Below are 258,300 nucleotides of genomic sequence, written 5' to 3' on the forward strand. Positions count from 1 at the left end.
ACACCGGTCCTCCCAACACTGGAAAGGTTGAAGCAGTAGGATCAGGAATTGGACTATATGAAATTTGTCTCAAAATATATAAAATATCAACAAAACTCACAATAAGCCAGATCAGAACTCTAAGGGTATAACAGGCACACACATGGCATGTATACATACATACATGCAGGCAAAAAACTAATACATGTAAAATCTAAAAATTAAAATTGCAGACATTGGGGAAGAATAACAAGTGAGAATAAAGGATAATGGCACGTGCATGAAAATGTCATGCATGAAACCCGTTATTACCATGCTAACCTAAAGTTAATTACAAATATGGAAGCCTAGTGGTGGTGGTGGTGCACATCCTTGATCCCAGCACTCAGGAGGCAGAGGCAGGGGAGTCTGAGTTCGAGAGCAGCCTGGCCTACAGAATAAGTTCCAAGACAGTCAGGGCTACACAGAGAAACCCTGTCTCAAAAGAATGGCTACACCCATATGTAGCAACATCCTCTTGCCAGGTTGAATTAAAACACTTCTTCTGTATGTGATAGCGAGCCCACGCCACCATGTGAGTGTGGAAGTCAGAGGACGTCTCGGTGAAGTCGGTTCTCCCCTCCCACCACGTGGGGCCTGCAGAACACTCTGGTCAGGTTCATCAGCAAGCCTGTGCGGCATCTCGCTGGCCAAACACCAACGCTTTGGAAGATGCATTCTGAGAGCCAGAGTTTTGGTTTTATCTACTTCCCAGTGTGTAGTCAGATTTCCGTTGTTGTGAAAATGGCATTTTTACAAGTGGTTTCTTCAAATCGGGATCCAAGCGTGGCCCTCGTAAAGATATGCGGGGTGGGGGATGAGGGAGGTCTCTTTTAAAGGCAAACATGGGATCGTGATGCTCGCGCAGTTTGCCTCTGTTATCCTTTAGCATTGGGCCAGCAGGGAAGGAAGCTGGCCATCAGTCAGTCACTCCTACAGCCAGGACTCCTCTGCTCCTGGATGCACGGGGCATCTTAAGTTGCTTCTAAACCTGCAGACATTTCAGGCTGTTTCCAGTTGTGGGTCTTCCTAATGAGTCTGTGGTCATTTGTCCTTATGAACTATTAAAGAGAAAAACCACCGACTGTAAACAATTTTCAGCCAGAGGACTCTCAGCTCAGGGTCAGACCAGTCCTTCTGGCTCTTGGAAATGGGACCTAACATCTGAGTGTCGGCAGGGGGGCCCTGAGGCCCCCTCCCTTCTCACATCCTTCCTAAAGCTGTCGGGGGCTGACCGGAAGGCCTGACTTTGAGGATTGGAAGAAAAACACTGGGGAGTACAAGGCCGGAGGGAGATTGGGGGTCAACAGGAGACCGGGCGTGTTTACCAAGAGGGAAACGGACCTTTCAGGCTCAAAGGGGTCCTTGGGGACCTGCCGCTTCCAGCTTCCATTTCCTCCTGCAAACAGGATGTGAAACTTTATTGTCCTTTCTGGGCTCTGGCATCTGCTTCTTTGCTGTGGGCTTTGTGGCGTGGCCTTTAGTGTTCTAGCCTTTCAGGGCAAGTTGGTGTTTTGTTTTCTTTTTTTTAAGTCTCACTAGGTCTGGTGCAAGAAGTCGGACATATTTAGTGTTCTCACACTTGCCTTTGCTCCCCGCCATCAGAGCTGTGTGGCTGCCACACTGGTGGACAGCTCTGCCTTGAGGGTACTAACTGATGTCAGACGTGGGCACCTGAACCACGGCTCTGCTTGGGTGTGGGGAATAAAGCTGAAGAGAAACACGGCTTTTGGCTGGAGGTTCCTCTCTGGGGAGACTGAATTTTGAGTATAGACCATAGTCTTGCCTCTTTTTCTGCCTTAGAACATTCCAAAAAGATCTTTAAATTGCATTTTAGAGTGTGCATGCGTGTGCTTGCGTGTGCGTGTGTGCGTGTGTGTGCGTGTGTGTGTGTGTGTGTGTGTGTGTGTGTGTGTGTGTGTGTGTACCACAATGCCCATGTAGAGGTCAAAGGACAACCTTCCTTCGTCTGTTCTCTCATTCCACCATGTGGGCTCCAGGGGTAGAATTTAGGTCTCACTCAGGTTTGGTAACGAAGGCCTTCACCCACTAGGCTGTCTCACCAGCCGTAAATTTCTTTCATTACATTTTTTTTCTTTAGCTTTGAAACACTTATTTTTAAATTATGTATATGTTGGGGAGGTGGTATGTGCAGGCGAATGTCAGTGCACGTGAATGTCGGTGCACATGAGTGCAGGAAGGAGAGGGCACCTCAGATCTCCCCTGGAGCTGAGTTAAAGCTGGGTGGTTGTGAGTTCTGTGCTGGGAACTGAACTCCAGTCCTGTGAAGGGCAGCATGCGTTCTTAACTGCTGAGCCAGTTTCAGCCCCATAAAATTTCTTTTAACTAGATGAAATAAATTTTACATTCATTCTGTAGACAGTCTTTTGGAATGTTCAGTAGACCCATAAGAATATGGAACATTTAGGAAGCTCTGACCTCATTCTTGGTGGCCCAGCATGACCTCAGAGATTTGTTTAGAATGTATCTGGATGTTCCTGGTCTTCTCCTTGTAAACCTTCCCTCAAGGACATTGCTTTGGCTGAGGGAGATCGTCCTGAAAGCTTGTTGGAGAATTTTGGTCCCAAGAATGCAGAACATCCATTGGACCACATGGTTATTGGCAGCTACCAGACACCACACTGCTTCTTCTGCCAGAAATGCCAAACAGAGCTCATGTCTAAAGGAATATGATATGTGTCTGTGGCAAGGAGGTCATGTGGTAGAGTCCTGTCATGAATCTCTCAGACACAGGGCCTGGGATTTCACACCCCAGGCTCTTGGCTGAGTCAATAATCTAATGTTGACTTATTGAAGTTGGCCAAGATAAAAATGCAAGAGTATGAAATGAACAGGAGGAAAGCTAGTACTTTCTTGGAAATTACTTCTGGATCCTCCCCCACACACACACACCCCTGCTACAAAAAAAATGTAAGAGGAAGTTCAAGATTTGGATTTCCTGGCCAAAAACCCCATGGCTGGGTACCTCACAGGCTCCAGGGAATAACCTGCTACTATCAATTTTGCTAGAGGGACATCGTATCAAACTGCCTTCTGAATAAATGTCCATCTCTAAACCCATCTCGGTCCTCATCAGACCAGTTTCTTCATGTGGTGGTTAGTGAAGACACACTAGGCAAGTGCAAGAGAATGTGTGTGTTCTTCATGTGGTGGTTAGTGAAGACACACTAGGCAAGTGCAAGAGAATGTGTGTGTCTTTGGAGTACTTGGCCGTAAATGTGATGTGTCACACACCCCTCCACCCAAAGCGCGTAGAACCTCACGGCAGAGGGGTGAAAAGATTGTAAAAGCGAGAGGTTGATCAAGCTGATCTGCAGCCCTGCGTGGGGATCCTGTGGCGGGACACACACACACACACACACACACACACACACACGCCCCCACTTAGCAGAGAGGAGAACTATTGACAGCTGATGGCTCCCAGGGGAGGGAAGGTCACCTGTCGTTGGGGCGTGACCCTTGGTCGGTTGACCATGCTCCAGTGGCTAACGTCACCCAAGTCCCAACTTGATGCCCTCTGATTTTCATTCTTTTATAACCCACGGAATCTGATCAGCGCTTCCCATAAGCACATGGAGGAGGAGTTGAGTGTGTGTGAATATAATCAAAACTCACTGTACGCCTGTACGAAACTCAAAGGAAAAAAATTTAAAAAACGATTTTGGTTCCTTGAGGCTGGAGAGATGGCTCTGAGATTAGGAGTCGTGGCTGCTCTTTCAGAGACTCTAAGCTCCATTCCTGGCTCCCACATGACAGCTCACAGTTCTGAGGGATCTGACGCCCTCTTCTGGCCTCCATGGGTACCAGCCATGCATGGGGCGCACATACATTGACACAGGCAGAGCACCTGTATGCGTAAAAGTATTTGTTTTAAAAAGACTTTGTTTCCTCTTGTAAGTTGTATTTGTTTACATTGCCTTTACCTATGATTTTCTTGCCCCGAATGCCCCCTGCTTCCTACATGTAGGCATGCATCAAATCATCACAAAAAGCAGAGGCTGTCTAGAAAGGCAAAGGAGAAACAGGAAGAAATTGTCGCGGGAGTTGGAGAGATAGCTCAGCAGTTAAGAGCACATATTGCTCTTGCAGAGGACCCAGGTTCAGTTCCTAGTACTCACTCAAAGTGGCTCACAACTGCCTGTAACTCCAGCCCCCGATACCCCTGGCCTCCTCAGGAAACTGCACTCACATGTACAGATGTGTACACACACATATACACACAACAATTGGAAATAATATTTATTTTTATTTTATATTTATGCGTGTCTTGCCTGCATGCCTGGTGCCCATGGAGGCCAGAAGAGGACATTGGATCCCCTGGAACTGAGGTTACAGACAGTTATTAGCTGCCATGTAGCTTCTGGGGTTCAAACCTGGGTCCTCAGGAAGAGCAACCTGTGCTCTTGATCCTAGCAATCTCTCCAAAATAATCTTTAAAGAAAAACACAGAGCAACAGTTTAGCCAGTGTCTGCCCATGCCTCCAGCTAATACTGAACCTTATTAACACTAACATCTTCAAATCACAATTATTGGATAACTGCATATTGACAAGGGGCTTCTTGTTTGTCCTGCTTGGGCTACAGAGTGAGTTCAAGGCCAGCCTGAGCAACTTAATAAACCATGTTCCAAAATACATATATATGATAAAGGGGAAAAGAGACAGGTATAAGAAAAGAGAAGGGAGTAGAAAGAAGGAAAAGGAGGAGGAAAGAGGAAGGAAGGCAGAAAGGAGAGGGCCGAGAGTACAGTTCAGTGGTAGGGTGCTTGCCTAGCATGCTTAAGGTCCTGGTTCAAGACCCAGTACTGCCGTAAAAGAAATAGTCTAGAGCAGTGGTTCTCAACCCTCCTAATGCTGTGACCCTTTAGTATAGTTCCTCATGTTGTGGTGACCCCAACCAAAAAATTTCATTGCTGCTTTGTAAGTAATTTTGCTACTATTATGATATACAGGATAACCTCCCCCCCCCCCAAAGTGGGGTTCTCACAGTATTTATGTGAAGCCACAAGAGTCTGTTAAAGGATCTCAAGAATTTGGCTCAGCAATTAAGAGCACTGGCTGCTCTTCCAGAGGGCCCTGGGTTCAATTCCCAGCACCCACATGGCAGCTCACAACTGTCTGTAACTCCAGTTTCAGGGAATCTGGCACCTTCACACCAATGCACATAAATTTAAACAGATTATTTTTAAAAAAGACTTTATTAAGATATAAAATGGGAACAATGCACTCACTGATACAGAACGAAGAAGACGCAGCAGCTGATCCTGCTGGTCCTTCTCCCCCGGGGGTGGGGACCAACTGCAAGCTGCTCCTGACCCTTGACCCAGTCCTGGCCACCCAAGAGAGCAAATGACTCCTCTCCCTCAGCTCTTAAGGGGTCACGTACACAGTCAAAAACCACGTCCCAGGGCTCCTACCCCCACCCCAAACCATTGGCTGAACAGAACAAATTCCCACAACACCACAGGTTGAGAACCACTCTGATCTAGAGCCACACAAGGTGGTACACGCCTATAATCCCAGCACTGAGAAGCATCTTGGCTAGCCTGGGCTATATCACGAGACTGACTCTAGATAAACAAACAAATAAATAAAAGCAGGCATAATAGCTCTTGCCTGTAATTCCGGCACTCAAGAGGCTGATGCAGGAAGTTTGCCCCAGGTGTTTGGGGGGTCTTTCTAGGTTATATAATGAGTTCTAGGCTAAGCTGGGCTACAAAGGGTGACCCTATAAAGAACAAGAAAAACAACAACAGCAACAAAAAAACAAACAGCAAAAATCACACATGATTCCACTTTGTTCCTCTTTGAATGGCGTTTGGAGGGTGGGCATGGTGGTATCTCACCGTGGTAGACCTTGGTAGCTGCCCCTTTCTAGTGGTTTGACTTAGTAAGCTCCTCCACTCGGCCTCCACGCCTATTCTCACACCTTGTAAAGTGCTCTGAAGCGGCTGTGAGCAAGACAGAACTCGCCAAAGGCCTTCTGGTGCTTGACCTGATAGTAAGTGCTGGAGATACGAAGTTGAGCATGGGACAGTCCCCTCCCTCATTAGCCCGGGGAGGAAAGAGGCCGAGCCAGCTGCAGCAGTGAGGTGAGCCTCTGTGAGCAAAGACTCCCAGCTGGTCAGCCTGTGCAGGGAAGAGAGCTGGGAGGCAGAAAAGCCTGAACGCAGGTGATGAGGAACCCAAAACTCCAATAAGGCCTCTTCCAGGTGACTCCACACTGGATTTAGGGGAAGGCCTTGAAAGCCTTACAATATACAGGCTAAGGAACTTCATCGTTGTCCAGCATGGGGATTTTTTTTTTTTTCATTAGGAAGCTGATTCTTCCTGTTACATAGGCAAGGGGTGGAAATCTGAAGTTGGGAAAACAATTAATAATGTGACTTACTGTAGAGCGGGGTTTTGCATAAAGGAACTGATTTTTAGCAGCAGTGAGAACAGGATGAGAGAGCTGGGAGAAGTATTTAGGAGGATGTTCATGAGCATATAATGAGAATATAATGAGTAGCCTGGGACAGCTGAGACAGCGCATGCTTCTGATCCCAGCATCCAGGAGGCTGGGGCAGAGTTTCTTTGAGTTGGAGAACAGCCTGGCTACATAGTTCCAGGCTAGGCTGTAATGTGATATCTCAAAAGAGAGCGAAGAATCACGAAAAGCAAAGACTGGTCCCAAGTAATGTGAGTAAGCAACCCCAGGGAAGGTGAGATTTAGGGTTGACAATCTGGGGCTGGAGATGCGGGAACAACAGTAACTAGCGAGTATTGGCACGATGCTAAGTTTCTAGACCTCAGTTTACTTGGCCTACATATCTGGTCATTCGAACACCCTGACTGAAAAGCCCGCCTCTGATGTCAGTGTCCTCTCTGTCCCGTGACCTATCCCACAGATCAACACCCTTGACATAAATTCCAGTCTCTTCTCTTTTATAGGCCACCCACCCTCATTCTGACTTGCATCATGATTTACCTCTCAGGCTTTATCTTGGCCCAGATCTCTCCTAAGAATGAGAGAGGTGAAATCTGGGCAGCCTCGGGCTAGGGATCTACCTCAGTCGTAGGACACCTGCCTAGCCTGTGAACATCCTTTGAGTAGATCCCCAGTGGCTCATATAAAAACCATAGACTTCCGAAATCAGAGATGTGGTCCACATAGTTCCTCAGTAGTCATCCCAAGACTCCTATTTTGGTGTTGATGGATCCTCGCCCCCAAGCCAGGTGGCCCACAAAGCTGGGGTGATGTTCCTAAGAACTTGTTCACCTCCCTTTGCTCAGTGGGTCTCCTCCAGACCACCTGGGGGGGGGCAGTGCTCCAGAGCTCCAAAACAGCTGCAGGACCAAATGCTGTGTGCTGGCCTGGGAAGGCCTTCTCCTGCCTGCCTGGTACCTCCTCTCAGCTAGCTCTTACCGTCCTTCTAAAAGCCACAACAGGGTGTGAGCCAGGCTTCTCCCATTGCTCTGCATTTTAATTGTCTGTTTGCTCTCTGGACAGAATTAGGCGTGCTTAACTGGCATTAACACACACAGCCAACCATCTTCTGAAAGGCCTCACGCAGATGCTATTAGGATCCCCATTTTACAGACGAGGAAACTGAGACACAAAGAACTTGCCTCCAAGGGCACAGACTCAGCAACTAGATCGGGTCCAGTGAGTTTTCAGGTCTATGTCAGGAACCACGGGTTGGACTGTTTCTTGCCTGGCTAATGTTAAATAATTCCTGTCAGTCTCCTTGAGGTCGTCCAGGTCACTCACTCACTCAATAAACACGAGATTCCTAGGGCTGCTATAGGAAAGAGCAAAAGCAAATATCCTTTACACACCCATTAGTCGATAGATAGCTCCTGAACACCTGCTGTATGTCTAGCTCTGGGCTTAGTGCTAGATACAGTGAAGACAGCATCTTTGCCCTACAGGAGTTCAGAATAGGTGAGGTTCAAGGGCTCATGGAGAAAAAAAAAAAAAAACCCTACAGTCCTCGATTTTCTCTTCACTGTTCCTAAAGTCCTCGTGGATGATTTATCTCATCCTAAAAATAATTCTATGCAGGCTGCTCCAGAATTGGTCGATGTTTCCTGTGGGTGGTACTGAGGTTGTAGGTCTGAGACAAGGGCTTGGAGTGCTGCCGGAAAAAGTTCCTAAGGCTACAGCAAAATCCAGTGCTGCCATCTGCTGGCCATGGAGAAGATGCACCCACACCCATGGTTTGTGAGGCAGTCAAGACCAGAAACCAAGTTCAGCATCCCTGTAAAACCAGATAGAAGATGTACATGGGCTCAGATGTGTAGACATATTCAATCTGGGCACAGACATGTAGAATATACACTCCCAAAATTTCAACCTGGTCTTTTCTACTTCTGTCTGTCCCTCTTTTCTTTCCTATGTGGGGTGCTGGAGTTTTTTGTTTTTTAAATTCAGCTACTTTGGTGAAAATGTTAATCAGTTGTAGTTCTCTGGTGGAATCTTTAAGGTCACTTATGTATACTACCATATCACCTAAAAGACTTTGACTTCCTTTCCAGTGTGCATCCGCTTGATCTCCTTCAGTTGTCTACTGCTCTAGCTAAGACTTCACGTCCTATATTGAATATGTCTTGAGAGTCCTATATTGAATAGGAGAGAGTAGACAATTTTGTCTTGTTACTGATCTTAGTGGAATTGCTTTGAGTTTCTCTTCTTTTAAGTTGTTGTTGGCTATGGGCTTGTGTGAGCTACCCTCATCATCTTGAGGTATGAACCTGTATCTCTACTCTCCAGGACTTCGATCAGGAAGGGGTGTTGGACTTTGTCAAAAGACTTTCCTGCATCTAATGAGGTGATTATACAGTTTTTGTCTTTCAGGTTGTTTATATGGTGGGTTACATTTATCAATTTACATATGTTGAACCATCCCTGCATCTCTCTGGGATAAAGCCTACTTGATCATGGTGGATGATCTTTTTGATGTATTCTTAGATTCAGTTTGTAAGTATTTTATTAAGAATTTTTGCGTCTATGTTCATAAGGGAAATTGCAGAATTTTCCTTTTTGGTTGGGTCTTTGTTGTTCAGGTATTAGGATGACTGTGGCCTCAAAAAATTGGGCAATGTTTCTTCTGTTTCTATTTTGTAGAACAATTTGAGGAATATTGGCATTAACTTTTCAAGTCTGGTAGAATTCTACACTAAAGTCATCTGGCCCTGGGTAATTTCTGGGGGGGGGTAGTAGACTTTTGATTACTGATTCTATTTCTCTAAGAGTTATTATTACTATTATTACTGTATATACAGTGTTCTGCCTGCATGTATGCCTGCAGGTCAGAAGGGTGCACCATATCTCATTGTAGATGGTTATGAACCACCATGTAGTTGCTGGGATTTGAACTCAGGATCTTTGGAAGAGTAGCCAGTGTTTTTAACCTCTGAGCCATCTTTCCAGCTCCCTTTACTAGGAGTTATAGATCTGTTTAAATTGGTTATCTGACCTTCAGTTAACTTTGGTAGTATATGTCAGAAAAATATCCATTTATTTTAGATTTTCAAAATTGGTGAAGTACAGGTTTGTAAAATAAGTCCTTGTGACTCTCTGGATTTCCTTAGTGTCTGTTATGTCCCCCTTTTCATCTCTAATTTTGTTAATTTGGGTATACTCTCTGCCTCTCATTTAATTTGGCTAAGGTGTTGTCGATCTCACTGATGATTTTCTCAAAGAACCAACTCTGTTTCATTGTCTCATTATTTCTATTTTATTGACTTGGACTCTGAGTTTGACTATTTCTTGCTATCTATTCCTTTTGGGTGTGATTTCTTCTTCCGTTCTAGAGCTTTCAAGTGTGCTGTTGAGTTGCTACTATGGCATCTCCCCAGAGTTTCATGTAGGCACTTAGTGCTACTCTTGGAACTGCTTTCACTGTGTCCCATAAGTCTGACAGTGTATGTATGTATTTTCATTCAATTCTAGAAGTCTTTGATTTCTTTGTCTTGACTCATTTTCATTCAGTAGTGAGTTGTTTAGTTTCCATATTTTGTGAGCTTTCTGTTCTCTCTCTTGTTGATATCCAGCTTAAATCTGTGGTGGTCAGATAGTGTTATTTCAATTTTCTTTGATTGGTTGATGCTTGCTTTGTATCCCAGTATGTGATCAGTTTGGAGAAAGTTCCATGAGGTGCTGAGAAGGTGGTATATTCTTTTGTGTTTGGGTGGTATACTCTGTATATCTGTTAGGTCCCTTTGGTTTATGATGTCACTTAGCTCCAGCATTTCTCTGCTTAGTTTTTGTCTGGGTGACCTGTGTGTTTTTGAGAGTAGGGTACTGAATCACCCACTATCGGTGTTTGAGGGTCAATGTGTGATCTAGGCTGTAGTAGTGTTTCTTTTGTGAACTTGGGTGCCCTTGTGTTTGGTGCATAGATGTTAAGAATTGCAATGTCCTCTTGGTGGACTTTTCCTTTGAAGAGTGTGTAGTGTCCTTCCCTATTCCTTCTGATTAGTTTTGGTTTGAAGCCGTTTTGTCATATACTAGAATGGCTATGCCAGCTTGCTTCTTAAGTCCATTCGCTTTAAATATCTCTTTCTATCCTTTTACCCTGAGGTGATGTCTATCCTCCTTACTGGAGTGTGTTGTATTTTTGGATGTAGCAGAAATATGGACCCTCTTTTCACATCCATTCTGCTAGTATGTGTCTTTTTATTGAGAAATAAATATCAATGAGCAGTGATTGATAATTCCTGTTTTGTTATTGGTGTGTGTGTGTGTGTGTGTGTGTGTGTGTGCGTGTGTGTGTGCGCGCTGCTTGCTTGCTTGCTTATGCTTCCCTTCTTTTGATTTTGCTGGTCTAGGATTATTTATTCTGTATTCTTGGATGTATTTAACCTCTTTAGGTTGGTGTTTTCTTTCTGGCACTTCTGTAGGGTTGGATTTGTAGGTAGGTAGTTTTGCTGGGTATAGCAGTCTGGCTGGCATCTGGGATCCTTTAGAGTGTGCAGCATATGCATCGAGGCCCTTCTGGCTTTTAGAGTATCCATTGAGGAGTCCGTGTTTTCTAATGGCCACTTTTATGCTACTTTGTCCTTTCCCCTTGCAGCTTTTAATATTTTTGTTCTGTTCATGTAGTATTTTGACAATTATGTGACAAGTGGAATTTCTTTTCTGATCCAGTCTATTTGGTGTTCTGTGTGCTTCTTGTACCTTGATAGGCACCTCCTCCTTTAGGTTAGGGAAACTTTGCCGGGCCGTGGTGGTGCACGCCTTTAATCCCAGCACTTGGAGGCAGAGGCAGGCGATCTTTGTAAGTTCGAGCCAGTCCTGGTCTCCAAAGCGAGTTCCAGAAAGGCGCAAAGCTACACAGAGAAACCCTGTCTCGAAAAACCAAAAAAAAAAAATAAAAAAAAATAAATAAAAAATAGGTTAGGGAAACTTTCTTTTATGGTTTTGTTCAAAATGTCTTCTGTGCCTTTGACCTGGGTTTCTTCTCCTTCCTCTATTCCAGTTATTCAAAGATTTGGTCTTTTCATGGTGTCCCAGATTTCCTAGATGTTTTGCCCCAGAATTTTTTTTTTTTTTTTAGATTTAACATTTTTACTTCTTATACAGTGTCTTCCATGCCTGAGTGTCTTTTCTCTCTTGTATTCTTTGTTGGTGAAGCTTGCCTCTGTGGTTCCTTTTTGAGTTCCTAAATTTTTCATTTCCAGATTTCTCTGTGTTTTCATAGATTTAAGAGATTCATTTCCACTTTGAGGCTGCATTTCCTCTATCATATTCATAAAGGATGTCTTAGGGCCTTTTTCTTGCACACTTAGAAAGTGTGTCATTATCTTCCAGTCGATGGATAGGGCTATAGTGACTCCACATGCAGCTGTGCCCTAAGTAAAGTTACCTAAGCACCTCCAACAGACTGTTCTAGAACAAGAGAGGCAGCAGTCCACTTCTATTCCATGCTGGCCATTCTGGTAATGTACATGTAAGAGATATAGAGATGAATTTCAGAATGTTCAGATCAGTGCTGCCAGGGTGCGGAGGGATCAAAACCAGGTATTGGTAGAAGGGCCTGGACGGCATGTACCTTGGGGGAGAGAAGGCTCAAAAGAACCAGAAAGGAGAATTCAAGGGTATAAAGGGAGCAGGACCAAGAAGCTTGGGGGCTCTGTGGCTACAAGCACGGACTGCTCTTTCGGAGCATCTGCATTTGACTCGTGGCTCACACGCGGTGGCTCACAACCATCTCTAACTCCATTTCCACGGGGAGCTGGTGCCCTCTTCTGGCTGCTAGGCACCAGGCATGCACGCAGTGCATTTACATGCGTGCCTGCAAAACATGTTTGTTTTTTAAAGCTTAAGTATATTCTAAGTTCAAGTTAAAAAGAACTTGACTCTTTGGGTGATCGAACTACTTAAAGACAAAAAAGGCTGGTTTCCTGGTGGATGAGCAGGGGAAGAGAGGACAGTTCTGTACTGACTGTCCAGATGACCTCAATGAAGAATGGGCTGCAAGCTCTTTGAATCTGTGTAAAATCACAAGTATATAAATATGACAGAGGCGGGTAAACAGTCTACAGGACAGAGGAGATTAATGGGAGCAGGAAGGAATGGAAAGGGGAAAGGGAGGGTTAAAGGGGGATATGTTCAACACTCAGTACACAGTTATACAAAGGGTTTAAAACCCCGAATCTACGTGGAGTTGAAGACAGAAGGAACTGTTGTGATGGACGCGTTTGCTTTTTGTGACATCGTCAAAATGGCTTGGTTTCAAAGGTGTTCAGCTGTGTCGTATCTGGAACCCTACCTAATCTGAACCTAGTTTTCATGTTTAAAAAAAGATTCATGTTTTCACTGTCTTTACAAAAGAATTTATTTTCTCATTTTTTGGTATAATACAGATTTAAAAAATATATATATAGCTTTTATGTTGACAAAAGCGTAATCTCTCAAAATAAAGTGCATTGAGAGTACCTATATTTTCTTTTCTTTTTTCTTTTTTTTCCAAGACAGGATTTCTCTGTGTAGCTTAGGTGCTCACTCTGTAGACCAGGCTGGCCTCGAACTCACAGAGATCTGCCTACCTCTGCCTCCTGAGTGCTGGGATTAAAGGTGTGCGCCACCACCACCCAGCAAGTACCTATATTTTCAAACCAAATTCTTATAACCCAAACAAAAAACTTTTTCCTAAGGAAAGAAAATTAACTGGGTCAGGCATAGTTACTGTTTCTGTTGATAACAAAAAGGTTAAAGTGCAGTAAATTAAACATTTTAAAAGGCTGGGAAGACGGCTCAGCTGTTAAGAGAGTGGATTCAGCTCCCCGCAATCACTCCGGGTGGCTCACACCTCTCTATAACTCCAGTTCCAGGGGTTCCAAAGCCCTCATGGGCACCTGCACGCATATGCAGCTCCCACCACATAATTAAAAGTAATAAATATTTAAAATATTCAACAGTTTTGTATTTTTTGCTATTGAAAGGGAAATGGACAACATTACAGTAACTCCTACTTGAGTACCATTTCCATTTCTAATCCTTAAAATAAAAAGAAAGCCTCATAGTGGCGCACGCCTTTAATCCTAGCACTCAAAAGGCAGAAGCCCATGGATCTCTGGGAGTTCGAGGCCAGCCTGGTCTACAGAGTGAGTTCCAGGACAGCCAGAACGGCACACTAAGACCCTGTCTTGAAAAAACAAGCCAACAACAACAAAAAGAAATAAGACCTGTTTATGGAGATAAAGCCTATAAAGTCAGAATTTCTAGTAGGTCTGATATTTTGTTCCTATCACTTTTTAATAATTTCTGTCACACTAGAAAATCTTGTTAGAAAATTTAAAGGAACCCCATATTGTTATCTAATTTCTTCTGTAATGTAACTTCCTACTTTTCAAACTAAAATTAAAAGATAATAGATTTGTTAAAGTACTCTAGTTTTAATTAACAATTTTTTTCAAGATGGGGTCTCTTTTCACAGTGCCCTGGCAGCCCTGGAACTCAACTCACTCTGTAGACGAGGCTGGTTTTGAACTCAGAGATCCGCCTGTCTCTGCCTCCTGACTGCTGGGATTAAAGGCGTGCGCCACCATGCCATGCCTTCTAAACTTTTAATTTTTTAAGGTTTATTATTATGATTTTTTTGATTGTATATGTTTTGCTTTACATATTTTTTATTACTGCATGCTGTGACCTTGAGCGAAGGACATCAGATCCTGTAACTGGAGTTTCCTGCCCTGCCACAGTCAGGACAAACTCTGCACTAGTCCACAGCGCTAGACCAACAATAAACACAGACACTTATATTGCTTTCAAATTGTATGCGTGCAGGCTTTTGCTAACTGTTTTTATTTAATTAATCATTTCTACAATTATATGAGTGTGTGCTTATCGCGTTCACAGCTGCTGTCATGGCGGCTGCTGTGTCTCTGTATTACGGCGCTGCAGCATCTCTGGTCATTGCGCGCTGCAGCATCTCTCTCTCAGCTTTTTTATTTCTTCTCTGCTGTGTATTTTCTGTAGCAGGCCGATCAGGTTTTTTATTACCATCAGAACACTTGACATACAGACCATCCCCAGCACAGCAAAGTGCAACCATCTCACATGCATCAGGCATGGCTAATCATCCTATAGGACTGTGTAACCACAAGAAAAGAAGGCTACAGGACATACAGAAATCCACAGATCCTTTGGAAGTAGAGTCACAGACAATTGTGAACTGTCATATGGGTTCTGGGAACCAAACTGGGAACCTCTGGAAGAGCAGCCAGTGCTCTTAATTAACCACTGAACCATCTCTTCAGCTCCCAATAATCCAATTTTAAATAAAATAGCTCATAGAATACACATACCTGTAAAAGCAGGGTAAAACATGGCTGATCTGGTTTCTTTTACTTACTTATTTTGGTTTTTTGAGACAGGATTTCTCTGTGTAGTCTTGGCTGTCCAGGAATTCACTCTGTAGACCAGGCCTGCCTCTGCCTCCCAAGCGCTGGGACTAAAGGTGTGCACCACCACTGCTAGGCTAGTTTCTTTTTAAATATGTAAATTTTGGTGGTTTAACATGCCTGCTTCCTCTTCTTCTGCCTTAACTTGGTTAAGCCAGACAGTGTTCTTGGCTATTTTAATTTTTGGTGTATTACTCTTGTTATACCTCCCAATGTCAAGTACAGAGGATAAAAAGCACTGGATCATAATGGCTAGTAGACTCCAATGATACGATCCGGGAGTTTCTTCCTTAACGGCTTTACCAGCTGTTCCTCTCTCCTGAAAAGAGCTGTCCTGTTGGCTACTCAGCCTTTTCTATATCAGATCCTGGGAACAAGCCTTGCTATTGACACTGGAAAGTTAGCATTTAGTTCCTGTATGCATGAAGTGTGATGCTTGGTCAACGTGTGTGTGTGTGTGTGTGTGTGTGTGTGTGTGTGTGTGTGTCTTCCTAGAAAAAAACCACACATCTGGGCGTCTTCTGGAGAGCTTATGGGCAGATTAGAAATTCAGTGATTGTAGGGAGAGGTTGGAATGTTGTGGGTCCATTGCCTAAATACAGTTTATCTTCAGCTCTTTAGCTCCTCCCTGAAGACCTGTTCCTTTTCCCTGCTTCGTGTCTGACCTAACATCCTTGTGACTAACAGGTAAAAACCTTTAGTGCATTCACATTGACAGGCCGCTAACTTCCACCAACAAAAAAGGTTAAGAATACTGTGTAGCCTTGCCCTTATATCTGGGAAATAAAGATGAATACTATTGTGAGTTAAATGTTTTTAACATGCTTACAAACTTGGAGCACATAAAGTATACCCACATCAAAATTACTGTTTCTACTTAAAGCATTTATTTCTGCAGACGTGAGGTGCCAGTGGGCATCCCCACGGCTCTGGAAGATGCACTCGGCCTCTGCAAACTGTATTCTTTCTAATTTGGCTGGTTCCGGAGGTAACAGGGATTTGGCGCTACTTCCAAGACACTGGGCAAACTGAGGCTGATCTCTGGAACCACATACAGGTGAGGGTCAGAACCAACTCCACATTTCTTCTGACCCCTGGCATGGCGTGCCCGAGGTGGCACATAACACAAGACCTCCCTTTACCTTGATACTAGCATTTCTCGTACCGAGGCAGGAGAATGGAACAGACCAAGGGCTGGAAGGCTCCTAGAGCCTTCTGAAGGCTGGAAACACCTCCGAAGTGAGGCCAACGAAAACCAGCTCGCCTGCCGCCACAGCCAAAGCCAGTTTCTGAACATGACAGTACTTATTATTCTACTAAAACAGCCCCCTGGGTAGAGTTAAGATGCTAATGAAAGGTACAACATACGAAGCTGTCTGGAGAACTGCGTATCGGCAAGATATGTGGAAAAGCGCGGACCCTTTGTGCACACCTGCCCTTGGAGCTACCAAACTTTTTCTTGCTCCAGCCCAGTTCCTCCTGCGTGTGGAAGTGCGCTACCCCTTACTGAGCTTTGCTTCTCTTGGGACTGCAAGTCTCTGCCAACCCTTCCTTCAGGGACACCAAAACCCTCCGGCCCCTGATACTGATCGATATGATTGGATTTTGCATGGACTGAGCACCACAGATTAAGCAAACAGCCTGAGAAAAGATACACAGCCTTGCCTTTATATCCGGCAGCTGTGCGAAGTTAAATAAAGCAAGGCAGGTGCTGACCGATGCTAACCGACTAGGAAGGTTCCAGATCTGAACCTGGAGGGGCTGGCTATGGAGGAAGGACAATAATGGATCATGGCAAAAAAAGAAAAAAAGAAAAAAAATGGTTCTTACTGCAATCTTATTCTTGTTCATGAAATATTAGAAAGGATTGTCCAGGATATTAACTCTCATCAGGAATTTGTTCCTTTGAACATCCTGAAGGGCTATATTGCCTGATGCGATTTGATCCCATGTTGGAAGACTCAAGACGGTCTGAAGCCAGTGATCTCCCATGAACTCCGAGGCTGAGTACCACCATTCCTGAGAGGAAGGAAAGAGAACACAGGCCTAGTCAGTACTCCTGGCATGTGGAAGACCGACCAGATTCCAAAAATGTGTCCCTGAGCGTGTTTTGTTTTGAGATAGGGTCTCACTGTGCAGCCTTGGCTGGGCTAACCTTGAACTTGGGCTGGTTCTCCTGCCTGTGTCTGGAGACCTAGAATTATAGGCTTGTACTGCCACACATGGCTCTGGCTCCTTTGAGCTTTTAAAAACAGGGGAATTCACAGACAAAGGGGATCTTTTTTTCTTTCTTTCTTTTTCGGTTTTTCAAGATAGCCCTAGCTGTCCTGGAACTCACTCTGTAGCCCAGGCTGGCTTCAAACTCAGAGATCTGCCTTCCTCTGCCTCCTGAGTGCTGAGATTAAAGGTGTGCACCACCAGCTGGCTTCTTTTTTCATTTTCTTTGTTTTTCTTATCTCTCTCTTTCTTTCTTGTTTTGGTTTTTGAGAGGGTTCCTACAACCAAAGCTGGCCTTGAATTCTCCACGTAGCTGAGGATGACCTTGAACTCCTGATCCTCCTGGCTCTACCTCTCCAGCATTGGGATTGAAGGCTTGCATTAACATGCACACCTGATAAAAATGATTTTTGTTGTCCAAACCAGTAGAACTTGGGCGCATCTTCAGATAAGCACACATAATCGCACATGTAGTTGCTTATTTCACAATACCGTGCTAGGTGCAGAGCCCGAGTTTTACCTTTGAGGTGTTCCCACGTGGACAACAAAAGGAATGTGAAGAAGCCACAGAGATGGGGAGAGACTGAGTACTAAGGGGGTTTGCATGTGGGAATTCTCTGAAGTGTAACAAGAAATGCAAAGCTCTGAGCTGCGCGAATATAGGCCCTCTGTTGGTAAGGTCTATGATTACTGTGCTTGGAATGTGTGTCTATTCCCCCACAATCCACATGCTGGAGGCCAACCCCTAAGGTGATAGTACTGAATGTCAGGGATTTGGGTGATTGGGTTCTGAGGGCTTTGGGGTTTATATCCTTACAAAAGAACGACGAGAGAACAACTTCCCCCCTTCCATTCTTTGGACAGGCAAAAAGTAGGGAGAATAGAAAGACCGGGAAAATTAAGAGAACACCAGAAAGGAAGGTGTGGTGATATATGGTTTGCAATCTAAGAAAAAAAAAAACTTGCCTGAAGATCAGAGGACAGAGCCAGCCACAGAGTTAGCCACAGAGGTCAGGCAGTGGTGGCACACACCTTTAATTCTAGCACTCAGGAGGCAGAGGCAGAGATCATCTCAATTTCTGTGAGTTCAAGGCCACACTGAGCTACATGAGATGAATCCAGTCTAAAAGAGAAACAGAGCCAGGCAGTGGTGGCACACACCTTTAATTCCAGCACTTGGGATCACACACCTTTAATCCCAGCACTAGGAAGGTTGAAACAGGAAGTGATATGGCTGGGCAGAGAAAGGAATATACTTTGCGGGAGGAGACAGGAGTTTGGCCCTGCTCTTCCCTCCTCTTTCAGGCTGAGGAGTTGGTGAGGAAAGAGGTGGTGGTGGCTGTGACTTGCTCTGTTTCTCTGATCTTTCAGCTTTTGCTCTGATATCTGGCTCCAGGTTTTTATTACAAGACCAACTGGGATTCGTGCTACAGGGAGGGCTGCTTACTCTGGAGCAGTGGTTCACAACCTGTGGGTCGCAACTGCGTTGGGAATCCATGACCCTTTCACAGGAGTTGCCTAAGACCACCAGATATTTACATTATCATTCATGACAGTAACAAAAAGACAGTTAGGAAGTGGCCATGAAAATAACTGTCTGGTTGGGGGTCAGCACACCATGAGGAACTGTGTTAAAGGGTCGCAGCGTCAGGAAGGTGAGAACCGCTGTTCTAGAATCTGGCTGAAGTGAAGAATGCCCATTCAGTCAACAAAATGAGCTGTGAAGGTTCCAACATAGAGATAAGGTTCCTCTCCCATACAAGTATCTTAAATAGGAATACTAAAATCCTAACAATCCGTGCGGAAGCCCCACAGGTAACTTTGAAGATAGCTTTCTTCCCTCCCTAGCTGTGGAGCTGCAGTTTTCTAGAAACCTCAGAAAAAGACCATAAGCGTCATTTGCAGTTATGTGTGTGTGTGTGTGTGTGTGTGTGTGTGTGTGTGTATAAATAAAAAGTCTTAGCTTCTTTGTGGCAGATGGTGTCATTGTTAGTATTCTGACCCGCCCCTTGGAAACCCGCCCCTTGGGGCCACCCTGTGTCCTGACATAAAAGTCTCATTTTAAGGCAAAACCCCTGCCCTTCCTGTCTCTCTTCCTCTTCCTCTCTTCCTCTTTCTCTCTCTCTCTTCCTCTCTCCACACACCTCTGCTTTCCCTCCCTTCTCTCTTTCTGTCTCTCTCTTTTCTATCTTTCTCTTCATCTCTCTATTATAACAAACACTTTCCACATGGATGCAGTACCTGGGAGTCAGTGACCGTTCGATGCGCCACCGTCTGCTGCTGTTTCTGACCACCGGACTCCCCTGCACATGTGAGATACCCTGGCCCGGCCAGCTGGGGTCCCCCACGTGATATATCATAACAGTCATGCAATCCAACACATCTCCAGGAACCACCTTTGGACAAGGCGATTTCAGAGGCCCCCAGAATCATACAATATATGATTCTCTCTTGAAAAGCTCACCCAGAGTTGTGTGTGTGCTATCATTTTTCTAAGCACTATTAGTGCCCATGCTTAAACCTATGTTTAAGCCTCTTCTTAATACACCCCAGCTCTACTTCTATTTAAGGAGCTAGCCTCAAATTATTTTCAGCATCAATGTCAAGAATCCTAGCTTCACTTGAGTGGAGGTCTCTGTAGAGAATTCAGGTGACAGGTGGCAGAGTAGGCCCATGTCTCTGGTTCCTGCTCCTTCTGCCACTGATGCAGGCATAGCCAGAGGCACATTCAATGAGGGCATCATCCGCATCAGATACTGAATTCTACGCCACAGTCTTAGACTTGCCAGCTTGCAAAACTATGGGCAGTAAACGTCTCGTAAGCCCAAGTGAACTAAGACAAGGACTTACCATGCCTCCTAAAACCCAACTGAGAAGTAGATTCTGAGGTTTCCTCAGAAGGGTGAACGTCCCCACATATGTAAACCCACCACACACACACACACACACACACACACACATGCACGGGCGCGCACACACACATACACACCCACACCCACACCCACACACTGTGGCATGGTGGCTGATGGTACATACCTTGCTCATGCTTAGCCAACATTTCTCCAGCAAATTCCCTTGTGTCTCAGAAAGCTCCAAAGCTGTGTTCAGGAAGAAGTCACAACTGTGCCCATCTCCCATCAGTATGTAGACATAAGCCATCAGATGGTAGAGCCTTGGGTAGAAGACAGGGCCAATGGTGTCTTCAGCCACAAGGCTCTCTAAGGCCTAGAGAAGACAAACAAGCAGTATAACCAGAGGCTGGGGACATAGATGACTCAAATGGTGTAGTGCCTGTCAACAGGAGTTCAATCCCTAGAACCCACATTTCAAAAGCATGGCAAGAGCTGGGCATGGTGACATAAACCTTTCCCCAGCACTTGGAAACAGAATTTGAGGTCAGCCTGGTCTATATAGCAAGTTCCAGGATGGCCAGGGCTACATAGAGAGACCCTGTATCAAATAAGTAAATGAATAGATTAGATAGATAGATAGATAGATAGATAGATAGATAGATAGATAGACAGGCAGACATATTGATAGATAGATTGACTGATAGATATGACATGTGACATGTGTCACATCTGTGACCTGGAATGGTGTCACAAGCTTAAAATCGCAGCCTATTATTGAGGCTATCCCCATAGCTTTCCTAGTAACCACACATCCCCCAAAACACCTCACTGTACCTGTGGTTTTACTTGACTCATGGGAATGAGTCAGTGTTTCCTAGGTATGTGGGAAGGAACTTCATAAAATATTGAAGACCCACTTAATCTGACTTTTGACCTTAGACATTTGGCATATCCTGCAGACAGATCTGTGGTATCCCTGGGTGTGATAGTTTAGGAGTCAATGTGATCTGAATTCTGTCACATGAAGAGATGTGAGGTATGAGCAATTGAGAAGATTGTCTGTCCTAAAATGGATCCCAAAGTAAATCGTTTCAGGCAATTGGAAACCAAAGATCTCAGATGGAGAACTTGGTTGTGAATATGTCCTTAACTCGAGCTCAGATAACAGAACTTGGAGAGGACCTGTGAGGTGGCCCAGAGGGTAAAAGGCACTCATCACCATGGAACCCGAGTCCCATGCCTGGGGAGCCACACGGGCAGCAAAGAACTGGCTTCTGAAAGTGTCCTCTGGGGTCCACAGACACGCTGTCGTATGAAAAGCATGAGCACACACACACACACACACACACACACACACACACACACACACACATCAAGTGTAAAAGAAGCTTAAATAAAAGAATTATAGGCTGAGAGCATGACTGGACTAAGCATCAGTTCCCACAAAAAGACACAAAGGGCTGTCTTGAAATCTTGAACATGGAGACCTCTATGGACAGTGAAGGAATCACATGTAAAATCCCTTAAAACAAACAACAAACAAACAAACAAAACCCCCAATAACAGGCAAAACAATACAGTCATTGATAGTCTATTTGACAGCAAATTTCAACAAATGGAAATATATGTATATCCACATGCAGGAAAAACTTGAGTAGTGGTATCATACAGTGTATAAAAAGTACAATCTCTAAATAGAGCAGTTACAATTTGTGGTTTTATTTAAAATTTGATTACATTTATTGCGTGGAATGTGTGGTGTGTGTGTGTGTGTGTGTGTGTGTGTGTTGCTCACATGTGCTACATTACAACTTATGTGTGAAGGTCAAAGAATTACTTTCAGGACTTTCAGGTTCTCTACTTCCACCATGGGTCAAATTCCGGCCATCAGCCTTGGCAGCAAGTATCTTTACCTGCTGAGCCATCCCTCTGGTCCTTTTTTCTAACTTTTTAGGAGGATTGTCTTGAAAAAACTTTTTACATAAATATGTACAACTTCTGTCATGAGAAGACAGAGAGTCAAGAAGTGGATGGGAGTTCACTAGAGGAGGGGGTCTGCCTGCGCTGGAAAGCAGGGAGCAGGCCTCACCTTGAGGAGCTTAACCCCACTGTTCTGTGCCTTCCTTTCTTCTATTTGCTTCTGGAGGTGGAGAACTTGCCCTTCCATGTACCTCGAGATCCCTTCATAGTAAAGAAATGTTGGGGTTCTTCGCGCCACGAAAGTTTTAGCTTTATTGGAAAATCTGTCGAAGTCGTGCCATTGCTGAAGTCTGGCATACCTGCACAACCAGAGAAGAAATGAAAATCGGCCCTGCTCTCTGGATGGACCTGTTTCCTGAGAGATCTCTCTGAATGTCAACTTTCAATACCTTGGCCCTCTGCCTGCCTCGGGTCTGACACAGCAGAATGGCAGATGAGTGTGGATCCAGTGTTGGATTCACCAAGGTTGGTTTTAAATAAGCAGGGTAGCCGGGCAATGTTATTCATTAAGCGGCGCTGTTACCGTGTGAGAAAAGCCAGGAGGCACGACAAAACCCAGTATCAGAGTTTTGTTGGGGTGGGGTGGGGGAGAGGAAGAGAGCATGGCCAAGTCTACTGGAAAGACACGTGAGGAGAAGGGAGAGAGGGGGCAGGAGGAGAGAGCAAAAGAGAGAGGGGAGGAGTCTCTGACCAGCTTTTTAAGGATCCCCCTGCACATGCGCATGTGGGCTTACCGAGCTATGCCACGCATGCGCAGATTGCGTGACCACGCAGCACGGGTTAGGGTTACGGTTTACGTAGGACCTAAGAGCCTGGCTACTGAACTGCGCTCGTGGGGTCATATAGCTGGAGGAGTGGCCGGAAAGGGTGGGATCATATGATTCCGGAGGAACAGAGCCCCCAGGGGCACCCATGGGGCACTGGCCGCCATCTGTTATGCTCCTTGGACTCGAGGAAGTGAGACAGATCACACACTTCAGACTTGAAGAAGCTGCCCCGTTGCAAGGAGAGGTGGGCCAGCAGTACTGAGCGGCCCGCAGATGGGCCAGCGTCAGCCGTGGATTTCCAGGTCTAACCCAGATCTACTTAGTCAGGCTCTGGGAGTGAGGGCCAGGAATTTGTGCAAACAAGCCCTCTAGGTGATTCTTCTGGCCACTAACTGTGAGAAGTATGGGCTGGGGACACAACTGTTCCAACAACATCCCCACTAGGATGGAGAGCGAGGAGGGATAAGCACAACTGTTAGACGTCAGAGCCTTTGAAAATCAATGTGCATTGGGATACCAGTTTGATATTGAGCCTTCTCCGACAAAAGTAATTTTCTGGATGTTAAGTTTTCCCATGTAATTTAATTTTGTGTTTAAAGCAGGGTCTCATGTAGCCTGGGCCAGCCTTGAACTCCCCACCCTCCTGCCTCTGCCTCCCAAGCACTGGGAACACAGGTGTGAACCACTATGCCCAGTTTCAAATCGTTTATTCCCTTTTAATCAGAAGTCATTTCACTTCAGTTTGGAGTTGCTCTCATTTCATTACAAAGCTTTTGAGGAGTCACACTAGGCAACCTTGTAACGATTATGTTCTTAATTACGTCACCAGCCTGCGTCCCAGCCTAAAAAGCGGGCCTGCCCTCTCTTTCCGCACCCTCTGCTTCCATATTCTCTCCCCTCTGCATTCTCTCTCTCTCTCTCTCTCTCTCTCTCTCTCTCTCTCTCTCTCTCTCTCTCTCTCTCTCTCCCCCCCAATAAAGCTCTAGAAAGGTAACCATGGCTCCTGACTCTCCTCTGTTGGCATGGCCGCCGCCAGGCGCTGCGGCTTAACCAACAAACCTGGCTGTGTATAATGTGAGACGGGAAACAGAACGGGGGTCTCAGTCTAGGAGATAACACAGAATTTGGTTGTTTTCTGATTTACCTTGAAGCCGTACGTACTGTTCGTCCCATTCTTGAAGGCATGGCCCTAGCTACAGGCTTATTAGGCTGGAAACAGTACTTCCTCCTCTCTCCTGAGTGTCGTATGGGCAAAGAGGCAGGGTATTTCCCCTCTGCTCTCACTTCTCCAATCAAGGAGTGACTTGGTTGGCTGCTGATTTGGGAGACACTGAGATAAGCATATCTCAGCACCTGTGTGGTCTCTGACACAAGAACCAGTGAGGCCGACAGGGAACATGGCATTGAGTTTCTTGGCCATGGGACAGAAAGAGCCTGCCTTGATTGGGAACCCTGTGGTTTATAGTTCCACCGCCGAGTAATTAGGTCTAATGCTGAAGCTTCGGGGTTATTCTCTGCAGACGTTATATTAGCCCATATCCTCCAACATCACTACCTCAAAATAACATTTTCCCATCTGTTTAGATCTGGGCAGGTGTATGTGGGCAAGTGGTGCTATTTTTTCTTCCTGAACCATAGCACGTCTTAGAAATTGGTACAGTTATCCTTCAATAGCTCCTCAGTGCCGGGATGCCCCTAGCCCATAGATGCTCAAATTCACAGATGCTCAAAACTCTTCCACAAAATGGTGCAGCATTCACCAACCCCATGCACATCTTCCTGCCTCATCACTGGGTTACTGATAATATCAACTGCGATGTAACACTATGTAAACAGTTGTTACATTTATTGTTTAAGGAGTAATGACTAGGAAGCAGTCTCCACATGTTCAGGACACTTGAAACTTTCCTCCATGCCTCATAGCTTCTCTCTTAGGCGCACAGAATCCACAGACACAAAACTGGCCGCCCAAGCTGTCTATGCTGGGGGCTTTGTATTCCTGTGCCATTGAGACAGCTGAGACAAAATTACTTTTCTGTCCTCGGCTGAAGGTTTCTAGAGGATGGATCTGGATCCCTCGGGTGGCTTTCTCTATAAATATTCCCTGGCACCTTTAAGCTGTTTCAGATGTAAACTATGAATGTTTTCTTTCTTTTAAAGAACTTCATTGAACTCTTCTTTGGGATTTAACTTTTTCACTTGAGAAAGGAAATGGCATGCAACACATTGTTACCAGACAGCGATGCAGGAGTAAAGTCCCAGGAGCAGTCCACTCTGGAACTTGAGGATTCTGTTGTCTTCATTGTTGTGTACGAATTCCAAACATTCTTCAAATGTTCTATAAATGAAGCCTAGAAAGGAGAGAAACAGAGTGATCTTGTGGTAGCATGGCGTGGGGATGGGGGAGGCAGAGTCTTGCCGGCCTTTGGTTTGCAATAGAATTTCCCACTGCAGAGGACTTGCCCACTTCTGTGTTGGACCCAACAATATGTGACTGACATAAAAAAAATCTTTTAGAATGTTTTTGACTTAGCAGATCGCAAGCTTCTACCATCTCAAGCTTAAAGCTAAGAGTGTCGCCAGACAACCTCTGAGGCCTATAGCAGAGGTCTGTCCACTTTCCTGTAATGGATCTCTCTGACGTTCCTACTTATATACTTGAAAAGCACCTTGATTTATGACTTTCCTTGTAATATTATTATAAAAGAGTTCAAGGAACTGGTTCCATGTTGGAGCATAGAATTGTGTTCCTGGGCCATCGTCTTTCATGTTTGGCTCCAGAATAAAGTCTTTCTTATCCTCTGAGTTAAGAGCTGTTTTTGTGTGGACATTAGCAGCAGCTACTAATGCCTGTGAGGGCAATTCTCAACAGGCTAACCATTGTAGGCTTGTAAAAGCCTAAACCTAGCAATACATTGTCACTGAACCATGTTCCCGCTCAAGAATCATGCAACCAAGTTACAAAAGATCTCATAAAGTTTTAAGTAAATTTACAATTTTGTTGGGCCAAGTGCTGGGTAGTTTTGTTTGTTTGTTTTGTTTTGTTGTTGTCAATTTAACATAAGCTAGAGTCATCTAGGAAGAGGGAACCTCAATTAAGAATATGCCTCTATCAGTCCTGTAGGTCCTGATGTGGGAAGGTCCAGCCCATGGTGGTAGGTGGTTCTGGGTTGTGTTAAAAAATAGTCTAAGCAAGTCAGAAGAACAAGCCAGTGAGCAGCATTCTTTCATGACTTCCGCTTCTGTTCCTGCCTCCAGGTTCCTACCTTGAGTTCCTGCCCTGACTTCCTTAATAATGAATTGTAACCACGAAGGTGAAATGCATCCCCCCCCCGTTGCTATTGGTCATGGTGTTTTATCACAGCAACAAAAACCAAACAACGGCAGGCCACACTCATGGCTATGTTGCCTGCAGGCCATGTGTTGGGCATGCTTTTCCACATGAAGTCATCACTAAATCCTGCAAAAATTAAATACTCCCGGTAAAAGGCACATTGTAAAACGATGCCAGTGACTACACTCATTCAGAAATTGATTCAGGGGTTGGAGATTTAGCTCAGTGGTAGAGTACTTGCCTAGCAAGCGCGAGGCCCTGGGTTCGATCCTCAGCTCAAAAAAAGAAAAAAAAAAAAGAAGTTGATCCAACAGCTCGGACCTACAAGCTTCTGTTGAGCTGAAACCTCTAGCTCCCGCCTGCTTGATCCGGAAAGCCCCATTCCTGTCTCTCCTTGCTCTCTCCAAACCCCACCCTCTAAGAGAATTTTCCAACAAAGAAAAGGCACCAAAAAGCCCAATTCTGTCTTTTAGCAGCTGTGGCAGTTCCTCCTCTGAAGATGCTGGTAGCTGAGACCCTGCCTAAAGAGGTCAGCTTTTGACCATCCTTGGGCACAACCCCAGCTTGTGGAGAACACATTGTCACCCCTCACTTCCGGGGTGTATTAGTTCCCTGCTTTGGTTAGGGCACGTGACTTCTCCTCCCGATCTCTGGGGCTGGAGGGCTCACCCGGGAGTTGCTTTGCTCAAATAAACCTGTCCTTTGGCTTTTCCACCTTGGTTTGCTCTAGATTACTGTGTAGGTGGACAGACCTATTATCTTGTTACAGAAAACCCATTCTCTTCCTCTAGATTTTTACTATCCTTTGTCACTGATCTCCCCAGCCCCACCTCAGCCCCAAGCACAACTTTTTCCCCTACTTCAAGACAGAGTCTCACTATGCAGTTCTGGCTGTCCTGGAACTCACTGTATAGATCAGGCTGGCCTTGAACTCCCAGACATCTGCCTGCCCCTACCATCCCACTGCTGTGATTAAAGATGTGCACTACTACCCCTGGCATTCAATGTTCCCTTACGATTTTGCTAAATAATTGTTGCTAAATAGCTCCTTGAATCATATCACTAGGCTCTCTCCATCCCTGAACACTAAGTCGGTGGCCCCAAAGCCCTGAGAGTTGCCTCATCACTCCAGCATGGGGATTCACTCCCATTTCCTTTTTTTTTTTTTGGACAGGGTTTCTCTGTGTAGCTTTGCACCTTTCCTGGATCTCACTCTGTAGACCAGGCTGGCCTTGAACTCACAGAGATCCGCCTGCCTCTGCCTCCCGAGTGCTGGGATTAAAGGCATGTGCCACCACCGCCCCACTCCCATTTCTTTTAGTTCCTGAAGCCAGAATAAATTGCATGCTTACCAGAATAAAGCATGATGTCCAAACAGACAAAATAGAAAAATGCCTTGCTGAAAATGTGCTCTTCTGTTACAGAAAAGTCCCACAACAATTCTAGAACCTGGATCAATTGCTTGTATCTGTGGAAGAGAATGAGAAAGCAGTGAGAGGAAAGGATGGAGTTCAGTCCTGGTCTAGGTTAGTCATGAGCAGTAATTCAGAAACAAATACAACTCTTAGACTTCAGCTGAGGGGTGTGGTGGTGCACACTTTTAATCCTAGCACTCAGGAGGCAGAGGCAGGAGGATCTTTGAGTTTAAGGTCAGCCTGCTCTACAGAGTGAGTTCCAGGACTGCCAGGGCTGTTACACAGAGAAACCCTGTCTTGAAAAAACAAAACAAAACAAAACAAAAACAAAAACAACAAAAACAAAAAACAGACTTGAAACCTTCCCTTGCTCAGAACTAGAACCTTAGTCTCCAGCTGGATCCCCCCAACAGTTCTTTTAGGGATCCTCCAGACCAGGGAGATTAGAGTCAGGCCAAATAGGCCAGGATCTTTGAATCTTTGTTGCTGTTCTTCAGGCATGCACAGTGCTTTCTTTAACTTCCCTGTACCTGGCAGTGATAGAGGCCTAGTTCCCACAATAGGTGTGACTGATTGGCCTTCTGTCCCTGGCGAGAGTAACCAGATCAGAGATAATGAACACAAAAGAACTCCATTAAAAGAATTAATGGGGAGGGGGAGTAATATTGATAGATAAAAGATGACGGTTATCAGTTACATTATCTTGCCATGAACTGCACTTCCTTTCCTATGCTATGGTCAGGGTGAAACAAGTCAGAACCCCCAAACAGCTTTCTGTTCTAGTGAGCTTTGCCACCTGGATAGCCTAGCGTCATCTGAGAGAAGAGCTTCCTGACTGAGGAATTGCCTAGATCAGATTGATGTGTGGGCATGCCTGTGGAGGATTGTCTTGATTATTAATTGATCATAGAGGGCTACTGGGGGAGTCACCATCTCTAGTTCTAGAAGCTAGCTAACCCTGGACTGGAGAGAGAAAAAGAGAGCAAGACTGCTGTGGAATAATCCTTTTATACACTGAAGATTTGTCATTGTGATGGGTTTAATAAAGAAGCTGACTGGCCAATACCTGAACAGGGTAAAGTTAGGCAAGAAAGTCAAACTGAGAATGATGGGAAGAAGGGCTGAGTCAGAAGGGTCACTAGCAGATGCAGAGAGAAGCAAGATGGAGATGCAATACTGAGAAAAGGTACCAAGCCATGAGGCAAAGCATAGATAAGAAATATAGGTTAACATAAATGTAAGAGTTTAGTAACAAGCCTGAGTTATTAGCCAATCATTTACAATTAATATTTCTATTGGTCAAGCACTTAAATTAATATTCTGTTTCTGAGTAATTATTTGAGAGTGGCCATGGCACAGGAAAACTCTGCCTACACAAGCCAGCAAGAAGCCATGGTTTCTGTTCAGGTTCCTGCTTGAGTTTCTGCCCCAAATTTCCTCAAGGGTGGACTGTGACCCAGAAGTGTAGGCTGAAGTAAACACTACCACTACCACCACCACCCCTGCTTTTGGGCAGAGTGTTCTATCACAGCAACAGGAAGGAAAGTAGAGTCCTAACTTTGGAAAATGCTTTAGGACAAATACCTGCTTTTCAAGAAGAGAGATTTACTCAGTCTGCAGAGAACCATATGGTATTTGTTGGGATTCTGGAGAAGAGACCACATCTTATAGGCTCGGAAACCTGGGAAGAAAGCAAATGGGTGGTGTGTCTGGAGTTATCACATGTAACTTTATGCCCTTTCTTGCCTAGCTAGCGTTTACCTAACTCAATGGCCAAGTCCAGATGACCCATTAATAACTTGATATGGCCCAGTGTATCAGCCGCATAAGCCATGATTTTGATGGCCTCGCCTTTCACGGGGAGGTTCAAGAGCTGCTCCATGACCAGGGTTTCATATTTGAACCACACACCCTGGTATCCAGTCAAATGGTGGTACAGTGAATAGTCCAGAAAAGCCTTGATGATCTACAAGGGCACAACAGAGAGAGAAGGAGAAAAACTGAGGAAGAATCCAAAGGTGAGAGACTCAGTGCCTACCAGGAAACTCTGCTTATTAAATTTGGACTGTAGCTAGTCATTGGGCCAATGCCATGGACTTAGGTGCAGAAGCCAACTAGGTGTCTGCCACCTGCTTACTGTCTTCCAGGATAAGCTGCATGGTCTTGTTTGTATACAGTCTTTAAAAAAATACAAACATTTTAATTCGTATGAAAAATAAAAACAATAAGTTATACACATGGATAAATGGCTGCACAGCACAAGACTGAGCAGATGCAATCAGGTCTACACAGTAGGTAGTTAGGTTAAGGTAGAGGGAGCATTTGAGAGAGAAGAATTGGCCTTTCTTATGCATTGCTTTTGTGATGCATAAGAAATGTAATGGTTTGCTTAGTCTGTCTGATAAAGGACTAATTTAAAACATAATTGGAGATTTGAGAAGTTGCTTACTCTTTAATCAAATCTTTAAAATGAGAAAGTTGCCTCAGAATATAAATGCTTAGAGAAATGCAAAGACAAAAGAATTCCTTTTGAAGAATCAGTTTACACACACACACACACACACACACACACACACACACACACGCACGCACGCACATGCACGCGCGCGCGCGCACACACACACATACATACATACATACATACATACATAATACATCTATAAACTGCTCTGAAAAATAAAGACAGGAGAATAGACTAATAATGGATTCTCTAATAGTCCAAGTATTTATTATGTTGGGGTGATTGTACAGGGGAGGCTTTATAAGACTTTTTTTTTTTAAAGATTTGTTTATTTATTATGCATACAGTGCTCTGCCTGCATGTACCCCTGCAGGCCAGAAGAGGGCACCAGATCTCATTACAGATGGTTGTGAGCCACCATGTGGTTGCTGGGAATTGAACTCAGGACCTTTGGAAGAGCAGCCAGTGCCTTTAACGATCTCTCCAGCCCCCCTTTTAAGGCTTTTTCCAGGAGGACCTTTCTTCCTGGAATTCCTCACAATCTGTCACAGGCAAGTCTCTAGGTACTTGTTAAATCACAAAGTTCTTTTTTGCAAATTCCAAATTCCTGGTGTGAACATGCACAATGCAGTAGCAAAGGAAGCTTGGCCATACATGGCGGGGGTGGGGGTGGGGCAAATGACAAGTCAACAGCAGCAATAGTCTCTAGTCTCTGGACTTCCTGTATGTGGACCAAGAGAACAGAGTCGGACTGCTTCATCTCGTGGGGCCAATAGAAAGCTCAGGGCTTGCCTGGGTGGCTTGCCTGGGTGGCTTGCTGGTGGTCACACTGAGGATGGGTCTGGAAGCCACTCTCTGGGTTCTCATCTAGTCCTTCTGTTATCTTAAACTGTCCATGGCTGGATTCCATCTTTTGAAAGAGAACTATCTTTTTCCATTTAGCTTCTTGGATGCTCATTCTCTGAATATACTACTGAGTTTACCAGAGGCATCATATGTGACACTACATCTCGGTGAAGATGAGCTGAACATCTAATTATCAAAGCAGGCCTAGTGGCACATACCTGTAATCCCAGTACTCAAGATACTGCAAGGTGGGGGCCAGCCTAGGCTATAGAGTGAGGCCTGTCTCAAATGTCTCAAACAAACAAACAAACATGAATCTTCCTCAAACAAAATAAGAAACACAAGCACATGCCTTTGATCCCAACACTTAGGAGGGAGAGGTAGGTGAGTTTGAGGCCAGCCTGGTCTACAGAGCTCTAGTTCCAGGACAGCCAGGGCTACACAGAGAAACTCTGTCTCAAAACAAACAAACAAACAAACAAAAAAAACCAACAACAACAAAACAAAATAAGACACACAATCACAGTGAATCTATAAAGCACACACACAAAAAGATATTTACAAAAACTTAATACAATGCCACACTTCTCACTGTATTTTCCTGCTGTTGTTTGGAGAACTGTATTGAATAATGCTAATTATGTTGATATACACTTTTTATTGTTGTTTTTAAGAATTTTAGCTGGGCGCTGGTGGCACACGCCTTTAATCCCAGTACTTGGCAGGCAGAGGCAGGTGGAACTCTGCAAGTTCAAGGCCAGCCTGGTATACAAAGTGAGACCCTGTCAAGTTTTTCTCACTTGGTGTCCTATAATATCAATTCCAACCCACAAAAGCAAAAGCAGTTTGATTCTAACAGTGGAGTCATCTGGGGGCCAAAACATTTGTTAGCTGCTGGCAAAACCACCCAGCCAGAGAGGTTTCCATTACAACCATGTGATTTTCAGGTCCCGTCGGCTTTGGAGGTTTGTTGCTGCTGCTTTTCTAAATGCGATGCAGCAGTTTCAAGGACAGCTACAAACATACCTGGAAATTATTTTGAGTTTCCAGCGAGGCGTTCATTTGCATCATGGCTGCCAGCTGGCCGTAATACTTGTAATGGAAAAAGAGGTTCAAGCTGTAGATCTTCCACAGCAAGGAGAAGCAGGAAGCTTGCAGGTGGAGTTGTGCCAGTTTCTTCCTGTCATCAGAACGGCAGATGGACAGAGGGAAGGGTTCCTGACCACTGGGCTCACATGCTCAGGCTCCCTGTGCCCTCCTGCTGTTCTCCCAGAGTCCTAACCTGAACTGGAGGCCTGACTCATGACTGATGATCACATGCATTTTTATGAAGCACTCAAGTATGTTACATTGAATTAACTAGGTGAGCCTGTCTAAACTTCACCTTCTGTGTGAAATGGGGTCAAATCATCCCCTTTTTCCCTATAGACTCAAATGTGGAGAATGACACCCATGTGCCTGTAACCAGCTTCACTTTTTACCTAAACTATGTTATGGGGAGGGAAAGATGGCTCAGTGGTTAAGAGTACTTGTCATAGAGGACCCAGGTTCAATTTCTAGTACCCCCATGATGGCTCAAAATCAACCTAAATACAGTTACAGGGGATCTGACACCCTAGTCTGACCCTAGTGGGCACTAGACATGCACACGGTACACAGACATACATCTAAGAAAAATATTCATACAGATGAAAGTAAATTAAAAAACAGAAAGCTCCATGTCATCACAAAATAGATATCATGGTCTCCATTTTATAAGGAAGAAAATGTACTTCATACAAATGAAACGGGTTAGTTCCAAATACTCACGTGCTATCCTGCCTCTGTCTCCCAAGTACCAAGATTAGAGACATGTGCTACCAGCTCCATTATTTTCTTTCTAAATATTCATTTTATTTACTTATTTTGTATGTTTTATAGGCGCATGTAATGCCCACACCTATGCATAAGAGTATATCAGATCCCTTGGAGTTACAAGTATTTGGGGGATGCATGGTATAGTAGTTTAAATGAGAATGTCCATCACAGGCTCTGGCATTAGAATACTTGATTCCCAGTTAGTTGGGGAGGCTGAGAAGATGTGGCCTTCCTGGAGGAAGGCTGTTGCTGGGGGCCGGTTTGGGTACCATATAGAGTTCACTCTGTTTCCTGCTTATGGTTCAAAATGTAAGCTCTTAGTTGTTTCTCCCACCATGCCTCATCTTGCCTCCATGCTTCCCAATACATGGCTTATCATATGTATGCTGGGATCCAAACTCTAGTTTTATGATTGTTCAGTAAGCATCCTTAACTGCTGAGACATCTTTCAGCCCTTCGATCATTATTTTTTTTATAGTTCACTTATAGACCAAATCTTAGCTACATTTTAAATTAATGAACACCCATCCCTAATGTAACCCTTATCAAATTCATAGAAAAATAGGGAAATTTGTCCTTTGGCAGATATCCTCAAGGCCTGCTAATTTTCTTTGAGGTAAAAATAATATTTAGGGGCAGGAGAGATGGCTTAGAGGTTAAGAGCACTGACTGCTCTTCCAGAGGTACTGAGTTCAATTCCCAGCAACCACACAGTGGCTCACAACCATCTGTAATGAGATCTGGCGCCCTCTTCTGGCCTGCAGGCAGAACACTGTATATAGAGTAAATAAATCTAAAATAATAATAATAATAATAATAATAATAATAATATTTAGTATCTCTGTAAAGCATGGAGCTTACAGTTGAGGTTCTATAGAACATGGCCCTGGTTCTGATAGCTGATTCCAGATCCACGGGAGAGTCACTGTATGAGTAATAATGAGAATTGGTACACACTTTGTGTGGTAGTTTGAATGTAATTGGCCCCCATATGCGCATAGGAAATGGCACTATTAGGAGGAGTGGTTTTGTGGAGTAGGTATGGCCTTTTTGGAGGAAGTGTGTCACTGTGGAGGCGGGCTTTGAGGTTTCATATATGCTCAAGCCACACTCAATGTCTCAGCTCACTTCCTGTTGCCTGTGGGTCAAGATGTAGGACTCTTAGCTCCAGCACCACATCTGACTGCACACCACCATCTCACGCCATGATGATAATGGACTAAACCTCTGAACTGTAAGCCACCCCAATTAAATGTTTTTCCTTTATAAGAGTTGCCATGGCCAGGCGGTGGTGGCGCACGCCTTTAATCCCAGCACTCGGGAGGCAGAGGCAGGCAGATCTCTGTGAGTTCAAGGCCAGCCTGGTCTACTGAGCAAGATCCAGGAAAGGTGCAAAGCTACACAGAGAAACCCTGTCTCGGAAAAACCAAAAAAAAAAAAAAAAAAAAAAAAAAAAAAAAAAAAAAAAACCAAAAAACAAAAAAAACAAAACTAAAAAACCAAACCAAAAACAAAAACAAAACAAAAAACAAACAAACAAACAAAAAAAAAAACGAGTTGCCATGGTCATGGTGTCTCTTCACAGCAATAGAAACCCTAACTAAGATACTTTGTGGTGGAATTCTTTGACAAAAGCTACTTGTGAAGTGCTCGGGGCATCCTGGCCCTGGCCATCTCATCCTATGAGTGAGGGTTTGAGCTCCTGGAGCACCAGGCTGTGAGGACAGACTTGTGCTGTATGGCAGCCGTCCTTACCTGGGGAGTGGAAGTGAGACCCTCAGTTGTTCCCAGCTCCGTCCCTTACCCTGGTAGCGAGCCCTCCTGGGGATGCAGGGCCATCAAGTGGGAGAGTCTGTTCTTTTCAACATGCATTTGGAAAATCAGGGTGATTACATTGGAGGGAAACATTCGGTTGAGAAACTTGAGCGCCTTTTTTAGCATTTTCTTGGCGAGTACCATCTGCCCCATATTAAAACAGACCTAAGGAAGAAGGAAAGGGGCAGAGGAACCAACAGTAAATTTGGAGGAATACTTATCTCAAAAAGTTGAACTGTGGCCCAGGAACAAAGTCTTTATGCGCTCTAACATAATATTAAAAATATTTAATGTTAAAATTAAAGTAATATGAAAATGTTTATTGGATGCGTGCACAAGGAAGACTGAAGAGTAGGGTTTGGCGTTGAGTTGTGTATCATATAAGGGAATGTTTACCCATGCATATGCACTGTTACAAAGACATTTCATAAACATGTCAACCTACTTGGTAGGGAAGATATCAAGTTATAGCGAGGAAGTATTGAGTCAAGCTTGGAGTTCTAGACTCTGTGAGAAGAGGCTATAGAATATGTACAGATGACTTTTACTCCTGTGGACTGCCTTAGGACTCCAATGTAACGGTTCCTTACCTGACCTTTGAGACTATAAAATGTAGCATGTTCAAAGGTCTGACTCCAAGAGTGTTCATTCGTCAGGGTCTTCAGCAGCCTTTCTCCCTCGTCCAAATACATGTATGCCTGCAACCAGCAAAGAAAATGGAGAAGCGGTGAGTTCTAATAGAGGGTCTCTTGTCCCAGATTCTGCCAAAGCAAGGGAGGCAGGAGCCACTTCAGGGCCCAGGTCATCCCTAGGCCTGCTCTCATTGGTTATTTTGGACCTCTACATTAGACAGAAGCTGGGTGGGTATCTTCATGTCTACCTCTGTCTGCTAGATTTAACGATCACTTCTTTCTGTTTCATTATAGGCATGTAGTTACCTCAGTTCAAGGGGCATGTTGCCATGGGAACAGTTTTCCTGGGGAAGTGTTAACTAGTGCTCTGGTGGCCTCAAGTTTGTCTGTATGATGGTTTAGCCAAACTGTACAGAGACAGAAGTGGGGAAGCCTCTGAGGGCGACAGGACTGAAATAAATTCCTATCAGTCAGGAAACCTATCGCTCGTCTGTGCTCTGTGGTACTGTTGGACAGCAAGGTGTAAACCACTGGGGTATTACTAACGAGGACTGTGATGCAAATGAAACGTTTATACTAAGAGTGAACCCAAATCATTTGCATGTAAGTCCAGTTTCCTCTCTCCCAGGTAGACAATTTCAAGAGTGGCAATATTTCATTAATTAAGGAAAGATTTGGTTGGTAGCCTAGGCTGGTCTTGAACTTGCTATGTAGCTTAGACTGACCTCAAGCTTGTGATTCTTCTGCCTCAGCTTCCAAAGTATACCACCACGCCTGGCTTGGTTGTAGTACTTTAATTAATCAGTTATTAATTACTTTTTTCAAGACAGGGTCTTGAGTATCCTAGGTGGGTGGCCATGAACTTGCCATATGGCTGAATCTGGCCTTGACTAGATCCTGATCTTCTTGCCTCTACCTCCCAAGTGCTGGTACCACGGGTGCATGCCACCATGCCAGGCATGATGTATGATGATTGTGGTGGTTTGAACAGGAATGGTTCCCATAGGCTCAGAGATTTAATACTTGGGCATTAGGGAGTGGCACTATTAGGAGGTGTGGCCTTGTTGGAATAAGTGTGGCCTCATTGGAGGAAGTGCGTCACTGGAAGAGGGCTTTGGAGTTTCAGAAACTCAAGCCAGGCCCAGTAGCTCTTTTTTCCTGCTATCTGTGCATCTGGATGTAGAACTCTCATATCCTTCTCCAGCACCATGTCTGCCTGCATGCCACCATACTTCCATGATGACAATAGACTAAACCTCTGAACCTGTAAGCAAGCCCCCAGTTAAATGCTTTCCTTTATAAGAGTTGCTGGGGCCATGGTGTCTCTTCACAGCCATAGCACATTGGCTAAGACAATGATGGTGGAGAACAGCAGCTTACCTTATAGTTGTCTCCCAGGATGAGATAAGCAGATGCAACTTCTAGGAAGTAGTATAGGGCTTTGTTGTTTTCTTCCAAGGCTACCAAATGCTGGGCCAGTGGCAAGATGACAATCTGGAGCAGCTCCTCACACTGGCATGACTCCAGAGGGATGATGTCATCCTGAGATGACTCCATCTTTGCAATGACATTGTCAAAGAAATGCAATATTATATTCCTTGTTTCTGCATCACTGTTTAAATACAAGAATAAGCAGATCATCCATAAATTACAGGCACAGCACAGATTTTGATGTGAAATTATCTTTGAAGACTAATAAAGTCCAGGGTTGTTCTCACCGACTGGTGAGATGCACCATGCAGCCCTGTCATTCCCCCTGGGTACCTAAGAGGCCTAAAGGTTAGCCCAGAAGTGACCCCAATGTCATGACAGTTGCTTCTTTTCTATCTTCTAAAAACTACGTATGTGCATACCTGCGATTCTCGGGGAATTTGTATTTCTTAGGGAGCTCTGATTTAGAAAAGCTGACTTCCTCTTCAGCTAGAAAATAATTGAGCAAGTGAGATGTTTGCTATCCACCAAAGGCTCTTATTCCCTTTACCCACCAAGGAACCACATTTCCTAGTCCATCTGTGTCCCGTCCACCACCACCACCACCACCACCACCACCACCACCACCACCACCCACCCACCCACCACCCACCCCCTAGACACCTCAGCTTAGAAAAAGCCATGTGGTTCTCTTCTTAGGTAGAATCATATCAGAAGTGATGGATGTCACTTCTGAAGTAGATGGGTTTCTATCCTGGTCTTTCCTTAGATAGGAAAGCAGCTAGATCTGAACAGCCAAAGGAAAGCAAAACACTGACCAGGAGGAGCCTGAGTCTATAGGTGTCTCTGCCAGGCCACTTGTCAAATTTTCAGGGGATTATTACAAAGGCAGGTAAATAAATTCCCATCCCACTGTGCTGACCCACTGAAATGCCAGTTTGTTATAGCTGATAACATTATTCTGACCCACTTAACATGCTACAATTAAAACTAGTTTAACAATCATAAAATAACATTAATGTGTAGTGAAGAAAGAAATTTAAATACACACACACACACACACACACACACACACACACACACACGCACATACTTATGTAGGTTATTCTGTTTTGTTTGAGATGGGCTCTCATGTACCCTGACTGGCCTTGAACTCAACTTGTGACCAGGGATAACCTTCAACTTCTTGTCTGTCTGCTTTTGCCTCCCAAGAATGAGAACTTCGGGGAGTGCAGTGCTAAGAGTCAAACTCAGGGCTCTACATATGCCAGGCAAGCGAGCACTCTGCTGACTCTACCTACCTGCTCCAGGAAACCCAAACGGAGTGCTCCAGAGGCTAACTTAAGGAGATAAGGTCTTGAATTAGACATCTTCCATCTAATGAGACTTCAATCGGTTAGAAAGTCCTACCTCAGAATCGTTGCCAGTGGCAGAGGTAGCACCACAGCCTAGCTCCTGGGCTCCAAGGTTTAACAGCTAATGAATGTAACTCCATAGATCTGTCTTGTTTTGTTTGAGAGAGAGTTTTACTATATAACCTAGGCTGTCTGCAGCCCAAGCTAGCTCCCTGTTCTCCCTCCTCTTGCCTTGGCCTCCACACACCTGAAGAGATCTTTTAGTTCATAGGAATGCAATTTGAATATTCTGGGCTCATCCTTATCAAGTCCCCGACTTGTGTGACCATCACTCTGCATGCAGAGCTTTGCCATGGTTCTTAGCACACTGCATAAGAATCCTACCACTTGATCTCTAATTAATCCTTTGTGATTCACGCAGCTCCATCTAGAACCTCACTTTAGACAGCGGCATTCACTGTGTCTTGGTTTCTTGGTACAGGTTTTAATGTCAGTAGCATTCTATGCATATATTATATTACCTTTGTTTTCTCTGAGACAGGTCTCTTGGGGCCCAGGCTGGCTTTACACTTGCCATCTAACCAATGATGACCTCAACTCCTAATCTTCCTGCCTCCATCTTCCAAGTGTTGGAATTACAGGTATGTACAACACTCAGTTTAATTTTCTAATAGTAATAAATATATTTTCAATTTTGAAAAATAATGTAATGCTGAGGATGATGATAGTAGTCAGCACTCAGTGACAGTTATGTACATTTCTCTGACACCTTACTGGCCCTAGTGGCATGAGACCTAACCACTGATGTTCCATCTTCTGTGTGCTTACGCCCTTGGAAGACTTGACTGTAAGATTCTAAACTTAAAGATGGACCCTTTTATTTACTTATGTGAGTGGACGTATGTGCCACAGTGTGCATGAAGAAGTCAGAGGACAACATGTGGGAAGTAGTTTCTTTTTCTGTCATGTGGGTCCGAAGGGATCAAATCTCAGTTGTCAGGTTGACAGCAATCACCTCTCCCCTCTGAGCCATCTCAAAGTCCCTGATATCTCCTCTCCTCTCCTCTCCTCTCCTCTCCCTCTCCCTCTCCTCTCCTATTTCTCTCTCCCTCTCTCCTCCCCTCCCCTCATGGCCAGGGCTGGGTATGATGTGCTCACCACTCAAAAGAACCACCTCTTCAGGCCAGTCTTCAATATGATTCTGCGCTATGATGAGCTCTGTTCAATGGAAAGATCACAGAGACAGAATGAGATGGAGGTACTGACACTGATACCCCTAGGTACTATTGAGCTTACAATTGCCAGCTTCTTCCCTGCCCCAGTGGAAACCTAGCACGTAGCTTGCGTCGCCCAAACCCACACAGGTATTTGATAGCTTAATAAGGTCCTTGACCCAAATACACATAAGATTTCTAATGTCTCCAAGAGCTTCTCACCGGCAATGAGTATGGGATTGGTGAGAAGTGAAGTAATGTTTACACTGTTTTGATATCCTTGAGACTTGGCCATGTTCTTGACAGTTCTTATATCCAAGAGCTGTTGAGTACAGTGAGATGATCCACTAGTAAATATGGTGCGTAAGGGATTGAAGTCGACCACGATTCCCAGCCCGCAGAGTGGTTGCAAGACGGTGGGCAGCTTATTCCTCGCAATAAAAAGGGAGGCGCAGTGGGCACATTTCAAATGCAGGACTTTCTTCTGGTCCTTGAGCCACAGTTCGTAGGCTGTTTTCTGCATTATAGGTCTGCAGAACCGCAGCATGTGGCACTCAATCACCTCCCCTTCCATTTCACGGAGCTCCTCTTCACTAAGAGCTAGAAGGAGAAGGAAGGACTCTTTAGCCAGGCAGCAGGCCACATTCCAGCTGCTCCTTCCTCACACACATCAGTTCTTTATGGTTTTTTGGTAGGTTCTTTTTGTTTTGAATTGTGTGGTATTGGGGATTGAACCCAGGGCAATGTGCATGCTAGGCCAGTGCTCTATCTCTCCACTACATCTCCAGTCCTCTTAGCCCTTTCATCTAGATATGCCTCTAACCAAGGGGCATACAGATGTTTTCCAGATACTACTCACCTAACCCCTCGTTGGACTTGAGGGACATAGAGCGATAATGCACCTCAAACGTGGTCACATTCTGTTTCAGGGCTAGTTGAAGATCTTTGCTGCTCCGGAAGCAATCAAAAACATTGGACTTCACTAGAGTGGCCAGGGCCTTGATCATGGTTTTCATGTTCCAGCAGGGGAGAATCTCAAACAACAGCTCCGTGGTGAAGGTTAGGCCAATGATGGCGGCACATCGTACCAGCATCTGATGGGAAAGGCTCATGCTGTCCAGCTGGACCAGAGAGATTTCTGTGGGTGGAAAAGCCACACAATGGGATGCAGGTTATCCACCGTCATCAGATGCATGCTTGAGGCAGATGACTGTCCAGAGCTACAATTCTTGTTTGTAGAAACCTAGCTAAGCCAAGTCAAAAGAAGTAATTTCTTAGTACCCAATTTATAGATACCCCTCATGCTGGGAACATACAAGATGCAGTTTCTATGGTCTGTCTATATGACATGAATAAGACGGATTTTAGGGTATTCTAGTTTAGTGTTGAAGGGCAACAAAGGTATGTGAGAAGTCACAGGAGGCCATTTTAGTCAGGTTTCCCATTCTTGTCCATTGAAGACTTCCCTGGCTGTCCCAGCTGTCTTCACTGGCTCTCCTTTCCCTGGACCCACTCAGCAGTAAGTACAAGGCTCTCCCTATCTGACCAAGGGATTCATTTATGCTCAGGATACACATAATCATCTCCATTGTATGAGCAAGGCTCAAAGAGCCCAGAGCACCAGTCCCAACTCTTCATCTAAGCATGAACATAGTTCATGTGTTCCTGGTCTTTTGGTTTTGGGGGTGTATGTGGTGTGTGTGTGTGTGTGTGTGTGTGTGTGTGTGTGTGTGTGTGTGTGTGTGTGTGTGTTTTCTGGGGCCTAAACTCAGGGCCCCCAAGCATGCTCAACAATTTGCTCTACCACTGAGCTACATCCCTAGCTCCTTTTAGACACTTTTTAAAATAAGATTTATTTATTATGTACACAGTGCTCTGTCTGCATGTATGTCTGCAGACCAGAAGAGTGTGCCAGATCTTATTTTAGATGGTTGTGAGCCACCATGTGGTTGCTGGGAATTGAACTCAGAACCTCTGGAAGAAAAGCCAGTGCTCTTAACCGCTGAGCCATCTATCTCTCTAGCCCCTAGACACTTAAATTTTTTTTTCACTTATATGTGTGAATCTGTGTCAGGACATGTTCACTGAGTGCATTGGAGACCAGAAGACAGTCTCAGATCCCCCAGAACTGGAACTACTGGGGCTGTAAGTCACCCTGTGGGTGCTGGAAACAGAACCCAGCTCCGTTGCAAGAACAGTATGGAATCATCTTTCCAGCCCACTTCTTAGACATTTTATATCCATTATACACAAAATTTGAATTTCTCAACATGTTCACAGAACACAGGTAGGTGGAAGCTGAAAGTAAGTTAGGATACCTTCATACTTCAGGAGACTCAGTGAATGAAACATAAATACTTGTTGCAGACAAGGACTCCAAATGACCCTAGGCCATCCTTCCAAACATTTAAAGTTACTTCTGGATGGCATAGATTGGAGCTGCATACAGGCTACAAAATGAATTCAAATTCATTGTCCTTGAGTGAAACAATACATCTTAAATACAAGCTCTTTGTCATTTCTTTCTCATATTGTCTATGTTAGAAAATGTCTCAGTGTTAGATTTTTCTTTCTTATGATTGGTTTCAGCTTAATTAACAATGCATTACACTCCATTATTTGTATAAGTATATATGTGTGAATAGATGTTTGTATTTGCACATGTACTTACGCGTGCTTGTTTGTGTGTGTGCATTAGAAGCCAGAAGTCCACATTGAGAGCTGTCTTCAATCACACTTCACCTTATTTACTTACTTTCTTGTTTGTTTTTTGAAACAGGGTTTCTCTGTGTAACCGTAGCTGTCCTGGAACTCACTCTGTAGACCAGGCTGACCTAGAACTCGGAGATGCACCTGCCTCTGCCTCCTGAGTGCTGGGATTAAAGGTGTGCACCACTACTCCCAGCCATCTTTTTTTTGAGATGGGGTCTGTAGTAGTTTGAATGAGAATGTCCCTCATAGGCTCATATGTTGGTCTCCTGTTGGTGGAACTGCTTAGGAAGGATTAGGAGGTGTGGTCTTGTTGGAGGAAGTGTGTCACTGGGGGTTGGCTTTGAGGTTTCAAAAGCCCACACCATTCCCAATTAGCTCTGTCTCCTACTTACAGATAAGGATGTGAGCTCTCAGCTACCATTCCAGCACCATGCCTGCCTGCTTGTTGCCATGCTCCCCACCGTGATGGTCATGGGCTCTAACCCTCTACAAAAATATGAGCTCAGGATTAAATATTTTCTTTTATCAATTGCCTTGGCCATGGTATTTGGTCATGGCAATAGAAAAGTAAATTAGTTTTGTTTTGCTTTTTTTCCCACACAACCTGATACTCGCCAATTCAGCTAATCTGGTAGACCCTAAGTCTCAGTGAACCTCCCATCTTTACCCCCTCAGGACTGGGACTAAAAACATGTGCCACCATGCCTGATGAGTTCTAGAGATTGAACTCAGGTCCTTCCTGTTGCCTGCACAGCAAGCACCTTACCCAGGGAGCTGCCTCCCCAGCTCTTTACATGTCACCCTTTTGTGCATTTGAATAAGCATTTGCTCAATCCAGAGTATGTACAGAGGGGAGGAGGCTCCTAACCAGAGGGAGAAAAAGCAGACCCGCTGTACAGCCTGCCTACCACCCGGGGCAACACAAAATGCGCGCCCAAAGAACTTGGTTCTCATCTCTTCTTTAGACGGTCATCCTAAAAGAGGCCAAAGTAAAACCAACTGAGAACTTGAATGTGAGTTCAACTTTCTGTACCTTTTAGTGATGCTGGAGGTGACAGATTCTTCAGTCTGACACCACTTACAAGGTAACAGACTTCCTTACGCCCCTCAGAGATGTTAGTATAAGGCTCCATGTCTTCTGTTGGCCTAACGGAATTCTCTATGGGGTGACAAGAGGGCGGGGAAGTTGAGAATCATTATCCTGTTTTCAGAAGGCCTGGGTTTCCCAGAACACTTTGAGAAGAAACTCAGGTGAGAAAGAGTAAACAGAGACATGTCCGTTCACCAAATGTTCCAGAACATCTTGTTTTTAAATAAAACTGATACATGACAATCTAAATTAACTCAAATTATTTTGTTTCCCACCCTCCAGAACAAGAATTGGTACTATTAGTAGCTCCATAATACATTTAACATTACAAAAATGGGGTTCACAGCCAAGCTAGACTGCATCCTATCACACACAGCAGTATAGAGCTATATGCTCATTCATACTCCCGTGGGGCTTATAAGGACATGGCTGTAGCCAGAGGGAGGGTTGACATGGTCAGGCTTGAGCACAGACATGCCTGCTAAGTTGGTCTACCCATCCTCCAAAACCTTTATCCCTTAAGTCATTCATCTAACACTTGGGGGGTGAGGTAGAAACATAAAGGTGAATAAAGTCAAGTTCCTCGTGATTGAAGAGATAAATCATGTATCCAAAGACTGCCAGGCAGTAAGTGGCTCACCGGTGTAGCTAGAGTTTTCCTGCCTTGCCCACAGTCAGGACAAATCTTTGTCACCCGCCAGTCCCACAGCTGCTCAGACCCAACCAAGTAAACACAGAGACTTATATTGCTTACAAACTGTATGGCCGTGGCAGGCTTCTTGCTAACTGTTCTTATAGCTTAAATTAATCCATTTCTATAAATCTATACCTTGCCATGTGGCTCGTGGCTTACTGGTACTTTGCATCCTCCTTGTCCTGGCGGCAGCTGCAGGCAGTGACTCCTTCTGCCTTCCTGTTCTTTTATTTCTCCTCTCTTTTTAGTCCCTATACTTTGTGCCTAGCCACGGCCAATCAGGTTTTATTTATTGACCAATCAGAGCAACTTGACATACAGACCATCCCACAGCACAGCCAAGTACAGACTATCTCAGACACCTGCACTCATATCCGTGGTCCTAATCATCCTCTCTGCGGACCTGCTCGGTAAAGTCAGAAGGAACCTGAGAACGGGCTCCCGCAGGACATACAGAACATCTCACAGCACACTGGTGAGCTCAAACTGTAAGTAATAGACAGTTCATATGGATATATTTATTAAAAACTTTCAATGCAACATAATGTGTGAGGGTGACCAGCAAGAACAATGCATGCTTCCAGGCCTCTCAGGGGCATAAAACTATAAGGATAGATATCCAAGTAATTAACCAAAACACTAGGAAGAGTGAGCAAGAGCTAACAAGCAAGAGTAACATGTTGTTGGAATAAAATCAAATGAAGGGTTCAAAAAGGTCCTGATCAAGGCCCTTACATTTCCCCATGTCCTTTGCTGTCTATCAGAGGTGTACATTTTTTTGTTTGTTCCTTTGTTTTTTCAAGACAGGGTTCTCTGTGTAGTCCTGGCTGTCCTAGAACTCACTCTGTAGACCAGGCTGGCCTCAAACTCACAGAGATCTACCTGCCTCTGCCTCCCGAATGCTGGGATTAAAGGCATGCGCCACCACTACTACCCAACCGAGTGTCCTTTCTTTAGCCCAGCCCTGGAAGTCTAGGTTAGCTGTGTTCCCTTAGTACTTAGGACTCTAGATCTAGTGCTTCTTCACTCTCTTGGAAGCCATCTTCCACAGGAAGCAGCCCGGGGGCTAGCCCCAATCCTTGCCAACTTCTCTGCAAAAAGACTCAGTGACAGAGCAATAGTGAGGAAGAGCTACTTACTGAACAGGTTACTCCAGGTCACGTTTGTCTTTTCCTCGGTCTCTGCTTGTTGAAAAAGGAGGACTTTGTGGTGGTCGAGGTTTTTCAGCAGTTCCTCACAGTAAAATGGAATCCCACAGCTCCCCTCCACCAGGTACCTGTAGGGGAAACAAGTATTTCCGTGAAGAACCCCTGGTCGGGAAAGAACAGACTCTTCTCGGCCATCTGAGGACGGTCTCCTCTCCTCCTCCATGTGCTTCACCTTGTTTAAGTTTGGGGACTGAGTTTTCTTCTTTTTTGTTGTCAGGGCTAGGGGCTGTGCATGCGAGGCATGGGCTGGGCAGCTGACCTACGGTCTCCGCGTTTAGTTCACAGTTAAGGTTATCTAACAAATGTGTGTGTTTCCCAGACTGAAACTACATCCTCTGGTCTCGCTTCTCCTTCCTCACGCTGTAGGTAATGATTCTGATTAGCTTTGGCTAATTCCGTCAATATTTCTTTAAAAAATATAAACAGGTTCTAGCAACATGGTTCGATGGTTAAAGACACTTCCTGGGCAGGTCTGACAACCGGAATTTGATTCCCAGAACCCATGTAGAAGGAGAGAGCCAACTCTCGAGGGGTGTCCTCTTGCCAACACACACACACACACACACACACACACACACACACACACACACACACACACATTTTATTTGTTACTTTCTCTCTCTCTCTCTCTCTCTCTCTCTCTCTCTCTCTCTCTCTCTGTGTGTGTGTGTGTGTATGTGTAAACAGGAGCCTGTTCACACCATGTAATGGAAGGGAGAGGGGCCCACCTTTCCCTGAGATTTTTATATGTTGTTAATGGGGAAGGGAAAGGCATTTTCTTCACTGGTCACTATAAGAGACATTTTCTCCATGTACTCATGGTAAAGTGTCCATTCTCCTGTAAACAACCCTTCACCCATGCTACTATAAGCAGCCTTAATCTCTCTCTCTCTCTCACACACACACACACACACACACACACACACACACACAGAGAGAGTCAGGAATGTAGAAAGCAAGTTGTCTGGTGAAGAGAAAATTGAATAACAGGAATAGGAGTTGGACAAGAGAAGCTAACAGGTGTGGGGAGAACTTAATGTACATAATATACACACATGAAAATGTCATAATGAAGCTCATGTGTAATTAATAGGTGATAATAAAGTAAACATACATATATTCCACCACACACACCTCTATCTTACTTTTAAAGCAATAATTTAAGTTTTATATGTATGGGTGTTTTGCCCACATGTATGTCCATGCACCACATGCATGCCTGATGCTCTCAGTGGCGATCAGATCCCCTGGAACTGGGGGTGCAAATGGTTGTGGACTCACCATATGGATGCGAGGAATCAAACCCTGCCATCTGGAAGAGCAGCTCACACTCCTAACTGCTGAGCTCTCTCTCCAGTCAGCTCTTGTCTGACTTTTCTGTTAGTAACCAGGCATACTAACAGAAACCAAGCATACTAGGTTATACCTCACTTTTCTCCAGCCCACAGTGGGTCCTAGTCAGTCCTCCACGCCAGCAGGTGTCTCTCACTCTTTCTTGTTATTCCCACCATCCACTGCATGGGTTCACCATACTTTATTGAACTTCACCATTAAGGGATGAATATTTGAGTTGCTCCTAGTGGGTTTTTTTTTATTAACATAAGTAAAAGCCTCAAGGAAAAGTTTGTACATCATTTTTAAAGTTTTTGTCACACATTTACAATAGATCTCTATAAAATTTAGGATTGGTAGATCGGATGATATTTGACTAGGGACTTAGATCAGTAGCCTCAGTGCTTGCCTTGTATGTGTAAGGGCCTTGGTTCTATGAGAGAGAGAGAGAGAGAGAGAGAGAGAGAGAGAGAGAGAGAGAGAGAGAGAGAGAGAGAGAGAAACGACTGTATACACTTGTAATCCCAGAAGGAGAGAGAGAAAACACACTTGTAATTCCAGCACTTGGGAGGATAGGAAGGTGGATCCCAAGTTTAAAGTCAGGTTGGACTACTGCTGCGGGCCGCAGGAATATCGTAAGAACTCAGCTGGTTATGGCAAAGTCACTACCTGGAGGAATCAGGGAATTCCTCCAGAGGAAGCCAAATCCCAAGGAGTTTTTGGTGTTACTTGGCTTGTTATATATCAGCTGTATTCTGTTATGAAAATCATGTGTGCCTTCATAGTTTTCCCAATTGGCTTTTCCCTAAGAAGGGCTAACAATGTGGACTGATCACTCTCTGGACGTACACATTCCAGGTATTTGGAGAACAGCCTCAGGAAAGGCTTTCTCTGGAATCATATCTCCCTTAGCCACTTTCAAGGACTAAAGGAGACACCACCCAGATGGTCACCTAATTTTCGAGGACTAACAGTGATAACAGCCCAAATACAAGCTCCTGACTTAAGGTAAATTCCACAAGGGGACACCGCCTAGGTCAGGTGGACATTAAGTAATAGCTTTATACAATTTAGCTCGGACCCTCCCTTTATATACCGGGATTTCCAGGGCACAAAAGGGAGAGAAGAGAAAAGAGAATGGAAGAACTAGACGGGTAAGAACTTGCAAGGAACAAACTGAGATGGGGAAGAACTAGATTGAGGGGCTAGAAGAGAGGACAAGAGAAACGAGATGGAAGATGAGGAAGAGCCAGATGGGGAAGCACTAGCGGGTAAGAACAAGCTGAAAAGGACCTAGATGAGGCAGAGTTAAGACAAGAGAATTAAGATAGAACTTAGAGGGAGCAGTAGATAAATATAGAGAGAAATCAGGCAAGAAAGGAGCTAGACATGAGAACAGAACTGAAGCTGTGTATAAAGGATGTTATGCCAGAGGAATTAAAGCAGGTGGACTATAGAGCTCAGTGTGCTGAGATTCTATTTCCTGAAAATAGTCCTCACCGTTAGTAGTTCTCTCTCCTGAGCCCCTGGGATGTATAATATTGAGGCTGGTTTCTCTAATATTATACAAGAGACTACATAATAAGATCTTGTCTCAAAAAAAAAAATCCCTAAACATGGGCTAAAGAGATAACTCACCAGGTAGGAATTATGCTGCATGAGAACCTGGGTTCAAATTCCTGAACCCATGTAAAGAGCTTGGAGTGGGCACACATGTAGACAGGAGGACTGCTATTAGTTTTTAGCCTAGCTCTAGGTTCTGTCAGAGACCCTGTCCCAAGGTAGTAGGTGGAGAATGACAGAACAGGACACCTGATATCCTCCTCTGGCCTACACACACACACACACACACACACACACACACACACACACACACAGATTTATATACCTGCATATACATGTGCATATTTACCACACACATTCACACATAAACATACTTACACACACATGCATGTGCACGTGCATACATACACACACAGCAAATGACAAAAACTAAATAAAAACACAGAAAGTAGGCTTATATTTATTTATAGTTACATACACATACATCCATCATACGTCCATGAGAATCACAAACACCTCCCCATGTGTGCATGAGAAATACATTCCTTGAGTTGTACTAAGCAAGCCCTTGTCCCATGCATCTCTTGATGCATGCATCTCTTGATACCTTGAGTAAGGTAACCTAAGTCAGTTTTCAACCTCTGTCTCCGACTGGGAACCCTACCACCAGCCCCCTATCACCAGCCAGATAAGACCTTGCCAAGCTGCAGGTATGGTTTGCACAGCTTACCCACCCTCCCTTTCCTGTCCATCCCCAAACACACGTGATCATGCTCTTGGTTACTGCTTGTCAATGGAGGCAGGTCCATACCCAGCATGATGAAAGGGGAGCAGATCGACTAGGCAGCGCTTGAGGAGAGGTAACAGGGATCCACATCAAGGTGGTGATCCACACACATCTTACTAAGCATCATGTATGGTGCCTTCAAAGGGTGGGACAGCCCAAGCACTGAAGTCATCATTTCAAAAAACAGCCCAACCCAGGGAGGGGAGATGACTCGGTTGGAAAAGCGTTTGCCACATAAGCCCGAGGACCTGAGTTCAGATCCCCAACACCCACGTGAAAGCAGGGTTGTTGTGGTGTGCATCTGTAATTCCAGCTCTGGAGAGGCAGAGTCAGAGATCCCAGAGGCTCACTGGACAAGTTGACTGAATCAACGGGCTGCAGGTTTGGGGAGACAACATGGCTCAAAAATCAGGTGGAGAACAATTCAGGGAGATACCCGGCATTGACCTCTGGCCTCCACATGTATCCACATGAACGTATTTATAAAACACACACACACACACACACACACACACACACACACACACACACACACACACACACACCACAGCCCAAGGGATCCATCTGATAAAGTTCAGACCTGGGCGATCAGTACAAGGGTCAAGAGCTTAGGATAGGAGGAGGTTACTTACAAGTCCAGCTCTCGGGGTATGCTGCTTACACTAAGGTCGACACAGACCTTGTCACGTATTTCCTGAGGCTGCATGGTACCAAGTGTGATATAGGTGGTGTTCCGGTTCTTCATGATGGCACTGGCAGCCGCACAGGGAATGTCTGGGAAGGGAGACAGGGACATGATGATGAAGATGGGTACAGATCGGATGAGCTTTTCTATGAAGGCCCAGGAGGTTCCATCCACAAACTGGGCCTCATCAATGATGAAAATAATCCTTTCTTCTCTCACTGTCTGGAAAAGGGAGAGAAACAGAAACATGCTAGAACACTCTGGAATCTTGTGCATGGGTATGTGGGGAATGAGTATTTACTGAGTTTTATGGCTTGCACTTAGTAGACCAGGCTAGCCTCCAAATCACAGAGATAGAGCCACGGTACCATGTCTCCAGAGTGCTAGGATTAAAAGTGTGTGTCACCCCAAACACCAGCTAGTGGTAACTTTATAAAGAGGGAAGCCAAGGAGAGGAGGGAGGGGCAGGGGAGGAAGGAAGGACGCATGAAACACTAAAGCCAGGTGTGACACACACCTGTGATTCCAGCACTTGGGAGATGGAGAGAGGAGGATCAGGAGTTCAAGGCTACCCTTCACTATATCGTGAGTTCAGAGTCAGCCTGAGCCACAAGAGACCCATTTTCAAAACAAACAAAACCCCAGGATATAGTTGAGTGATAAAGTGCATTTTTAGTATGCCAAAATCAAAGGAAAAGGAAAAGGAAAAAATAAAGATAATGTAAATTTGTAGGATAAGCAGGGCTATGGTGTACCTGCCAAGTCAAAGGGAAAAAAGAAAAACAAAATGGCAAACAATGTTCATTACATAAAAATAATTACCATGACAGCTAAAAGTCATTTTAATCTACTGACAAATGATAAATGGTCCTGGGAATATACCCCCCTTTTTTTTTTCCGGCAACATATACATAAACGCCATGGATTCTGCCCCCGATACTGCTGGTGACTTACACTATTTTGGTTTAAACTCTGGTATAGGTTACACTTTAAATAGATTGCGTATCCTTTTTCTAATACAGGCTACAACTAGTCTGAAATATTCATGTGCTCATTAAGCATTTAGTGTATATCTATTAGGGTTGTGTACAGTTCCAGGTGTTGGAGACATGCAATAGACCGTAAATGCACAATCTTCCTGCCTCAGCCTCTCAAGTCCTGGGATCATGTGTGTGCCACTGTGCTGGATATATGTGTGCATGAATTATTTCATTTTCTTAAGATTTATTGAGAGAGAGAGAGAGAGAGAGAGAGAGAGAGAGAGAGAGAGAGAAAGAATATGAGTGCAGGTGTCCACGGAGGCCAGAAAGAGTTACCACTCTTTCTTGTGCAGATCTTGTGGAGCTGGAGCGCACATGGGTGCTGGGAACTGAACTCAGGTCCTCCTAAGTCCTGAATCATCTCTCCAGCTCCTCTATATCTGAATTCTGATCAGACCCAGCTCAGGTTTGGAAGGATGGGGAGAAGGAAGCACTGGAGGATATGACTTTCACATGCTTCCAAAGCTCTTTGCCAGTAGAGGCTGAGTTGCTTGGGGCAGCTGGCTTTGTGATCATTTGCCTAGTTTCCTCCCCCAGGGGCTTGTGACCCACAGGTGCTCTTACTTTCTCCAGGATCTTCATAAACAGTGCTTCCAGTTGCTTTTGTTTTCTTAATGGGCTCATCTTGGACATCTCCCGGGAAACGGGGAACTGTACAGAGAGTGAGACTGTTGAGCAGAGGGAAACAGCAACGGGAACAACTAGCCACGTGACTCCGAGCATCACTTCAACTGTTCTGCAGCTTAAGATGCTCAAATGTCACATCCCACAGTGCCCTCCCTGGCTTGAATCCTCTCTGTCACTCAATAGAATAGTTTTAGGGAAAAAAAGGACACACTCTTGTCTTTATAGTTGATGTCACCTTTGACAACAGGGTGACTTTGAGCCCTGGATCAAACAGGACAGCAGAGTTACGAGGGAACATGACAAACACTGAATAAGTGGCCATTTGGACTTCCCCGAGTATGGCGTTTTTTAGATATCTCCATCGCCTTACAAGAAGATGCTACAAGGGGGTGTGGGTGTGGCTCAGTGGCAGGACAAGAGCTTAGCATGTATGGGCCCTAAGCCCACCCTTAACTCCTATAATGAACTAAATAAATGGAAATTTTAAAAATGTGTGTTGTTTAAAGTGGGTTAATTAGCTAGACTTCAAAAACCTTAAGGGACTTGCATTATCATTTTGGCTTACCTGAACGTCTTTAGGACTTGAAATAAATATTAACTAAGTGATTAAAAACATTTTTTTAGATTTATGTGCTTGAGTGTTTTGTCTTCATGTATGTATATGCACCAAGTGCATGCCTGCTGCCCACAGAGGTCAGAGGAAGGTATCGGATCTCCTGGAGTGGGAGTTGTGAATGGTCATGAGCCACCACGTGGGTGCTAGGAACTGAACCCGGGTCTTCTGCAAAACAGCAAATGCTCTTAGCCATTTCTCTAGTCCCTTGATTAAGCGTTTTAAAGATTTTTTTTGTTGTTGTTTTGTTTTTCGAAGTGTTTTTTGTGTTTTGCGCTTTCTGGAGCTCACTGTAGCCAGGCTGGCTCGAACTCAAGCGATCGCTGTCTGCTGAGTGCTGGATTAAGCGTGTGCACACGGGGCGTTTTAAAGATTTTTGACTATGTGTATTTGTATGTGTTTATGTATGAGTCTGTGCATGTGAGTACAAGTACCCACAGAGGGCAGAAGAGGGCATCGGATCCCCCTAGAGCTGGAGTTACAGGCAGTGGTTGGTTGGTTGTTAGCTGCCCAGTGTGGATGCTGGGAAGCTAATTCAGGTCCTCTGCATCAGCAATACATGCTTTTTAACAGATGAGCTCTCTCTCTGGCCCCAGATGACTAAGTTGTTTTAAAAAATGAATAGAAATGCACTTCAAGGAGAATGGAGAGACATTTTTTACTCTTGAACACTGCAGAAACAACTAGAAAAGGATAGGAAAGGTGTGCTGGCTAGTTTTATGTCAACTTGACACAATCTAGAGTCATCTGAGAGGCGGGACCCTCAATTGAGAAAATGCCTCCTTAAGATCTGGCTGCAATCAACCTATAGGGCATTTTCTTAATTAGTGGTTAATGAGAGAAGGCTACTCCTGGGCCAGTGGTCCTGTGTTCGGTAAGAAAGCTGACAGGTGTGGTGGCACTCTGGAGGCAGAGGTAGGCAGAGCTCTGTGAGTTCGAGGCCAGCCTGGTTCTACAAGAGTTCCACAGAGAAACCTTGTCTCAGAAAAACAAAACAAAAAACAAAACAAAAGCAGACTGAGCAAGCCATGGGGAACGGAAAACAAGCCAGTAAGCAGCACCCCTGCATGGCCTCTGCATCAGCTCCTGCCTCCAGGTTCCTGTCCTTCCTTTGATGATGGACTATGATCTGGAAGTGTAAGCCAAATAAACCCTTTCTTCCTGCTTTGCTTTTGGTCATGGTGTTCCATCACAGTAATGTTAATCTAAGACAAAGGTTAAAGGCACATAAAGTCACATAGCACCAGACAGGCAGGAGCCGCTATGCTTGGCCCATAGGTTTTTTTTTTTTTTTTTTTTTTGTGCTGGACTCTAATGCAAGCTAGTTACCTGGACATGGAAGATGTCATTAAGAAGACAGTGGAATTTGTCATCCAACAGCATCTTGACTTTATTTTGAAGACTGGTCTGTCGTTCTTTGTAATGTTTACAAGTATCTAGACCTAGTACATTAGCCATGAATATCTGGATGGTATAAAAATTTTGATGGAAGCTGATCTTAGTCAGTGCAATAGCAATAGCCCTGTTCATAAGACAATCGAGAATCAGGAGAACATTTTAAATACAGTCCCTGGAAAAAGCAAAGGCTGAGGGAAGTTCTGATTTCTCATACTCAGCTGCAAGGACGGAGATTTATTGAGCCACTGGGAAGCTGTTCTTTATTTCTGCTTCCGGTTTCCCAACCCCTCCATCATTCCACTATGTTAACCTAGCTAACTATGTTCACCTAGTTATCTTCTTCCTAGTTCTGCTGTCACTGCCCAGCACCTGGCTCCCTTAGACTTGTGCCCATCCTGCTACAACAGCATGCTACTTCCGGTGCCTGCTGTCATTCAGCCCTCTGAAGGCAACTCCTTCAGGAACCTCAGTGATAGGGTGAGGTTCAGATTTGGCGGGGGAGGGCTGGGGATATAGTTCAGCGGTACATTGGCCTGGCATGTGTGAAGCCTGGAGTCTGCTCCCTAGTACTACCCCGAGCAACCCAAAACCTGAACAAAATGAACAGAACGAGGCAGATCTTGCAGCATTGTCCTATTTAATGCTCTCCGGGGTTCCCCTGGCCTATTTTGTGTGATGGTCAGACTCACCGAGTCTCAATCTGTCCTAACTCACTCCTGCCTAGACGTCTACCCTCTACCACCACCAAGTATGAGAGTTCCCTATAAAGCCAGGCTGGGTCTCATCTCTAGGACTTTGCTTCCTGCCTATCCAGGGATTAGTTAGCACTGATCACAGCCCCTCTTTTGCAATGGCCTCTTGGAAGACTTTCCTGGTGGCCTGAATTTAGGCTGCCTACCTCGTCTTTGTGTGTCTGCAATATTCTACTGCATGCCTCTGCCACCGCCCTCCCCACAGAATCTCTTCCTTGTCATCTCCTCTTCTAAGCTCCTTGAGAGGAGGGATCATAGGGCACTCATACTCGGAGCACTGACACACTGGGAGCTGACTGGTGGTCTCCAAAATTCATGTGTTCCAACTACCACAGAATGCGGCCTTGTGTGGGAACAGTGTGATTGCAGAGAGTCAATTAAGATGAGACTGTAATTTGAGCTGGGTGTGGTGGTGCATGCCTGGAATCTCAGCATTCAGGAGGTGGAGCTAAGAGGATCAGGAGTTCAAGGCCGGCCTGGGCTACATGAACCCCTGCCTATAAGTAATACATACGTATAATAAGTAGCTATGTATACAAAGAAAACACACAGGGAAATGCTGTGTGAAGGCAGAAATTTAGGTGGTGTGTCTCTTCAAGCTGATGTGCCAAACACTTACACCAGAAGCTAGAAAAGAACAGGAGGGAGTTTTCTTAGTCCTGTGAGGGTGCTGACCCCCGACGACGCCTGGATTGGGCTCTTAGCCTTTCTGCTTTGTGTGCGTGGTTCCAGTAGCCTGCTAACCAATACAGCACCTGGCAGTTCTTGAAGCATAGTGGGCATTTAGTAAGCAGTGTAATGACTCAGTGTTTCTTGCTGTAATTAACCCCTTTTGAAACCGGCTCTTCTTAGGCCTGACATTATAGAGAGATAGAAGTTGGATAAAAATAAGAGTAGCAAGCGCTTCCCCTTATATCCCCTTTAGGTTATGAGGGGAAGACACGAGACACTGTTGTCACGATCTTGGCCCTCATGACTGTGCAATCTAGTCCCCCAGAGTGGCAGACAGCTCATCCCAGAGAGGGTCCTTCCGGCACTTCTTGGTTGAAAACACAGTATGGAGAAAGTACTCACACAAGCTCTGCCCTCCACATCGAAAGTCTAGGGGCCCAGCATTCTTTAGCCCCATTCTCAAAACTAAAGGGCTTAAAGCAGCAGCCCCCTACCGGGTTCCCCAGACAGACGCCAAATGTGGTTGCCACATCTCTGCTAGATGTCACAATCTACCTAGACACTGGGGTTAAGCAGGACGTTTCCAAGTCCCCAAACTTGCCCTAATATTAACTTGAGATTTTTTTCAGAAATCAGCCTCTTCTCTCTTCCTATTGGTTTGAAACTTTTCTCACTAATCACCCTATTCAGCTACCAGGGTCATGATTCCCCAACAACTGTAGTTATCGAGTTCACCGAAGGCAAGTTATAGACAGGAGAAGACACCAAAATAAAGGGAAATTCTTTTAAGGATGCCAATATTTCCGAGGTCACAAGAAACACAATTTTAAGACACACTTACCTGTGGTTCTCAGGCTCGGAGGCCAGGCACTTGATTTTCATAAGTATCTGGCTTTTTCCATACCCTGGTAATCCTTCAAACATGAGAACTCGGCTGCAGCTCCTTATCAGAAAGTCCTCCATAGCGGACGTGAAGTAGTCGATCTCCCTAACACGTCCTGGTGTTTAGTTTTTTAAAGGAGCAAACCCATCAACAGAAAATAGTTTAGAAATGAACTTTAAAAGGCACACAGTGATACCCCTTCTAAGAATGAATGTCTTTGGAATGCCCACGCCATCGCACATGGGACTTCTTTGTGGCTTTGTTTTTTCTCTCATTTTTCCTCTCAAGGCTGGCTGGTGTCAACGTTGCTACGTGACTGAGATGAACTTGAAGCCCTGCACCTCCTGCTTCCGCCTCCCAAGGGCTGGGATTACAGGCCTGGGCCATTATACCCGACCTGACTTGTTCGTGGAATTTCTTAAAGCTCTATGGATTCTTAACATTTTTAAAAATCTCTTTCTAAAGCTTTAGTTAGCAAGGTGGTTTTGAAAGTTTATTTGGTTACTACAAGCTGTGAAGAAAAGCTCTTTTGTCGTCCCCCCCCCCACTCCCCACCCCCAGGCCAGGGATGGAACCCAGAACCTCAGAATGCCAGGTAAATGCTTTTCCACTGTAACATATCTCTTTTTTATCAAGAGACAGTATTCATAAACTCACTGCAATTCCATTTAATTATACTGTATAAAAATCGAGTTTTGAATAGATTATACAACTAGAAATTGAACCAAGGCTCTCTAACCCTAAAAATAGATATTTTTCTGTTTTCTTTAACAGACTGATTATACAACTAACACATGCTCCCTGTAGAAAATATGGAAAATGTAGGAGGAAAAAGACCAATATAAAAACTGTCCTGGGTGTCAACCCTATCACTTTTTTTTTTTCTTGGATGCCTTAAAATGTATGCAGTAGGAGGCCCAGGCTGAAACCTGATTCTCAGCCCACGGTCTCCGAACCCTAAGTGAACACGAAGGAGCTGCAAGAATTGGGCTTTCATAGCAACGAGCAATTTCTGTACAAAGAATTGGGGCTCATATTGGGTCATTTCTAGTTTCTTTGCTGGACAGATGATTAAGGGGGCCCCAGTTTTGTTAGCTGTGGGTAGATCACCCACATGTTCAGGTGTTATCTAATGTCTCTGCTGAAACAGGCTCATAAATTCAGGGAGAAGCATTCTAGAAAAGGAAGGTATGTATTTCGCCTGGCAATGTAAGGTTCTGGGTGTTGTTTAGCAGAAACCACTCTACAGATTCTATTGCCTCTCCAGGGAAACATACCCTATGTGAAAATGCATCTGAACTTCAGGGATGTGAGCTGTGAGCGGTCTTGTGAGACTTGGGGCTCACTTGGAAGATTGGTGTCAAAGGTTCATGTAGTAAAATCCTCTGGCTTTCTTGGTTCTGGTTATATGGAACACTGTCTTTCATTGGATGCTAAAATGACAGTTTTTGGAGTTTTTGTTTTGTTTTGTTTTCCTTTTTCTCTGTATAACAGCCCTGACCATCCTGGAACTTGCCCTGTAGACCAGGCTGGCCTCAAACTCAGAGATTCACCTGCCGCTTCCTCCCCAATACTGGGATTTAAAGGTGTGCGCCACCACTGCCTGGCTTCTAAAATGAATTTTAAGTCAACTTATTTTTAAATATATGCATCATGTTTCTAAACAAATCTCTGGCGGGACTTCCTCATGCCTACTTGTAATTCCAGCACTTGGGAGGTGAGGCAGGAGAATTAGGAGCTCAAGAGTAGCCTTGGCCACATAGCAAGTTCAAGGCCAGCTTGGGCAACATGAGACCCTGTCTCCAAAAAACCAAAAACAGTAAACAAAATCCTGCTACAACAATTGTCGTATACATTTTTTACCCTAATATTTATTGTTTTTATGGGTAATTTTATTGCCTTCTGTCACAATATTTTTGGGGGACAAGAATGCTTATCAAAGAACATTTCTAATACTGTTGCCCTCCTACAATTTGTCTTTGGATGTAGCTTGAAGGGAATGTGTGTGAACCTGATTTTTACCCATTCCTGTGGAATATGGCCTAAAGAGACTGGCCCATCAGCTGGAGCAGACTGAGGAATGTGCAGATCATCCCGTGTGCTATAAGATTACTGTCCATCTAGGGGAAAGGGCTAATCATTGCTACAATCACTTCTTGGAATGGAAAACAGGGTTTTATGGGAGGGTGAGCGTGAGCACTCTCCCTCCTCTGGGGCTTTGAGTGCGGAGAGTCTGGGTCTACCAGGCATAACTGCTTCAAGCTCGAGAGTGGGGGATTTCTGTTGGGCCAACTGCTGCTGTACAGCTCAGAAATATTGACTTCCTTCAGGCTTTGCAGACACTAAGATTCCAGCCTAACATTCCTCCAAAGAACGGTCAGTCTCCTCTTAATGGTCCTGACACAGTTGTGACTAGGATTTAACTTTAGATATGTCTTGCAGGGATGTTAAATCTAACAGAAGGGATCAGCAATGGCTGCTCCAAATAACTGTCTTCTGAATCTGTATTCAGGCTACACCAAGTCTCCTCTTTCCCAAGTACATTACTGCCTCATTTAGATCTACTTCCCTCTCCAACTTGAGTTAGCTTTGACAGGGTCCTTGTCACCAAGAATCCTGACTGCATCACTTCTGCCTAGACTGTAGATGAAATGTATTTGTGGGTGGCAGGGGACTGAACTGTGTGCATGTGAGGCACACACCTCCTACCACGCTAGATCTCTAAGCCTTACACTTAAATATAAATGGTAAAACAATTTCTGGAAGAAAAGCTAAGAAATACTTTCAAAACATATGAGGAAAGATTTCTTAAATAGCACAGAGAAACACAGGCGTAAAACAAAAGACTGATAAATTGAATTCCATTACAGTTAAGAATTCTGCTCATTAAATATTAGGGCAGTGCTTGCTTTGGCAAAGCATACAACTGATAATGGAATAATATAGAGATAAACAGATACCATACAAATCTGTGAGGGGTTCCATATTTAAAGAGAAAGAGAAACCTAGTGTGGTGGCACAGGCTTGGAATACCATTACTCTGGAGGTGGAGACCAGAGGGTCAGAGGTTCAAGGTTGTCCTCGGGCATATAGCTAATCTAGAGTCATCTGGGTTGTGAGGACTCTGTCTTGATAACTGTCAACAAGAAAAATACACCAATAGACCCTGTCTCAAAAAAAAAAAGAAAAAAAAAACCAGGCCCAAGTGAACAACAGAGAGATTTGTATAATCGTTTTATGAAAAGATGGAAAAAAGACAAAAAGGAGCTCACCACATCAGAGCAATAATGAGTGGAAACTACAGCAAGGGACCACTTATACCCCACAGAATTTCCAAGTCGCAAAGATGAAGGACAATAGTATCGTCTATTAAAATGACACTCTTTGTTCTGACAAGATCACTCATATATATACATATATGCACATGTATACGTTTACATACATACTAAACAAGCATTCATATTTATGCTTATTTATCATGTTGTTGTTTGGTTGTGTTGGTGCTTTGAGATGGTGTCCTGTACTCTGGCAATGTTCTTGCCTCAGCCTCCTGAGAGCTGGGATTACAGGAATCGTCTTCTATTATAAAATGTGTATAAAAAAGACTTACATAAGAGTACTTATGGCAATATTGTCTGTAAGAACATGGAAATAACCCAAATCCTATATACCAGGAAAAATGAATGATGCATTTTATAGAATGGCATGAAATATAATAACCAAAAATTATTTCTAGAAACAGCCAACAACATGTATACATGTCATAACACACTGTTGAGTAGAAGACTGCCAGAGTATAGGACCATCTCAAACGACCACCAAACACAAAGAAAAACAAGCATGCATATGCATTGTCTAATATGTGTGAATGTATACATATGTGTGCATACATGTAGACATATGAGTGATATTGTCAGAACAAAGAGTATACTGGGAAAAGTCAAAGGTACACATAGGTATTTTCATGTGTGTTCACGTTGTGTTTTTGTGCCCACATGCCAGGCAAGAACTAGGTATAGGGATGCAGAATTCAACTTCTCACTATTTCGCCCACGCCCCTCATTGCCCTACCAGCTGACCCTACAAGTATGAGCTCCTCAGTAGTGCCGAAGTCCCTGACCAGTTGACCGGGGTGTCAGGAGATGCTGTCCTCAACCTTTAACCCAGGCTTTCTTCCCAGGGTCTTGTGAACCTTTTCCCTGACCGTCCTGTGCTCTTCTCCTGCGGGCCCTTCCTGAGGAGTTGGTGCTTTATTTTTCTGTTGTTTTTTTCAAAGGGGGAGGGAGGAGAATCAGATTCCGTCCCAGTGGAGGGAAAGGTGCTGTCCAAGGAGGGGAGAAACAGGGAAGGCGGAGGGGTATCCTCAGTAAGGCAGGGTGTTAGACCATAAGCATGCCAGGCGGGAAGTCAAGATTAAAAAAAAGAAAAAAAAATGAAGCAGAAGGCCAGAGGCTGAATAAGACTTAGTGGGTCACCGTAAAGGTGGAGAGCAGCCACAGAGGTGTTTCCTGGGGGTGGAAAGTGCAGACACAGTGCCTCCCCATTTCCCTCCTCTACCCCTGCTCCAGCTCTGTTCTTTTCTTCTCCCTCTTTCCCACAACAGAAGCCCTGGCCATGTTGGTGTGTCCCGCATCTCTTGCACGTCCAACCCTCTCCTCCCTCTTTTGCACGGGCACTATTACAATCATTTTTTAAAAGTATGGTTCCATGAGCATAAATTATGGATGTGTAAGAGACGAAGCCTTTGTATTTTGCCCAGGGTGGCCCTAAACTCCTGGGATCAAGAGATTCTCCTACCTCAGCCTCCTGAATAGCGGGGCAGTCATCAGGCTGGATTTAAGCTATTTGTTTTTTTAAGGCAAGGTCTCACTATGCAGCCCTTGCTGACCTGGAGTTCTTACATAAACCAGGCTGACCATAAACTCACAGGGATCTATGTGTCTCTGCCTCTTGAGTACAGGAATTCAAGCTGCATGTCCCCATGCCCAGCTTTATATAAGTTTTTAGATAAGCAAAAATAATCCAGAATGTTAGAAGCTCTGGGACAGGGAGAGGTGGGGAGGGAGGAAGCAGGAAGGCATATGAAAATTCCTAACACATTGCTATTTTCCTTTTTCTTTTGTATGAGTATATATGTGTACACGGCAGTGTGTAGATGTACAGGCCTGGGCTCCTGTGTGCTCACGGACATGGAGGCCAGAGGTTGACAGCAGGCATCTTTTATTATCACTCTCTAACTTTTCTCCAAGACAGAATCTCTTACTGAATCCAGGGCTCACCTACTGGCTAGATTCTCCAGCCAGTGAGTGCCAGGGATCCATTTGTCTCCACCCCATCAGCTCTAGGGTTACAGAAGCAGGCAACCATGCCCAACTTTTTAGGTGGGTTCTGGGGATTTGAACTCAGGTCCTCATGTTTCCATAGCAGATACTTTAACCATTATGCCATGTCCCTGACTTTACTTTTTCTATTTTTTTTTTTTTTTTTTTTTTTTTTTTTTGGTTTTTCGAGACAGGGTTTCTCTGTGTAGCTTTGCGCCTTTCCTGGAGCTCACTCTGTAGACCAGGCTGGCCTCGAACTCACAAAGATCCGCCTGGCTCTGCCTCCCAAGTGCTGGGATTAAAGGCGTGCGCCACCACCGCCCGGCAGTACTTTTTCTATTTCTTGACCTGGGTGATAAGTATATCTTCATTTTGTCATAATTCATCAGGATGCATGCTTCTCATCAGCTCCTTTTCTATATGTCTTGTCAAAGTTCAATAAAGAAGTTCTAAGAATGGAGAGCTTGTGCAGCATACATGAGGCTCTAGATTAGTCTCTAGTTACCCCTCCCCCCCAAAAAAGAAAGTTTCACATCAAGGCTCACTACCTACCTAGCAAAGGGTAACCCTCAGATCTGTTGCAGATGAGACATGCCATACCAAACATACTAAAGAGAAAAAAAAGGAAAAAGAGAGAAAAGAGTTAGATTCAAAACAGAAACACTGAGAACAGAAGTGACTAGTTCTTCAGCCTTTCTGTTGGTCTCCCTGGTTGCAAATACCCAGAGGGGAAAAGAGGAAGTCTATGTGTAACGGGTCCAAACAGCTTTTGTACCAGCTACTACTGCAGGACCGGGTACACTAGTCCGCGCATGACTCTTACACCTGCATGTGAGAGCCCTTGGGTGGGGGATAATGGAGCCCAACAGTCTTGGGTGTGCTGCAGAGTCTCACATCCTGGTGAGATTCTGTGAACTGTTCAGTAACAGCTTGACTTTGCTGAGCACATGCTACGTGTCTAACACAGTTCTAGATACTTTAGGACAGTCTTTTTTTTTTTTTTTTAAACCAGTATCTTTAATTCTGACAAAAACACATTATTAAGAAGGATGTATGACTCCTGTGTTGGGGCTGTAGCCCAGTGGGAGAACATTCGCCCAACACACATGACATTTCAGGTTCAATTTCCAGTACTGCCAGAAATAACCCACAAAAGCGAATTAAACCAAAAGCAGAGGGAAAGTACTGCTCTAATGTCCATTTCACAAACGAGTAAACTGAGGAGCAGAGTTATTTTGTCCAACTTCCCATAGCTAGTGGTGATAGTGTCTGAACACAGGCCAGGGTGCATGTGCATTTTCGAGTGTATTTTACTCTGGATCAGTCCCTTACCTGTTCTGCCTTGTTACTGTGTCATATTCTCTGGTGGTACCTATCAGACTCTCCCATGCAATATACAGCTAACTTATACAGTAAAAATTTCAGGTCAGGAACCCCACCCTATTCACAGCTATATCTACATCTCTACACTTTTTTTTTTTTTCCTGAAGAGATAGTACAGAAAAATCATGGAGCGTACAGGCTTTGGCGCTTGTGTGGTAGTTGACTGTATGTAGTGACCTACTTCCATACCCCTACCTGTACCTGCACCCTTTGTGGTCTAGCATGGTACTGACTTCCTGCTCCGGCTTTACCTTGTGAAATCTCTGACCAATCATATGTCAGCAAACATGAGCACGAGAAGGAGGCTCGTGCATGAGCCAAGTGCCTCTTGTTCTCCACCTATGACTGCGACAACATGCCTGGTGGAGGATGAGGCCCACAGAACCAAATTGCTCTAGTTCTATAAGCCCAGCTGCCCTCACTGTCTCTGCTGATGCCACCTTGGATCAACTAAAACACCTGCTCAACCCCAGGCATGTGAATAAGCAGTGAGATCAGCCCAATTGAGACAGTCTCAATAGCGTTCCATATTTTCCTGGGGGAAAAAGACCCAGTCTGTTAATTGCATTGGGGATGTAGGTCAGGCCTAGCATGAACAAGGCCCCAATATTACAAAAAGAAATGCTTGCTGTTCTGTACCACTGAGGTTTATGGTTGCCTGTGAAAGTGGGTTACTGTGGCAGTTTGAAACTTGGCTCCCTGGCTTTACTAGAGAGAGATGACTATTGGTGAGTCATTTAATAGCACTTAAATTTACAAAATGGAGACAACTTTCTATATCATATAGTTAAACATAATAAACAGTGTTTTTGAGACAGAATGCATATTTAATAAGTGCTCACTAAAAATGATCATTATCTGTTCGTTTAGTCAATCAACATCATATGATGACCTGTGTGCGCTAAGCAGGGTGCTGAGCCCCAGAAATACAAAGTGAATAGAAAGAAATTTCTGAATGAGCTGCAGCCTTAGTTGACTGATTAAATTGTAATTTGTTCTTGGAGTAACAGTCTCCATTTTCCATGTTGTTCATTCATGCACCACTTATTTATCATTGTTTAAGGCCTCCTGTGTGTCAAACACTGGGGATGTAAGAGTGACCAAAAGATAATCACTATCCAGCCTCACTGTGCTCACGGTGTGGCGAGTAGAAAGAGTAGCAAGTCAGTAACTGTGACATAGGAACTGGAGATGTAATTTGGAAGTAGGGCAAGTGCTTAGCATGTGTGAGGCCCTGAGGTCCATCTCTAGAACCAATCAGTGAAGAGTCTGTGAGATTGTGTAGACAGTCTAACTAGAAGCTTTAGACAGAGGGGAAAAGGGTCCCTTGTCTAGTTAGGGGATGGAGAATTCCAGAGCCACCCTCACGGAGAGGAAAATTCCTGAGCTATATTTTAGAAATGGCTTGGGCAGAGTGGTGATAACAAGCCATTGGAAACTCCCACTAAGGGTGTGCAGGAAGGGATGAAGCTGAAAAAGCTCCCTTGTATGATACTGCAAGGAATTTGACTGTTAACATGAAGTGATGAGCAGCTACTGGACAATTTTAAGCCCAAAGGGACATCCGCACATCTACGCTGGGCTTTAGGAAAGACCCACAACCAGTATCTTACCCTTTTTAAACCCTCTTGACTCTGGGCACACAGTTAACATAATCAGTGGGTACCGAATGGTGACCAGGTCCATCTGGTACGTACTGAAATCAGAGGACTCTGTTCTGTTTGCACAGCCGCTGAAGAATCGCCCTCAGACTCTCAGGCCTATGTGAAGAACGAGCTCTTCCATCTTGCTATGTTGGTAGGATGGAGAAAGAGGAGGGTAGGCTAGAGTCTGCACCCAGGTCTGGGAAGGTATAGATTTCAGCTTCATGAAATGGTTTCGGAATCTCAAATGGGGGACTAATCCTTTGCTATCAAATCTCCCCTTTCCTAGCAAATGCCCACACTCACACTTTCTCATTAAGGCCCAAACACTGATACACTGGTCCAGCATCTGCAACACCTTTCATGACTTTCTTTGGAAGTTCTTTAAAAAAGTAGGCTGGTAGGTTGCTGCCATCGTAAGTGACAGAGTCGCAGGTCACGATGCCTGGGTAATACATCATCATCCTGGCAGCAATATTGACCTTCTGACCAATGACTATGACAGGAAGGAGCAAGTCAAAGAGGAGAAAAAAAAAACACAAAAGCTGTTAAACTGCACGTGACCCGAGGAGACCCCCCCCCAAAGGCTTTTTCCCTGTTTCTTCTGTCTGTCATGAATGACACATGAGTTTAGCCTTCAGCTGGCCAGTGCCTATTTCAAACAATCTGCAACAGTTAGCTCAGCCAGTTGCAAAGTTTCTGTCTTACCTGCGAGACCAAGAGGATGGTCTGTTTCGGGATAGAAAGGCCTTAAATGTAAAGAGGTGTTTGTAAGGACGGCCACAGGCCTGAGGGCTCTTGGCTAAGATGTAGCTTATCTTCTGTGATGGTCTAGGTCAGTGGTTCTCACCCTTCCTGATGCTGCGACCCTTTAATACAGTTCCTTCTGCTGTGCTGATCCCCAACCATACAATTATTATATTGCTACTTCATAACTGTAATTTTGAAACTGTTATGAATCATAATGTAAATACCTAATATGTGACCCTGGGGGTCGCAATCCACAGGTTGAGAACCACTGATAAGCGGCCTGCTCCTCAAAATAGTGTATGTCTGCTAAAAGAAACATCATTTGGTAATTCTGTGTGTGTGTGTGTGTGTGTGTGTGTGTGTGTGTGTGCATGTGTGTGTTGTTCACTTGTTTTAAACAGAGTCTCTCTGTGTAATCTGGCTCATCTGGAGCTCACTATGTAGCCCAGGTGACCTGGAACTCAGAGATTCACCTGCCTCTGCCCCCTAGCGCTGGGATTAAAGGCGTGCACCACCACATCTAGCCATGATTTTGTTTTGGAGAGGTGGTATCACTCTGTTGCTGGCCTTGAGCCTCTAGTGGCCCATTTCTGCTAGGTAGGCCATAGTCCCAAAGGTTCCACAGCTTTCCAAAACAGCATCACTAGCTGGAGAACAAGCGTTGGAGAACAGAGCCTGCGGGGACATTTCACATCCGAACCACAATGTCTCCCTCAAGCTGTTTTCCAAGGTATTTTGTAATGAGGACAAAACTATTTCTAACACACTGTTCCCTGTAATGGCATAACTTTCTCTGAGTCACTTCCCCTTCTCTATTTATCTCAAATGTCAGGAATGTCAGCCCTGTAGGCAATTGTCTCAGGATAGGGATCTAGTAGTAACCATTTCCAGAGAGACCAACGAACACAACACAGTGTGGCCAGTTCTGGCTTCACGCAGTTCTTGCCTCCTGGGCCTAGTTCCCTCTTCTGTATACTCCTGGATCTATCACCACCTTGAAGACAGGGTCAAATGCCAGCTGCCCTGTTCCTTCTGGTGTGGCCACACCGAATAAAGCCCTGTCTTGCTTTATTGCCCTTCACCTCTTTGATGATGAAATCATTCAGTGAGTAACCAGACCCGGCTATTGGGGCTTCTGGGGCCAGGCCTGCTGGGACTGGAGTTAATAGATGGTTGGGATCCACTAGGTGGGTGCTGGGAAAGGAACCCAGTTCCTCTGGAAAAGCAACAAGTGCTCAAAATGGCTGAGCCAATCCTCTAACCCCTGACTGACTTCAGACTTCTTATGCTCAGCCACCGCACCAGAAACACACACACGCTGCAGACCTGGCATTATCAGTGGGCAAAGCAACACAGCTTTGCTTCGCTTGGAAAGACTAAACACTCTGAGGGCCAAGCCCCTATCTGACTCCCCATCCCCCCCCGCCCCCACTTCTTTTCTAAAGATCTCTCTCACAAAGCCTAATGTCACGGAGGTGTTGAAAGTAGATGAAACTAAGTCGGCTCTACACACCTGTGTACTCATGTCTCACAGTGTGTCCAACAATCCCACAGAAGACGATCCCACTGGCCACGCCGATGGAGACCGTCCTGACGCCGCCGGAAGTTGTAGGAGAGAGCGAACAATGATGAGCATTTACAAAAAAAGATGCTGAGCACAGAAAACATGGTAAGGCTGGGGAAATGGGTTTGGGGGGACTGTGTCTTAATAGCTCTATTTTTTTTTTTTTTATTTTTATTTTTTTTTTTTACGTTCAGTTATACACAGCTGTGAAATGTGAAGGGAAAACGTGTGAGGCGCTGAACCAAGTTATCCATTTTTCCCTTCTCTCCAGCTTCCGGTAACCCCGCCCCCTTCCTGTAAGACCGGATGGGGTCGACACTCACCGGATTTTGTGGACCTGAGAACAGAAGTCAAATATATCCACAGCACTTTCCAAGGCGTGAGTGATTTCATCAGGTACCTTTTCCCCGGGGAAACCGAAGACACAGAGGAAGGAGCACCCCTGGAAGTGAGAGGCAGCAAGCACAGCTTTAGTCTGCCTCAGCTGATGCCATAACCAGGAAGTGTCGCAGCAATCTTCCCTGTCTGAATCGGGTTCATCCTGGTTTCTACCACATCTGTCCTACGCTTGGTAAACCGGGTAACTTCTAGGGTGCCATCTAAGTGTAGCGCCTGCCTTTGTGAAGGACTTGCTTTTGCTCCAGAGATCGTCGTTCCTGCTGAGCTAATTCAGCTAATTCGTGTGCACTCGTGGTTCTCTTTCCTGTGGACCAGGCCTTGGACTTTGAAGCAGGACATTGAGCCCAAGAGGCACAGCAGAGTGGAGGAAAAGGCACCAGCTCGGGGACAGAACCCGTCAAGATGACTTAGGACATGCCCATCTTTAGTCTTAGCACTGGGAGGCAGAGGCAGACAGGTCTCTGTGAGTTCCAGAAAAGCCTGGCCTACACAGTGAGTTCCAGGACAGCCTAGAACACAGTGAGGTTCTGTCTTTTAAAAAGCCCATAGGGTTGTGTGTGTGTGTGTGTGTGTGTGTGTGTGTGTGTGTGTGCGCGCGTGTGCGCGCATGCTTGTCTGGAGAGGTGACTTAGCCCTTACAGAGGACCTGGGTTCAGTTCTCAGCACCCACATAGTAGCTCTTCTTCATCATCTATGACTCCAGTTCCAGTGGCTGTGATGCTCTCTCTTCTAACTTCTCTGGGCACCGTGCGAGCACGTGATGTACAGAGACCCATGCAGGAAAAATACTCATATACATAAAATAAAAATTAACTTTAAAATGTTTTAAAAAGACGGCTCAGCGAGCAAAGGCAGACCAACATGGTAGAAGAAAAGTAACTCCTGGAAATTGTTCTCTGAACTCCACATGCAGACCTTGGCACACATATGCTCATACACACATGCTCATAAAATAAAATATGATTCAATTTTTTTTTAAAGTGTAGCCAGGCATCATGGCATACACTTTTAGTCCTGGAACGCAGGAGGCAGAGGCAGGCAGATCTCTGGGTTCAAGGCCAGTCTGGTCTACATAGTGAGTTCCAGAAGGGTCAGAGTTGCGTGGTGAGACCCAGTCTTAAATAAAGTAATAAAACAGAGTAATCACAGGCTTAAATTAGTTAATGTAGGTAAAATGTTGAGAAGAACGCCTGGCATGCTGGCCATGTACACACTGTTAGGAAGTCTGGCATCCTAGATTAAATGTCCTGCCGTCTGTTCTCTCCACCTGGCCAATGTCCTTGGCCTTACATGCTGACTTCACACTACTGCTAGGTTTCACATTCTGTATGTAGTTCATACTTACCTTATCAAACATGAAGACCTTATTAATCTGGCCTCGGAAGACCTTCAAGACAGAAGTGATATGCACACAGGCAGCTTGGATGGCCGAGCCTATGACTTCTGCTTTGTCTTGCTCTTTAAACATCAAGTTCACAAACACTATTGTCACGGGGCGGAGCTCAGATAAATAGCCCCGAAGCTGCTTGTCGTCAATCTGCAAGGCAGAGGGCAGCTTTCTGCAGTGTGTGTCCTGGCCAGGGGAGCCTTTCAACACCACCCTAGGCCACACCCTAAGTCACTACTGGGAAGGAAGCCTTTTGAGACACTGAGGCAGCTGAAGCCGTCACACTGTGAGGCACAATCCAGAGCCAGCCCATGGGAACCCATTATCCAAATCTCTTCCATTGATCCCCAGTAAACACACATGCACAAACACCACACATCAATGAAGATTTGCACAGTTGCTAATTTGGCCAGCTACTGCTTCAGTACCTAACAATCAAACACCTCATGCCAACATGCGACGTCACAGTAAGAATTATCACCTTTTGCTCTCTTACTTTTCCAGTTAGGCAGAAGAATATTATTCCAGGTCACTTAACCTTGTACTTTCTTATCCTGGTTCCTTCTGGAATGTTTTTAGATTCTACCCCACTATTTTCAGATAAAACTGCAAAACCCAGCATTAGTGTTCCCATTTTACAGACTGGATAGCAGATGCATGGAGAAGTAATCCAATTTTCCCAAGGTTATGTAGATAGAAAGTAGCAAATTAAAACCCAGCTGTGATGCCTGGCGGTGGTACACGCCTTTAATCCCAGCACCTGGGAGGCAGAGGCAGGCGGATCTCTGTGAGTTTGATGCCAGCCTGGGCTACTGAGTGAGTTCCAGGACAGGCACCAAAACTACACAGAGAAACCCTGTCTCGGGGGGAAAAAAAACAGCTCTGGATTCCAACATTTGTTGTAATACATGCCTTTTCGTGGTGGCATATTTTGTTTTATTGTTTTATTTAGGTTCCCTCTTCTCTACACTCCCACCCTGTAAGAGGCACATGGAGAAGAAAGTATTCCCAAAATCATGCCTGCCAGTCATCCACCTTGAATTTTGTTACACGAAGTGCTTTGCAAATCAATGGCGGGGTTGGGGAGAGAGTCATTGTACTTCCTGTCCAAATAACACAAAGGTATCAGGCTCCACTGACGATGTGAAAGGCCATCTCAGAGTGGCAGAAATTGCTACAGGGAATGAAGCTGCCATGTTTTCTAACTGCCTAGGCTAGCCTCAGGACTGGGTTCATTTCATTGTATTCCTTCCATAAAAGACAATGTGACGTCTAACAAACCAGTGTAATGATTTTTTTCAAATACACCGACAAATAATTTTTCGTTTGTAAAAATTGTTTCACATGTTCTTACAGGACTGCAGCATCTCTGAGGAGCTATGTCTTTAAGTGCTAGGATAGGCTTTGGCAGAGTCCTCTAGGATTTGTCTTTCACCTTCTTTCGGCTCCCCATCCCCAGACATACCTCTTTGGCAGTATTCATTATTTCTACCTACAGTTCCTCACAAATTCACAAGTCCATCTTATACTCTCTTCCTGTGGGTGATGACCTCGGCAGGAGCTAATGGGTTCTATCTGTTGAGGCAGCAGAGGTTGTAGGAAGGACTTTCTCTCAGACTATCACAGGCACTGGTAGTCGCCACCAGTGAGGTCCATTTAGGCACAATCCCCTGCGCTTGTAATTGAGAGCAGCTGCTCTTTTAAAGGACTATTAAAAACAGGACCGTAATTCCAGCAACTCAAAAAGATCACAAGTCAATAAAATGCCTTCCTCGACTGAAGACTAAGTTCAAAGCCACTCTGGGCAACTTAGTGATAGCCTGCCTCAAAAATAAGAAGAGTAACTATAGATTCTGTTTGTTAGACTGGGCATTGAAAATAGAGACTTTAGCACACTAAGTAAATGTTCTACCATTCAACATAATTTTTTTTTTTAAAGCGGATCTTATTATATAACCCTGGAATTGGCCGTGTAGACCAGGCATGACAATCCATCTGGAATTGACTGTGTAGACCAGGCATCACAATCCATCTGTCTGTCCCTCCCAAATGCTGGATTAAAGGCATGCACCACCACACCTGACTGAATGTGCATGTGAAGGTACCCTCTCTCACATGCCAGGAGAGGTTGTTAAATTCCCTGGAGCTGGAGTTACAGGAGGTTGTGAGCTGCCTGATGTGGGTGCTGGGAACTGAATTTGGGTTCCTCTGCAAGAGCAGTAAGTACTCTTAACTATTCACCCTTTTCTCCAGACTCTTTTTATTTTGGGGGAAGGATCTCCAAATACTTAGGCTATACCTAAGAATTTGGCTTAGCCTTCTGAGAGGATGGGATGTTGGTGTTTATTGCTAGGCCCAGAATAAATGTTTTTGTTTGATTGGTTGGTTAGTTTGGAGATTTGTAGACCAGGCTGGCCTGAGCTTGATATGTACTCAAAGATGACTTTTGATGCTCCCTGCCTTCACTTGCCAAGTGTGGGATTATAGGTGTGCACCACCATGACCCAAGCTTTTTTTTTTTTTTTTTTTTTTTTTTTAAACATGGTCTCACTCTGAAGCTCAGGCTTGCCTAGAACTCACTGTGATTTTCTTGCCTCAGCCTCCCAATTCCAGGATTACAGGCACAAGCAACTTATGTTTCCAACAGCTCTGGTTTGCTCAGTTTTATATAAGGCAACACAGTCCAAGTAAGGCAGACAAGCATAGGGGATAGCTTATTAACCCAGGACTCCACTTGGTTTGGGCTATACAAACTTCTAATAATGCATTTGGCAGCCAGAGACCCTTACCTACACATACACTCCAAATAATGCACCTAGCAACCAAGACCCCATGTGCATTGAGGTACATGAATACTATAGTGTTTTGAATTAGAATGACTCCTATAGGCTTATATATTTGGATACTTGGTTCCCAGTTGGTGAAACTGTTTGAGAAGGATTAGGAGGTGTGGCCTTGTTGGAGGAGGTGTGCCACTGGGAGTGGGTTTTGAGGATTCAAAAATCCATGCCAATCCCAGTGTGCTTTCTGCCTTCTGCTTGTAATTCGCAAGATGTGAACTCTCAACTACTGCCTCCTACCTTCTCTCTGCCATCATAGATCTAACCCACTGAAACTGTAAACCCAAACTAACTCTTTCTTCTATAAACTGCTTTGGTCACAGTGTTTTATCACAGCAATAGAAAAATCATTGTCTTAGAGTTTCTATTGCTGTGAAGAGACACCATGACCACAGCGACACTTATGAAGGTAAGCATTTAAATGAAGTGGCAGCTTTACCATTTCAGAAGTTTAGTCCATTATCATCATGGCAGGGAGCATGGAGGCTGGGAGCATGGTGGCGTGCTGGCAGACATGGTACTGGAGAAGTAGCTGAGAGTTCTATATCTTGCACAGGCAACAGGAAGTGGTCTATTTCTTTGGGTGTGGCTTGAGCATATATGAGATCTCAAAGCTTCCACAATGACACACTTTTTCCGACAAGACCACACCTACTCCAACAAGGTCACACCTCCTAATAACTCCACATTCTTTGGTGGTCATTTTCTTTCAAACCACCACAGTAATTAAGATACACATCCAACTCTACCCCAAACAATGGAATAAGCTTTTTCTCCCCTTAAAAACTATCAGCTCAGACATATCCTAATCAATTGTACTCCAGTGATGTCAGAGGTCGGGGTAGGGGTGCTGCTCAGCCCAGACTGGATCTGGCCAACACTGGTTTGAAATGCATGCACAATAAGGCAAACTGTGTCCTCTAAGTGAACCTTTAGGGAGAATCCACTATTTACCATCTTATGCCTATGCACAGATGGGCATACATACAATTAAAATCAGAGGCGTTATGAGAAGAGACTTGTGTAGTAACGGTGATATAGCAACCTGTCAATCAAAATAGAAAACTATCCATATTACATCCCTTAGCAATCACACTCCTCCTTTTGGACCCCATTGAAGGAAGCCCCAAGCAATGGCCAGAGCCCTTGAGTACTCTTTTACTTATGTGGCCTGCTGTTCTCATGCAGCATTGTTTTGATCTACACTTTCACTTTATTCTGAAAAAAAAAAAATTCCCTGCTGCATTGCAAATCTGTGTGTGCTTATGTCCACAGTTTGAGAATGATGTCAAGAACCTGGAGACGCATGGCCAGCCCCTGACCACTGGTAACCCAAATTTCTTCTTGCTGCCACAGTGAACTTAGATAATGCCTCCTTTATCTGCGACCCTTCTCATCCTCCATACCTTTCTCTCCTCTTCCCCTTTCTCCTCTCTCTCCTCCCTTCCTTTCCTTTCTCACTCTTTGTGATTTTACAATGTTAGAGATGGACCAGAGCCTTCCACATGCTAGGCAAATGCTCTACCACTGAACCCCCCCCCCCAATTTTTAATAATACCCTGATTTGGATAATACATTTTGAAGTCACCTATACACGAAGAATGTGAAATGAAATTCCCAGAAAAGAAAAGCCAGTTAAAGATTCTGCAAGGGTGATTAACGAGTTGTCTAGAACTTCATGGTTGTAGAGTTGGATTGCTACAGATCCAGATCTTGTGCTGTCTTTAGACCCCTTAATAGCCATCCACTGCCTATCTCTTGAGTCTGGCCTAGCATCTTTTCAATTATCAAGTGAAACCCTTTGGAATGTATTAATTTAACAGATCCTGAACCTCCTAGGCAACTCCAAAACTAAGAACAATATCAGAAAACATGAGACCTATGGCATTTTGCTATCATCCACCTACCTGATATTCCCACCAATAAACTTGAGAAGTTTCCTGATTTATGACTGACTGTCTTGTGTTATGCCCACGAAAGACTTTCTGTGTTGGAACATATTATTTGGGACAACCTGAATCTTGGTAAGTTTTGGATCCCCAGTTATTGGGTATCCTCTGCTGCCGATGTAATAAGCTAATCAAGCTGAATTAATAAATCCAGATTTAATCTGAGCAGAGCAAAGCACCTCCCTGGTGGCTCTTGTGAAGACAGGGGAGAGAGGCCATGGCAGGTATGGCAGCCAGGTCGTAAAGTAGCCTGTAGGCATGGTCTTCAGCAGCCATAGGCAGGGTCTGACTCTTGGCCACCAATCCTAGGGGCGGGGCCTGGGGAGAGAGAGAGGTGGGGCTTCCACCTAATGATCCCAGATTCCTTGGGTGTATGGTGCCAGAAGGGCTTCCACCTAAACAAATCTGTGTCCCAGGGCCATTGTCACTTCTCTTTGAGGTAGGACCTATGTGTTGAGCCCACAAAAATATTTTTTTTATTTAGGAACATTTTTTTTTTTAACCAGATTCTGTGTTTTGTTTACTATTTTGTCTTTCTTGCTGTTGAGATTCCTGACACCTCATTTGAACACACTGAATTATGAAAATACCTGCTTCAAAATGATTTCCATCACATACTTTTGTAGGGACAACTCGAGATCAGGATCAGACTCCAGCATGCAGGCGAGCCTTAGGAAGTCTAAGAGGGTGGAAGGAAAGGGAGGGCTCAGCAGTGCTAGAGATAGGAGTCTTCCTGTTCCCACTCCCTGGGGCAGTGTTGCTTACAGGAGACCCTTGGGCATCAGGAGACCCCGGGACATCGCCGATCAAAAAGGGCCAAGGCAAGCCAGGCAGCGGTGGTGCACACCTTTAATCCCAGCACTAGGGAGGCAGAGGCAGGAGGATCTCTGTGAGTTTGAGGCCAGTCTGGTCTACAGAGTGAGTTCCAGGCCAGGACAGCCAGGTCTACACAGAGAAACCCTGTCTTGAAACATCTCCCCCATTACACACACACACACACACACACACACACACACACACACACACACACACACAAAAGGGGGGGTCAAGGGAAATCCACTCCACAGAAGGGTTCTTATAGATTGTGGACTTCTCTAAATTCAGTGACTCAGTACCAGGATGGAACTAAAATGCTTCCTAACTTGGGATGATTCTTACTTGTGGATTTGACCTTGAATTTTGCACTGCAGGTTTACTAGGTGCCTCATGGTAGTCACATGGAAGCTTGAACACGAATGGTTTGGGAAGAACAGAATAGACAGACTGGACACCAAGGACAGCACTCTGACTTCCTCCACATTTAAGGAAGGGGAGGCAACTGGCAAGAGACGCTGAAGATGGCTGGTTTGCGGGACAGAAGCAAGACTAAAACAGATACTGCAGAGTCCCAGGAAAACAGAGAATGTAACATCCATGGAATGATTAATCCAAGTCAAGTGTGGCACTTTTGCGTCTAGCCCTAGCACAAGAGAAACTGAGGCAGGAAGATCGCTTGGGCCTGAGCCAGAAAGTTCAAGGTCAACCTGGGCCACATAACAAGAACCCATCTGAAAAACAAAGCAAAGCTGAACTAAACAACAGCAACAATAGAAAGCCATACTGGTGTGGCGGCATACCGCTTCCCTTTCTCCAGACCAGCAATCTAAAGATCTAGCCATCTTCCTGCCCTGGCCACTGATTCCCGTTTACCCTTTCCAAACACCAGTAGGACAAAACACAAAGCATTTTTGACTCCTGTTTGTCCTCAAACTTCTTTTAAGTTTCTATATATCCATTTGTGTTATATGTTTATCAGTTCTTGGATTCCTTCACTTATACAGTCACACATAATAAATGTGCCTTGCATATATATGCCTTGGAATATGTGTTGGTAATTGAAGGTGGAGGCAGGAAGATCAGCAGGTCAAGATCATTCTTTGATACATAGAGAGTTTGAGGCCAGACTGGGCTACTCGAGACTGTATCAGAAAACAATAACAAAACCCACGGCATGTAGCTCAGCGCTTGTTCAGCACACACAAAGCCTTAGGCTTGATCCTTTACACAACTGCATGGGGAAATTAATCCAAAGTCAACCACCTAGGCAAGGCTGGGGCTGAGAGCATAGCTCAGGGATAAGGTAGAACACAGGGCCCTGAGTTTCAACCAAAGCACTGTAAAGAAATTAACTAAAACTTCCAAATAACAATATCCAAAGCCTGGCCACCTAGGGCCAACCACCTAGGACGAAGCCTAGGAAAAGATCACCAGACTCTAGTCAATGGTAGAGCTAGCAGATTTGACACATTCTCAGACACCGGGGAGAAGGAAGAAACGGGATGTCGGGGAAATGAGACAAGTTTAGCACAAGAAGTTTAGCACGGGAGGATTAAGAGTTCAAGGTCAGTTTAGGGTACATAATGAGACCCTGCCTCCCCTCAAAATAAATTTAAAAATTAAAAATAAAACAGAAGCCAGAAGAATAGGTAAGCACTCACCCTGAGGCATGTGCAATGCCTATTTATTGATAAATGAAATGAGAGCATGCAAAAACAAATAAGTATATGACATAAATAGAAACTTGGAAGCTGTGTGAGGGTGAATTGGAGTCAAAGATGCTTTGCATTTTATCTTGTTAATGTTTGGAAGAAGATAGATGGCAATCAGTGCCCAGGAGAGGAAGATGACTAGGTGTTCAGAATTGCTGTTCTGGAGAATGGGAAGTCCATCTCATTTGTCAAGGTCAAGGGCCAGAGCTATGTTAAGAGTGCATCTACTTGTCACTGAACCACTGACATTGGCTTAAGTCCCTACTGACCACTACAGAGGCAAAGGGTCTATGCATGGAGGCTACTTACTTTTGTGGTCGCCGGAAGGATAATAATCCATGAAGGCCATACACTTGTTGAAAAACTCGTCAAAGTTAAAAGTTGGGGGTGGTTTTAAGAAGCTAACCTGGATAAAACAACAGTAAAATTCCAGTTATTCTGAAGGCTGTGTGGCCTTGGGAATATCATTCAGCAGAACAGTATGCTTTTGAATGTCTAGGACCCAACACACAGTGACATTTAAGGATGTTCAGTTTTTGTTTTGTTTGAGACAGGGTCTCACCTCTGTGGCTCAGAAGGAATGATGTGCCATAAGCTGGCCCTTGAACTTCTGGTTATTCTTATGTCTTGGTTTCTCAGGTGCTAGAATTACAGGTATGAGCTACAAAGCCCCACTCAGTTATTGTTATCATTATCATTACTACTACTACTACTACTAATAATAATAATAATAATAATAATAGTGGTGGTAGTATTTTTCAGACAGGGGATTGTTTGAGACAGGATCTCACTATGTAGTCCTGGGTGACCTAGAATTCAGTACATAGACCACACTGGCCTGAAACTCACAAAGATCTGCTCATCTCTGCTTGCTGAGTGCTGGGATTAAAGGCAAGTGCCATCTTACCATGCCCAGTAAGGCCACCTCACCAGGCCCAAACAGGGGGTTGAACCCAGGGCCTTGCACTCCACCACTGTGCTACAACCGTGTCCTGTTTACTTGTCTGGTGTTGTTGGAGATAAGGTCTCGCTCACTAGCTCAAGCTAGTCGCAGATTCAAAAGGCTAGGTTCTCCAATGCTAGGGCTATGGGATGTGTCTCAGGTCCCGGCCAGCGGGTGTAAACTGTAATTTGGAAAGGAGGCAGGTTGCAGCTGCCAGTAGTGCAGGCCTGTAACCCCAGTCACTTGGGGAGCTGAGGCAGGAAGATCAAACATCTAAAGGTTTCTGGTGCTAAGAAGGACCTTCAAGGATAACCTGGTCTACTTAGTGAGACTCTGCCTCAAAAAGAAAATACAAAAAAATGCTGGGCCTGTAACTCAGTGAGACAGGGTGCTTGACTGGCATGTGTGTGGTTCTGTCCTTCAGTACTACCCCCCCAAAAAGTTCTGTTGCCATTTTTTTTTTTTTTTTTTTTTTTTTTTTTTTTTTTTTTTTTTTTTTTCGAGACAGGTTTCTCTGCTAGTTTTGCCCTTTCCTGGAGCTCACTTGTAGCCAGGCTGGCCTCGAACTCACAGCGATCCGCCTGGCTCTGCCTCCGAGTGCTGGGATTAAAGGCGTGCGCCACCACCGCCCGGCTTTCTGTTGCCATTTTAAAGGCTTATGGGCATAGCTCACACTGAACATATGCTTAAGCCCCTAAGTCCTAGATTCAATTTTTAGCTCAAAAAGAAGAGAACGGAAGAAAGTTTAATTTTTTTCCAATTACTTTTTTTTTTTAAGACCTTAAGGGTCAGTAAATACACACAAAGGGCTGCTCTTCTATGTTTTCCCACCCCAAGGTCTTTCTTCTTCTCAGTCTCTTTCTGAACATTTTAATTCAACTAAAACCCGAGAAAACCATATGCCTTCTTTCTCCTCCTCTCCTCCCTCTCCTCTCCTTCCTCTACCTCTCCTTTTCTTTCTGCAGTATGATACAGAGTTAGAGATCATTATCCACTGAAGTGTGGGTATTAGGAAAGAGAGGCGCTTAGAGAAAAGACAGTACACACCCAAAACGGAGTGCAGGTTTCCCAGGAGAGATTCTCACCCCATGTTTTTGTTTTTTGTTTTTTTTTCTTATAAGTCTTGAAAACAAAGAGTGTCAACGCTTAAAAAGGTCTCAGGAAAATGGGAACTCTGAGACCGGCATATCCTTGAGTCTCTGGTATTCCTGCCTCCCAAAATGCAGAAATGAAGTCCAAAAGTGTAAAGGCACCAGGCGAAAACAGGTGGGGTTATCTCTGGCAAATGGCTGACAGTCTACCAGGGTTAGGAGGTCATTGGGTAGAGAAAATAAGCACTAGCCTTCCCGGGGTCCACATTGCAATCCCAGCAGCCAGGAGGTAGAGACGGGAGGATCAACCGTTTAAAGGCCACATTTAGCTATGTAATGACTTGGAGGTTAGCCTGGGCTACATGAGACCCTGTCTCAATGAACACAGACAAATGAGGATCAGACCTTACAACTCCCGGCTGCCCCTGGGGCACTCCATGGCTTCATTTACTCTAGAGGTGGGGCCATTTCCTTCTTGAGTTCAGTAGCCTTGGCTCCTCCCACGGGGCATGTCCTTAGGCTCACCCAGACTGGGTGGAGCCAGCCTGCTGGCGCACACAGGCAGCAGCCACACTCTCACCTTAACTGCCCTCTGATCCGGAATCCTCTCAATTTCAATCATGTTCCGGTCACAGAGCTGCCAGCAGTTTGGCGACAGAATGACGTCGTTCATCTGGGCCATGTTCTGCGCAAGGCGCACATCATCTACCGCCTGGCCAGTCACCAGAAAGTAGTTGCGAGTGTCATCCCCAAAGACCAACATGGTGATGTGGCCCGCAGCCAGTCCTGGAGAAGGCAAGCAGTGGGTTTGCACAAGTTCTGGGTTATTTCCCAGAAGCACTGATCTTGGAAAAATCAGAATCTTGCTGTGAACTACACAACCTCTAAGCAAAAATCTCATTTTTTAAAATTTTACATAGAAATCAGAGAATGCCTCTTCCAGGTCCCAATTGTTCCAAATGTCTCTTCTATAAAAGCTAGAAAACATAACAACTAATTTTCACCTTTTGGTGGCACTTTTTTTTTTTTTTTTAAAGCGGGAATTTGGGTTTCGAGACAGGGTTTCTCTGTGTAGCCATGGCTATCCTGGAACTCATTTTGTAGACCAGCTGGCCTTGAACTCAGATTTACCTGCCTCTGCCTCTCAAGTACTGGAATTAAAGGCCTGCACCACCAGGCCCGGCTTGATGACACTCTTCTTAAGGGGTTCTATCACTCCCCAAAGTTATTTAACCTTTTCTTCAGTTTACACTTAAGGCAACAGAAAACGATGTTGATAATTGAGGCCTCAACTGAAAACAAACCCTCGTTCTGTCTCATTTCAGGCCATAACTAAAGGCTGAAGAAAAAGAAATAGGTATTTGAAAGCCAGATGGCCCGCCCCAAAAGTGGCTTCGCTAATTGTTTTCTCTCTTTTTGAGATAGGATCTCACTATGGAGACCAGGTTGTCCTCGAACTCACTGAGATCCATGTGCCTTCTGAGTGCTGGGATTAAAGGCATGCACTCCCGTACCTGGCCTCCTCTAATTGTTTTCAAGTTGAGAAATGAAGGTTTTTGTAACTGAATAGATATAGAATAGAACCTAGATGCTGTAAAGGATGGCATGCATATGAATATATAAAAATATGTATATGTATACACGCACACACATACATATACACTATATATGCCAGAGTGCTCTTAAATTACTGTAATTAATATAATCAAATTTGTTTTCCATCTTTGCTCTTTGTGGTGATTCTGTTTTCGACTGTAGCTTCGGCTGGGCCTCGAACTTCCAGCAATCCTCCAGCCTCACCCTCCCAAGTGCTGAGATTATAGGAGCACACTCCACACCCAGCAGGCTGTGCTGACTTGCTGATGCTGATTCCCCTGGTGCAATCTGTAGGCGTTTTGTTTTTCCATCTGACACACGCTTCTGACTAGCCTGGCTTACTAGAGGAAAAGACGAAAGATGGCAAAGCGTACCTCTCTGGGAGCCCCTCACAACGCGCAAGGGTCTGGGTTGCTATCATTCTTTTTGAGACAGGATTTCATGTAGCCCAGGCTAGCCTCCACTTTAATATGTAGCAGAGACTGACCTGGAACTCCTTATCCTTCTTCTTTTGCCGCCCCCCCCAAGTGCTGGGATGACAGACATGTGCCACCATGCCCCATCTGGGTTGTTTCCATTCTATTATACCACGCTAGTGTATTCTACCACCTTCTAGTATACCACATTAGCCTCTGAGTGAACTTGGAAAAAAATGTCCTGGGGTATTCACTGGAGAAGACTGCTCGGACATGGGTTTAAGTCAGTAGAAAGTTTTATTAGCTGGCCAGCACTGTGTGCTCCAGAGCCCAGTGTAGCCCCGAGCCTTTCTCAGGGTAAGCTTTTAGGCACAAAAACCATGTTCTGGATTGACATACTTCAGTTAATAAGAACAGTTAGCCAGAAGCAGAACTACAGAAGCCAAAAAGCAAGGTTAGTACATTCAGAGACTTTTCCAGAACTCTGTGGATATTGATAGATTAGGCCTTTGCTTTAGTTTTGGCAGGTGGTGCTGTCTGTGTGCTGAGTTTTACAGCCTGCATGGCACTTCCAGCATGGAGTCAGTTGTGCTAAGGTCTCAGGGCTTTCTAAGGTCTGGGACCCTGTTACAAAAAAACACATTCAGTATTGTAATGGCTGAACTTTTAAAGGATATATTTGGGAAATTTTAAAATAAGCATAAAAAGATAAGTCATCTAAGACAACAGCTAATTAAAGAGAAATAATCAATTGGATAACCTGTTATGGTGATGATCCTATTAGTTCTGATATTATTTCTTTTTAAATTTAGTGTGTGTGTGTGTGTGTGTGGAGAGAGGGAGAGAGAGAGATCTTGCCATGTGCAGAGAGGTCAGAGGACAACTTTGCAGAGTTTATTCTCCCCCTTCCATGCACCAGCAAGAGTCCTGCTGCCCACCCAGCCATCTCGCTGGTCCCAACATTCAAGATTTCTAAGACTCTTAAGTTTTCGTTACCAATGGCACCATCCACAGCTCTAGCTGTTACTCATCATCCACACATCTCAGAATCTCAGACCTCATGGATACCATGTTCCCTAAATCCTGGCACCATGATTAAATGAAAATCACATAATGCATGTAAAGTCTTTGTGAAATATGAAACTGCATGTGGTTGTATTAGAAGAATGTCCTCAACAAGCCCAGTATAAACACTGAGCTCTGCTGCAGATGTAACTTGTTAAGCTTTCCTTGTTTAGCATTCCTTTTTTACAAATAGATTATTTTATTCAAGTGTTTTGCCTACATGTGTGTAAGTATACTGTGTGCATACATGGTGCTGGTGGAGGTCAGAAGGGGGAATTAGATTCCCTGGAAATGGAGTTATACATGGCTGTGAGGTGCTATGTGGGTTTGGGAACTGGACCTGGGTCCTCTGCAAGAGTCTCCAATGCCCTTAACCGATGAACCACTTCTCCAGCATTGCTGAATTTATGTAATGACAAACTACTCTAACTTAATGCTGGACAAGCTTGACAAGCAGCAAGATATGACAGTGATATCAGTTCCTTTATTCATGCAAACCTTATGTGGCTCACATTGTCTGTAAACTGTATACACAGCTGAGGACAATCTCCTCACTGATACAAGATCTCATGTAGTCCAGGATGGTCTTGAACTTGTTAAATAGTCAAGGATAACGTTGAACTTCTTGTCCTCCTGCTTCTACCACCCAAATGCTAGGATTAAAGGCATGCACCATCACACTTGGTTTGTGATACACCAAGAACAGAACTCAGGATATTGTACATTGTACTCTTGCAACTGAACTACACCCCTGGTTATCTTACACTTCTCATCCTCCTGCCTCCACTTTCTGAGTGCTAAGAATATAAGCATTGCCAGTATACCTAGTTTATGTGGTTTGTGGACCCAGGGCATCTTGCAGGCTAGGTAAACACTCTACTAATTGAGTTATCTTTCCAAGCCCAAAAGTATTCATGTCTTGAGACAAAGGTTCCCTATATAGCCTAGGGTGGCATCAAACTGACAATCGTTTCCTGTATGTCTTGAGTGGTAAGACTATAGGCGTGTGCCACCACCTCTAGTCTACTTTACTCTTATAAGACCCTACTATATAGATATCATGATCATCTCAAATTCTCTTAAATGGTTAGTGAGTGAGCAAAAATTTGCATTCTGGTCAGCCTGATAACAACTTCAAAGCATGATGGTAGGACCAAGCTAGCATGTTCTAGGAATGAGAAACCAGATTTCAACTGCTGTAGCATCAGGAGCATCTCAGCCTCCTGAGAGTTGGGATTACAAGCATACACCCGTGTGGGAGACCTGCTCCCATGTTTACCCCAGGGTAGTCTTGAGGAGGGAGAAGTGAGAAATATTTAGATAGAAATATAGAGGGGAGAGAGAGCTAGAAACACAGGATAGCTCGTGAGGGCCTGAATCCCTATTCACCGGCCCCTTCTGCCTCTTCTAAAGGGCTATTTATAGGCCTGTCAAGGGGTAGAGCAAAGACTGCCCCCTAGCTCAGCCAGGTGTAGACCCTTCCATCACCTGGTAACCATGCACATGGTCAAGCAATCTTCTAATACAGCCCTGCTGGGTAAAGCAAGCTCAGATCTCACTAGGAAACCTTTGTGGGTCTCCACACACCCGGTTCCAGGTACTTACCTATCTTGACCCGGATATCCAGGCCTTCTTCAACCTCCTTGGCCTCGAACAAGCCATGGATCTCCAGGCTGCACTTTATCACCACTGTGATGATGTTTTTCAGCTGCTTCCGTTCCACTTTCCACAGGGCCAGCAGTGCGTCACCTTGGAGAGAGACACTCTAGGGGCTATAGTCCTACCCTGGAGGTCAGTGCGTTTTGCATGAACATTACACAAGCTTCAAACATTTTTCAACCCATTCCCTGGCCATGGCTCCCTGAGGTACCTTCCTTTTTAACAGGGCAGGCACCTCACTTCTTCCTTCTTACCCTTCCCGTCTCAGTCGGCTCCCATACCTGCAAATTTTAGGATGTCTCCTCCGAAAATCAGCACTTCTAAAAAAGAAAAGACAGAAGGAAACGTCAAACTGATTCTTTAGTATTATTCGTTAGTGAAGTAGAAGTGGTTTTATGAGCATGGTTGCACATGCCTGTCGTCCTAGCACTTGGGAGGCTGAGGCAGAAGGATACGGTGAGTTTGAGCTCAGATGGGGCGACATAGCTAGACCTTAGACCCTGCCTCAGAGGCAGCTAGATAGATAGACCGAAGAGAAGTAGAAACAGGGTAGTGAGAAGCAGTTCAGAGAATACACTTCTGTCAAACACAACGTCTCACGACTTCCATGCAGGCCTGCCTCCTCAGCTGCAGGACAGTGAGCCCCGCAACCAACCTGTGTCTGTGCTCTAGAAAACCAAAACCAGGAACAGGAGGGCAGAGCTTCCCACAAGACCTAAGAATACTTGCCCTCCTCCCAGTGTAGAAGACAACTGCCGGCCAGCCTCTACGGGAGCACACGCTGGTCCTCACGAGAACAGGAGAGTAAGGAATTGACTCTATTGGTTGCCGTTTGTTTTAGCAATTTAGACTATGAATGTAAGTGGAGATTTGTGTTTGCTGGTTTGGTCTTAGTATTGGGGAGGAACACAGGGCATGTAAGGCAAGATAGGCTTTAAAGACCCCCCCCACACACACACTCACACACCTGCCCCTGCACAGATCTTAGTTTGAACAATATCCCACAAAATTCTGAGTGCCTGCTGTGTCAAGTGGGATGCAAAGACAAATTAGATGCCCTTTCTGTGATTTGTTTTCGAATTTTGTTTTCAAAGTTCTTTCGAAATTTGGGGTGTGTGTGTGTGTTGTGTGTGTGTGTGTGTGTGTGTGTGTGTGTGTGTGCATTCATGTGAGTACCTACAGAGGCCTGCAGAAATCACTGGATCCCCTGGAATTGGAGTTATGAGCGGTTGTGAGCTGCCCAATGTGGGTGCTGGGAATTGAATCTTCTATAAGAGCAGCAAGCACTTTTAACAGCTAAGCCCTCCCCAGTCCTTCATTTTATTTGTGATTGGGTCTCACTGTGCAACACAGGCTCTCCTAAACCTTACTTTGTAACCTAGACTGGATTGGTACACATAACCATTCTCCAGACTCGGCCTCCCAAGTGCTAGGATTACAGATGTGAGCCACCACCTGATCTCCTCTCTCTCCTCCCCCACCCCACGTGTGTGTGTGTGTGTGTGTTTTGCTTAACTCAGGGCCTCAAGCATGTGTTCATGCTGGGAAAGCACTCTACCAGTAAGTTTTGGGGTTTTGAGGCAAGTCTCATAACAGACTAGCTGGAAATCACTATTTTCTCAGGTAGCCTCACACTTATGTTCCTTCCACCTCGGTTTCCTAAGTCTTAGAGTTACAGGTTTTGTTTCTACTTTTAGGGAGCATTAGCCTGAGGCTATAGAGATGTCTGTGATTAAGAGCTCTGGCTGCTTTTTCAGAGACCAGGTTTGATTCCCACATGGAAGCTCACAAGCATCTGTAACTCTAGTTCCAGGGAATCTGACACCATCTTTAGGCCTCTGCAGGTACCAGGCATGCATATGGCTCACAGATGCAGACACAGCATCCAAACACAAAATAATAACTTTTAAAAAGAACATTAGCCTAGATATAGTGGCTCATTCCTATAATCTCAGTATTGGGAGGCTGAGGCAAGAGGATTGACTGCCTTGAGTTCAAGGTCTTATCTATACAAAAAGTCCCAGGCCAGCCTTGGCTATAGACTCGGGTCTTTAACATAAAACATACTTTCTCTCATGTAGTCTTATCAGTGAGACTGATTGCATTCATTTAGTTGTATTATAGCATATTAAAGGTACTGATGACTGCCCTGGTTTGTCTCTTCCTGCTGTGATAAACACCCTGACCAAAAGGCCTGCGGGAGGAAAGGGTTTATTTTAGTTTCTACCTTATAGTTCATCACGAAGGAAAGTCAGGGCAAGAGCTCAAGCAGGAACATGGAGGCAGGAATTGAAATGGAGACCTTGGAGGAGGCCTGCTTATTGGCTTGTTCCCATGGCTCACCCAGATTGCCTTTTTTTTTAATGCAACCCAAGACCACCTGCTCAGGGGCAGCAGCACCCACAGTGGGCAGGGAACTCCCACATCGATGATCAATCAAGAAAATGTCCCACAGACTCGTCAACAGACCAATCTGAGGGAGGCATTTTCTCAATCGAAGTTACTTCTCCCCTGTTGTCTCCAGCTTGTATCAAGTTGACAAGACAAGACAAAACACCACTGACCAGGAGGATGGCATATATATTTCCTGGACACAAATATGCAGAACTCTAAGTCACTGTGCTCTACGATTCAAATACCGGCAAAGCAACAATTTGCAATACTCCCCAGCGAAGCCCGCGAGAACACTTACTCTCCACTATTGCACTTATGTAGTAGTTGAGGATCTCCACCAGCTGCTCGGCCCCTCGGTCCATGTACATGGCTGTGCTGAACTTCTCAGTCATTGCAGTAAAACCTGTAAGAAACTGCAGTTGGCTTCCTGGGAGTCAAGCAGAGCCAGCAGAGGGCTCCACTGGCCTGAAAGGGGCCCCACTACAAGTGGGCTGCGCTTCAGATGACCTTTGTGTGTCTGGTCAGGCATTAGCCATGCTGCACTCAATAGGCTTGCGATCAGGAGAAGTCATCTTTTCTTTCTAGGTTCCTATTGTACAAGAGTGATAATGGCATCTTGTTGGAAATACAAGATTTTGTTCCATGGTTTAGACGCCACACATTTTTCAGATTCTGAAGAGCCATGTTTTAGTATGAGGATGTGAAACATAGTAGATCATTTCCTGAATTTGTCAGTTTGTCACGGATGTGTGTGGGACTCGGGGGACACGAGGCTGTGGAGTTGCGGCAGGGACTCTGGAGTCAGAAGTCCCAGATGGGGAACTTGAATGTCTTAAAGACATGCCTGTGACTGAAAGCTGGAGGAAGGGAAGATGAGAGACACCTGGGGTCAGGGGTCATCCTCTTTCCCATAGTGCACAGTGAGACTAGCTGCTGTAACAGCCTAGGGGTTTGAAAATGGTGTCCCCACTGCAATCACAACATGCATGTGACTTCTGATGCGAGCATCCCTTTTGCACTTACCTGAAATATCAACAAACATCAGAACTCCATCAAAACATTTCACTGACGGCCGCTCTGGAGAGAAATCTCCATAGACAATGAGGTCCGGTAGGTGAGCTGCTATTTTGACGATGGCCCGGTCTTGTAACTCTGCCCTTCGAGCATTCATGTTCGGGGATAATGGTCAGGATTTTTCAGCGCCGGGAAGCTGTCCCCAGGTAAGTCTTCTAGAAACAAAAGTTGGAGGAGGAGGAAATCTAATGTGCACTTCGTTCTCTTTCCTATTTCTTCCTCTCCGGTGGCTTTTGTTCCACGCTGTGGATGGTTTCCTTAAATGACTGAGTCACGGCAATGCCAGAGGCGGGGACACTCCCCAAAGGATCACTTCTCTCTCTCTTCCCCACCCTTTTCTTTTTGGGAGACTCACTACATGGACCTCACTGGCCAGCGTCTCACTGTGAAGACCAGGCTGGTCTCGAACTTGTAGAGATCCGCTTGCCTCTGCCTGGAGGATCACTTTTTTATACAGAAGGAAAACCACCACAGACTAGACTTCCAGCCCAACCCTGAACAGCTATTACAAAAACGAGCGCACTCTAGAGGGCAGCAATGAGCCCATCCAGTTCCATGAAGGGGTAAGCTCCACTGGTGTACGTGTACCAGGCTTTTTCTTTCCTTTTTTGGGGGGCGGGCACCAACCAGCTCCCAAATCATGACCCAGAGACTTCTCAGTTTTGAATGCTTGCCTAGCTTAGGCACATTTCTGGCTAGCTCTTTTAACTTAAATTAACCCGTTTGTTTCTCTTTATCTACCCTTTGCCTCGGGGTTTATTACCTCTCATCTGTTTATCTTACTTTCGCTGCTTCTCTATGTCTGTCTGTCTGTCTGGCTGGCTGCCTGGCTTCTTGCCCCGGGCATGTCCCTCGTTCTCTCCTCCTTTTTCTCTTGTTCTTCCTTTTCCAGTCTAGAGCTTCTCCTCCTATTTAATCTCTCTGCCGGCCAGCCCCGCCTATCCTTTCTCCTGCCTAGCTATTGACCGTTCGTCTCTTTGTTAGACCAATCATGTGCCTTAGGCAGACAAGGTGAAACAAATGCAACACATCTTTACATAGTTAAACAGATGCAGCAAACACAAAAGTAACACACATCTTTACACAGTTAAAGGAACATTCTGCAGGATAAACAAATGTAACTCATCTTTGCCCAGTTAAATAATATTTGACAACAGTGTGTGTGTGGGGGGACAGTAGCACTGTTAGTCTAGGCAGACTCCATTTCCCTTTGTCTCCTTATCCTTCACCCTCTTTTGACCTGTTACCTTTTCTCCTCTATAAAAATTCAACACGGGTGTGAGTTTTTGTGGATGCATCCTTACCTGTGGGATTAGGTTATTATCTATAGGCAAGAGGTGAAGTGAATTAAGGTATGGTAAACGGAGAGTGGGAGAACTCAGAAGGGTGGGTGTGGGCACGCAAGTGACAGTTGGAAGACTGAAGGCCTTGAGCCTGTAAATGGGGGGACATGTCGACATTCCCTTTTACTGCTAGTTGGCTCTAAGAAAGTTAGTATTGACTAAGACTTTCCTTTAGGTGTGGACATCAAATGCTCAAACTCAAGTGAGGTTAAGAGAAAAAAATCTCTGGCTGAGTGTGGTGGACTGTGCCTGTCATCCCAGCACTTGGACTAGTAGTGACTGAAGCAGAAGGATCATCATGAGTTTCCCGACAGCCTGGGCTACAGAGTGAGACTCTGTCTCAAAACAAACAAGCAAACACAGTCCCCATCTCCAGCAAGAACCCCTTGGGAACCCATCTGCCACACAGGGCAGGGAAGCAGGTAGGCTAACTTCGAATCTGCACCTCTCGCTCCTCTCCTCCAAATCTAAGACCTCAGTCTCACCCCTGCCCCTCCCCCTGGGCACTAGACCACCTGCTTTGGTCTCCCTTCCCTCTCTGCCCCCATCTCCAGTGGATCACATGGATTTTCTCCTGTAACCTTCCTTCTCCCAACTCATCCCCTACCCCAGGCCCCATCTCCGGCAGGATTGATTCCCTAGGAACTCTCAGGTGAAGCCTGCCAGAGAAGCAGGCAGGTCAATGAAGCAGGTAGGCACGTTTCAGACCTTCACATTCCCCCCTTTTCTCCAAATCCAATTCCCCAGTCTCATCATCAGCTCTTCAACAGACCACCTGCTGTGGCCTCTCCTCACTCTGCCCCCATTCCTAGGTGACTAAGCAGATCCTCCTAGAACACTCTGTTTCCCTCCTTTCTGTGGACTCTCAGCCATTCTAGCCCATCCCCATTCCTAAGTAACGGCTCCCAATACCTAGAAACACAATGTACCAGGGACCCCCAGTGACTACACCTATCAGGACCCCAGAAGACTTTTCTACCAGGCAATACACATCTACCACACTCTCCGAAGAACCAGAGAAGGAAACAGAAACCAAGGGACAAAACACCTACCCAAAAAAGACCAGACCAGATATCAGCACCTAGAATTACAATCTTCCCAGTCTCAGATGCCTAGACACCAGCCCCAAAACACAGTAACAGTTAGGACAATATGTCTCCTCTAGAACTGAGCAGCCCTACCACAGAGGCCTTGAATATTCCAACATAGCAAAAAGCATGAGAAAAAGGCCTTAAAACAGTCTTTATGAATATGATAGAGGTCCTTAAAGAGGAAATAAATAAATCCATGAAATAAGTCTGTGAAAACATAAACAAGCAGTAGAAGGAAATGAATAAAGAGTTCAAGACCTGAAAGTGGAAACAGAATCAATAAAGAAAATCCAAACTGAGAGAAATCTGGGAAAAGAAACTTGAACAGGAAGGCCTCTATAGTAATAATGAGTCCCCCAATATATTGTGCACCCTAATAAACTTATCTGGGGTCAGAAAACAGAACAGCCACTAGATAGACATAGAGGTCAGAAAATGGTGGCACACACACCTTTAATCCTATTACTCGGGAGGCAGAGATCCATCCGGATCTCTGTGAATTCAAGGCCATACTAGAAACAACCAGGTATGATAGCACACATCTTTAATCCCAGGAAGTGATGGTAGGAAGCAGAAAGGTATATAAGGCGTGAGGACTAGGAACTAGAGGCTTTTAAGTTTTTAGGCTTTTTAGCAGCAGTTCAGCTGAGATCCATTCAGATGAGGACTCAGAGGCTTCCAGTTTGAGGAAACAGGATCGGCTGAGAAGTTGTCGAGGTGAGGTTAGCTGTAGCTTGTTCTGCTTCTCTGATCTTTCAGAATTCACCCCAATTGAGCACTGAGTTGGGTTTTCTTAATTATTATTAATAAGACCATTTAAGATTTATGCTACAGGCCTCACTAACTGAATACAATAGATGGAATAGAGAATCTCAGGCACTGAATACAAGATAGAAGGAATGGATACCTCATTCAAAGAAAATGTTAACTCTAACAAACTCTAGGCACAAAATATCCAGGGAATCTGCAGCACTGTGAAAAGGCCAAACCTTTGAATAACTGGAATAGAGGAAGGAGAAGAAACCGAGGTCAAAGGCACAGAAAATATTTTCAACGAAATAATAGAAGAAAAATTCCCTAACCTAAAGAAGGAGGTGCCTATCAAGGTACAAGAAGCATACAGAACACCAAATAGACTGGACCACAAAAGATATTCTACTTGGCACATAATAATCAAAATATTACATGAACAGAACAAAGATATTAAAGGCTTCAAGGAAGAAAGACCAGGTAACATATAAACACATAAAACTTTTAGAATAACACTGGTTGGTCTAATGATTAATCGATGCTCTAAAAGCCAGAAGGGCCTGGACAGATGTGTTGAGACTCTAAGAGATCCAAGATGCCAGCCCAGACTACTCAGCAAAACTTTCAGTCACCATATGTAGCAGGAATCTTAGAAGGTCTTATTAACAGAAACAAACCTGGAGCCAGGTATTGGAGTGAATGCTGGAAGGTCAGAGAAGCAAAACAAGCCACAGCCAACCTCACCTTGCTAGTTTCTCAGCTGATCCTATTTCCTCAGACTGGATACCTCTGAGTCCTCATCCAGAATGGCTCTCAGCTGAACTGTGCTGCTCCAAAGCCTGAAAGCTTAACCAGCCAAATGCTTAACCAGGCCAAATGCTTTTAGTTCCTGATCTTCACGCCTTATATACCTTTCTGTTTTCTGCCTCACTCCCTGGGATTAAAGGTGTGCGTGAGTCACCATGCTTAGCTGTATCCTTAACACATGGATTTCTGCCTCTAGAATGCTAGGATTAAAGGCGTGTGCTACCACTGCCTATCCTTTATGTTTAATAGTGTGGCTGTTCTGTCTCTGACTCCAGGTAAGTTTATTAGGATACACAATATTTTGGGGAACACAAATACCACCACAACCATAGATGGAAAAAGAAACACATTCCACAATAAAACTAAATTTAAGTAGTATCTATCCACAAATTCAGCCTTCAGAAGACACTAGAAGGAAAATTTCAACCTGAAGAAGCTAATCACACCCAAGAAAACACAAGGAATAAAAATTCTGCACCAGCAAACCAAAGGGTGGCCCCCCCATGAGAACAAAATAACAAGAATCAACAAATCAACAAATACTGCTCATTGAGATCCCCAAGCATCAATGATCTTAGTTCCCCAATAAAAAGACATAGACCAACAGAATGGATGTGAAAACAGGATCCATCCTTCTACTGCATTTGAGAAACACACCTTACCAGGCAGTGGTGGTACACCCCTTAAATCCCAGCACCTGGGAAGCAGAGGTAAGCAGATCTCTGTGAGTTCAAGGTCATTCTGGTCTACAGAAAGAGTTCCAGAACACCCAGGACTACACAGAGAGACCCTGTCTTGAACCTCCCCACACTCCTCCCTCCCCCCCCCAAAAAAAGGAAAAAAGAAACACCTTAACATTGGGATAGAAATCACCTCAGGGTAAAAGGATGGAAAAAAAGAATCCAAGTAAACATACCTAAGTAACAAGCTCATGTAGCCATTTCAATATCTGACAAAATAGATTTCAAACCAAAACTAGTCAGAAGAAATAGGAAAGGATACTACATACTCATCAAAGGAAAAATCCACCAATAGAACGTTGCAATTCCTAACATCTATGCACCAAACACAAGGGCACCCAAGTTCACAAAAGAAATACTACTACAGCCTAGATCACATATTGACCCTTAAATACTGATAGTGGGTGACTTCAATACCCTATCTTGCAAATAGACGGATCATCCAGACAAAAACTGAACAGAAATACTGGAGCTAACTGTCATCATAAACCAAATGGCCTAACAGTTATACATCCAAGTTATTATTTTATCCAAACACAAAAGAATATACCTCCTTCTCAGCATCTCATGAAACTTTCTCCAAAATTGACTACATACTCAAACACCAAAAAAGTCTCAATAAATACAAGAAAATTTCAGTAGCCCCCTACATCCTATCTGACTACCACAAATTAAAGCTGGACATCAACAGAAACAACAGAAAGCTTACAAATTCATAGAAACTGAACAGTTCACTACTGAATGAAAAATGGGTCAAGACAGAAATAGAAAACCTTATAAAATTGAATGAAAATGAAAACACAAGGTACCCAAACTTACAGAACACAGTAAGGGTGGTTCTAAGAAGCAAGGTCATAGCACTAAGTGTCTACATAAAGAAACTGAGGCATTCTTGTACTAGTAATTTAGTAGCACACCTGAAAGATCTAGAACAAAAAGGAGTAGACAGCAAGAAACAATCAAACTCAGGGCTTAAGTCAATAAAATAGAAACAAACAAATAATACAAAGAATCAATAAAACAAAGAACAGATTCTTTGAGAAAATCAGTAAGACTGAGAAACCCTTAGCCAAATTAACTAAAAGGTAGAGAAAGAAGATCCACATTAACAAAATTAGAGATGAAAAGGGGAACATAACAACAGACACTGGGGAAATCCAGAGAATCACAAGGACATACTTTAAAAACCTGTACTCCACCAAAATCTTTGAAAACCTGAAAGAAATGAATACATTTCTCAATATATGCCAACTATCAAAATTAAATTAAGGCCAGATAACCAGTTTAAACAGATCTTATAACCCCTAGTGAAATAGAATCAGTAATCAAGTCTACCAACTGAAAAAAGCCCAGGGCTAGATGGTTTTAGCAAAGAAGTCTACCAGACTTCAAGGGAAGAGTTAATACCAATACTCCTCAAATTATTATACAAAATAGAAACAAGGAATATTGCCCAATTTTTTATGAGGCCACACTGATACCTAAACCACATAAAGACCCAACAAAGAAGGAGAATTACAGACCAAATTCCCTTATGAATACAGATGCAAATATTCTCAATAAAATACTTGCAAACTGAATCCAAGAACACATCAAAAAGATCATTCACCATGATGAAGTAGGCTTCATCCCAAAGATGCAGGGATGACTCAATATATATAAATTGATAAATGTAATCCATCATATAAACAACCTGAAAGACAAAAACTGCATAATCAATTCATTAGATGCAGAAAAGGCCTTTGGCAAAATCCAACACCCCTTCATGATCAAGGTCCTAGAGAGATTAGTGATACAAGAGACATACCTCAACATAGTAAAGGCAATTTATAACAAGCCCATAGCCAATATCAACTTAAATGGAGAGACTCAAAGCAATTCTACTAAAATCAGGAACAGGACAAGGTTGTTCACTCTCTCCACAACTATTCAATATAGTACTTGAAGTCTTAGCTAGAGCAATAAAATAAATGAAGGAGATCAAGGGGATACAAATTGGAAAAGAAGAAGTCAAAGTATTGTTATTTGCAAATGACACGAGATTATACAGAAGTGACCTAAAAATTTTACCAGGGGACTCCTACAGCTGATAAACTGTTTCAGCAAAGTACAAAACAGGATATAAAATTAATTTACAAAAATCGGTTAGCCTTCCTATATACAAATGAGAAATGGACTGAGAAAGAAATCAGGGCAACAACACCCTTCACAATAGTCTCAAGAAAAATAAAATATCTTGGGGTAACACTATTCAAGCAAGTGATAGACTTGCATAATAAAAACTTAAAGACACTGAAGAAGATATCAGAGATGAAAAGATCTCTCATGCTCATGAATCAGTAGTAAAATGGCCATTCTCATAAAAACAATCAATAAATTCAATGCCATCAAAATTCCAACACAATTCTTCACAGATCATGAAAGGATAATTTTCAGCTTCATATGGAAACACACATACACACACACACACAAAACTACAACAAAACAATAACAAAAGCAAACAGAATAGCTAAAACAATCCTGAATAATAAAAGAACTGCTAGAGGTCCCCCCATCCCCAAACAATTATACTACAGAGCTATAGTAATAAAAACAGCATGGTACTGGCACAAAAACAGACACCTTGATCAATAGCATCAAACTGAAGACCCAGACAAAAATCCACATACCTGGTGGGCGGTGGTGGAGCACACCTTTAATCCCAGCACTCGGGAGGCAGAGCAGCAGATCTCTGTGAATTTGAGGGCAGCCTGAGCTAAAGAGTGAGTTCCAGGACAGGCACAAAGCTACACAGAGAAACCCTGTTTTGAAAAAAAAACAAACCGCTGGGCGGTGGTGGCGCACGCCTTTAGTCCCAGCACTCGGGAGGCAGAGCCAGGCGGATCTCTGTGAGTTCGAGGCCAGCCTGGGCTACCAAGTGAGTCCCAGGAAAGGCGCAAAGCTGCACAGAGAAACCCTGTCTCAAAAAACCAAAAAAAAAAAAAAAAAAAAAAAAAAAAAAAAAAAACCCACATACCTATAGGCACCTGAGTTTTTTATTAAAAAGCCAGAAATACACACTAGAAAAAAGACAGCATCTTCAACAAATGGAACTGGTCAAACTGGATGTTGACATGTAGAAGAATGTAAACAGATCCATACTTCTCACCATGCACAAAACACAACTCCAGATGTGTCAAAGAATCAACGTAAGACCAGATACACTCAATCTGATAGAAGAGAAACTAGGGAATAGCCTTGAACTCATTGGCACAGGAAAAGACTTTTTAAACAGAACACTGTTAACACAGACACTAAAATCAATAATAAATAGGACCTCATGAAACTGAAAAGGTTCTGCATGTCGAAGGACAGCATTATTTGCACAAAGTAGCAGCCTACAGAATGGGAAAAGATTTTACTGACTACACATTCAATAAAGAGCTAATATCCAAAATATACAATTTTTTTTTAAAAAAAAAATTTGGATATCAAGAAAACAACCCAATTAAAAAAAATGGGCTACAGATCTAAACTAAATTCTCAAAAAAGGAAACTCAAATGGCTGAGAAGCACCTAAAGAAATCCTTAGCCATCAGGGAAATGCAAATCAAAACTACATTGAGATTTCATCTTACACCAGTCAGAAGGGCCAAGATCAATGAAATAAATGACAGCTCATGCTAGTGAGGATATGGAGTAAGGGGAACACTCATCCACTGCTGGTGGCAGTGCACATTTATATATAACCACTATGGAAATAGTAGGTTAGTCCACATGCCCAGCAGTAGATGGGCAACAGAAAATGAAATCAAGAGTATCTTTGGAGGTTCCTTGTCTCATAATGCCATGTCAGGGTTTTTATTTTGTTTTGTTTTAATTTAAATTTCTTATTTTTATTTTTACTCTTATTTTATTCTATTTATTCTTTTATTTGGTTTTCCAAGATAGAATTTCTCTGTGTAGTCTGCCTGTCCTGGAACTTACTCTATAGACCAGGCTGGCCATGTACTCAGAGATCCACCAGCCTCTGCTAGGATCAAAGGTGTATGCCACTACCACCTAGCTATTATATTTTATTATATATTACATTTTATATATAACATGTACTAATATTTATATATGAAATATATACTACAATATACATTTTATTACATATATTATATTTTTTTTCTGTCCTACAGAAATTGCATATATATTATGGCTTCTGGTTTTGTGTTTTTAATGGGATTCCTAAATATGTCTTTTCATCTATATCTATTTCTTGTGCTTTTTCTTGGGCTCTTTTCTGTTTTATTTGTTCCTTCTGTTTGTTTTGTCCTTTTCCAATTCGTTTGTTTTTGTTTTAGATGCCAGTTTCTTTTCTAAGGAGAGACAGAAAGGGGGTGGATCAGGATGGGAGGGGAGGCAGGTATGCCAGGAAGTGGGAGGAGTGGGGGGAGGGGAAACCATAACTAGAATATATTATGTGTGTTTTTTTTTGGGGGGTCTATTTCAATCAAAGAAAAACAAATAACAACAATAAAACCCCAAAACACAAAAACTCACAAACTCAAAGAAAAACAAAACAAAAAGAAGAAAGAAATACAAAAAGGAAAAGGAAATCCCCTCTGCTGGTCTGGGCAGTGCTGGCCTCTCAGAGTCTTCAGAAGAAGCCTCATTCCTGGAATAGGTGGCACAGGACAGACTAGGAAACAGAACTGCTTTTTTTTGGGTTGGTTCCTGGTCAGCAGGAATGAACTGGGTGGTAATTTCAACCAGAAACTGCCCTACCAGAAAAGTAGAGCAATCACATATGTTTCTTAATATTTTTTAAGAAGTGAGAAAACATTATCCTATTTGACAAACAAACTTTAAAATGTATAGAGACTTCTAAAATGAATATTTCCATGACAGATAATAGAGGTGCTTTAAAAATAAAACTCTTTCTCTCTCTCTCTCTCTCTCTCTCTCTCTCTCTCTCTCTCTCTCTCTCTCTCTCTGTATCTCTCTCTCTATATATAATATATATATATATATAATAAAACAAATAGAACAGTGACTTAGGGAAGGTGCTAGAGCTAAGAAGACCTCAAGGTATATAAACTGAGATGTGACTGCTCCATTATTTGATTAAGTGGAAAGTCCTTATTGTAGATATGCAGAGAGAACAGCCAGAGGCATCTGGAAGAGTCCAGAACAGGAAGAGAAAAAAGGTAGATTGAACATGGCCCGCCCGTGTGTGTGTGTGTGTGTGTGTGTGTGTGTGTGTGTGTGTGTGTGAGAGAGAGAGAGAGAGAGAGAGAGAGAGAGAGAGAGAGAGAGAGAGAGAGAGAGAAGCATGGGAGTTCAAAGAGAGGGGGAACCGAGACAGTGGAAGACAAAGAGAGATTATTGAAAATTGCAGGATTATAAAGAAAATGAGTAGCTTCGGAGAGGAAGCCTATGAGCTGGAGAAGTTTAGGGTAGGGGAGGAAGTGAGAAGGGCTAGGATGTTAGCATGGACTTTGAAAAGTGTAACTGGTACTTGAGATACTGAGGGAGTCTGGAGGTCAGTGTTCACGTTGTTATGCTAATAGGCACCACAGACAACCATTTGTCCCTTCTGTCAGTGATAAGGGCAATGACTTCTTTTGGCAGTGGGGAATGGGCTTAACAAGTTCTATCTAACCACTAGAAATCCTCCTATAGTCCAGGGCTGTCTTTTGGAGTTTGGGAAAATGGAGTTTCCTTCGGACCTGAGTCAGGGGACATGAAAATGATTACCTGTGACAGCTGTTGAGTACCGGGATTACTTGGGCTGATCTGATTGGCTAGGCGGGTGTCTCCTCCCTCACTGCCCAGCTCAAGTCCCTTCCAAAGCTCCAGGTTAGGTTGTAAAAGGACCGAGCAGACACCATAACAGGCTGCTCAGTCTTCTCTCAGCGATCAGGCCTCAATTTCACTTTCCTGAGACTGAGCAAGCAGTTTCTGAGAGGGCCATGAACAAAAGACAATTAATCACTGATGCCCCAGCTAGCGGGGACAGGGAGATAGGACACACTGTGGAACCAAAATAAGACCAAAATGCTCTCACCCCAAAACTAAAGGCCTAAGACTGTAAAGGCCTAAGACTGCTCTTTTTAGCTACAGGCCATAAGTTACTGGAACAGGCCAGAAGTTACTGAGACCAGTCAGTTCAGATTCCAGAAACCAGGAAGTGTAGAAGTTCAGAGTCACAAGATAGTCACGAGGTAATGCCTGCCAGACTATGGAATGTCCTCTCCCTGGTTTCCAGGGTAACTGGCCACAGAAATGCCCCCACTTGAGGGCAGCCAATGAGAAATGGTGGCGGGCAACCACTCCCTTAGAAGTAATTTCTAGAAGTCCCTAGAAGCGAGCCAATCAGAGTTGTACCCGTACTAGCACCCCTAAATGATGTAACCTTGTGACTTTTCCCTTTAAAAACTGAGCTTGCAGACAGGTGGGCGCTTCCTCCAGCTTCCACTGCGTTGGATGTATTGGACGAAGTCCCTGCCTAGGCTTGTATTGCTTTTGGATATCCAGAATTAAACCTTGCTTTTGCATTCTGGCATGCTTGTCTTTGGTGGTCTCTCTGGGGGTCGCGATCTGGGCACAACAACACCAAGCCTGGGCCACTGAGCCAGCCCCTACAGTCAGTACATGCTAGGCCAGCCAGCCTCCACAGCAGCTCAAGGACAAAGCCTGGGACTTGTCCAGGCCTGCCCAAAAGTGGAAAACTGTAAGCCCCAATTAACCCTAGCCAATTAAAAGTTACTAACATGATTGCCACTTACACAAATAATCCTGAGTCTGTTTCTATGTAGTCTGTAGACCCCAACCCCCCCCCCCACACACACACTTGCTTTACCCCCTATAAAAATTCTTCCCCATTGCTACTCAGGGTCTCCCCTGCTCTGCTGCTGCATCAGATGGATGGAGAGGCCCGAGTTAACTCACAACAGTAAAAGATTCTTTACTTTTGCATCATATTTGATCTCTTGGTGGTCTTTGGGTGATTCTGGGTACAACAGTTGGTAGAAGAGGACCATCAGTCTTCAGTCAAGGGTATAAGAGTAGCCACACTCCTCTGCCAGAACCTTGAGATAAACTCTCGAGAAGGCCTTCATGTGGTATTTGCCTATCATTCCAGCATTTGGGAGACAGACACAGGAGGATCGGAAGTATCAAGGCAAACTTCAGCTACACTGCAAGTTCAAAGCTAGTCTGAGCTACACGAGACCATGTTTCAAAAACAAGCAAGCAAGAAAGCAAACAAACCCAACTTTAGCAAATATTGCTAAGGAAAAAATAATAAAAAGGAGATCAAGTATCCACTCTTATAAATGCATCAGTTAACTAGTCAGCCCAGACAATGTACATTCACAAATCTAAGAAGTGACAAATAGTATCGGTAATCTCAACTAGCAGAGAATAATAAAGGGGCGGAAAAAACTACAGATGAGCACCTCCTAAATTCCTTTTCTTTCTTTTTTAAAAAAAGACTTTTTATTGAAAGGGATGGTTGTGAATGCCTACATGATCGATTTGGGAAGAACGTGGAGGTCAGAAGACAGTTTTCAGGAGTCAGTTCCCTAGGACTAGCTGTGTTGGCTCCAGGAATGGAACTCATAAGTCTCGCTGATAAGAGCCTTTACCTGCAAAGCTGTCTCACTAGCCTGCTAACTTCCCTTTCCCTTGTTAAGTATTTATTTTATTATATGTTTGAGTATTTTGTCTGCACTTATGTATGTGCCCAACATGCATGCCTGGTGCCCAGGGAGGTCAGAAGAAGGTAGTAGATCCCCTGGTACTGGAGTTACAGATGGTTATGAGTTGTCACGTGGGTACTGAGGATCAAATACCAGTTCTCTAAAAGAGCAGCATAGGCTCTTAACTGCTAAGCCATCTGTCTGGCCCCTTGAGAGCTTTAAAAAAATTATTTTGACAGGGTCTCATGTCCCTTGGGACAGTGGTGAGCCACCATGTGGGTGCTGGGAATCAAACCCAGGACCTCTGTAAGAGTAATAAGTGCTTATAACCTCTAAGCCAACTCTCCCTGTTTTTAAAGTTGATCTAAACAATAAGGTATTTATTAGTGTGTACCTCAACACATATTGAGACAGGTCATTTCTCTTTTGGCTGATGTGGAGTGGGGATGATTGTACTATGGAGTCTTAGAGTTTCTATTGCTGTGAAGAGACACCATGACCATGGCAACTCTTATAAAGGAAACATCTAATTGAGGGGGCTCATAATTTCAGAGCTTTAGTCCATTATCATCATGGTAGGGAGCATGGCAGCATGCAGGCAGACATGGTGCTGGAGTAGTAGCTGAGAGTCCTACATCTTATAGCAACAGGAAGTCGACTGAGACACTGGGCAGTTCCTGAACATGGGAAACCTCAAAGCCTGCCCCCATAGTGACACATTTCCTCCAACAAGGCCATACCCACTCCAACAAAGCCACACCTCCTAAGAGTGCCACTCCCTATGAGCTTATGGGGGACAATTACATTCAAACTACCACATTCCACTCCCTGGCCCCCATAAGCTTATAACAATATCATAAAGCAAAATGCATTTAGATCAGTCTCAAAAGTCCTCATAGTCTTGACAATGTTTTAAAGTCCAAAGTCTCTTCTTACATTCATGCAATCTCTTAACTGTAATCACCTATAAAATTAAAATAAGAAAGCAGATCACATACTTCCAACATATAACGACACAGGATATGCATTACTATTCCAAAACATAGGGAAATGGAGCACAGTGAGGAAATACTGGACCAAAGCAAGACCGAAAACCAGCTGGGCAAACAAAACTCTGCATCTCCAGGTCTGATGTCAAAATGCTCTTCAGGTCTCCAACTCTGTTTAGCTTTGTTGACTACAACACACTTCTTTCTCTTGAGTTGATTCCACTCCCTGTCAGCAGCTCTCCTCAGCAGGTGTCCCATGACTCTGGCATCTCTAACATCTTGGGTTCTCCAAGGCAATCCAGGCTTCACCTTCATAGCTTCATGCAATGGCCTCTCTATTAGGCCTCCATCCAGGGACACTCCTGACACATGCCTGGCCTCAGTGGTTTTCCTTAGGTGTGGAGGAAATTCCATAACCCATTTCTTCTACCCTTAACTCTAAAGCCAGAACCATGTGGCAGAAGCTGCCAAGTTCTGCTGCTTACTGGGGCTGGATCATGGCCCCCTCATTCAATTACATCTTCACCAGCTTTCTGTCCTTCACTGCCTAAGCTTGGCAGTTCTGGAACTTGCTCTATAGACCATGCTGGCCTCAAATTAAAAGGTCTGACAGTCTCTGCCTTCTCAGTGCTGTGATTAATGGTGTGCACTACCACTCCCAGCTCTACGCTTTTCTTTAGTTCCTTTTCACAAGTTGAAAACTTAGCTGGGTGGGATCTTGCTCTGTGGTCACCACTCCCTTTGTTAAATTTCTTTCTTTCTTTTTTTTTTTTTTTCCGAGACAGGGTTTCTCTGTGTAGCTTTGCGCCTTTCCTGGAACTCACTTGGTAGCCCAGGTTGGCCTCGAACTCACAGAGATCGCCTGGCTCTGCCTCCCAAGTGCTGGGATTAAAGGCGTGCACCACCACCGCCCAGCTGTTAAATTTCTTAATCCATTTATTCCCTTGAACACAGAACTTAGCTTCATTCCACTTCCTGATGCTCTTTCTCTCCTCAAAATTTACATTTTGTACTTTATCCTGCTCAGCTTGCTCCTTTTCATTATAAATCTTCATTAGAGTTACCACTAATAACCGCATGACAGATTCTATACTATGCTGTTTTGAGATTTCTTCTGTCAATAGAATTAATCCAAAACTCTTCACGTTAGCCTCAGGCAGACTCTTCGGACAATGGCAAAAAGCAGCCACTTACTTCACCAAAATATCACAAGACCAGTCTCTAGGTCACATTCTAACATCCTTCTCTTCTGAAACCTCTTGATCCCCTCATTTCATCAAATCACAACCAGCACCACTGTCTTCCATGCTCCTACTAATATAGCCCATTAAATAGCACTTAAAGCATTCCACTGCTTTCCTAACCCAAATTCCCAAAGTCCATATTACTGCAAATAAAAACATACCAAACACCATGACCAAAAACAGGTTGGGGAAGAAAGGGTTTATTTGGCTTACACTTCCAGATTCCAGTCCATCATTGGAGGAAGTCAGAACAAGAAGAACTCAAGCAGAACTGGAACCTGGAGGCAGGAACTGATGCAGAGGCCATGGAAGGGAGCTGCCTACTGACTTGCTTCCCATGGATTGCTCAGCCCACCCACTAGCCCAGAGATGGCACCATCCACCATGGGCTGGACCCTCTCCCATTGGTCACTAATTGAGAAAACGCCTTACAGATGGATCTCATGGAGGCATTTCCTCAACTGAGGCTCCTTCCTCTGATGACTCTAGCTTGTGTCAAGTTGGCACACAAAACCAGCCAAGTACACATGGAGAAATGATATCCACAAGGAAAGTCAAGCTAGGCATGGTAACACATATCTATAGTCCCAGGACTTGGGAGGTGAAGGCAGGAGGAGAAAAAGTTCAAGACCTTCCTGGGCTCTACACTGAGACTCATGTATAACAGGAAAGCTGCAATACTGTGTCAGCCTTGATGGTCACCATGTTTGATACTGTGTGAGCGGTGGTTTCAGCAAAAGATGAGCAAAAGGAGTTGAATGGAGGCTGGAGGGGTGACTTAGTTGACTTGAGTGCTTCCTGCTCTTCTGGAGGATCCAAGTTTGTTTGACTATAGATAGCTTCATTGGGTGGTTCATAACTACCTGTAAGTCCAACTCCAAGGGATTCAACACCCTCTTGGCTTCTGAGGGTACCCATGCACATTATATATACTAATACACACACACACACACACACACACACAGACACACAGATACACACACACAAATAAATAAATAAATAAATAAATAAATAAATAAATAAATAAATAAATAAAAAAGTAAACATTTAAAAAATGGGCCATGTGTGGTAGCACATGCCTTTAATCTCAGCACCCAGAAAGAAAGCAAAGAAGCAAGCAGGCCTCTGTGAGTTCTAGGCCAGCCTGATCTAGGCCAGGCAGGGTTACATAATGAGACCCTCCCCAGTGGAGATAGGGGCAGAAAAAGAGGGATTAGGTGAATTCAGAGTTGAGAACAAAAATTTTGTTCTTCCTATTAATAATTTTTTTTTTTACTATATTTTGAGATGTCACTATTTTTGCACAGGTTTCTCTTGAATTCCCCAGCTCAAACCACATTCCTGTCTAAGTTTCCTCAACAGCTAAGATATGGGCACATGGCACTGTGTTTGGCTCATTTCATATCAAAAGAATGCTACAGGTTGTAGCTGAAGTTTTCTCCAGTCCTGCTTGGCCCACAGTCAGGACAAATCTCTCTCACCTGCCAGTCTCGCAGCCGCTCCAACCCAACCGAGTAAACACACAGAGATTTATATTGCTTACAAACTGTATGGCCATGGCAGGCTTCTTGTTATCTAGTTCTTCTATCTTAAATTAACCCATTTCTATTAATCTATACTTTGCCACGTGCCTTGTGGCTTACCAGTGCTTTACATGTTGCTACTCATGGCGGTGGCTAGCAGTGTCTCCCCTGACTCAGCCTTCCTGTTCCCAGAATTCTCTTCTCTGCTTGTCCTGCCTATACTTCCTGCCTGGCTATTGGCCAATCAGCATTTTATTTATACAGAGCGATTTCCACAGCAACAGGTAAAGTACATCTTGACTTTAATAAGGCATATCACTATATGTTTTATATTCTTAAGTGTTAAATACAAAATGACAAAATTATGGAAAAAAAACAATTCTGCAGGTTAACAATTGTAATAATGGCTATTGATTAATGTTGTACTGTCGGTTCAGAGAGATCTCCATGGGTGTCCTGAAGGAGTTTGGCTAAGGATAAAATCAGAAATACAGGCATATAGGGAATACAGTATGGAGCTTCCTCAAAAAGTTGCAAATACAACTGCCATTATTATCTTGCAGTCCCAATCTTGGGATTCTATCTGAAGGGAAATGAAATTACTATGTTAAAGAGATACCTGCATTCCATACTAACACATATTACTGCAGCACCAATCACAGTTGTCAAGATATAAAATCAACCTATGTGCTCATTAACAGATGAATCAAAGAAAGTGTGGCGTGTATATACAATGCAGTACTATTTGGCTTTTAAAAATAAAAAACATATGGTCACTTGAGACCCCATGGATGACTCTGGAGGACATTATACTAAGTGGAATATGCCAGGCACAGAATGATGAACACTACATGATCTCATTCACATGTAGGATCCCCAAATCCCGAACTTGTAGAGGCAGAGAATGTATTTGTCGTTGTCAAGGCTTGGGACATGGTAGAGGAATAAGAGGTTGGTCATGGTATAAAGTTTTAGCTGGACAAGATTGAACAAGCTTTGAAAATCTAATGTACACTGTGGTGACTTGTTGTGGAATACTATTTCAGCTAGGCAAAGATGTGTTACATGTGTTCATGCTGCAGAACATTACTTTAACAATGTGATGGTGTGTTACATTTGTTTATGCTGCATTTGTTAACAATGTAAAGATGTGTTATTTTTGTTTATGCTGCATTTAAAAAATATTTTATTTATTTTTGTTTAATGTGCATTGGTGTTTACCTATATGTATGTCTGTGAGGGCGTGTTGGGTCCCCTGGAGCTGGAGTTTCAGACAGTTGTAAGCTGCCATGTGGGTGCTGGGAATTGAACCTGGGTCTTCTGGAAGAACAATCAGTGCTCTTAACCACTGAGCTATCTCTCCAGCCCCAGCATTTGTTTAATTATGTAAAGATGTGTTGCATTTGTTTCACCTTTCATGTCTAAGGCACCTGATTGGTCTAATAAAGAGCTGAACACCCAATAACTAGGGAGGAGAGGGGTAGGTGGGGCTGGCAGAGAGAATAAGCAGGAAAAGAAATCTAGGCAGGGAGAAGGAGGAGGAGAAGGGGGCAGGGAGAGGAAGAAAGGGACAGGCCTGGGGCCAGAAGCCAGGCAGCTGCCAGCCAGCCATGGAGACAGCAGGAAAGTAAGATATACAGAAGGAAAGGTAAAAAAAGCCCCAAGGCAAAGTGTAAAGAGAAACAGATTAAAATAAGAGCTAAGATAAAGCCAAGCATTCATAACTAATAATAATAAGTCTCCATGTCACAATTTGGGAGCTTGTTAGTGGCCCAAAAGAAAAAGCCTTCTACAGTGACTATAGGCAGTTATGTATGTAGAACTTGTAAAGTGCTAATATTTTTTCTTTTAGAGAGAGAGAGAGAGAGAGAGAGAGAGAGAGAGAGAGAGAGAGAGAGAGAGAGAGAATCTTGCTATGTGAGGTGATAGGGGTGTTTACTGCCTGATTTAATAATCACAATTTATTGTGAAACAATACCTCCAGCCTTAAACTATCTTATCAGGACTGAGAACAAAGCTTAAAGACTTAGCTTTGATTGTGAGAACCACACACAGACTCCCAGAAGCGCTGAAGTATTTACCTTTAAATGGTACTTGACATTTCTCTCTTGCAGGCAATATTTTTCCTTTGTCTTGTTCATTTAACAATTATAGTAAGTCATGGCAACATACTTCTATCGTCATGTGTCTTCGAGTATATGAATGCTTCTTGTACCCGGATGACCATGTCGTTCCCAAGATTTGGAAAGTTTTCTACTGTTATTTTACTGAAGATCATTCTGTGCCTCCAGCTCACAGTTCTCCTCCCTCAGGCGTGCCAATGATCTGAATACTTGGTTTTTTAAGGGTGTCCCACAGCTCTTGCACCTTTTTTTCTTCAGGCTTTCTCTTTTATTCTTTCTGTCTGACACTAAAGAGTTCCAAAGGTCTGTTTCAAGCTCTGTTACTTTTTCTTCTGCTTCATTTAATGTGGTACCGAGGCTGTCAACTAATGTTTCCATGTGACCTTTAGTTTCTCAGTTCCTCCGTGACTTCTGTCTGGTTCTCTTTCAGATTCTGGTTGCCTTCTTTAATTTACTTAAAAACTGTTTCCCATATTTCTATGTTGAGAATTGTTCATTTTGGGGATGGGTATCTTCTATGAGAACATATGATAGCTTGCTCAGTGACTTTCTCTTGATGATGTGTCTTGTGAGGTATCGGTCCTGGATTTGACTCAGCCCAAATTCTCTCCTTTTTGTCATATTCCACCATGTGTTTTCCTCACATGACTTGATGCCACAGAGCTAGAATTAGAAAACAGAGAACTGCCTGCATACCCCCCTTAAAGATGTATTTTTATTTTATGTGTGTGAGTGTTTTGCCTGTGTGTATGTATGAGTATCACGTGCCTGCTGCCTGGTGTCCACAGAGGCCAGAAGCGGGTATCAGATCTCCTGGAACTGTAGCTAATGAGAATTGTGAGTTCTTATGTGGGTGCTGGGGATTGAACTCACCCAGGTTCTCTGTAAGAGCAGCAAGCACAATGCTGGGCAGTGGTGGCGCACGCCTTTAATCCCAGCACTCGGGAGGCAGAGCCAGGCGGATCTCTGTGGGGTTGAGGCCAGCCTGGTCTACAGAGCGAGACAACACAAGCGAGTCTACACAAGCATGACAATCTGAGTTTGATTCTCAGAGTTCACATGGCAGAGAGAGAACTGACTTCCACAAGTTGTCCTCTGCCATCTACAGGTGGAAAGACACACATACATGCATGCTGTCTCTTGCGAGCACACACACACACACAAAATAAACAAATAAATAAGTAAATAAATGCAGAATGAAACACTTTATTGAAAAATAAATGAAAAAATTAAACAGGTTATAAGAGTACAGTTTGTATAACAAGTGAGCAAATCCAGTCAGGTCAAGAAAGGGGGCAGTACCTGAACTCTGCAGGTCTCTCTCATGCCATCTTCTGTTCATTTGTTTATTTTTGAGGAGAGATTTCACTGTATAACACAGGCTGGCCTTGAACTCTTGATCCTCCTGCTGGGTTTCCTGTTGTGTGCCACCACACTGGGCTCCTTCTTACGCTATCTCCGCATTGTGCTCTTCTTTTCCTGATTTGTGATAGCATAAATCACCTTTTCCAGTTTTTGAACTTTATGTACGAGATGTATGTCTCTGGTTTCCCTTCTCATTTGTGGTATTAATCCATCTCACTGAACGTATATCAATGTTTGTATAGTGCTTTAGTGTTCTGCCATCTGATTATACCTCAAAGTATTTACCCATTTTACTACTGACATACAAGTTTTTCAGTTTTAAGCATTATATATAATACTTCTAAGAACATTCTTTTCTTCTGAGAGGATTCACTATGTAGTCCAGGCTGGCCTTGAACTCATAGCCCTCCTCAGCTTCCTAAGTGCTGGGATTAAACGGCTGCACCATTTCACCTGACTTCAAAGAACATTCTTGTACATGTTGTTGGGTGAACAGATGTATGCATTCCTTTCAGCACACACTTATGATTGGAATCCCTGGGATGCACATACATTGGACTTTTTTGGCAACAACTTTTATTTAGTGTTTGTTCATAATCATAAGCTGAACTCTGCAATCTAGATTGCCTTGGAGGAGAATGAAGAACATAGGGAACCCAAAGAAGTACGGTGAGAGCTCAAATCCTGGGGTGCTGGGAGCAGACATGGGGAGCACATGCTCCTGAGCGATGGAAGGCACTGCTAGGAAAGATGCATTACTAGAGGTGTCCATGGTCAACAATGGTGATCTTCCTGTTGATCTTGGATCCAAAGCTCTCCATGGCTCCTGTGATGCTCATTTGCTTCCTAAAGACCACATGCTTGTCCCCTAACTATCCCATCATGGTGGTGAGATGAAAAACTGGGAACTCTGTTTGTTTGGTTCAACATTTGCCATAAACAAGATACCAGGACTCTTTGCTTCAGGATGAAGTTCCTCAAATTTCTCCCCACTTGCTACCAGTGCCATTATGGTGTGTAAGGTAACCACCCTAGCACATGAATTCTGGAATAATTCTATGAAAAGAGGAACTATTACAACCAAATTATTTCTATCTGAAGCCCAGCGCACAAAAGTTTTCTGCTGTCTTTGGATCATTGTCTGCAAATGGCTAGGTGATGTGACCTAAGAGCTTGCCATCATGGTGTTGAAGAACGTAGTGGAGTTGACCATGACTGCCAGCAAGTGGCTGGAGGAGAGAGCATCTGCAAAGCTTGGATTTAAAAAAAAAAAAAAAAAAGATTTTTTTAATTGTGTGTGTGTATATTTTTAATTGTGTGTGTGTATAAAGACCTGTGTGTGTGTATAAAGACCTGAAGTCTCAGATCCTCCCTGAAGCTAGGTACAGGTCATTGTCAGCCACCTGACATTGGTGCTGGGAACCAAACTCAGGTCCTCTATAGGAACAGCGAGAGCTCTTAACCCCTGAGCCATCTCTTTAGCGCCTCTGAATTTTTATCTGGGCATAGATATCCCACTTAATGTATTTGGCCTCAAACTTGATATGTTGCCAGGGCTGGCCTTAAATTTACAAGCCTCCTATCTCAGCTTCCCAGATATTGGGATTTGGCTTGCACTCAACTCTTCTAGATTATTTTCTTTGCTCTCTCTCTCTCTCTCTCTCTCTCTCTCTCCTCTCCTCTTCTCTCTCTCTCTCTCTCTCTCTCTCTCTCTCTCTCTCTCTCTCTCTGTTGTAGGCGTATGTGTGTACAGGTGCATGTGCCTTTGCATACTTGAGAAGCCAGAGGGTAATGTTGGGTGTCCTGACAACTCACCTTACTCCTTCGAGGCAGACTGTCTCACTGAACTTTAGCCTGGCACTCACCAAGCCCCAGTGATTTTTCTGTGTCTCTTTGGTGTGGGATAGAGCATGAATAGCTAAGGCTGGCTATGGTGTGGGTGCTGGAGATTTGAACTCGGGTTCTTATGCTTGTGCAGCAAGTCTTCATGGCTCTGTTATTGTGATCTTTAAATCTTTAAATAGGCTTTCTGTTTCTCTGATGGTACTGATGAGATTGACCACCCTTTCCTGTTTATTGATCATCTAGATGAAGTGTTCAGGTACATACGGGGTACTCAAATCTCACTAGAAGATAGGTTTGTCTGCTTACTCTTTCTGGTTTGTTGACTATTGAATATGATGAAGAATAGCAGAGATTAGAAATATTGTTAGAAGATAACATAAGGGTTAAAAATGATAATTGTTTTTTAATATTTCGACTTACATGTAAAAGTAGCAGAGCAATTAGGAAACATGGGTCTCTAAACAATGTAATGTGTGCTCCTGCAGTCAATGAAAGACCTCCCTGCTTCTTCCTTGATGTCTTGATTAGTTCTGCATAAGCAAGACTGAAGGTTATGGGAGGCATGAGGAGAAAAAGGAATGTTGTCCTTTTTTCTTCTTCAGTGGAAAGATCTGCTTTCTCAAGAACTGTGGTTTTAAACAGGATGGTTGGTCTTGACCTGGATGTTCTGATGGACTCCAGAGATGCAGAGATGAGGGAGAACTGAGATAGGCTGAGCAACACTTAGAATGACCTCATTCTTTCCCCCTCTCTCCTGACCAGCTAACTATTCCAACTTTGTTCTCATTGGCTGCTGCTTGGAAAACTGCTGATTTGGAAAATAAAAATCTAGGAAAGGGATGGAGAGATGGCTCAGTGGTTAAGGGCACTTGCTGAGAAATCATGAAGACCACCGTTCAGATCCCAGCACCCACATAATCCAGGAGTCCAGCACATGCCTGTAACCCCAGCTCTAAGTGGGAGGAGATTGGGGGATTGCTGGGCTTGCTGGCTTCCAATCTAGGTGAGAAAAGATGAACCACAGGTTCAGGGAGAAATCTTGCCTCAAAAGAATAGGCAGAGTGATAGAAGATATGTGATGTTCCCTTCTGGCTTTTGCTCTCACACAGAAAAAAACACAAGCATGTGCACATAGACTCATAAACACATGTACACACACACACACACACAAATAAAAAAAATCTTTAGAAATGTATAGAATGACCTATAAATTAAAATTTTAATTTTATACAAATAAGGAATGATTGTTTAGTTTTAGTATACTTTGAACATTGATATGAACCCTCCAACCTTGCTAATATTATATTCTCATATTCACATTATAGACACTTTTGTGTAAGTTTCAGTACTACATAGGAAGTGCTAGATTTATTTTTGTTTTTCCAGAAGGATCAACTAGGTCCAGTGACTGGCAATTATGGGGAGGCAAAGACAAACAATGTAAAGATGAATATTCCATCTAGGAAGTTTTAGAAGTATTGGATAACTATCTGCCTGTGAGAAGGCACTTAATAGTCTCTCTCTTATTTTTTGAATTTTAAAAAAAGATGTATTTATTTATCATGTACAGTGTTCCGCCTGCATGTTTGCCTCCAGGCCAGAACAGGACACCAGATTTCATTATAGATGGTTGTGAGCCACCGTGTGGTTGCTGGGAATCAAACTCAGGACCTCTGGAAGAGCAGGCAGTGCTCTTAACCTCCGAGCCATCTCTCCAGTCCCTGTTTTTTAAATGTTTGAGACCAGAGTTTATGTAGTTCTGGAACTCACTATGTAGACCAGGCTGCCCTTGAACTCACAGAGTCGCCTGACTCTGTGCTGGCATTAAAGGCTTGTACTACCACTCCTGGCCACTCAATGCTCTCTTAAGAGACGTTATTTTTAAGTCTCAGAGAATTTTATACGGTGTACTTTTAAAGTTTTTTTTATTTAAATTTGTGTGTGTGTGTGTGTGTGTGTGTGTGTGTCTGTTTATATGCCACATGTGTTATGGTTACCATGCAGGCTAGAAGACTGTGTCAGATCTCCTGAAGCTGGAGTTGCAGGCAGCTGGGAACTGGGAACTGAACCTTGGTCATCAAGAAGGGTAGCAAGCATTCTTGTTTTTGTTGTTTTGTTTTTTTTTTGAAGACAGAATTTCTCTGTGTAACAGTCTTAGCTGTCCTGGAACTCAATTTGTAGACCAGGCTGACCTCAAACTCACAGAGATCTGCCTGCCTCTGCCTCCCAAGTGCTGGGAGTAGCAAGCATTCTTAACCACTGAGCCATCTTTCCAGCTTACAAAAAAAAATGTATTTTGACCATATTGAACCAACATTCCAATCGCCTGCACTTAATTTCTTTTTATTTACTAGAAACCTAGACTAAGAGGCTGGGGAGATGGCACAAGCATAGAGACCAGGGTTCAGATCCCCAAAAAAGATAAAAGTGGTGTGAGCATTGGGTATGTGGCACTTCCTCAAGCTCACTGGCCTGCCAGTCTGCCAAATCAATCATCTTCGTGAGTGATCCTGCCCTGACAATAAACACTAAGACTCATCAAGAAAGAATATCTGGCATCAGCCTCTGGTCTCCGCATACATATATCCACACCAAGTACACTACCTTCCCCCACCCCCACTCCCCACCCCCCCATACAAGCATGCTAAGATTCTGTTGTTCTAAATAATGTGATCTGAGGACTTGGCACAGTTTTCTGTTATAATTACTAAGCAAGAAAAGCAGATACATTTTGAGATTAAAAAGAAGAAAGTGAAAGTGAAACCAGATTTATTATTGTGTATATGAGACAGGCAGAAAGGACTCACGTAGCACAGGCCAGCCTCAGACTTCATCTGTAGTTGAGGCTGGCCTTGATCTCCTCCTCCTCCTGCCTCCACTTCCCAAGTGCTAGGGATCACAGGAGGGCACCAACATGCATGGAAGATAATTTGTTCATAAGCTTAAAAGGCAAGGATATCTAAACTAAATAGCTGGGAGTTTTTCTTAGGAATCTTCCTAAGAATAAAATAGAAACTTTCCATTTCAGAAGCATCTTTCTGCTGTAAGTTCTGCAGCATTAGTAAGTGACAGTGGCAGAGATATTCACTTTCCATAGACACACCCACACTGTCATAACAATTTATGAATTTATGAATTTACTGGTTGCCTTGGAACTCACTGTATAGACCAGGCTGGCCTTGAACTCAGAGGTTTACCTGCTTCTTCCTCTCAAGCACTGGGATTTGTGTTGCCAGGCAGTGGTGGTTCCTTTGATCCCAACACTCAGGAGGCAGAGGCAGGTAGATTTCTGAGCTCAAGGCCAGCCTGGTCTGCAGAGCAAGTTCCAGGACGGCCATCATGACACAGAGAAACCCTGTCTCAAAAAACAAAAACAAAAAACCCCAAACAAAGAACCGGACACTTTGGGGATGTCATAACCTACAGAGGAGAGTTGTTTAATCCTATCATTTTGAGTGCTTGTGGACGGTCCTTTGTACACATTGCTTGGCCAATTCTATCGCAGTCAAACAGAGTGTAAGTGTAAGCACTGTGGAAACACAACCAGGAATGAGAACCCCTCCCAAACAAAAGAGCAAGTGAGGATGCAAAGATACCACAAGCATTTTTTGGATAAATCAGAATCTACCTTTCACTGTTTTAGGAAAACATAGCAGTGCCAAGACATGAAGGTTGCAGAGAAATCAGGATTAGTCACACCCATTATTTTCCTAATCATCTCTTGTAGGATTTCCTACTAGTTTTTCAGATTAAGCTCAACTTTTCATCAACAATGTAGCCATCTTTAAACAGAAAACAGAAAGATTGAAAGGAATGGTGTCATAAAAGCTTGCTTGACCACTCTATCTGGAAACACTTCTTCCGAGCTCTTACTGGTTTTAGTGCCTATAAACCAATAGGTCATTATCCTCTTGGCCTGTTCATATTGTCTCCCTCTGAACTGTAAGCTCCCATTTTAGTGATCACAGGAATCAATTAGTCTCTATTGATTCCACAGCATCTTTCCAGCACTTTCACACGGTTGGCACTCACTACTTGACCGATGAAAAAGGAATGGGAAGCAAATAAACAGGGCAAGCTGGAAATACAGAACACGCAAGGCAAACAGAATGGGTCACATTCAAGCCTGCAGACTTTGAACTAAAAGGCTGGAGAAATATTGCCACTGAACTCGAGCACCACTCATTTCTGACATCTATCAGCAAGGATACTGGATGGTTTCCCTCCAGCTCTGCTGTTCCCACATACCTCTGTTCTCCAAGGCTGAGGAAAAGCTTGAGCCTAGATTAGGGACTAGATCTTTCGGGAATGCAGAGAACAGGAAAGGGGTCTGGTGACATTATTTTGAAGACAGCAGAAGTGCCATGTCTGTCCATAGCTGACCCATCAAATGACAGTTTTGTCAAAAAGCCGTTTTCCAGGCCACACCCTCATCGGAAGTGCATTGTTTCACGTGCACTGACTATGCTTCTGATTGGCTGGGGTCACCTCCCCCTCCCCCACCACTATCAGTGGCCTACTGCTCTTCAAAGACTGGCTCAATTTCAGGTTCTTATGTCCGGACATGTGAGGCAGTTGGAGAGACTGAAATAACCCCAGAGTTTACACAACTCTTTCTTTGACCATGTGGAGGGTGACTGAATTTAGGCCATAGTTAATAGGTGACTATCATCAAAAGGAAAATCTATTAAGCAAGCACCCAACTTTAGTCAATACAGTAGTTTCACCATATCCTTTCGTTATGCCAACTTTACCACTGATCAACTTCCTTCTGAAAATGTGAATGGAAAATTACAGAAATACTTACTTTGAAATTATTTTGAAATTACAGTTCTTGGTAGCATAATGAAATCTCACAGTGTCCTGTCTGGGACATGAATCAACCTTCTGTCCAGTATATTCCCTCTGTATGTATGACTGGCATGGCAGATTAGTCAGCATTTGCCACAATTATCAGTAATTTCTTACTGAAAACCTTTGTCATAGATGTATGCCCAGCATCTGGTATTATCTGTGGTTTCAGGACTCCACTGGGGTGGATGGGTCTTAGAATAAACCAAGGAGCACTACTGTAGTGATCACAGTTTGTACCAATGAAGTTACTACTCGTGAGTTTTGACAAATTATACATTCTGTCTGTTTTGAATGGGTAAGTGTGTACTTCTAACTAAATTTACTCCAAGATCACTTAAAATCTACTGAGGCCCTTTGGGATTTAACTTTTCTTAATTTAGCGGGACCCTGGCAAATTATGTTTAAAGATGCTGTCCTGGTGGTTTTATGTCAACCTGACACAAACTAGAGTCATCAAAGACGCCTCAATTGGGAAAATGCCTCATAAGATTGGGCTGTGGGCCATCCTGTAAGGTATTTTCTTAATTAGTGATTGATGTGGGTGGGGCCACCTTTGGACAGGTGGTCCTGAATTTTACAAGAAAGTAGACTGAGCAAGCCATGGGAGTAAAACAGTAAGCAACATCCTCATGGCCTCTGCATCAGCTCCTGCCTCCATGTTCCTGCCCTGTTTGAGTTCCTGTCCTGACTTCCTTCAGTGACTGACAGTGGCGGGGGGTGGGGGAGGTGGGTGACCCAGCCAATCAGAAGCATAGTCAGTGCACGTGAATCAATGCACTATGATGTGGAAGTGTTAAATCAAATATTTTCTTGCCCAACTTTGCTTTTAGTCACGGTGTTTCATCATAGCAATCGAAACTGTAACTAAACCGGGTGGTGGTGGCTCATGCCTTTAATCCCAGCACTTGGGAGGCAGAGGCAAGTGGATCTCTGTGAGTTCGAGGCCAGCATGGTCTATAGAGTGAGTTCCAGGACAGCCAGGACTGTTTTAGAGAGAAACCCTGTCTTGGTTTTTTTTTTTTTGGTTTTTCGAGACAGGGTTTCTCTGTGTAGCTTTGCGCCTTTCCTGGAGCTCACTTGGTAGCCCAGGCTGGCCTCGAACTCACAGAGATCCGCCTGGCTCTGCCTCCCGAGTGCTGGGATTAAAGGCGTGCGCCACCACCACCACCGCCCGGCTTGAGAAACCCTGTCTTAAAAAACAAAAAAGGAAACCACAACTAAGACAAGGGCACATATTTCACATATTTAAAACTTAAAAAATAAACAAAAACTAACAGAAAATATATGTGAATATTCTCAAAGTCCATTCCAATAATTAAATTTGCTGTTTCAAATGTAAAAACACATGTTTTAAGGGGGGTGTTAATTATGTCTATATTATAGAACCCACTCTCAGTGTGAATCCAACAGACCTTTCAGCCGGTGGACATCAGAGCTTGTCTCAGCATTTCCTTGAGATGGATACAAAACCACAGAAAAATTTAAAGGCATATTAAAACATTCTTCAATTAGAAAAGGACTCTTGGATCTATCTCCAATGGAACAGCATTTTCTGAACTTTCTTACATTTATTTGGTATATAGCACCATCCAGATGCTGTGGTAAAATGTTATTTTGTTGTTACTGTTTTCAAAACAGGGTTTCTCTGTGTAACATCTCTGTCTGTCCTAGAACTCATTGTGTGGACCAGACTGGCCTCGAACTCACAGAGAGCCGCCTGCCTCTGCCTTTCAAGTGCTGAGATTAAAGGTGTGTGCCACCACTACCCCACAACTAAAATGTCATTTTAACAAATATTTATAATAACCCCATGAACCAGTGCTATCTATTACTTATCTTCAAACTTTACATCCTGGAGGAAGATATTCACCAGATTTCAGTCAACACAGCAGAGCTGAGTTGAAACTCAAACCCTATCAGAGTTGGTATTGAGAAAACTTACTATGAAGCTGTCAATAAGGACTTGGTAGAAAAACTTGACACAGAACTCAACTACACTGACTTGTGCCATAGTGAAAGTTACTCTTCTGGAGTTCAACATCTACAATGATAGACTTGTAGTAAATAAACTCTTTGAGAGTAGTTGTAAGATGAATCACCAGTGTTGGTTTTTGAGACAGTGTTTCATGTAGCTGAGATGAGCCTTGAACTTCCAGCCTTCCTGAGTTCACCCATCTCCACAAGTTTGAATTACAGGTATGTACTGCCATATCCATTCCTCTTTTTTTTTTTTCCAGGCACAATCTTGCCATATTGTTCATGCTGGTCTAGGATTGAAGAGTCTCCTGCCTCAGCCTCCCTAGTGTTGGGATTACTGGAGTGCACCACCCATTTCTGGCTTCAATAAAATTTGAGATCCAACAGATGCATTGTTTATTCATGTGACTGTAAATAAGGCTTAGGAGACTCTACACAAGAAACACAATTTTTTTCAGGCTGGCTTCAAACTTACAAGGCATTCAAGAAACATCTGCTCCTCCCATCTCTATCACAGACTGAGAGAGGCTAGCTCCCCTGAACTGCTCCAGGGTTAGGAATAGAAGACATCAGAGTAGCTAGGGATTAGGAAAAAATTCCTTTCTATCTAGAGGCTAGACTTTTGCTATCTGGGGGTATTTAGAAATAAGTTTCTATCTATCTGACTGGTAAAATAAGGAAACACACACACACTTTCTGATGGTAACTTTTTCTTTTACTTCATCTTAAAAGTGGTCTCTTCTCTGTTGCCACACAGCTACATATTTTTACATACATACATCTTTTCACATGGCTACACATCTTTTCGCTTCTACATTTCCTTTCTATCCAGCTTCATCTTCCTTGCCTCCACACAGTTACCAATCTCCACACAGCCACAGCTAAACATCTCACTTACACAGCTCTCTCACCATACAGCATTTCACACAGTTCCTAGGCACAGCTCCTCTCCATAGCAGCAGCTCTTTCTCACACTCAGACATACTTCTACATTCTCACATACTCACTCTTTCAGCCACTCACCCTATCACATTTCTCATGCTTCTTCATCTCTCACTCAGCGCGCGCGCACGCACGCGCGCGCGCGCGCACACACACACACACCACTCACATTCTGCAGCAGTTCTCACATAGCTCTCTACATAGTTGTCTCTCTCCACACTGCCGCTGCTCCCTCAGAGCCAAACTCTGGACAATTATAAGTTATATTTTTAGGGCCCTATCCATTCTCAAAACATAAGTCACATAGTTTCTCTTAGACTAGCAATGTCACATTGACATGAATGTAGCTCTAAGTTGGTGAGGGACCCCAGACAGTAAACAATTGGCTGAATCTTGAGCGGTCAGGGTGCATGCAGAAAGAGAATTACTGCAAGAAGCTTATCTCAATGTAAACAGCCTGGCCTTGGTTTAGCAATAAACAACACCTGGGAATTGGTTTTTGCATGTTTTCTGCAGGGGCAGTTAAGTCTGTTTTGAATTTGCTCTGAAGTCCAAAATTCGCTGTCTGTGTAAAAGGCTGTCTTTGTGACTGAGAATTTTATGTCAGTCTAAGTAATGTAAAATATCCTAGTATTATTTCTATACATCAAATTTATACAGCTTAAACAGAAGTCATCTTCCTGAACATCCACAGCTATATGTGTACCCAAAAAGTGTAAAACACACCACCAAAGGGCTGTGGAAAGAACCGCACTGCTCTTATTAGGGAGGCATAGCAGTGGCACTCAAAGTTACGGACAGAAAACAACCATTCATTCAGTCAATAACCCCACGGGCTTTGCCAAGTGGGCCCCCTAACCTGTTAAACACTAGCTGTCACTGCTGTACATTCTCACGGCCCCCCTGCACATCTCTACCTCCCAATGCTGGGATTACGGCTCTGTGGCACCATATCTGACTAACACATTTTACTAATTTTTTCCAGTCTGTGCCATACACTTTGTTTTTCCTAAATGTTTACTCTTGGTAACACATATATACATGTGGCAAATGCGTAAATTTACTATGCCTTATGAGAAGTAGTAATATGATTGCTCAGAAGTTCTTTACTTCAGCCCATATCACATCCTCTAGTTGTCTTCTCAAAGACAGGTTATGATGAAGGAACAAGTGCTTTGCCCCTGTAGCTGTATGTTACTAGGAGTGTGCAGTGTCTGAAGAGGCTGGAAGGCTATGGACGCCCTGGAACTAGAGTTACAGATGGCTGTGAGTGGCAATGTGCACACCGGGAACTGAGCCCAGGTACTCTGCAAGAGCATCAACTGCTCTTACCTGCTGAGCTAGTTCTTTAATCCTGTTACATAATTTTAGAGGGTCTTTGGTTGGGGCATAGCTCAGTTTTAGAGTGTGTGTTTAGCATGCACAAGTCCTGTATTCAACCTACCAAAAAGGTGTCTCACTTTTTCAAATATTGAAATAACTTGCTTTGCTAACTTATCTGACTATAGTGCTAATGAAGACTAGTTTTTCTAATACTTTTAGTTCAGTACTCCAAATTTAAGGCTAAATTAAATTGAATGACCCCCCCACACACAGGGTTTCTCTGAGTAGCTTTGGCACCTTTCCTGGAACTCGCTCTGTAGCCCAGGCTGGCCTTGAACTCACAGAGATCCACCTGCCTCTGCCTCCCGAGTGCTGGGATTGAAGGTGTGCACCACCACCGCCCGGCTGAATTATTATTTTCTAATATGGGGTAATCTATGCCCAGATTCTCCTAGACCCTGGAGACATGTTACAAGCATATATACAGAAAACCTAGTTAGATTGCAAGTACTCTGGGAGGCACTTAATTCACCCAAAGCCACAGCTTATAAATCAAAGAACTAAGGTGTAAGTTCAGGCCAGATGGACTACTCTACAGCCTTTTGTGCTGTATTATTCAGTTACTGAGGTAATTAAAAATGGACTACTCTTTATGAACCAGGCTCTGTGTTAACATTATCTCAATGATAATGAGATAGCACACTTCTGTAATTTCCAGACTTGGAAGACTGAGGCAGGAGAGGAGAGTTTAAAGCTAGCCTGGGCTATATAGCAGTTCCTGCCTTAAAAAACCAAATTGTCTCAACTCATCATTACAGCAATGCTATGTAAAAATCTCTAGCTGTGAAAGATTTTCAGTTAAAAAAATCCAAATACTTTAGGGAGAATGTTTGAAAAGAGTCGAAAGGCGGTTTGCTCGCCCTTCTACTAGCTGCTTCTCACCCCTCGGACATCACTTCCACTTGTGGCCACTCTACTGTCCTTGATTTAACCCTCTGTTTGCTGGAGTGTGTTTGCCTTACACAATTTAGTTAACTAAAAGATGAAGCTGGGCTATGTGTGATCAAGTGGGGTTTATTATGGACAAGTGGTAGAAAACAAGGCTAGTGCTACCCATAGGGAAGTTCCTGGAGTCATATGTAGAGAGACCGTTATTAAAAGTTTGCTTTATTTTTCTGTGGAGTCAAGTGCTAGTTATTAATTACAGTTAGGTTTCTTTTTCAATCTTTTCAGACGTTACCAGAAGATAGTATCACCTTATCAATAATTAAATAAACTAGGTTCCAATGTTTCTGTCCACATCTGGATTGTTCAGGTGATCAGGAACTCTTGATTCCTTTAGCTTTGAGTTCTTCATTATATCTAGAAAGGAAACAGAAAGACAGATCATGACCAATAAAAAGGGAATGGGAAGCACATTCCACTTCTTTCCCATTGTCAAATGGCTACATAACTATAAATGTAATCTTCTAAGGAACTTCAGATAGAAACAGGCAGCAGGAAAAGAGACACCTAAAGAGTTCATTTGCGGCCGGGCGGTGGTGGCGCATGCCTTTAATCCCAGCACTTGGGAGGCAGAGCCAGGCGGATCTCTGTGAGTTCGAGGCCAGCCTGGGCTACCAAGTGAGTTCCAGGAAAAGGCGCAAAGCTACACAGAGAAACCCTGTCTCGAAAAACCAAAAAAAAAAAAAAAAAAAAAGAGTTCATTTGCCTTCACTGTGTTTCAGATCTCAACTGCCGAAGTTCTAACTGCTGATATGACGAAAATTTCCTATATAAAAATGTAATTTTTAATTTTAAAGAAAACACACACACACACACACACACACACACACACACACACACACACACACACACACACGATGGGCCGTGGTGGTATACCCCTTTAATCCCAGTACATGGATCTCTGAGTTTGAAGTCAACATGGTCTACAGAGGGAGTTCTATCTAAGACACCTAGGGCTACATAGAGAAACTCTGTCTTGAAAAACAAAACAATGAAAAAAATCAAAGGAAAAAAATCCAGTGCTGGGGGGGTCCAATCCAGGGGCTTACACATGCTAGGCAATCATTGAACCTCTAAGTCACACCCACTACCTATTTTCATTATTTAAAACAAAAAATTATTTGTGTGTGTATCTGAGTGTGTGATTGTGTGTGTGTGGTGGCTTCTAGAGAGACCAGAAGACCATTCTAGATTTCCTGGGACTTGGAGTTGTAGGCAATTGTAAGCTACCTGAAGTGTGTGCTGGGAATCAAATTTCAGTCTCCAGTAAGAGCAGTTGGCATGCCTAACAGCTGTGCTATCCTCCAGTCCTCTAGGTTCAACCTCGAATGCCCCATGGCTAATGTATTTATATAAAATTGGCAAAATGTGATCAACTACAATGTTTCATTTTATACTCACAAAGCATCTAAACAAAACCAAGTGGGAATGGGTTCTTGATTGATTACTAGAAGTAAAAAAAAAAAAACAACAACTTTCTCCCACTGATAGACTAATAGGTTATAAACACTTAAAGTTTATGTAAACGTAAGTTTCCTCAGTTCTCATTAATCCAGAGAAGACTCAACTATAGAGCTAGTCTTTATTCTATATAATCCTTTAGACTTCATTAACTTTTTATTTTTTTTGTTTATAACAGCAGAAAAATCACATAAGCAATATGAAGCTTATCATACTTCTTAGATTTCTTGAAAAACAGACTTCAAATATTTGATTGTAACACCACTATTTGTCATGACAATATTAACCTTTTTTTGTATATGTGTAGTACATACGTGTGTGCTTGCTTGTGTGTATGAGACAGAGGTCAGTGACAGGTATTGTCCTCAATTGTTTTCCACCTTTTTTTCTTTTTTGGAGACAGTCTCTCACTGAATCTGAAACTCCCTAGTTTGGGAAGACTGACTGTCCAGCAAGCTACAGGGTCCTCTTATCTCTGCCTCCTCAGCACTAGGATTAGAGGTGTGAACCACCAAGCCTGGCTTTCCCCACTTCCTTAAAAAAATGAATACTCTTAACTGCTGATCCATCTTCTCAGCCCAGTGTTAACTACTGAGTAAACAGTTTTTAAAAACTTTCCAGTGTTCATGGAATACCTCACTCCAAATGTTATTCCTAATACTATACCCTATACATTTAAAGCTCACTTATTACACATGGTTGAAAGCAGGTGATAAAAAGCAGATGCTGGAAATTACTTAGTAAATCGTGAGTTTTATATGTTGTGATGGTAGTCTGAATGAGGGCTGGCTTTGAGATTTCATTGGTATGCTCCACTTCCTGTTCTCTCCCTGCTTCCTATATGCGGATGAAAATGTGATCAACCAGCTTCCTGTTCCTGCAGCTATGCTTTCCCTAACTATTGCCACGCCTTTCCTGCCATCATCGACTCTGTTCTTCTGGAACCATAATCCAAATAAACATGCTCTTCTTTACGTTGCTTTTGGTCATGGTATTTTATTACAGCAACAGAAAATTAATTAATGCAGTTGTCATAGAGAGGGAGGGAGGAGGAGGGAGGAGAGAGAGAGGAGAGAGAGAACCATGAAAGATGAGAACCCACTTAGACAATAAAATGTTGAATCTAAAATCTAGATAACATAAGCTCAGCCACTTTTAACTTATTTGTTGTAACTTACCAGACTTTGATAGAAATGATACATTTCTACTTCATACACAATTTTGTCAATATTATATGTGAATTACAAACACACATGTACACAATCACACACACAACACACACACACACACACACACACACACACAGCCATCTAGGTAGCTTCTGAACCAGTTCTACTACACTTTGGTAGTAGGCTTACCTCCAAATACGAAACAGCTGAGAGGCTCCTGCTGACCCCACAAAGAAATTAACAGCAAACAAACTCCAATTTTTTGGTATAATTACAAGTGAGTACCTTGACCAAATAAACCCTGTTGAAACAAAGCATTTTTTAAGGGCACAGACTTTTCTAGAATAATGTATTTTAATATTAATATTAGAGCAAGGTTAACTATGAATAAGGCTATGACAATAATAACACAGGATGAAGGACAAAGAAATGCGGTACTATGAGTCTTAAAAAGTACCTTTAAATTGTATTATATAAAATTATATTTATATAATTATTATATATGTCATAAAAATTCTCATGATATAATTTTTCGGTATTATATAAATTCCCAGTTCTTACATTAAAGGGAGACTTTGCTAGAAACCAATGAACATTAATTAACTATACCATCTTCCCACTTATAAAAGTGTGTTTATGTAAAAACCTGAAAAGCAAAACCTCAAGCAGATACTTATTCCCAATAACCTTTCTGCCTAAGCTATCCATAATGCAGTAATTCCCTAGAGATGGATAAGTAAATATGTATGCAGACATTTGCAGAGTAAAATCATTAAATGAACATAAAACTAAACAGTTTGGTTGTACACCTAGCCTTTAAAGGCTAAGTCATCTCTTCAGCTAGTATGTGGTTATTGTATAGCAATCTCTTTCAGGATAAAAGGGTCTATCTTGGAAGGAAGTTTGTTAAGACTCAGGATGTTCCTTTTGTTATTGTTGTTGGGAGGGGAAACATGGTGGGGGGCTGATTAAAACATATTATATGCATGTATGAAATTCTCAGTATAAACAAATAAAAGACTCAGATTGATCTGAAGAGAAGCTAGTTAAAACTCAAGAAGTAAATTCAAAAGTATCAAGAAGTTCCTAAAACTCACCAGAGGCACCCAGTCCCTCTCTTCAAGTTTATATAAACAGTAAACAAGGCTGAGAGCGCCTCTGTGATAAGCTAAGCTGCCTGGAAGACATTAGACCAACAGAGCTTAGAAGAAACATTGTCTAACCTATCAAGCTGCTTGCAGGTTGTGCAGTGAGCTTGTGTACTTGAGAGGGAGGGAGGAGGAGGGAGGAGAGAGAGAACCATGAAAGATGAGAACCCACTTAGACAATAAAATGTTGAATCTAAAATCTAGATAACATAAGCTGAATCTAAAATCTAGATAACATAAGCTCAGCCACTTTTAACTTATTTGTTGTAACTTACCAGACTTTGATAGAAATGATACATTCTGCTGGGGCAGGTTTTCAGTGAGGCTGCTATCTGAGTAATTTCTGGTCCTCTAAGTAATCTCTGAACCCCTACTTCTGTAAGCAACTCCAAGAAACTCACTGGTTCACCAAGCTGAACTTTGGTGGTATCAGCTCCTTAGCTGTAGCGAGTAGACATTTTCTCATCCCTCCTCAGGAATAGTGTTCTACAACAGTGGAATATGGAAGCTTTTAATTTACCTGTAGCCATCAGTACGGTGGATTGAGCTGTGCTGAGTTTCTCTGCAGGTCTGGCCATGTCAGCTAACCCTGCACACACCAATCCCTGCAAACACACATTTAAGACATGGGGATAGGGCATAAAGGGAGGCATAATGATTTTAAATTTTAAATTAGACATAAAGTATTTGTGAATTTCCACATGAGAGCTATACTCATAATATTGTCCATAACATTAAAAACTTTCAGAGCATAACAAAAAGCTACAACAAATTCTCCTTTTATGTTTTCTATCAATATTCTTTGGTTTTTTTTAAAAGAAGTACCAGGAAAGTTACTGATAATTTTAGCTTGTTAGATGATTTTTCCTTATTTTCAAAGGTGCCTTTACCCACTGAGCTCTTATTGGCCCTAGATGATTTTTCTTTAACATTAAAGCACACATGGCCATATATTCCTTGTTGTGTGTTTTTAAAGATTTATTTTTATTTTCTATGTGTATGAGCATTTTGCCTGCATATATATGTGTACCATCTGTGTGCAGTGTCCACGGAGGCCATACGAGGGCATTGGAACCCTTGCTCCTGGAGTTAAAGTGGGCAGCGAGGCATCATGTAGATGCTGGGAACTGATCTAGGTATCTATAAGAGCAGCAATGCTCTAGAGCACTGAGCATCTCTCCAGCCCATTCCTACTCCTGCTGTGCTTTCAGTGTCTCTTATAGAGTCCCCCACACATACCCTAACGTCAGCATCACTCAGAAAGCGTGGTACTGAGCTGGGACTGGCTCCTATAGCCTTGCAATCCAAGATATTTGGAGGCTAAGGGAAGGAGGATCACAGGTTTAAGGCCATTCTCAACTACAAAGTGATTTCAAAGGTCAGCAGAGGTATCTTAATGAAGTCCTATTCCAAAATAAAAACGAGAGCTGAGGATCAAAAGTTCAAGGCAATCTGGGTAATTTAGTGAGACTATGTCTCAAAACAAAAGGTAAAAAAGAGGGTGAGGATATAACTCCATGATAGAGCTTTTGTGCTATCCATGCAAGAGGCCAGAAACAAAAACAAAACAAAACACAATTTAAAAACCCAAACCAGCTGGGCAGTGGTGGCGCACACCTTTAGGCTCAGCAATTGGGAGGCAGAGGCAGGCGGATCTCTATGAGTTCGAGGCCAGCCTGGGCTACTGAGTGAGTTCCAGGACAGGCACCAAAACTACACAGAGAAACCTTGTCTTGAAAAACCAACCAACCAACCAACCAACCAACCAACCAACCAACCAACCAAATAAACAACCCAAACAACCCAAAAACAACAAACAAACAAAAAACCCAACAACAACAAAAAACAAAATAATAACAATAACAGCAAAAAACCCAAAACAAAGCACCTGGTAACTTTAAGATTACACCCAACTATGTAACTGCTCCTTGTTATTTAGTTTATGCACTGACTAACACAAAGCACATGAACTGCTGAAATTTAACTTGCACAATAGTAGTATGTTAAGCTGGGGATGCACTTCAGTGCAGTACACCACTTGCCTAGCATATGCAGACCCTGAGAGCAATCCATACTGCAAATCAATTAAAAAAAAAAAAAAAGGAACTATGGCTGTTTAAAGATCTTCAGGAGGCTAAGGGTCCATTATGATGTTTGCAGAGGAGAAAGAAGAAAAACGGGAGACAAATGCTATAGATGATAAGGACTCTGTCCAGCATGTATTATTCCTGCAACTGACCCCTGTGCCTTGCTCTAAAAGCCCTTTTTTAAAAAAAAATTATGAATCTCTATGTAGAATGGGCTACCTTCCAACTGACCTGACTCCTCTGAGTGTTGGGATTAAAGGTGTGTGCTACCATAACCATGCTAAAAACCTTTTATGTCTGATTTTCTAACAGTAGCACAAAAGCCTCCCTGTTTTCCAAAGTACCAGTCTTTGAATAAATCTAATTTCCCTTCCACCACGTCTTAGCTCCTACAGTACTGGCTTTCAAGCAGCAAGCAGCCAGACCTGCACCCAGCAACACAATGAGTATTATTCAGCTACAAAACAAAGCAAATTCAAATATGCAGTAAACCGGAGGACTCGTTCAGTGAAATAAACATTGCATGATTCCATGGGACTGGAGAGATGGTTTAACAGTTAAGCGTGCTTGTTTGCTCTTGCAGAGGACCAGAGTTAGGTTCCTAGCACCAATGCTGGGCAGTTCACAGATGTCTCTAACTAACTCCAGCTTCAGGAAATCTGTCACCCCCTTTTGGCCTCCTCAGGTACCAGCAACATGTGCAAATAGTGCACACAGACACAGACATAAATAAATCTTTAAAAAACATTGCATGATTTCACTTCCATGAGGTACCTAGAACAGCCAAATTCATAGAAATTGGCTAACTAACAAGTAGAATGCTATTTTAAGAGAAAGAAGCAGTATGTAGGAGTGTGTAATGGTCCTCAAGTCTCCAAGATATAAAGCAGATTAGCTATATGATAATGCACTGAGCACTACCCAGATGTATATTTAAAATACAAAAGCAAAAATGGTTAAGATGGTAATTTTATATGAATTCTGTCATATTAAAAGAGTTTACAGACCAGCAGTTTTCAACTTAGAGGACACCAGAATCACCTGCAGAGGTTATTAAAACACAGCTTACTGGGCTCTATCCCTGGAGTTTTTCAGATTAAGTAGACCTGTGATGGGGACTGAAGATCTGCATTTGTCAAAGTTCCAAACAGATCCTTTTCAGTGATTTGCCACAAACAGTCACTAGAATGGATATATATTATCCATTCTATATATGTACATATATACATATAAAATATATAAAAGTAATAATCTTGGAGCCAAAAAGCCATAGGCTCTATCATTTACACCAAATGCTTTTATGTAATATATGTATTAGACAGAGTCATTACTTAGGCTGGCCTCAAATTCTATACATGGCCAGTAGAGAGACTTAAACCCCTTGATCTTCCTATCTCTGCCATCAAAGTACTGAATAAGAGGCTGTACCACCATGTGTAGCTCTGTATGTTTTGTTAAAAAATGTGTATCCAGGGGTTGGGGATTTAGCTCAGTGGTAGAGCACTTGCCTAGCAAGTGTAAGGCCCTGGGTTCAGTCATCAGCTCCAAAAAGAAAAAAAAAAAAGAAAAAAGAAATGTGTATCCAGAGGCCCTTTCTGATAAACAGAATTCAGATAAACTAAGGTAGCTAGTATATCCTTCATAAGATTTATCTCAAATTAGTAAATTTCTATTAAGAAATTAATTATTTTAAGTAACTCCTGTTAAAACTTAAGACTTACCCATTTCATTATTGGAGCCCAGAAAAAAACTGTTCTGGGGCCTGAAAAATAAAAGAAAGAAAAATTCAGAAGTAATCAAATATATATGTATTCCTTTATCAGCTAACACCAAATTCTACTCTGCTTTCTATACACTTTATATTAACATTTAGAAAGGTACAAAAACACTGTAACATCAATCTTTCATGTGTCTTTCTGATATTATTGCCCACTACTAGTATTTATCACATTAAAAATAAGCTAAGGTGAGCCAGGTGTTATGGCACAGTCTTTTGTAATCCCAGCACTCAGGAGGCATAGGCAGGCTCATCTCGGAGGAGGAGGCTAGATGAGTCTACAGAGCTAGTTGCAGGATAACCACTCCAGTAGTTAAGAGCACATGCTATTCCCAGAGGACCTAAGTTCAGTTCAGTGGCTCACAACCACCTGCAACTCCTGCTCCAGGGGATCTGATGTCCTCCTGTGACCTCTGCAGGCACTGCACTCTTGTATAAATACTCTATACTGACATACACATATACACATAAATAATAATAAATCTTAAAAGAACAATGGAGATGGTTCTGGAAATCTTTCCCAGTGCTTTGATTTGAACAAGGAACTTAATTTTAGTTTGGTCACAGACAATCTTTAGAGGAAATAGCAAATCATAAAATTTTAGTAACATAAGCTTTAGTAAGGTTCATTCAATTTATTAACAACTGTAGCCATAAATGACAATTCATTGTATGCACCCTATTAAAAGTTCTTGTAAAAATTCTGTATATTCTATTTTATTTAATATATTTCAACATATACATATATTATACATTATTTTACATACACATATACACACCCTTTAACATCTGTTTTTTGAGACAGAATCTCAAAAGTTCCTTAGTAGCAAGGTCCTCATTTTAGTCAGTCTGGTATGTCCCTGCTTTAAAATGTTATTTTTTTGTTTGTTGGTTGGTTGGTTTGTTTGTTTTTCGAGACAGGGTTTCTCTTGTGTAGCTTTGGAGCCTGTCCTGGAACTCACTCTGTAGCCCAGGGTGGCCTTGAACTCACAGAGATCCGCCTGCCTCTGCCTCCCGTGTGGGAGTGCTGGGATTAAGGGCGTGTGCCACCACCACATACCTAAAATGTTAAATAAATATCTGAAATATCTGAAATGAATTTTGATCTGGGTGAGGTGACTCATACCTATAATCTCACCACTTGAGAGGCTGAAGTAGGAGTATTGCTGTGAGTTCATGGCTAGCCTGGGCTACACAGAAAGAGCCTTTCTCAAAAACAAAGAAAGAAAAGAATTGCTTTTCTTAGATAGATAACCTAGAATCTGAGAAGCATGACTTTCAGAGAAGCTGTAAGATGCATTCAAGCTGAGCATCCAGTGAGCCCCATAGACAAACAATTCTTTTTACTTCCAGAGGACACTGTGAGGTGAGAGACAGATTTTGTCAGGGGAATTTAAAATGTAACTAAACCTGCCAAGTTTAGAACATATCAGAATACTCAATATTATATATGTGCTTATATACATGTGATCAACAAAATACATTTCCTTCTTTTTTCTCTTTTTGAGACATGTTCTTGCTAAAGTGTAGCTCAGACTGGCCTGGAACTAATGGTAAGATTGTACAGGCATGTCCCACTATTCCTGGAATCCTTATATCATTATGTAAACATTATGCAATCTAATATAAAAGTGATTTATAAAAGCAAATTCAAGAAGGTTAAAAACTCTGATTATGCCCATGTCCATTACTACTGCCTTAATAGTCTACTTTACTTTGCAACCATAATTCTTTTTTCTTTTCTTTTTTTTTGAGACAGGGTTTCTCTGTGTAGTTTTGGTGCCTGTCCTGGATCTCGCTCTGTAGCCCAGGCTGGCCTTGAACTCAAAAATCTGCCTGCCTCTGCCTCCGAGTGCTGGGATTAAAGGTGTCACAACCATAATTCTTTAAGACAGGGTCTTACTATGTAGAGCTGGTTAGCCTGGAATTTGTTATATTGACCAGGCTATCTTTGAACTCACAGAGATCCATCAGCTCCTTTGAAGCTACAGTTACAGGAAGCTGTAAGCTGTTTGATGTGGGTGCTAAGAACAGATTTCAGGTTCTCCAGAAGAGCAGCAAGTGCTCTTAACTGCTGAACCATCTTTCCAGCACTCAATAATTTTTATTATCAAATATTTTCACAATGTAATCCAAGGATATATGAATTTGGTACTTACATGCTGAGGAATGAAGGTAAAAAAAATATTCAAAATCTCTTTCTGTAATTAAATCATTATATTTCTATAAGAGCTTTGCACTTTGTATGTACAATAAAATGCAATTTATAACATAAAACAGTCTTATATCTGAGTAAGGTTTTTCAAGAAGTGTTTCTGGCATTAGAAACACTTTAGATTAGATTCATTATGGATTTGATTTGATTTATATGAGTGATTTCCTCACATGTATGTCTGTGCACCACTTGTGTGACTGGTGCCCTAGGAGGTCAGAAGAGGGTGTTGGATTCCTGAAACTGGAGTTTCAGACAGTTGTGAGCCACTGTGTGGGTGCTGGGAATTGAAGCTGGTTCCTCTAGAAGAGCAGCCAGTGCTCTTAACAGATTTTTTTCTATTCAATTATAAGCATCAAAACTTAGAACCTTTTGATAGTTTTAATTCTCCCATCAACCATTTTAACACTGTCTACAAATTTGTTCCAAAACTTACAATATACATAGAGTAGGTGAAGGTGTATGGAAAAAAATGTAAAAATAATTTAATATGAGATACCTGAGAAAATGAAGCTTAGCATTATAATTGTACTCACAAAGACCTGATCTCTGCTGCAATCTTCTAGAGTTTGGAGACTTATTCTGAAAATGATATATAAGACTTTGATTGCAGTATAAACTACCACCATATGTGGTGTGAAGTCTTCTGTTTGAGTCTCAGCACTACACAAAAAAAGTTATACTAGACTTACCAATATCTAAATCCCTTTACTTTCATCCCTCAAAATCTTGTTTTAGGCTTCAGGTTATCACGTTAGCCTTCTTTAACATCTCCAGATTAAGCTAAATGCTCCTTTGAACACCCGAAGCAGCTCATATAGTCTATTGTCTTCCACACTGGGCTTAACTACATCCAGTATAGAAGCTTATCAAGATAGTCAAACTTTATGTTTGACCAAGAGTGGCATTGGCATTGCTTTATTCTCAAGGTCAGAATTCGTTGTTTTCTCATCTCCAGGGGCACAGGCTTCCTTCATGATAACTTCACTAGACTTTTACTACCAAAAAGTTACTCAACTCTTAGACTATGATGCCCATCCTAAACTCAGAATACAGAGTCCTGTCATTTCATTTAGAGTGAGCTGGGGAGGAGGTTCCAGTCATCATGCCAAGGTCACTGTCCTTTGTCATACATGGAAGCCCTGGATCATAGGCTGTATCAGTTTCTTAAGTTGGTTTTTGTTACTGCTTGAAACTTGTTTTCCTCACTCAGGGAAGTGTACCTTCTCAGTCTCTGGGTTAAACGGGTGTCCATATTTACTTTGAATACTTTTGGATTCTCCCAGTCTCCACCATCTCAACACTGTTTATTCTGTTGTCATCCTAAATTGTTTTCTAAGAAAGGTCCTTAGATTCTAGCTTCTCTGAAAGTTTAATGGTTAAACATTTGGGTTAATGAACAGTAAAGCTTTCCAGTAGGTTTACCTAGTAACTAATTTACTCAAATGCTCCAAGCTAGATAACAGTTTAAAAATATAACTGTACAAATGCTTACAGAACCAAACAACCAACCAAAAAACAAAACAAAAAAAATCAAAACAACCAACTAACCCTTCATTCCAAAAAAAACCTTCAAATATAAAATTAAGTGGCCAGGATTTTGGCACAAGAAAGGTATTTTAACTAGTGGAAAAAAATTAGATTTATTTAATACTTTAAGTGTTTTGCCTGTATGTATGTATGTATGTGTATCATATTCATACCTAGTGTCCATAGGGGTCAGAAGAGGGTGTCAGATTCCCGAAACTGGAGTTACGTATGGCTATGAGCTACCATCTGGGTATGGGGAACCAAACATAGTTGCTTTGTAAGAGCTGCAAATGCTCTTAACTGCTGAGACATCTCTCCAACAACAATTAGTGATAGCTTTAAATAATGAAAACAAACTTTAAATGTGTTTAATAACTTTAAGTACTAAACAGAAAAGTATCAGTAGCACATATGTTAAGACTTTCTAAATTGCTGGCTTTTTTTTTTTTGAGATGGTGTGGGGTTTGGGGACTGTTTCACTGTGTAGCCCAAAATGACTTGGAAGTCCCTAGGTAGCCCAGGCTGACCCTGAATTCACTGCTTTCTTCTGGCCTTAGTCTCCCAAGGAATAGGATTACAGATATGACCCACCACTCCCAAAACAAGGTGGCTTGCTTTTGTTTTTTTTAACTTTGCTTTTAAATTGTTAAAAAGAAAAGGAGGGCTGGGTGTGATCATACACACCTTTAATCCCAGCGTTCAGAAAGTAGAGATAGGTAGATTTTGTGAACTTGAAGGCCTTTCTGGTCTCTTCTAGACCATCAAGGACTTCATAGTGAGACCCTGTCTCTTGGGGGAGGGGGTGCACCAACCAATATAACCATAAACATTTCAAAGAAAACTTAGTTTGCTCTTTCATTTGATCTCAACTTCAAAGTATATAGCAAATAAATGCAGATATTGTGTGAATTCAGACATAGAAGCTGTCACTTGATCTAAACAAAGTTTTAGTGAGACAAAAAACAGGGTTATGTTATATACAACTATAGTTAGTCTCACAAGAAAACATAAACATAAATGATAATTATCTCTAATGTGATTATAATAACTTAATATCAGGATAATCAGAAGTATAAATAACAGTAGTTATTAATGTTTATTTTTTAATGAAATAACTAAGTGGAAAATGAATTTAAGAAATTTCAATTTAGAGCTCAACAAAAAAGAAAGCCATTATTAAAGAGAAATGTACACTCTTTTTAGACAAGGAATTAACAATTCATCTTTTTTTTCCTTAAGACTACTCTCAAAAGTAGGAAAGGCCTCAATAATTGATAATTTAGAAACACCAGACAGTATTCTATATACATTTAAAATTTTCTGCTTAAAGATAATGGAAATATAGCAAATAGCACAATAGTTTTTTCTTTTCTTTTTTTATATTACTCATCACATTTATTTAATGTGTTTGTGGGAGTGGCGCATGCACTAGACATGCACATAAAGGTCAGAGGACAACCTTTGAGAGCCAGTTTTGTCCTGCTATGTGGGTCCCAGGGGTCAAACTCCGGCTGTTAGGTGCCTTTACCGCAGAGCCATCCTGCCCAGCTCCTGTTTTTTGGTTTTGTTTTCTTGGAGCAGCTCTCATCGTCTAGTTCAAGGGATCTTGGACCAAACTGTTCAGTCCAGGCTGGTCTTGAACCTGAGGTGATCTTCCTGCCTCAGTCTCCATGGGTGGCAGGTTGGCATACCTTCCCCCTGTTCTTTCTTTTTTGGGTTTTCTGGGACAGGACCTCAGCATGTAGCTTTGAACTCCCAGAGCTCCGCCTGCCTCTTCCTTCTGAGGACTGGGCTTACAGGGGTGCACAAGCACCACGGATAGGCTGATGGACTTTTATAAACCAAATTTTATTTCCCGGTTTCTTTGGCTGTGAGGAGTTATCAATGGATAAATCAGTTCTATCCAGAACATAGGCTATATGTATGTATGATTCTTTCTATGGGGCGGGGGGGGTAGGGAGAGAGAGACTTCCTTCTTGGAAAAGCTCATGCACACATAAATTAACAAACACTGAACTGGTATTCACTGTGTCCAAAGTGAAGAATCAACTTTCTTATTGAATGCTGGAAGGTCACAAAGAAGGCCACTACCTCTTCTCATTCCTTTCACACCATTCTCTATCACACCTTCCTTTTCTCTACTTTCTAAACTCTCATCCTCTTTATCTCCTGAGTGCTGGGAGTACAGACATGACTTTCTGGGCTTGTCTGAGATCTGTTCATTCATTCTTTATGTGTAGCTCTCAGTTGGCAGAGGCAGGAGGATCAGTTTAAGGTCAGCTTTGGCTTAGCTACATAGCAAGGCCAAACTGGCCTACATGAGATTCTGCCTCAAAGCCCCCCAAACAAAACAAAAAACAAACAAAAACAAAACAAAACCCAAAAGTGCTCTCTCTGTGTGTGTATGTACATGCATATATACAGTGCAGAACTGTTACCTATGGCTGCCTTAGCATTCAGCAGCATATCAGAACTTCTCTGAGTTTAGTATGCACTGATTAACTGTGCACGTCTTTTACTTTTCAACACCCCTCTTAGTTCCATATACTATGCAAGTCCACCTGCTTGATACCACGTGGCCAACTACCCACACACATCCTTAGGGTGTGGAGGTTAGTATCTGACACCATTACTGATTGACAAAACCATTTTTATCTGTGCTAAAACTGGTTCTGACTTAACACTAAGAACATGATTATTAATACTGGTGTTTCATTTTATGTACCTCTTGGTGCATAAATTTTAAAAAAGTATGCTTTTTAAATTAGTAATGTTTTTGTCCCCAGCTGTATTCATCCATGTTCCATTATTACAATGAAATTCCTAAGGCTAGTACTTGATAATAACTTTCTGGGGTTGGGGAGATGGCTTAGTGGTTAAAGGTACTTGTTGCTTTCAGAGAGGATGGGATTTGGTTCCCAGTCCAGGGAGGCAAATCCAATGACCTCTTCTGACCTACTTGGGCACCAGGCATACACGTGGCACACAGACACACACATAAAAACTGACTAAGTCTTAAAAAAAAAAAGAACTTTCTTTTGGCTCATAAATATAATTATGTCAGGCTAAGGCCTTTTAGTGATGGCCTTTTGTTGACAGAGTCCTGAGGAAGGCAGAGCATTCTACTCAGCAAGAGAGGAAAAGGCTGTGTCAGGTATGTGTATGGTCTCTGTCCCAAAGTTACTAGGACTCAATCATAGGCCTTCACCCTAAGGAATTTATCTCATTCTAATTACTCCCCAAATGTTCTACCTCCAGTAAATTTCCAGTTACTTAATGCCTCACAATGAGGATCAATCTCAATATAGAAGGAGTTGAAGGACATTCAAACCACATCAACAACTAAGCTGTTAAGTAAACATTGTGAAACAGAACTTCAAAGTTATGCTCTGACAAGTGCCTAGAGCACAGTTATACAACTGACTTGTTTGGAGCAGTGTGCTTTATATACAGCTAGCTAGACGGTGGACTAAGTGATGTCCCCCTTATGTGAGTTGAGGAACTTGTCTAGGAATCACATTTAGTCATAGTCTGCTATTTTTCTAGAGACAGATCATTCTGTGTCATAGCACATGATATATATAAGCAGACAGATGACAAAGGCCTCAAAATTCTGGGCCACACAGCATTCTATAATATATATCTATATAAAATATGTTCTTGTTGCCTCTCTAGAAATAGTTGTCAGGGACAAAAATAAATCTAAAAATGTATAACAAGCAATATATATTTTCCAACTGTTAATATTCTAACCTTCCATAACTTTTTATTATTTATTTATTTATTATTTATTTATTTTGGTTTTTCGAGACAGGGTTTCTCTGTGTAGCTTTGCGCCTTTCCTGGAACTCACTCTGTAGACCGGGCTGGCCTCGAACTCACAGAGATCCACCTGGCTCTGCCTCCCGAGTGCTGGGATTAAAGGCGTAGGCCACCACCGCCGCCCGGCATCATAACTTTTTAAAAAGAAAGAATTCTTGTATATGAATGTAGTCTAATGCTTAGAAGGTGATTCAATTACAAATACTAATGTACAGTGGTATTCAAAGGGATTATTTTCATTCTGGGTAATAAGTAGAACAATAATCAGTGTTTTCTTAGATCTTTTTCCCCACCTCTTTGGTTTTTCGAGACAGGAGTTCTCAGTGTAGCTCTGGCTGTCCTGGAACTAACTCTGTTTAACACTAGTGAGCCAACAGTCATATTTTTCATGCTTGTTCATTTCTATATTGCTGTGCTTACAACTTTTCAATCACAAATAAGTTTTTAGTGATAGGCATATTTATGTATTATTTAAAAAATTTAATTGCTAGAGCTGTAGTTGGGTTCCATTCCCAGTACCGCATAAATAAGGAACAATGAACATGTCTGTTAACCTTAGCACTGGGTGTAGAGCTAGATGGTGGAGACAAGCAGATTCCTGGAGCTCATTGACAAGCCATCCTAGGTGAACTGATGAGCTCCAGGTTCAGTGAAAGACTTACACTTTCTGGTAAGGTGTCTGGTCCCAGTGGAACATACCTTAAACCCAGCATTTGGGAAGCAGAGGCAGGAAGAGTTCTGGTGAGTTTTAGAATAGCCAGGAGAAGGTAGTAAGATCTCGTCTTTTTTTTTTTCTTCTTCTTCTTTTTCAAGACCGGGTTTTTTTTTTTTTTTTTTTTTCTGTGTCACAGTCCTGACTGTCCTGGAACTAAAGTCACAGAGATCTGACCGTCTCTGCCTCCTGAGTGCTGAGATTAAAGGAGTGTGCCACCAAACCTGGAGCTCTAGTTTAAAAAAAATAAGACTAGCCGGGCGTGGTTGCGCACGCCTTTAATCCCAGCACTCGGAGCAGAGCAGGCGGATCTCTGTGAGTTCGAGCCAGCCTGGGCTACAAGTGAGCTCCAGGAAAGGTGCAAGCTACACAGAGAAACCTGTCTCGAAAAAACCAAAAAAAAAAAAAAAAAAAAAAAAAAAAAAAAAACAAGACTATGGCTACACAGCAAGTTCAAGGGCAACCTGAACTAGGTGGGACCTTGTCACAAAAACAAACAAACAATGACAACAACTGCCCAAACCCTTTATTTGGAAGAACATTTGTTCTGATTTGAAAAACAAATACTTTGCTACATGTCTTACAGATATTATATCATTTAATTTTCACAAGGATTCTTAATTTTAAGATATCTAAGATTTGGGGATTTCTTTAAGGCCAAGGTCATACAGTCAAGACTCAGCGCACCTCTGACTGTCTTCTAAGTTTGTGTTCCCTGTATTACACTTAAAACAGAAGTAACCCAGACTTCCGGGTGAAATGCACAAAGTACTCTTCATTCTGCAGTTGAAGTATTATAAACAGTAAGTACAGGTGGCTAAAAGCCAGGGTCTTGGAAAAGATCAACAAAGGACTACCTTCCAATTCCTTGTTAGTTTAGGTACTTTAAAACTTCTGCTCATCACTGTTCTCATGCCATGCCCTAAACACGAAGCTGGAGAGGAAGAACTGTCACAGAACTCAGTTTCTTTGTAACACCATGATCGTTACACAAACTATCCAATTCTCATCTCCTGAAAAATCTCTGCCATAAAACATAGCAAAACATAAAAATGTAAAGACTAAAAGGCAACTCCACAAACTTCATCAATAAAGTTCCTTAAAAATAAGCTTTTTTTTTGGTGGGGGGAGGGGGGAGGTCTGGGGGATGTGGGGTCGGGAGGAGGGAAGAGAGGGGGATCTGTGGTTGGTATGAAAAATGAAATAAAAAAACCTTCAAAAAAAAAAAAAAAAAAAAAAAATGAATAAAAAAATTCCTTAATAAAAATAAATAATATTGCAACTCAAAAAACCAGCTTTATAAGGGTTTTTATATTGCAGTAATGCTATTGAGTGTGAAGCTAAAGTCTATGCAGAAGTACACACCATTCTTTTATCAAACTGAACACCAGATTTAGCAACCAGCCCAAACCCCAGAGAGCTGCTTCAGCTCTTGGCAGAACCAAGCCTTTCTAGTACCAACTGCGGAATACGGACTTACCTATGTAAAGGCAAAACCCACCCAAAAATGTTAGTAACTCAATTTTTTCTACTGAGAATCAATTTTCCTGTTCGTAATCTTATGCTTGAAAGACTTCATAATATAATCAAACTTCAGTCTCCAACCAAACAAGTATTATCAATTCCCATTTTGTATTAGAAATAACCTAACTGTAGAATGATAATAAATACCTAGAGGGACAGGGGTCTTCCAGTTTCTTAAAGAATTGTTATTTTCAACTACAAGAATACTTATCCAGCACAAGTGACAGCTAACGTCCCCAAAGAATCAAGCATGTATGTTATTTTTGATTTTCACACTGAATATATTTTACAAGAATTGGGACTAGGACAAAGGTGTGGAATTCTGCCCAAGGTCACACCTTAGTAAGCGGTGGAGCAGAATTCTATACCTATCTGCCCACATAAAAAAGGCTCACATAGAACCTGGTCAGTGATTGCGTAATGACTGGTTTATACTGGATCTCTGGAGCCAGGAGTGACATTGACCGGGAAGGGGAGTGGGGGACAGTCCAATTTTGGGAAAGGCTCCCTCAGCAGGCCTTTGCCAACAGGAGCTGAAGTATGACCTTTACTCCAAACCCTCTGCTGAGATCAGACACCTATTCAGCTTTCTCACGTGCGTTAAAAATCCACGGAGGGAAAAGGGGAGTCGAATGACTGTTACATAGTGGCCCAAGACCCCTTCGTGGCAGAAGTTAAGGTTCAAGTCTAGAGGGCCAGGTCGGGGGTTTGAGCAGCGTTTAAAAGGCCGAAGGCAACCCAAGTCAACAGCGGCACCGGGTGGAGATACTCGGCTTTGGGAAGAGGCGCAAAATGAGATAAAGTGAAGGATTAGGAGAATTGATGGGTTCCCTTCAGGTGACGAGCCTGGGACTCTGAGATTCCTGCAGTAACTAAACTGTCACTGGGCCTCTAATGTCCCACTTTTGGCAGGAGAGGGACGACCTCGGTGCGAGCCGTCCAGGATTCATTACCTGCCGGGTGGTTGTATAGCGGCCTCAATTTCTCTGGCAGCAACATCTCCACTTTATCCATGAATCGGTGGTAGGCGGCCCGCAGGCCTCGGGCGCCGGCAGCTGCCATCTCGGCGGCGTCGGGATCGACAGCAGCTCGGTGGGAGCGCCGCTGCGTCCTCGTTCCTGGCTGACAACGAAGGGCGGCCCCGTCACTTTCTCTCCACCGCGCGAAGGGTCCGCCTCTGCCCTAAGGCGCCCTTCCCCCGGCTCTGCCAGCTCCGGGTGAAGCACCTAGAGGCCTGGTCCGGCGAAGGCTGGAGGGCGGAGCCTCAGCGAAAGCCCGCCCCAGCCCGCCTCCTGCCAGAGGGCGGGGGAGACGGAGGAGGAGTCATGGCAACAGGTGCTAAAGAGGTCGCCGTGCCCCAGCTGCGCGCGCGGGGAGGGCGAGGCGCTTGCGCAAGCGGAGCGGCCCGCTCTAATTGGCCGGCCGCGCAGAGCGGAAGGGGCGGGACCAGACGCCCACTTTCTTCCGGTTCTAGAGGACATATTGGAGAGGGGAAACTGAAGCCGCGAGTCTGTTCCGCCCCTCACTTTCACTATGAAGGCTGTGGTTAAAATAAGCTTTTGGGCTCTCCTCGCCCCAACTAAAGATGACGCCGCATACCTGTCGGGCTTCCTTTTATTTGCTTATTTTTTTTTTTTTGGAGACGGTGTCTCACAGTGTCATCCAGGCTGGCCTGGATCTCGCCATCGTCCAGCCTCAGCCTCCCGAATGCTGGGATGACATGCGTGAGTCATCACGCCCGGCTTCTTCCCTTGAACCACAGAGAGGCGTGAGCGAGACGACCAGCTTCGGCGGCTTCCGTCATTCCGCTTCTATCCATAGACAATTAAGGCGCGGGCTAGAGCGGCCTGAGCCGACTCTCCTAGGGTGAGGGCAAGTGTGACGCACGCCGGCTTCTGTCGCCCGTGGGCGTCATCTCGCGAGAAGGCCTGGGAGGGGGGCGTGGCTCTGGAGGGAGAGGGCGGGGCTCGCGGCCGCCCCCGCCTCCGCCTCCGCCTCCTGCGGGAGGGGGTCGAGGGAGGGGACTGTCGCTGCTGATCTCTAGATGTTCTGGGTAGTCTTGAGGAGAGTAATGAGGCGAGCCGTGGCCCGGGTGCCGCTGGGCTCCGGGGGAGAAGGCGCGGCCGTGGCCGCCGCCATCTAAGTCCGCGGCGCCGCCAGCGAGGCCCGGCGCGCGCATGGTGCTGGTGCCGCTTGGGTGTTGATCGGCCTGTCCCCTCCCTCTTTCTCCCCTCCCCACCCCCCGCGGTGGTCTCCCCTTTCCACCCCAGCCCCCCAGCAGAGCCATGTCTCGGAGTGGCTCCAGCCCGCACCTGTTGTGGGACGTGAGGAAAAGGTCCCTCGGGCTGGAAGACCCGTCCCGGCTGAGGAGCCGCTACCTGGGTGAGCGAGCGGGGGCCCCGGGGCGGCGGCGGCGCTGAGGTCGCCGCCCAGAGGTGGGGGAGGGGGCGCCGCCGGGGCTGTTGGCCGTGGGGACAGTGGCTCGGCCGGCCGGGGCGCCCCGCTGGCTGGGTGTCAGGTGGGACAGGTCGGCGATCCGCTCCAGCACCTCCGACAGCCAGGTCTCCTTTGCAAGCTGCCGGCCGCGCGGCTCCAGCTGGGCTTCCCTCGGGGAGCCGGGCCGTGGGGAGTGGGCACTGGCCTGGGAAGGTGTTGGGGTCGCTTGTGGGCTGGGGACTCCGGAGAAGACTCGGTGAACCTTAGGGAGGTGCCACGTTGAGATCAAAAGTTGGCGCTTTTGCCTTTCTCTGGAGCTGTCCCCGCTCAGCCGAAGAGATCAGGTTGTTCACCTTCTTCGGCTTCCGCAGGGTTTGGATGTCGCCCGAGACGCTGCTGACCACCCTCCGGGACTTCACACCCCTAGCTGCCTCGCTGTAAACTGTGGCGCTGTGTCCAAACCTCACGGAGAGCTCACAGCCCTCCCCACCCCCGCGCTTTCCCAGGTCCAGCCTGCTGTCAGTCCTGTAGACCTCTTTTAGGTGGTGTAGGGTTTCACGTGCCTGTTCCCACCCCTGGAAAACACACTTGGCATTTTCTGTTTCTTAGTTAAGCTTTCTAAAAACAATCTTCAGTACTGAGAGCGCAGTATCCCACTTTTTTCGCTTTGTACCATGAGTTGTGTGAGTGTGCTGGGTCACGCCTGAGTCAACTAAAAGTCCTGTTTCTTCAAAGTGCTCCCTCCCCCAACTCCGTCACTTCTTTGCCAGGTAAAAGGATTTGTTGCTGTCATTCATTTTTCACTACAACAAAAATAGAAGGAAATGAAATCTTATTACAGCCAATAATACTGGTTGTAAATGACTTAAAAGAAGTTAAAGTGTATATTTTTAAGTTTTTTTATGAATATGTTTTCACTGTAAAAATTCAAATACGAAGAAGCAGAAATCCCCGTGATCGCTCCCATTTCAATTTCATACCCTACCCTTAGAAATAATGCTTGCTTGATTATTTTTCTTCATTATTTCCTTCCTAAATACATATATAAATAAAGGTGTCTATATGTGCATACTCTGTGTGTGAGAAAACTGAATGCACTGTGCATTGTTTTTCCCCTTGCTTTTTCTTCACTACATCTTGAGATCCTTTCAGACTTAAGAATCTGTGAAAAACATTACATAGTACTTTTTGAAGGACTTTAATGTTCTAAACTTTTTTTTTTGTCTATTTAAGTTTTTTTTTTTTTTTTTTTGAACTGGGCTCCCTGTGTAGCCCAGGCTAACCTTAACTTTAATCTCAGCCTTCTGATAGCTGGGTTTACAGTGTGTACCTGACCTTGTCCCTTTTTCTTCAACGTGTGTGTTCACTGTCACAACAGTGTGCAAACATCATTTACATATGTTGCAGTAAGTAGTGCTTGTTTTTAATATTTGTAAAATCCTTTAAAAAAATTCTTGACCTAAAAAAGGTGCAAATTTACTTTAAAATTTAATTTGTCTAGAAAGAATGGACTTTTACTTTAATAAAGCAAATGGTTAACAGTTTGTGTGAGTGAATTTATAATTTGGTCTGTTATTTCACTTAGTTGGGCAGTTCTAAGTGTTTAGTTTTGTATTTTTAGTATTTCTGATTGAATTCAGCTGTATATAATAAACTTAATTAAACTGTGGTCAGTAGTGCTTTCAAGATGGCTCAGCAGGGTAAAGGCACCTGCCACCAAGCCTTGAGTTTGATCCCCAGGACCTCACATGTTGCAAAGAGAGAACTGACTCCTGAAAGTTGCCCTTCCCCCACAACAATAAGTAAAATGGAATAAAGTTAAAGAAAAAAGACATATTCTTATTCTCTTCCTACTTAGACTAACGAATGGAAATGGAATTTGTGTTAGGTGCAGCTAAATTGAAGAGTAAGACTCCACTGATCATTAGGAAGCCTGAGTCACAAATTCTCAAATATACCAGTGTACATGGAGGAAGCTTTTTATCTCAAACAATCTATGTGTATAATCGGAAGAGGAGAGATAGACTTTTGAGACAGAGTGTTGCTCTGTAGCCCAGACTGACCTCAAACCTCTTGATCCTCCTCCTATAGTCTCCTAAATTCTGGGATTACTGGTGTGTACCACCATGTTTAGCTTTAAGTAATTTAAATATGATGCATACTTTATATTAGCACTTTGAACAAAATTAGCTGGTTATTTGGAGAACACCTATAATCCCAGCACTTTCAAGGTAAAGCGGGGAGGAGCAGGTGTTCAAAGCCATCACTGAAATAAAAACAACAATCAAAACAAAATTGAGCCAGCAAGATGGCTGGGGGAGTAAAGGCACTTGACATCCTGAGTTAGATTTCAGGAACGGACACAGCAGGAGAGAATTGACTCCCAAAGTTGTCCTCTGACCTTCACACATGGAATGTGACTCATCCCTTACCCTAGATACAATAAGTGTGAGTTTGTTTGTTTGTGTTTTCAAAGATGCTTTTCTAAACTGGTTACCTGTCATCTCAATCTATGGGAGCCAGAGGCATCAGGGGACCTTGTTTAAGGCCAGCTTGAGGTACACAGAGAAAATACACAGAAAGCCAAAACACACAATTTCATCCAAACTTCCTTTTAAAGCACTGGTGAGAGTTTACAAAGACGCTATAAATAGTGAAAATTCACATACGCCTCGGAAAAAACAAGGTGGGTTTTATTGTTAATTAGTATTGGTAGACACAAGTTCTCACTTTTTGGGTAAATAGGTAAGATGGCTAGGTTGTATAATGTGTTCAGCTTTGTTCATTATGATTGCACGGTACCACAGTCCCACTTGGTGTGTGGCCTCCAGCTCCTTTTGGTATCTGCCTTAGTTACTCTTCCTAATTTTAGCCTTAAAAAAAAAAAAAGATTTATTTTATGCCCATGAATTGTGTGTGTGTGTGTGTGTGTGTGTGTGTGTGTGTGTGTGTGTGTGTACAAATTTGTGCCTGGTGCCTGTGGAGGTCAGAAGAGAGTACATAGAACTGGAGTGAAGCGTAGTTGTGAATCACTGTGTAGGTGCTGGGAATGAAATCTAGGTTTTCTGCAAAAGCAACAAATGCTCTTAACTGCTGAACCATCTCTCCAGCTCTAAATTTAGCCATTTTGGAAGAAGGGGTAGAGAAGTATATTGCTTCAGTTTGTATTTCTCTAATGGCTAAGGATATTAAATATTTTGTTTTCCTTTACATCCATGTACATTGGTTAAATGTGAAGATTACCTTTTAAATATTTTATCTATACATTTTTACATATTTGCATGTGTATCTGTCTATTTGGTACAATTCCTTAACCAAATAGATTAAAAAATTTATTGTGTTTTATTTTTTGAGACAGGGTCTTGCTATGTAGCTGTGGCTGGCCTGCAACTTAATATGTGTATCAAACTGGCCTCAGATTCACTGAGTTCCACCTGCCTCTGCCTCCCGAGTACTGCTATTAAAGTCAAATAGGTTTTTTAAATACATATTTTCCCGTTTGTCTTGTGTTTTTTTTTCCCCTGTACTTTTTAATTTTGATTTTGGTGTTTTAAGACAGTGTCCCGCTTATCTAGATCAGGAACTCCCTCCTTCCAAATGCAGAGATTACAGGTGCATTGTCACCATGCCTGGTACTGTCTGCCTAAGTCCTCCCTCCCTCTCCTCCTCTCCTGACCTGTCCCTGCACCCCTCCCTCCTCTCCCTCCTCTCCCTCCTCTCTCTCCTCTCTCCTTCCCTCCGTCCTCTTTCCTACCACCCCTCTCGACCTGCTTCTCCCTACAGTCCTCTTCTCTAGCTGCTCTCTTTTCTCCCTCTTATTTCTCAGGACAGGGTCTCATGTAATCCAAAGGGGCTGTGAACCAGCTTTATATCCAAGGATGGTCTTGAACAATGTTTTCCAGATGTTGTTCTTTTTTTTTTTTGTTTTTTTTTTTTTTTGGTTTTTTCGAGACAGGGTTTCTCTGTGTAGCTTTTCGCCTTTCATGGGACTCACTTGGTAGCCCAGGCTGGCCTCGAACTCACAGAGATCCGCCTGGCTCTGCCTCCCGAGTGCTGGGAATAAAGGTATGCGCCACCACCGCCCGGCCCAGATGTTGTTCTTAACCGTATTTCTAGTTAATACTTTTTGAAACTTTTGTCTTCTGTTTAAGAATCTTTACATAATCCAAGGTCACAAAAATTTTTTGCTGTTTCTTCCCCCTTGGAGCTTTTCTATTTTATCTCTTACATTTAACACTAAGAACAATTTAGAGCTCATTTTTATATGTGCTGTGAGGTGGATCAAGTTTCATTTCTCTGCTTATGAATGTAAAATTGATCTACCACTCTTTTTGAAAAGACTTTCCCCTTTGTTGAAAATCGGTTAACCATATATATTCAAGTCAACTTTTCCACCACATTCATTGATTTAGGTTTCTGTCTCTGTGCCAGTACTTTATTGTGAATGTTTAAATTGGCCTAGTGTGTGATAGGAGATGAAAGGAAGGAAGAATGGAATAAAAGGGCAATTTGCAACCGACTGCTTCCATGGCACCTTTTGGGAAATACTGCATAACTGTCTTAGTTCCTGTTCTATTGCTGTGAAGAGACACCATACCATGTCCAAGGAACCATAATCATCTTGGTTGGAAGCAGACAGGCATGGTTACTGTAGCTGAGAGCTTTGCATCCTGAAACCAGGCTTTTTAAACCTCAAAGTTCACCCATAGTGACACACCTCCTTCACAAGGCCATATCCACTCCAACAAGGCCACACCTTCTAATCCTTCTCAAATACTTCCACTCCTGATGACTAAACATTCAAACATATAAGCCTGTGGAGGCTATTCTCATTCAAACCACCATATAACTATGTCAGGTTTCTCTGGTAAAAGTGGCATGTTCTTTGACCCATAAGATCCTTTCTGGTGCAAAAAGTGGTTCCAAGTTTATAAGCCTCTTTGGTGCATGAATATTAATACAGTGCTATCCTCTGGTACAATAGCCTGGTTGATGATATGTAAATTTACAAATGGCTTGTTTAGAGTTGATGATATTCTGCTGTGTGGATAACAGCTTCTCTTGCTCAAGCAAGGCCAAGACCTCCTTTAATAAGGGGGAAAAAATCCCATTTTGCAATCCGAAGAGGACAACCTGAACCCAGAAGGTGAAAATAACATGATGTACCTAAAGACATAAGATGTGGAGGAATATCTCTCCCCTTAACGAGAATTATACTTATGCCCCAGTAACAACTGTCTGGGGGTGAAGTTGCTTACAGCCCCTTGATGTAAATAAAGCCTTCCTGCTTTCTGAGGTCTGACTTTGGCCTCATTCTCAGACAATCTCCATCTACACACATCCTCCCCCTTCCCCATGTGACTGCTGCAGACTACTGTTGCTGAGCCTGTCTGCTTTCTTGATATCTAATTCAGAAAGTATAATTTCCCTTTTTCTCCTCTTTCATCTCCTGGCAGCTGCTGCAATCTCCAGCTTGCCTGCCCCATTTTTATTTCTCAAACTCCAGTACAATTGTCTTTCATTTTTCTTCTGTCAGTGCAAGACAAAGCTCTAACCCAAAGGGATAAGATATTGTTTATTCTGGGCCAAGTGGCGTGATTATGTCCTGGGAACACAGATTCAACTTGCCCCGAATAACATGTTCCAATGTAGATGCTCCAGTGTAGAAGCGGTTATGTGAACCTGTATAGTCTCCAGATAAAAGGAGTTGGAAATCAGGGCATTTTCCAGATTCATTGGTAGGAACAAAAGATGGGTGGGTTCTATAGCAAAGGAGAAACTCTACTTTAGGTATTGGATGTTATCCGATAACATACTTAGCTTTGGGGTTGCTGGAAACCAGTGGTTTGTTAAGTTTATATATTCCAAAGGTTTTGTCTGATAGCTGCAAGGATATAGGTCAGACATAGAGGTGGGCATGAGTGCCTAATAAGGGGTTAAGACAGGGTAAGATAATGTCTGCAGCATTCCAACTCTCCATAATGAGGACATTTTAATCAATCAGCTTTGTAGAATCTTTTTACATAGGTATGGCCTCCCCCCTACCAGGGGCAGGAGATCTTCATTTAATGCTTATGAATGGTTTAAAATTCTTTATAAGACTGTGAACCTGCTAAAGGGATCCTGTGTCTCCTGGTGACATGTGGTACTTCAAAATTGGTGTTGTCTCTTCAAAATTGTCCAGGTTATTCTGAGCTCTTCCATTTTCATATACAATTTAAAAATGAATTTTAAAATGTCTTGTTTGTCCTGGCTCATGGTGCACATTGATAATCCCAGCCCTTAGGAGGCAGAGACAGGAGGATTGCTGCAAGTTTGAGACCAGCTTGGTCTACATAGTAAATTTTAAGTCATTTGGGGCTACATAGCAAAGCCTTGTCTCAAAAACTGTCATTAACAACAGAATCACAGCTTGTCAGTTTCTCAAAAACAACAAACTTGCTGGGGTTTTTTTTTTTGTTGTTGTTTGTTTTTGTTTTTGGAGACAGGGTGTAGACAAATTTCTAAATGGTCTTATTAAATAAAAACATGGAGCCCGAAATTTGGGTGAAAGCCTTGGAGAGATCAGGGAAACAGGGAAAGCCACCAGCCAACCTCACCAACTCAGCAGCTTCCACAGAGAGCGACTTCCTGTCTACTCAGGCTTAGATGCCTTGCTGTTCTGCCCTCTCATTGACTCTTAGCCCAGCTACCTCCTTCTTCTTCACTCAGTTCTGTCACTGTCTGTCTGTACAGACCTCCAGGTCTCTATGGTTGGTACTGGGATAAGGTGTGTGCCACCACCTTGGCTCTGTTCCCTAGTGTGGCCTTGAACACACAGAGACCCTGCCTGCTAAGAGATTAAGGGCGTATGCTGCCTGACTTCTTTGTTTACTTAAGATGGCTGGCCTTTTCCTCCTGATCTCAGGCAAGCTTTATTTATTAAAGTACAAATAAAATATCACCACATTTCAGCACAAATAAAATATCACCACAACAGGTTTCTCTGTATAGCCCTAGCTGTTCTGGAACTCACTCTGTAGACCAGTCTGGCCTTGAACTCAGAGATCTGTCTATCTCTGCCTCCTGAATGCTGGGATTAAAGGAGTGCACCCCCACTGCCTGCTGTTTCTTAAATGTTTAAAAAATATTTATTCTATGTGTATGAATATTTTGTCTTCATGTGTATGTGTATCATGGCAGGCCTGGTGTCCATGGAGATCTTTTTTGATTGAATGTCCTGATGTTATGAGTGAATGCTAGGAACTAAAACTATATCCTCTGCAAAAGCAAAACATGCTTGTAATCTCTGAATCATCTCTCTAGCTCCCATTCCTGATTTTTAGAAAAGATTGTCAGGAGTTAGATGTATAGATCTGTGGTAGAGCACTTATCTAGCATGTGCAAGGCTCTGGGTCCAAGCCCCATTCCTACAGAAAGAAAAGAGGCTCATGGGGGCCTGTGAAAGCTTGCATAGGATGAAATGAAGCCCTGGGTTGAATGCCCTGCACAACAAAACTACTGAATCCATTTATCCTCTTCTCATACTGTTACAAGCCTTTGATCTGAGTTTAATCCTCAGAACCCACATAAAAGTAGGAAGAGAGAACAACTTCATGAATTGCCATCTAACCTCTGTTTGTCCACCAAGGCACAGACCTGCATAGGCACGGACCTATTCATCAGTCAGTCGTTGATTATGTTTGGGTTTCTGAGTTGGTATGAATCAGTATTCAATTCCTAGGCTTTTATTGTTCTGGTAAATTATTTTTTTTTTTTAGATTGTTAAGTTTCAGTGAGTTTTAGGCTGTTGTTCATAGATGTTAGTTTATAGTTTTTTTTTTTTTTTTTTTTTTGGTTTTTTCGAGACAGGGTTTCTCTGTGTAGCTTTGCGCCTTTTCTGGAGCTCACTTGGTAGCCAGCTGGCCTCGAACTCACAGAGATCCGCCTGGCTCTGCCTTCCGAGTGCTGGGATTAAAGGCGTGCGCCACCACGCCCGGCTCTAGTTTATAGTTTTTTAATGTACTTTGTCTGATACTAGAATGATGTTGACTCCATGAGTGGGATATGTTCTATTTTTCTGAATTTGTATCAGGTTGAAAGTACTCTGTCCTTAAATCGTTGAAGCCATCTGGGTGTGGCATTTTTTTAAGTTAAAAAAACTTTATATTTTAAGAAAATAATTGACTCATATGCAGTTATAATAAATAATAGAACATTTGGGGCTAGAGAGATGGCCCAGTGGTTGAGGGTGCTGGCTGCTCTTTCAGAGGACGCAGGTTTGATTCCCTGTGCCTACATGGTGGCTCAAACCATCTCTAGCAACAGTTTGAAGGGATCTGATGCCCTCTTCTAGCCTCTCCTGGCACCAACACACAAGTGGTGCACAGACGTACATGCAGCCAAAACACTCATTCATATACATAAAAAATTTAAAAGTTAAAAGAAATAACAGAAAGCTGTGTACCATATACTCTTCAACCAGTACCCCAGTGGTAACTTCTTTTGAAATATAATAACCAGGAAACTGACAGAGAATTCATATTCCTTATTCAGATTTTTGTAATGTTAAATGGATTCATTTATATGTGTGCATTTAGTTTCATGCAGTGTAGTCTAATATTTATTTTGATAAATATGAATATTAATGATATTAATATTGATCATTAATAATTATAAATTATCATTAATAATGATCAATGTTAATGTTAATTTTACTTCACTAATGGATTAAGTGTGGTTAAAATATAAAATTTCAACCTAAGTATCTTTTGTGCCTGCTCTTTCTCTATCCTTCCTTCACCACTGTAACCCGACAGCTACAATTTGGTTTTCCACACGTACAGTTTTGTCACTTCCCGGATGTCACATATTGGTTACTGTGGCAAATGGAAGAATAAAGCAGCAGGATCCTTTAAGCTCACACGTTTGAGAGCAACCGAGGCAACTAAGGATACACATCTCAGAGAAAGAAGAATGTTATATAGATATATATGTGTGTCACCTTATAAATGATAACATTTAGCATTTTCAGATAAGCTTTTCACTTGGCATAATTGTCTTGAAATGCATCTAAATTATATATATTAATAATTTATTCCTTTTTATTGTTGAGTTGTGGTCCATAGTATGGATGTTTATCCATTCATCTGTTTTTAGGATCATTTCTTCTTCCTCCTCTTCCTCCTCCTCCTCTTTTTTTTTTTTTTTTTTTTAGTTTGAGACAGGATTTCTCTGTGTAACAGTCCTGGCTGCCTGGAATTTGCTTTGTAGACCAGGCTGGCCTCACAGAATCTGCCTGCCTCTGCCTCCCAAGTGCTGGGATTAAAGGCATGCGCCATCACCTCCCCACTGTTGGGCTAATTTGGGGTTACAAATAAAGCTATTGTTAAGATCTGTGTACAGATTTTTATATGAATATAAATTTACGTTTGGCCTATGTGGTAAGCATGTTGATTAATTTTTTTAAGAAGTTGCCATGTTCCTTTCCAGTGACATTTAACATTCCCATCAGCCACATATTGGTGATGTAGTTTCTTTATATCCTCTACAGTATTTGATGATATTACTGTTTTAACCTTTTTGATAGGTATGTAATGATGTCACTCTTGTTGGTTTTAATTGGTATTTCCCTAGTGGCTCATAAAATTGTATATATTTTCATATACATATTTGCCATCACTATATTTTTTAGTGAAGTGTTTCAGTATATTTCCCTTATTTTCTAGTTGGATTACTATTTTTTTCAAATGTTGAGCTACCTTCCCCCCCCCGAAAAATTTTACAGGTTTATTTATAGTTGTTACAAAGTTGAACTGTTAAAACTTATTCACTGAAATATGCTGATTTCCATTAATGCTTTATATTTCACATTTGTATTAAAAATTCACATACAAAAGAAAATGGAGAAGTTGCTAATAAATGATCTCTCTTCCCCATTTTTTCCACTCACAGTCAAATATCTAGGTATTTTTTACCCTCTGGGGTTCATAGGGTTATGAGCTGATGTTCATACTGATAACAGGAAGAAAAGAAAAAGAAAATTTCAATCTGTAATATTTTCCATCATAGTGGGTTTTTTTCCCCTAAAGAGTATTTTGCCAATATGTATGTATGTGCGTTGTGTGCATGCCTGGTGCCTCTGGAGGCCAGGAAAGGGAGCTGGATCCTCTGAAACTAGAGTTGTAGTTGGTTGTAAGCTACCCTGTAGGTGCTAGGAACCAAACCTGGGCCCTCTGGAAGAACAAGAGATCTTAATGACTGAGCCATCTCTCCAGCCTGAGTGGATTCTGTTTTTAAAATACTTGGCCAGGCATGGTGGCACACACTTTTTTTTAATCTCAGCACTTAGTAGGCAGAGGCAGGAGGATCTCTGTCAGTTTGAGGCCAGCTTGGTACACATAGTCAGAGCTACACAGTGAGACCCTGTGTGTGGTGTGTACATGTGCAATTGCATGTGTACAGAAATCAAAGGACAGTTTTCAGCAGTCAGTTCTTGCCTTTGCCTGTTAGGTTCCAGGATTGAACTCAGGCTTTTAATCTTGACACCTAGTGCCTTTACCAGTAGAGCTGTTTCCCAACCCCCACAGTAGATTCTCAAGAACATTCTCGATATATGCAATGTGCTAGATGAGATCTTTAGTCACATTTGGCTTGACTAGTACGACAAGTTGGTGACTTTAGAAAGGCTAGCCAGATAGGCCTCATTTGTTTCCTGCGAAGCACTAGTGGTGGTGGGCTGGAAGCGCAGTTGTGTTTTGAAGTCATGGGCAGTTAATTACCCCAGAGCTGGAAGTTGAGTGGACTTAGGAACTCCCGATAGCATCCAGTTTCACAGAATGCTGTGTCGGGCCTGAACTGGGGAGGTTTGCTGACTCCGCTGTAGAGAGCAGTTGTTCTCTGGTGCTCGTCTCTGGTGGCTCTGCTTTGTGCAAGCCATGGTACAAACCTTCCTTTCCTGTCTTCTTTTGGAGCAAGAGCCAGGGCTGCCCATAGTGTTAGAAGAGAACAGCAGCGGCAACACTGAGGTTGAGTTTTTAGAATTCCTTGTGTATTTGAGATACTGGGCCTTGGGTACATACAACTTTCTTTTCTTTTCTTTTCTTTTTTTTTTTTTTTTTTTTTTGTTTGTCACATATTTTTTATTGTCGTAGGGGCTTTTGTGGAGCAAAGGTTTTTAACTTTGGGATTTCCAGTTTATCATTGTTTTTCCTTTCATGGATTGTACTTTGGCATTATGTCACAAAGGACTCATCACTATTAGTGATCCTAAAGTTTTGTGGGTTTTTTTTTACTATGAGTTTTCCCTAAAATTTTACAATTTTGTACTTAAGTTTTCATCAAGTTAATTTTTACATGAGGTCTAAAGTTTAGTTCAGAATTAATTTTGTGCTATGGGTATCTACTTACTCAAATAATTGAAAAGGCCGTTTTTCTTCATGGAATGTATCTAATTCTGATGTTTGGGCTTTGTTTGTCCTATCCCTCTGAGAATAGAATACTGTCTTGTTTCTGTAGTTACACAGTGTACTTTACCATCAGGATTTAGTAATTTCTCCTTTCTTCAAAATCATTTGTTAAAGCTTTCTAGGTTTTAGGCCTTTCCATGTGACTTTTAGAATACGCTCATCCATGTGTCAAATGCATTGCTGGAATTTTGACAATTGTTGGACTTCAAGATGAATTTGCAACCGGGTGGTGGTGGCACACGCCTTTAATCCCAGCACTCGGGAGGCAGAGGCAGGCGGATCTCTGTGAGTTCGAGGCCAGCCTGGGCTACCAAGTGAGTCCCAGGAAAGGCACAAAGCTACACAGAGAAACCCTGTCTTGAAAAACCAAAAAAAAAAAAAAAAAAAAAAAAAAAGATGCATTTGCAAAGAACTGATACCTTTATTATCCTGAGTCTTCTACTCCATGAATATGATGTGTTGCTCCATTTATGTAGGACTTTGATATTCTTTATCACCATTTTGTAATTATTAAGTTATAGATCTCGTTATGGGCGTTTCTAAAATGTTATGCATGGAAGTTTAGTTTTTTGTGGTACAGTCGTGAATAGACTCGTGTTTACATTCAGTTTTCACACGCTCACAGTTCCTAAATGAAAGTGTGATTACATAGCAGTGTATAGCGGCTCCGGTGTATATCCTCACACTTGGGAAGCAGACAAGGAGGATCAGAGGTTTAAGGTTATTCTTGGCTATGGAGAGAGTTCAAAGCCAGTCTGGGCTACAGGAAACCCTGCCTCCAACAAGAGTCATCCAGGCAAACAGCATTAGCAAAATAACTGCTTTTGTTGATCTGTACACTGGGACTTTGCTCAACTCACATCTTAGTAGTTCAAGGAATTTTAAAAATATTTCTCAAGATTTTGTTTGCAGATATTATCTTTTTCCTATAGGAAAGTTTTTTCCCTATACAATCTGATTTTTTAATTTTTTTTTTCTTGTGGGTTGGAGAGATGGCTCAGCAGTCAATATCACAGAAGTCGTGGATTCAGTTCCCAGCACATAACCATCTGTAACCCTAGTCCTAGTGGGTCCAACACCATCTTCTGGCTTACTCAAGCACTGTACAGACACACATGTAGGCAGAACACCCATACACATTAAAGAAAAGTCAAAAAATTAGAAGGTTTTTTTCTTACATTGTTGCATAGGCTAGAACTTGTAGTACTGTCTTTAATAGTAGTGCTAAAAGTGAACTTCCTTCTTTCATTTCTGATTTTAGGTAGAAAGCACTAGTGCTTTACTATTAAATATAGTGTAATCTACAGTGTTTTCTTATTGTCTGATTGTTTTCATAGGCATTCTTCATTAGGTTGAAAACTTCTGTCCATGCTAGGCTTACTGAGTGTTTAATGTGGATGGGTTCAATCACAGAAACAGAATCACTGGTGTCCTGGCTTGCTTTTGATGCTGTGATAACACACCAAAACCAGTTTGGAGAGGAAAAGGCTTATTTGGCTTAAGTCACTGCTCTGGAGGAAGTGGGACCTGAGAGAATGAAGTCAATAAATGAGATGGACTAAAGTCTCGTGCAATAGCCAGCTTTATTCAGACCTTCAGACGGTTTATACTCTGAAGGTTAAGAAAGGTCACCTGAGTAAAATTCTCCTGAGTTCAAATTGTATACAATCACAAGGACAAGCCACACATGGCAAAAACATGTATTTCCATAGAGGCATATAAAGGATAGTTTAAATATGTTATTGAATGCCAACAGCAAGCAATAATGATTAATCTGAAGTAAACTCACGCTATCTGCTATACCTGAGGGGGCACAAGAACATATTCCAAGAACAATTCCATGTTTTGAAGAAACTGAAGTCACAAGACTCTTGTCTGTAACACAAAACTTAAAAGGTCTTATTAATGAAAAACCTGGAGCCAGGTATTGGGGTAAATGCTGAAAGATCAGAGAGACAGAACAAGCCACAGCCAACCTCACCTTGCCAACTTCTCAGCTGATCCTTTTTCCTCAGACTGAAAGCTTCTGAGTTCTCACCCCTGAGAGTTTCAGTTGAACTGCTTGAAAGTTTCTAGTTCCTGGTTCTCACACCTTACATACCTTCCTGCTTCCTGCATCACTTCCTGGGATTAAAGGCATGTGTCCTTCCTAAACAAAGACATGAGATCTCAAGTGCTGGGATTAAAGGTGTGTGCCACCAAGCCTAGCTTTGTTCCTCGTGTGGCCTTGAACTCACAGAGATCCAAATGGAACTCTGCCTCCCAAGTGATAGGATTAGGGTGTGTGTGCCACCACTGTCTGTTCTCTATGTCTAATCTAGTGGCTGTTCTGTTCTCTGGTCCCCAGATAAGTTTTATTTGTTAGAACAAAAATAAAATATTACTACACTTGTCTTGTTTTCTTGGAGTGTTCTCACAAGCATTCAGAATTCTCCTCACACAAATCCATTCCTAGACTGTGTTCCCACAGGTTTATAGGTTGTAGTCTGTCATCAAGAGAAGCCAGGAAGGAACTGAAGCAGGCTATGGAGAAATGCCTTCGCTTGCTTCAGGGTGGCTGGCTCAGCTGGCTTTCTTATACAGCCGGAGCCACCTGCCCAGGGTTTCTTCACCTGCAGTGAGTTGGGCTCTCCTACATCAATCATTAGTCAAGGAAATGCTCCGTAGACATGCCCACAGGCCAGTCTGAGTGAAGCAGTTCCTAAATTGAGGTTCCTTTCTAGGTGTCTCTGATTTGTGTGGTGACAAAAACTAGCCAGCACAACCAGTTACACATACACATAAAGATGGTGTGTGTGTGTGTGTGTTGTGTGTGTGTGTGTGTGTGTGTGTGTGTGTGTGTGTGTGTGTGTGTGTATGTATGTATGTGTCATGTGTCACATCTATACTGTTCCTGCAGCCTTGGTCGCCTCCTCAGTTTTCATTTTACACTCATCAGTGGCAGTCACCTCTTTGTCCTTTGCTCTTCCAGACTTGAAACAGTTTTGTGTTTCATCACTCCTTGAAAAGGTTTACCAAATCCTTAGATCTTTAGTTCTTCTGATTATTGAAAAGATGTCATGAAAGTCAAATGGTTATTTTTCAAGGAGATAGAAATTAGTTGGGACAAATGTTGATAAGGAATCATGGAAAATTTGCTGTGAAGAGATGCTAGCTTCACTGATCTGTGATTTCTTTTTTTTTTTAAAGCAGGAATATAAAACTGTTGACTTCTGTTCACCATTATTTGTAATAAAATCAATATAGATGGAATAGCATTCTGATACTATGAGGGTTTTTTTTTTTTTTTTTTTTTTTTTGGCTTTTGTTGAACTAGTTACCCAAATATTGAGAAAATTGAGCCTACTAGTAAGGAATAAGTTGGGATTAAGAAAAAGGGTATGTAGGTCAACACTTTACATTATCTAATTTTGTTCACCCATTTATGACAGCAGCTCCTAAATTGCCAGCATCTCTAAATATATGGATATAAATTCATGAGCCATCTTGGCTGTTTCCTGTTTCATATCCTTTTAGCACACATAGTTCAACTTTCTGTAAAGGAATGGCTTACTAAAGGAACCTTTCTATGTCCATTTAAATCTTGCTTAGCTCAGTGAAAACTGGAATTTGTCTGAGTGAGAAGTTGGGAGTTACAAAATTTAGTCTTTCAGAAATTACTGAATTTATTTAATTGTGTCGCTATGAATTCTGATATGGCTTGCCTTTAAATTACCCAACCTCAATGATTGAATTAACTACAGAGTGAACTGTTTAATTTGAAAGGTAATGGCTTCATGAAAATATTGAACTTTTAACATGAAATTAGTTTTTAGGTCACTCATAATGATGGAATCTCATGAACTTGGGTTAACACCAAAGATTTTTGTTTGGGTGAATATTTTCAAAACACCACTCTATAATCCTAGCACTGGAGAGGCGAGGGCAGGGATATTGAAAGTTCAAGGCCAACCTGGGAAACATAATAAGACCCTGTCTCAAAGGGATGGGGGAGGCACTAGCCCTTAGCTGAATGATTGAGATACGGAAATGGAAAAGATAGAAAAGGATAACCAGTAATAATTCAGCAGACATCAAATGTTGTACAGGATAGGCTCCTTTGTATCGAAAGCCCAAGTCTTTTGTAAGCCCAAGTGAAATAATTAAAAGTTATACAACCATTAAAAATAGGCAATAGGGCTAGAGAGATGGCTCAGAGGTTAAGAGTGTACTGCTCTTGCAGAGGACCCAAGTTCAGATCCCAACCCCGTGCAGGCAGCTTACAACAGCCTGTAACTAAAGCTCCAGGGAGCTCTGACCTCTGTGGGTCCTGTACTCATGTGCACAAATCCACACTCAAACATGCATACACAGAAATTTACAAAAACGTTTAAAAAAAAAAAGCAATGGCTTTATATCCATGGTTCTTCAAAGATACTGTGTTATTCTAACAAGTCTATTATTGAGAGAAAATACAGATGACAGAATAGAATGGATCATCATAAATAAATCACAGTGAATAATAAACCATAACTCACTTTGTGCTATGCACTGTGATAGGACTTTGATAAGTGAGTATTCATCTTAATGGCACTTATGCTCCATTAACATACAGTAGTAGGACATCAAAATAGAATTGTAAGAGGAAGCATGGAGTTCAGACAGGCTTGCATAGGAAGCCTCAGTACCAAGGTCATGGTAACAAGTGTTAATTGTTAGGCGAGGACTCTTCATGCGTTTTCATTTCTCAACACTTTGTGAGTAGAGACACTGAACTACTTTGTTCTGGATGATCTTTTCAGTTATGTAATACAATAAGCACATGTGGGAGATAGCGTAGTTCCTTAGGCTGAGGCCGTTTGGTATTTGTCCAGTGTTAAAAATATAGATCATGTCTCAGTAGTTTTGTACAGGGGCAAACGGTTTTACTTGATTAAAAAGAAATTGAGTACCCTCAGCTCAGTTCTTCAGCTGTGATTTCAACCCATTTATCACATGCACAACATCCACTCAGGCCTCTCTGAGATGGTCGATGGGTCTGGAGCCAAGGAGACCAACATGAACCTACAGCTCGTACTGCTTGCGGTGGTGTGTGTGTTGAGTCCTTTCCCTCTGACTTGGGAAGAGCTGGTAGGACCGGGGATGTGGGTCAGTGGTAGGATGCTTGCTGAGCATGTGCACGCTCGTGCATTTGATCACTGCCTCTTGAGAGGGGCTGGGAGGAGAAGGAGGAGAGATTGGCTCTCTGGTGAGTAGGTGTAATTTTTAATAGTGTCCAAATATGAGTTTATTTGGATTTTATATAATTTGGTTTATTAAACTTAAAGCTTATTTTCTGGTGGGTTTTGGTTTCTAAAAGCACACTTTTGTGGGATATCTAGACAGCAGCAGCAGTTTGTGTCCATAGTCATATATAAAACTATCATTCAGGAGGTATTCGTTTAACAATATCATGCCCAGCTTCCAGCCTTTGGGCACATATTTCCTATGTGAGGGCTCTTGCTGAACAATGCACTTTATTTTCTGTTTTATGACCTACCACCATTTTGTCTAGATAAAAATGGCTAGAGCTAGGCGTTTAAACTCACACTTTAAATTTTTGGAAAAATGGTTTCTAATATTTTAGCATTTAATATTTGTAAATGTTATTACATTATTAATTTGAGCACTTTGTTGCTTTAATTTAATTCAGAAAGACTACCAAACCTACCTTTTTTTCTGTTTCCTACATTTTTATTATTAAAAAACTGAAAATAAGATTCAAAACCTAATTATAGGCTGAGACTATAGCTTGGTGGTAGATAGTTTCTTGCCTAAGCACGCATGAGGCACTAGCTTCACCCTCCAAAGTTACAACAAAAGAACAATGGAGCAGTGTGGTTTACTAAAACACTGAATTTCAGGTAGGATAGTGGTGGTGCACCCCTTTAATCCCAGCATTTGGGAGGCAGAGGCAGGCGGATCTCTCTGAGTTCCAGGACAGCCAGAGCTACACATAGAGAAACCCTGTCTTGAAAAACCACAAACAAAACCCCCAAATTAAACAAACAAAAAAACCAGACCTTGAATTTCTTAGTTTTTTATCTTTAAAATCAATTATAATAGCATGATACAGTTATACTATTTTAGCAAAACGTTTACATTTATGGAGTCACTCACTCAATTTTATAATATATGTGACATAGCAAACAAAAGGAAGAAAACAGAGATGCTTTCCCTACACAACATTTAAAAATATGTCCTTTACTCATGTCATACACCTGTTGCACACTCTTTGGTATTTGTTATACAAAGTTTTAAAAAATGAAAGTCTCATATAGACATAGTTATTTTCCTTTATAGTTGTGGGCTTTGAAATGAAATGCCTGGATATTCTGTTCACCAATGTATAGTGCATTGAAATGGTTACATTAAATACTTTAATATTTAAAAAAAAATTAAGAAACCAGTTTTTTTTTTTTTTTTGTTTTGTTTTGTTTTGTTTGTTTTTTGAGACAGGGTTTCTCTGTGTAGCTTTGCGCTTTTCCTGGAACTCACTTGGTAGTCCAGGCTGGCCTCGAACTCACAGAGATCCACCTGGCTCTGCTTCCCGAGTGCTGGGATTAAAGGCGTGCGCCACCACCGCCCCGCAAGAAATCAGTTTTTAAATGGCTGGATCCCTTAAACTTGCTAACTCAAGATTCATTTATACTTTTAAAATTATACATTCTGTAGGTATAGAAGTTTTTTTTTTTTTAACAAAACTACATTTCAATTTAATTTTTAAAACTTTTTTAAGTTTCTATTTTCAAACACACTCTGTGATTGTTGTAACAGCTGTCCCAATGATATACTTAGTCAAAATAAGTTTGTTTTTTTGTTTTTTTTTTCTCTTTAAGTTGTAACATGCAGCGCCCTGGCAAGATGACTCTTTTTAGAAACAAGGCCAGTTAAGTCAACATTTTAAGAATACCAGTACAAATAGTTACTTAGAGCATCACAGAAAACAAAAATGCATGGGACAGGTGAAGTGTTTCTAAGTCACTAGTACAGAAATTTGGTCACTTATCTCAAGTAGCTGAAGGACTTCAGCTCAAAGCAAGCCTTTTTTTTTTTTTTTTTTTTTTTTTTTTTTAGTTTTTTGAGACAGGGTTTCTCTGTGTAGTTTTGGTGCCTGTCCCAGATCTTGCTCCACAGACCAGGCTGGCCTCGAACTCACAGAGATCTGCTTGGCTCTGCCTACCCTGCCTACCGAGTGCTGAGACTAAAGGCACGTGCCATGCCACCTGGCTCAAGCATGACTTTTTACAGGGATATGCTATCTGTGAAGCAAAAAAGGAAAAGCTGTTGTTTCTACTCAAATACTTCTAGCCTGTTTTTAGTCAAGTGGATTTTATGTAATTAATCCTTTAACTTAAACATTCTTTCCCTGAAAAAGACATTTTTAAGGTAATTTTGGTCCCATGACGTAATTTTTAAAATAGATGGAATTCTATAGTTAACCCCTCCCCCTATTCTAAATCTTATACACACATGCACATACAAATATATAAATATTCTCAGGATCATAAAATATTTAATGTTAATAAGACTAAATAATTACTAAATGTTAATACAAGAATACATTTGTAACAGGTCTTTGTATCTTTAGCTCTCTGATAATGACATGGAAACTTTTTATTAATTAGGAAAGCTTGGCCTTAGCTTAGGCTTGTTCTGAACTAGCTCTTAAAACTAAAAGTAGCCTGTTCATATTAATCTACATTCTGCCACATGGCTTGTTACCTTTCCTCAGTACTGTATTAACTTCCTCCACATCTGGCTGGCGAATTTCCCATGCCTCAGATTCTTTCCCAGAATTTCTATCTCTCTGCGCAAGTCCTGCCTATTTTCTCCTGCCTAGCTATTGGCTGTTCAGCTCTTTATTAAGCCAATCAGAAGGTGCCCTAGGCAGACAAGGAAGCACAAAGAAACATCTTCACACAGTGTAACGAAAAGATTATCCCAACATACATTAATATATATGTATAATTTTATGTTTATAAAAAGTTTTTTATAGCAGCATTTATATCACAAATGAAATGTGACCAAGTGACATTGCACAGGGACTCTGCAGTTCAGCCTAATTATAGTCTGAGAATATAGCTCACTGGTAGAGACTCTTGCCTGCATGCATGGGACCCTGAGGTGCAATCCCTAAGACTGGCAGGGCAGGAAAGGGGTGTTATAAAGAACAATGGAGCGATGTGGTTTATTAAACTACGGAATTTCTGTAATCTTAAATAAATGTAGGACCACAGAACAAATCCCTCCTAGGTAACACCTATAATTAATTTTAAATGCTGTATATTTATCCTATATCTAGCCATCACATAAAAATATGAAGGAACTCAAACAAATTAACTTGAAGATCTTTGAATAGAGAGAAGTGTGACCAGAAGCTTGCCCTTCATGACAGAATGTAGAACTTAGGATCATTGTGATAACTCATCAGCCTGATTATTCAGTTAATTGCAGCTCTTTGTTATACATTCAGCTTCCACTGCAGCTGCTGAGTAAACATGCTTTCTGGTCTATCTTTGGGAAAGTTGATTCATTTCTTGTTTTTTCAGAAAAGGAACTTAACCTATTTTTGCAACATTAAACTATTTTGTTCTTAATGGACATTCACGCTGATTTGCTTACAAGTTTTTCTACTACATATTTGTTTAAAATATTGGGGACTGGAGAGATGGCTTATCAGTTAGAGCACTGGTTCTTGCAAAGGACCTGCCTTTGTACACAGTGTACATACATACTTACAGGTAAAACACGTGTGCACTTCAAATAATACATACATCTTTTTAAAAATTGGCGCATCTTATTATTACTGTTTGCCACCCTGTTTAAAATTGAAAACTGAACCCCCTCCACCAACTCTCTTTCATCCCCTTTGGCCTTCTTTCTTTTCCTGCTTAATTTGTTCATAACTGATATTGTCTCTTATTGAGACCTTTTATTGTCTTTACCCTTGCCCAAGGGAACTCTGTATTCCTAGCTTCTAGAACATTATCTGGGAACAGTGAGTACTGACTATTTGTTAAGTGAACAGATGGAGAAACAAGTATTCACTGTGGTTTAGATACCATGCGGTCTTTTGTAAGTTAGTTATGTTAATGCGGAAATAGACTTTAGAGGGTTAATTTGTCTAGTATTATTCACTTTATAAGCGGTAGAGCTGGAATTACAGGTCGAATCATACTGTGACAGGTCTACACTCTTGATTTCAGTGGCGATTCTATGATTTATTGAATTCTTTCTTTTTAAACAGGAAGAAGAGAATTTATCCAAAGATTAAAACTTGAAGCAACCTTAAATGTGCATGATGGCTGTGTAAGTAATGGTTAATTCTTAACAATAAATGGCTTTAATAATGTGTTTAAATGTCTGATGAAATGTCCTAATCCTCCTAGAGTGGATTCTAACTGACTTTTAAAAATGGGAAAATAGTAGGTGTGGTGGCGCATGCCTTTAATCCCAGCACTCAGGAGGCAGAGGCAGGCAGATCTCTGTGAGTTCGAGGCCAGCCTGGTCTACAGACTAAGTTCCAGGACAGCCAGGGATACACAAAGAAACCCTGTCTTGAAAAATAAGAAAAAAAAAAGAAAAGGGAGGGGGGGGAAATAAACAAGATATGGTGTGACACACAGTTCTAATCCTAGTACCTGGGAAGCCAACACAGGTGAATCTTTTGAGTTCTAGGCCAGCCAGGACTATATAGTGAGACCCAGTCTCGGGAAAAAAAAAAAAAAAGAAAGAAAGTAGAGGATGTGGGGGAGTTGGTGGGAGAGTAGGGAGAGAATAAAGGTTTTGAATTAAAGCATTCAAGTGTGTTGGTGCGTATTTGTAATCCCAGTACATGTGAGAAGAAGGCCCAAGAATCAGGAATTCAAGATCATCCTCAACTACATAGTGTTCAAGGCCACCCCGAGCTACATTGAGACCTTACACACACACACACACACACACACACACACACACACACACACACACACGAAAAAAATCAAAACAAAACACAAGTATATTTGACAAAATATTTTTTGAAAATTTCACACAGTATGTTTTGAACATATTCACGCACGCACGCACGCACGCACGCACGCACGCACGCACGCACGCACGCGTGCACACACTTATGCCCTGAAAGCTTATTTTTGAATTTAGAAAAATGTGTGCAAGGTTTCGTTTTGTTGTGTCTCAAGGCCAGGTGAGTTTTCTCCTTATGAGGCTTCTATTTCACTCACTTTCCTGAGTTGCTTTCATGAGAATTCTTACGACTCTCTTACCTCCAGAGCCTGTGCTTTCGTCTTTAGCTGTCACTAGAATTTCTGCATAGTGTTGAAATGCTTTTCTGCTAATACCATATTCTCTTTGTTTTTCTAACAACCTCATTGACTCACTTCATTGTGTCTTCTTAGCTGACTGGTTTACTCCTTTTTTTTTTTTTTTTTTTTTTAAGTTTTTCGAAACGGTTTCTCTGTGTAGCTTTGACGCCTGTCCTGGAACTCAATCTGTAGCCCAGGCTGGCCTCATGTTGAGGATGTCAGTGGTTATTTGTTATTGCTGAGGGCTCATTATATGGGTGTACTTTAATTCAACTATTCACCTACTGGTGGGCAGTATTTCTAACTAGAGACTATGAAGTTACCATGAAGCATTTGTGTATAGTTTTTGTTTGTTTTTATTATTTTTGATAGATACCTAGGAGTGGAATAAATGAATTGCAAGTATAGGTACATATTTGTTGCTTTTTTATTTATGTATTTATTTATTTTTGGACAAGTTCTTGATAGGTAGACCTGGCTGGCCTAGATCTTGCTATGTGACCTAGAGTGATCTATCGTTCCTTGGAGATCAGAGGCACTGGATCCCCCTAGAGCTGGGTCTTCTGGAAGAGCAGCAAGTGCTCTTAATGCCGGTCCTTCTTTCCAGCCATATTATTTCCTTTTTGAGGTTCCAAATTTTCTGGCCCGTTACTTACCTTTCTCTAAAAAATTTCTTAACGTTTCTTGGAGTTCTCCCAGAAACAAAATATTCTCAATTCTTGTTTATTGGAGACTGTCTTTATTTAGTCTTTAGTTTTGAAAGGGTGATTTTTATGGAGTACAGAATTCTTTGTAAATGTTTTATTTTTCCTCAACACTTTATATCATTCTACATTTCTTATTTATGTTATTTCTGAGAAGTCAGGTGACATTATTATCTTTTCCTCCATGGATAAGGTACCTCTTCTCTTCTAGCTTTTTTTCAGCATTGTTTCTTTATCTTTGATTTTCTTTATCTGGAAGGATACTCAAGTTATTTTTGATGTAAGAAACACAGTTCTCACCTCAAAACCCCAAGAGAGAGTTTATTCTAAAGCCAGATGTGAATGATGGTGGTCGAGGGACAGAGATTTAAGCAGCTCTAAATACCATGTTAAACACAGTAATGGTTTCTAAAAATTTTATAGTAACAGAACAAAGATATTTGTAAGTCAAGACACTTTAAAAAAATATATCAGTGGAAGAATTAGGTAGACAGACTCAGCAAAGTGGGGAAAGCGCTGTCTCAGATGCTGTCTACAGGTTTAGGTGTTATCTGATAATTTGTAGTTTGGGCCTTGGCGGAAGCTAGTGGTCTGCTAAGTGAATACGTTCCAAAAGGGTTCACCTGATAGTCAAGGATGCTAGGTCAGACACAGGTGAGCAAGAAAGGGAGCTGAGGATAGCCCAAGATAAATTGTAATTTATCAGCCTGGAACCTGTAGCATTCCAGCCTCTCCACACCACTTAGTTCTTATTAGTTAATCAGCCTTGTGTGGCCTCTTCCCAGGACTTAATTCACATACTTGAAGTTCTGTAGTTACTTGCTCTCCTCCATTTCCTCTGAGCACCCTGAATCTGTCTGTAGTTTGCGGATATTATTTTGAGGACAGTCTGTCATTACTGTTTCAAGTGTTTCTGCCCTTTCTCACTTTAGTCCTTTGGTATTCCCATAAACATGGATTATTTACTTTTTGTGTTTGTATCACAGTCCTTAGATATTCCGGTGGCTTTCCCCTCCCTCACTCTTGGACTTCGTTCTCTTGTAGGTTTTTTTTTTTTTTTTTTTTTCTTTTTCTTTTCTTTTTTTCTTTTTCTTTTCTTCTTCTTTTCTTTCTTTTTTTTTTTTTTTTTTTTTAGCGAGGGTTTTTTTTTTGTGTAGTTTTTGAGCCTGTCCTGGATCTCGCTGTGTAGCCCAGGCTGGACTCAAATTCACAGAGATCCGCCTGCCTCTGCCTTCCGAGTGCTAGGATTAAAAGCATGCGCCACCACCACCTGGCTTTTCTTTGTAGTTTTTAAGGTTTCTATGTATCAATCATTGAGGGCAGAGAGTTTCCTCAACTATGTCCAGTATGCTAATAAGCCTATCAAAGCCATTCTTCATTTCTATTAAACTGTTATTGACTCTAGCATTACTTTACTGTTCTCTTTTAGAATCCCCTCTCTACTTTAGATCACCCATTCTCTTATGTTGTCTGCTTTATTAATGCCTTTATCATGTTGTAATTCAAATTTTCCTACCTAGCCACGGTTTCCTGCAGAGGTTTCCATTCCTCTGCTCAAGTCAGGACTGCCTGGTGTCTTTGGACATAGTGGTAGTAGTTTATCTGGAGGATCCAAGAACAGTGGTTGACTTCTGCAGTTTCTTGAGCCTTTTAGGTTGTAACAGTGGTTCCCAGGACTCTGGTATGTGAACTTCAAGGACTGAAGTCAGATTTTCAGTCTGTGAAGTTTCCCTCATAGACAGTAGCTTTATTAGAGCTGTAAGTTTTGTAACACAGGTAAGTGAAAGATGGTTCACTCCTTTTTATGTCCAATTTACTTATGTTTCTTTTTTCTTTTCTTTTTAGGTTAATACAATCTGTTGGAATGACACTGGAGAATATATTTTATCTGGCTCTGATGACACCAAACTCGTTATTAGTAATCCGTACAGTAGAAAGGTGAAGTGCTTAAATGTGTATAATTTGATGATCAAAAAGAAGCTAGGAATGAGGAGATTGTAATCACAGGAGAGGCATTTGTACTAGAATATCCTCTTTATTAAAGTTAATTGTGTAATTTAGACATTGTTATATGTTGGTACTGCAGTTTCATTTGGAATATGTAAGATTTTTGCTTGTTTGTTTGTTTTTTTGAGACAGGGTCTTTCTATGTAGCTCTGGCTGGCCTGGAACTCACTATGTAGACCAGGCTGGCCTCAAACTCAGAGATCCTCCTGCCTCTGCCTCCTGAGTGTTGGGATTAAAGGTGTGCGCCACTATGCCCTGTTGGAATATTTAAGTTTTCACTTTATCCAAGTGGTTAATAGACAAATGATATCTCAGTAACATTGTTTGAACAAAAGAGGACATTGTGTTTTTGTCTTTTCACTAACATTAAGGTGTTTGAATGAGTGAATTTGCTTACTGTTGTTATTTATTTGTAGCATATTAGAAATAACTTTTTGAGGCCAGGTACACGCCTTTAATCCCAGCACTCAGGAGGCAGATATAGGAGGATCTCTGTGAGTTTGAGGCCAACCTGGTCTACAGAGCGAGATCCAGGACAGGCACCAAAACTACACAGATAACCCTGTCTCAAAAAACAAAACAAAACAAAAAAGGAATAACCTTTTGATAGCACAAACCTGCAATCCTAGCATCCAAAAGGTAGAGGCAGAAGGATCTAAAATTTATGACTAATCTAGGTTACAGTATCAAGACTGCCTCTAGGGGCTGGAGACATGGCTCAGTGGTTAAGAGCATTGGCAACTCTTCCAAAGGTCCTGATCTGATGCCCTCTTTTCTCATGCAGATAGAGCAGCAATAACTCTGCTCCCCATGGACTCACAGAATAGTTCAGTTTTTACTATTTGTGAAGCAAAGCACTCTCCAAATTCAAAGTTTTTTCATGTTTAAGAGCACTTCAGGCCGGGTGGTGGTGGCACACGCCTTTAATCCCAGCACTTGGGAGGCAGAGGCAGGCGGGTCTCTGTGAGTTCGAGGCCAGCCTGTCTCCAAAGCGAGTTCCAGGAAAGGCACAAAGCTACACAGAGAAACCCTGTCTCGAAAAACCAAAAAAAAAAAAAAAAAGAAAAAAAAAAAAAAAAAAGAGCATTTCAAAGGGCAAATATTCACAACAGAATTAATAGCATTCATTACTTAATTTGGATTACTCCAAAAGAGGCGGTAAAGGTTTGTTCAAACTTGTATATCATAACATTCTATTTCACGATTTAGGAACATCTCAAGTGTTTTAATTTTAAATATTTACAAGAAATATCAGAATTATTAAAGGAATTTTTAATAATTAAAATTTTTGTAGATGATAATGATTGTACACTATTGAGCTTCTCAGCATATTTAATATATTTAGTTATACCATTAATTTTATATTAAGAGATAAAACTTAAATTTTATAGATTATTTTATGTGTGTGAATATTTGGCTTGCATGCATGTTTGTGCTCCTCTTGCATACTTGTTTTCCATGGAGGTCAGAAGGTGTTAGATTCCCTGGAACTGGAGTTAAAGATGGTTGTGAACCACCGAGTGGGTTCTGGGGATTGACCATGGATCAGGAACAGCAGTGATCTTAACTTCTGAGCCATCTCTCTAGCCCCAGGATACAGCTTTTTAAAATAATAGTTTTTTGTTTGTTTGTTTTCTGTTTTTTATTTTATTTTTTTTATTTATTCTCTTTTTGTTTTGTTTTTAGACCAAGTCTCACTGTGTAGCACTGACTGGCCTAGAACTCGCTGTGTAGACCAGGCTGGTTTGGAACTCACAGAGCTTCACCTGCCTCTGCTTCCCCTATGTTGGGATAAAAGGTGTGTTCCACCACTTCCAGCTAAAAGTAAGTTTATCAGACTGGCACGAGGGAGGTAGAGGCAGGTAGATCTCTGAGTCCTAGGCCAACCTGGTCTACAGAGTGAGTTCCAGGACAGCCAGGGCTACACACAGAGAAACCCTGTCTCAAAAAATGAAAAGAAAAAAAAAAAGTAAGTTTATCATGTAGTTTATGAAGTAAATACTACCAGTTTCTATCTTTTGACTCCCAAAATATTGTGAACTTTTAAATTATGTTTTATTTTTCTTCCTTTTTCCATTTTTTTTCTGTGTGGGGTGAGGGGTATTGGTATGCATATTTGTATATGTATATTTTTGTATGTATATGGGTGCATATGTATGTAGGCATACATGCATGTGTGCATGTATACATGTAGAGGCCTGATGTTGGCATTAGGAGTCATCCTCGATCACTCTTAACTTTTTACATTGGGGCAGGATCTCTCAGTCAAGCCATAGCTGAGGTTATGGCTAGCCTGCTTGCGTTGTGGTTCCCTGGCTCTGCCTTCCAAGGCTGAAATTACAGATGGGCTGTTTGCACACTTGACATTCACGTGGTTTCTGGGGAATCCAGGTTCTGATTTTCAAACTTGTGTGGCTTTAACCCTGAGCCATTGCTGTAGCCTTATGTTCTATTTTTTTATCTTTTTTTAAAAATTATTTTATGTGTATAGATATTTTGCACACAAATATATCTTTGTATCACATATGTTCCTGGTGCTTGCAAGGCCAAAAGAGGGCATTGGATCCCTTGGAACTTCAAGTTACAGAGTTATAAGCTGTAGTGTGTGTGCAGGGAATTGAACTCTGATCTCTGGAAGAGCAATAAGTGTTCTTAATCTCTGAGCCATCTCTCCAGCCCTCACTCCTTTTAAAAATATTTATTTTTATTTTATGTGTGTTAGTGGTTTGCCTTCGTGTATGTATGTGTGTTACGTGCATGCTAGGTGTAGGAGGCCAGAAGAGAGCAGCAGATCCTCAGGGAACTGTAGTTCCTGATGGTTGTTAGCTGCCCTCTGGGTGCTGGGAGCCAAACTGGGTCCTCTGCAGAAGTGGCAAGCACCTTCACGCCGGCCTTCGATTTTTTAAGGACCTTGCCCCACCTTTGAAACACTGTGTAACCCAGGCTATCCTCAAACTCACAGTAATCCACCTGCCTCAGTGTACCAGCAGACTGAATTAAAGGTGTGGTCTATTCTACTTGGCTCTAGCCCTAGTTTTCTGCATTTGTCATTACCCAAATGACTCAGATGATTAACTTTAAAAGAAGGGTTTGTTTCGGCCTGTGGCTTTGGAGGTTTCAGCTCATGGTTCATTGGCTCTGTTGCTTTGGGTTTATGATTGGGCAGCATATCACAGCAGGAGTTTGTGATAGTCACACCACTGGCCTCTCTGGCAGGAAGTAAAGAGGAAGAAGATCCACACTAGGATCTTGCAGTGCTTTGTGGGTGTATACTCCCAGTGACCTCCCAGAGTTTCCACTTCCTCCTAAGTATTTCTACCCCTGGGGCCAGTCCTTTAAATAAATGGGCTACCACTCCCCACCCCATCCTCCCACCCCCAGCATCAGCATATTTAAGATCTAGACTATAGTGAATTTTTTCTGCAACTAACTTTAAAGCCTTTAAAGCAGTTTGTGAATTTGCAGTTTTAATTTTTATTCACTATATTATAATCTATCACTGATACTGGGGTTTGTGGTTGTTTTGTGTGTTGAGACAGTGTCTTGCTGTGTAGCACAGGCTGGCCTGGAATTGGCTCTGTAGCTAGCCTGAGTTTGAGCTCCCACTTCTGCTGGTCTGGAATTGGCTCTGTAGCTAACCTGAGTTTGAGCTCCCACTTCTGCCTCTGTTGCCCAGGAGCTGAGATGGAGGGTTTGCATCGATTCTGTGCTGTGGGTGTTATTCTTTGTGGTACTTGTTGAACATTTGCTCATGAGACATAAGCCAACTTCAGCACTGCATTGTCAGTTTCCCTTTTTGTTTTTTAAAGGCACAACAGAAACTTCTGTTCACCATATAGATACATCAGTTCATTAAGCTAGTCTTGTATTTTACTACTGTAAGTAATAAGTTAGTCATCTCACGGATTATTTCTTTTATTGCTAGAGGTATCGCTTTGGGATAAGTTCTTAGAAATAAACTTCCCTGGGCGTGGGGTTGACATGTAAATGGTTTTGTGCGTTTTTGATGAACTCTTGGACTTTGCTCTCATTTAGCTCACTCACAGGCCTGCTTCGAGAGGCTGATGTCATGCTTCTGTGTTGAACAAGAATTGGTTGTCTCAGTACAATTTCAGCTCCTTTATGAATAAAATTGAGCATTTTTTTCGTAATTTTAAGGATTGTCTGTTTATCTTTGGACTGTCTATTCAGGGTTTTTTGTTTTGTTTTTTAGGTCTTGGTTATTTTTCCTCTCAATTTTTAAGTACTAAGGAAAATCAGTTCTAAATCTGCAATGTATATTGCAAATATTAAGTACTGATATTAACCTTTACTTCTGTCACAGTAAGGAATTGGATGTTGGAACTTCTGCTGTATGCTCATTGTACCATTTTATTAATTCAATTTTTAGCCATTTTGATTCTTTGTCTTGAAAGAAAATGAATTAATCACCTAGTACATAATGTTTCAAAAGTCAGTCAAAGTAGTTCTTTCTTAGTTATTAAGAATTTATGACTGAGAGAGATAAATGATTTACATAAGGAGAAGTGTGCTGAAGTTGCTTTTCAGGGAATCACTCCAAGTGGTGATAATTTTGAACAAAAGAAAATTCGTGAGATTCTGATGCTTTTATAATTAGTTTGGAATCAAACACTAACCTTTCGTTGAGGATGTTAATGAGAATTTATTACCAGTTGTGATTATATTAAACATGAAAGTTTCTCACTAGGAAAAGAAATTACTTGCTATGAACTACATTTTTTGTATGTTTTAGGTTTTGACAACGATCCGTTCAGGGCATCGAGCAAATATATTTAGTGCAAAGTTTTTGCCCTGCACAGATGATAAGCAGATTGTGTCTTGCTCTGGAGATGGAGTCATATTCTATACTAATATCGAGCAAGATGCGGAAACCAACAGACAGTGCCAATTTACGTGCCATTATGGAACTACTTATGAGGTACAGTGCTGGGATTGCATGTGTAAATGTGTGCTTCTGTGTACGTGTATAGATGTGTCTGTGCATTTGTTTACACACGCATCTACATTTTTTGGTATAGAAATTATTGGAAGATTGTATTTCACCAAAGCACTTCTGAAAATTTATCATGGTAGATTTTGTGCATAAAGTTATAAAAGTAAGAATCAAGTATTAGTATTGTAAGATGAATTTGCAATTGCTTAAACAACCACGTCTTAAACAGGTACTAGTCCCCCTCTTGTGTATTTATTTCTTTATTTTTAAATTAATTTTAAGTTAGCATACAAAGATAATGTGTTTTATTGTGGCAGACCTTTAAAGATGCTCCTATTGCTTTACTACGTGGTTCTGCAGTAGGTTTTGTCCTCTGAAATGCACTGCCTTACAGAGATTCATTTCTGTCTTCCTCTCTGTGTAAGCTTATTTTGTGTTGCAGTAACACAATAAAATGAAAAAACTTTTTTGGCATAGGATCTCACTATGTAGCTCTTACAGGGATGAAACTCACTTTGTAGACCAGGTTGGCCCTGAACTCACAGAAATCCATCTGCTTCTGTCTCCCAGGTGCTATGATTAAAGGTGTTTAGTTTTTCTGGGGCTGATTTTTGTAAATTTTGTGTTGCTTTTTGTCTTGGTTAGGGTTTCTATTGCTGTGAAGAGACACCATGACCATGGCAACTTTTTATAAAGGAAAACATTAATTGGGATGGGATGGCTTGCTTACAGTTCATAGGTTCTATCCATTATCATCATGGTGGGCAGCATAGCGGCGTGCAGGCAGACATGGTGCTGGAGAAGTAGCTGAGAGCCCTATATTTGCAGGCAACAGCAAGTCAACTGAGACACTGGGCATTATCCCTAGCATAGGAAACTTCAAAGCCCACTGCCACAGTGACACACTTCCTCCAGCAAGGCCATACCCACTCCAACAAGGTCACACCTCCTAATAGCTCTATGAGCTTGTGGGGGACAATTACATTCAAACTACCATGTTTCACTCCCTGGCCCCCATAAGCTTTTTAACAATATTATAATACAAAATGCATTTAGTCCAACTTCAAAAGTCCCCATAGTCTATCACAGTCTCAACAATGTTTAAAAGTCCAGAGTTCAAAGTCTCTTCTGAGATTCATGCAATCTATTAACTATAATCACCTGTAAAATCAAAATCAAAAAGCAGATCACATACTTCCAGCATATAACTGCACAGGATATACATTACCATTCCAAAGCATAGGGAATGGAGCACAGTGAGGAAATACTGGACCAAAGCAAGACCGAAAACCAGCTAGGCAAACTCCAAACTCTGCATCTCCAGGTCTGATGTCGAAACGCTCTTCAGATCTCCACTCCTTTCAGCTTTGTTGACTGCAACATGCTTCTCTCTCTTGGGCTGCCTCCACTCCCTGTTAGCAGCTCTCCTCAGCAGGTGTCCCACGGCTCTAGCATCTCTAACACCTTGGATTCTCCAAGGCAATCCAGGCTTCACTTTCACAGCTTCACTCAATGGCCTCTCTACTAGGCCTTCATTCAGGGACACTCCTGACACAAGCCTGGCCTCAGCAGTTTTTCTTTGGCATGGAGGCAAATTCCAAAACCTATTTCTTCTGTCCTTAACTCTAAAACAAGAACCACATGGCTGAAGCTGCCAAGTTCTGCTGCTTACTGGAGCTGGATCATGGAACATAGCCCTTCCATTCAATTACATCTTCATCAGCTTTCTGTTCTTCACTGCCTAAGCTTGACTGTCCTTGAACTTGCTCTGTAGACCAGGCTGACCTCAAACTCAGAGATCCATCAGCCTCTGCTTGTGGAATGCTGGGATTAAAGGTGTGCATCACCACTCCCAGCTCTAAGCTTTTCTTTAGTTCTTTTTCACAAATTGGAAATTTAGCTGGATGGGATGGTCACCACTCCTTTATTCCATTTCTTAATCCATTTATCTCATTGAGCACAGAATTTAGCTCTATTCTGCTTCCTGGTGCCCCTTTTCTCAATCTGTACATTTTGTATTTTTCCTTGCTCAGCTTGTTCCTTTTCATTATAAATCTTCATTAGAGTTACTACTAATAACCACACGACAGAGTCTGTACTAGGCTGTTTTGAGATTTCTTCTGCCAACAGAAGTAATCAAAAATCTCTCACTTTAGCCTCAGGTGGACTCTTCAGACAAGGGCAAAAAGCAGCCACATTCTTTACCACAATATCACAAGAATGATATCTAGGCCATATATTAATATTATTCTCCTTTGTAACCTCTTGAGCCAGCACCCTGCAGTTCAAATAACTCTTTGCAACTTCGTTTTCCATGTTCCTATTAGTATGGCCCATTAAGCAGTGCTTAAAGCATTCCACACTGCTTTCCTAACCCAAAGAACTAAAGTCCATATTACTTGTCCATAATAAAAACTTTGTCAGGCCTATCACAGCAATAATACCCCACTCCTGGTACTAACTTTTGTCTTAGTTAGGGTTTCTGTCACTGTGAAGAGACACCATGACCATGACAACTCTTATAAAGGAAAACATAATTGGGATGTTTTGCTTACAGTTCAGAGGTTCAGTCCATTATCATCGTGGCAGGGAGCATGTGGTATGCAAGCTGAGTGGAGAAGTAGCTGAGAGTCTTACATCTTCCAGCTAACAGGAAGTCAACTGAGACACTGGGTGGTATCTTCATGTGTCCTCACTAAGTCTCTTACTAGGTCAGTGGCTAGACTGGACATAGGTTTCCTAATTGCTTTGAACTCCTAGTCTAGTCTTTGTCACAGGCATCACTTATAAATGTTTTAATAGTTCATATTGTGATTGCCTGAATGAAACTTGTTTTTCTAAACTAGTGAACCAGTTAGATGAAAGAATTAAATCAGTTGTATAAATAATACTTTAGGAAATATGTGCTCCTAAGAATTTGGTTTATAGACAGTAGTATGCAAAGAGAAAAATGACCCTTTTATTGAATGAAGTCATCAGAGCTGAGTTAGCAACAAGTTGCAATACATTTTACTGATAAAATGACTTTATAAGTAAATAATTCAACACTGCTAACTCATTGAGGTGATATAATAATCACATTTCTCACATATGTGAAATAAGTCAAAAGTCATATCTTCCTTGAAATATGCATTCCACTCATTTGTGTTAAGTGTGCTTTTTATAACTGACTTTCTGTCGTATATAAGTCTTATTATTTTGTGTTGTTTATAAACTTGTTCAATAAAAGCAAAGAAATATCAATACTTGAAGTTTTAGAGAAACAGACAACACAATTTTTTAAATCTGAAAATCAGCTAAAATGAATCTTTCTAGGCTCAAATTCAAGTGTTTATGGGTCTGTGAGCCTTATGGGTTTACCTTTTCCACTTCTATAACCTTTATACATGCTCTGAATGAGGGTTCCTTCCTCTGTCTTTTAAGTCACCAGTCTTCAAAACGTTTTTTTCTGTTTGACTTTTTCCATTATCTTGTGGTCTTTTCTGACAGATACATTTTTGCCTCCCTCTTTGACTCATAATGACTCTTATAGTTATTTTGGCTCCATATGGCAAATTCAGAAAAATCTTCCCACTTCAATGTCTTCAATTTAACCACACTTCTAAAGTTGTTCAAAGTTTATGATTTTGGAAAATCATATATGAAATTATATTAATATAATTTCAAATAATCATTTTACAAGGCTGCTGTATGTCTGTGTATTCTGTGTTTTAAATCATGCTTTGGATAAGTCATAGATAATGACTTACATGGATAGTTTTGTTGCGTTTACCTTCATGGATATATCAAACAGTAGCATTGTATTTCTAAGACCCCTGTTCAGTTCTTCAGTGGTGTTTCTTACACTTTGTCTCATCTTCAGATTATGACTGTCCAAATGACCCTTACACCTTCCTGTCCTGTGGGGAAGATGGAACTGTTCGGTGGTTTGACACACGCATCAAAACTAGCTGCACAAAAGAAGACTGCAAAGATGTAAGAGTCCAAGTTCTCTACCAGTGACTTAGAAAAACCAATTATGACTCAATGAGATACCTTTGGCGATCATTCTATTTTGCTAAAATTTTTAATCACAAAATTCTTTCATTTCCATGTTAATGAGGTTGAGAAACTTCTATTTCAGTTGTCCATTAAGATACACTTTTATGGGGTAGAGAGATGACTCGATCCGTAAAGCACTTGTTATGCAGAGCATAAGGACCCAAGTTTTAAACCCGAGAGCCGTGGCAGTGTGCATCTGTAATCCTACTGTAGGTAGATCACTGGAGCTTATTAGTCAGCCGCCCTAACTGAAGGATGAGTGTCAGGGTTAGTGAGAGAGTGTCTCAAAGAATTAGGTATAGAGAAATTGAGGACGCCCCCTGACATTGACCTCTGGTCTCTGTACCCATACTCACTCATGTGCATGCATGCACCTCCCCCACACCCTCCCCCACAAAATATATGTGACAATTTGTCTAGTTTTATAAAAACCTGGAGAGTTTATCTCATTTAATAAGTAGACAGTTTGGCTTACCAAAACAGCAGTGATTAAAAGTGTGTAAAAATTTAGTATCTTTCCCTCCGTCTTTTAAAATAAGAAATTTTTTGTTTGTTTAAAAAAAATAATCAAATTTAGCTCACATCCCAAAAAGTGTTTACTTATTATTATTTTATGAATTAATAATATTTGAAACATATAAAAGGCCTAACCCAGCTGGTGGTGACCCATGCCTTTAATCCCAGCACTTGGGAGACAGAGACAGACAGATCTCTGTGAGTTAGAGGCCAGCCTGGTCTACAGAGCGAGGTCCAGGACTGCCAGGGACACACAGAGAAACCCTGTCTCAAACAAAAAACAAACAAACAAAAAAGCAAAGAAGAAGCAAACACACCAACAAAAAGGCCTGAAAAAATGTCTTTTGGCCCTAGACAGCTTCTTCCAAGAGTTTTATCTGTTATCAGTTATGAAGAGTACAGTAGATGTTTACTGAATCACTGAAGTAGTTAATGAAATAAGAAATATTATTCACTTTATTTTTACTGAAAAGCAGCAAAAGCAGAACAAAACCTAGAATCATTATTAGTCACGTTGAATACTTAACTAACTAAACCAGTGAACCTACAGTAACCACAAAAAATGATATACATTTGAAACTGATGAAGCAGAAAACAAAAAGTAGAAACAATTTTTTTTGAGTGTTTGTTTTTGTTTTTCAAGACAGGGTTTCTCTGTGTAACCCTGGTTGTCCTGGAATTCACTCTATAGATCAGGCTGGCCTAGAACTCAGAGATCTATCTGCCGCTGTCTCCCAAGTGCTGAGATTAAAGGTGTGTGCCACTGACTGGCATAGAAACAGACATTTTAAACACAAAATTTTAATCTGTTTTATGTTATGTAACACATATAAACACACACACACACATTGAATGGAAAGGTTAAATATGTTTAAAATACTGGGTGTTTAGGGTTCAGAGATGAGGCTCAGTGGTAGCCAGCATGCCAAAGGCCGTGTTTGAACCTCAGTATTGAGGAAAATGTGTATCTATAATATCTTCATATACACATTTTATATACATTTTCCCAAATTAAAAGGCTATATTTAACACTGTGGAGTGTACCCCTTAAGAATAAAAACTACTGGGGAGAGAGAACCCCCTCTCCCTGAAGAGTGGCCTGGAGGGTGGGGATCAGATAGACTACCTGAGATGTTCTGCAGACTCAGGGCAGTAAACACCGTGAGTGCTGGGACCTGTGAGCTCTACTGGAAGAAACAGGACCAGACCAGGCCTGGTTCTAGGCATTCAGGTGAGAAGAGCAGGAGGATTGAACAGTGGGGGCTTCAGGTACACAGGTGAAGGGCAAGAGGGAAGCCACAGAGCTCCTTGCTTCCTCCTCCTTCTCATTTGTCATTTTCTGCTTATGCAGCCTAATCCCTGAGTCGTCCTGCTTGAAGAGGTAGCAGAAAGCCTGTCACCTTGGTACTTGCCCTTACCTTGACATAATTACTCTGCCTTTCCATATGTGGCAAGCAAGCTCATGCTGGTTAGTGTGGGCAAGGGCAATGACCCTGACTTCCTCCATGAAGTCCCCTCACTCTGTCCTAGGTCACAGGCTATATACATACTTATATACATATATCAGGTTCTTTGAGAACATTTGCTATCTCTATTTCTTAGTAAATGGTGGGCACTAAAACTCATTATTCCAAATGCTTTTAAACCATGTATTAGTCCACACTTTAGGAGGGTGCAGGTGTCCTTTTCTAGGTAATGTCCTCATAATAATACAAGGGTTAAGAAGTGGAAGAATTATTTCCTTAGTAAAGCTTATTATGTGTGTAGTTGGAAAGTATAAAGAAAACCCAATGACTACAGAATAATTCCTAACTACCAAGATGTTCAACTTATGGAATTGGTAAATATATGTGATAGGAATAATATTGTAAGGTTTCCTGTTGGCTAAATATGCTAGAAGTGAATTTTCACAGTCTTAAAAAATAAATGACAAGAAAACCATATTGTTGTGCTTTCCCTTTGTGTTTTTGCTCACTGAATTAGAATGTCTGAGGTTATTGTAAGGTTATCATCTTATAGTTAGAGGGAAAATGTTTTACATGTGGAGTATCCACTTCTGTGTCTCTCTGTGTAACTGGTCTCATGCCTGTCTTTGTAGGATATTTTAATCAACTGCCGGCGTGCTGCCACGTCTGTGGCCATTTGTCCCCCAGTACCGTATTACCTCGCTGTGGGTTGTTCTGATAGCTCAGTACGGATTTATGACCGGCGGATGCTGGGCACGAGAGCTACAGGTGAAGAAATATTTGGCAAAATTTGGGGCCAATCAAAGAAATGTTTATGACGTTTTACATTTACATAGTTTTTAATTTTGTTATAAAATATGATTTAAATAGCATAGATTATTCTGAGAGGAAAAGTGTTTACTACTTTTAGATGCTCTGTTGGAAACTAGGCATAGTGTTGCGTGCCTGTAGTCCCAGCACTCGGTAGCTGGAAGCAGGAGGGTCAGAAGTTCAGGGTCATTCCTGTTTGAGGCCAACATGCACTACATGAGACCTTGTCTCAAGCAAAAGAGAACAGACTCTAGTGGAATAATGCTTTCACAGTTTATCCATCTAAAAGAATCATAACAGGAGCTGGGGAGATGTTGCAGTGATTAAGAGCATTTGCTGTTCTTACAGAGGACTTGAGTTTGGTTCCCTGCACCCACGTTAGGCAGCTCACAAGTGCACCGGATGCTTCACAGCTGTCTGTAACTCCCACTGTAGAGAATCTGATGTGTATTCTTCTGACCTCCTTAGGTACCTGCACCCAGGTACACATCCACACCCCCAACGTGCGCGCGCGCACACACACACACACACACACACACACACACACACACTCTCTCTCTCAAGCAAACACTCATACACATAAAACAAATCTGAAAACAATTATAACACACTTGATTTGTTTCTTTCCCAAGGCTGCCATGATAAATTACTCAAAGCGAGTCTCTTGAAATACTAGAAATGTGTTTTCTTATATTTCTAGAATTTAGCTATCTGAAATCAAGATGTCTTAGGGTTATTTCTGCTAGAGACTTTGGGAGCATCTGCTCTGTGCCTCTCTTTTGCCTCATGATAATTGGTGCCAAATTTTGGCAATGTCAGGAGAACACTTTGATTTATAAACCTGTGATTTCTTGAAAGTAATTAGGAGACATATTGATAAAGGAAAATAGATTTACTTATATTTTGGCCAAACTGTGGAGAGAAGGATTCCTACTTTCTCTCTGGCTTTCTGTAGCAGTGTTATAATTTATGAAAGTGAAACAAGAGCAGAATAGGGTGTACAATTTAGACAGATCTATGTCAAATCTCTTCCTGGAAGTCATATTCTTCCTCCAGATGTCACGCTTTAGACTGCTTCAAAATGATAGTCCTGAATTTAATTCTCTGGCTTTAGCCCTTACTGCTTCCAAAATGATAGTCCTTGGGAAATTTTAAATTCTTCTGGGACCCATTGTTTTAACAGCCACGAGAAGGATACAAGTGTCTCTCTTAGACTGTCTCCTTTGCTGCCAATGCATTCTAAAAATCAGACTTCAATTCCAGTAGTCACAGCAGTCCAAGCTAAGTATGAATATATGCTACATATTATTTGATACCCAAGTCCAATTAAAAAGATTGTGCATGTGTACATGTACTATATTACAACATGATCAGTGTTGTCACTTTATGTTATGAGTGATTGGCAGACATGCATAAAACCTAGATGATTATCAATATGCCATAATGTCTATGTCTGATGTGCTGAGGTGTGTGTGGACCCTGGAGTTACAGACAGTTGTGAGCAGGAATGTGGGTGCTGGGAATTGAACCCAGGTCCTTTGGAGGAGCAGTCAGACTCTTAACCACTGAGCCATCTCTCTAGCCCCTCTGGTTTGTTTTTAATGAGTTTTAATTCTTTGACAATTTCACACATTTGTGTACTATGTTTTGATCGCGTTCCTCCTCCATTCTTCTCCCTGCAACCCTTCTATTCCAACACTGGCCTTCCTGCCTTTATGTCACTTGCCCTCAATAGCCTGCTAAGTTTAGTAGAGTTGCTTGCATGTGCATACATGTGGCTTATTTACTGGACAGCTCACCAGTGGCTACGTCTCTGAAGAAAAATTCTCGCTTTCCCTAGCTCCATCAACTCCCAGTCGCTCCTCAGTTGGAGGTGGGGCTCCTGCACCGCATCAGTGTTAGACTGTCAGTGGGCTTATATACGCGGGCAACCACAGCGCCTTGTGAGTTCATGGGAGCAATAGCAGCGTCACCAAAACAGCATTTCACATCACTCCTTCCCATCCTCAGACTTTGACATTCTGACAGCCTTTCTCTTTTGCATTGTGATGAGGAAGGAGTCCTGTCAATTTGAATATGCACATCTTGGGTGAAACTGTATGATAATATGAAATTATAGGCTTAATTATTACTCTCAACAGAGGCAAGAAAATTTACATTTTTAGCAGAATTACACAGCTTTGGGGATCCTTAGAATTTCGTATTCCTGGGCCAATTGAACTCTCTCCTCTTATACTGAATTGAACTGAAGACTACCAGAGTTTTTAAAATTGGGATTATAAACTAGACGTTGTGGTCAATGCCTGTAATCCAGGACTGGGGAGGCAAGAGAGGAGAATCATGAGTTTAAGGCCAGCCTCAACTATGCAGCCAGATCACAAGGTTTCAAAATGCCAAGGACTAGAGATGTAGCTTAGTGGTCGAGTACTGGCCTAGCATGTGCATGTCCCTGGGTTTTGTCCCTCCACCACAAAAAAGTAAATCAATTTTAGAAATAAGGGAGGGGAGTATATAAGATGTAGCCAGAGAGTATAGCAAAGAATACCTCATGGTAAATTAGTTGGAGAAACATAGACAGTAGTCCTAAATGCTAACTAAACAATTTACACACAAAAGTAAAACCATTATGAGACAGAAATGCAAGAGTGGAAGTTGGGTAACAGAAAGTAAGAAAAAGAACACATATGGAATGGGTTGTTGGCACAGTTCCAGAGTTGAAAGGTGGAGGTTTCAGATCCTTCAGGCTCTAGCAGCTCTCTGTGCCCGTGAGGGAGGAGTGAGTGACAGCCTTGGTCTCTGCAGCCTCATTTGGGTTCCTGGAGAGTGAGGTCATAAGTTCTTGGCAGTTGCCTTGGGCTCCAGCACTCCGCTGTGGCCTCGGTCCTGCAGGTTGGAGCAGTACTCCTCTTGTAGTTTCTGCTGCTTTCTCAGTAAATGTGTTTTAGAGGGAGGTGGTGGGGACTCCAGGGAAGCTGCTTCTGTGAGTTATCAGCCATGCTAGGGTGGGCCTTTTCAGAGATATAGTTGTTTTTTAATCTGCAGAATGTTTCTAGCACTAAGTTCATTTGTCAAGTACAGCTATAACATCAAAGTGACTTGGAAGGAAAGAGCAAGTGTGTCCCTTCTGAGAGAGGTCCTTTTTAAAAGTTCCTCTGAGCTACTGTTCTCTCAGGTGACCAAGGCCCTGCTAGCTTTGAGAGAAATGGACTAGGGGGCTACCAAGGCTCCCCAGGGGTGGCAGGAATCCCTGGTATGCCCATATACTCTGGACTTCCTGGTTCTAGTGTCTGGGAGCCAGCCTTCTGCACCCTGCAGACTATTCAGGGAGCATTCAGTAAAGGTCCCAGAGAGTGGTGAAGGCTGTGTTGACTCCTGCATGAACCATATCTGATAGAGGAACCTGGAAGAGAAAGACCATCCAAAGCTACAACAAGAAGAATAGCATATTGCCTTCAACATGACTATAACAGTCAGAGTTAAAACAATTGGGCTTGTTGAGCAGGACCTTTCTCCTTTGTCTTGGAAGACAGAAGAGTCATCAGAAATTTTTTAAAAATTAAGTTCTCTTTAAATACATAATCCTCTTCTTGAGATCTTTTATTGTACTATATATTATGAGCCATTGTGCATTATTTTGTTTACCTTAGTTGCAGTGGTTATTTACATTTTTAATTTAGATATTTTCAGATGATTGATTCAGTTATCTAGAGGATTACTAGACTAGGAAGAAACCTCAGTACATTCAATAGAATAGGTGCTTAAAATCTTCAACAATATGTTCTCTCAACAATGAAAGAGGGATGGAGAAATGGCTAAGCTGTGCAGAGGTTTGGTTCCCAGCACCCACATAGTGGTTAACAGTCATTTGTAATTCCAGTTCTAGGGGATCCAGTGCCCTGTTCCAGCCTCCATGAATAGTGCACACACATGGTTCATAGATACACATGTGGACAAAATACCCATATACATAAAAAAACTCAATATTTTTTTAATGGCAAGAAAAGACTCTGTCGTAGCATGTGGTTTTCTTACATCACATGTATTTCATCCTCAGCCTAACTTCATGTTGAGTCGAATATATTATACCCCAAACCTACTAATATTTTGAGTTCTATGTGAAAGCAAAGAAATGATTTTAATATCCCCACACCTGTAAGTTATATTAATGAGGTTATTTATTTTAAAGGGTTGTTAAAAAACTAGATAATGGTTTCTAAAATATATAAGTGAATAAATAAGCAAGTAGCCAATAAATAATTAGAATTGTATTCAACCTGTTTTGCCAAGTGTCAGTTTTCCTTATTATAGAAATGATCTTAATTTGAATGAAAAGTTTGGAGAAGACTCAGTGCAGAAATCAACTATTAGTAAACATTATTTCAGCAAATCATGTAATCTGGAATTCTGAAGGATGATAAGTTGGTTTTCTTTGTTGTTTTATTTGTGTGTTTAAATATGCTGTGTGTATCAGCTTGACATACCTGGGAAGAGGGAATCTCAAATGAGGAATTGTCTTAGTCAGATACGCGTGTGGGTATCCCTACGTGGTATCCTATTTTCTAAATTGCTAATTGATGTAGGCTCTTTGTGGGCCTGGGCAGTATAAGAAGGGTAGCTGAGCAAGCCAAGGGAAGCAAGCCAGGAAGCAGCTTTCCACCTGTCCTGAGTTCCTGTCCTGACTTCCCTCAATGATGAGCTGTGATTGGGAGTGTAAGCCAAGTTAAACCCTTCCTTTCTCAAGTCCCTTTTGGTGTTTGTCATAGCAACAGAACTGGAACATAGGCTGCCTTTATAGCATTCTTTTTTGTTTTGTTAAAAAGGAAACCTCTTACAGATATAGAAAGTGATAATTTGGGTTTATATTGTTATATCATTTCATGTATCTCATAATTCAGGCTAAGAGTTTCTTAAATGTTTATTATATTTGGAACACTATTAATTTTGAGTAATTATCTGTTATTTAGGGAATTATGCAGGCCGAGGAACTACTGGAATGGTTGCTCGATTTATCCCGTCTCATCTTAGTAATAAATCCTGCAGAGTGACGTCTCTGTGTTATAGTGAAGATGGCCAAGAGATTCTTGTTAGTTACTCTTCAGATTACATCTATCTGTTTGACCCCAAAGACGACACAGCACGAGAACTTAAAACTCCTGCAGAGGAGAGGCGAGAAGAGGTAAGATTACTCAAAACTAGACTCTTTATTCATGGGGAGATGCCTGTAATTCCCAGGAGAAGGCAGGATAGATGATCATCCTTGGCTAAGTAAGTTTGAGGTCAGCCTGGGCTACATATGATGCTGTCTCAAAAAAAAAAAAAAAAAGAAAAGGAAAAGGAAAAGAAATAGAAGAGTTAAGTGTCCAAATAAATAAGTAAATGCATTGATTTTTGAAGGGTTTATGCTTTAGGGAACATACGAAAGAACAGGCTGATAAATAGCTCTGGAAAATGAGCTAATTTTAGGAAATAAGTAATATAAAACCTTTAACCTTGTAGATGCACACCACAGCAAAAAAATCAACAGCTCTAGTACTTGTGGGAGAATCAGTTAAGACAGTGGACAGTGTGATGGTAAACGTCTACAAGATTGTGTTCATGGACCAAGTGCCACTCCTTACCATTCACTGTTTACACGCAGGCAGCAGTTCCATCCTCTCTCAGCTGTACCTTTTTTTTTTTTTCCCAGTTACAGGTTAGTGGCATGTAACAATAGCCCTACGTACAGATTACAAAATTCACTTGAGAAAGTAGGAAAAGTTCAAGAGGGCATTTCTGTCAAAGGTGAATGAATTGAATTACTGTGACCAAAATAGAAAAGTAGGAAGCTAGAAGTGCATTTTGGACAGTATGCAACCATGGGAACATATTTGGTTTAGCTTGTTAGGCTTTTCCTAACATTCATGTCATGTTGATCTTCAAAAATACTCTATTAAAGATTTACTTTTAATGTTTAAAAAGTTTATTATTTTATATGTATGGTAGTTTTGCTTGTATGTATGTCTATGCATCATGTACATGCTTATTGCATGCCAAAGGCCAGAAGAGCATGTCTCATCCCCTAGAATTGGGAGTTACAGAAGACTGAGCTGCCATGTCAGTGTTGGGAACCAAACTTGTGTTCTCTGGAAGAGCAGCAAGTGCTCTTAACCACTGAGCCATCTCTGTATTCCTAACTTTGACCTTTTTATTTTGCTATGATCTACACTTGTTCTATACTTCAGCTTATTAAATGTTTCTTAAATTAATTAATTGTCAATTAATAGTGGTTTGGTATTAACTAAGTATTAATGAGCTTATATTATTTGATTTATGGTAATAGAGATTGAACCCAGGGCCTCACATTATAGGCAAGCACTGAGCTATATTCTCAACATTTTGCACATTTAAAGGAAGACTGTAGCAAATGTGTAATTCCCATGAGATGAAAAACTAAATTCAGTTGTGAATACTGATGACATGATCACTGTAAGGTATGGTTGAAGGGAAGGTTTTCATTGTAGATATGAGGGGAGTACAGCCAGAGGCATCTGGAAGAATCCAGAGCAGAGAGAAAGTAGTGGACTGATCTGGTCTTGAATGGAGAGATGGGGTTAGGAGAATGAGAGGTGAAGACAGAGAGGAAGACAAAAGAGATGGAGCATAGCCAAAATAGCAGGGTTATAAGGAGGATGAGAAGCTGGGCCAGGGATGGAAACCCTGGACTGAAACATTTAGGGGAAGGGATAGGGTGAGAAGAGCCAGGATGCCAGGGTGAACTCTGAAAATGTCTAACAGCTGCTTGTGATAGTGAGGGAGGCTGCAGGCCAGCATGCTAATAGATATCATGGATGGCCATTTGCCCTTTCTGCCAGTGATAAGGAAACGACTCTTTTGGTGGAGGGGAGCAGGCTTCATAAATTGCTGAAGAATGCTGCTTTTAGGTAACCGCCAGAACTTGGGCTTGACAAGTTATTATAAAATTAGAGAAAAAATATTATTTTGTAGATGAATTTTAAGATGTTGAATGTGACAGTATATTTATGTAAAGTAGGAAAATTATAAGTTATTTATGAGTTTATTGGACGGATTGAAGACGAATTCTGCTGTGTCACTTTGTTGCTGCTGGGCAGTTTCCCCTTGAGACATGTGGGTAAGTATAGTTGCAGTCAACCTCTGTGACTGAGAGATAATGAAAAACTGGGAAGTGTACAGACGTTTTGAAAGTGGGCCAGCCAACTTTGTTATCATAGACTCCTTAGCTAAAGATGATTATATCATCAGGACTAATGCTGAATCATTTTGTGGAGATGTTTTTCTTAGTATGCATTGTTGAAGCCACCAAGTTAAAAACAATAATTCTAAAATATGAATTATAAAAATAAACCATACTTATATTTAGCCAAACGAGAGTTTTATATGTGTGTAAAATTAATGAGCTATCTTCTTTTTAATTTCTATAGTTTTTCATTTGATATTTTATGTTAAAACTTAGACAATAATATTTAGATCAGCTATTCTTAACCCAACAATTATTTATTAGGTACCTTTGTACACTTAGTTTTAAACTTCAAAAAATGATTACATGAGCTGGGTGCATGCCTTTAATCTCAGCAATCAGGAGGAAGAGGCAAGTGGATCTCTGAGTTTGGGGCCAGCCTGTTCTGTAGAGCAAGGCTAGCCAGAGCTACACAGAAAACTCTGTCTTGAAAAACCAAGAAAAAAAAAAAGAAGAAGAAAAGAAAATGATTATATAACGACATGGCCCCTTCATTTAAGCCAGCAAAGTACTGAGTGTCTCTGTCTCCCCTCCTCCTAGTGCTGGGGTTAGGAGTATACCTGACCACACTCACTTTTGGCATGGATTCTAATAATTCCAAGGTCCTCATACGCAGCAAATACTCTTACCACTGAGCCATCTGCCTAGTCACAATCAACTTGTGAAAGTATATAATTAATTAAGTATTGTATATTCACAAAGTAATGCAGCTAATATCATTGTTGATACTATATCATATTAATCAACTGAGAGCATGCTAAGTGAAAGAAAATAGATACAAAAAGATACATAATGTATTATTCCACTGATATGCGATACTATTTTTAAAGATTTATTTATTTTATATATATGAGTGCTCTATTGGAATTTTGCCTGAAGAGTGTATCATATTCCACTATAGATGGTTGTAAGCCACTATGTGGTTGCTGGGAATTGAACTCAGGACCTCTAGAAGAGCAGCCAGTGCTCTTAACCACTGAGCCATCTCTCTGGCCCAGAATACATACATCTTTAGAGAGAGAAAGTAAATTATTGGTTTTCTGGACCCTTGAGAAGGGACAGGTGAAGAGTGGCTGCTGATGGGAATGGGATTTCTTTTGGAGATGAATGAAATGTTCTAGAATCAGATAATGATAACAGTTGATACTAATCCCTGAAAGGTGCCCTTTGACTTGGAAGTTAATTATTGAGCTTAATATTGACTCTTTACATCTATCTATCTGTCTGTCTATCTATCTATGTGTCTGTATACATGCCATAGCACACATGTGGAGATCGATACAGCTTTTTTTAAAAGCTTTTTTGTTGTTGGTTTTTTATTTTTGTTTTTTGTTTGTTTATTTGTTTGTTTCAAAACAGAGTTTCTCTGTGTAGCCCTGGCTGTCCTGGAACTTGCTCTGTAGACCAGGCTGGCCTTGAATTCAAAGAGATCAGCCTGCTTCTGTCTTCCAAGTGTAGGAATTAAAAGCATGTGCCACCACAGCCTGCCTGGCGTAGAGGAGAAGTTTTAAAAGTTGATTCTTGGGGTTGGGGATTTAGCTCAGTGGTAGAGTGCTTACCTAGCAAGCGCAAGGCCCTGGGTTTGGTCCTCAGCTCCCCCCACAAAAAGAGTTGATTCTTTCTTTCTGCCATATTGGCTACTAGGATCAAACTCATGCCATTAGATTCGGCAGCAAGAACATTTGTCCACAGCATTGGCTCACTGGCCTCCACTGTTGACATTTTTTTTTTTTTTTTGACCATGATATGTGAATTTGGCAAATGTTTACTCATTGGTGTGCAAGTTAGTTTTTTGTCAACTTGACACAGACCTAGACATGTCTGGGAAAAGAATCGCAATTCATGAATTGCCCCCATTAATTTATCCTGCGGCATGTCTATGGAGGCATTTGCTTGATTAATGATTTATGTGTGAAGGCCCAACTGTGGGTGCTGCCTCTCATGGACAGTTATGTAAGAGAGCAGGCCAAACCATGGAGAGCAAAGCAGAAAGTCGCATTCCTCCATGAGCTCTGCTTCAGTTCTCGCTTTAGTTCCTGTTCTGAGCTCCCTTCATGATGGACCATAAGCTGTAAGGAGGAATCAATGCCTTCCTCTCCAAGTTGTTATCACAGCAATAGAAAGCTAACTAGAATGTTTGGTAATCTTGGTAAGAATGGTATCAGTGGAAAGATTAAAAAAGCAAAACAACCAGCGGCAACAATGGAAACATTGACTGTATTGGACTGAGAGAGGAATGGTGGAGTAAATGTAGCTAGGGAGAAACATATGAGCTCTTAGGAAACTGTGAGTCTCTTCACATCAATAGAAGAACTTTCAGTATGTTAGAGAACCAGGTGAGAAGACATGAGTAAGGAAAAGAAAAGAGTGATGTTGACGCACGGTGCTTAAGGGTTGAAGAAAGGCAATGAAAAGCAATAGGTGAACACTTGGGCTTAAAGAGAATGAATGATACATTCTTTGAGAATGATTAGCAGGTAGGGAGTTTTGAGCAGAAATAAATTTGTAGAATTCTGCTAAGAAAATTGGTATCATTTCTGTTTTTTTTTTTTTTTTTTTTTTTTCGAGACAGGGTTTCTCTGTGTAGCTTTGTGCCTTTCCTGGAACTCACTTGGTAGTCCAGGCTGGCCTCGAACTCACAGAGATCCGCCTGGCTCTGCCTCCCGAGTGCTGGGATTAAAGGCGTGCGCCACCACCGCCCGGCTGGTATCATTTCTGTAGGGCTTTATTTTTAAAATAAATAAAGCCATACTTTGTGTATTATAGAACAAATTTGTGGGAAAATCGCTCTTTCAGGTAGGTCAGTGAGACACATATATTCAGTGGCTAGTCTTGTCTAATTGTGATCCTCCTGCCTCACCTGGGATTGCAGGTGGGCACCACTAAACCCAGCTTACATGTACACAGTCTCAAAGTTGTATTTGTGCTTTTTAGGTTGAGGATAATAAGTACAGACTGTAGCACCAGTGGATATTTATTATCATGAGCTCTGTAAAAGACTGATACACCATATAGCAGTATTTCGTGTATTGATCTAGCATTTCATTTCCATACTTAAAGATAGTAGGGTGTTGGAAATGCTCCATTAAAGTGTGCTGTAAGAATTGTGGACTGGGGATTAATTCAGAGGTATAGTACTTAGCTCATCTGCACAAGGTCCTGGATTCAATCCCCCATCCCCAGAATAGATGTTGGAAGCAAATCTGTTCTTTAGACTTACATAGACTCTACTTATGATTATTACCTTGTAGTTACGACAGCCTCCGGTTAAACGCTTGAGACTTCGTGGTGATTGGTCAGATACTGGTCCCAGAGCAAGGCCAGAGAGTGAACGAGAACGAGATGGTAACTATACTTTAGCCGACTTTTCTGTGACATGTGCTATTTAAAGATGTATTTATCTTGTCTGTGTGAGTGTTTTTCCTCCTTGTCCTGGTGGAAAGCAGAAGAAGGCATCAGATGCCCTGGCGCTGGAATTACAGATGGTTGTGAGCCACCTGGGAACTGAACCTGGGTCCTTTTCAAGAGCAACAAGTACTCTTAACCTCTGAGCCCTCTCTCCAGCCCCTTATTTCCACTGTTTTCTATTGTAAATGATGCTACAATGAAATCTTAGTAAGAATATTTTTGTAGAGGTGTCCAAATACATCACAGGGTATATTCCTAGAAGTGCAATGGCTGAGTCACTGGATAAGTATATTTTACTTGTATATACATATGTGCATACACACATATGATACATACATATATAAATAATTTATATATAAAATATATTTTATTTGATGAATCTATAGCCAAAATCTTACTCTAATTATTATTAAAGCTTTTATACTCAAAACAGTTTCCTAAGTATAGTATCTTTGGCTCTATTTTATAATATTCTTAAATATAAAGTTAAAGTATGTAAAGGGGCTTACATGCCTGTAATTCCAGAATTTGGAAGGCTATGACCAAAGGATTATTATAAATTCAAGCCAGGGCTACATAGTAAATTCCAGACCAGCCTGGACTACAGAGTCAGGAGACCCTATCTTCAAAAAAGCAAACCATATCAAAGACATGATTGGATAATTATTACATTTTTTTTTTTTTTTTTTTTTTTTTTGGTTTTTCAAGACAGGGTTTCTCTGTGTAGCTTTGCGCCTTTCCTGGAACTCACTTGGTAGCCCAGGCTGGCCTCGAACTCACAGAGATCCGCCTGCCTCTGCCTCCCGAGTGCTGGGATTAAAGGCGTGGGCCACCAACGCCCGGCCAATTATTACATTTTTTATCAGACCTCATACTCTGTTTGTTTTGACTTTTGAACCCAGGCCTTACTGTGTAGCCCCACCTGTCTTCATACTCTCTGTGTTCCAGGCTGGTCTCCAGGTCACGACAGTCTTCCTGCTTCGGCCTCCTGAGTGCTAGGTCTTCATACTTCCATTCTAAAGTGCCCTGAATATCCACAGCCCTGTAAGAACGTAAACTGCTCTTACTATTCCCTATGGTGTAACAAAATAAAAGGCCCTTAAAGGAGAAAAGCAAACAGATGTTTATTTGAACAAAGAAAAGGAGTTAAGTTGAAAAAACAAAATACATTCTCTGTCAGCTAGTTGCAAATACCTGGGGCCATATAACCCCAAAAGGACCTGATCTCATTAAATACCTGGAACTTATAGTAACTAGTAAGAATTCTGTTTTAGGGAAATTGAGGTAAAATCCCAAGGTTATTTCATGTCTGTCCTTGATAATAATGTTGTAGTGAGAAAGCAAGCTTTTTCTTCAGTTTATTCCACTTAGAATTCATGGGCCCTCCTATGGGTTACACTTATAACTATTAATAAACAGTGGTGGGACAGCGGGGAGACACAGAGTTCCCTAAGAACAGGCATAAATGAGGATGAGAATACACTATTGGAGAGCCTACTGTACACATACATGGATAGTCATTCATTCAATTATTATAAAATGTGATAAGGACTCTAATAGGTTCTTATGCATTCACATAAGTTACTCAGATGATGTGATGTTTTAATTTCTAGCATTTTAAAGACCTTTAAATCTAGGTTTTTGTATTAAAGATCCTGACTTTTGCCAAACTTACTAATAAAATTTATGTTGTAATAGGAGAGCAAAGTCCCAACGTGTCGCTGATGCAGAGAATGTCTGATATGTTATCAAGGTGGTTTGAAGAAGCAAGTGAAGTTGCCCAAAGCAATAGAGGAAGGGGAAGACCTCGGCCCAGAGGTAATTTGTCTTACTAGTTAAAGTCCCTCTCTTTCTTCCCTTCTTCCCTTCCCTCACCTCCTCCCTCCCTTCTCCTCCCTCTCCTTCCATCCCCTCTCCTTCCCTCCCCTTCCCTTCCATCACTTTGTTTTTGAAACAGGGTTTCTCTCTGTAGCCCTGGCTGTCCTGGAACTCACTCTGCAGACCAGGCCCACTAGAAGATAGTTTTTGTTGCTCTCATCTATCTAAACTGAACTGTGTTTTATAACCAAAGTAGTCATAGGTCTCTTCTGATTCCACTAGCCCTAACTCTTTAACTTATCTCAAAACAAAGAAAACAAAAGTAAGATTTTCAATTTTAAGTCCCTTTCCAATGCACTTTGAAAGTGGACGTCTACAAAAACTCTAAAGATAAGCACGTGCATATAATTTTAAAAATTGATTATTTAAAAAAATTGATATCTAGTTGGGTGGTGGTGGCGAACGCCTTTAATCCCAGCACTCAGGAGGCAGAGCCAGGCAAATCTCTGTGAGTTTGAGGACAGCCTGGTCTACAGAGTGAGATCCAGATCAGGCACCACAACACAGAAAAACCCTGTCTCAACAAAACAAAACAAAACAAAAATTTGATATCTATTTGGTGTGTGTATGTGTGTACATATATGTATGTATGTGCATGTGGAGGTAAGAAAACTTGGGGAAGTCAGTTTTCAAACTTAGTCAGACTGGGCAGCAAGTATCCTTAGCCATCATTCTGGCCCAAGATTGATTATTTTTTTTTTTTTTTTTTGGTTTTTCGAGACAGGGTTTCTCTGTGTAGCTTTGCGCCTTTCCTGGAACTCGCTTTGGAGACCAGGCTGGCCTCGAACTCACAGAGATCCGCCTGGCTCTGCCTCCCGAGTGCTGGGATTAAAGGCGTGCGCCACCACCGCCCGGCAAGATTGATTATTTTAACAAGAATGTGTCATTGATTTTTATTTCTATTGACTAGACTGTTTGATCAAGTGGACCAACCCACCAGTGGCTATTATTGGTACACTGAATGTCTTAGTTGGGGTTTCTATTCTGTGATGAACAAAAAGAAAGTTGAAGAGGAAAGGATTTACTTGTCTTACACTTCCACATCGCTTTCATCATCAAAGGAAGTCAGGACAGGAACCTGGAGGCAGGAGCTGATGCAGAGGCTGTGGAGGGGAGCTGTTTACTGACTTGCTTCCCATGGCTTGCTCAGCCTGCTTTCTTACAGAACCCAGGACCAGGGATGGCACCACCCACCATGGGCTGGGCCTTCCTCCATTAATCAGTAATTAAGAAAATGTCTTAAAGCTGGATCTTTTTTTTCCCCCCCTCAAAACAGGGTTTCTCTGTGTAACTTTGTACCTTTCCTGGAGCTCACTTTGTAGCCCAGGCGGGCCTCGAACTCACAGAGATCTGCCTGCCTCTGCCTCCCAAGTGCTGGGATTAAAGGCATGCGCCACCACTGCACTGCTAAAACTGGGTCTTATGTGGCATTTTCTCATCTGAAGTTCCCTTCTTTCAGATAACTCTAGTTTGTGTCAAGTTGACATAAAACTACCCAGCACATTATAAAACGTACTGTATATTTATTTATTATACACACACATATATTGTGTGTGTGTTTTCAGAACATGTTTCTGTAGGTTTGTTTTTGTGTTTGTTTTGCATTTAAAATTTGAGTTTGAGGCTAGAGAGATGGCTCAAGAGCAACTTAGAGGTGGTTAAGAGCACTTACTGCTTTTGGAGAAGACTTGAGTTCAATTCCCAGAACATAGCTGCTCACAACTGTCAGCAACTCCAGTTCTGGGGATTCAGTATCCTCTTGGCCTCTGCAGGCACATGCATGCATGTGACCAAAACACTCAGACGTGCACAATAAAAATAATTACATCTTTAAAAACTTGAGTTTGCCTTAACATGTGCTTTTTTTTTTTTTTTTTTTTTTTTTTTTTTTTTTTTTTTTTTTAAGGTGGAACAAATCAGTCAGATGTTTCAACTCTTCCTACGGTTCCATCAAATCCTAATTTGGAAGTGGGTGAAACTGCAATGGATGTAGATGCCCCTGCTGAGCAACTTCAACCTTCTACATCCTCTCCAGTGTCAGATCCGGCTCAGGCAGCAGCATCTGCCATAGAAAGCCCTCATTCTGCTTCTCTGCTGCCTTCTCCAGACAGTGAACAGAGGCAGTCTGTTGAGGCGTCTGGACACCATACACATCAGCAGTCTGGTGAGGATGTTATTCTTCAAGTAAGCTGTTGATGTGCTGATCTCTGTTAATGAACACCTTATGGTCTGTTGTGAAAGATTCTAAATCACAGTAACTTCTTGATGGAATAAATGGTCAGAATTATTCGTAGTATGCAAACAGTAACTTAAACACAAACTTCAAGTGTGTCTAATTTGCATGAATTTTTACAAATAATGAATCTTTATTTTGCATAAGATAGTTTTTCTAAGGTAACTAGGCATTATTTTGACATAGTTTAGTAAACTGGAAGATTATTTTATAGACCATTATAGGTGAAAATAATGTTCTAGATTTACTTGGTTCTATGTCTGTATTAAAATGACAGTGAAAATATATCTTCATTATTATTATTATGATTGTTGTATTTATATTTTTAATTTTTTCTCAGATTATGAAATACTTTGAATATGTTCAGAATAGTGAGTCTGCAATGGGCCCTTCTCAACAGCGTAGTGTGCTTTACTAGGAGAATTATTTCACTATTATATATATGAAAAGGAATTCTCTTACCAAATCTTTGTCTTTATTTGATGCTAGTAAAAAAAAAAATCAGTTCCTAAATTCTGTTAGCATATTCTCTCAATACAGTAACGTCTCATGTTTTTTTTTTCTCCCAACTATGGAATATACTACTATCTGCAATAATATCAGTATGTATATATATATATATACTCGAAATTTTTACTATACTTGTAAATATAGTAAAAATAATATATTTGTTTATTATTTTAAGTTATTTTAAGGAAGCAGTTTCTTGACAGACAACAGAAATATTAGCAAGGAAGATAGCTAGGAATACAGCTAGCACCTAAGCTAGGACCTCTGACAGTTTCCTAACAAGCTTCGCCTCCAGGCTGTCCTGGATGCCAGATCCCAGATGATGGATGTTTTAAATTAAGTGCAGTTTTATCACTATATCTCATTTTTGGTAATTAATACTCACTTTCTATGGGAATAGAATGCAGCATCAACTGCATAACTATTAACACTATGTATAGTTTATAAAAATATAAGCTAAAGCTGAGCTAGAAAGTCAACTTTTCTGCATTTTACGTGGCATTTCAGCTTGAGGGAAAATAAAATATTCTGAATTGTTTGAGAAACAGAGTTAGAAGTAGACTAAAACTAGTATAATTAGTGAAGATAAGAAAAATTTTAGAAATACTAATTTTTATTTTATGTGTGTTAATGTTTTGCCTGCGCATAGGCATGTGCATTGCGTTTGTGTCTGAGGAGGCCATCAGAGGGCATCAGCCTCCCTGGAACTGGAGTTAAATCAGTTGTGAGCCACCATGTAGGTGCTGGGAACTGAGTCCAGGTCCTCTGTAAGAGGAATAATGCTCTTTATGGCTGAGCCATCTCTGCAGCCTCAAGATAAGGATTTTTAAAGTAGTAGTGTGGTTGCAAATATTCTGAGAGATTTTAAGCAATCATAAGTTATCAGGAAAACTTAGCAAAAAGACTCTTTAGCCCAGTTTTAAGTCCTACTGAGTCTTAAATAGTCCCAATTATTTCTTAAACACATTTGTGAGTTAAATATTTTGGAGCTTTAAAAAAATGTTTTTCATAGTTATTTTATACATTTTCATACCACAGTTTAAACTGCTGAGCTCCTTTTAGTGTTTAATATACTAAGCAATAACGAATAGTTTTGTGATGACCATATGATCATTATGTGAATACTATTTAGTACCTTTGTCCATAAACATTTCAAAGATAGTAAGGACATGTTTTGAATTAGTAGATTGAGACTTTTGCTTAACTTTTATAAGCTATGATTAGAGTATTTTCCTGTTTTCTAAATTGTACCACTTCTGAGGAAAATGATTTGGTGTGAGATGTAGATTATGCCTATAATTATTTCAATAGTAGCCCTTTTGTTATCTTAGCATCCATCATGTCTACAGCAAGGACCTAATGTTTTGTTTTTGTTTTTTCTGATCCATTTGTGCTTACCAATGCCTGTCCAAATCCAGGTGCCTTAATAGACACTGGGATTGTTCGCTGTGAGAATGTAATAGTGGGAATGTCAGTTTGGAGCCGAGCTTCTGTCGGTGCCTTTGTAGAGCTAGACAAAGTGGAGGTGACTGCTTCTCTACACTCGTCTTGCTGTGGACATCTCTTTATGTAAATGTCTGTGCTTTTCCTTTATATCACATGTCTTTCCTTTGTCATTTTTACTAGTTGACTACAGGGACAGTGAGAAGGAAAACTAGCCCAGTGCTTTGGGGTCCTTCTCATGGTCTACATCTGAATCTCTCAGTGATGATGGTGAAAGTCACACCATAAATGTTAGTGAACACTTGTCAGAGCAGTCTGTCTTTCCAGGCTTTCGCTGTCCAGCTGTTAAGAATGTTTTCTTACCTCTCCCTGGCTTTTAAAATTTTAGTATTCTGGTTTACCTTCTCTACTCCATAAGCTGCGACCTTGTATAACTCCTTCACAGTGAAGAACAAATCACTCATTTTCTTGACCATTTCAGCTTTCTAACGTTGTCTAGAAGAAATGAATCTTCTCCTGTCACATCTGGCTGGAGCAGTTCAACTCATGCCTTCCCAGATTCCTAGGGACTATACTCCTGTTCCCCTGCCTTCCCAGATTCCCAGGGATTACACTCCTGTTCCCCTGCCTTCCCAGATTCCTGAAGGCTTCAACTTTTTTTCCTGCCTCATTATTACTTTTTCTGCTTAATTTTTCCATTTAGCCTCAAACATACTGTTATCTCTTTCCTAAAAACAGAAAGCATCTCTTGATCATCCTACATTTCTGCAAATAAGGCTGCTCTATTGCTCCACTTCTACATTTCTCTGCAACTCCATTTTCACCCCCCATTTATTCATGAACCAACTAAAATTTGCTTTTCAGCCTCCTTTTCCTGTGGAAATTTTTGTCAATGTCACCAGTGAGCTCTTTCTTGCCAATCGTGAGACTATGTCTCTGTTAGTACCTTAGCAGATTTTTTTTGACTAGTTGCATTTAACATAGTCTTTCCCTTTTTGCCTTTCTTGGCATTCATTCCATACTTGCTCACTTGCTCTTATTATCCATCATGGCTAAGTTTCTCATAACCATTGCTAGTTTTTTTTGTTTTGTCTATGTTTGATTGAAGATTGTGGTTGAACCTCTTAGGATGACCCTCCTCTCTTTTCTATGTAAACTGTGCCCATCTGTGATTCACTTCTAATGTATGACTCCCAAAGGTACATTTAAGTCTTGTCTTACAACCCAGGTTTCAGATTCTTTTGCCTATTTATTGTATGGGACTGCTTTTTGGTTGTTTTCAGTGATTTAATTTAATAATATGTCCAAAATACAACTTAATGCAGCCTCCTGTCCTTCCCATCTCTTAATGGTTATACCTTAGTCCTTTTCTTTTAAACATTTCAAAAATTTTAATTACATTTGCGCTGTGCTGTGTGTGTGTGTGTGTGTGTGTGTGTGTGTGTGTGTGCATGTGTGTGTGCATATGTAGGTCAAAGGACAACTTTCATCAGAGATTGTAGACTTGGCAGGACTTACCTCCTGAGCCATCTCACTAGCCTTTACTTTAGTCCTTTTATGCTTTACTTTTATTTGCTTATTTTAATAACCCATGAGTTGTTTTGTATCCTTTGGTTTTCTTTATGTCTCCTATTCAATTCATCAACAGGTCCTATTGCTGCTGTATCTGAATTGTCTTCCACCTCTTTTCATTCACTATCATTCCTTATCTCTTAGTTGATGTCCGTGCATCTGTTCATGTTCTCCTCTGTAAAGTTATTCTCCAGGAAGAGGACACAATAAGCATTTAATCAGTTTGGCTGTGGATAGCACTCTATGAAAGCTTTGTATTTAGAGATAGAGCGGAGAAAGAAAATACTTGAAAGTCTTCCTGTGGACCTCTGAGAACCCTCATGGACTGGCCTTGTACACTCTAGCTTCTTCTCATGCTGTCTTTTTATCCGTAGGTCATCATCAGGTTCTGTCGGTACTGACTTCCTCTCAGTTCCTCTACTGTGCCAAACTCTCTTTTGCCTCCCCCTCCTTTGTCTTTAAGTTCTTATTGTTCTTTTTAGTAGAAAGGTTTTCTTCAGTTTAAATACCTCCCAAGAGAGTGGTCCCATGATTATCTTAGAGTCCCCCCCTTTTTTTCCTACTTGCCCTAAAATATTACATTTTTAATAGAACCTTGTTTATTTTACAAATGTACCTATTATACTTTATGATTTCTTTTCAATTTGATTGATTTGTTTATGACTTTATTAGCCTGGGATCTCACAAAGATTGGGCATTCATTGCCTGACGAGTCTGTAATAAGAATATCTATCTTCCCTCAACAATAGTCTGTTTCTAAATATGCAGTAAGAATATTATAAGACATCCAGTTATATTTTAGTCTTTAGAATTCTAACCCCAGTTCATGAACTGTTTTGTGGGGAAGGAGGCCCTCCTGTCTGAGAATCTGGAGTGCTGAGGTCACATATGTATCCCACTATCCCTGCCCATTAACTTTTTTTTGAGACAGGATTTCTCTGCGTAGTTTTGGAGCCTTTCCTGGAACTCACTTTGTAGCCCAGGCTGGCCTTGAACTCACAGAGATCTGCCTGGCTCTGCCTCCTGAGTGTTGGGATTAAAGGCATGCGCCACCACCGCCTAGCTGGCCATTAACTTTTGATATGTCTGGTAAGCTGTTGTCTTTCTGAGGAGTCTTTTGAGATAGCATCTCATGTCCCAGCTAGCTTTGAACTCTGGATCCTCCTGCCTTTGCTCCCAAGTGCATGAAAGCCATGCACCACTACACCCAACAAGCTCTCCACAGTTAACAGCATGTAGGAGGCATGCAGTGTTTAGATTTCCAGTCTGTCATTTGGGGTCCATGTTTTGCTCTACAGTTATAGGCTAAATAATTTTTTGACTTGTTATAAAAATATTTTAAGTTAGCCTACAGAAATATGTCTCTAAAATCTTGTTGTAAATCTAAGTGAATGAATCAGACAGTTAGAATCCTGGCAGGAGAAGAGTGAAGTGAGGCCCAAGTGAAGCAGGGATACAAAATAGAGGATGAGGACAGGTCTCTCGAGCATACTGAGACGGGCTCTGGGTTTTGGAGCAGAATTAGGAAAATATGGAAGGCTCAAGTAGAGTGTTAAGTCAGTGGTGGACTTTTCCTTATGTTGTTGCTTCTTCATCCTGGTAGTCTTGATTTTTATTTTAATTGCTATGTCAGACTACTTGAAACCATTTCCTGCATTTGTAGCTCAGAGATTGTGGTCCTATGTACATTCTTCCATGGATTATTTACAAGACTTTATAGAAGCAAGTGTGTTTATAAAATTACATTTTTTAAATAAGAAAAATACCACTTTATGCCAAATTAAGTGAAATGCTTATGAGTTTACTCTAAAGTGTTCCAGTGTAAGTACAGAACATTACTGTCTCTGTTGGTGGTGCTCGGATGTCTCCTCTTTACCAAGGTAGTCTTGCTGAAGCTGGCTAGACTTTGATAGTTTTCATTTGCTGCATCATTTGTAAACATTTTCCATGTTAGAAAGCTTAGGGTGAGAGAGTAGTGGTAGTTCATTTTTCTTCCTTTATATTCACTTGGAACCCATTTAAAACCATGACTAGAGACTGTGGCAACTTTGGATTAGATGGTGATTTCAGTGTATACAAAATTCACTTTGGAACAGAGACTCCCTTGTGACTGGAATCACTTCCACAAGCTCTAAGTTTCTAATTAAATAGATCACTCAGACTGCAAGAATTCTATTATTACCAGAAGATAGGTAGATAGGAAGGCCTGTATGAGGATTCTTATTTGCAAATAACTGCTTAAATTCATAATTTTCATACTATATATAACCATTACACTAAAGTTAGCTCTATAGAAACATCACTAGTGACTTAAATACTGAGTATAGTAAAGCGAAATTGTCAAAGCCCAAATAATAGCTAGATGGAAGTTCCTTAAAGTAGGATCATACCAGACCCAAGACGGGAAACAAGTTGTAAGTGGAAGAAAAATTGAGAGCAGACAGATAAGTATCACTGAGTTAGATAGGAATATAATGTATTGTTCAGAAGGCCCTGTATATTGTAAAGATGTGGAGTGATGCTGTAACCAAGTGCCCTTTCTTGACTCAAATGTAGGTGTGGGGTTTTTTTTTGTTTTTGTTTTTGTTTTTGTTTTCTCCTGTCTTAATGAAATTAAGCCTGTTAGGGAGAGTCGCCAGAAAACTGAGAAGAAAGTGAGAATAGGGTTAGTAATTTTGCACAGGAGATTCTCTGTAGTAGTTCTCAGTAGTTTGCTGAGTGTTTAGTTGTAAGGATTTAAACCAAAAGAGTTATTGTATTACCTTTCAATTTGGTTTTATGTTAAGAAAAACTAATCTTCCAGACATTTATATACATTTATAAATCATACATAATTACTTGTTTTTAAAAGGATATAATGTGAGTCTTTATAGCTCAGCTGCTGTAATATTCCAAGCTGGTAAGCAGAGCTGTTTGCTTAATCTGATCGATCTCTTGAGAATTTTTGATTCAGTCTTTACTTAGCGTTAGGATGACATTTTTCCTCTTGTAAATTAACCTAAGGTGGGAATAACAACCTTACTTAAGAGACAGATTCTTTTTTAAATAACTGCACTGAATGAGAGCATATAGGATAACTAAGCCTTGCTGGATTGAGGTTCGAGCATTACCTGTCTGCTATTGTCTTACATAACACCAAATGGCTCCAGATCTCAGTCTCTCTCCCTCCCCTCACCCTCCCTTTTCTCCTTCCCCTTGTTTCTCCCCCTACTTTCTTCAAACATAATTTGACCAATATGTATTCTGATAATGGTAGATTTCTTTTGAGTGTAAAAGACAAACCTTATGATTATATAATTGTATTTCATGATGCTAAAAGCATTAACTATTATACTGACTAAAATATGGGATGCTGAACACTTTAGCAGTATTACTGTTAAATAACTGTATTAACAGGATTTGTCAGTACATAGTGTCCTCCTTGGTACTGGCAGACTTCCCAGGAAGAACTAACAGTAGAAGTCTATTGATGATACTTGAGTTGTTCATTAACTCTTTTTTCTCTTTTATTGCATATGGTTTTTTTTTATATAATATATCCTGATTATGGTTTCCCCTCCTTCTACTCCTCCCAGTCTTCCTCTCTGAATATCCGGATCTACCCCCTTTCTGTTAGAAAACAAACGGACATCTAAGGGGTAATAAAAAAATAAAATATAATAAGATAAAACAAAAACAAGGAAGTTGAATAGTATAAAACAAACAGAAGGAAAAGAGTCCAAGAAAAGGCACAAGAAACAGATATAGACACAAAATCCCTCTTGTTCATACACTCAGGAATCCCATAAAAACACAAAATTTGAAGCCATGTTATTTACGCAGAGGTCCTGTAGGGTTTAAAAAAAAAAAAAAAAAAAAAAGAAAGGAAAAAGTCCTGACACCAGCACTATTAGAGAAAGAAACTCGAAGAAGCCATTGAGTTCCTTTTCTGTTGGCTATCTACTGCTGGGCAAGCAGACTACTCTTAAGTGTAGTTTGTTTCCCTTGGAGGAAACTAACTTCCCTCCCTCCCTCCCTCCCTCCCTCCTTTCTTCCTTCCTTCTCTTAAGTGGTTATCAATTGGAGATAGCTTCTGGGTTAGGGATGGAGCATGTGTTCACTCCTTTCAGCTCTAGAACCCCATCTGGTGCAGACCCATGCAGGCCCTGTGCATGCTGTCTGTCTTACTCTCTGTGAGTTCATATGTGCTTCAGTCCTGTTCTGTTTAGAAGGCTTTGTTTCTTTGGTATTCTCCACCACCACTCGCTCTTACATTCTTTCTGCTTTCTCTTCTACATGATTCCCTGAACCCTGAGCGGAGGGATGATGGAGACATCTCATTAGGGCTGTGTTCTGAGGTCTCTTCTCTCTCTGCATATTGTGTAGCTATGGGTCTCTGTATTGGTTCCCATCTTCTGCAGGAGGAAGCTTCTCTGATGTTGGATGAGCAAGGAACTGATCTGAGTATTTTACATTCCCTTTGTAGAAGAGTAGTATTTGGTTTTCCCGTAGGTCCTTGGGCTATTTGTTCTCAGGTTTTTGGTCAGCCAAGCAGCATCGGGTATGGACTCCATCTCATGGAGTGGGACTTAGGTCAGATCTGATAGTGGTTGGTCACTCCCACAGGCTTTGTGCCACCATTGTACTGGCCTGTTTTGCAGGCGGGACACCATTGTGGACCAGAGAGATTGTAGTTGGGTTGGTGTTTATGTTTCTCCTTTGGTATCATGCAGGGTACTGTCCAGTACCAAGAACACTAGCTAGTGGGGTGAAGGCTCTAAATAGGTGCCAGCTTGACTTCTCCATGTTCAGTGAGTTGTGTAGGTGCTATCTTCAGCAATGAACCCTTGCCATCAGTTTGTGGAGAGCAACCATAGTCTTTGCAGCAGCCTGGGTTGTTTGGCAGATCCCATGGAACCCCTTTGGCCAACAACTCAATTAGATGTAACCCAATCCCAGTACTGGAAACTTCATTTGTTGACAAGAGATGTCCAGTTGGGGCTCTGTCTCCTCTGTTATGTGATAAATTTGTTTAGATTGTCTTCATATATGTATGAAGACAATATATGTGTGTGGATAGATAGATAGATAGATATACATATATAGTATGTATGTATTTTAGGAAGCTTCTACTGTGTTAGGTTTCCATACTACCACTCAAATGGCCCTTAATTTTAGCTGTCTCTCACCATAGTCCCTCCTTTATCCCATCTTCCCTCCCCATGCCCTCTTTATCCATTCCAGTCCCTTTCATCCATAACTATGTATTCTATTTCCCCTTCCTGGGGAGATCTAACCATCTCCTCTAGTCCCTTACTTTATACCTAGCCTCCAGGTTCTGTTGCTTGTAGTTTGCTTATGATTGACTTAACACCTAATATGCATATCTAAAAGAATACATACCTAGTATTTATTTGTCTTTCTGGGTCTGGATTATCTCACTCAAGATGATTTGTTCATTAATTCTTAATTAGCAGGTTGAAGACAATTCTTTATAAACAGAAGCCATGGTAATAAGATATTTATGACTCAAGTTTCCTTGATTCCCCAAACAACAACAAAAATTTGCACGAGAGGCTAGAATGTAATTTGTTGTAAGTATTACTAAGAGGAATTGTATGTGCTTCCATTACTAAAAGCTAATTTTTCTTCATGTCCTTGATCTGTTCAGGGATACCTGTCCTGCACTTGCCTGTGGGAGCCAGCTGGGAGACCGGCTCCCACATTTTACAACAGGGTACTCTTGAGGAGTGAGGGATAAGAGATATTAGATAGAAGGACGGAGGGGAGAGAAACAGATAGAAACACAAGATAGCCTCAGGAGGGCCTGGATCCTTACCTACTGTCCCCTTCTGTCTCTTCTAAAGGGCTGTTTATAGGAATGCCAATGGGTGGAGCAAAAGACCTCCCGCTAGCACAGCCCAGTGCGGACCCTTCCAGTCACCTAGTAACCATGCACATGGTCAAGCAATCTTCTAGTGCAGCCCTCGGGTAAAGCAAGCTCAGATCTCACTAGGAAACCTTTATGGACCTCTGCACTCGCCGACTTCTTTTCATGTATTGTATTTTCCTTCTCAATTTGTATTCTAGCAGCACAAACTTTCTCCCTGGTTAAAACACACAAAGTTCCCTTTTTCTTTTCCTCTTCACCCCATCGAATGTCCCCCTGTACTAACATTCAGTACTTTCAGTACTTCTGCAGCGTGTATGTGCTTTCTGTTTCTCTTTCATTGCCCTCCTCACTTGTTGAACCTGCTACCGTCTCTTCGGCCTCATCTTGGTACACACAACAGTCTCATCAGTGCTGTCGTTGACTTACAGAGTACGAAGGTCTCAGCCAGTGTCCTTTTCAGGACTGTATTAGAAACACGGACACATTGGCCTGCTCCATCCTTTGTAGACACACTTTCATCACTTTACCTACAGTACTTTGGTCCCTCAGTTGTGCCTGCCCTACCCCTGGCTTCTTCTGGTCTTCCTCTTAATATTAAAGTTCCCAGGGCTCAGTTCTTATCTTTTGTCAGGGGCCTTAAAGTTTCACAATCAGTGACATCCAAATTTCTGTTAGGGATTCTTGACTCTTGACATCAATCTCTGATTACCTTCTCTACTTGGATGGCTATTAGTTCTTTTCAGAATGAATTGTTCTTTCTTCACTGTAGCAAATGACAGCTTCTTTTCCCTGTACCTAGGCCCACCCTTTCTCATTCTGTCTAGACATTAGCAAATACGCTGCCTGTGTCCCTCACATCCCCCACATTTCTGCTGAGCATTCCGCTTGCCCTTTCCTCCTGCAGGAACAGCTTCCTCATGATAGCTGTGTAGCTTACTGCAGCACATAGAAGATCTCCTGAGGACTGGTCACAAACTAGCAGTCTCTCCCCTCCATCTGTCTTCCAGGCCTTCTGTACTAGTTTGTCGTAGCAGTTACCCCGGGGGCATACATGCGTACATCTCCGTGTGTGTTGGTGTAGTCACAGATGCCTGTTTTCCCTCAGAATGTAAACTCCGTAGGGGAAGGATTAGCTTGCTCAATGTTTTATTGTCCCTGAAACCTCATATGTAATAGGTATAAAACTGCCTCTGCAGAATTTCATGGAATTTTTCTTTTCACCTGGATCATTTCCTCAGAAAAGATTAATAAAATGTTGTATAAATCTTTTTGAACTAAAATATAAAAGATAAATGACAATTCCAACATAAAAAGGAACATTTTTAAGGATATGACATATAACTTGAATTTTTAAAAGATCTAATGAATTCTAAGAATTGTTTTTAAATACATAACTTTTAACTCCTTTTATTGAATTTTAATTGTTATTTATTTTATTGAAATTAGTAAAGTAACTTAATTTTTTGTTTAGATTATTTAAGTTAATATTTTATAGTTATTTTCTGTACAAAGAAAATGATGAAAAATTGAATGTTTAATTTAGCATTTTACAGGCTAAGTGTATAGTGCAGTGATCAAATATGTGCTTAGGCCCTATATTCAATCCGTAGTATCATAATATGAAGTAAAGTACCATAAAATAAAGTAAAATAGTGTTTTGCTTATGGAGGACTTTATTTTCATTAATTTGGTTACTTGGATATTTGTAGAAATTATGTATCTAATTCATCAAAATTAAAGAGGAACATTTGGTTGTATGTGTATAGTCTTGTCTCATAATTTAATGACTATTTTATCAGTAATGTGTTTGGTATTCCTCTTTGAACTGTCTCATTTAATCTTCCCCTTTTTAAGTGTATAGTCAACTTTGCACTGTTTTTCCTTGTGTTACTCTCTTCTTTCTTTTTCTGTCTGTGTCAGAATTTTTAAGGGGGCCTGAGATAGCTTTGCTCCGTAAGCGCCTGCAGCAACTGAGGCTTAAGAAGGCTGAGCAGCAGAGGCAGCAAGAGTTAGCACAGGCCCAGCATCAGCCTTCCGCTTCCACTTCCGATCAGTCTCCTCCTGAGGGCTCTTCACGGGACCCTCGAGCTTCAGGTTATTGATGTCAAGTGTGCTCCAGCAGCTTCTCCAGTTGCTTTCTAATACCGCTCTGTGGAGTCCAGTGTTCCCTCCCATTCAGATGGGGACCTAATGTGCTTGCGGCTTTTCCTTCCCTTCCTGGCAATATAGTGGTGTTCAGTGTCTGCTACTAGAGGGGCAGGTTGACAGGAGCCTTACCGGAGGCGTGAATATACAACAGTGCGTTATCTTACTGTAAAACTATTTGGAAAGGGGCAACTGTTTATACTTTTAAAGCTGTTGAACTTTTTCTGATAAATCTACTGAATTGCCGGGCGGTGGTGGCGCACGCCTTTAATCCCAGCACTCGGGAGGCAGAGGCAGGCGGATCTCTGTGAGTTCGAGGCCAGCCTGGGCTACCAAGTGAGTTCCAGGAAAGGCGCAAAGCTACACAGAGAAACCCTGTCTCGAAAAACCAAAAAAAAAAAAAAATCTACTGAATTTCATGCCTGCTTTGATATTTTTGTAGAAATTTTCTATTTGCCAAAATGAACCTATGCTTATAGACTCTTGGTTCTTCTTTTTTTAAAGTCTGTAGTTAACCAATATTTTTAAATGGACCTAGTAAGTATTTGGCCACACTAGCATGCTTGCTCCATCATTGCCTTCTGTTATTATTTGATTTTTTCAGCATTTTCTTATCAGTGCTATAATCAACTTCCTTATATAGGGCAGGAAAAGTACTTTATGATTTCAGTTTCCTGTTCTTAAGCTATCAAATTCTGATAATATATCATAATGGTCAGTGCCATTATAATATATTAACACTCCAATTCCTTTAACACTTCTTGAGAATAATAAAAGATACATCATGAATGTTTATCAAGATGAGTAGTAGGTACTATATATCTTACTGTGTAGGTATTATAGTAGGTGTTAAAATGTTCATCAAGGAACAAAAAAAGTGCCTAAATTCTCACACTAATAAATTTATAATACTTTGATATATTTTGCTTTGCCATCCTAAGGAGTAATGAGTTTGGGTGTTAATTACTTTGAAAACTCTGATTTAATTACTTGGAATTAATTTGTACCATTTATGGGTAGAATTAGTCAGCCTCTGCTCTATAAATATCTGTTCTAGCCATGTAACCATAGCACATCTGTTAATAGTGTTGTAAATATAATAAATTTAAGCCTCTATAATATACATGTAGTATTTGGAACAAATTTGGGGGGCTTGATTTGTTATTATTCCATGCTACATTAATAGAAATGCCAAAATGCTCTGATTTTTTTTCCCTGTATGGGAGATCTTTTCTTATACTTAAAAGAAGAAAATCTAACAAGATTACAATAATGGCATACATTAATAAAACAATTTACTATGAATTCATGTTCCATACAGCACTATAGCCCAGAATGTTTTTAAAGCAAAAAGGAGTCATGCAACAAAACCAATAAAAAGGGAAATAAAATGTCTGCATATATATTATGACCTTTTACTTTTATTAATATCACATGTGTGCCTGTGCACACTTACACACATGCAAGCATGCCAGGAGCATACACGTGGAAGACAGATGAAAACTTGTGAGACTCAATTCTCTTTCCACTGTTGATTCTGAGGAGTGAACTCCCATTGTTAGGCTGGAGGCAGTCACTTTGCCAGCTGGGTCATTTCGCCAGCCCCTTCTAGACAGATATTTTTAAGATACTACACTTAGCAGGAACAAATCAAATAGTAAAGTGAATTTTGATAGGAAGCAAACATCTCTGAGGAAGAAAGCACATTGTGAGTGTTAGAAAAGGAAGTTGAGGCTTATTTACCTTTGTGTAAATTTCTAAAAATTTGAAAAATGAAGCAGGTTCTTTGAGTCAAAAATTTGAGAGTGGTGTCAGGTGTGACAGTGCATGTCTTTAGCCCTGCACTCAGGAGGCAGAGGCAGGCAGATATTTCAAGGCCAGCCTGGTCGACATAGGAAGTTCCAGGCAAACCAGGGCTGCACAGTGATACCCTGTCTCAGAAACAAATGTAAAGGGATTATATGGGTTTTCTGAAACAATAGAATGCTGTCCTCTCATCTCTCAGTATCATGCAAATTAACTTGCACCTAAGTTTGGAGGCCGATTGACTACTGGTGGTATTAATTAAGGAGCTTAAGCTTACCAATTGTGAAGTTGAGAAACATTCTCTTTTCTTTTTTATTAAAGATTTTTCTTGGTTCTCTAAGGTCCACAGGATCCAGTATTTGAAGTCCTTATGTCTATCTCAGTGTACAATAATCTCCTCACCTAAAAGTGAGGTATTTTTTGCGTATCTTATTTGTTTATCATAGCGTTCATATACGTAAGGCACCTTGGTCAGTTTTTTTATTTGTTTGTTTGTTTGCTTGTTTTGTTCTTGGGTAATAGTCTTCTGTTGCTCAGGTGGGCCTCAAACTTTCTACGTAGCCGAGGATGAACTTGAGTTTCTAATCCTCCTGTGTCTATCTCTAAGATGGTGGCATTATAAGAGTGTGCCACCATGCCCAGTTTAGATCGTTCTGGAGACTGTACCCAGGGCTTCATGCATATACTCTACCAACTAAGCTACATTCCCAACCCCCTAATAAATTTTAATCTGTAGCATGCCCTGTGTTCATTTGCTAGTGCTACTTTCATCTAACGCTGTCCTAGAAATGTTATTAGTAACTAAAAGCCTTATAAACTGTTAATAAAAGGCAACTGATAAGGTCTGTTTTCTTGGTCAATTAAATAAACTTTGGTTGTGAGAAAAGATGAGTTGTCTTAAGGCAAAATTCTTCATTTCAAAATATATGTTATAAAAATGTAGAAGTGAAATTATGAAATTTAGCAAAAAGATAATTTTTAATTAACTAACAATTATTAAAACCTTATCTTAGGGGCTGGAGAAATGCTCAGTGATTAAAAAACTGGCTTTGCTTGCAGAGGAGCCAGGTTCAATTCCAAGCACCCATATGGTGGCTCACAACTGTTTATAACTCCAGTTCCTGGGGAACTGACACCCTCTTCTTGTTTTCACAGACACCAGGCATGCATGTGGTACACATAAATACATGTAGACAAAACACCACACACATGAAATAAATATAAATAAACATTTTAAAAACCTTTATACTTAACTATTAAATGCATTTTTGTGTGTGTGTGTTAACAGGAATTAATCCTTTTTTCCTCTCAATAGATATCTGTACTATCAGGATAGAAAAGTGCCAAAATTGTGGGGCTGGAGAGATGGCTCAGTTGGTTAAGAGCACTGCCTGTTCTTCCAGAGGTCCTGAGTTCAATTCCCAGCAACCACATGGTGGCTCACAACCATCCATAGTGAGATCTGGTGCCCTCTTCTGGTGCACAGCATACATGCAGGCAGAACACTATATACATAATAAATAAATCTTTTTTTTTAAAAAAAAAGGAAGGTTCCAAAATTAACTTTATTTTTTCTTTTCTGGGGACAGTGCTTAGAAGCACTCTAACGGTCACGCATTTGACATGTGGTCATGGGCTTTGTTGTAGTATGGCCTCTACCAATGCTAGCCAGTCCTGACCCCTGCTGATGGTTGCTTTCCTGTATATTGGGAAGGTCAGGATCCACACATGGTCTGTTCCCAGTGAACCTCCAGGCGTTTGTGCTGTAGCACCTAAAGTCCTTGTGAGGTTGTCTAAAACGAAAGAACCAGCAGTGGTTAGCTGTGCTGACTGTGCCTATGACGTATCAAGTGTGCTCTCCTTATCAGGGAGCAGAAAATGACAAGGAAAATGTTGAAGGCCCAAGGTTAGAGTCAGAAAGTGAAGTAAAGTGGGTTTTTAAAGTCATAAAACCAAGGCTTGTTCCGTTTTGACAAAGGTACCAAAATTAGTATATTTGATTTTAGTTTGTTAGTTTTTTATACATAAAAGATATTTTTTTGTGATATGTTTTGCCTGTCAATAAATTATAAGGGGCCAGCAGATGGCTTAGTGGGTAAAGGAGCTGGCCATGGAAGCCTGGTGACCCGAGTTTAAATCCTAGATCCCACTGTGGAAGGGGAGAGCTGACTCCTGAAAGTTATCCTCTGACCTGCTGTGTGCTGTGGTATGTGTGCCCAAACTTACACGTGTACCATATGTACAGATGTAATAATAATAAAGAACATTTAAAATAAGTTATGATACTGCCAACAAATGGTACTTCCATTATCTTTCTACTTATTTAAATTTCTTAGATATAAGGTGTTCAAAAGATACATGACTTAGAATCAAGAAATTGTAAAAGTAGAAAGTTTCTGAATTATTTCATTGACATATTCTATCTTCTTTTTAAAACATAGGACTCAAGAGAATTCTGAAAGGCTAAGTATAGAATGAACCAACAATATCTAGTTTCTAAATGAAAGTTGAGAACAAGTCACTTTACAGAAATAATAATCTGCAAGTTTAGTGGGATCAGATGGGAAGGAGCCAGATAGTATTCACTGATAATCACAGTGAAATATTATATATTCATATTATATATTAATTGTCAATCTTTCTTTTCTTTTTCTTTCCTTTTCCTTTCTGTCTCTTTTTCTCTCTCCCTCTTTTACTTACTTTCTCTCTCTCTCTCTCTCTCTCTCTCTCTCTCTCTCTCTCTCTCTCTCTCTCCTCTCTCTCTCTCTCTCTCTCTCCTCTCTCCCTCTCTCCTCTCTCTCTCTCCTCCAGGATTTCTCTCTTTAGTCCTGGCTGTCCTGGAACTAACTATCTAGACCAGGGTGGCCTCAAACTCAGAGATGCACCTGCCTCTGCCTCCCAAGTGCAGTGATTAAAGGCATATACTACCACACCTGGCAATATTTCTTGCATTATTCTGAAACACTAATGTCAACCACTTTTAACTTATTGTTTAAAATAAGTCATATAAAAGAGTTAGAGCTTGGGACATAGCTTAGTGGTAGGGCAATTGCTTAGTGTGCCTAAGACCCCGGATTTGGTCCTGCAGTGCCACAAGAAAACAAGGGTTTCTAACAAAGGTTAAACAAGATGTTTGAGTCATGGTTTTCTCTTTTATTGAGGGCAAGATGGCTCAGCTGTAAAGCTTTCATCAGAGTTTTATGTGGAAGTTCTGATTTAAAGTCTGCAAATGGACTGGGTATCTAGCAGTGATTGAATTGTCTAGGGGAAGCTGTTTGATTCTCTGGGTCACAGGAGGGGAAAAAAAGCCAAGCACTCAGATGTAAAAGTAAAACTGCTATGATTTAGCTTGCTCTTCATGCTAACCTGTAGCTCCTCATCTCTGAAATAGAATATGGACCAACCTACTCTAAATGTAGAGTTTTTTCAAGAGTTATTTTTATTATTTTCAATTATGTGTGTGTTTGTGTCTGTGTGTGGGTATGTGTACATGTGTGCAGGTGCTTGTACAGGTGCCAGACGCTCCCCGACCATGGAACTGGAGTTTGAGGTGATTGTAAGACACCCAACCTGGGTGATGGAAACCAAACTTGTGTCTTCTGTAAAAGTGGTATATACTCTTAACTACTGAGCCATCCTTCCAGGCCCTAAAAAAAGTTTTGACAACTACAAATGATAATCCTTCAGAGTTAAATTTAAAAATCCAGTTTTCAATTTTAGAATATATTACTTTAAGATATTTTTGTTGTAGTTTTTAAAAGATGTGTTTATTTTTATGTATATGAGTATTTTGCCTGCATATATGTGCACAATATACTGCAATGCTGTTGGAAGCCAAAAGAGGGCATTAGGACCCCAGGAACTAGCATTGCAGAGGCTTGTGAACCACCATATGGATGCTGAGAACCCAGTTGCAGGCCTCTGCAAGAGCAGCAAGCGCTCTTACCCCTGAGCTCTCTCTCCTGTTTTAGTTTGAAGTACATTTTTGTCCAGAAGTCAGGAAGTATACTGTAGATCATTTAGAGATTATATTATAACTCATTTTCTAAGCTCTTCAGAAATGCAACATAACATACAGTAAGTCCGTGGTGATGATGATGTTGTTGTTGACAGTGTTTTGAGATAGGGTCTCACTGTAGGGTCTCACTGTATCCCCAGGTGTTCTTAATCGTGTTAACTCCTGTCTCTTCTCCTTGACTGTTGGAATTAGAGCCATGAGGTTTGGTTGGTTGGTTTGTTTGTTTGTGATTTTTTTGTTTGAGATAGGCTTTTGCTGCCTAGCTCAGGCTGTTGTAGAATTTGCTGTTCAAGCCTTATCCTTCTGAGTGTTGAGATTACAGGCATTGTGCCACCAATAGCCAGGCCAATTATTTTTTAATTATATTTATCTATCTGGAGGGTGGAGGTGGGCTACAGCATATGTGTGTAGGTCAGAGGATAACTTGCAAGGAATCAGTTCCACTGTGTGGGTCCTGGGAAGAAAACTCAGTCAGGCTTGGAGGCACTTTTGCTTTAACCATAAAAAGAAAGCTTTTTTTTTCTTTATCGCATTATTATCTGGCTCTGAAACTAGTTGAATTCTTGTTCCTTACCTTACAACTAGATGAACCTTGGGCAATTCATTTGGCTATTGTCTGTGAGTTTCCCAGTTATCAGTTTATTTAAGTACTGTAGCCTACGCCACATAACAGATGGCATAGAGATGCGATAGATAATGTGTAGATATAGTTTTTAATACTCATGAGAGAGTACCATCTTATTTATAATAGATATTTAGGTAGTGTCGTCTACCCCAGCTAACAGAGATGCATAGAGACGGATAGATAAATATATAGTTCTTGATACTTGTAAGCGAATACCATCTTAATTATAGTGTGTTTTACTTCTTCAGAATGTCTTCATATCAGGACCATTTAAGGTAGACAGCATTGAGGATTCTGAATGAGCTGCTTGGACAGTTATCAAATGAATGCCCTGAATAACTGCAACAAAGGCATTCAGTATGTAGCTAATTTAAAGCCCAGATCTTTTTTCCATTTCAGGTCCCTGAAGTCATGGGTTGCTGGCTCCTGCTCAGAGTGACAACACCCTGTGGATTCTACTGGTACTGGCCCAACCACCACAGAGCCCCACTGGAGCATGGAGCCAGCCTAGAGAAGGGTCAGGTAGGAACTGTTTTTTCGCTTTATGGCACGGTTTTGCCGATTGGAAAAAAAAAAATTAACTTTTATACCCCAGAAGGGTATAAAACATTGATGATTATTTTTGAAAAAAGGGCTTTTCAAAACTGAGCCATATTGGAAAAAATCAGCATTCAACATGTCCTGTGCAAGCAGGCCCTATTTACCGTCAGCCTCCCTGCAATGCTCACAATGGCAGCCAGTGTGGCACTTCTGAGATGGATGCACTGGTTCATGTTTTGGCCTGTCCTCTGATAAATCAGGCACGATACTGACCTAATTCTGGAAGCCTTTGTTAATTACCGTAAGTGTTAGAGTCCTAAGGAAAACAGTAGTGAATCTTAGGATTTTAAACTATAATTAAATGAATATATATTCCTTAGCTTGAAGATAATTTTATATCATTCTTTTTCAGTCAATAATATAGCTCTGAAAAATAGTTACATGACCTGACTCTTCCCTATATATTATGTAGCTTATAAGGATGAGCTCATTAAAAGAATGCTGCACCCTTTTTATAGAGTTAGAAATGAGACTTAAGACAATTGAAATAACTTGCCCAGGGTTACAGTATGAATGAGTGAAAAGCCATTCAAACCCAGGAAATATGACTGAAGAAGTCTTGTTATATGTTAGATTATAATTTTTTAGTTTTCTACAATTTAAAAAAAATCTGGTGTTAAAGGACTGAAGGATTTGCTCAGTACCAAACTACAAATTTGGAAGAAATACACAGTAAATGACTACTCTATACATTGAGCTTAGTACCGAATGAACTGTTCGTAACATTTATATCTACCTTTAAAATAGTACCTACCGTTTAAAATACTTTAAATGTGTTGACTTACCATATTGCTTTTAGTAGTGGAGCATATATTCTGATTTTTATTTTGTAATGATGCCTTCTGAAATATTTCACACAAATATGGAGTAGAATATACAAACAGTTGCAGCAGTGAGTTTAAGCTTCCTATATTTTTGTTGTTATTTGTTATTCTGTTAGTTATTGTGTTAATATGTAGAAGTATTTCTGTAACTGGAGTTATAGGCATTTATGAACACTTAGTATTACAAAAGCATATATGACATATTTATGTTATAGGAAAATAATAATTCTAAAAGGAGTTGCCTGTTCCCAAGATTGTAAATAAAGTAAATGCAAAATCCAAAGAGTCATAAACATTAGCCTTAAAAGATGTTGGGTAAAGGCCCTAATGCCAAGCTTGACAGCTGGCGTTCAGTCTTCAGGACTCACGTGGTGAAGAGAATTGACTCCCATAAGTTGTCTTTTAACTTCCATATAAGAGCTAGCTGTAAGATGTGCACATCCACACACAATAGACAAGCACACAAAATAATAAAAATGTAACTTGAAAAATTTTAAGGATGTAAGAATAACAAGTAATTCTTAGAAATACACAATTGTTACAGGCTAAAACAGTACAGTGAAAGTGTTTTAGTTGATGAAGGGCTTTATTGTTGATGTAATGGAAGCTTCATTATTTTAAATACTGTAAGACTGAAGCACATTTTGTGGAGGCGATAGCACTGAAGATCTTCACTAGTGTGTTTTTAGTGATACTTTCTAAGTTTTATTGAAAGAACAAGATACATTTTACTTCATGAAGATTTATGCATTCCATAATATAGAAAACCAATATTTATGAAGTGCATGTCTTAGTGGCCTTAGAGATGTCTTGGAGATTTTAATTATTAAAGGAGAACATACGGAAATATGTGATGAATCCAGAGGGATGAACTGTATTTTAAGAAAGACTCTTAAGGAGGGTTTTCCAATGTTTAATTAATTGACTTGTTTTTGTTTTGCTTTGAAAAGTGTAACATTATTTCTAATGACTTAATTGCCTGTTTTTCAAAATAATGCAGGTGGCAATGTTAGAGCTAAAATGAGTCAGTGAGAAATTATTTTAAAGAGAAAAGTATGGTAGATTAAGGAACCAGTAAACACTGCTATTCCCACTTCCCTTTTTGTGTAGTAAAGACCCTTAATCAAATATTATGGTGAAGAGATGATAGGTGAGGATGAATAAAAGCTTCAGACTTTAGAATAATGTCATGGCTTATCAACTTCTCGGAGCAGACTGCCATGATACGTACTAGAAGATGGAAGACTTGAGGTTAATAGACCTCAGACCACAAATTGAAGTAATTAAATGATGTAAATTTAGTATGAAACCAGGATATATTGGGAAATTTCCCTTACCTATTCAGCTCAGGATGATCTTTACTTTAACATCTGTATGGAAGAAATGAAATGTCATTATGAACATAGCTGATGCAATGAGACATGCCTTGCTAACACCATTCACTAAGAACCAGGGCAGCCAGGCAATTCTTTAATCCCAGCACTGGGGAGGCAGAGGCAGGCGGATCTTTGTGGGTTCGAGGCCAGCCTGGTCTACAGAGCGAGATCCAGGAAAGGCACAAAGCTACACAGAGAAACCCTGTCTCAAAAAACCAAAAAAAAAAAAAAAAAAAAAAAAAAAAAAAAGAACCAAGGCAAAGGATCTTAGAAATTAGGAATTATTTTAAAATTATTTTAAAGCCGTGTTTGTTACCCACACTATGCCCTTTTGCTGGAGCTCTCCTGGGGCACTAGGGCTTCTCTGTGTTAGGTATCCTTTGTCCACAAATGCTTGGGATCAGGAGCAGCACGTTTGGGGGAATATTTGCATATACCTAATAAGGTGTCAAGGGGAAGTACTCAGGGCTAAGCAGGAAATTCATCTGTGCTTTCTGTACATTTGATGCGAACATCAGAGATAATTTTATGCAGTACTTTAGGGAATCTATCTATATTCTGACTGCATTTTCTCATAGGTTAGTGGTGAAATCTTCCACTTGTGTTGTGTCAGCAGCACTAAAACATTTTGGATTCTAGCAGTTTCAGTTTTGCTTTTTTATTTGTTTTTTTTTTTTGTAGACAAAGGATGTGTAATTTACATTAACATTTTGTTAAGGTACCATATCCATGGTAAAAACGTTGTGATTATCAGAATTAAGACTTGCTAACACAAGGCAAATACTCTTTCCATTTCAGTCCTTTATTCCAGTGTTTTCTAAAAACTAGAACCCAGTAATGAAATAAATTCTCACATGAAGACTCTGTGTACCCAAAAGATCAAAATAAAGTTGTACTGTTTGAAGCCAAAGTAGAAAGCACAGACCAGTAAGCTTTCTTCTTGCTTTTCTTTCCCAACCAGGTAAAGAAGCCTAAGCTTTCACAGAGTATAGTTTCATTATGCACAATGTACCATAGAGTTTTTAAAGTTACATGTTTCTTTAAAGGTATTTAACTCATTGACTGTTTTCCCTACAAACCACTTTTTGTTGTTAAACATCCTGACTCCTTCAGCTCATGGTACAGCAAACAGCATCTCCCACTGTCCAGTGAGCATCTCATTTCATGCTTTGAAAGCAGACTGAAAGCCATCTTAAGAGCTGGTGAGGGAACTTCAGAAAGGCAGAGTTTCTTCTGTTTAGAGGAAATACCCTGTTTCTAATTATCTATCTGGCACCTTATATCTGTGCTAGATGAATTTGATTAAAGGTATGTGCATGGAAGTAGAGTAATTGTTTTCTCAACTCATTCTCACGATTGCTAAATGCTTGCCTGGAATAACACTTTAAGCACATGGCCCTGCTTACTCACTGCTTGGAAAACACACCACAGTACTTACTTCTCTTCCCCATCCTTATACATTTGTTTCTTAAGCTTAGAGATTATCATGACATTGCTGTGCAGTTTTCTGCTGCTTACTTTTAAGTTGAAATCTCATTTTTGTTTCAGATTCTCCCTCTTCTGTGGTTAACAAACAGCTCGGATCCATGTCACTTGGTGAGCAACAGGGTGGGTGCGTGCGACAGGAGATGCGCTCTGCCCAGTCATCCGTAGTTCTATTGCAATGCAGAGACCAGGTTCTTCCTCACTTTGGTTAGCATATCATTTTGATGACGGTCTGCAGTCAGTCTTTTGTGGACTAAATTGTCTCGGGTGGTACTGTGCACAGAGGGCTCTCGTGGCCTGAACAAATTGTGTTCTGTGTGAGCTCATTTCTGCCTTCAACATTTTACAACAGCTTTGAAGTCTCTCCCTCCAACAGTTTGAAATGAATATAAAGTGTTTATTATAGCTATATATCATAAAATCCTATAGAACTGTGGTTTAAGGTTAGCACATTGCCCAATCATTATTCATTTAGAAGTGATTTGAACATAGTAATAGTCCGTATCACTAGGTTGCTATGGTAACAACACTTGGTTTTGTGTTATACTTAACTGGTGGTGAAACTCAAGATAGGTTGGTTTGTTGTTGTTGTGTTGTTTCGTGTTTTGAGACAAGGTCTTATACGTAGCCCACGTTGGCCTCGAGCCTCCAGTGGTTTTGCTTAGCCTTCCTCCTGAGTTCTAGGATTGCAAGCATGCTGCCACCCCACTCAGCTCCTGTACCTTTAATCTGAAGCATTCATTATGCTTGCACAGAAAGCTGGGCAATCAGCAGGCAGAGCCTCTTACACTTCCACTGGTGCCTTTTTGAAGTAGCAAAGCCTGGAGGAGAGCTAGATGCCATCACAGGTGTATTGGTCAAGCTGTATCACCAGCAGAGCTGATGGAGTGCAGAGAAAATTAGAAAAGGACAACATTCTGACGCAAAAGAGGTCCATGGAAAGAAGAATGTAGAAAGAAGACTAAGAAGCTGTAGGACTTTCTTGAGAATTAAGGCAGAGAACTTACTATATCAACTCAGAATTCTCTAAAGTATTCTAAGCACTTCGTGATATGATAATGTTAGTGGTATTCAGCTGCAAAGAATTAACTATTTATTTATGTATTTATATGTGGTACATGTGTCTGTTGGGGTCCATGCCATGGTACAGTCTTGCACAGTGATCGGAGGATCATTTTCAGGACTCAGTTCTTTCCTTCTACGGCATGGCTTCCAGGGATCGACCTCAGGTCAGGCTTACTGCCGAGCCAGCTCACCAGCTTGACTTCAGTTATCTCAACTGGAAAGGGCTAAGGGGTAGCTGCTAATAGATTTCACAAATTTGTTTTTAAAAATATGAATAAGCATGAAAAATGTAAGACTTGGTAGGCTGAAAGTTAATTTATATATATAAAAGGACTCACTGGTTGACTGAATGAAGAAATTAGTATTTCTGTAGTATCTGGTGTGAAATAGGTCTAATTTTAACTGTCCTAGAGAAATGTTCAAAAACTAAATTTAAAACAAATTAGAAACTCCTGTACTTTCAGTCTTAAATACTTTATTTGTAAATCTTGATGACATGTGTTGTTGTTAGGTATTTTGTTTTCTTGTTGTTGTTTTCCTGTTCTTAAAAAAATAAAGCTAGGCATGGTATTTCTTGCCTTTAATCCCAGCAGTCAGAAGACTGATGTAGGAGAATTGCCATGAAAATCCGTTTTTTTTTTTTAAATCAAGCAAAATATAATGTAAAAAATGGGGTGGGGGGGGAGAAAAAAACAGAGTAAATGAATTTGAGAACTACAAAATTAACCATGTTTTATCTTTGTACAGAGTAATAAAAATGGGATACAATTATAGCATCACATTATAATATACTATATCCAGATTCATGTTTAGTTAACCGTATAGAATACTTTCTATAGATTTATGTTGAATATTATACCTATTTAGTTGGTACTTCATTTATATATGGTTTTGGGATGTAAGAAAGGGAAGATTCAGTTTAACTCCCACAGTTTTGGCCTCAGTGCCTGGTGAATGATGATGCCATTTAGTGAGGTTGACTAGCCTGGAGAGAGAAATTAGGAGGCTCTTTGTTTGGGTGACCATGTAATAGTCATATATATAGTCATATAACCTTAGAGAGGTTGTATGAGGTCAAATATCACTTGTGTTTGGCAGAAACTACATTGTAAATGTAGTTTTGTGATAAGGCCTATGAGCAGAATTGGCCTAACAATGGGAAATGACTTAAGCGCATAGGCTTACCTATGGCAATATGTGCTATCTGAAGATAAACGGTACTTAGAAGTTCAGACAGCCTGCCTGTCGCCAGTCTGTCTCTTCTGGCCTAATGTAATAACTTTGTAACTGACTTCCTCATGTCTGCTTAAGCCACAGTCTGTTCTTTACTAGCAGAGTGACCCTTTGAAAAGTGTGTATATACTCCATCATTTTCCCATCTAAAGTTTCTTTAACCCTTGAAAACTACTAAGTTCACACCGTGTCTTATAAGCTACACATGAACCGGCCGTAATCTCTCTAACCTTACTTTTGGCCATTCTGCTTGCGCATTGTGTCCTTGTCAAGTCCCTTCAGTCTCCTGACACTGCTCAGTCACTGTGGTCTTGCCTAGTAGCCTTCAGTCTGCTAACACTGTGCTCACTTGCTGTGTTCTTACTGAGTAGCCTGCCTCCAGTCTGCTAACACTCCGACTCTTTCCTTCTCAGACAGCTTAGACGCACGGTTCCCACTCCCAAACTGCCTTGTTGTTGATGTTAAGCAATTTCTACTTATCCTTTAAGTGTCAATCTCTCAAAACATGTGACTTTCCAGTATGCAGTATTTCCCCCTTTCCCTCTTTGTGGCTTGTTATTTGCTCTCATTGGATCTGCAATCCTGTATTTGTTCGGAGGATTGTTTTGTATATACCTCTCTCCATATTCTTTATGTGTTGTTTGTATTCATTGTCATATATGTGCAGTGTATGAAGTCATATCAGTTTTATTGGTACCAATATTTGGTCAGTTTTTTTTTTTTTTTTTTTTTTTTTTGTGGGGTGGGAGATATGTTTTTGAGACAGGGTCTTTCTTTTAGTGTTGGCTGGCCTGGAACTCTCTATGTAGACCAGACTGGCCTGGAACTTTCAGAGATCAATCCACATGCCTCTGCTTCATGTGCTGGGATTAAAGGTGTGCCAGTATTAATTCTTTAAGTGATCAGAGCTATGGAAATGATTTCAATCTGGAGAATTTAGCATAATAGCCAGATTACATATTGGAAAGTTCATCTGGGCAACATTATAGATGAATAAATGGAAGATAAAGATTGAAGAGAGTCGGACCATACAAGAATTATTGTAATAATCCAGGTAAGAGACAATGAAGAATCCAGTCTAAGGCAGTAGGAGTGGGAAGTGAGTACATTTTAAAAATCTTTGTGAAGTAGAATGAATGGAACTTGGGTTTGGGGCAGATTGCTTGTCTTATCTAGAAGTATGGATTATTACTACAAAACAATGACAGTAATGGTAGTAATAAGTGGTACTTTGAAACTGTTTAGCCAGTTTCATAATTAAGAGAAAATCATGTCTAGGTATCTTGATAAGATTATAGTAAACCATCAGAAAGAGAGCTTTCAGAAGAAACAGATAGTTATGGGGAAAAGAAGCTATGTAAGATATCTTTTTATTTATTTTTATTTTATTTTATTTTATTTGCATGGTGTTTTGCCTCTAGATATGTCTATGTGAGGGTATCAGATCTTGGAGTTATAGACAATTGTTAGCTGCCATGTGGGTGCTGAGAATTGAACCCGGGTCCTCTGGAAGAGCAGTCAGTGCTGAGCCATCTCTCCAGCCCTGTGTAAGATATCTTTTGGTAGTGTGTGTATGTGTGTGGGGAGATATCCTTTAAATGTTGGCTTTGAAGTATCTTAGTCTGTTTTCTCTTGCTATTAAAGAATACTTAAACGCTGACCATGGTGACATATATCTTTAATCCCAGTACCTGGGAAGCAGAGACAGGTGGATCTCAGTGAGTTCTAGACCAGCCAGGTCTGCATAGTGGGACCCTGTCTTTAAAATATATGTATGTGAAAGAGAGGAGGAAGGATAGAGATAAGGAGAGAGGGGAGGGGGAGGGGGGACTGAATAACATAAGGAAAGAGCTTTTGACTCACAGCTCTGGAAGGATCTACTTGACTTTTAGTTAGGGTCACATTCTGCTCCATGCATTGTAAAGCATGGAGGGACAAGCAGAAGCATATTGAAGACAGATGTCTGGTGGGAAAGCTAGAGAAAGCTAAGAAAACCAAATGTGGTTGGTGACAACTTATTGTACCAGTAGCTTATATGGTCCTTTGAGAAAGAACTCACTCACTCCTGCAAGGTGACATTACCCACTGGTGAGGACTCTGTATTCATGATCCAAACAACTCCCTATACTGCTCCATAGACTGCATCCAGGCAGTGATGTATTTAATTATTCAAAGAAAAAAATTCATCAGTGAGATGAACTCATTGAGTTGCTAATAACTGAACGTTATTAGCAACCTTTTTATCTTTGGTAGCTACCCCCATAAAGAAATCTAGGCGCTACTGTGAGAAAATAAACAATATAGAAAGCACCTAGTCTCCGGGCCATGGTGGCGCATGCCTTTAGTCCCAGCACTTGGGAGGCAAAGCCAGGTGGATCTCTGTGAGTTTGAGGCCAGCCTGGTCTACAGAGCGAGATCCAGGACAGGGACCAAAACTACACAGAGAAACCCTGTCTTGAAAAACAAAAAAAAAGAAAGCATCTAGTCACCTTGATGGCAATTAAATACACATCTACAGAATAAGTATCAGACTTTAAAAGAAGCATACTGTTTCTTTACAAATATGAAAAAGAAATAAAATATGTAGTCAGAGATCTGCTTTGTTGCCCAGGCTGATTGAAGCCTTGTGCTCAGACAATCCTGTTTCAGCCCCTGAGAAAGCTGGGGCTACAGGAGCATATATCCCCCATCCCTGACTTTGTCTCAGTAGTTTCTGTTTCCATTAACCAATATGTTTTCTGAATAAACAGAATGATGGGAAAAAATCAAATAACAGACATTGTTACATGAGAAATACTTTATCATATTTACAAAATTTAGAGTTGTGGACAACTTTATTTAGAATTAGCTCTCCTGTGCTAATTATGGACAAAGCCCAATGGTATCTGTGATGTACTTTGTTTGCTGCCTAGAAGAAATTATATATGATATATATAAAAATAAATATATATTACATATGCATACTGTATAATATATATGCATATGCATGTATGTGTGAATGTAATTTGTGTATATATGCATATATAACATATACACATAAATATATTTATGCACATATATTTGCATATAATATATGTAGATATATGTAGATATGCATGTATCTACATACATAATTTTTATATATGCATAATATATATATATAAACTTACAAATATTTATTCAGATATTTAGATCTGTAGTTTTTCATTTTATTTTATTTTTTAAGTATTTTTTAAATGACAGTTAATTTGGGGGAGTGTGTAAGAAAATAGTTTTGTATGAGTTTAAGTCTTTGTCATGATTGAGCAAATTGCTTTATACTTATTACAGTGATAATCATTAAGTAGAAGTTGATGATCTTTAAGTGTCAAAAAAAAACCTTGGGGTCATTTTACCTAAGTAGGCTTCCTGTGGTGTTAATGCATTTATCTATAGGAGACAAGTGGGTAATCAGAATCTAGGAAAACTGATTTTACTAATTCTTCAATTGGATTTGTCATTAATTAAAAATATATTTCCTTAAAATCATACTTGTATACTATTACAAAATTGAAATTTTAACAATATTATCATGAGAATATTACATTAATGTTTATTTATGCAACACTGAGGACTGACACCAGGACCTTGAATACACTGAGAAAAAGCTATATCCCTGACCTTTAGTATTACTTTTTGTAATTTTTTTTTTTGAGATAATATAATTACATCATGTCCCCTGTTTCCCTTTTCTCCATATTACTTTTTTAGTGACAGAGTCCTAAGTCATGTGGCCTGGCCTCAGACTTGAGATTATTCTGGTTCCACCTCTTCAATAGCTGAGTTTACTGAACTGTCACGTCTGGCTCAAGTAGTGTTTTAGGTAGCCATTAAATATATACTGAATTTTTTATTTTTAATAAGTATCTAATGTTTGAAGCCTGTTAAATTAATGAGAAATACTAGTTCAGTATTTACTACCAGAACACATCTATAAATGGTACATTTTAAATTCTATTGGGAAGATAGGAAATTGGGAGTTCACTCCAGATTCTGTGTACTGTTAGATTTACTATCTACCAGTTGGGTATTTGGAATGAAATGACTAATTCCCCCATCACCACCCCACTACTCAGTGTCGAATCTGACAATTGGTGATATATTTCACTATTTGGACATTAAACTGTTATTTTGTATTTGATGTGTTTTCTATTAATCAAATCGTTTTCTATACTTCTAGGTTAGTTATTTTCTAACTTAGAATTGTCTCTGCTAATAGTTGACATCTACTAAGTTTTTATGTGATCAGCAGTATGTTAAAAATTTTACTTCTGAGCCAGGTGTGGTGGCACATGCCTTTAAACCCAGCATTCAGGAATTAGAGGAAGGTGGGTCTCTGAATTCAGGGCCAGCCTGGTCTACATAGTTCTAAGACAGCCAGGGCTGTCTTAGAGAACTTTTCTCGAGAGAAAGAAAGAAGGAAAGAAAGGGAAAGGAAAGAAGGAATTTTACTTCTGTCACCTCCTATATTTTCATAATATAATGAGGAGAATGTTATCATTTTTATTTTCTGTTGTAGAAATCAAGACTCTAAGACATATATAAAAACAAGTAAAGTAGATTGTTGAGTCATATCTGTTTATATGGGCTAGGATGGGTGGATGGATGGATGGATAATAGATGATAGATAGATTGATTGATTGATTGATAGATAATTAGATAGAGTTAATACTCTGCTATTGCAATATTGAATTAATAATAATAGCAACAACAGCCTAATATCACACTTCGTTGTACCAAACATTGCTTTAAATCCTTTTGTTAATTTCCTTAATCCTCACTGTATCCTCATGGAGTAGGTATATTTATTATCCTCATGGAGTAGGTATACTTACCATCCTTGTGGAGTTGGTATACTTACCATCCTGTGGAGTAGGTATACTTATCTTCATTCTCCAGATGATAAAACTGAAGCAAAAGAAAGTTATGAAACTTGTCTAAGACTACACACAGCTAGCAAACATTAGGAATATGACTGAGCAGCCCAGCTCTGCCATGTATGGTTGTGAATACTGTGTTCTTCCTCATCTGACAGTAAAGACAATATATATATATATATATATATATATATATATATATGATAAGTATTAAAGAAAGATTTGTGTATTATGTAACGAGTATGGACTTTGAAATAGTTTTTGGAATGTGTTTGCTGTTCCTTTTTAAAGCAATTAAACAAGGTAGAGGAAATCTAAATGCTCATAAATATCCTTTTAGTGATATAAAAACAACTCATTAATTAGGTCCTTGAAGCATTTTTTCTTAGAAATGTTTAGCTTATAATATGCATTTTATCACACACAGTGAATTACATCCATTTAAAAAATCATTTTATTATTGTATGTTATATGCATGTGTGTTTTATCTGCATGTATGTCTGCACACCGTGGGTGTGCCTGGTGCCCATGGAGGCCAAGGGAGGCGAGGATTCTCTGGAACTGGAGTTACAGATGGTTGTGAATTTCCATATTGGTGCTGAGAATCAAATCCAGCCTCTGTAAGAACAGCCAGTACTCTTAACCTCTGAGACATTTCTTCAGCCCCCAAATTACATCCATTCTTAGCTAGGGATCAGCATTCTCAGAAAACCCCATCTTAATAAGTTGTATGTAGTCATGCAAAGTGACATAAACCTAAGAAGAGTGGAATGAGGAGAGTTAGAAATACATTCTAATCTTTGACTGTAAACTCATCCTGGTCCTTCATTTGAAGAAGTCAAATTCTGTATTGGATAGTGTTCCTACCAAAGATACAATTTATGTGCAGCTATATGGAAATCATTAAACTCAGGAATCTGAAGTTTGAGTACCTAATGAAAGAGTCTGTTCCATTTATACAGTGATTGGCCAGTTTTAGCCAAGGCTGATGAGTTCATTAAGAGTTGGAGGGAAAAGTGTCAATCAGCTATATTCATTTTATGAGTGTATGAATATTGCCCCATTTTATGACTGTGTTTGAATAATTTTGTAATAGATGACTCTAGGAAAGAAATTGTGACTGTCATTGATTGCCTGGAGGCTTCTTGCTGGGCAGGGGTTGGCAGGCTGTTGTGCAAATGTTAATGAAATGTTTCTGCACTGTTCTCTCTTGTCCTTGCTTTTGTTTACTATATTCTTATAGTGATAATATATGAATGTATATAACTGTCTTTCTCATTTTCTTCAAAAAGAATGTTGTGTTGTTGTTTTTGGTAGGGGTGGGGTTGAGGGTTGTCCATGAAGCCCAGAAGAGGGTGTTGGATCCCCTGAGCTGGAGTTAACAGGAAGCTATGAGTGATCCAACATGGGTTCTGGGAATTGAACTCAGGTCCTCTAGTAGAGCAATACACTTGCTCTTAAATTACCCCCTCCCCTTTTCTCTCCCCAGGACAGGGTCTCACTATGTAGCCTTGGCTGGTCTGGAACTTGCAATGTAGGCAGATCTTGAACTCAGATCTGAGTACCTCTGCCTCCCTGGTATGGGTTTATTGATGTGTGCCACCATACCCTCGATTCCTTCCTTACCTTAGAGGAAAAAATAAATAGCAAAATGTTTTATAACATGTTTGGAAAGAACCAGCTCTAGCTCTTCCTGTGTCCTTGGATCATCCCAGGCTTTAGCCCCAGTTACAGCAACCTTAAAACAGTAGTGTCTTTGTTATCAGTGGATTGAAAATCTCAATGGCGTAACTAAAGGAAAAAGGAAAACTGTGTGGACAAATGACTAGCAACTCTAAATTCACTCAAGTGGTAAAGGACTGGACAGATACCAAAGTCTCATTCTTGATAGTTTTTTCCAAGGTAAAGTTTTGTGCTTTTAGTAGATTGCTGTTTTGTAAAATGCCTCCTCCAAGACCCTAGGTACAATGCTCAGGTGTTGACATTGGTGTAGGTCTGCTTTGGTGGTGGCTCATACCTTTAATCCTAGCACTTGGGAGGCAGAGGCAAGCGGATCTCTGTGAGGTCAGCTCCAGCCTATACAAAGTGAATTCTCAGCAAACCAAGGCTACATGGTGAGACACTGATGAGAGAGAGAGAGACAGAGAGAGAGAGAGAGACGAGAGAGAGAGAGAGAGAGAGAGAGAGAGAGAGAGAGACGAGAGGAGAGAGAGAGAGAGAGAGAGAGAGAGAGAGAGAGAGAGAGAGAGCGCACTTTATGGGTTTTAGTTCATTCCTAGTAGCTGTTTATACTAAGGATGGAGTCAAAACAAATAGAATAGAAATAAAGTGACTTTTATAATTTGAAGATGCCAGCTCTGTATTTACACTTTTATTTTAAAATAAAATTTAATCATATAAGTCAAGATTTCTCACAAGTTAGAACTTAAAACCTAGTGTAAGAATTGAGCTTTTTCAGTTCATTTGTCTCGTGGGGAATGCTTTCTCCTTTCTGCTCCAGTCCTTTATTGAAATGATGTTATGTTTCCTGGTTATAAACTAGACCAGAGGTTCTGTGAGGTTCTCTTTCAGTAAGTACTCCTTGTGTGTAGTGGAGGGGAGAGAGGGTATGTCCTTCATTGTAACAACAGTTAAGAGCCTGCATAGGCCTGTGCATCTGGTCAGTGGTAGACACTCGGTGGGCTCACTGCAGGCCCTGACACCCACTCTTGGCATTACTGTAAAAGTAGAAAAGAAGTGTGCGCAACCTGGATCTCTAAAGTTGTGATCTGTTGTTATTTTTAAGAAGAGTAATTCACTGTTACATCAGTTTTGGAATGGATGCCAAGAGAAAGAGATAACCACAAATAGGTTTTCTCTCTCGAGACAGCTAGCCAAAGTGTCTGATACTTGGTTTTGTGTCCATTTTTATTCCCTGTGTATGCTCAGGCTTCCACGAGCTGTTAATGACTATCAAATGGGAAGTTTTAAAGTTCTGTTGGATTTAGTCCTTGATTATTCTTTTGCTCTTTGGGGAGAGGGCTTTGAATAATCTCTACAGTTTTTGTGGCTTTGATTTGCTATTTTGTTTGATTGATTAAGGATTAATTTAGAGCCAGGATCTTACTAAATAGCCTTGGCTGGCTTAGAACTCACTATGTGTACCAGGTTGTACTCACATTTAGAACAATTCACTTGTTTTTGCCCTTGAATTCTGGGGTTACAGATATGTGCAGCCATGCCCAGCCAAATATGAAGTTTTTCTTTTTGAAAGATGGCCTCACTCTGGCCCAGCTGGCCTGTTTTTAGCTGTGGAACACAGGCCAGCCCTGAAATCTTGGAGGCCTCCTAAGTGCTGGGATTACAGCTTTGAGCACCGTGCCCACCTTTATTTGCCATTTTTAAAAAGACATTATATATTGTAGATATACCCTATAAAATTTTAAGGTGCAAAATTGTCCATTATTAAGAAATATCTTCTTTGCAAGAATAGTTAAGAATAAAAGCTGAACTATACTAAAATAATAATGCAATTTTAGAAAATGCCAAAGCACAGTGGACTGCTGCCTTGCCATAGAATATGTCTTGAGGAACGAAGATCTCAGTAGCATCTGACTGAGCGGCTCTGTGCAGAGCCCTTTCATCTTTCTTAAATTTTAGCCGCTGCTAATCCTTTCTGATGTTCAAGCAACTAAAAAGTAAATCATGGGTATTCTATTAAGTAAGGCTCTATTTATTATGTATGTCATTGCATGCTAATAGCTTTTGCTTCCTTAATGAAAGTGGTTTTAAGTGCATTTGATCTCCCTCTAAATATGAGGGAGTCATGTACACAAAGCTAGAAATTCATAATGTTGCTTTGAACTTTAAAGGAAAACCTAACATGAACAAAAATGATGACAAGAACAACCTAACTTAAGTTCTTTTAAATTTTAGGAAATGTCATATTTTTACTGGTTTCAGAGATGTTTTCAAATGTTTTAAACGCAATTTTCAGATAACAGTAATGAAAGGCTGAGCCCCAAGCCAGGGACAGGTGAACCAGTTTTAAGTTTGCACTACAGCACAGAAGGAACAACTACAAGCACAATAAAACTGAACTTTACAGACGAATGGTAAGTTCACGTCTTTGTGAAGACGTTCTTCGCTGTTGTGTAGAGTTACATTAGAGCTGTACTGCATTTTCTGTTTTGTTTTTGCTACACTGTATTGGTTGTGAAACTAGTGTGCTTTCCATTCCTTGAAGAACTTGTACATACATAGATTGGGGGTCTGTGGAGACAGTTCATTCTCAGTGGATAAGAGCCCTTGCTATGCGAGCATCAGGACCGGAGTTGGAATCCCTAGCAGCCATGTAAAAAGTGGAGCATGGCTGCACATGCCTGTATATGCCTGTAACCCTAGCACTGGGAGGCAGAGACTGGCAGATCGCTTGAGCTCACCAGTGAGCTTCCTGTTCAGTGAGAAACCATCTCAAGCCAATAGGTGAAGAGTAATAGAAGAAGACTCCCTAACATCTTCCTCTGGAGTGTGTGTGTGTTACACACACACTTATGTGCGCACAAAACAAAACAAGTTAAACTCAAAAAACCCCACAGATCAATAAGTCCCACCTGCTGATTAGGTGCAAGGCCAGGCCTGAGAATTTACATTTATAACAATGTAAGCAAATTGTGTTTGTCATCCTGGGATGTTTGTTCTGATAGAAAATACAAACAGTAATATAATCACCTACATTAGTTTCAGACATTTTAGTCTTTGTTCTCTTTCTCTTTCTCTCTCTGTGTATATATGTATATATACATAAGTGCATGATTTTTTTGCATTTTAGAACATTATTTTAATTATGCTGAATATACTCTGTTCTGCATTTGTTAAACTTAACTTTATACTTGTTTTAGTTACTTGTACTAATGGTTATGTACTAATTGTACTACTCCATTCAGTAGGATGTTCTAGATTAATTCTTTATTCCCTTTAAATTGGAAAATAAACTTATCACTTTTAACCCAGTGAGGGAAACGTCTTTCTTTTTAAAACTTTTCCTACCATTGGCATCGTATCTGTGAGATATTTTCAGAAATGAACTATATTTAGATCAAAAGATATTGCCAATTTATTTTTAAAGGACTTTCTCTTTTTACATTGGTAGTATATGAACATATTTTAATCTTCTGTTCAATGTATTTTTTATCATGATTTTTAAATAATTTTACTTGTTATTTAATTTATTATTAGAAAGGTTGGACTTTTATACTTACTTAGTGCTATATATGTTGTCTTTAATGACATTTCTGATTTTGTTCATGTATTAATTTAGCTGATTCTTAAATTTAAGAAATCAATTTATGTAAACATTTTATTATCTTTCCCACTATCTAAAGGCCTCTTGATTGAGCATTATCCAAATATTTTTATTTAACCTTGTTTAATTAACAATTTATGAATGTTTGTTGACAATATGGTATTTATAAATATATAATTGTGTGCTGGCATAATTATATAATGGATTATACAATAATTATGTCAATTATTTATAATCACTTGTAATTATCATTAATATATTAAGCCATGTTAATATATTAAATTTATGTAAATACATCATATACTGTTATTATAATATAAAGTATATTATGTGCAAATAATATATCACATGTTAATATATTATTAATACATAATTATATGTTGTGTGATTGATTAATATGTGATTATATGTTACTTTATTCAGTTCACTGGCCTCCATGTGTGTTTATGTTTCAATATATTTTACAGTAAAGCCTGATTAAATAGGATTTCAAATGTTATTGAAGACCTTCTGTGTGCCAAGGATTGTTCTAGACATTGGAAATGCTTAAGAAAAAATAGTTTTAAAAAAAATCTGTGCCCTCTGGAACTTACATTCTAGGTGGAGGAAGCGGACAATAATTACAATAAATAAGTGTACAGTATAGCATTTGGAAGGCACTAAGTTCTATGGAAGAAAATAGAGCAGGTAAGGACAATCGGGAAACCTAGGGAAGGTCAGTCATCAATGAGAAGATGGCTTGCATGTAGTGGAAGAACGTTTGAGGCAGAGAGACATCCTGCATAACGTTTGAGCAGCAGTCCTATATGTTCAGGGATCTTTTAGGAAGCTCATGGATGTGAAATGGAGTGAGCAGAGGAGAGACAGATGAGCGACAGGAAGGTCATCCAGGAAGTGAGGGGGTGTTGAAGAACACAGCGGTAGTTTTGGTTGCTGTGTTCATGTTGTGCCACAGGAGAAGGCAATGCCGGCTGAAAGACTGGCCGTAAGCAGAGTGAGAAGTCGCTAGAGCTATGGGCTGTGCCAGGACGGGAGCCGCAGAGCTGGTGAAGAATCCGATTCTCTGTGTGTTTGCAGATGACGTCACTGGGGTTTCTTCATGACCCCAAGTGTTTATCTAATGTTTTAAAGCATGGTGTCTGTGGCCCTGTTCCATAATAGATAATTTAACACGAGGTTCTCAAATTCATTATTTACTCAGTCTCTTCTCTCATCTTTCTATACGAGACTGCCTTCTTCGAAAGAATGCCTTCAGACAATTCTAAGTCTTATTCTCCTTTTTTTCCTTGGGTGCTAATTTCATTTAAAAAAAGATCATAAATTATATTATTCATTAGTTGTCAAATATCACCATTTTTATTTTTAAAATATTCAATATATTGTTGAAAGTAAAGCAGGACATTAAAACTATGCATCTTTTCTTTATTTCAGTATGTGTCTTGCTTTTTAGTTTTAGTTTCTTTAAAGACAGATGAGGACTCTAACTTGACAGCCTGAGGAATCTCTCTTAATCCCATTTTTCTAAAATGGAAAAGGGCATTTTTAAAAGAGCCTATTTCTAAGGTTTGTTGTCAAGATTTAATGGGATTTTGCAGAGAAAGTACATTAAACTTAGTACGTAGTGTGTATGATAAGCCCCAATAGCTGTAACAATAATCTTTTACAGATTGTTACTTTGCTGTGCTCTCCATCCTCTCTGGCTGGCTTTCAAGAGCCATTGTAGAACCAGGCGAGGGTGCTGTCGTTTGTTTCACATCTGTTATAGTGGTTTCCAGGTTTGCTGTTTTTCAGTTTCCTTGCAGTGATTTTGCTTTAAGGTTTCTGCCTGTGATCTTAGAAAAGCCTTGTTCCTCCCAGAATTGGGGAAAACCGTCTCTCATCTTACTTTCGTGTTCTGTATAGTTTTATAGTAAAACTATCTCCTTACTAGTTCTGGAGTTATTTTTTCTAGCAAGTGTGCTGCTGCTGAGTTACAGCATTACTGTCCCCAAGGCTGTCACTTGGCCTCCTCATTTCCCTGTGATTTAGAATGCCCTCTAACTGTGCTGAGTGTGTACTTGAGTGTGTGTCTTTCCATTAGTGGCTCTTTTCCTGTTAGTACCATAACATTTTAATCATCAGAACTACTGGACTCTGGCATTTTATTTATGTCTGTATCATAGCTTTCTCAGTGATGAAAAAATGCATCATATTTGGTTTTATTTTCCACAGTGTCTTTGTATTCTCTCCTGGTTAAAAAGATATTCATAGGGGCCTGAAAGACAGCTCATCAGTTAAGAACATTTGTTGTTTTTTCCAGGGAAGCTGGGTTTGGTTCCCAGCACTCATGGTGGCTCACCACCATCTGTAACTCCATATCCAGAGATCACATACCCTCCCTCTTCTGGCTGCTTCACACGCCAGGCAACCATGTGCTACATAGACATATATGCAGGCAAAATAGCCATATATTAAAAAGAAGGAAGAAGGAAAGAAAGAAATCCATGTTCTTTACAAAGAAAAAAGAAACAGCATGAAATATTTAACTGAAATAATCCTACTGAGATGACACTTCAGGCAGGTTCACAAACCCCCTGACATTTTTTCCTACATATATACCCATGTAGGTATAATATATTGTTTAAAATAATATCATATTTTATCTACATTTTAAAAAATATGAAATTGACTTTTGTAATTTGGCTAAAGGGAATTTTATAAAATCTTGGCCCAAAGTCTCTAGTAATTTGCCTTTTCCATTTATTTGTTTTCTGCATGTGTATGTGTGGGGGGCAGTGCACATCATGGCACAGATGTGGAGAGCCAACGACACTGTCTTTGGGGGAATTGTCTCCCTCTTCCCACCAGTCGGTTCTAGCCATCAAATCCGGTCATCAGGATTGGCAATAAGCACCTCGCCCCGCCGAGCCATCTCACTGGCTCTAAATTTGATTTTAGTCTCAGGTTGTTAGACATCTTCCTCTTTCCTTATCAACCCTCTCCTTACACATATGCCATGATTTCTTATGGAATACTTACTAAAAATTTTTGAATGGGTTTCATAATGTGCCATAGCCAGAAATGCTAATGGGACTATGGCCATCATCAGGTGGATAGTAAAATTAAAATGAAAATATACTCTCTTCTTACAAAACTGTAATGCTCAGTGAACATGCACATGCACACACACACACACACACACACACACACACACACACACACGCACGCACACGAGGTCTTGACAGTGTTCCACTGGGGCAGGCGGGGAGCAGTTCAAAAAGACTGAAGAAATGAAATGGTCAGGCTTCCATTCATCTCAGTTTTTAAAAGTATACAACGTTAGAGTCTAAAAGGGAGTATGACCAAATTCTATAAAACCACTAAAAATTCTGTAGTTCTGTAGATAGAAAAGGAGACAATATAATTCACCTAAAATTCAGTAGAAACTGGGATTGAAGGTGTGATATATTATATATGAAGCCCTATATTTGACACACACACACACACACACACACACACACACACACACACAGTCTCATTAAAGGACATGTAGAAGTGTGTAGCAGACTAGCAGCATCAAATAGTAAATAAAAATGCCCTCATTTAAAAAAATCTTTCTAAGATGAAGTGTACTGGAAGTCACCATGATTTCTTTTTTTAAAAAATGGCTTTTCAAGTACTTATGTTCTGAATTCTCTAATATACTTTTAAGTTGTAAAGTATCAAATTCTTTGGTTCGCCGTTGATAGAATCACTTATCTTCTTGTGACATAGGAGCAGTACAACCTCGAGTTCCAGAGGAAATGGGAGCCACTGCAAATCTGAGGGTCAGGAGGACTCCTTGGTCCCACAGAGCTCTGTGCCAGCACCTGAAGGAGACAGTGAAACAAGTTGGGTTATTTTGATTGTTTTCCTTATAAGAAACCTCAGTGCTGAATATCCACCTATTTTTTTTGTTCCCCAACAATGGGTCACTTTTGTTTGTTCTTTGTGTTGTGGTCTAAAAGCAGCAAGAAGGAGTCACGCCATACAACAGGGCTCATGTGGGAGGTTTACTGGGGGAAGGGCGGAGAAGGGGCCAGAAAGGGGGCAGAGAAAGGGGCAGAGAACGGTCCCTGGGGATGAGAGCGAAGGAAGAGGAAGAGATGGACATAGGCAAGGCCCGCCTTTTATAAGGGAAAGTAGCAAATGCTGAAGGTGGGTGCTCTTAGTGACTGCAGCTGAGGACCTATCCTGTCAGAACCCTAAGGGCAAGCCAGTACAGATGTCTAAATGCCAACACTTTGTAGAGTGAGATTTTGTTTTATTTTTACATTTTATTGTGTGGAGTACATGCCTGTGGAGGTCTGAGGACAACTTTGTGAAGGCAGCTCCCTCTGTCTACCTTTACTTGGGTTCTAGGGATCACACTCAGGTCTCCAGGCTTGCACTTAGCAAATGCCTCTGAGCCATTTTGTGGGGCCCTGGAGTGAGATTTTATTTGAATGTTAAAGGTTTCTATGACCCAGATAGAATTAAGAGCCATTTATTTAAAGGAATGTTGGGGTGTTATGTTTATATTTATTTTTCTTTAAAAAACTAGATTTAATGATAATTTTGTTTAATTCTAGGAGCTCCTGAAGAACTATCAGAGAAAGGAACATTTTCAGAAAACCTCACTCAAAACCAGATAGACATAGGTGGGTTATCTCGCTGTCTTTAGGAAATTGGCTCATATACAAAACTAAACAGCCTTAATCTGTGTAAATCTGTCTAGAGGCAAAGGTTACTTCTAAACAATGGCTGTGCCATATTCCTCATTTGTGAAGGAATCAGACTCTCCCTATTAGAATATGTCAGCTCCTAAGTTAAGTATGTAATGACGGACATGTGCTAACTTACATACGACTTTGTTTTCTGACAGCACAATCTGATAACTCCACAGCTGAGCCATTGGATCCTAACTCAGGAGAAAGGAATAACCCAAGTCCTGACAGCCCTTGTGGGGCCCCAGAAGAAGGCACTCTGTCTGAAACAGGCAAGGAGGCCTCTGAGCAGCCTGGCACTGAGAGTGCTGCCTGTCAGGGTAGCGCCAGTCCAGAACTCCCATCCCAAACAGAAGCCATCGGGCCTTCAGCTCACGAAGACACGTCAACCAGGGACTCTGCTCTCCAGGACACAGATGACAGTGATGATGACCCAGTCCTGATCCCTGGTGCAAGATACCGAGCAGGACCTGGTGATAGGTTGGTATGTTTTTTATAGCATAGACTATGAAAAAATGTTACTCACAAGAGCTTGTGTGAAGCCAACTGAGAAGCTCTCCGTTTTTATAGGTGTCACAACCATATATGACACACAGAGTTTTTAAACTGCAAATGATTCCACGTATTTTGAGCAAACTGTATGAAGAAGTGAACAGAAACCTCAGTATCTCGGCCACTGAGGCTTGTGCCTCAGTTTGTGGATCAAGAGAAGGAATGTTGAGAGTGACTACCAGGGTGTTTATAAAGTTCAGGTTCCGTTTAGTTGTCAGATTGCCCTGTAGAGATTATGGCTCTTGGTTTTTGTTTGTTTATTGAAATGGGGGTAGGGGGTCTCATGATGTAGACCAAACTCTGTGAAGCCTCAGACTCACAGAGATCCATCTGACTGCCTCCTGAGTGCTGGGATTAAAGGTATACACCACTAAGCCTGTTTTTATTTATTTTTTGTTTGTTTTTGTTTTTGTTTTTCAAGACAGGGTTTCTCTGTGTAGCCTTGGCTGTCCTGGGACTTGATCTGTAGACCAAGCTGGCCTTCAGGCTGGCCTTGAACTCCCAGAGATCCACTGCCTGTTTTTATTTTAATGTTACTTTTTTTTTCTTTTTTATTCTTCCTGGTAGTGTGATGGTTCTCTTTTGAGGAACACTATGTTTTTCTCTGTTTTCTAATAATGTAATGATTCAGTTAAGAAAAAAAAAGGTGCCGGGCGGTGGTGGCACATGCCTTTAATCCCAGCACTCGGGAGGCAGAGGCAGGCGGATCTCTGTGAGTTCGAGGCCAGCCTGGTCTCCAAAGCGAGTTCCATGAAAGGCGCAAAGCTACACAGAGAAACCCTGTCTCGAAAAACCAAAAAAAAAAAAAAAAAAAGAAAGAAAGAAAAGAAAAGGTACAATGGGTAATAAATATTGTAGCCCTAATAGAGAAGTGAATTGTTAATATGTTTGTATGATTTTTTTCCATTCTTTGATTTTATGTGAACAGAAGGAAACATTTTATTGTAGGAGGTAAAATACCTTTTAATGATCTTTTAAAGTCACTAGGCCTGGTGGTACAGGCCTGTAATCACAGCTGCTTGGGAGGCAGCAGTAAGAGGATCACAAGTTCAAGGTCTGTCTGCAGGGCTTAGTGAGACAGCCACAACATAAGAATAAGAGGAAAGAGGTGGGCGCAGCACTCACTGGCTGTGTGTGGGAGGGCCCTGTTCACTCTCTGTACTCAAGTGTTCCAGAAAATCCAGTCTTATTGTTACAGTCCTAATTCACACAGGAGTGAAGTTCTGTTCGGATTGTTTCAGATATTTATGTGTTGAATAGACTTGTTTATGAAACATTCAGTTTATACTTCGGACATAATTAACAAGATTATATATTATACATGTATAATGAGAAGATTAGTATACCATTAAAATTTGCAGTCTTTTCAGGCATAGTAGCTCATACCTGCAATCTGAGTACTTGGAAGGCTGAGGCAGGAGAACTGCTTTGAGTTTAAGGCCAGCTTGGGATATATAGAACATTAAGGGTAGCCTGGCTATAGAATGAAATACATTCAAAGTAAAAACCCAAACATTCACTACCTACTAGCAGTGTTTTCCCATATATGGTGCTTTATTGATTCAAAGGGTCGGTTTCTTTTATATATGAAGTGGGGCTATGGTTATCTAAAATTATTATACAATTAAAAATGAGTCAATCATAGGACCTGGTTCACATTGAAAATACTGATACATCTCTTAAACAACCCATGTATTTTCTGTATAAGACTGCCTAATCCTGAAAAGCAATTACATAAAATTGACTTGTCAGCAGCAGTACTGCATGCCTATAATTTTAGCTACCTGGGAGGCTGAAGCAGGAAAATTATGTTTAAGGTTTAACCTAAGCAGTTTAGAGAGACCCTCTCACAAAGCAAAAGGGAAAAAGGAATGCCTCTAAGGAGTAAAGATCGATGAATAGAAGTATTAAAAAGGGCAGCTTTCACCTCAGCTCTGCTAACCATGGAAGGGCGTGGTCCTTCCACCAGCTCTGGAAAATGTTTACTTTGCTAGGGTGCTGTTCAAATAATCTTTCCTTATATTGTGCTTAAAGATTAATAAAATACCTTCCACCTGTTAATCATCAACCTCCCATGGCTTTTGATTGTTTGGTTGTTTTGTTTTGAAATAGAGTGTTGCTATTAACTTTAGCTGGCTCTGTAACTCAGGCTGACCTTGAACTCTCAATCCAAGTGCTGAGGTTACAGGCATGTTCCACCAACCCCTGGCTCAGCACTCTTTATATATATTTTTAGCAAAGAAAACTTAGTTCTATTCCTTAAAAAGTCATTACTAAATGTATACAGGTAAAGTTGCCAAGCTTAGAACAAGTTGAAAATCAAACTGATCATTTCTAAAACATTACCATTTTTAAAATAGTTAGATGGTTTCTCATTCTCCAAAGGTCTCATCTGCCACAAAGTTGGTACCTGATAGCTTGTTTAACCTAGAAAACGCAGGTGTTGAATTTGATTAGTCAAATAGTCAGAAGACTGATAGTTATGGATAGCAGCCTGGAACTGCCTCCTCTTCCTGCATGAGCTTAAATTCAGATGTTATGATGAGTTCCAGATTTTAAACTTTTAAAGACTGGATATCATTTAATAATCTGTATAGTCATGTTCCTTGGCCTAAGTTTGGCCTGCATGTTACTTAGTTTTTATAGAACATAAATTTACAGACTAGTAACAGAAGTAATAATAAAATTCTTAATCTTCAGTAAACTTAAGAATGTATTGAAGAAGAAAGTATAGAAGCCATTCAAAGTGAGAGACAGCTAGGTATCTGAAATTCGGTAAAATGTGGCTGTGTGACATGCCCAGTCGAGATGACGCTAATGCCATCGTAGTGCAGCTGTCTTCCTTGAGATTTGTTTGTCTTTTTCCCAGGGTTGTTGTTGTTGGTTTGTTTGTTTGAATATACTTTCTGTTGCCTCATTTTGTAGTCCAGGGGCCTTGAATTCAGAGTCATCCTGCGTTAGCCTCTGAGTAGTGGTATCACAGGCATGAGGTGTACCTCATCTAGCCTCTCCTGGCTCTTTACCAAAAGCTTGTAAGTGGTAAAAACGAAACTCTTTCATCTGGTCTTTCTGTGGCGTCTAGCTTCTTCGAACCACTTGGTGTGTAGGTAGAGGAAAGAGTGTGCCCGCTGGCTGCCCTCTGCTTCATCCTGAGGCTGCTGCTGCCTTGTTACTCCTTAGCAAAGCACCGCTTGCCGTGGCCCCAGGCCTAGCTTGTTGCTTCTAAATTTGGAGGCAAATAATAGGTTGACTTGTATTTTAAAAGGAGCAAGTTTTCAGAAATTTTACTTGTAAGAACGCAAACCATGTACTGTTTTATAAAATTAGCAATATTTGGAATACTTCTGTCTCGGAAGAGGCAAAGGCACATCCTCCGCACTGATGAGACACCAGCTGACAAGAGTGCATGTCTTAGAGATCACTGTTGCCGTCTGGCTGCTCCAGGCCCATTCCAGAAGTGCGGAATGGGCCTGCCATTTAAAAAGCCCAGTCAATTAACTTAGTTAAGGTAGAGAAATGGTCCTCACAATAAGTATGGTAAAAGTCAAATATTTAAAAATTTAAATATATAGTTAGTTACATTTTTAATTTATACAAAAAAAACTATACGGTATATGTCAGATGTTGCCCCAATTTAAATTTTACTTTTATTGTTTTCTAAATTTAACTTTTAAATAAAACCTTTATTGATTCACATAGTTAAGCCATCGACATATATTTAATTTAAAATACCAAGCAGTCCTTGCACTGCAGAGTAATGATCTCTGTAATCCAACTACTTGCCTTCTTTTGGCATTTTTGAACTTGCTATGTGTTTGAAGGTGGCCTTTAATTCCTCACCCTCCACCCCCACCTCCAGGGTGAGATTACAATCATGGTCCACCACACTTGACTATTAGCATTCTTAAAAGTTTGGTTAAATATTAAGTGGTTTGCATTTGGGGGGGCTGAAATGAAGCATGAAAGGCAATGGTTTGGAAAATAAAGGCCACAGCAGCAACATAGATATTTTAAATGTGGAATGCTCTTCTCCATCTATAGCATGTCTATATAAAAACAACTGCAATTCTGTAGTAGAGATATTCAGACTTTTCCCCAAAGGGCAAGATAATAAATATTTTAAGCTTTGCTGGCCAGGAGGTAAAGTGGAAATTATTATACAGGCACTTATATAACTATTTAAAATATAACCATTTAAAAATGAGAAAACTGTCCTTAACTTAAAGGTCATAAAAAACAGCTGACCAAGACTTAACATAATAGCAGTTTACTGATGCCTGCTTTATAACAAATAGTCACAGAGAGAACCCAACTGTATCTATTATAATGTCTTTACTGGCAGAAATCCAAATTTTAAAAAACAGGTCTTCTTTGTCTAGGATAAAAGCATAAACCATTAAATAGAAAGTAAACTGATAACAAAATACATTGTCTTCACTAATGGTGGTATTGAAAACAAGTGAAATTGGTATGTATGTTTATTCCTTCTCTAATTTCACATGCTAGATTTGTAAACATCATAATGTACCCTGGGAATGAGAGAGTGCCTGGATTTTCTTTCTTTTCTTTTGTAGACAGGATCTCATTGTGCATAGCCCTGGCTGGCCTGGAACTCCGCTCCTGCCTCCAGAGTGCTGGGATTAAAGGTGTGCAGCACCAGACCCACCAAGCCTTTTTCTTAGGTCATTTTCATGTAAGCTCCTCTCACAGCGCCAGTTCCATCGTGGAGTCAATGGAATGAGGACTTTTCTTGCTAAACTAAAGAATAAAACAAAAGTACTCTGAAAAAAGACAAGCAAATGAGGCTTTGTGAAGCTCTTACTTGGTGCACTGGATAGCTAAGTTGTTATTGTTCTAATGAGTTTGTCCTAAGGATTTAAAGCATTAATCCCATATTGCTCCATTATTTTTAAAGTACATATCATTTGCATAGAAATTTTGGTCCATCCAGCCTTTCTGGACTCTGTGGAGCCAGAATTCTTTGTCTATAAATATACCAGCATCTCTTCACTCATTATAACTGAGTCATTTAATGATTCCACTTGCTTTATTAAAGAAAATTGCAGAGGAAATCATCAAAGAGGAAAAACTAGGGCTCCTAGGGAGTTAAAAGCCCTGATACTCGGTTTCTTGTTCCTGTTTTGTGGTTAGGACAAATGAGTCAGCTTCACTGTTTATTTCCCAAAGTGTAGTAGTTCAGCCTTGAGGTTCTCCACTGGAGGTGTTCAAAGTAAGTGCTGCGCTCCCCACACAGGCAGGATTAGAGCTGACTTACTGAGAAGGGAAGGAAGGGATTCAGTGCAGTCGTCTTCTGTCTTCACTCAGTGAGCCTGTCTGCTGCCTGCACGTCGCTATGGGTGACGTTCCTCCCTTCATGGACGCTCACAGAGGGCAACAAAAGTCCTTGAGATGAGATAATTGGTAAAAGTGGGGACTGATGCTTTGGAATCCTCGTAAGTGACTTTAGCTTTGTGTTCCCTTCACTAGATCTAATGTCAGAGGAACAACAGTAGGTGATAGAATAATGAGGTAATGCAGAGTGCTCCTTCCTTTCTTCTTCGTGATGGACTTACCAGGTCCTCTTTTTCCACGCTAACCACCTTTCCTATTAACAGTGAATAACTTCCTCTGACCTCACTGAACTCTTAGTGCTAAGCATTGTAAACAGGCTGCTTTTCACAAACTATTTATCTGCATGTGCTGCATGGGAGCAGAATGACAAGAAATTTCCTGTGTGCAGATGTAACTGCATCGATTGCAAGTGTGGTGACAAGGAACTGTTGTCTAAAACGGGGTCCTTCAGATATTGGTTACTTGCTTTGATAGTTGGTTGAAGAATGCAACTCATTTCTTTAAATCTTGATTGGCGTAATAATTGGCAGTTTTGTTATTCATATATACTTTTCTTCAAGTCTAATTCTGTGCTAGGTTTTAAGATTCTGATTTTTCAGTGCTATTTTCTTATCAGTAGCTAAATAATTTAAGAATATCACATCCCAAGTTGATATACAATGCTTAAACCCATCTCTAATTGAAAAGCTGGCAGCAGCACACATCTTTTAGTAGAGCGTTAAAGTGAGCCCCATATATTCTATCGGTCATCTACCCAAGCCTGGCTACTGAAAAAATTAGTCAGACTAAGAAGTGGCATCTTTTGCTGGTATTATCAGTTTCTAAAACAAAGTAGTACATAAAATGTTTAGTAATGATCAGAATATAAAAGTAGATGCTTTCCTATATGGAATACAGAAATTGTAAGATAAGCCAAAAATTACCATAAATCTATAGTAATCTCTCGTTGAAGGTCATCCTCAGGATCTTGAAGTGAGTCTGAATTCATTTTTGCTTTCTAAAACAAGTTTCATTACTATTATTCTATGGCTATTTGAGGGCACACATGCTGCACTGTGAGTGTGGCAGTCAGAGGACAACTTTGTGAAGGAGTTCCTCTTGTCCCTCCTCCTTCATGAGGGTCGGAGAGAGCCTGTCCCGCTCGGCAGCCACCGCGCAGGCCTTCGCTTTGTCTTGGCTGCTGCTTGGAGGCTGCTCTGACATTAAAGTGTTTTTGGAGTCAGTTATTTTGCAAATGCTTCTATTACTGGCTATCACCTTTTAATTTAATGATACCAAGATGGAATTTATTTCAGGGCTTTTTGATGTTCTTAACTTACTAAACTTTATTCCAAGTACTCAACGCTGGTTTCTGCTTTTAAAATGAAGATTACAACTAAAAAGTATCATGTTGCTTTAATTGAGTCTTCCAATGGCTAAGACCATAGAAGTAAACAATGTGAAAAAGAATGATGATATTGAAACAGAAAATGTCACCATACTTCTTCCCCTTTGAGAGAATCAGGACTCATTCTCCACCTGTTTTTATGTAGAGATTCCTTAAGTAAATTTCTAATTTTAAGACACACACATACAGCTGCTCTGTTACCCCTTTTATAAATTTCTGCTGAAATGAATTAGAAAAATAAAATTATCACAGATATGACAGCTCTCACAAGGGACTGTGTTGTATTTTATAACTATGCCTTACTGTATTGCAAATGCTACATACCATATTATCTATTTCTTTAAATAATAAATAAAACAGTGGTTGTCTCTTCTCTTTTCCTCCTGTGATATCACCCTGTCTCTCAGTCTGTTGACTAGTCCCCACTCCCTCTCTCCAGTTTCTTCCTTAGATGTACTTTCTTTTAAGAAGGATTGGCCAGGATGGAGTGTTCACAGTCCCACAACCTGGTGGTCTCCTGCATTTAGGAAGTCACCATTGTGGTGCTGGGCACCCTGTGAGCATAGCTCAAGCAAATACCCTCTTGCCTCTGCCTCCAGAATAGCTGGGACTACAGGCATGCACTATCATTGTCCTGGACTTTAAGTTTGTTTTATAATCAACTTCCAAGTTCCACACATAATCCCCAGATGATGGTTTTAGTTGTGGTAAATACATAAATTTCAATAAAAGGTGACTATAATACAGTTCTCTTTGTATTTATTTAAACTTTTTAAAAATGTCTTTCAGTGGCTGGGAAGATGGCTGAAGTGCTTGTTCTGCAAGCATTGGGGGCCTCAGTTTGGATTCCCAGCATGCACATAAGAGTTGGGCACATAGGCATGCATCTGGAGCCATAGCACAAGGGTGGATGGAAACAGATGAATCCCAGGGCTCACCAGCCAGTGGGTCTAGCTGGAACAGGAGCTCCACTTTCAGTGAGAGACCCTGTCTGAAATAATACAGTGTACGTGGCTGAAAGAGACACTGGAGGGGACAGGCACAGCTGGACACACACAGACACTCACAGTAGCATTTTGTAATTCTGTACAAAGAAGTTTTACAAATATTTTATAGGAATTTTAATTTTTGTTGCTGTAACAAATGTGTTCTTTCACATTTTTATGCTAATTGTGTATTGCTGGTTTTTAGAAATGCAGCTGACTTGTATCCTAATTGTCTTTCCAGCCACATTACTTTTCTAGTATTTCTATTAATTAGCCTATAGGTTATTTTTCTTTTTAATGTAGAAATTGGATGACCTACAAATATAAATTTTCTTTCTCCTCCATTTTTTCCCTTACTCTGGCAGCTAATCATGGTCTTAGGAATCACACCTTACTCCTGGCTGTGGGAAGAATGCCCCACAAGTGTGTCTAGGTGGGTTGTTAGGGCTACTGTGAGTAGTTTATAGAAGGTTCCCAGTATTCCTTTTTGTCCAGTTTACTGTGGGAACAGTTTCCGTCATGAATGAGGCTTGGCTCGATCAGACACATGTCACACTGCTGAATTACCATGTGTTTGTTTTTGTTTTTCCCTTAATCTATTAAATGTTTCTCCCAAATAGAATAATAACTGATTTTATTCATTAGTGCTTTGAAAGTTCTGGATCAATTAATTACATATGCTACTTTAGTCCTTCAATAAGCCAGCTAGTCAGATCCTCAACCACTGAGCTCTCACAGCTGTGGAGCAGTTTTGTGAATGCTTTTTAATTTGCCTGGATAGCTTAGAGTATACCAGTTTTTATTAAGAACAATATTTTTAAATGGAAATACGTAATTGTAACACAGTTATTAAGAATTCTCATTAACAATTTGCTGTTCCCAACTCCTTTCTATGAATACATAAATTTGTTTCTGTGTGACCATTTAAATTAATGTCTAGTCTTTATCAGTTACAGGTTTTAGTAAGGAGGTATATATTTGTATTTTTTTTTTTTTTTTTTTTTTTTTTTTTTTTTTTTTTTTTTTTTTTTTTTTTTAGTGATTGTATTTTGTATTTTTTAGTTTTTCTACAAGACTTTTTATTTTTTAAAGACAGGGTTTCTCTGTGTAACCCTGGCTGTTCTGGAACTCTTTATGTAGACAAGGCTGACCTCGAACTCACAGAGATCCGCCTGCCTCTGCCTCCCAAGTGCTGGGATTAAAGTGTGCACCAGGACCCAGCCTCTCCAGGACTTTTTTAATATGTAAAATTGCTAAGTCAAAACTTTATGCATACTTTAAATTTAATATATGTTATTTAATTTTTTTCAAAATATTATGTTGTGGAACTCTAGTATACTGCTGGCAGGAGTATGAATCTGGGCGATCATGTTGCCAAACTGGTTCTGATTACTGTAGCTGAAGCTTGTGCACATACTACAGTGCAGCATTCACTCTTAGGAAATAGCCAACATGAACATGTGCCATGTGCATATGTTCACCAAAAGATATGCCATATGGTGATGGTAGCCCAGTTTCAGTCATCAGAAACTAAACAACACAGTAAATAAATTATACTTATGCAAAGTAATACCTTATGGGGAAGATGATAGGTGAACTTCAGGCAGCATGACAGCATGGGTGAGTACTATAATGTCGTGCTAAAGAAGCTGACCGTGTGCTGAGGAGATGGCCACACCAGCACGAGGATCTTAGGTTGAATTGCGAGAACTCAGGCAAAGCCCGGCACAGGAAATATGTGTCTGTAACCCCAGTGCTCCTTCCTGGAGATGGGAGGTAGAGACAAGAATCTGTGGGAGCTCCGGGGCCAGGCCTAGCAACACTGAACAACAGTAAAAGAGAACCTGCAGACAAGGAGCATCAGCTGTGCTTGTCCTCTGACTGTCACACACATTTCAGAACACACAAGCTGTGTGTTCTGGTATATGAGTCCATTGAATTCAAACCCACAAATAAAACCACAATATCAGAGGTCAGAGAAGTTGTCTTTGAGGGAAGAGAAATGATAGAAGGCTCGGGAGACTTCTGGATGGCTAATGATGCTGTCTCCAGTATGGTGCTGCTGAGGTCAGCCTGTTCTGTTTGAAGACCGACCGCATAGAGCTATGCCCTTGTCCAAACTCTTGCCACACCCGTAGACTTAAAAATATTTTCAATCTGATAAACATAAAAAGAGAAGTTTGTTTATTGATGAGACAGACTATCGTCTCATATGTTTTTCTTACCAATTTATAGTTTTAAATCTTACAGACTTCCCTTCTACTGTATGTCAAAATGTGATATTTTAAATGACAAGTAAAAGCTCCAGAATTAAGTAATATTGGGTGTTAGGAGAGCACTCCCTTAATAGTAAAATCAACCCTAGAAAGAGTACCCTGTTCATGAGTAGCTACTGCTGCCATCAGCTCCTTTGTAGAGAGAATGGAATCTGCCTGCTAGCTGTAAATTTCTCCTTTGGTGCGGAGCCATAGAAAAGAGACGCTACTTGGAAGTCTTCATTTTATCTCTTACTGATGTTCATTATCCTCTTGACTGGTCTGCTCTTGGAACATTGTTAAACTATGTAGAATATTAGTGCCACTGTTCCCATGTTACTCAGTTTCTCTGGGGTTCTCTTGATGGCCTTTGTGAAGAGAAACACTTAGAAATTGAGCAGGACATTGGTTTTTTGTTTCATTTTGTTTTTCTTTTGAGACAGTGTCTCAAAATTCACTTTGAAGTCAGAGCTGGTCTTGGGTTCCTGATCGCCTCTGCCTCCCAAGGGTGTGACTCCTGGCCTAGGCCACCAAAGGAGGCAAAGAGAAGTAAAATTGCACATGAATTTTGTCTGTCTGATTTTATAGAATAGTACTTTAGAAACTACTGTGTCGCATGCTATTTTCTTTACTTTTTCAACCAGTGCCAATTTCCTAAGTGATCACTGAACTAAAATATCTTGTAGTAACTCAACTACTATGATGAAGTCTGCCTTTTTATGCTTTTGATTGGGGGTGCTTTATTAAAATAATGTGTTTGAAATATAGAATTACTGCATTTTGATGTTTTTCATTATTATTCAGAAGTTGCCTGTGAATGTTTATTTTTGGTTTTGTTTTACTATGTAATACACAGACGCTCTGCTGTCGCTCGCATTCAGGAGTTCTTCAGGAGGAGAAAAGAAAGGAAAGAAATGGAAGAATTGGACACTTTGAACATCAGGAGGCCACTAGTAAAGATGGTTTATAAGGGCCATCGCAACTCCCGGACAATGGTACCAGATGCTCATGGTGTTTTTTGATGAGACTGCAGTTTCATGGGTTTACACACACACACACACACACACACACACACACACACACACACACACACACACACCCTGTGGTGATTTTGTTACTCCTTTATTAAAGCATGGTTCTTTTAGTCCAGTAATATATTGCAAAAAAATTCTACCATACTAAAGAAATATATGTGTTAGAAAAAATTATTTTATCTTAGAACAAGTAGTTAGTGCTATCTATCTGTCTGTCTGTCTATCTATCTATCTATCTATCATCTATGCTTGCTGTCCACCTCAGAAATTTACTATTAAATTTTTTTAAAGCTCATTTGACTACATTTCACTATTTTGGAATGAGAAAATAAATCTGTACACAAATCCAGGTTGAGTATAAAATTCAGATACACTAATTACAACACCTTTTAAAATAACAGCTAACAATTGGCTTTGGTCACTCTGTCTCTCCTTGCTTTAACTCTTCATCTTTGAAACGGACAGGATGGACCAGGAGATCTGTAAGATCAGTGTTGTGTTTAAAACCCACAAATCTGCACGTCCAGTGCAGGGCAACAATCTAGCTGTTACTCTAAACCATGCCTATCTAAAAAGTGTTCTGTATGCCTATAATGTTACCACAAAGTACTGCAGATCATGTTTTACCTTCTTGAGGGTCTAGGTAAAAAATAAACTGGATTGAGGAAATAATTAGCTGTATATGTCATCAGTAGTAATAATTTCATCATTTTTAAATGGATACTCATTATTAATAGAAGTAACCAATTTGCATTTTATGCATTTTGCCAGTTAGAATTTTAGATTAATGTAATTAAAGGGTAGCTGAGTGGTCGAGTGCACATGGCCCCGAGTTCATGGCTTAGTACAGAAAGAGATGAGAACCCAAGTAGGCGTGTGCAACAGCAGTACCATGTGACTACAGGGTCTCTCCTTCCCTGCTGTCTCGTGTGAGCACCAGAAACAGCAAAAGTAGCAGCAGCAGGGGAAATGATTTTAAAGACAATGTCTGAAGTGTAAAGATCTTTTTACAGTCCTTCCATGTATGTTTATTAAAATAGTATGGCTATTTAGTATTCCAGATTCCTTTGTCTGCTTGCTTAACTAAAGATATGTTTATCCTTCCTTCTCAATTCTGTGGGCTTCTAAGAGTTAATGAAAAAATACTTTTTGTTCTTGGCAAAGTACAAAAGGCAACAATTAATGAAATTCCTTTTTCTTATGAAATGTTTTTATTGTCTTATAAAGCTAAAATGAGATGATTTTTAGAAAGCTCATCTATATGTATATATTTTTTTCCATTATACTGTTTTAAGCCCAGAAATCTTATTTACTTGGTTAGCATGTGTAAATACTTGTTGTGTGTCAAATACATAGCAAAACCTGCTCTCCAGGGGGAGGGGGCAGCTTCCCATGCTTTGCCGTGATGTTATCCCCCTCAGTGAAGTGCTCTTAAGATTCTTACGAGAAAAAACTTTCAATATTTAACTTTTTTATTTTTAAAACCAATTCATTTTCAACATGAGAATGGAATCTCTCTTTGTTTGGGTAACTTTGACTTAGATGTCCTTGTGTTTCTTAAAATCCCTCAGATAAAAGAAGCCAATTTCTGGGGTGCTAACTTTGTAATGAGTGGTTCTGATTGTGGCCACATCTTCATCTGGGATCGGCACACTGCTGAGCACTTGATGCTTCTAGAAGCTGATAATCATGTGGTCAACTGTCTGCAGCCTCATCCATTTGACCCAAGTAAGATATCTCTCATAGAACAAGTACTGGAGAGTGCTGTATCATTCCTCAGCTGTGTCAACACTACAAAAGTCTCATTTGTCCTACTAAGCACTACTAGAGAAAGCTATAGTTCTTCATGGGTTTAAAACAGAGAATTTGCTTTTATGGATGGGAGAGTGGTTCACAGAACCCCACCCCTAGCTGAGAAGATACTGGCAGTTGATGGCTGCAGGTGGAGGCAGAGTCAGTTTTCCCAGGGATATGGCTTCTGGTAAGTTGCCCATGCTAGTGGATGGCCCAAACCCATGCACGTCCTGGCAGCAGTAACTGGATTCAGTGGATTTAAAAGTGAATACACAGAGTTAGGAGAGAGACACGAGTGGCAGTCTGGGAAGAGTTGGAGAGAAGGGAATAGGGAATGGATTTGATCAGAACATTTTGTATTCATGTATGAAATTCTCAAAGGACAAATAAATATCTTTAAAGGTTCTCAGCCTCAAAAAGAAAGAAAAGAATGTGCTTTTGACAGGTATTCTGAAGAAATAGGTTCAAAGGTTTAGTCTTCTAATTTTTAAGTTTTATAGAATCCGGCATGACTGAATTTCTCATCATTTATTCAAAGCAAACCTCCAAGCCTTTTTAAGACTTCATGCATCTGAATTAATTTATTAGCATAACAGAGAATTGATTTGCTCTTGCCTCTATTTGAAGTGACCACGTATTTCACAAGAAAACAGTGAATAGGACAGAAATTTGAGTGACTTCAAGATGGTCTTAAAATCTTGTTCTACGGTTAGTTACTTTTAGGAAATGTTCAAAATGATAATTAACAGTTAATTATGTAGTACAAAGACTGGGGAGATGGCCCAGCAGTTTAAAACATGTACTACCCTTGTATAGCACCCAAGTTTGGTTCCTGGCACCCACAACAGGTAGCTCACAGCCACTGGCTCTGGGAAAGCTGCTGCCCTCTTCTGGTCACTGCATACACCTGCACTCTGTGCATCCACAAGCACACACACACACAATTTAAAACAAATCTTTGGCCAGGTGTGGCTGCACACACCTTTATTCCCAGCACTCAGGAGGCAAAGACAGGTGGATCTCTGATTTCCAGGCCAGCCTGGTCTACATAGTGAGTTCTAGGACAGCCAGGGCTATGTAGAGAGACCTTGTCTCAAAAAAAATTTTTTTAAAACATTTCAAAAATATGTATAGCAGTTTTCATTCAAGCTAAGTTTTGTTAATTTTGCACCCATGCTTACTATTTATGTCTTGAATTTATGATAAAGGTGTAAATTTTCTTTCTAGTTCTGGCCTCATCTGGCATAGACTATGACATCAAGATCTGGTCGCCACTGGAAGAGTCGAGGATTTTTAATCGAAAACTTGCTGATGAAGTAAGACTTTTACTATACTCTATTTTAATTTTTATCTAAAATGCTATCTCAAGAGAAAACTAGTTTGTTAGTTGCTAACCTAAAACAGTCATTCAGTTAAGGAAGTCAAATTTTTAATCTCAGCATTCATGATGCATAGGCAGGTGGATGTCTATGAGTTCAAGGCTATCCTGGTGATCTGTATAGCAAGTTCTAGGCCAGCCACAGCTATATAGTGAGACCAGGTCTCAGGAAAAGAGGGGGAGAGAGAGGAGGTCAAATTTTTTGAAAAAGAAAAATGAAATAAAAACATCTATGGAGCATTTGGCTGGTTAAGCATTCAAGCTTTTGAGCAGTAATTCAGCTGAGACCCATTCTGGATGAGGACTCAGAGGCCTCCAGTCTGAAGAAACAGGACCAGCTGAGGAACTGGTGAGTTTCAGGCAAGTGAGAAACCAAAGTTAAAACCGCCATGGTGTTCTCAGGCTGATTGAGCAACTCTACTTGCAACCAACCAACCAACCAACCAACCAACCACCATTGTAAAGATGGTGCTGTTTGGAGGTAAAGTAACCCAGCAGGGAACTTTGACTAGTTACCCCAGTGTTGATACCATTTGACAGTTTGGGCCAGCTTAGTATGAATACTTTGAGTAACAAAACACTGGCTTGTTTATTTCCTTTTGAAGACCATGTAGATTGCCTTTCTCCCCGCCCCCTGAGCACACTTGAGGGTGCTAAGGCCTATGGGTAAGACAGAGCCCATATGCTTCAAGTTAAGTGTGTTTAGAAACTTTCTATGATTTTTTGAATATGAAAATCATCTTTTTGTAGTGTTTGAAATATATTAAAGCCACTTACATGATTTGAGGAAGTCATTTGTGTTTGCTTCCTGGCCAGGGTGCATATCATATGCAGCCTTGTGTCAAGTGAAAAGCCTGGACATTTGGATTGATTTTTCTGGATGCAGGTCTTTTTTTGATCCCTTTGTTTGAAAATCCTCACTGGGCCTAGACCATTTAGCATGTTGCCTATGAAATGTGTTAGATTTGCCTTCTCTTTCTTGCTGGCATAGTTCTATTAAAAAAAAAAGTGGTTGCATCCTATTTCAAATACCACCATGAATAAGGCTGCACAACCTAGAGTATTTGAGGAGTCTGGGGCCAGAATTGAGTTCCACTTCCCTCTGGTGTTCTTATGTTTGTCCAGGGGCAGAGTTTTCTTAAAAACCTTAAGGAAGGTCTGCAAATATTCATCTTGACTTGGCTCTCAGCAGGATAAAGTCATTTCTAATGCATAGTTGTTTACCTTTTAAATTGTATTACTGTTGATCAACTCTGATCTGTAGTTGATATGTCTGTAGATATTATATTCTTATACTGAATGCGCTTACAGCACAAATCTGTGCAGATGTAAACAATTGCCAACACCCTCTGTATGGACCCAGTTCAGGTGGAATTGTACAAATAAAATTTGGAGAATAGTTAAAAAGAGTCACTATGGGGCTGGAGAGATGGCTCAGAGGTTAAGAGCACTGACTGCACTTCCAGAGGTCCTGAGTTCAATTCCCAGCAACCACATGGTGGCTCAAAACCATCTGTAATGAGATCTGGCGCCCTCTTCTGTATACATAATAAATAAATAAATCTTTAAAAAAAAAAAAAAAAAAAAAGAATCACTATGGTCTGAACTATAATTTTGACTGTATTCCAGCCTGATTTTTGAAGGCTAAATAACAACTTGAAAGGAGCTAAGCATAAGCTCATACAGCCATATCTGCACATGTGTCTCGGGGAGACACCAGCCAGCCATGCTGCTTTAGCCACCTGAGGCAGCACTCTGCTCCTTTGGAGAAGGGAAGGGTGTGATGCTTGGAAGAATGGGGACCATGGGAGGGGCCCTTTTCAGTCTGCTGTGAAGCTTTCACCTCCCCCACTGCAGTAGCCTCACAGACACAGACATCGGCATGTGCATTTGCATACACATCGCTTGACATTTCTGTGTCCTCATAGGTCATTGCTCAGCTCTCAAGCCAAAACTAGGGACTGATTTAGTAATAGAAGAGGCTTGTGTAGAAATGAGGCCACTCTCTTTAGGCCTCTCAAAGGCTCTTCCTTTGATGAGACAGTTGAAGCAACTCTATTCAAATATCAGGTGTGTGGACCCAGAGCATCAGCCATCTTTCCGAGCCCCTCAGCATCTTTCTTGAGAACAGCTTGAACATGGAGGGAAGAAGCCATTAACAACAGCTCAGCTTTTATGTTTCTTTGCTTCAAGTATGTGTTGCAAGCCTGAGTTCCACCACCACCCTCTCGTCCTTTGAGGAATACCCTACCAGAGAACTGAATTCACATAAATAATAGGCAGGCTACTGAGGCCATACAAATCAGAGCTAGCATTGCTCATTCACACACACAGGATAGAGCAGGAGAATGAAAAGCCAGCTGGTTCAAGTGCCCCACAGTCCACCTCAGAATGCCTGGATTCTCAGCAAAGAACAAATGAAAACGGGGAAAGGAGGGACAGACAAGAAGAATGGATTCCAAGATGAAGACTTTGTATATAAACAGGGAGTTGAGAAATATGGAAATTTCCCTGAAGGAAGAAATGAAGAGAATAAAAGCAGTTGTGGGATGAAAAATAACCTATAAATTATGCTTAACTAACTTACTGAATAAATATAAATCATAGTTACATAAAAAAATCTATGATACTAAATGTAAAAATCAGATTATGATCTTACTAATTATAATATTGACTTTAATAACGGATTAGAGGTATATCCTAGAGAAAAATAAGTTTGATCGTCCCTCTTACATATAACAGAAAGCGTGAAAAAGGTCTGTCCTTTTAAGAGTGTTTTAGCTGCAAACAAATTGATTTTGTGGCCTGTAATTCACCTCCTACCACCCAGGAAGCTGAAGCAAGCATTCTGGTCACACTGAGCCACATGTCAAGACCCTGTCGTAATAAGCAAAGCAGAATGGGGGTGGAGTGAGGAGCTAACCTTACTACACGCGACCCTCCCTCCAGGGTTGTAGACTTTTTACTTTGTCTGCTTTGATTTTTTTACAGAGGGAATTAGGATTGACACACACACACACACACACACACACACACACACACACACACACACACCAGTGTCAATAGGTAGAACAACAAATGATCAGATAATTTTCCTTTATGTTTTAAGACTCCCTTAGTTCTTTGGTCTTCCTCATTTTCATTAACATTTTTAGCTAGCATACAAAATGATGAGTCTCAGTGAGGGAGGGAAGGAGAGGGAAAAGGAGATGATTTCACATACTTATCATTGAACCTTAAGCATTCTTACTCCCTCTCTCCTTCTCTCCCTTAGCTCATTCGTCCACATCTTCCCCCAAGTCTTCCTTCTGCGTTTCACTTGTGTGTGTGTGTGTGTGTGTGTGTGTGTGTGTGTGTGTGTGAAGTTCTGCATCTGAGAAAAACACAGCTATTTCGTCTTTGTCCTCCAGTTAACCCTCTCTTGCCTTTGCTCTTTTTTCCTTAAGACCCTTCCTCCCAACTACTACTTACTCTTCTGCTTTCATGCCATATAATACAGTCTTCATAGCAGAGAAAAACATACTATATTTGTCTTTCTGAGGCTAGCCTATTCAACTTCACACAGGAATCTCTTTTCTACCCATTTTTTCTGCAAATGACATGATCTAGCCCTTCTTTATGCTGACTTAAACATACATACATTTTCTTTATCTGTGGATCTCTACACTGGTTCTGTAGTTTGGATTCTGTGAGTACTGCAGCAATTGTGGGAGCCCGTTTTCAGGTTCCCGGTGGCTTTACCCAGCAGGTCTGCATGGAGGATGATTAGGACCACGGGCCTGAGTGCAGGTGTCTGAGATGGTCCGCACTTGGCTGTGCTGGGAGGAGGTCTTTTGCTCCACCCCTTGGTGTCTCTATAAATACCTTGGGGCACAGACAGCCAGGCCTCATTGGAATATGTTCCAGGCCTTCTCGAGGCTATCCTGTATTTTCTATCTGTTTATCTCCACAATCTAAATCCTTCTATCTAATATTTCCTGCTGCTCGCACTCAGGAACACTCTGGGGAGCTGTGGGGTTGGTGGGTAAACACCCTGCAAGCAGTAAACATGTATGCATGCGTATCTCTAAGGTATGCTGGCTTAGATTCCTTCCGGTGTAAACATAGCAGTGATATGGTTGATTATAAGGTAATTCTATTTGCAGTATTTAAGGAAGCTCCTTACTGATTCTGATAGGGCTGCACCAGTTTCTGTTTCCACCAGCAGTGGGATCTGGCTCTTGTCACACTTCCTCTCCAGCATCTGTTGTCATCTCTTATCCTGATGATAGCCATTTTGATTGCTGTGAGGTGATGGCTCAGTGTGGATCTTTTATTAGTGTTTTGATTGGGAGTCTCACTTGACAGCCTCAGCTGGCCTAGAACCAGCTATGCGGACCTGGCTGGCCTCACATTTGCAGTCATCCACCTGCCTGTGGCTTTGCAAGGGCTAGGATTAATGTGCGCACACCTCACCCAGCTCCTGCTCTAGTGTGCTTCCCTGCTGTATTGAACATTTTCTTCCTATTTATGGGTCACTTGTATTTCATTTGAAAACTTTCTGTCCAAGTATTTTCTCCATTGGTTGGATGACTTGGTTTTTAATATTTAATTTTTCTGCTGTCAGACGCACAGTTTACACAGATTTTTCTCCCATTCTGTAGACTTGTCTTTTCACTATGTTAATGGGAAGAAGGCTTTTAATTTGTCCAGTCTTTGAATTATTTCCCAAGCTATTGGAGTCCTTTTCATAAAGTCCCTCTCTGTGCTTATATCTTGAAGTGTTTTCCCCTAACATTGATAGTTCCAAGTCCTATTTTAATGATCCATTTTGAATTGAATTCTGGACAGAATTAGAGAGGTGGTTATAATCTCATTCTACAGGGGATTTCCAGTTTTTCCAGCACCATTTGACTAAAAGACTCTCTCTCCAGTTTGTTTTTTTTTTTTTTACATACTGTAGAAGTCCTCCACTTTCTGAGTCGGTTCATTCATGGGCATCTGAATGGATTTTATTTGTGGATTTTGATACTGTTGTGAATGGGGTTGTTCTCATTTCTTTCTCAGTATGTTTGTTATAGGGAAATAGGAAAACTATTGGTTATGTATGTTGGGTTTGTATATTTCCACTTTGCTTGTGGAGGGGGGCAAGAGAGTATAAAAGGGACCAAATATCAAAGTACAAGATATGCTTGAACTAAGTAAGGTAATTATGAAACCTGTCATTTTGTACAACAAATATAAGTTAATTTTTTAAAGTAGTGCTGGTCTTTGATCTTCCTTTAACTCAAGTTAAAGTAATTGTTGACATTGCCTTAAGGCAGAAATCCAGACATTACACATAAAAAGAATGAAAAATATTCCTCCTTAGACTTGCTGATTTTTAAAACTGTTTTCATAATCTTTAAGGCAAGGATGTATGAACTTTGATACAGTTGTTTAACTTGCTGTAGGTTATAACTCGAAATGAACTCATGCTGGAAGAGACTAGAAACACCATTACCGTTCCAGCTTCTTTCATGTTAAGAATGTTGGCGTCACTGAATCATATCCGAGCTGGTAAGAACTTCTACTCTATCATTAAAGTTGTTATTTGATCTGAAAACAGTAAGCCCTACTTTACAGACATTTCTATGGTTTTCTTAATATCCAAAAATGAAAGCAACAACTTCAGAAATAGGATGTCTCTCTGTGAACACTTGACCTTAGCCCAGTCAACTATTTCCTTATAAACTAAGTTTATTGAAAAACGGTAAAATGAAAACATAGTCACTTGAGAACTCTTTATTAGGCAATCTTCTCATAATACAGAACTGTACCATAAGCCTCTAGACATATTGTACTGCTGGGTGTGGGGCACACTCCAGTGATCTAAACACAAGGGGAGTAGAGGTGGGGAGGAACAGGTGTCCAAAGTCACCCTAGGCTACACAGTAAGTTCAAGGCTAGCCTGAGAGATATGAGATCCTGCCTCAACTAACAAAAAAACAAAAATACGAACAAATAAAGTTGTGTCAAATACACTTTAACATAGATTTATTAAAAATCAATAATGCCATGATTAAAAACAAATATAACATGGTAAGAAAGAAAGTTATATTAGTGTATTTTTCAATAATTTTTTAAAAGATTTATTTATCTTTATGTGTATGGGTTTGGCCTGCATGCATATCTATGTATCATGTGTATGCAGTGACACGGAGGCCAGAGGAGGGTGTTGGAGCCTCTGGAACTGAAGTTACAGACTGTGGTTTTCTGCTTGTGGGTGCTGGGAACTGAGCCTAGGTCAGCAACAAGAGCAGCAAGTGCTCTTAACTACTGAGCCGTCTTGCTAGCCCATCAATACTTTTTTAGATGATAAACAGTGGTTCAATGACACAATTCAAAAACTACATATATTACAACTGATACTCAAGAGTAAATTGCATAATCCGTATTTATAACAGTAGAATCATTATCCAGTGTGTATTATGACAACATCTTATCAAGCAGGAATGTTTATCACTTTTCACTGACTTCATAAATGCATTCATATGTTAGGTATTATGCATCATTTGTAGAGTACCTATACTGTATCAAATATTAACTCTTTATTATTTATTTATTTTTTTAAGATAGAGTCTCTCTGTATAGTCCTAATTGTCCTGCAGCTTGCTATACAGAGAGCCACCTGCCTCTGCCTCCTGAGTACTGATATTAAAGACATATACCACCAAACCCAGCAGATACTAACCCTTTCTTTAAAAATATTTAAGATATTACTTTAGATGTATTTTTATGCTGTACGTGTTTTGCCTGCGTGTACATGTTCTCCATATGCATGCCTGGCCCCTGGGAAGCTCAGAAGGTGTTGGAGGCCCTAGAACTGGAGTTACAGATGGCTCTGAGCCACTCTGTGGTGATGGGAACTGAACCTGGGTCTTTGCAGAAGCAGCAAGTGCTCTTAACCTTAGCCATCTCCCCAGCCCCTCACATATTAACCCTAACTTGCCCAGGCCATCCACCTGATAATGTTAAAGCCTGAATTTGAAACTACCTTCCCCTTGACTTAGGATTTCATGGACAGCCATGTATTCAGGTCAGTATTCTGACATGCAAGCCCTGGATACATACCAAAAATCTTTGTCTCCTCAGTTTTTGTAATTACACTGTCCCCTTCCATCTGATGTTTGCTGTCCTTCTGTTGTGAACTATTTTATTAATTAATATTTTCCAGATTACTTGGGGAAATATATCTGTCACAAATGTCCTAAACACCATCCTTACTGTGGCAGTGATTTCTGCCATTGCCTTCTTCATACACCATGATATGATCCCGCTTATCTTCATAAAACTTCATTCATTTCTTTAATAAGCCGCTCTCTAGGGTAGAGCTCAGTGGTACAATGCTTACTGTGCATGAAGCTCTAGGTTTAATCCACAGCACGGCAGAGACAAAACAAGGACATTAAACACCTTCACTGAACATCCTGTCATAAGCCCTGAGGATAGGAAGATAAACAGAAGTAACTCTTGCCACCCAAAAGCTAATATTGAGAAGACAGGTTCTTAAGTAGTATACAGGGGTCATCATTGAGAGGTTCATAAAGGACTTTCCAGGATATGTGGAGGAAGGAGCTCCTGAAGAAGCTGGGGCAGTTTCACAGACAGGGTAATAGTTGTACTGAGCAGAACCATGAGTACTGATGAAGTGTGCAAAAACATCCCAAGCAAAGGAACAGCCAGTGTAGATGACATAAGCCCCAGAGCATGCTGCAGCTGTTCACACCTTCATACTGTGTGTGCACTTGAGTGCTGGACCCAGATAGTGTTCGACCTTGAGAGAGAAACTGTTTATTTTCGTCATCATTGTAAGGATTGTCAGGATTAGCACAATTCCTAGAACATAGAAGATGTTGAATTGTAAGAAATCTTAAAAAAGAATTACACAGTTCTCTTACAGGCATGTCCAACCTGTTGCCCACAGGCTGCGTGTCTCAGCCAGCATAGCTGTAAATGCAGCCCAATGGAAAGTCATAAACTTACTGAAAACAGTAGATGATGGGTGGGGATTTAGCTCAGTAGTAGAGCTCTTGCCTAGCAAGCACAAGGCCCTGGGTTCAGTCCTCAGCTCCAAAAATAAAAAAATAAAAAGAACCAGTAGAAGTTTTTATTTTGCAAGGAGTTTGTGTTTGTTTTGCTGCATAAAGGTTGAACACACCTGCATGGACTCCACTCTCTTCTCTCCCACATCCTCCTTTGCAGGCTCCCTTGATAGCACCTGACATCCGTTATTAAAACTTAGTCTCCAAGGAACCTTGTTTGAAAACCACTTTGAGAGAATGTAACATATCAAGATCTTGTATATTTTAGAATTACATGATATTGTATATATGATGGTATATCTTCATTCTTCATTTACCTCTTGAGGCAAAATTAAAAGCTTATGTTGGGGCTGGAGAGATGGCTCAGTTGAGCACATACTGCTCTTCCAGAGGACCCACACCAGGCAGCTCACAGTTGACTGTATCACTAGCTCCAGTGGTATCCATGCCTGGCCTCCACCTCCATAGGCACCTGCACTCATGTGCACATACCCACATTGACGTGTGCGTGCACACACACACACACACACACACACACACACACACACACACCACACACAATTTAAAAACCGTTATGTACCAGGTTTAATGGTGTATGCCTTTAATCCTAGGCCTAGAGATGCAAGGCAGGTGGATCTCTGTGAGTTAGAGGCTAGACTGGGCTATATAGCCAGTGAGACATAAGACCCTGTCTCCAAAACAAAGCAAAACAAACAAAAATCCACCTCGTCTGTATATATAATAGTGAATAGATTTTTACATATTTATGTTTGACTGGTAAACTTTTTTGTGGTTTTAAATAGACTCTGGTGATTATTTAAACAGAGGATTTTGAGCACGTGTAATTCTTGTGTCTGTGTTTTCCAGACCGTCTGGAGGGTGACAGATCTGAAGGCTCAGGTCAGGAGAATGAAAATGAGGATGAAGAATAGACAACTCTTCGCAAGCACTTAGATGTTCTGAAATTTGTATACGACATTTATTATATTTTTTTCTTTACAGAACTTTAGTGCAATTTAAGGCTATGGTTTTTCGGAATTCTTCCCCATTTTTTGGGATAACCAAACATTGAGTTGGAATGAGTGTGTGCATGAGTTGAGAGAGTGTGTAAAACAAAACAAGCAAAATGTTTTTGAAACTTTTTGCTTTGTATGGAGTGCTAGAAAATGCAAAGTGCAATACTTCCCTCACCCTCAGACGTGGGAGCTTGGATCAGTGTTGAAAAGTCACTTTCATTGTAGTGGAAATGTTGGTTCAAATAAATTTCTACACTTGCCGTTTGCATGGTTGCTACTTTCTAATTAAAGAAGGTGATTGTTTTAAGATCTTAAATTTGACTTTTTATTTCATTCTTTGCTACTTTGACCCACATTTTCTAGTCATTTCTCTAACAAAAGAGGACTTTCTGTCTTTAGAAACCTTTTCCATCTTGACCTCTGTGTGACCAGATCATGTCAAAGGGCCTTTACAGTTCTCTTCCCAAGGTACTTTTCTTCACGTTGACCTACTGTCCCATGATTTGTGGTACCTCATTTGAATCAGTCAGAGCCTTGTGGATGGTTCACATTAACACAAACTGAAGGTGCTGTCTTGTGGTCTACCTCTCTGTCCATATTCCTGATTTCACAGCCGTCAGCTGACTAACATCCACATCCACTTCAGACAGTCCTCCATACCCAGACCTGTGTGTGTGTGTCTTACAGAGCTAACCTTTTTACCTCCTCAGTCTAATTACATGCACACATCTCTCCAATCCCTTTACGAAAGTAAAATCTCCTCTCAATGCCGGGTTATTGTATTCATATTCTTCCCGATCATCATCTGCACAAACATCCATGGCTGCTCATGTTGAAAGCCTCTTCAGAAGCCAGGCCCGCCGGACAGGAGGGAGGCAATTGCTGCCTCCTGATAGCTTACAGATAAAAATACTTTGGCATGCAGAGCAGTGTACCTCTCGTTTAGTGAGACAAAAGGACAGCTTCGAAAGCAAGGACCCCCCTGGACCACATCCAGAAGTGGCTTTCAGGCCCTGCATAGCTGCCTGATAGACGAAAGGCCAGGCCAGTGCAGATCTGATCTGGCCTGCCATGGTCATCGCAAGCATGGGGCCCTCTGTCGGTATTTGCTATACCAGCTGCTTTTGTTGAAAGCAGTTCACTTTTGGTTTAATCAGCAAGTAGCTTAACTGTTCCGGTCATTTTCAGCAACCTGAATATCCTGCCAGAAGAACTGACTGAATCAGATACTGAAAATATGATATAACATGTCTCCAGCTGGGCCATGAACATGCTCGAAGGTATAGCCAGACAGAGCCATCTCTATGAGAAACATAGACCTCCTCCCCACAAGGACACTCTTTGTCGTGGAAGAAAGGAGATGTGACATGAAACCAGTAGTGTGGATTTGTAGGGGACAGAGTGCTGGAACACTCGGGTCAAAGGGTAGCTGTAGGAAAAGACTAGACCAAAGGCAATGCCAGGTGTCTACGGTGGTGCAGTATGCTGATGGGGGATGGGGTTGGTGTGTGTTCTCTCACTTGCCTGTGAACTTGAAGCTGTCCTATCCAAGGAGTCGGGTCTGTTACCAGCAAAGCAGTTATGTAAACAACTGGTGTGTATTACTCAGGAGCGGGCCAACTAGACAAGTAGTTAAGGATATAGCAAAGACAGGACTAAGTCTTGACCACTCCCAAGAGTCAGTGGAGGAGAGGCAGGGAGTTAGGAGACTGGCCCCAAGGTTCGCATACACATTCAGACAAAAGGGTGGTGTCGGTTTGAAGAGGTGAGGAGAGGAAATGGTGAACCTGGTGCAGAGAGGGCTGTGTCTGCCACCATCTGCTGCTCAGTGTCTGCTTTGATTGTGAGAGGAAAGAGGGACTGGTAGGTGGGTAGGTAGATTAGATAGGATGGATGATAGACAGACAGATGAAAAGGTGCTAGTTCATTAAACCACTTAAAAACCAGCCTTAAAAGCTGGTCATGGGAGCCAGACAGTGGTAGTGCACACCTTTAGCCCCAGTATCGAGGACTATGGGGGTCCAGCCCCTCGATAGTCCCCTCCCAGGGTCCAGGAAGAATCTACAACCAGCCGATAATTAATCTTTGATGAAAAGAAATGAATCTATGTACACAAAACTCCTTAGTTCTCTCTCTACACAGCTTCTATTCTGCTCTCATGTCTAGCGCCTTTCTTGCCTGATTTCTCTATATTTATCTACTGTCCCCTCTAGGTTCTATCTTAATTCCTTCATCTAGTTCTGTCCCTTCTAGGTCTCATCTGGCTCTTCCTCATCTTGTTCTTCCCCATCTGGCTCTTCCTCATCTCCCATCTCGTTTCTCTAGTCTTCTCTTCTAGCCCTTCAATCTAGTTCTTCCCCATCTCAGTTCGTTCCTCTTTAGTTCTTCCCCATCTGGTTCTTCCATTCTCTTTTCTCTTTTCCGTCCTTCCATTCTCTTTTCTCTTTTCTGCCTTGGAAGTCCAGGTGTAAAAAGGGAGGGTCCGAGCTAAATTGTGTAAAGCTATTAACGTCCACCTCACCTAGGCGGTGTCTCCTTGTGGAATTTACCTTAAGTCAGGAGACTTGCATGTGGGCTGTTATCACTGTTAGTCCTTGAAAGTTGGGCGTCATCCTAGGTAGTGTCTTCTGTTAGTCCTTGAAAGTGGCTAAGGGAGATATCTGATTCCAGAGAAAGCCTTTCCTGAGGCTGTTCTCCAAATGCCTGGAATGTGTATGTCCAGAGAGTGATCAGTCCACACTGTTAGCCTTTCTTAGAGAAAAGTCAATTGGAAAAACTATGAAGGCACACATGATTTTCATAACAGAAGACAGCTGATATATAACAAGATATATAACACCAAAAGCTCTTTGGAATTTGGCTTCCTCTGGAGGAATTCCCTGATCCCTCCAGGTAGTGACTTTGCCATAACCAGCTGAGTTCTTATGATATATTCCTGCGGCCTGCAGCATCCCAGCACTTGGGAGGCAGAAGCAGACAGATCTCTGTGAGTTCGAGGCCAGCCTGGTCTACATAGTCAGTTCTAGGACAGCCAAGGCTGTTACACAGAGAAACCCTATCTCGAAAAAAAACCAAAAGCTCATCGTGATGGTGCATGCTTTTAATCCTAGTACTTGGGAGGCAGAGGCAGGATGGTCTCTGAGTTTCAGGCCAGCCAGGACTACACTAAAAAAGAAAAATTGGGTTTAGAGTATCTTGAATATGGTAAAAGACTCATGTAACCAGTATTTGACTTGGGGGAACTGAAATGCATTAATGGATCTATCCAGGTGACTTTACTATGGGGATCCTCACTCCCAAGTCTGCGTAGTAAGTTCCCTCTTGCTGCTCAGTACTATTCTCAGCCCATGGGGAGCTGAGATAGGAATAGGGCTGTAGGAAGTTGGGGGAAGGGACAGGCACCCAGAAAAGTCCATAGACCACAAGTCCAAGTGCAAACTGACAATTTACACATTCCAAAAAACATTTAATCAGGTAAACAAAACGTGTCTAAATACACTTTTACTTATTCATAAATACTGATTTATATATAATAACCCTAGACAATTTTATCTTTAAAAACACCATCCAAAACTTCAAGTTAAATATATTTCAGGGATAGCTTGGGTTTTATTTATTTACTTTTGAAGTTTGGTTTTTAACCACTTCTTCCTGCAGGTATACATCATCAGGACAGCACCTAGGACTCTCCTTCAAGCATGTCTATACCAACGACAGATCCATTTCCAGGCACGTGGGCTTTCTGCCACACTCTTGTCACCCAAGTCCTCCGGGACTGTCCTTTCCTCTGGGAGGAACTGGCTCACCTGTGATTTTCATTGTTTCAAATAGTGGTAGATTGTGTGCCAACATTACACGGACCCAAATTGTGCTTGTGGTATGTTGTGCAGATTGATGTCTGTGCTTTGAATTCTTCCCAACAGATGATCACCTGACCTTGGGCCTTCAAGGCCATTTTTTAGGCCTGGGTCAATAAGATAAGCCGCTGAAGCTCCTTCGTCTTCCTCCCATCAAATAAAGCCCAGCTGACCCACTCTGCTAAGGATGACCTTTAACCCACCTGTGCCTCCTCCTCCTTGGGCTACAAGGCTTGTTCCTTCACTCAGCATCGTGACCAAGACCTAGGGATTTGGCTGTGCCTCTGGTTTACCTCATTTTGAGACAGTTTTCCTAATGGCCTTCCTGGATTCTCATCTCCTCTCTCCCCAGCCCACAAGAACAGTATCTGCCTGTCCCTCCTTGTAGTCATTTATGGCTGGTCACATCCATGTTCTCGTGGTCTTCCTCAGGTTCTGTACACTCCAGGGAAGACGAGAGCTCTGGGAGCCGGGAGCCAGACATGGTTACTGCTGGACTAAGTGGTCCTCAGCACCTAAAGCATTGGGGCGTGTGCGCGGGGGTGGGGGGTGGTGTTGGTTAAACATAAGCCATGGTTACCTTTTTAGAGCTTTATTGGGAGTGGGGAGAGAGAGAGGGAGAGGAGGGAGGGAGAGAGGGAGAGAGAGAGAGAGAGAGGAAAGGGAAGGAGGAGAGAGGGAGAGAAGACAACAGAGGGAAGGAAGGAGCAGAAAGGAAAGAGAGGGACACACAGAGGGTCCACCCGCTTTTTAGGCTGAGACGCCGAGGCAGACTGATGACGCAGGCTGGTGACATAATCAAGGACAGAATCCTTGGGGGGGGGGCCGGGGTTCTAGGTATAAGGTCAAAGTTGAGCTGACATAGATTGGGACTCTATACATCATCTTTAGTGCAGGGTATTGTAGAGAGACTTCTTTTGTGTGTGAGCAGGTCATTAACGCGGAAGGAAGACTTTCTCACTAGAAGAGCTCATGCTTGTCCCTACCAGCCTCTCGTGTTCCCAGTTCTCCTCAGCCTTCCCACCGTCCTCTCCGCTGCTTGCCCTTTGCCAATGTTCCTTCACTCCTGTTATAGTCCTTTTTACCCCAAACATCAAATAATTCCCCCAGGGCAACAACCCTGCACATAGTTAATTATCCTGAATGGAATAACACAGCCTTTGAAGGTGCCCAGGCACCAGAGACCCCTGTGGGACAGGCAGGATTCTGCCCCATCAGTTACACTGAGACGCACTCAGGTCCGTCTGCCCCTATGTCCGTGGTGGATGCACTGCGGGCATTTCTGTAGTCCACCAAGCACCCGCTGCAGGCAGCATCCTTGGATTCTGTGTCCCCATAAACTAACAGATTACAAACCTTCATTTTATAGACGCCGGAATACTGTGTGTCCCAAACACCTAGCCACTAAGTGGCCACCTGAGACCTTAACTCACAACCACGCCTCCCCACATCAACACTGTCCCTACTGTGTCCCATCTGCCCGAAACAATAGAAGATGGGGTATCTGAAGTTCTCCACTGGTGCCTAGCATACAACAGGCTATTAGACGTCTTAGGTGAGGCACACAGTGGGGCCTCATACATGCCCGTTCTTGGCCTCCTCTTGTTTAGCCACAGCATCCTCGCTGTTCCGTCCAGACAGGAGACAGACGAAACGAGAGGCTGAACAGGTTTCATGAGCTCATCTTCTGGTCCACTGATAAATGTCCCCCCAATCTGCAAATCTAAGGAGCATGTTGCCCTCTTGGAAAAGCACTCATAACAATCCTATCTCAACAGACTAGTGTGCTCTCTCTTGCCTCAGCCTCATTTTCCTCCTCTTGTCTAGACCCAATCTACAGTACCCTATTGCAAGTACTGAGTTTATCTCGGCAGTGATGGTTTAATTCTTGGCCGAAAGATGAAATCAGAGTTACACACAAATGAGAATCTAAGAACATTAGCACCAACGGGCCATTGTCTTTACAGTCTTCCTGCCCGCCTGTCCCAGGAGAGTGGTTTGCTTAAGATCACACAGCTCTGTGCAGGTAGTTCCTGTGAACCCCAAGAGGGGTCACACACAGAAGATAAGGACCAGTTGTCAAGGCCAGGGGTTTGTAGCCTTGGCCAGGCTCCGAGGGGCAAGCCTCCATGTTCATTTTTCAGCTCTCCACTGCCCATGCTGCTGCCATCTAGTGTCTGAGGTTTGGAACTCCAGCTTGGGTTGTCTGGCCAGGGAAAAAACTAGGTGCTCAGCTGTAGTACCAGACTCGATGCCTGCCTTCTTGGATGCAACAGGGCCCAGAGCTGGCGTCCAGAACACAGCACAGGAACCAGGCCAAGGGGAAAATCTTCATAAAGCAGCAGCAGAGATGGCCATGGCCCTACAAGTGACCCTGCCAGAATCAGGACTGAGATATTTAAGCAAACAAGTAGCCAAATGGCCCACCTGCCCCTACCCATGAGTCCCGCGGAAGGCCTCATGCCTGCCACTGCTCAGAAGTTTGCAGCTAACACAGCTGAGTTTAGCTGTGATGGTGGACTTCCACACAAAAAGCAGGTGCCCTCCACCGAGGACAAAGAGGATGGATGGGACTACTCTCCCTCTCTCCCCGGCCCACCTTCTCTCTAGCTCAGTTGAGCAAACCAGAATCCCTGAATAGGCAAAAGCATGGTTCTGGCCCCTACACATTCTCCAAGACTCGGTCGACGTGGTCACCTGCTTCGCTGGCCCGGCCCTAGGACTCCAGCTGGAACACTCAGCTCCTCTGGAGCCACAGTCCTGCCATCACAGTCTGATGCTCTGCATCCACAACAGCATCCTCTGGCTCTCTCTCTCTCTCTCTCTCTCTCTCTCTGTAAACACTGGTGTTGTTACTGCCCCAATGCTCAATGAGGTGCTTTATAGGCCTGCATGCTGGGTAGATGAGTAGGCCTCACTCCATTAAAAGGCGTTGGTTTCCATTGAAAACACTGAAATTTCTATTTTCTAGGTCAGTTTAGATGATCTCTCCCTGTATGCCAGTGAGTCGGGGATCAGCCAGTAGGACTTGGAGGCCTCAGCATCCTTTCCATAAAGCCTAGGCCAGGGCAATTGAGAAAGACCTCTCTGACCTTTGAGTCTTTTTTTGTTTGCTTGTTTTTGTTTTTGTTTTTCAAGACAGGGTTTCTCTGTGTAGCTTTGCACCTTTTCCTGGAACTCACTTGGTAGCCCAGGCTGGTCTCGAACTCACAGAGATCCGCCTGCCTCTGCCTCCCGAGTGCTGGGATTAAAGGCGTGCGCCGCCGCCCAGCTGACCTTTGAGTCTTAAGCCAATCTACTGCACTGACAACCCATCCCTAGAGGGCAAGGCCTGTGCCATGTTCCACTTGCATGCATACTGGTTAATTAGGAATACGGTCCCTCCAGACACCGGACGAGTACTAGAAAAAGAGAACAGAACAGAAACGCTGCCAGGAGTGTGAGCAGTACCTGTCCTCGGCCCCCTGCCACTCCA

The 258,300-nt window shown here is 41.5% G+C and overlaps 3 protein-coding genes across 6 annotated transcripts; 1 reads left to right on the top strand and 2 right to left on the bottom strand.

Moving 5' to 3' along the window:
* Window positions 1-16,576: 16,576 nt before the first annotated feature.
* Window positions 16,577-111,990, bottom strand: Adcy10 (adenylate cyclase 10). The gene is made up of 34 exons (XM_028864382.2): window positions 110,903-111,990; window positions 85,114-85,319; window positions 84,389-84,493; window positions 81,978-82,016; window positions 81,643-81,786; window positions 77,541-77,746; window positions 75,236-75,332; window positions 72,989-73,077; window positions 67,568-67,759; window positions 66,147-66,265; window positions 65,773-65,849; window positions 63,816-64,005; window positions 61,036-61,091; window positions 55,121-55,277; window positions 52,787-52,979; window positions 50,782-50,868; window positions 49,125-49,399; window positions 44,742-44,878; window positions 42,852-42,977; window positions 39,966-40,244; window positions 39,522-39,706; window positions 39,374-39,428; window positions 36,960-37,026; window positions 36,487-36,718; window positions 35,065-35,172; window positions 34,464-34,639; window positions 31,829-31,982; window positions 29,257-29,461; window positions 29,080-29,176; window positions 27,433-27,548; window positions 24,980-25,097; window positions 22,089-22,278; window positions 20,184-20,372; window positions 16,577-16,949 (listed from the first exon to the last, which is right to left on the bottom strand). The coding sequence occupies exons 2-34, from the start codon at window positions 85,259-85,261 to the stop codon at window positions 16,788-16,790; spliced, it is 4,770 nt and encodes a 1,589-aa protein (XP_028720215.1). The 5' UTR covers window positions 85,262-85,319; window positions 110,903-111,990; the 3' UTR covers window positions 16,577-16,787.
* A 4,900-nt stretch (window positions 111,991-116,890) lies between these two features.
* On the bottom strand, window positions 116,891-135,513 carry Mpc2 (mitochondrial pyruvate carrier 2). The gene is made up of 5 exons (XM_028864383.2): window positions 135,151-135,513; window positions 124,342-124,382; window positions 121,054-121,138; window positions 119,575-119,686; window positions 116,891-117,112 (listed from the first exon to the last, which is right to left on the bottom strand). The coding sequence occupies exons 1-5, from the start codon at window positions 135,257-135,259 to the stop codon at window positions 117,070-117,072; spliced, it is 390 nt and encodes a 129-aa protein (XP_028720216.1). The 5' UTR covers window positions 135,260-135,513; the 3' UTR covers window positions 116,891-117,069.
* A 658-nt stretch (window positions 135,514-136,171) lies between these two features.
* Window positions 136,172-251,284, top strand: Dcaf6 (DDB1 and CUL4 associated factor 6). 4 transcript variants are annotated; one of them, XM_028864384.2, is made up of 22 exons: window positions 136,172-136,579; window positions 157,349-157,410; window positions 160,952-161,044; window positions 165,867-166,074; window positions 169,930-170,042; window positions 172,723-172,858; window positions 177,865-178,076; window positions 183,407-183,500; window positions 185,262-185,381; window positions 187,348-187,605; window positions 198,992-199,165; window positions 210,014-210,073; window positions 221,120-221,237; window positions 226,181-226,296; window positions 227,017-227,085; window positions 227,310-227,631; window positions 233,191-233,232; window positions 238,540-238,678; window positions 240,289-240,445; window positions 241,739-241,827; window positions 247,322-247,427; window positions 250,820-251,284. In XM_028864384.2, the coding sequence occupies exons 1-22, from the start codon at window positions 136,483-136,485 to the stop codon at window positions 250,882-250,884; spliced, it is 2,850 nt and encodes a 949-aa protein (XP_028720217.1). In that variant the 5' UTR covers window positions 136,172-136,482; the 3' UTR covers window positions 250,885-251,284. The 4 variants fall into 4 exon arrangements, with proteins under 4 accessions (XP_028720217.1, XP_028720218.1, XP_028720219.1 ...); XM_028864385.2 differs by lacking the exon at window positions 233,191-233,232 and having other exon boundaries at window positions 136,176-136,579; XM_028864386.2 differs by lacking the exons at window positions 198,992-199,165; window positions 233,191-233,232 and having other exon boundaries at window positions 136,178-136,579.
* The last annotated feature ends 7,016 nt before the right edge of the window (window positions 251,285-258,300 follow it).

The sequence above is a fragment of the Peromyscus leucopus genome, chromosome 15 (genome assembly GCF_004664715.2).
Source record: "Peromyscus leucopus breed LL Stock chromosome 15, UCI_PerLeu_2.1, whole genome shotgun sequence".
NCBI classification, from domain to species: Eukaryota; Metazoa; Chordata; class Mammalia; order Rodentia; family Cricetidae; genus Peromyscus; species Peromyscus leucopus.

What these genes read in the sequence shown, in the direction of transcription:
- Adcy10 (XM_028864382.2), bottom strand. Translation starts at nt 85,261, where the DNA reads ATGAATGCTCGAAGGGCAGAGTTACAAGACCGGGCCATCGTCAAAATA. An exon ending in GATGTTTGTTGATATTTCAG is followed by an intron (nt 84,494 to 85,113) that starts GTAAGTGCAAAA and finishes AGTTTCTTACAG; the next exon opens with GTTTTACTGCAATGACTGAG. An exon ending in ACCTCCAGCATCACTAAAAG is followed by an intron (nt 40,245 to 42,851) that starts GTACAGAAAGTT and finishes TTCCACCCACAG; the next exon opens with AAATCTCTCTGGTCCAGCTG.
- Mpc2 (XM_028864383.2), bottom strand. Translation starts at nt 135,259, where the DNA reads ATGGCAGCTGCCGGCGCCCGAGGCCTGCGGGCCGCCTACCACCGATTC. An exon ending in GCTATACAACCACCCGGCAG is followed by an intron (nt 124,383 to 135,150) that starts GTAATGAATCCT and finishes TTTATTTTTCAG; the next exon opens with GCCCCAGAACAGTTTTTTTC. An exon ending in GGGCTCCAATAATGAAATGG is followed by an intron (nt 121,139 to 124,341) that starts GTAAGTCTTAAG and finishes GTGTGTTTGCAG; the next exon opens with GGATTGGTGTGTGCAGGGTT.
- Dcaf6 (XM_028864384.2), top strand. Translation starts at nt 136,483, where the DNA reads ATGTCTCGGAGTGGCTCCAGCCCGCACCTGTTGTGGGACGTGAGGAAA. An exon ending in ACGGGACCCTCGAGCTTCAG is followed by an intron (nt 199,166 to 210,013) that starts GTTATTGATGTC and finishes TTTTTGTTTCAG; the next exon opens with ATTCTCCCTCTTCTGTGGTT. An exon ending in ACTGAATCATATCCGAGCTG is followed by an intron (nt 247,428 to 250,819) that starts GTAAGAACTTCT and finishes TGTGTTTTCCAG; the next exon opens with ACCGTCTGGAGGGTGACAGA.